The following is a 288,358-nucleotide window of genomic DNA, read 5'->3' as shown; positions in this document are numbered from 1 at the left end:
ACTCAACTGATAAGAACCCTTTAGTGTATTTCCCTAGTTATCTCAAAATGCCAAATTTACTCAAAGGATGTACAGTGTTATACAATTAAAACCATATGTGGAACAAATCAAGAATCCTAAACTTATGTGTTGTATTTGTATAGCGCGAACAGTAACCCGTAAGCATCCCGGCGCTTGTACTCCTACCACAAGGGAACCCCTCCTGGCTTTTCCTTGTGAGGTATCCACTCCTGGGCATCCCATGGTGAAATCAGGCATCCCTTGTGCATCGGGGGCCGTTGTGGAGACTAAGCAAGCTATTGCCCAGAGTTGCAGCGTGGGGCCCATGCTTAGATTCGGCACTGAGGCGAGAATATCCGGTCAGAGGAATTTAAGCCCGATCCCGCTGAGGCAGGAATCGAACCCTGGTCAGCGCTCTGCATCAAGGTCTGCCGCTCTAACCATTGAGCCACACTTCTCCTGTGTGTATGTTATAAAAAAATATACAATTTATTACAAATCAAAATACACTAAAGGGTTCTTATCAGTTGAGTGTCTTGGGACTCCCCCAGTTCTTTACTCCTATGGGTAAGATAGCCTTTCAATAGCGAAAAACGAAATTGGCAGTATTTCACTATCAGGACATGTTACACACACTAGTACATGTCCTACCTTTTATAAACACTGCACCCTGCCCAGGAGGTACCTTGGGCCTACCATAGGGGTGTCCTAGGTGTAAGAAAAGGGAAGGCTAAGGCCTGGCAAGTGGGTACACTGGCCAGGTCGACATGGCAGTTAGCAAACTGCGCACAGGCACTGCGGTGGCAGGACTGAGACATCTCTCTGGGGCAACTCATGTGGGTGGAACAATCAGTGCTGCAGGCCCACTAGTAGCATTTGAATTACCAGATCTGGCACACTCAGTGCACTTTACTAGGGATCGACTACTACTGGTAAAACAAATATACCAATCATGGATAACCAATCACAATAACAATTTACATAGGGAGCATTTGCACTTTGGCACTGTTCAGCAGTGGCAAAGTGCCCAAAGCATCTAGACCTGCAAAAACGAAATCCAGCACAGTGGGGTTCTCAGGGGGGCGCGAATGCCTCAGTAAATAGTTGTAAATGAAAATAACCTGTAAGCACAAATTTGTTGATTTACTGCATTTCCAAGCTGTCTTCATTTACAAACAGCAGCTGAAGTGCAAGGCAGGGTCAAAGACACGATTAAAAAGAACAACATTTCTAACTATTTTGTTCTGATTTTTCACTTGCATGTTACTGCAGATAAAATAACACATCTGAAATGAAAAATAACGAATACTTATGAGACCTCAATTTGTTAATGCAATCATTGCAGAGGTCTGTGTGAGGTGAGAATTGAATCCTGGTGGGCGCAGTGTGTGTTTATATACTATAGTGTTACAGGTCCCCTCCTCTAACATAAAGCACTGTGATTGTGAATATGTAAATCATTATGTTTAAACCGCATACACAGTATAAGATATGATGCTTCAGAATGGTTTAGCCAGAGCCACGGGAATTATGTGACAGGGGAGCACCAAATTATGCAGCAGTTTTCAATAAACTATGTAAGAAGAAAATGCACATAATGTGGCATATTTTCTGACACTATTACTTCATTATTTTGTACTTTTTATACATAATACTATTTGGGCAAATATTTTACCTCATTAGTACCAGTTTAACAAATACAGAAATAAGCAGGTGAAAGGCGGCCAGTTAACCTTTGGGAAGGGCCTTCCACTGCCTGGGAACATGGCGCCATATTTTAGTAACTTTTGATCCTTTTGAGCTAGAAATATTTTTCTTTTCTAAAATCTGCAGCTTCTACACCAGGTGATGATTTATGTGGCAAATGTGGAAAATCTATAATTATGTGAAAACTGCCACAGAATCGTACAATTCCAGTGGCTCTGCGTTTGGTGTTTATGATAAAACAAGGGCTTTCAAAGCATATCTTTAGTAATAGGTAATCAGACTGTACCTAGTGCAAGCATTTCTATAAGTATCCATTAAAATTAAACTTTCCCGTGCACGGGGTTAGGGAGGGACACCGGGGGGGGGAGTGGGGGGGTTGGGTAGTTGGGGTTGGGAGGGATAGGGGCGGGTGTAGAAGTTTCCTTTCATTTGTACTTTCTCTCGTTTTTTGATTGGACTCTGGTCCTGTGCTGTAACTGTACCAAGATGCTTGGTGGTGTTTTCCTGACTGTGGGGAGCCACACTTATCACTTTGCCCAATCCTATCAATAAAACTTGTTGTGGAAAAAAAACTACTTTCCAGAATCCAACATCCTTATGTCACTTGTCATTAGGACATTTCCAGTGAATCCATCAACTAAGGCTTACACTGGGTCCCAAGCAGGTCTTACATTTGGTGATTAATCAATTGCACCCAATTACATTTCTTTCAGGTAATAGGCACCTCGGTCGCTGTCACACCCTCAGCTTCACAACACATGAGATTCCCACAATCAGCTTTGCTCAGCTTTACCACTTCCATTCGCCCAAGGGGGGCCTGACTTCAAAACATTTTCCTTAGGGGGGCTCAGAGCAAAAAAGTTTTAAGACCTCTGATTTAGATGCAAAAAGTCAGGTGTAACTATGCCAAGGATGCCAGGTCTAATAGCCCCACACCCCCCACCAACTCTGCAGGGTCCTTGGACACTCTCCCATGCTGTTTTCTCTGCAGTTAAGCTGCTTGCTGCTGGATTTCTTCACCCTAGGCTTCAGAGATTTAAAATCTGATGCTAATAGTTTTCTTGTAAACCAGAGCTACGTCAAGGGATCAGTTCTATAACAAAAAAAGATTTGTATGTTTCTTTATCCTTGTTGTGATACAAACTCATCAGAAATGAGCTGTGATGGACAGATTTTTTTAGTGGTGTATACTTCTGATTGGACTGTTCTTCTAGGTTTACCACGGTTTACAGCTGAGAGGTAATGTTTTTCTCTGCTTTCTCTACAACAGTGAAGATTTAAACCTAAATAAAAGGCTTTTATTTCAATTAAGTTGTTATAATCGATCTGTTCGTTTTTACATTGGAAGTGTCGGGTATTAGAGGTCCTAGGGATAGTCTATTTTTAAGTGTTTACAAAGTTAAGCAGCAGAGTTATAGGCTGGAGTCTGGTCTGCAGAAGGGACTGAAGAGTTCACTGTGCTGTGTGGATCTGCCAGCATCTGATCAAAGGCATCCTGATTCAGAGTTTAAGACTGAGCAATTCTAGAGTTTAAAAACAAGTCTATATATTTAAAAGCGTTTTCAAACAAGCTATTTTGTGCTGCAATTATAGGTCTCCCCGGAGGCCTCGCTAAATATTTATGAACCTTTGGTATCATGTAAAATGTGGGTATAGTTGGAAAATCCTGTTTTAAAAACATATTCACTGAAAAAAACAAAGATTACAGGGTCGTTATAGTTAGGTTCAGATTTAATCCGTACAAAACCAGTGAAATTTAGCAGTTAAGTTCCCTGGGCTAACCATAACTTACGCTCCGCAATGCACTGCTGATGACCTCACATATTACATCACTCATGACATGGTCAGTGACATCACTAATGGCATCTCTAATGACATCACTGGTGGTCCCCAGAGCTGAACATCTGATTGGCTGTGATAGGTCGTTAAAGCTTAGCTCATGCCCTCCATCATATATGTATTTCCTTTACTGGACCAAGTTATGATGGGTTGTGGGCCCACCAAATCGGGCACTGTGCACTTAGCGCTCCGCGCCTTAATTATACTTTACACACTTTTTCAAGTTAGTTACTTGTTTTATTCTTATTTTACTTTTTGGTTTTTTCCAGTAGCTCATGTATTATTACCATTTTTCATAATACAATTATATAATACAATTCATCAATTTTGCAAACATTAACTCATAGAAACATATTCAATACTTTGGCTTCAGTTATATTTCCACAATGAATCATATACAAAAATTTAACTCGTGAGCCCAATGCATTTCGGCGCCGTGATGGTGCCTTCATCAGGGGCGTGTCTGAAAATCAAACATATGAAATAGTATGAGAATCTTAATACCATGTGATTCATGGGGGGTATGTGTAGCTAAACTCTATAGACGTGTCATACCTGATGTGTAAAATAATTATTTTACGTCTCACTCGCTGGGTTGAGTGTCCAATCCCTGTAAATAATGGTGAATAATCAACGTTGATTATGAAATAATAACTACATGGGGGTTTAGAAGACTATATCTCGGAAGAACCAATGAGAACATACCTGTGTAAAAATGTTTTGTACTCGCTGAAAAGAGAAAATAATATTTATCAGGATGAAATTCCGCCCTATTTTACAAATAGATTGCTGAAGCAGCGTAGGTCATAGGACCCTTACCTTGTCTTCACCAAGATTATGATTCAATCTGGTGAGAGAAAGCTCAATTATTCAACTGTATGCGAGCGATATAGCGGAATTGTCAGTATACATAATATCAACACGTAGAGGCATACCTGATACGCCAAAGATTTTCACCGTGTAGGGGGTTCCGTTTCTCGATCGTTGTAGTCCGCGGTGTGTCGGTAAGATGCCAAATGTAACTTCACGGACTCCGCCAGGACGCGGAGTTTGTAAACATTAAAGAAGGACTAAATCCCAAGTCCGTGATCGTCCCGAGAACGACTATAGGCGCCATATTAGAAAGTGTAAACAACCAGCTGAACTTGCTGGGTTCTTTGCTTAATACCTTGTCAATCGTTGTCGTACGCGGTGTGTCAGTAAAATGCCACATGTAACTTCACGGTCTCCGCCAGGAAGCGGAGTTTGTAAACATCAAGGGGAGGACTAAATCACAAGTCCGTGATCGTCCCGATAATGACTTTGGGCGCCATACTAGAAAGAGTAAACAACCAGCTGAACTTGCTGGGTTCTTTGCTTAATACCTTGTAATGAAGGGGATGTTTATATACTATCATTCTGGGTTCACAATAAAATGTTACCTATGATGATTCAGAACATCGTGGATCCCGTGGCTCAAATGTCATGGACAGTCTGCTGAACATTCAAAATTAAAAGAAATCCCTACGACTGCTAGTAACCAACGTTCTCTTCAGTTGAAAACGCTGTAGATATCTTTGAAGTATTATTGGTGAACAATTAACAAGTCTTTGGAATCAATCGCTTGGGTCGTGACAGGTGTTCTGAAATCTTATAAAAATCCTGACTATGTGGTGCTTGTTGTTGACATTGCATAACCTTATTTGATAGCCCATTGATATTTTAAGGTCGTGTGCATTGCAAGTCTCTAGACCCTTGACTCATGTGAAATTGTTTTAAGTTAATAAAGACATCTGATGGTCATGTACATTCCAAATCTGTTGGACCATTAGTCATATTCCCACATGTTAGGTTTGCTTACATTCATATTAACGTTTAGCAGTCATATACATTGCTAGTTTATAAAACCTTACAACTTGTAGACATATATACGGTTAGTATGAACATTTAGAAGTTGTCTGCTTTACAGTTATGTCGAACCCTAATTCATGTTAACACTTGTGAAATCCACATGGGTTTATAGGTCAATCTCCTTTTGTACAACTGTCTGCTTGATCAGTTCCTATCAGTATAATTGAATGTTAATTGTGTTTTTGTTAATTGCTGCTAGGAGTGTTAGTCTTGGAGATTTTACCATAACACAGTGATATGTGGCGTTATTTGACCCATTTTTCTGAAAAAGTTCTTACAGATAACACGAAAGGTCATATTTGTCATTCAGCCCTGTGGGGGTTAGTGTTTTTAAGTATTTTATCCAGAATAGTTCGCGTTGCAACAATCTCTGGTGGTTGTCAATCCCTTCTTTTATCTGTACTTTCTCTATAACGAAAAATCTTAACTGAGATATGGTATGTTTTTCATCTCTCCAATGAAGTACTAAAGGTGATGTTAAGTTCTGATTACGGATTCTGCTCTTGTGCTCCGTGATGCGCACTTTCACTTTGCGTTCCGTTTTCCCGACATACATTTTGCCGCAAGGGCACTTAATTGCATATACCACGTTGTTGGAATTGCAATCACTGTTGTGTTTGAGCTGTATCACTTTTCCTGTGGTTGGATGGGTGCACACATTTCCTATGATCACGTTATTACAGTTGGTGCAATTAGTGCATCTTGTTGTTCCCTTATATGGTACCGAACTTGTGATGGTCTGTTTGTGTTTTAACTTTGTTCTTAAGTTTGGTCCTCTGGTATGTGCATGTACTGGTAAATCTCTGAAGATCCCATGGAAATCTGGTTCTACTGATAACAGCTCCCATCTTTTGTTGATTATTGCTCTGATTTTTGGAGATAGTGTTGTGTATTTGGTTACAAATACCATCCTGTTTTGTGTTCGTCTCTCTCGTGTTTTTAGGAGTTCGTCTCTATTCATTGTGTGTACTTTGTTCAGGTGTTGTTCCAGGATTTCTGGAGGATATCCTCTGTCTATGTACCTCTGGGTTTGTTTTTCCAAGTTAGTTTGACACACATGTGGTTCTGAGCATATTCGTTTGATTCTGATAAACTGGGATACCGGTAAGTTGCTGATAAGGCTCTTGGGGTGAAAGCTTTTGTAGTGGAGCGCACTGTTGCGATCCGTCGGTTTCGTATACAGTGCTGTTTCGAAACCTTGTTGCGTTTTTGTAATCCTGACATCAAGGTAGTCAATGACGCAATCACTGATCTTATGAGTGAATTGAATCCTATTATCCACTGAGTTCAAAGCAATGATCAGCTCCTCAAGTTTTTCTCGTGTGTCATCCCAAATCAAAAATACGTCGTCTATGAACCGACTGTACATTTTTACATGAGACCATTCCCTTAGTGACATTAAATTGATCGCTTCATATTGGGCCATGAAAATGTTAGCATATGCAGGGGCCCCTGCAAAACCCATAGAAGTTCCGTGCAATTGGGCAAAATACTCATCCTTCCAGGTGAAATAACTGTTATTCAGACAAAATTTTAACAACTGAATCAAGAAGATTTTTTGGTTATTAGGTAAGTTCTCCATTTTGAGCAGTGCCCATTCAATGGATTCCAGTCCTGCGTGGTGTGGTATAGAAGTGTAAAGTGCCACCACGTCAATGGTGCACATAATCCAATGACCTTGGAATCCTTCTTCCGTCCATTTTAATTTGTTGATAAAATCTGTCGTGTCCCGTATGTAGGATCCCCATTGTTGGACAAACTGTTGCAAATAATGATCGATATATTTGCCTAACGGGTCAAAAATTGATCCACATCCTGACACTATTGGTCTGAAGGGAGGATTGGTCGGGTGTTTGTGGATCTTTGGAATCATGTAAAGGCTGGGACGTCTTGGATTCCTCTGGATCAGATATGCTGAAGTTTGCTCATCTATCCATTCGTTATCCAACGCTGATTTCAGAATATCACTCAGCATCTGTTGTAGAGAACCTGTTGGATCCATTGGTAGTTTCAGGTATGTATCGACGTCTGCCACATGTTCCTTAACTTTTCGATCATAGAACTCCGTGTCCATTAGTACCAGTGCTCCCCCCTTGTCTGCTGGTTGTATTGTCAATGTTGGGTTACTTGCCAAATTATTGATTGTATTTTGCTCTTGCTTGGTTAGATTGTTGTGTCTTTTTCTTTTATAATCCAGTCCCTGTAGGTCTTTCCTCACCATGATTTCAAAAGTATCAAGCATCTTATGTGATACCGGTGCTTGAAACACACTCTTGGGTTTAAATTTCCTGGTGGTATCTTCGCCTGGACTTTCTATTGGTTCAATAACATTCTCAAAATAATGTCTCAATTTCAATGTCCTCATGAATCTAAAGAATGCCCCCTCTGTTTCCAATTCATTTGTAGTTACAGTTGGAACAAATGTTAAACCTTTGTTTAAGGTTAGTGTTTGTTGTTGGGTTAGTGTGACGGAAGATATGTTAATGATTAGATCACTGTTCGTCCGCTCCTCAGTGCTTTTCCTGCCACTTCCTCGCCTTGTTTTCCGCTTGATATTAATGAATCGGGTACTGTCGTTGGCGGTTGTCCTGGGTCTTGTTCCTGTGACAAAAAAGACGATACTGCACTGCTGGTTGTTGCTTGATCAGTGCTTTCACTAGTTATTATGATACCATCCTGTGTTGCTTTTACGGGTCCTCTACGTATAGATGTTTCTTTGTCAGTTACAAGGCTTTCTTCTGATGATCGTGCTGATGTGGGTGTTTTCTTCGGTATGTATTGGCGTCGTGCGTATATGTCTGCCCAAGTATAAACCTCGTTGAGCTTATAATCGATGGTATCGCGCTTGTATTTTCTGAGTTTTCCTTCCTGTAATTCTTTTTCGTATTTGTCTAGTTTAATATTGATGCCTTCCAAGCTCATTTTCCAAGTATCTGTCTCCATTCTGGCTTCTAGTTCTGTTTTTAAGACGTAAATTTCATCCTCCAGTTCCCTTATTGTTTTAGCGAGTTCTTCAATTATTAAGAGTATTAGATCCAAAGAGCATTTGTTAAGTATGCTAAACCATTTCTCCATGAATTTGGAATTGAGGTTGAACCGGAATAACATGGGTTTAATTGATAGACGTAGGCCTCTTGGGATGCGTTTAGCTCGATGATATTGAATAAGCGTAGAAGCGTGCATCCGTTGATTTAATTGACGGCGTGTCAGGTACTCCAGTTGTTTAAGTTGTTGGGTTATTGATCCCCCATGAACATCCATACTTTTGACTTCCTTGATTAAAGAGTAAATTTTGTCCACTTGTTCTGATGTATAAGCCAATGTGTTAGCTCGGTTATCGGTCATTCCTGTATTCGTTTCAAACTGCATGTTGAGATGATGGGTGCTTCCTTACTAGTTGACTGGGTTAAGAATCAGGATAAATTGAGGGCGTAAGGAGCACTCCCTTTTGTTCAAGATATTTAGTTGCTTGGTTAGATACACTAAATATCTTGAACAAAAGGGAGTGCTCCTTACGCCCTCAATTTATCCTGTTTCCTTTACTGGAGGCAGTGCCCTTGGCATCAAATTGTTTTCAGTTTTTCTTGCCCTGGGTTAGCTTTCTCTTTGGGACTTTAGGTGCAAGTGTGAGGATTAGGAATCACATGCCTCAGTGATATTAACTTCGGATATGTCTATTATCACTACGGATTTCTGGATATCCCTTCTCAGTAACACCTACTTTTTTAAATTTTTTTACTTTTTTAACTTTTTTTAAAATTTATTTGTGGATTTATTAAGCACAACGTATCATCCCCGGGGGGATCTCTCGGCGCTATACAAAGAGAAAGATAGTGAGGATGCATATATAAAAGAGCCATGTCTTCAACAGTCTCTTAAAGTTGGTTAGTTCCCCACAGGACCAGAGATTTTGTGGGAGTATGTTCCAATGGCTGGCTGCCAAATAGGAGAAAGCTCTACCGCCATTACGCGCCCTCTGTATTTTCTGGGTGCACAGAAGGTTGGTAATTGCTGGATCTCAGTTGTCGGGCTGGCTGATACCACCTGAGTTTATTCCTAAGGTAGGCCGAACCCCTTCCCTGTAGTGATCTGAAAACAACACAGAGCATCTTAAAGATAGCTCTTCTCCTCACCGGGAGCCAGTGTAGCTGATGCAGCAGTGGGGCCGACGGTGTCCTTGCCAGTTTGTTAAGGGCAAGGTGGGCCGCCATATTCTGCACTACCTGGAGTCGAGATAAGAGATCTTCCCTTGCTCCCACCAGCATCGAGTTTCCATAGTCCAGCCGACTCACCAGGAGTGGCTGGATAAGAGTCTTCCTTGCTGACAAAGGGATCCACGGAAAGACCTTCCTAAGTATCCTCATGGTGCCAAAACAGGTACCTGAGACTGTCTTGACCTGCTCCTCCATGGATAGCTTATTGTCTATCTTGATGCCCAGGTTCTTCGCACAGCTTTTAGGTGCAGAGGCATCGCCCAACTCGGTGGGCCACCACTCCGGGGACCAGATGGCCTCCGCCTTCCCAAACAGCAAGATTTCAGTTTTTGAGGAGTTGAGCTGTAAAAAGTTCCTCCTCATCCACGTAGCAATGCTGGACATGCAGCTTATGAACCTCAGTTGGGTGGATATGATATCCTCCCCAATGGGGACGATTAGCTGCGTGTCGTCCGAATATGAAATGGTCTGAAAGCCATAGCCCCTGATGATATCGGCCAATGGGGTTACGTACACATTGAACAGGGTCGGACTAAGCACAGATCCCTGTGGTACGCCCTTATCTACCTTAACAGTTTGTGATACGAACGTATCTATCTGGATACTCTGGGTGCGACAGGAAAGAAAGCTTTGAATCCACTCAAGGGCCCTACCCTGCACCCCAATCGCCCTCAGTTTGCCTAGCAGCATCTTATGTGAGATGATATCAAACGCTGCTGACAAGTCGAGGAGGACTAGGATTACTGGAGTCCCACTATCCAAAGTCATCCTTATGGTATCCGTCACCTCCAACAGTACAGCCTCCGTGCTAAGTGAGGCACGAAATCCAGACTGAGAGGGGTCCGAAAGGTTGTACTGTTCCAAGTAATTAGATAGCTGTCGGTTCACCAGAGTTTCCAAGACCTTCGAGCAGCAGGGAAGAAGAGAGATTGGTCTATAGTTTTGTAAGGCATTAGGGTGTGCTGCCACCTTCTTTAGAAGTGGCTTTACCCGTGCACTCTTCCAGTCATTTGGGAAAATAGCTTTCTCCAGTGAGATGTTATATATCTTGACAAGAGCATCTGACAAGACCGTACTGAGAGTTGCCATAACAGCTGGGAGCGCTGGGTCTAGTTGCGAGCCAGATTTTACGCGGCTTAATAGGGACTCTACTTGCTCTCTCGTTACATTAGTAAAGGTGTCCAACCCACAAGACAAAACCACTTCATGCTGTCGGTTTCCAGGTAGATGTTCCTCACCCTGATCCTGTGACGTCGCCTCAAAGGACTGATAGATCAGATCGATTTTGCTGGTAAAATACCTAGCTAGATCTTCACATAGATCCTGAGTGGGGGGGGTAGCTTCCTTGCCGGCCTTGGTGTTTGTGAATTCCTTCAGGATCCTATAAAGTTCCCTAGAGGAATTGTTTGCCTCCACTATACGTTCACCCAGATATGTCATTCTTGCTGTATGACAGCTGTTAAGGTAGACTCTATGTGATGTCTGGTATGCTGATTTATCTGATACCTCCTTAGTTTTTCTCCATCTCCTCTCTAGGGCCCTACACCGTGACTTTTCCTTTCTAAGGGTATCTGAGTACCAGGGGGCAGGGCTGCCCTCTCCTGCATAGTGGCCCTTTTCAGAGGGGCTATGGTGTCTAAGGTTCCATGAATTGCTCTCACCAACCCCTCCCATACCCCTCCCATCCAGATTTTGGATCTACGTCCACATCGAGCAGGGGGCAGTAAAAGCCTGATTGAAGGCTAGGGGGGTTATTCTTGCCCATGGTCTTTGCAAGTTCTTCTGGCCGTGTGTCCGCACTACTGGACGCAAGGATGGTAGTGAAAAGCTTAAGGCCATGTGATCGGTCCAGTCCAATGATTGGGGAGGCTCCACAGCCAGATTTCCTACATTGGAGAAAATGGCGTCCAGCATGTGACCTGCCCTATGGGTAGGGCTGGTGACTCTTAGCGATAGTTCTAAGGACTCCATTGATGTAATAAGATTGGCCGCGTCTGAGTTGGAGGTCAGCTCTAGATGGTGATTCAGGTCACCTATCAGTAGGAATTTAGTAGCCTTCAGAACATGCGGCGCCAATCTATCCAATAGTACCGTAAGGAATTCCTTATTGCTAACCCCCGGAGGGTGATATACCAACGCCCCTGTTCATTCTATGACCTGGGACTGCTCTACTCTAAATATTAAAGGCTCCATATTAACAGAGAACACCCTATCTAACGTCCTAATGTAACAAGGATGCTGTGTGGCAATGGCCAGTGTTATAGTGTTGACGGTCCAGTAGTCGGGGTGGGAGGAGTTAGGTGGGCTGAGGGGAAGAGGTGGGGTCAGGAACAGGAAAGGGCAGTTAGAGTAGGGACGGGGACCGAGTAAGAGGTGTTAATAAAGAGCTCGTAATTAGAAGTCTGTGTCCACGTGTATGTGTGGGTTGGGACACGACAGCTGGCGACGAGGGTGGGATGAAACTGTGACCCCCACCCAGAACGAGCCCCGTCCCGCAGCGTTGAGCGCCCAGAGCTCCGCTGTGACCGTGGTCCCGAGGCGCCACAGAAAAGCCCCCACGTGGAAGGGAAATCCGAGCGCGGCCAGGCGGCCCCCCCCAGAGTGTGGGCAGGAGAACAGACGGCGCGCCGATCGAGGGCGCCAGAACAGAGGACTGCTCGCGCTGGACGCGCGAAGCCCGCCCGGATTAGAAGCAGGGCGCCAGGAGACAAGTGCCGGTCGCGCTGGAAGCGCGAGACCCGCCTGCCGACACAGCGAACCGTGAGTGAAAGTCGGGAGCCCACCCCGACATTGCCCCCAACTCACCGCCTGATGCTGCGCAGGAAGCCGATGCGCGAAGCAGAGCGCCAGGTTGGCGCGCAGGCAGCCAGGAAGCAGCGCTGAGGGATCCAGCAGCCGAGCGTTCCCCACAGCGTGAGCTCATCTCGAGCGGCGAACAAAAGACGCCTGCAGGCGCGAGCTCAGCGATGCAGCGAAGCGTGCCTGCCCTGAGAGAGTGAAAGGGAACCACGTGTCGTGCCAAAGGGGGCGGCCATTGCAAGGTCAGGCAGCCTTGAGGACAAGCCCTATCAGAATTGAGGGCGGCCATCTTTGAGTCAGGCAGACTCTTCAAATAAGCCCTGGCAGCCTCAAAAGGATACAGCCAAGAGCCACCAGTCAGTGAACAGTGCTCGTGGGGCGCAGCAGCAAGCAGCAACAAACAAGCATTGGCAGGCACAACAGTAAGCAGCAACAAACAAGCATTGGCATCTACAAAGTCTACAGAAAACGCCAGAAGTAAAGGGAGCGGACGCCAGCACCTGCAACCAGAGTCAAACATCAGGATCGAAACCTCCTCCTCAGGATGTCCAACAATCGCGCGCCAGGCGCACAGGATGCTCCCGCCGAAAAGGAAATCAAGGGCACGCATCTGCGAGCGCCAGAACCCTTAACAGTCACGACAGGGAGCAGCATGGGCCTCAAGTGGCAGGAGTGGCTGGAGGATTTTGAGGACTATGTCAAGGGTTCCAGAATCGAGACAGACGAAGACAAAATAATAACCCTTCGCAATCTAGGAGGGCGCGAGATCAGCAAGATAGTGCGAGAGATCCCAACCACCGACGGCGACACATATGTCAAGGTAAAGGACATATTGAACAACCGGTTCCTGCACAAACGAAATGTTGATTATGAGAGACACAAGTTTCACCAACAGCACCAGGACAAGGATGAGCCGCTAACGTCCTTCATACACCGACTAAGACGTCAGTCCCAGTACTGCGACTTCACAAACTTCTCTCCAGATGCGGCCATCAAGTCTCAAATTATCTCGGGATGTCATTCAGAGTCACTGAGACGAAGACTACTAAGGAAGCCACAAGAGTTGGCGGAAATCGAGGAGAACTCACGAATATATGACCAAGCCGAAGAGAATGCAGCGGAGATCGAAGTTAAACCCAGCACTAGCCGAGAACATGCCAACCGCGTCTCCGACCGACGACATGGCCGACAGGCCTACCGAGGCAACCCACGTGACAGATCACGCCGATCCAGATTCTCACCCAGACGCCGAACAGATTACAGGCCAAGAGACTCAGAGAGGAGAGACCGACGACCAGAACGCACAAGACGGTGCTACAGGTGCGGGTATGATTACCCCCACATTGACTCGTGCCCTGCCATGGGCCAACGCTGCCGGAAATGCGGACGTTCTAATCATTTTGAGGTCATGTGCAGCGAGTATCACCGAGAACAACGTAGCGGTGCTGACCAACGCACCAGCCAGCCAAGGTCTTCAAGGACAGAAACCAAGCGGCACCACGCCAGAGCCGTTCAGGATGAACCTGCTCACTCCCCAGCGTCGTCTCACTCCAGTCGTGAGTCCAGACGGTCCAGATGGGATCGCCGATCCCCCTCAAGAGAGTCCAGGTCCTCCTCCTCCAGGCGATCGTTCTACACCACCGAGTATGTCAACATCGCTGACAACGATCAGCTCAAACGTTACCCCCGGCTCGATATCATGGTGGGCAACCATGCAGCGAAATTCGTCATGGACAGCGGTGCCTCCCTCAATTACATCTCTGTTGCTGAGCACGAGCGCATGGTTCCCAAGCCTCACCTGCGCTTTGCACCCGTTCGAGTATACACATGGATGGCGAGAAAACCACTCCCATGCCTGGGGAAGTTTGACACCACCCTCACATATGGCGATATCACCATTCCCGCCGTCATTCACGTCATCAAGGGACCTGATGCCGACTGCCTGCTAAGCCTTCCAACTGCGGAGCGCTTACGCCTCGTTCACATTCTTTTCAACATAAATGACAGCTCCAACTACGCTGTGAAATACCCAGCTCTATTCAAGGGCCTAGGCAAACTAAAGGGCCGGCAAGTACACCTGCACATCAACGAGCGAATCAAGCCCATTGCTCAACACCCACGGCGAGTGCCGTTCCACCTGCAATCTGCGGTGGCTCAAGAGCTGCAAGACCTTCTGGATGCCGACATCATCGAACGCACCGAAGGACCCACTCCCTGGGTGTCCCCGGTAGTCGTTGTGCCAAAAAAAGGGACTCCCGACAGGGTCCGTCTCTGTGTAGACATGCGCCTGCCGAACACGGCAATCGAAAGGGAGAGGCACCCCGGCCCACACCTGAGCGATATGATTACAGCCCTCAATGGAGCCACGGTCTTTTCCAAGCTAGACCTCAACAAGGGCTATCACCAGCTCGAGCTAGATGACAGCTCTCGCTCCATCACCACGTTCGCCACGCACCTCGGCCTCTTCCGGTACAAGCGCCTCAGTTTTGGTGTGTCTTCTGCAGCTGAAATTTTCCAAGAGACAATTCGACTAATCATCCACCACATTCCAAATTCTCTCAACTACAGCGATGACATTCTGGTATATGGCGCAAACCTCCGAGAACACGACATCGCCCTTGACCGCGTCTGCCGGGCTCTGTTAGACGCAAACCTGACTCTTAATAAGGACAAGTGCGAGTTTCATCAATCAACACTGAAATTCTTTGGACACATTTTCTCATCCAGCGGCATGAAACCAGATCCCGACAAGGTGGCTGTGCTAAACAATACCAAAAGCCCGGAGGACGTGAACGATCTACGCTCCTTCCTTGGGATGGCGAGCTACTGTGCTCGCTACATCCGCGACTACGCCACGATAAGTCATCCTCTGAGGCTCCTCACGAAATCCAACCAGCCCTTTGAGTGGACCTCAGACTGCGAGCGTGCCTTCAGAGACATCAAACGGGCGGTTGAGTCGTCTGACTGTTTGTCCTACTTCAACCCCAAACGGAAAACAGAGATCACTGTAGACGCCAGTCCCGTAGGTCTAGGCGCGATCCTGGCCCAATATGACGACGACTCGGACCAACGGAGGATCATCGCCTACGCCAGCCGCAGCCTCACTGACCCGGAAAGGAAATACTCTCAGCCTGAGAAGGAGAGCCTGGCGGTCGTATGGGCGTGTGAGCACTTCCACATCTTCATCTATGGGAAGCACTTCACGCTCATTACTGACCATCAGGCACTCGTGACGATATACGGAAACCCGAAGAGCAAGATGCCTCCCAGGATTGAGCGATGGGGCCTCCGGCTTCAGGAGTACACCTTTACAATCATTCACAAACCGGGGAAGGGTGACAACCCTGCGGACTACATGTCTCGCCACCCCCGAGACTCTCCAGTACCAACTTCATCCATAGCAGAGGAATACATCCACTTCGTGTCAAACCACGCTCACCCTCCAGCCATACCAATGGACACCATCCGCGAAGCAACCAACAAAGACGCCGTTCTGCAGATCGTGATGAAGCGAATACTGTCCAACAGGTGGAGGCATCATCCGAAAGATGACGAGGAAAACCCCGATGTCAGAAGTGAACTCCAAGCGTTCCGACATGTCGCTGACGAACTTTCAATCACCGAAGATGGCCTTCTTCTAAGAGACCACCGGATAGTCATCCCGGCCACCCTCTGCAAGGTGTAGTTGATCTAGCTCATGAAGGTCATCGTGGGGTCGTCTCCACCAAGAGGGCGCTCCGAGAGCGTGTCTGGTTCCCTGCTCTAGACCAAATAGTTGAAGCCACTCTGAAGGACTGTCATCCTTGTCAGCTAACTGGCCCCAGCACGCCGCCGGCACCGCTCCAAATGACCCCGCTACCTGACGGCGTTTGGCAAGAAGTTGCAATGGATTTCTACGGGCCCCTGCAGTCAGGGAAGTATGTAATCGCCATTGTAGATGAATATTCCCGGTTCCCAGTGGCTCAATTCATCCCGTCCACCAATGCCACCTGTACTCTCAAAGTACTTGAGGAGGTCTTTGCAATCTGGGGTGTTCCCAGAATCATCAAAACGGACAATGGGCCCCCATTCAACGGACACGAATTCAGTGACTTTGCGAAACAGATGGACTTCCAACACCGCAAGCTCACTCCGCTCTGGCCACAAGCCAATGGAACTGTTGAACGTTTCATGTCCACCATCAAGAAAACCTTCCAACAGGCCACTGCCGAGAAAAAGGACCTGCAAGCAGCACTGAATGAAGTCCTTTGTGCATACCGGACCACTCCTCACTCCACGACGGGTGTCTGCCCTGCCACTCTCATGCTTGGGAGGACACCAAGAACTCGGATCCCAACCTGGGAAGGCGCACTGAGGAAGCCCCTCTCCGACCATCAGATCAAAGACATGGCTGCGACAGATCGATATCACAAGGAGAAAATGAAGGAACATGCTGATCTCAAACGGAGAGCCCGATCCCCTTCCCTCAAGGAGGGCGACAGAGTCCTTGTTAAACAAGAACAGCGCCAGAAAACTGACTGTCGCTTCAAAGATGAACCTCTTACAGTTGTGCAGCAGAAAGGCACAATGGTGACCGCGGAGTCAGAGAACAGGCGGGTCACCCGGAACGCATCCCACTTCAAGAAGTGCCCTCCTGAAAGGCGTGACTGCACGCCCGCTGCCTCCGTCCCGGAGAACCCTAACCACCCAGAAACAGGCACACCTGACTCTGCACCCTGCGTGGAACCAGAACCTGTGATCGAGAACACTGTGTCCACCCCGGTTCGCCCACGACGCCAGGTACAGCCTCCAAAGAGACTGATTGTTGAAATGGACTAATTTCACTTTGCTGTTTTGTTAAGAAAGGGGGAGATGTTATAGTGTTGACGGTCCAGTAGTCGGGGTGGGAGGAGTTAGGTGGGCTGAGGGGAAGAGGTGGGGTCAGGAACAGGAAAGGGCAGTTAGAGTAGGGACGGGGACCGAGTAAGAGGTGTTAATAAAGAGCTCGTAATTAGAAGTCTGTGTCCACGTGTATGTGTGGGTTGGGACACGACAGCCAGTCCCCCACCTCGTTTACGGGGCATGTCCAGCCTAGTGACCACATATTCATCAGGGAATGTTATTGCTAATGTAGGCGTAGCCTCTTGATTAAGCCACGTTTCCGTGAAGAGGCATATGTCAGGCTTTCGATCCTCAAGTAGGTCCCATGTCTCTGTTGCATCTTTAGGGATGGATCTGGCGTTCAGGTACAATCCTTGCATGTCAGGTATATGTCTGACCTGCCCTGTCCCCTTAGTCTCCCCACAACTATCACTGTACCCCCATTTTCGTGGTTGTTTTGACTGTATACAGGGGCGAAGATAGGGACAAGAGGGGAGGTGTTTAGTCCCAGCCCACCTACAGTTAAAACAACCTAATGAGCCTTTTTGCCCTCTTCTTGTTGTTTTTACCTGGCTCTATCTCTCCCATACAAGAAGGTATATGCCTACAAGCCAGGAGTACCTCTCGAGTGTAGCAGATTCAGCTCCCTGGGGGTCGTTGCAATAAAATTGGCAGCATTCCCGGGCGTCTGGCGGCGTGCTGGCGCGGACGGGCTTTCCTTTGGCGCACCAGCGGCACGCCGGCTGGGCGCGTCTGATGCGCGGCGCCTGATTCTTGTCTTCTCCTGTCAGATACCTTCTGACAGTGGTGAGTTTTTGGATACCGAGGCAATAGCCTCATTACTCCATATTCGTTTGGAATTTTGTAGTCGCTGTTTAGGTTGTCTTATTGGTGTGTGACGCTTTGTCACAGTTGAGGTTGCATCACATGGTCAGCTCAGTGATGGGCCGCGGGTAGCGGTCAGTAGTGTTTGCAGAATTGTCAGCATGTTTCCTTCGAGAGTCTCGTCTTTGTCCGTGTAGATCCTTCTGTTAGTGTTGAGGTTTGGGTGCCTGCCGCGGCTATGATGCCAGCCGGCAGTGCTTAGGAGTTGGAATTTATGGCTGCGGCGAGTTGGAGACTAGACCGCTAATCGCCAGACTAATGGACAGTGAAAAAAGACTTGCTGAGCTCTCTCCACTCAATCAATCGCATAATGCGATTGCGGTGGACCGGAGAGTGTAGTAAATGTCCCCGCAGAATTTAAACCCCAACAGTCTGATGGTGAATGCCCCCTTTGCAGCGAAAATCCCCAGCAATAAAGAACGATTTTTAAAAACACAATCAACTTTTAAAACGTACCCTCAATACCTCGCTTGTTTTATATTAGCAACGTTCATTGCATCATATCACAACTTAGACATTTATCATATATATTTTACATGAAAACCCTTCATACTTTTGTGATCGTAGTTCCTGTGCTAACCCACTGTCAGCTCCACACACCTGGTGTTAATGTTAACAGCACTAGTCAATTACAACATCTGTAGGGCCGCTGCTATTACGTCCCCTGTGACGTCAGAGAAACGTAATTCATCTCTTTTGACAGGTTTTGTGTAACACTGAGCACACCTCTGCAGTCCAGATTCGGGCCGCACTCTGGAACATGGGAGGAGATGGGTCATTAATTTAGGATGTGGTGACGTAGGCAGGGGCAGTGGGGGGTACCATCGATGAAAGAAATGCCACTTTTTCACAGTGTACTTTTTACTGAAAACATTCGAATAGATGGTGTTTGTTTTTTAATTTTAACTTGTATAGCACTCGTTGTTACTGCCCGGGTTGTTCTTTTCTCTTTACACAAAGTCCTGGCTTTGGTCATTCCTTTATGCTGGCGCCATTATCATTGGCTGTCCAAGTCAGGTGGCTACGAGCCCAGGGGTCGCTCCTAACAGCACAGACCACCCTTCTCACCTGGGCTGAGATTACAAACTCTTCTAAGCAGAGGCAGCTTCAGCTTCTTTCTCACTTTAGAATTAAGCAACAGATTCCCTTCACCACACGTTTCTGAATATATTTCTATTACACTAACTTTAATGTCCCTGGGGCCGATTCACAGAACTAATCTGAGACAAAATCCTAAACTTACTACTTCTGGTAGTCACAGAAGGCAGTTAGTAGTCTTAAATTAGGATTTTGTCTTTAGATAGGATTAAGACAAATTTACGTTTAACTTAAATTTAATTTAAAACAAAATCCTAATTTAAGACAAAATCCTAATTTAAGACAAAATCCTAATTTAAGACTACTAAATGCCTTCTGTGAATACCAAAAGTCGCAAGTTTAGGATTTTGTCTCAGATTAGTTCTGTGATTGGGCCCCCCACTCTTTATAGAGTAGAGTTACTGTGAGTAGCAGAGGCTTGGAGTAGTCAACAGCCCCTGGAAAGAGACACAGACAGCTCTCTTTTTAGAAAAGGAGGAAATTGGGGGTGGGGGGGGGCGTACAGTGAAAAGGAGACAAAAGAACAACGAGGCACCAATCAGCTAATATATTTTTGTCGTCAACATTTTCATAAAGCTTAAGTGTTTGCTTGTTTTAAAGAATTACAACAAACATCCAGATTTGTGGGTGGTCCCGGTCTGGCAGAGAAGGGAACTGAGGCAAAGGAAGGTAAAGTTATATGCATAAGATCACACAAGTTCAACAAGAGGTAATGCTGAGATTTGAACCTAGCTACCCTGGGTGTACAAATGTGTGCTTAGCTGGTCACGAATTATCAGTGATTTAAATTTGCAATCAACTATAGAGAAAGTATTGGAGGTCAGAAATGGTTCCTACTGCAGATGAGTGGTTTCAAAAAATTAAAAGAGTCAGGAAAAGTGAATATGTATCTGCACAAAAAATCGGGGGGTTGAGAAATTTTTCAAAAATATGGGAATCATATTTTGATTAGTGGATACGTTTGTCGGTAGATAAAGAAAAGTACAAGTACGTTTTTTTATGCCTGTATTAATATTAGTTTCATTATATGGGTTATGTTAAAGTGTCAAAGCCTTATTATCCATTGTGTATCTTTTTTTACTGTAAAATGTCAAGTACTTCAATAAAAAAAAATATTTTTTTAAACTATAGAGAAAGTGTCAACTGACTGGGCTCACAGATTGTGGGAGACCACCTCTACCACCCACAAGTCCATATCATTATGTTATGTTATGTTATGGGTGTCTTTTATAGCGCTCGGCTACTCCGAAGAGTGTCCCGGCGCTTTCTAACCCACAACAGACTGCAGAGGGCAAGCGCAAAGGAGAGAGAAAGCAAGCAAATTACTGACCAAAGAGCCACGTCTTCAGACCCTTTCTGAAGGCCAGCAGATTAGATGTACTGCGGTGCGGCAAAGGAAGGGCATTCCAAAGCTGGGGCGCCAAGCGTTTAAAGGAACGCCCCCCCACCCTTTGCTTTCCTGACAGCAGGGACAACGGCAAGAAAGAGAGATTCCGATCTTAAGGCTCTAGCCGGTTTATAGAAGGCCAGCCGTTTCTGGATATATTCAGCTCCCACGGCATGGAGTGCCTTATGCGCCAGCATAAGTGCTTTAAAATCAATCCGCTTCCGTATAGGCAGCCAATGTAAAGAATGTAAAAGGTCCGAAGCTCTCGCTCGGCGATGTAGGCCAAAAATGGCACGTGCCGCTGAGTTCTGGACCACCTGTAGTCTTTGAAGAAGGTATTCAGTCAAACCCAAATATAAGACGTTCAAATAGTCCAGCCTGGAACCAATAAGGGCCTGGACCGTGATCTTCCTATGCGCCAGCGGGAGCACGGGAAGGAACTTGCGGAGCATCTTAAGGAGGCCAAAACAGACGCCGGCCAGTCCAAGGATTCGGGACTTTAGCGTCAAGCCATTGTCAATCTTGACCCCTAAGTTCTTGGCAATCAAAGAAGATGACGCGGGAGGGAACATATTCACCGGCCACCACTCCTGCCAGCTCGGGTCAGACTGACACCCGAAGAAGAGCACCTCAGATTTATCTGGGTTACACTTGAGCCTGTTTCGCTGAAACCATTCGAAAACAGCCCCAAGACACCCTCGGATGCTCTCTCCGTCAAACTCAGCCCCCTTCCAACAAGTGAAAAGGAGCTGGGTGTCATCGGCGTATGACACGATCTGAGCCCCAAAAGACTCCGCCAGCACCGCCAAAGGGGTCATAAAGATATTAAAGAGAGTCTGGCTCAACACCGAGCCCTGCAGTACTCCGACCTCCAAAGGCTGTACTTCGGCCGAGTACGGAGGGGCCCAGACCACCTGGCGGCGACCAGCCAAATAAGATCGAAACCAGCTCAACACCGTCCCTCTCAGACCGATCTCATGGAGCCTGCTGAACAGACCCTCATGAGGGACGGTGTCGAAGGCCGCCGACAGGTCGAGCATTACCAACATGGCTCTTCCTCCTGCATCCAGCACTTCCTTGATAGCCTCATTGACTTCCAATAGCGCCATTTCGGTGCTTAAGTTGGTCCGGAAGCCAGACTGGGTGGGGTGCAGCAAACTGTGGGTTTCAAGGAAAGTAGAGAGCACAATGTGCACATGCTTCTCTACTATCTTTGCGAAAGCAGGCGGGAGGGAAATCGGCCTATAATTGGCATGTAGCTCGGGGTCCAGACCCGACTTTTTAAGTAGTTGGACAACCATCGCCTGCTTCCAAGCAGCGGGAACCACACCACTGGTCAGCGACAGATTGAGCAGGGGATTAACCAGCGGATTCATAACCTCCGCCATCCTGGCCAAATATTTAGCAGGACAAGGGTCTAAAGGTGACCCCGACTTAAGCTTAATCAGGAAATCCTGAGAAGCGGAATCTGAGAGAGATGGAAACTCTGAGAGAATGGGTCCAGAGCCAGCTATCAGATTCAGCTGGTTCCCCGAGCTGATGACAACACTCGTGCCCAAAGAAGAAAATGAGTCCTGAATCCGCTTGATCTTGGTGGTAAAAAAGCTGGCTAGCGAGATCACCCACAACTCAGAAAACTCATGATGCAACGCATTTGCCTTGGGGGTCATAACCTCCTTCACAATAGTGACAATTTCCCTGCAGGAATTCGAAGCTGTCTCATTTCTCGCAGAGAAATAATTCTTTTTTTCGAACAGAATGTTCGCATGATAGGCCTTGATAGCCGCCCTATACGCTGCCTTGGCCCCAGTATCATACTGCTGGCACCAAAGCCTCTCTGCTACCTTACAATTGCGCCGTGAAAGAGCCAAAGCCTCCGTGTACCAAGGAGCAGATGCCCGTCTAGATGTTTTCCGGGGAACAATCTCAGGGGCTAATTCATCCAACCGCTCCACTAGCCACACTTGCAACAGGTCGAGATCCCTCTCTAGGTTTCCCGACAAAGGACAGGGATGGTCCAAACAAGCCTGGGCCAATCTTTCCGGGGTCACGCGATGATATGCCCGGCGGATCTGCCTAGGATGACTCGGCGCTACACATGATGATTTACGGACACCCAGAATCTGAAATTTAATCAGAAAATGGTGCGACCAAAGGACAGGGACAGGACTAGCCATGTCGAGTGAAATGGTGGAAAACACCTGATCAAGGGTGTGGCCCTTATTATGGGTCGGCACTGCAAGGTAGTGGGTAAGGCCCAGGGGGGAGGTGACATCATTGATTTTAATCGTGTCACCATCCGTCCCCACGTCCATATGAATGTTAAAATCCCCAAGCACAATACAATGTTCTGCCTTCAAGCATAGCGCCGATGCCAACACCTGCAACTCCTCGTGGAAGGAACCCAGTTGTCCGGGTGGTCTGTAAACCAGGAGCCCAGTAAATGATTGATGGGGAGATAAGGCTATAGAAAACGCCAGGGATTCGCAACGTGAGATGGCCTCCATTGGGACAACCACACAGGAAACAGATCTCCTGACCATAATCGCCACCCCTCCACCCCTTCCCTTCACTCTGTCATGCCTAAAAATCACATAATCTGGTGGAATAGCTGTAACAATATCCGGATTGGAGGCCTCCCCCAGCCAAGTTTCAGTAAGCATCAAACATAAAGGCCTTTCTGCAACTAGAAGCTCATAGATGTCAAGAGCATGCCTGCTTAAAGATCGAGTATTAAGTAACAGGCACAGATGTTTAACAGTGGCCTCAGGGCTGGCAGCCCCCCTCACCGGGGCATTGCCTGGTAACCAACCGCATCCCTGACACCGCCTTTTACCTCTGTTTCGCCCAGGAAAAACCACACAACACGCGCCCTTACCTTCCCTAAAAGAGAATAGCTCCAACGCTGAATACCTAATCCTTGAGCCAGCCCCTCCCGTCGCCCCATCCGCCTCCGGGGCGCTGACGGGCGCAGACGGGCTGAACTCAAGCGTAACTCGGGCGGTATTCCGGCGACCTCGCTGCGCATCAGCATGACCGTCTTAAATGCAGGTCAAGCGTCCTTCTGACGACTAGCCCGACAACAAAAATGGCGCCGCCAGGCGTCCTACTATCCCCCCAAGATGTCCGCCAAAGTGGAGGCGATGGAACAGGGCCTGCCGAAGAAGCGGTGGATAAACAGTATTATAGTGCAAGTAAGAGGGCTTTTAAAAGCAGGGGAAACAGCAAACACAAATTAAATTAAATGAGACAAAACGGGAATTATTATATCAATATATAAATACATGTTCATTGGCAAAACGTTTTATAAACTCGAGGCAGAATCAAAGCGCCTCCAAGGCAAGAAAACACCTACATCATACCAAAAAATACACTAACGGTGCAAAAGATGAATCGACTCCATCGCTAAAGATGAGCAAGTAAAGAGAGCAGACATAAAGAGTCTCTGTACAAGCTGATGATAGAATCAGACAAGATTAGTCTGTTTACACAACCTTAATGAGCATGGGACAGTCGGACAGATGTACATGAACAGGGACCCATTAGCAGACAGGGACTACTCCGGGAACCAGTTAGGTGACTAGACTCAGAGAACAAAAGGCTGTGTGCCTTCTTGAATTTTTCTGGGGTCCCTTTGTGTTTGAAGTTCAGATTTTGCTCTGAAGCCGCCTAGTTCAGTTCTTCAGCTCAAGTGAACGCGGCCAAAGCCCACCAGGCAGCTCAGCTCTCTGCTTTGCTAACAACATCCTGGGGAAATTCGGAAAGCTTCCCTGGGAATTCATTCCGCCTGTTGCTTACCATTGGCTTTGTGGTTTGTGACTCACATTTTCTGGCTTTCTATTTACTGGCTTTATTTGTTTTAGGCTGTCCAGTTTCAGTTCGTCTCTTCCGTGGCCCATACATTATTTACTGTATCCTTCCACCAGTCTCAATTTCTATAAACAGGCCTTTCAATCTTCTTGTTATCTTGTCACATTTGCTGTGTATTCAAAGACAAGAGTTTAAATGTCAGACTGTCTTTTAAGGAGCTTTGTGTTTACTTATATTTCTCTTACTCCAAAATGAGGGGATTTAAGTGACAATCGTGCTGGCTACTGTGGATGTGCTCGAGGAAGGCTAGCACACTACAAAAGGTAAATGTCTGTAAATGAACTGTGCAGATGTTTCAGAATATATCAGAAGTAGAAAAGCACAATTGAAGCACATTTTTTGGCCATTCTGAAGTGTGGTGTACACCAATATTTTTGAACGACCAAAGCAACTCACTAGGTGATGCCATGTCCACACATTATCAATTGTGCGCTGTATACTTTTATCAGTAAAACTGTATTTAAGACAAAACTGTATGTCTGTGCAATTGTAATGGTCAATTCAACGGAAGATGTGTCTGTGTCTGTAATGGCAATATGCAACCATGCCATGCATACTTCACTTTACCCCACTCCAATCCACTCTGCTCTGTACCACTCCAACCACTCTACTCTGTACCACTCCACACCACTGCAGTCCACTCCACTCTACTCTGCACCACTCACACACCACTGCAGTCCACTCCACTCTACTCTGCACCACTCGCACACTGCGCCACCTCATTCTACGCCTCTCTACTGTACACCACTCTACAGTATGCCAATGTACTCTACCCCACCCTTCTCTACTATGCACTACTGCACTCTTCGCCACTGCACTTTACACCACTCCACAACACTGCACTCTATGCCACTGCACTCTCTTCTGTACCACTCCATTCTATGCCAGTGCACTCTATGCCAGTCCACTGTAATTTACTTTGCACTCTACACTACTCTATTATATGCTACTGTACTCTACCATGAACCACTCCACTCTACTCTACGCTGTCCCACTGCACTCTACGCCAATGCACACTGCACCACTTTACTCAAAACGAATGCACTACACCACTGCACTCTATGCTGCACCACCGTAGTCTACATCACTGCACTCATTCCACTCTATTCTACTCTGCACCACTAATCTCTACATCACTCTACTCTGCATCACTCTATGCCACTGCACTCCACGTCAATGCACTCTACTGTACACACTTCTCCACGCCAATGCACGCTACCCGTACCACTCCATTCTATGCAAGTACACTCTACGCCACTCTACTCTGTAACAAAGCTTTGTCTGCGACTGAACTGCACACAACTCTTCTTTGCACCACTGCACTTTATGCCATTGTACTCTACTCTACACCACTCTACGGCGCTCTACACCAATGCACTGTATACCACACTACTCTGCTACTCTTCACTCTACTTGGCTTCAGTCTATGCCAATCCACTTTAAGCCACTGCACTCTACTCTGAAACAATCTACGATATGCCACTGAACTTTACTCCACACTGCACCATTCCACTCTATGCCAATCCACACCACTGCACACTACTCTGCACTACTTCACTCTATTCTACGCCACTGCACTCCATGCCAGTGCACTCTACACCACTGTACTAAAAAACAATTCACTCTATTCCTCTGCACGCTACCCCAATCTTCTCTGCAGCGTACACCACTTTACTCAACACCATTGTACTCCACGCCACCTTACTCTGCTCTGCTTTACACCAATGCATTTTACACTACTCTACACCACTCTAAATCACTGCACTCTACAACACTCTATTCTGCAACACTGCACTCTCTACCACTGAACTTTGTGCCACTCTACCATGCACGACTACACCAATGCACTCTATGCCACTCAAATCTACTATGCACAACTGCACTCTGACACTGCTTTCTTCACCACTTCACTCTACTCTGCACCACTCTACCCCACTCTACTTTGCACCACTGCACTATACACCACTCCGGTCAAGGGCACTCCACTCTACTCTACGCCACTCCACTCTATGCCACTCTATTCTGAAAAACTCCACTCTATGCCACTGCACTCTACACCAATGCACTAAACGCCACTACTCTATGCCACAGCACTCTACCCTGCACCACTCCATCTTACGCCACTTCACTCAACTCTGAAGCAATCTCTTCTACACCAGCACCCTTGTAATGTAATGTAATGTAATGGGCATTTATAGAGCGCTGCTGCCACTCCAAGGAGTATCTTGGTGCGTACACAACCCAGATGGAAGGGTTGGATAGGGAAAGAAGTCCAGTTTCTTAAACACAGCCACTACACTAGGGTTCTACACATTGAGTCAGGCATGGAGAAAATCCAGGTTTTCAGTGCCTTCCTGAAAGGGGCCTCTTGGGAGAAAGAACGCAAGGGAAGGGGAAGTTTATTCCAGGCCTTGGTTCCCAGTACAAAGATGGATTTGCCACCCTTTGTAGCCAGTTTAAAACGGGGAATAGTAAGTAAATTCTGACTGGCAGATCTTAGGCAGCGTGCTGGGTAGTATCTTTTGAACCCCCTTCGTAGATAGGTCGGGCCACGTTGATGGAAGGCTCTAAAAGTAATCAGGAGAAGTTTAAACAAAATTCTCTTTCCTATTGGCAACCAGTGTAAGGTATTTAGAGCTGCAGAGGCAGATGATCTGCGGGGCAGACGCAGTACGAGGCGGGCAGCCGCGTTTTGGATCATCTGCAATTTGTGGAGCACGATTTTATTTGCTCCAGCATAGAGTCCATTGCAGTAATCTAGCCTAGAATTTATTAAGGCCACTGCAACTGTTTTCCTCGCCGAAAGGGGAAGGAGGTCAAAATATTTCCTAAGTGCTTTGATAATTTGAAAGCACATACCTGCCACTGCTACAGCCTGAGGTTTGAAGGATAGGCAGTTGTCAAACTTTATGCCTAGGTTACGGGCGGATGCAATTGTGTTAGGTGGAGCTTCTGCATCCGATGGCCAGCATGCTGAAGGGGAAAAAAGATTATTGATCCCTATGGGTAAAATTTCCGTTTTTCCGGCGTTGCACTTTACATGGTTGTTATTCATCCACTTGAATGTCGCTGCAAGACAGTTCCTAAGGTCTTCCTCGGCACCTGGTTGTTCCTTATCCAGCACCAGAATCAGTTGGGTGTCGTCAGCGTATGAGATGGAACTGATCTTGAATGACTCGATCAAGTTCATCAGGGGTGTCATATATAGATTGAAAAGGACAGGGCTCAAGCTAGAGCCCTGTGGCACCCCTGAGCTGACGTTTTTAGCCTCAGACTGATATGGGCCAAGCACTGTTATTTGGCGTCTGTTTGTGAGGAAGTTCCTACACCAGGTCAGCACCTGTCCTCCCACCCCTGCGGCAGCCAACCGGTCCAGTAAGATGTTGTGGGACACGGTATTGAAGGCTGCCGACAGGTCAAGAAGGATAAGGACAGCCTGTTTTCCCCGATCCATTGCTGCTCTTAAAGTTTCAGCAGAATATAATAAAGCTGATTCGGTAGAGTGTTCTGACCGAAAGCCAGACTGATTTGAATGGAGAACGTTATTCTTCTCCAAAAAGTTTGTCAGTTGACTATTTACAAACTTTTCAGTCAGCTTAGATAAGATGGGTAGCAAAGAGATCGGGCGCAGGTTGGACAGGGTAGTAGGATCGGCCAGGGCCTTTTTTTGGAGTGGCTTTACAGCTGCAAGTTTCCAGTCCTCTGGGATACTTGCTGTTGCTAGAGAAGAATTGATGATACTGTTAATCATAGGATTAACTATCTCTATTAGGTGGTGCAACACCGGAGGAGGACAGGGGTCAAAAGGGGAACCTGATTTGCTGGCTAAAATAGCTTTGGCAGTTTCCTCCAGGGGGACTGGGCAAAACTCGTCAAAGCGGAGGGGGGAAGTCATCTTCGCTATCTGTTCACCATCCGTTGTGATGGTAATATCTGAAGGGAAGGTATTAGTGATAGTTAGGATTTTATTATCGAAATAATCCGATATCGTGTTACAGAGATCTTGTGATGGAGGGATCTCTTGCGATAGAGCTGAGGGCTGGATAAAATCCTTAACGATCCTAAAGATAGCTTTTTGTTCTTGGCCTGCAGAAGAAATGGCCTGTAGGTAATGGGCTTTTTTTGCTAATTTTAATCCTACATGATACTTTCGTCTAGCTGCTATATAGGTGTTACGTGCAGCTGTGTCGTAATTACGACGCCACCTCCGTTCTAGAGTTTTCACTTCGCCTAGCTCGGCCTTAAGGGCTGATGAAAACCACGGGGCATTTTTTTTCTTATTCCTAGGTTTCATGTTCTCACTATTAGCTGGTATGAGCAGCTTGCCCGCTCCAGCAATCCAGTCACAAAAGCTTTGATAGTCTGGACAGGTACAATCGGCGAAAAGTGGTAAATCATTTTTAAGATTTTCAACAATATCGGCTCTTCTGGCTAGTGCCTTCCAATTCGGAGTGGGTTTTATATAGGGGTTATCTGTACCTTTTAAGGAGTTAGAAAAGGATTTCCGGGTTTCAGCTATCAGGAAAGGAATTAAAAAATGATCAGTCCATACCTGAGGGCTTGGAGGTTTAACTATCAGGCTGGAAAAATTGGAGCAGATACCATCTAATAGATGTCCTGCTTGATGTGTTGGTTCGCGATTCAACAAAGTAAGTCCCAACACTTCAATTGTGTCTAGGAAGCAACTGACTCCAGGATCAGTTGGGGCCTCGAGATGTAGGTTGAGGTCCCCCAACACCGTGAAATTAGAGAACCTGAGAGTTAGGTCACTCAACACGTCGCCAACAGAGTCTAGAAATGTGGAGGGTGGGCCTGGAGGGCGATATATAAGGACTCCGGAAAATACAAGAGAATCATGAAGTGCTAAAGAGAAAGCTAATGCTTCTGACTCTTTTAGCTCCGTCAGTGCTTCAATAGTGCATTTGAAATTATTCCGATAGATAATTGCAAGACCCCCTCCTCGTTGTTCCTGCCTATCTAACCGTAGGATATGATAATCATGTGGTAGGGCTATGGCAAGGGCAGGATTAGACCATGGCTTCAGCCATGTTTCCGTGATAAAAAGACAATCCAGATGGGATTCGGTGATAAGATCAAAGATGTTCTGAGCGTTTTTTACTAAGGAGCGGGCGTTAATTAGCCCACCTCGAAGCAGAATAGAATCGCCGTATGTCTCTGACGGCAAGTCAGAATTTAAAGTTACTCGACAGTGAGCACAACAAGCCGGGCCATACCAGGTGTGGGGAACTAAAGAGCAATGACAGGGAGCATGAGGACCCCGAAGTGATAGTAAATAATCCCGTGACATACTTGAGTCAGGGGGCATCCTGGGGCGATAGGAAAGACGATCAGAGTCTCCCGCCTCTCGCGCCTCCTTAGCGCTGACGGGCGCAGACGGGCAGACTCTGGCTCGACTCAGGCGAGAGACAGGCGCTTCCGCTGCGCGTCACCGCTGCGCGGGAGAATGCGAGCTTTAAATACAGGCTCACCTGTTGTCCACGCAGAGCACTAGAGCGCTCTGACCAGTGGCACACTATCCACAGCAGTCCCAAGATGGCGGCCGGGCGCCTCGAGCTACACTAACAAGGCACAGTGGGGACACAATTTAGGTGCAGGTATGTGGGCGAACTAGTGGCAGTTAAAATACAAATAGTACAATTATTTTTAGAGGCTTTGTGCAAAACGAAAAATTCTTTTAAAAAATTACAGCGCTGCGCGCCTAAATACACGCTAGCACCCGTGCGTGTTTAAAATCAGTACAGCTTTCTCTAAGGTCGAGCCACACTAGGTGCTCGCCTTAAATACAGGCTCACCTGTTGTCCACACAGAGCACTAGAGCGCTCTGACCAGTGGCACACTATCCACAGCAGTCCCAAGATGTCACGCTACTCTGCACCACTCTACCCCAAGCCACTCTACTCTAAACCACTGCACACTACGCCAAAGCAGTCAACATCACTTTACTTGAAACTAATGCATTCTATGACACTGTACTCTACACCAACTCCCCTGCACAACTGTACTCTGCACCACTGCACACTACGCCACTCTACACTCCACTCTACTCTGCACCACTGTACTCTAGGCCACTGCTCTCTGTACCGCTCTACGCCACTGTACTGTACTCTGCAAGACAGCACTATCCGCCACTGTACTCAATGCCACTCTTCTCTGCACTAATGCACTCTATTCCACTCTACACCACTGTGCTCTATGCCACTCTATTCTACTGTGCACCACTCTACTGAACCCTATGCCACTATACTCTACGCCACTCAAATCTATCCTGCACCACTGCACTCCACACCACTCTAAGCGACTGCACTCTACTCTAAACCTCTGCACTCTACCGTGCACCACTCCACTCTACGCCACTTCACTCTACTCTCAAACAATCTACTCTAATGTTACTACAAACTACTCTGCACCACTCTACTGCACGCCATTGCACTTTATGACACTCTACGTCACTGCATGCTATGCCACTCTACTTTAAGTCACTACACTCAAGACAATGCACTTTACACCACTTTACTCAAAACCAATGCACTCTACGCCGCTGCCTTCTATACCAGACTTCTCAGCACCACTGTACTTTACACCACTTCACTCTAGGTCACTCTGTGACACTCCACTCTGATACGCTACTCTATGATGCTTTACTCAATTAAACTCTACTCCAAGCTATGTCACTCAACTCTACAACACTCTACTCTACAACACTACTCCACTCTATGACGCTCTACGTAACTCCCTCTATGCACTACATGACATTTAACTCCACTCTATTCTACGACACTCTACTCCAAGCTACCCCACTGTGTCAATCTTTATGCCACTCCACTCTAATCCACACAATTCTACAACACTCTACTCCATTCTATACCACTGCACAACACTCTACTCCACTCTACTCCACTCTACAATACTCTACTCCACTTTAAACAAAACAACCTCTATGCCACCCCATGACACTTTATGCCATTCCACTATACAGCACTCTACTCCATTATATGGCACTTAAATCTACTCCACTCTATGCCCTTCCACTCTATAACACTCTACGTCCTCGATGACACTCTACACCACCCCATGACAGTCCACTCCATAAGACTCCATCTCTCTCTCCTTTACACCACTAACTTGTAGCCATGCTGAAAAGCACCCACGCTGGTGTAAAATATTTCTAAAACATATTAGCTGAGACAAAATCTCTTACATAGGCGAGATAGGTTGGCTGTGCCAATGCTTGTTTTATTTTGCTGTGAACTTGCAGAGGGCCCCCCTTCCTCCCCCACCAGATGGGCCACGGCTCCAGGTCGTTGTAGTGTTTCTCTGTGGGGCAGGGGGCTCATGGGCCCACCAAGCCTCCAAGAGGCCCTGGAGACCACATGCCATAGTGAATTACAGTGGTTTTGTAGTGTCACCAATTGTGACCTAACTATTGATTTTTTTCTAAACCACAATGAGGGATGCCCATTGGGTGGAACCCTAGATCTGTGCAATGTTGTCTCCCTCCACTAGTTCCCATAAACTGTCTTCAGGTTGAAGCAAATCCGGAAGAGTTATCTATAACGTATCGTTTGCTACCTCTTGTATTTTGTTTGCTCTTGATACATGCACAATTGTCACTATTGCATACATGCCAACATTTCAGAAGAGCAAAGAGGGAGATTTAAAAAAGAAAAATCAGGAGAATGGGGCTTTGAATAGGGTTACTAGCATGTATGGGCTTTGGAAGTGTGCCGCTGCAGGATTTGACATTTGAAACACAAATGCACGTTTTTTTCATACCTTTCAGAAGCATTGAGCATAATGGCAGGCAGAGAGGGTGACGCAAGTGTTGGGCACTGGCCTGGCAGGTTGCTGGCAGTGCATGCTCCCCCCCCGCCCCACCCCCTTGAGTGACAGCCCGGGCAAAACAGCTTCCTGTGCACACACACAACCCACGCCCCACCCCCACCCAATCTTCACAGGTCTTTAAAATACAATTCCCTTGTTAATGACACTTTGTTGGTTTTTCACCCCTTCTAGAGCCCCTGCATGGCCACTCTGACTATTGCTGGAAGAATTGGCACTTCACACAATACCAAGCCCTGTCAGCTGAATCGGGTTTTTGCTTGCAGGAATCGCGAGGCGGGAGACTAGCCTTGAAATCGGCAGTCTCACGCCTGAATCGGGAGGATTGGCATGTCTGCTATTGCCTCATGTAACGTAACTTTTGCTTTTGTAACATGCCCACTTGTAATGTTCTCCTCATGTAACGCTACTGTTCCTATTGTGAAGCGCTCTGACACCTTCGGGTAAAGTCTGCGCTATATAAAAACGCATAAAATAAAAATAAATAAAAAATAAGATATTGTCCTAGGTCACTGGTTCCATAAATACAAGGATTGGCATTTGAACAGAGGGGACAGTGATGTACCACCCTGTGCCAGAAGGGGGGTTCGGGGGACGCACAGGGATCTCATAGAGGCAGGTCTGACATAGCACACGAAGCACTTCCTGTTCGAAGCGCAAGATTCCTCGCCTGGGGTCAGAGGTCAGCTGAAGAAGCCCCTTAAGAAAGCAGACACTGCTCTCTCGGAGGAGTTCCGGGGTCACGGTGTAACTTCCAGGCGCGTGTATGCTGCTGCTGGTTCTCAGAGAGCCATTTTCCCAGTCCAAGGCACGGCATATCTTTAAATTCACAGTAACCTGTGACTGCCAGAGATGCCAGCTTTGAAGCTAGAGGTCAGAGACAGGTCACGTCATCTGTGACCTTCCTGTGACATCCCACAGAGTTTCCCTATGGAGTTCATTAAAACAAATTCCATGCATCTCCCAAAATAAGTACAAATAATGCCTAAATATAATAAACATTACACGAGCGGGAGAGTTCCGTTTTGGTTCTTCTATAAATAGGTTTTCTTTAAAAAAAAAAATAATAATAAATGGCCCTGAACAACTTCAAGATTGTTTCGAAGTCTATTTTGAGATCCATTTAAAAATGGCACATCTTCAGATTTTCTATATCATATATGCATAGTGCAGGTGTTTTGTTTATTCTCCGCCCCGTGCAACCGAAGAACAACCACCGGTGGGAGATCCTTCTTCCACCTCGCCGCCAAGACATGGAACACCCTCCCACTGAGCCTACGACAGACCCAAGACCTGCTGACCTTCAGGAGGATACTCAAAACCTGGCTGTTCGATCAGTAGCGGACCCCACCTCCCCTCCCAGTGCCTTGAGACCCTCGCGGGTATGTAGTGCGCTTTACAAATGATTGATTGATTCTGGTATGTGTTGGATATTGTTTCATGAAGAGTGTTGTGCTGTTGTCAGCTTGGTAATGGTACCTCGGAGCTGGCTGGGTGTATGTGCACGGCTCTCTCCGACGTGTTCTACTTGAGAGTTGGATTGTGGTTTATTAGGGCTAGTACTGTTGCCATGGAACCCCTCAATATTCGCCTCAAAGCACAATGGGGGATCCCGTTGGGTGGGACAATCCATGCAATCTCAGTGTATTGTGATGATGTCCTGTTATACCTCCGACACATTCATGAAGGCATCGCAAGGATGCAACACTAATTCAGTTTGAAGAGGCAGCGGTCCTACAAGTCAACTGAACAAAAGCCTATGTCTTCCTCCTCCGTCAAGATGAGCCAGCACAAGAAATACAGTTAGGCAGCACCACACTGAACTGGGGTAACAAGCTGATATCTAGGAATCCAGCTCTACCACTCACAGACTGACCTTTTCGAGGGGAACCTAAAACAGGCATTCACGCCCCTCAAATCCCAGACCCAGTTATTGAGGAGACTCCCCTAGCCATCAAAGGTAAAGTCACGGCCCAACTTCAGTGGGTGTCAACTGGTTGGCTGGAGGCAATTTATATGAAACAAGTGCTAAGTGCACTACGACTAAGTGCCTTTGCTGACAAGAGTCCTTCGCCAGCTACTGCTGCCATCCCTCAAGTTACAGCTGCTGGGGCCACAGGCTCCAACACCCACACTTTCTGTCCTGGCTGCTAAAGAGTTGGTACAGCCTTTTGGTCATGCCAAGCTTTCTGAAGCTCCTTGCTGCCCTCAAGGTTTTTGCTGGCCTTCTTCATGTACTCAACCATACAGACATCCTTAAGAAATCCAATTCTGGAAAAGATTCCCAGGAGGGTCCTAGCCACCACAGGAGCTGTAGTGGTCCTAAGTGGAACAGCTTCTGGATACCTAGTGGCCTGGTCCACCACCACTAGTATGTAACTATGTCCAGATATGTAAATTGTAAATTGATACTTGTATAGCGCACTACTCACCCGTAAGGGTCTCAAGGCGCTTGTGCGAATACCGCTGTGGAACCCATCCTGGCTTTCCCTGTGAGGCGTCCACTCCTGGGCACCCCCAAGATGGAGGCCAGGCATCCTTAGCGTTGTGGGGGCCGTTGTGGAGATTAAGCAAGCTATTGCCCAGAGTTGCAGAGTGGGACTCCATGATTGAATAGGCACAGAGGCGAGAATTATTAGGTCTGTGGAATTTTTTAGCCCAAGACCCACCGAGGTGGGGAATTGAACCCTGGTCCCGGGCTAGACCTCTGCATCAGGGTCTGCCGCTCTAATCATTGAGCCACACTTCTCCACAGATGCTGTTGGATGGTTTAAGGGTCTATCCCTACCCTCTCAAATGGAACCCCAATCACTGGGAGTAGAATTAAAGAGGCCTTTGTAGTGCCACCTGACTTACCACTGGCTTGGCAAGTGACATAGGAGCGACAAAACTCTTTGGTATCTTCAGACATGTGGGGCCAGTGAAAGTGATGGACAAACCTGTCCTAAGTCTTGCCTTGCTCAAGATGTTCTGCAAGGAGAATGTCATGAGCCAGAGACAATAGGAATCCCCTGAATTTCTGAGGTATGACCAACCTCCTGGGGGCACCAGGCTTGGGGTCTTTACACTCAGAAAACGTGAGCTCATCTCCCCCAATAGATCTTATGGGACCCACTCACATTCCTTGCCTCCTCAGCAGCAGCTTGCTGTCTGAGCTGTTGAAGAGAGAGGGGGTTTCTGATCCAGGCTCGAGTCTGCCCTGGAAGGGCCTCCTGCCCAAACAAACGCTGCCATGTTAGGCCCAAGTTCCTCTGGAACAGTTCCTTCACAGAGGCTGAGGCCATCTGCGTCGGAAGCCTGATCATCACTGGGAGTCTGGGAGGAGGATAACGCCTTACCCATCCTGCTCAATCTCTTGGGAGATGCCTGGTCCATTTTTCAGGATCCAGGGCTCCCTCTGTGCCAAGTCTCCTGGCCTGAGCCCTAGGGACTGTAAAGGCACTGGCAGAATTATCTATCATCTCTGCATGTGCGGTGAACTCCACTTCAGACCAGGCTGAAGTTTCTAAATTATTGCCCAACAGACAGTCTACAGGTAGGTATAGGGAAACCACAACTCTTTTAGGGCCAGTTACACCTCAACAGTTGAGATTCACAACTGCCAAGGAATTATTTGTTCTGACATTGCTAGAATTGGTCAATTGGTACAGTTGTCCAAGTATGATCTGGTCAGGAGACGCACGTTTCTTTGTTACCATGGTGACACTGGCCCCTGTGTCCCTGTATGCCCCCGTTTCTTAACCATTAATGAGTGGCTGTTGTCTGTACTTACCAAGGTTAGTGGGACTTACAATTAAAGTGGCAAGTTCCATGCCACTGTCACAGACAAGAACAGCCAGAGTGGGTGTTCTGACTAGGCCAGAAACCACTTCAGGGCATGAGGTTAACCCTACCAATCCATTGGAGGCGTTAGTATGACTTGTACTGGTGCTAGGGGTGATAGTTGCTTTAGTAGTAGTAGTCTTATTGGTGCCGGATTTGGAGCAATTGGCATCTTTTGCTCTATGGCCTTTTTCCTCACACAGGTATCACCAAGGTTTCTTGTTGGAGGAGGAAGAGGTTTGGGACCCACCCCCACAGGGAGATTTTAGGGGACCTTGTGAAGACTTTTTCTTGTTTTTACCTTTCTCCCCACCCTTCTCTTGGGCCTTAGAAGAATCTTGCTTCTTCTGCTCACCACTACCATGAGATTTCTACTTGACCATGATGCCGACCCATTTGTCTGCCTTCTTTTGCAATTCTTGGGAAGAGGTCAGGTCAGAGTCCACCAGGTACTGATGCAGCTGCTGATCTTGACAGTTATTAAGGATGTGCTCCCTCATCAATAAATGGTACAGTCCCTCATAGTAATGCACATTACTTCCATGAAGTCAGCCTTCCAAAGCATTAATAGCACTGTTTACAACAACTACCCAGTCTTGGGTGTGTGCCTTCTGTGTGCCCCTAAACTTAACCCTATACTGTTCAGTGATTAAACCTAACCCATCTATGAGGCAACTCTTCAAGACTGAGTAATTATCTGCATCTTCCTCCCTAACAGAAAGAAGTTTATCCCTACCGTTGTTAGCAAAGGAGAGCCGCAGGATTACTGCCCACTACATTTGAGGGACCTTCTGAACTTTACAGGCCCTCTCCAAAGCAGTAATCCATTTACAAAGAACAATCCTGCTCAGGTTCCTGATATCAAAGGAGTGTTCCCTGGTCCTAGGTTCACTAGTGTTGCCACCTAGGGACCCTAGTCCCAAATTCTTCCTAGCCCTCAGAACTCCCAGGGTTTCCTTATCAAGGGCCAAATGCTCCTTCTTCATTCTGAGCTTGGCTCTCTCAAGCTTGAGCAGATGATACTCCCTTTCTAAGGAGTCCTCCCTCTGGCTAGAGATGGATGTCCCTATAGAGTGGTTAGAGAGGGTTGAATTGACAGAGGAGGGCCTAGACCTCCCCAGGAGGAATAAAGGGGAACCTACCTCTAGGGACTCCCTCTATACCCTCTGTACTATTCGCGGTTAGAGTTCGCCAGTGAGGGATCTTCAGACTCCTCCTGGACAGAGGCGTTTGTAAGGCATGGGCAAAGTGAGCTCTGGCCCAGGGCCCCAGCCCTTCAGGGGGCCCCTGAAAGAGCCATCTCTATTTTGCAGAGTCTTGCCCTGATGACCTTGACTAATTATTAAACATATTGTTTTAAATACAGTTCTCCTTTATTTTAGTGTAGGTGATGTGTAAGAGTTTATTACAGACATTTTGCAGAAAAATGTTATGTCTATGTTTCATGCAACAGCCATAAAAAAGTTATTTTAAATCAATACAGGACCTCACATATGAGAAATGGGGAGGTCACAGAGATGATTTGCTCTGATGTGTGTTGCATGTGTTTACGTGAAACTCTGTCCAGCATGCTTTGATGTGTGTTGCATGTGTTTATGTGAAACCTTGCCCAGTATGCTCTGATGTGTGTTGCGCGTGTTTACGTGTAACCCTGTCCAGCATGCTCTGAACTGTGTTGCGTGTATTTACATGAAACCCTGTCCAGCATGCTACAATGTGCGGTGTGCATGTTTACGTGAACCCCTGTCCTGCATTCTCAGTGTTGCGCACATTTACGTGAAACCCTGTCCAGCATGCTGTGATGTGTGTTGCGCGTGTTTACATGAAACCCTGTCCAGCATGCTCTGATGTCTGTTGCACGTGTTTACGTGAAACTCTGTCCACCATGCTTTGATGTGTGTTGCATGTGTTTACATGAAACCTTGCCCAGCATGCTCTGATGTCTGTTGCACGTGTTTACGTGAAACTCTGTCCAGCATGCTTTGATGTGTGTTGCATGTGTTTACATGAAACCCTGTCCAGCATGCTCTGATGTCTGTTGCACGTGTTTACGTGTAACCCTGTCCAGCATGCTCTGATGTCTGTTGCACGTGTTTACGTGTAACCCTGTCCAGCATGCTCTGAAGTGTGTTGCGCGTGTTTACATGAAACCCTGTCCAGCAGGCTCTGATGTGTGTTGCGCGTGTTTACATGTAACCCTGTCCAGCATGCTCTGATGTCTATTGCACGTGTTTACGTGTAACCCTGTCCAGCATGCTCTGAAGTGTGTTGCGCGTGTTTACATGAAACCCTGTCCAGCAGGCTCTGATGTGTGTTGCGCGTGTTTACATGTAACCCTGTCCAGCATGCTCTGATGTCTGTTGCACGTGTTTACGTGTAACCCTGTCCAGCATGCTCTGAAGTGTGTTGCGCGTGTTTACATGAAACCCTGTCCAGCAGGCTCTGGTGTGTGTTGCGCGTGTTTACATGTAACCCTGTCCAGCATGCTCTGATGTCTATTGCACGTGTTTACGTGTAACCCTGTCCAGCATGCTCTGAAGTGTGTTGCGCGTGTTTACATGAAACCCTGTCCAGCAGGCTCTGATGTGTGTTGCGCGTGTTTACATGTAACCCTGTCCAGCATGCTCTGATGTCTGTTGCACGTGTTTACGTGTAACCCTGTCCAGCATGCTCTGAAGTGTGTTGCGCGTGTTTACATGAAACCCTGTCCAGCAGGCTCTGATGTCTGTTGCACGTGTTTACGTGTAACCCTGTCCAGCATGCTCTGATGTCTGTTGCACGTGTTTACGTGAAACTCTGTCCAGCATGCTTTGATGTGTGTTGCACGTGTTTACGTGTAACCCTGTCCAGCATGCTCTGATGTCTGTTGCACGTGTTTACGTGAAACTCTGTCCAGCATGCTTTGATGTGTGTTGCATGTGTTTACATGAAACCCTGCCCAGCATGCTCTGATGTCTGTTGCACGTGTTTACGTGAAACTCTGTCCAGCATGCTTTGATGTGTGTTGCATGTGTTTACATGAAACCTTGCCCAGCATGCTCTGATGTCTGTTGCACGTGTTTACGTGAAACTCTGTCCAGCATGCTTTGATGTGTGTTGCATGTGTTTACATGAAACCCTGTCCAGCATGCTGTGATGTGTGTTGCCCGCGTTTACGTGAAACTATGTCCAGCTTGCTCTGATGTGTGTTGCGCGTGTTTACGTGTAACCCTGTCCAGCATGCTCTGAATTGTGTTGCATGTGTTTACATGAAACCCTGCCCAGCATGCTCCGATGTGCAGTGTGCATGTTTACGTGAACACCTGTCCTGCATTCTCAGTGTTGCGGACTTTTACGTGAAACCCTGTCCAGCATGATGTCTTACCTCCGGCTAATGGTGCCGCTGACATGCACCAAACAGGAAAACCAAGTAGAGCCCACTAAGCATGTCCAGCTGGACCAAAGTCCTTATGGAGCCAGCTCAGCAGGGCTGATGTTCCTACTGCCAAGAAGAGAGGGGAGAAGCTGCACATACCTGTACCCAGCTTTACTGGAGTGTCTTCATTTATTTCCAAAGAGAACAATTTCACTATGGTAAGCAGCACACCCCAGGTCATCAAGATAATCAGACATATCAGCAAACTAGCCCAACGCCACAGGCCACCCTTTTCATGTCACAAATATTGGGGTGCGGAGCCCTTCGTGGTACAGCTCCCATCTAGGTTTCTCATCTTTTTATAGTTAAACATCTACTTTTCAAGTAATATGTATTCCTTCTCTGGCCCTCTGCGGGGAGGGACGTCTGGAGCAAGTTGTGTCCTTTGTTTTACCGTCTGTAGGGATTCACTCAACTCGCGTGGGCGTGAGTCAGGAGGGTAGAACAGCTCTTGAACATACACGCTCAACACAGGCGATCCATACTTTTTTTATTTTTTATTTTTTTGGTAACACAACAAACACAGGAGCTTTAGCCTACATCCACAGAGTGGGCGGCTGCCGACTAAAGAAGCTAATCATATGAAGCAAGAAAATCAGGCATCGTGGCACACAGCAAGTCCCCTACAACCACTACGAGCCGGCCGCGTCAAGCAATCATTAAAATATCACTGCAATGTAACATGTAATATTTGAACATGAGCTAATGATAAGCCTACATTTACACTCCTTGGATAAAGGCCAAAGGGAAAGAAGAAAGAAATGAAAATAAGAAGAGAACAAGCACTGGCGTTGCCAATAGGTCTCGCAGTAGGAAAGTTGGAGCTATTGGTTTTGTAAATGACAAAGCCCTTTATGTATTTAAAATGATAACCAAAGTGAAAGGCATTGTTATTTGCAATTGTAATGGCTCCAACTGTCGTACTGCGAGACCTATTGGCAACGTGAGTGGTTTTTCGTGTGTGAGTGGCGTTGTGTGTGTGATTGGCGTTGTGTGTGTGAGTGGCGTTGCCTGTGTGAGTGGCGTTGCCTGTGTGAGTGGCGTTGCCTGTGTGAGTGGCGTTGCCTGTGTGAGAGGCGTTGCCTGTGTGAGTGCCGTTGCGTAGTTGATTGGCGTTGCGTAGTTGAGTGGCGTTGCGTAGTTGAGTGGCGTTGCATAGTTGAGTGGCGTTGCATAGTTGAGTGGCGTTGCGTAGTTGAGTGGCGTTGCGTAGTTGAGTGGCGTTGCGTAGTTGAGTGGCGTTGCGTAGTTGCGTGGCGTTGCGTAGTTGAGTGGCGTTGCGTAGGTGAGTGGCGTTGCATGTGTGAGTGGCGTTGCATGTGTGAGTGGCGTTGCATGTGTGAGTGGCGTTGCATGTGTGAGTGGCGTTGCGTAGTTGAGTGGCGTTGCGTAGTTGAGTGGCGTTGCATAGTTGAGTGGTGTTGCGTAGTTGAGTGGCGTTGCGTAGTTGAGTGGCGTTGCGTAGTTGAGTGGCGTTGCGTAGTTTATGGCGTTGCGTAGTTGAGTGGAGTTGCGTGGTTGAGTGGCGTTGCGTAGTTGCGTGGCGTTGCGTAGTTGAGTGGCGTTGCGTAGTTGAGTGGCGTTGCGTAGTTGAGTGGCGTTGCGTAGTTGAGTGGCGTTGCGTAGTTTATGGCGTTGCGTAGTTGAGTGGCGTTGCGTAGTTGAGTGGCGTTGCGTAGTTGCGTGGCGTTGCGTAGTTGAGTGGCATTGCGTAGTTGAGTGGCGTTGCATGTGTGAGTGGCGTTGCATGTGTGAGTGGCGTTGCATGTGTGAGTGGCGTTGCATGTGTGAGTGGCGTTGCGTAGAGTGGCGTTGCATGTGTGAGTGGCGTTGCGTAGAGTGGCGTTGCGTAGAGTGGCGTTGCGTAGAGTGGCGTTGCGTAGAGTGGCGTTGCGTAGTTGAGTGGCGTTGCGTAGATGAGTGGCGTTGCGTAGTTGAGTGGCGTTGCGTAGGTGAGTGGCGTTGCGTAGTTGAGTGGCGTTGCGTAGTTGAGTGGCGTTGCGTAGTTGAGTGGCGTTGCGTAGTTGAGTGGCATTGCGTAGATGAGTGGCGTTGCGTAGATGAGTGGCGTTGCGTAGGTGAGTGGCGTTGCGTAGGTGAGTGGCGTTGCGTAGTTGAGTGGCGTTGCGTAGTTGCGTGGCGTTGCGTAGTTGAGTGGCGTTGCGTAGTTAAGTGGCGTTGCGTAGTTGAGTGGCGTTGCGTAGTTGAGTGGCGTTGCGTAGTTGCGTGGCGTTGCATAGTTGCGTGGCGTTGCGTGGTTGAGTGGCGTTGCATGTGTGAGTGGCGTTGCATGTGTGAGTGGCGTTGCATGTGTGGGCGTTGCGTAGTTGAGTGGCGTTGCGTAGTTGAGTGGCATTGCGTAGTTGAGTGGCGTTGCGTAGTTGAGTGGGGTTGCGTAGATGAGTGGCGTTGCGTAGGTGAGTGGCGTTGCATAGGTGAGTGGCGTTGCGTAGGTGAGTGGCGTTGCGTAGTTGCGTTGCGTAGTTGCGTGGCGTTGCGTAGTTGCGTGGCGTTGCGTAGTTGCGTGGCGTTGCGTAGTTGCGTGGCGTTGCGTAGTTGCGTGGCGTTGCGTGGTTGAGTGGCGTTGCATGTGTGAGTGGCGTTGCATGTGTGAGTGGCGTTGCATGTGTGAGTGGCGTTGCATGTGTGAGTGGCGTTGCATGTGTGTGTGAGTGGCGTTGCATGTGTGTGTGAGTGGCGTTGCATGTGTGTGTGAGTGGCGTTGCATGTGTGAGTGGCGTTGCATCCGTGGCGTTGCGTAGTTGCGTGGCGTTGCGTAGTTGCGTGGCGTTGCGTAGTTGCGTGGCGTAGTTGAGTGGCGTTGCGTGGTTGAGTGGCGTTTCGTGGTTGAGTGGCGTTGCATGTTGAGTGGCGTTGCATGTGTGTGTGAGTGGCGTTGCGTGGTTGCGTGGCGTTGCATGTGTCAGAGGCTAAATGTAGCACAGGGAGACCTCCAGCGGTGAGACAATCAAAAACAACTTAGAAAACATTTCACAGTATGAAGAGATCAAACTCATGAACGAGCGTGATACACCTCAGCTAAAAATCATGATAAATAACAACACACATTAGAAGTGAAACTGCAAGTACAGAAGGACCAGCTTTGCTTGTTTAAAACTCCCACTTCAGGCAGATGAGTGTAATGTGTAAAGCGTCTTGTGCACATGAGCAGATCGGGAGTCTGGAAGCAAATACAAACAAGAGGAATGACTGAGGCGCATTGGTGTGAAGCACATCAAAGGGCTTCTCCTCCCCTAATTAGGTGAGGAGAAGCCGTTCCTGGAAACTGAAAGTACGGCCAGCCTGCAGCCGGCCATGAATAATTAGGGGAGGAGAAGCCCTTTGATGTGCTGGGCTGGCTGGCCCTGAATGCGCGTGCATGTTATCACGTGGTTCACGTGAACAGCATGAAAACCGCGGGGCTGAAAGCCCTTTGGTTTGAAGAGAAAATAGCCGACTTGAATTCTCCCCATTTCCCATTCCTGCGGAATGGTAAAGGCGAGACCTAAAAAGAAAGGAACACAGGTGTTCAGTGTCCACTGCACTCTCAGACGGAACAATGCTAGCAAGCATATAACTGGGGTCTTCCAAGGAGAAACACACGGGGGGGAGGGGGACATCCGCCGGGTACTAGGACAGGAGGGCACTCATTCGTCACAGAGGGTCAGTAACCACCACCAATAAGAGCATCACATGCGATTGGGTGCACTGAGACATATCTAGGAATGTGGAGCAAAGTTATAGCCCCGTTGAGCCGTGTTTTGAAGGATTTGGCCATTACAAGGGATGATCCGCCAAGCCTGTAGTATCAGTGTCTGCTGCTCTGGCTGAGAGATAGGATGTCAGCGGTGACCAAATGCCGCAAGGTCTAGAGGAGGTAGACAGCAATTCAGCATAATTAAAGAGCTGCTCCTGACAAAAGGTCATGTCGTCCAGCCATTCCTTAAACTTGGGCGCCCTCCCTCTGCCCCAGCGGCATGCCACCCGTCTCTTAGCCATCAATAACGCTAACGCTATGTATTTACGTGACGGTGGTGGAACGGGTAGGACATAGCCGGGTAGGACATAGCCAAGTAGTGCCATCAGCGGAGTAGTGTCCAACTGTATCTCAGTCATCTGATGTAGAGCCTCAAAGACTTGCTCCCAGAAGGCTCGGACTACTGGACAGCCCCAAGCTAAATGTAACATATCTGCGTTGGTCGTATGACACCTATCACAGGCGTACGATTCTCGTAGCCGAAACCGGTGCATTTTGGCTGGTGTGTAGAACAACCTGTGGAGGTATTTGTAGTCTATAATGCGCAATCTGCTACTAGCCGATACGCGCGCAGTCTGGAGGCAACAAAACTCCCATTGGTCATCAGTGAGTTCAACCCCTAATTCCTCACTCCATCGCGTTCAGGCCTGCGGAGTTGATACCACCTGCTGCTCTTGAATAGTACGGTACAACAAGACCAGTTTAGTAGGATTTTCGCGTTGCAGAAGTAAGTGGAGGGATGCAAGTGTGGGGGGCTCTGCTGGGAAAGTAACATGCTAGGCTCGGATCCCCTGTCAAAGTCGCAGTTATAGGAAGCTGTATAGAGGCGTGCAGGTCAGATTGCAAAAGAGGCTGTCCGACGCGCGGAGATGGCCATCTTCGTACAAGTCACCCCAAGTGACAAGAGCAGCTCTCTCCTTAAGCTTATGAAAAATTGTCTCCTGCAGTAATGGCATAGCAGGATGATAGGTCAATGGTAAAAGTGGGGAATATAAAGAGTCCGCTCCCAACAGATTCTCAATGCGGCGCCACGCCGTGATCGTGGCATGAACAGTGTTCCGAGTAAGTTCGCGAGCCTGTATCTCAGCAAATAGTACCCCTTCTATTGGGATCGGGTGCGCGAGCCAATGTTCGGCTGCTAGATGCGTCATGAATCGGGGTTGTCGTATCCAATAGTATAGATAGTGAGCCTGCTCACTTATATAGTACAATTCTAGGTCCAGGATGGCAAAACCACCCGCGGCATAAGGCCTGGTGAGAATCGACCACTGTAGGCGAGCTTGCTTCCCCCCCACACCAATCTAATCAATTCGGTTTGCAGGCGATCCATACTTGCCTGATCATCTCTATGGATCGGTTTTATATGGCTCTCCTCTACCAATGACCATTCCTCCATAGTTTTGATTGTTTCTCTCACTTAGGTGGTTCTGCACACATCATAAGTACTACTATTTTACATCTAGCTATTAGCATTGTGAATTGTGCAGCTCTCTTTGTCATTTGTGGTTAGTCTTCAATGTTGATGTACATAATACTCACGTACTCAGGGGCATCACCGTTCGCTATCCTGGGGCTCTTGTGTGTACCGCTGTATACCTCCTGGATCATGCGGAATGTTCAAGGCATGTGTAAGACTGCTTCGCCTTCTGATTTGTATTTAGGACATATGTTTGATTGGCATGTATCTGATTTATGGAAAACAATCAGGGTCAGAGACATGAAATGCATGATGTTAAGTTGTATAAATCTAAATCTAGCATTGCTGAAGGTTTTTACTAAGTTGTGTCAGGACCATGTCTGACCATAACATCTCTGAGGAGAGGCCCTCTGACTCTTGGGCCTCTGATCTTGCTAGTTTTTTTACCAGCAAGATCCAACTTATACAGGATTCTTTTTCATCGGCTGCTCCCGCGGAGCTGAGTAATTCTGAGGTCAACCGATCGCCCCCGGCTTCGCCAGGCTTGACGCTGGGCGTGTTTCCACCTATATCTGCGCCCGCCTCTTTAGCACTTATGGGCAACTTGAAATCGGGCTCGCCCTTGGACCCGTGCCCTGCTAAAATTCTGGCGAAATTGGCCGAGGTGATCAACCCTTTGGCTAACCCGCTATTGAATCTCTCGCTGAGCCAGGGAGTGGTTCCGCAGGCTTGGAAGCAGGCAATGGTCATCCCGCTGCTCAAGAAGCCATGTCTGGATCCAAAGGCCCCAGTCAACTATCGGCCTATCTCTCTGCTGCCAGCTCTCACGAAAATTGTAGAAAAGCACGTGCAGACGGTGCTGTCCAATTTTCTAGAGACAAATGAGATTCTGCATGCCACCCAGTCGGGCTTTCGCCCTAATCTCAGCACGGAGACTGCGCTCCTCGAGGTCTCAGAAACCATTAAAGGGGTTCTGGATACTGGGGGCAAAGCCATGCTGGTGATGCTGGATTTGTCGGCGGCTTTCGACACCGTCCCCCATGATGGCCTTCTCACAAGACTTAGTGAGATTGGACTACGGGGGACGGTGCTCAACTGGTTTTCGTCCTTTCTAGCCGGCCGCCGGCAAACGGTCTGGGTCCCGCCAGATTCCGCCGTGATGCCGCCTCTGGGTGTCGGGGTCCCTCAGGGCTCCATTTTGAGCCCGACCCTCTTTAATATCTTCATGACCCCTCTGGCGGCGTTGGTGGAGTCGTTTGGGGCCCGGATCGTATCCTATGCAGACGACACCCAGCTCCTCTTCTCGTGTAAGAGAGGAGGAGACTTTGATGGGGAGAGTATCCAGGATTGCCTTGGGGCTGTGTTCCAATGGTTCCATCTGAACAGCCTCAAGTGCAATTCCGATAAGTCCGAGGTACTCTTCTTTGGGTGTGACACGGAGCCAGACTGGCAGGCCTGGTGGCCTACTAACATGTTCCCTCCCACTTGTTCATCCCAAATGGCGAAGAACTTGGGGGTCAAGATGGACAAGGGGTTGACTATGAAGTCCCAGATCCTGGGGGTGTCGGGCACCTGCTTCGGCCTCCTTAGGATGCTGCGGAGGTTTCTTCCCCTCTTATCGGAGGAGCACAGGAAGCTGACTGTGCAGGCCCTGATAGGCTCTAGGTTAGATTATTCTAACGTTCTGTACCTGGGCCTGCCAGAGTATCTGCTACAGCGGCTCCAAGTGGTGCAGAATGCTGCGGCGAGAGCGATTTTTGGCTTGAATAGACGCGCTAGTGCAGCAGGCCTGCTGCAGACCCTGCATTGGCTCCCAATCCGCAAACGGATTGCCTTTAAGGCCCTGACCCTGACATACAAGGCCCTCCATGCGACGGGAGCAAAGTACCTCCAAAAGAGACTTGCCTTCTACCGTCCGGCTCGTTCTCTGAGGTCAGAATCCCTGTTCTTGGCGACTGTCCCACGAGTTAAGAGAGCGCGCCTGGGAGGTCGCTCCTTTGGACTTCTGGCGCCACAGCTGTGGAACTCTCTGCCTCTTATACTTCGGGGAGCCACCAGCTTACTTGCTTTTAGGAATGGCCTCAAAACCTGGTTGTTTACCCAGTAGGCCTTTTTTGCTTGTTGTGTTCTTTTTTGTCTGAGATATCCTCTCTTTTAATGTGTTATGTTAGTATACTGCAGCCCTCCTTTCCCTAAAGCGCCGGGACACTCTTTTTGAGTAGCCGCGCGCTCTACAAAAACCATTTTAACATAACATGTAGCTATACCACGCTGGGACAACGTGTCAGAGATCAAATGGATCGACGCGCTCAACACATCCAACCCAGATGCTGCCACAAACCTGTACCAGGGCATCAAAAACCTCAACACTTGGATCACCAACTGGGCCGACAGCATCGCCCCCATCAAGACCAGCAGACACAGGAGATCCACCAAACAGGCTAGATGGTAGACCAAAGAACTGAGAACAGCAAAACGTGACTGCAAATGACTGGAAAGAAGGCACACAAGCAAGAATACCTCTGACAAGACAACCTTTCAGACCTCCCACAACCTCTACCACCAGCTGCTGAGGGGACAAGAGGCTCTACCAGCTCGATTGAATCCAGCCCCAAACACAGACAAGAACTCTTCAAAATTGTCAGGGAGTTCTCCAACCTTGCAGCTACAAGTAACAGCATCACCCCCTCACAAGAACTCTACAACAACTTTGCCAACTTCTTCCCCGACAAGATCACCAACATCTGCAGAAACTTTGAGCCCCAGCCCAAGCTGACAGACTTCCTCAACCTACATTCCCTACCACAACCAACACTGACCACTGGTTGACATCATGGAACCAGCTCACATCCAGGACACCAACACCTTCATGAACTCCGTTCACTCAGGAGCTCCCACAGACCCTTGACCACACCACGTCTTCAACCTCTGAAGTCACAGGATCAGCCACAAACTCACCACCCTGTTTAACACCTCAATTACTATGGCCACTTTCCCAGAAGACTGGAAGCACATCGAGGTCAAACTGCTACTCAAGAAGCCATCAGCGGGCACCAGCAAACTCAAAAACGATTGCCTCCATATCCCTGCTCCCCTACCCAGCCATGGTCCTGGAGAAGGCCATCAGCAGGCAACTCACCAAATATCTATAGCAGAACAACGTTCTAGACACCTCTCAGTCTGGATTCCGCAACACCGAGACTGCCCTAATTGCTGCCACCGATAACATTTAAGCTCTCCTCGATTGGGGAGAGATGGTGGCATTAATCTTTCTGAACCTCTCGGCAGAATTCAACACCGTATCCCACAACACACTGATCGCAAGGCTGCACCACATTGGAATCCAAGGCGACGCACTCAGATGGATCATCTCCTTCCTCACTGGAAGAACACAGAAGGTCCACCTACCACTGTTCACCTCCGAACCCAAGGACATTATCTACCCCAGCTCCTAAGGCTCATCCTTCAGCTTCAACTTCTTCAACACTTACATGACCACTTGGCCAACATTGTCAGATCCCATGGACTACACGTATCCTATGCAGACAACGCCCAACTCGTCCTCTACCTCCCCAAACACCCTGCCACCACCAGAACCAACTTCCACAGCTGTCGCCAGTTGGATGAAGGATAACTGCTTGCCACTCAACACGCACAAAATGGAAGTACTGATCTTCTGCAACAACACCACTCCCTGAAACGACTCCTGGTGGCTCTTGGAGCTAGAACCATCACCCACACTGACCGCCATGCCAGTAACCTCAGCATCATCCTAGACAGCAAGCTGACCATGAAGTCCCAAATCAACACAGTCTCCTCCACTTGCTTCCTCACACTGTGCATGCTATGAAAAATCTTCCAATGTCTCCCCCAGGACACATGATGTACTGTGACACAGGCCCAAATCACCAGCCAACTGGACTATGGCATCACTCTCCACGCAGGGATCACCAAACACCTCCCACAGAGACTTCAGACCATACAGAATGCCGCAGCCAGAATTATGCACGACCTCCCCCGATAAACCCACGTCACCCTCTACCTCAGAAAATTCCCCCGCTCCCCATACAGAAGAGATGCCAATTCAATTGGATGATCCACTTGCACAAGGCACTACACAACTAGGGACCCACCTACATCAACCAGACATGCTGTTTGACTGAGGCCCTCGGGACCGCAAGCCCCTGGATACCAACCCGGGTGATTATTTGCGCTATAAACAATCGACTGATTGATTGATTGATGGAGATGTCCCAGTAAGTAAGCAACTTGTCTACTCTTTAATGCGTACAGCTGCACGCCCTAAAGAAGCCTCAAGGAGCTAACGTTTCTGTCCAAAACGGATTTGTAGATCTCCATCAGGCACTGACTAGTCAGTTAGACTGTTTTGCAAGAACTAATTAATGGCAATGCTACATGAGGGAGAGGAAGTGTCTCACCATCCAAAGGTAGAAACTGTGATACAAAATAGCTTATGAACCAGGAGCAAAGCAAGGTTAGAAAGTGCAAATTAACAGCTATTTTGCACAGACTTGCAAAATTGCCGCAAATTTTGACAAAGCATAACAATTATAAGTCTTGAGTGCAAGTTAAAAGAGATGACGGGAAATGCCATGATGGTTCATGAAAGGAACATCAGAGACCTCAATATGTAAGAAGCTCCAAACTAGAAACATACCAAGATTTAAAGCACCAAGAGGCAGGAAAGCCTTGTGTAGTTACAGGACCGAAAAGACTGCCTAGTTGTCTGGTTGGGCCCAAAACAAATAGGACTACATGAATTGGGGGACGTGTTAGACAGTGGATCTGTGAAAGGTGCAACCTAGCAACGCAAGATGGCTGCCTGCTGGGGAAGCTCCACTAGGCCAGCTGCACCTGAGGTCTGTTTCAGGTCATTGCGCCATCTGTAGGCCCTGAAAGAGACTGACCGGAAAGAGGAATCAGGGGTACATCAGGTAGCGAAGAACACATTAGTACGGACTGTAACCAAACGCTTGGCCTCTGGAAACCATTCTCCCAACTAGCGGAGGGGATGATGTCACTGCCTGCACTGTTCTGTGCCTTCGCTATGCCAAACTGTGATGGTGCGACTCTTTTTAAAGGGAGAGTGTTCTAGAGCCACTATAATATAGTTTGCTGCCCCCACAGCAGTAGTCCCAACCCCCCCACCCCTGGCTACACTCACTACCACCTACCAAGGGGCGCAGTTGGAAAAGGAATAGAAATCAAACCAACATTGCAGGTGTCTGGCCCAGATGTTGCATCAATCTTCTCAACCAGTGGAACCTAGCGTCCTCGAGATTTCCACAGTCCGTATTCACTCTGGCTACGAGACGCGGCACCATCCAGACTTCTCCACTTATGCTGAGATTCCTTTTCCCTTTGAGACTCCAGACGGCGTACATTGTAGTCCTCTTGAGGATGCACCTAAAAGCCTTCAATGCCAGTGGCACGGGACGAGGCCACCTTTCGCTGCAAGAGGCCCTGCAAATGATGCATCACTAGATGGCCCGTTAAGGTTTTAAGATCGATAACAAAAGAATGGAGTTGCTATGGGAACCTCACCTGACTTTACTTCCTATACCTACCATCCTACCTACCCCCCCAGCCCCCCCCAGCCCCCCCCTCACACCCTAAAAACATTCATCGTCGCTCAGGGGGGGGGGGGGGTCTTGTCCTATATCCTCCCTCCAGCTCGACCAATTCAGTTATTTTTTTACCCTAACATGCCCCATGACACTCCAAGATCAGTTCAGACACTCATTTGACGGGATGGAGGTTGGGGAGGGGTTACAAGGAAACATGTATCTGCTCCTTGTTAGAGGACAGTCTAATGGTTGAGGCTTGAAAAATGGGAAATTCGTTTGTATGCGGACAATAGAATGGGCTTTTGTAACCCCTTGTGGTTTCCAAGTTTAAGTCCTGGAAGAGGTTATTGTGTTTTCTATGTAAAAGGTAACATTTACTAAAGAATAATTTTTCAAAACATAGGGGATCTAAAGAAATATTTTGCAAATCCTTTTTGCCATAAAAAGGTGTTATTTAATTCAAGAATCTTTGAATTTCCACGTAGCTGGAGGCGGTAAGCAGCAGGACATTATATCGAATTGACTATTTTGCTGTCCTGGAGTGCTACAGGGACTCTCTTTGTACCACTACTTATGGAAGACAGGCAAAGAAATTGATTGACCCCTATCCTCTACAAGGCAACCTATGCATCCTCCTTGGCAACATATAAACATAATCTGGCTACCAGAGCTATCCTAGAAGATCATACAGGGGGGTGAAATACTTTAGAAAGTTTTACAAAACCAGCAAAACACAACATGGTGGTGCAAGCAAAAGTTGGATTACTGAAGCAAATAATCCAGCCATCTTGTCATGAAAGAAATAAAAAGAGGCTCATTTCTGGGAATGCCCCAAAATTAGCTTATATTGGGAGGCGGTCATCAACATAATGTCACAAGTCACAGGGTGGAGGTCCTGCCGGAACCGAAAAGATGTCTAGTTAATATATGGGAACCAACAGACCTTAATCACACAGACCAGGCCTGGGTGACACTGGGTATGGCACTGGCAAAGCGAAAGATAGCCCGTAACTGGAGATCACGGCTGACTCCAAACCAGGGAAATTAATGTCATGACATGGACAAAGCCATGGTAACAGAAAAAGCAGTATATGTGCATAGAGGATGCCCCAAGAAATGAGCCCAGATATGGGGAAAATGGAATACCTTCCGTGGCAATGTATGCGAACCCCCTCAAGAGGACACACTATCTGATGTTAGTGATTAATGGAGATCAAAATGAAAAGGATGTATTTCGCGAGACAAACCCGCTTACCTGTACACCTTGTATATAAACTAGCAAACAGCATAAAAATGTATAAGAGGAAATGAAATGGTATACCTTTGTGGAACTACTGCCAGTTGCTATGCAAACATGTACCGATTGTAATTTGTTGTAAAATGAAAAAAAGAGGCTCATTACTATCAATCAATCAATCAAATTCTCATAAAGCGCGACTACTCACAAGTAAGAGTCTCAAGGCGCTGACTAGGCATTACTAGGTCCTAGATAGAAATACCACTGAATACCTTGGCTGGTGGAACTAAGGCTGCTCTGCATACAGAGGGAAGTTCCAAAGTTTGGGGATCAGAACCTTAACTTTGGAGACTTACTTGTTTAAGTGAGAGAAGGAAATACTGAGGGAGTAACTTGCACAGAGAGTAGATGTTTTCGAAACCTGCAAGAGGAATGTTTGACAGACTCATGGTGTTAAATACCCAATGGGTTTTGGATCTCACTCAGTTTCATGAGGTCACGGTGGCTCACGCCTACAAATTTGGAAGGTGTCCCCAAGCATTTGGAAGAGTTGTCTGGGGGAACTGTAAAACTGTGCCTCATCTTTACACTACACGCAGAGTTAATGATGTCTTCGATTGTTTAACTGGAAGTCAACTGTTGTGGTATGATGAGTCCCATAAATAGTATGTTTACCTGTTATTTCTTGCAATGTTATGGGACCAGAAGTAATTGCCTTCCTATCAGTTGCTCGAACAAGCTCCAGAGTGTCTTTCTTCGTATGTGGTGTAGCTAGAGAATGAGCATACGCAATATCCACAAAACTGCCTATTTCTCCTAAAACAATAGTTATATAAATTTTCCTTTGTCCACATTCCAACTGGAATAACTAAATGTGTTGTCCCAACTTGATTACTTTGCACCAGAGGATGTGAGACTTATTTTCTGATAGCAGCATTAATTTGACAGTGTTTCTTTGGTTGTGTGAGGCATTCTTTGACAAAGTGCCCCCCCTTTCCACAACAGAAGCATCGATTCTGTTGTTTGCGCTACTCTTACTCTTCCTGGGATCGATGTGTGGATTTTCGCAGTCGCACTGGTTCTACATCTTCGTAAGTTTCCCGGGTGTAACATTCATGTTCATCCCATGCTTCCATTTCCCAGTCTTACTTTCCGTAATTTGACTGGCCTGGCTTGAGTCATTTCCATGAACTTTATGTATATTTCTGGAGAATCCACTACTTGGTTGCTAAGCCTTTAAATTTACCTTTCAACCCACAAAAAAAGAAGTGAGTTCGTTCATCTTAAGGCCATCCAAATGAAGCTACCGAGCTGGTTAAATGAGGTCAGATATGTAACTTATTTTAAGTTCAATATTTCATTATTCACAGATTGGAAGAAAGTGTATTTCGAAAACATGGTTTCCTTTCTTTTTTTAAAGCTTAGTAATCTTAGATTGTTCATCTGGAAAACATGCAGGGGGACATACAATTATGTAATTGGTACTGATTTATATGGCAAATTTGTTTGAGACCCCAAAAAGCCTCTGCGGGCGCCATGTGATGTGCTACTACATCTGGAAATAAAACATTGATTGCAGAAGGTGTTACATTTTGAGATATATATGTAGCTACGGGGGGTCGTCTTAATAATGGGTTGAAACATTGCGGACCAAAGTATTATTTGAGGTGTAGGCTCAACAAGCAGAGGTGATGACCAAGCAGCCTGAGGGACAGGAATAAACTGTTAATGTACCTGATTTAGTCATTATGTAAAAGTCTGAGTGCCATGTTTTAAGGTTGTTATCACCCTAACCAAGTCAGTCAAGGGCAGTTCTTGGGCATTCGTGATGCCAAGGCAGACACAATATGCTGGCATGTCATTTCAGTCACAACTTGTACAAAAACTGAACTGAAAAACAAAATATTTAGTCAGTAGCCTTTTTTGCCTTGAATCACTGAAAGTGTCATAAAAAACACCATGTGACTGCATACCTCATAATATCCAATACTATGGTAAGCTAAGCAGAAAAGATTTAGGAAGTGGGGCTGTGGGGAAAATGAAGATTGGATAAGAGAAATAAAGAGAAGTCTCTGGTGCATCACAAGGTCTTCATTACCCAAGTCTTTGGGTTCAGTAGGAATTTATTGTCTAAAATAATCCCCAGTGTATCTTACTACTGTTGCTGAATGTTAAGCACTTCCTTGAGCATCTTAGGATACCAAAACTACAAAAGAATCATCACAGTCTAAATTCTGAAGAAGTAAAGAAGAATGTATAAGTATACTAGAGTTTGATACTAACACTGTAGCTAACCTTCTGAAACACAAGTATATATAGTTATATACAGTGGATAAATAAGGTAGTGGTCAGTCTACCTTCAAGTACCAATAGGGTCTCTTTAGGGCTGTTTTGAGACCAGTTAGGGGCTTATTTGCATGGTTGAATGAAGCGAGTTCCAGTAGAAGGGTCCTAGAAGGACATGAAACTGGATAACTCACAGGGCATTACGGCTGACACCAGGAGATCCTAGCTGGCTGACCTGAGGGAATAAGTGGGATTATAATGGGTCAAGGTCCTGTTTCCCCATTTTTGGCAGACTGCAACTATTTTGATGCCAATATGATGAGCAGGGGGCTGTTTATAGGTCATTTGATGACAAAGCTTAAAACCTTGTTCAGGCTGGGGCCCAGAATGTTAACCCCTTCGATGCTCATGACGAGCTCAGATCGTCATGAGGCACGGTTGAGCTGTGCTGATGACGAGCTGAGCTCGTCATGAACAATGGGATTTATCAATCAATCAGCACAGGAGGGGAAAACCATTAGCAGCGATGGTGTTAAGAATAGGAGATGAAACAAACAAAAAAGCGATGAGAGAAATGCTTGAAATATTCTTCGCTCGAGGAAGCATTTCAATTGGGTTTTTTGCACTCTGTGCAACTGTAGACAAAGACCACACATATGCAAATCAGTCTGGGTCCTTCTCCAATAGGAATAGTCCAGTGCCTACAGCCAGGCCCCACCCAGACAGGAGCACAAGCAACACCAGAACTGCATCAGTCTGCTTAGGAGCTATCGTTTGAATTCTGAGCCGCAGCGAGTCTGGGACCCCCATCTAGGCATATCTGTCATACTAAGGGCGCCTACTGCAACATAAAACAAAGTGATGGAAGCAATGCTTGACTTAACCTCAGCCACTTTCGATCACTCCGAGCCACATTCCAGTACAGTTTTTCTCGACCACTGTGCCACTCTAGACAGAGCCCACCCATATGCAAATCAGTCCAATCTAAACTGACAGGAACAGCCAATCTAAACTGACAGGTTGGGGACACCTCCACGCGGGGACACAGGCAACCCTAGTCTAGCTTTTACCCATTGGGCCTCGTTAGTAAGGAGTAGATCGAGTCCAATGGCACAGTCCGCACAGGAACCACTCTTGACAAGGACATGAGATTAGTACCTCTTTTAGTGCGCCTCCTGTGATAACCCGCCTTTATGATAAAGTTGCAACATTGTGATCCAGTTTTTAATAAACTCTTTAAAAGGTCTTCAAAATAGTTTCACACATTTTCCCAGAATGCTATGCTTTTTGTTGCATACAAATTCCATAATGTAATGTGTTTGGACTAACATGTTTATTGGACAGGGCTCTATATTTGCCTTTACTCCCCCAAAAATTCCCTATATCAAAGGGTTCTCCTGGAAAGGGTGCTATAAAACTGTTAAATAAAACACCCTGCCGAATTTCATCATGCTTTGCCCAGTGATACCCCATTAATGAATTTGTCAAACACTGGATGCTATTTCACATGTGTTAATTCCACATGCCACACCTCATGTAAAGGCTTTTCAAGCCACACCTGCTTTAGGGTCGGTTATCTTTTTCATCCCACTTAATGCGCTGCCAATGCCTATTCCTATGTCACTTCCTAGCTAGAGTTCGGTTTTATGCAGTCTGTTTCAATACTACACAATGGAATCAATGCGTCTGCTGTTGCTTTTTAAACCATAACTCCTGCAGCTTATAAAAATAAATAAAATAAAAGTGTTTTAAAAAAAACTTGTGCAGCTTGTTCTACACATATTTGGGAATTCAATTTCTATACCCTGTGTTCTGTACACTTTCAACCATGCAGTTTTTTTCTGCAACCAGTTTTGTGTACCGTCATGGAGTCTGCTTCAATAAAGTCTGCTTGGCTACACTACACTGGAGTCAGCTGGCTTGCATTTTGAGCTGCATGTAACCTTTACAGCCTCAATGGGGTTAACTTCGATAAAGTGTGATTTGTTTTGCATATAAACATGCAGCAATATTGCATGCAGTTCATTTTCACTCACTGCATTGAATCACATTGTCTGCAGCTTGTTACACACTGCAGTGGAGTCGGCTACTGGAGCATGTTTTATACACAGTAGCGTATGATGTTCTGAAAACCTCTATGGCAGCAGCATCATCTATCTGGAATATGGATAAACTTACCTTTATGGTTCCCATATTACACCCAATCCTTAGGCTTTTGTCCTTTATCAACCTTTATGGTGATAAAACCTCCTAACTATCTTCAACCTGACTCAATTCTGTGACAGTCCAATGCACAACTTATGCTCGACCGTCGATCTAATTATCTCCAACCCGAACTCCATTCAGCTTTAATCTATTGTCCCTTGCGACTGGTTGGATCATCACTAGATCACCTTCCGTATCCCAGAAAGATGGAACTCCAAAAGTTGACAGCCATTAAAACAAAAACATTGGAAAAGAACGCTCCAAAACACAAAGGTAAATTAGTTCATTTCTCGTTGCAATCTGTCCCTCCCGCCGCCTGCTTGCATGTCTGACGTTCACACACTCACTGAACATTACAACAACTTCATGTTGACAGCCCTAAATGCAATGGCCCCCCTACAACTAAAAAGAAGGTCCACCAAAGACTCAAAACCATGGTTCAATGACAGCTTAAATGCAGACAGACGCAACCTGAGACTAGCAGACCGCTGACTAATTGTCAGTGAAATTGCGCTCTACCATTGAGTGAGGCCCTCCCTGAGCCCCTCCACTCTTGAGGGTTGCTGGTGTTCGAGGCCCTCCTCCACCCGCGCCTCATCCCTGGTGGTCCAGTGGACCTATGTCTCCTTGTCTCACTCCGGTCTCCTCCCCGTTTTCACTCATTTTTCTTTCTCCCTCTGTTTTTTTCACTTCTGCACTTTTTCTACCTTTTCTCCTTATTCCACTTATTTCCTTAGCCTCCCTGGTGGTCCAGTGGACCTCTGTTCTCCTTTGTCTCGCTCCGCTCTCCTCTCCGTTTTTCACAAAATTTTCTTTCTCCCTCTGTCTTTCTCTGTTCTTCATCTTTTGTCCCTTTGCTACCTTCTTGCCTTATTCCACCTATTTCATTAGCCTCCTTCTTTCTTCCTTTCCTGCCTGTTTCCTTGCCCTGAAGCTGCTTCCCCCGCAGCCCCTCCTCCCAGCACGACCAGCGCAACCAATCCAGCTCCCCTCCCCACTCCCGTCGCCCAGCTGTCCAGCCCTCCCCGACCCCTACTTAACTCCTTAGCAGCGTCGAACGTTCAGCGCCCAGTGCTGAACGTTCGAATAACGGGTGCTGACCCGTCGGCCAACGGTCGTGCGCAGCACTGGCAAGGTAGTGCTCGCGACGACCGTTGGCCGACGGCAGCACTTAAAGGGTTAAAGGTGCATGCCGCTCGCGCGCCAAAGGCGCACCGAAGGCAAGCCCGTCTGTGCCCATCCGGGACCAAAGCCAGGAACCCTAGACCTCCGCACCACCAACACTACAGCCCAGCAGCACTCCACAAATGCAACCCAGGCCGCAACAACAACTGCAAGCTAGCTTTGCTGGCCGACACCCCCGGGCCCTTCAGCTGTCACAGCAGCCGACAAACCTGCAGTACCGACAGGAACACGGACCCAGCACAACCCAACTGCAAGAACACACCCAAACCGAACACCGTGCAATGCATCCTCCTCAATGTCCGATCCCTCCACAAACACGCCACCGAAATCTGGGACCTCTTCAACAGCACCACCCCAGACGTCGCGCTCTTCACCGAAACCTGGACGAACACCACCTCGGGACCGGACATCGCCATCGCCATTCCCGAAGGATACAAGATCACCAGAATGGACCCCCACACCCACCCTGGAGGAGGAACCGCCATCGTCCACAAATCCACACTCCGCCTGAGCACAATCCCTGACGAGCCCACAGACATGATGGAACATCTCCACTTCAAGATACAGACCAACTCTACTACCACCCTCCGAGGAACCCTCATCTACCAACCCCCTGGACCCGTGGACCATTCACCAACTCCATCACGGACATCATCTCCCCGCATGCCATCGCATCCACCAACTACACCCTGCTGGGAGACCTCAACTTCCACATAGACAACCAACTGAACCCCAACTCCACATCCCTCCTGGACAACTTCCACAAATCGTGACCAAACCCACGCACCCAGCAGGACACACCCTCGACCCCCTCTTCACAACAGGAAACTCCATCACCTTCAGCCACACCAACGAACTCCCATGGACTGACCACCGATGCGTCCATTTCACCTTCAGAACACCCACCATCCACAGCCACCAGCACCTGCTTCCACGAAGAAACTGGACCAGAATCACCGACGACCAGCTCACCTCCTCACTCAGCAACTACACCCCAACCATCGCGAAAAACGATGACCCCAACACAGCAGCCCGAACAATGCACAGATGGATCTCCGACAGCGCCAACACCATTGCCCTCATCAAGAAAAATGTAAAAATGTAAAATGTAAAATGTATTGGCATTTATATAGCGCACTACTTACCCGTAGGGTCCCAAGGCGCTTCGACCGCTGCGAAACCCTTCCTGGCTTCCCTGAGAGATGGTCCCTTAATGGGTATCTCCAGGGTGAGACCAGGCATCCCCGGCGGTCTGGTGGGGCCGTTAGTGAAGATGAGGCAAGCTAATGCCCAGAGTTGCCGAGTGTGATCGCTGATCAGAGTGGGCACCGAGGCGAGAGAATTATCGAGTCCGCTGACCCTGGTCCAGAAACCTGCCGCGCCGGGAATCGAACCCTGGTCCCGGGCCGTCCTCTGCTCTCGGGTCTGCCGCCTCTAACCAGTGAGCCACACTACTTCACAACAACAACACCCATGCCAAGAAAGCCAGATGGTTCATCAGCCAACTTCGAGAGTCCAGACGCACCTGCTGCCGCCCCAAAAAGGCCTGGAGGAACACCAAATCCACAGAATCTCACAACAACTTCAGAGCCACTATCAACGCCCACCACCAACCCATCAAAAAAACGAGGAAAAAAGCAATTGAAGACAGAATCTCTACCCACCCACACAACAGCAAAGAACTCTTCAACATCATCAAGGAGTTCACCCAACCCACCAGCGAGTCGACTGACATCCCTTCCTGACAGGACCTCTGCGACAAACTCAGCACCTTCTTTCACCACAAAATCAAGAGCATCTACGACAACTTCAATGAAGACAGTCTACACACACAGAACCCCCACTAACCATCCCCGACACCCTGAAGCCAACAATTGACAGCTGCACAGCCCTCACCACTGACGACACATCTTCAACAGAGACACCAAGCAAAACAGCTGAGCTAAAAGGACCCAGTAGACAGAGGCTATGTCCCAGTAGGAATATGCTGACCATAAGAGAAGCAGGTTCCGAACCCCAGCATTGGTCGGGGAAAAGGCGAGGAAGGTGGTTTGGTGCATACAAAGTATGCATGCATACTTATTACCCGTGCACAAAGCTTTGGATGCAAGAGCACTTTTGGAGGTTCATTTGGTAATTAGACTAATAAATAATAAACTAATGGCAAGAAAGAGTAAGACATTTGTAAAAATCCAGCAGTCCAGGAGGTGGGATGTTGGAAAGTAAAGTGTCATGGTCCAGGGGGAGCCTTTTTTATAAAATGTATAGAGCAAAATTCAAGGACATTTCACTGGTATGAGAAACATGACAAACATCTTCTTGTTAAAGATGAACTGTTAGGGGGCGTGGCCAAGCAACATGGCCGACAGGACGTGAGCTCTCTAGGCTGCGGGCTTGGCTGCCAAACAATCCTGCAAATATCCTGTCCTGAGGTGCCCTTGGGTGCCATTCGCCTCTCTCCCATGCTCCCCCTCACCTAGGGCCCGCTGAGGAGTTTCAGCGAAAAAAAGGGAGCCTGGTGACGCCGGTCGAACAAGACACAGTCGGGGCGAGGCCTGCTCGACTCGCATGGTGCCTGCTCACTACTAACGGCGGCCGGGGGGCCCGGATCTTGTGGTGCTCCCATCAGCCCTGCTGGTGCTGTCCTGAGCTGCCTGGCGCGCCAAGATAACCGGAGCCCTTGAATAGCTACCGAATGGCAGCTGCCGCGTGAGTGGTCCGGGGTGGAGAAACCGGGGGACCACCGTGTCCCCTCTGCCTGGTTAGAGGCCCGGATGCCGGAGGAGGTGCCGGGATGCCGATCGGCGGAGCAGGCTCCGAGTGCTCCAGAGCGGCCCCGGAGCCAGAGTGAGACTGGTGGCTATTACCGGTCCTGAGGAGGCCAAACGACATCCGGTTGACGAGCAGCGGCAGCGGTACGACCTGATCGGACAGAGGAGGCCTGACGGGGCCGGAGGTCCTCAGCTCGTAGCTGCTGGTGGCTGGCGAGCTGCGCGTTGGCAATCTCTGGCTGAACTGTTGTCCAAGTCCTCGATTGAGAGAGGCTGCCGGGGAGCGGAGTGACGGGACCGGCGGCAAGGACTGCTGCGTGCTCACATACTCAGAGCGAGGCATATCCCGCGCAGTGGGGCCGATCCCAGCCTGACCGAGAGCGGCTGCCGACACGGAAGTAGGCTGGCTAGCGACCTAGTGCCCTACTGTGGGCCAGGAGGCGGGAACTTCTAGATGGCGGGAGCCTGTTCCTTGACCTTTGGTGCCGGGGGCCTTAGCAGCCTGAGAGAGGAGGATCCACGCTGGTGCTGCGGAACCCCTGGGGCATTTAGAGGTGAGCTGGATTGAGGATTGATTGGGGGATCCCCGAAGAAGCGCTTGGTGCGGGTGTGCAGAGGACCACTGGGTGCCCACCTGGGAGAACATTGCTAGAGGCCTCCCTACTACTACATGCCCCATGTAGTGACACTGCTCATGGGGACTCTCTGTGGCGGTGTGGAGGCGCAGTGTGGTCGCTGAGAGGGCCAGAGTAACCCGGGGGCTGCAGGAAGGGGGGCGGGGGAATGCTAAAAACATTTGCCTGCTGAGTCGGGAGGTGAGGTTCTGGACTCTTGGTGAGGGCCCTGACTCTGGGGAGACAGGACACTGATGAAATCAGCACAGAGGTGAGAGCGATGGGTGCCTGGGGTAATGAAAGAAGTGACGGGCCCATAGCGAACTGCGGGGGGCTTCTTCCTATTCACACCCCCGGACTACAGAGACAGCCATGACTGCTGGGAGCGATTGAGGGCCTTCCAGGCTTTTCAGCCTAGGTTGCTTCTTCGCTTGTGCTCCACATTGCTGGACCTTCCTCTCTGGCCCTACCGCTGGACGGTGGGCCCCTTGGGGAAGGACTGAGAGAACAGTGAGCAGGGCTGAGCACTCCCGAGAGGGACACTAGCAGAACTTCCAGGACACTGGGATGATCCCTCTGCTTTTCTTTGTGACGGAATACGGAGGGAACCCGGTTGTTGGAGGGCCTGCTGCGCGCTTGCGTGACTTGCAATCACTTTCCTGATTTTAACCTTTTTAAAAATACATTTGCACTTGATTTATTCGCGCTGCGCGATTCCAGGACGCAGGCGCCCTTGACCGTGTGGATATACTTGGGGACATTAGTGAGATCTTACCTGCACTATAATTGTTTGGCACATGCATTTTGCGGGACTGAGGGATATTTAGGGCTTGCTGAGACCGCATCGCGCCGTTTTGGCCACCATATTGGGTGTGGGCATCCAGGAGGCGACAATTCATAGGCGCCATCTTGGGTGAGGGGCCAGCGGCTTGCCCTCACAGGACTCCCGCGTTCTACGGTACTTAAGATGGACACCCCTCAGGCGCGCAGCATATGCGTGCAGCTGGCGCGACGAAGGCGCGCTGGAAGTGCGCCAGAGGTAAGCCCGTTTGCGCCCGTTCGCGCTACGGATGCGCTTAGCGCTAGTCGTGCTGCCTCTTCTGCTAGCCCCCGTAAGGTATATTCTAGGGCAGAGCTTATGCAGCTTGGCCAGGATTTACCTATTTGTAACCAGCAGGATACTACTACTCGCACTGCGGAGGTGCTTCTTTGTGGCCTGCTCAACGTCCGGTCTCTTTGTAAGCATCATGTTGAGATTACATTTCTTATCGAGTCCCAAGGGCTGGATGTACTCTTTCTTACAGAGACATGGACGCGGGCGGATAGCGATGTTGAACTTGGACTGGCCTGTCCGCCGGGCTACAAAATTAGGCATACTTCCCGCCTGAAGAATAGAGGTGGAGGAATAGGATTAATTTTTAGAGACACTTTGGACCTTACTCAATTGGAGATTAAGGAGGTGTAAGGCTTCGAACTTATGGGGTTCTCCTTTAAAGGTCAAAAAGGAGTATTGCACTCTGGCGTGCTTTGTTACAGGCCACCGGGTAATGCATTATCATGTTTGCCTGAGTTGATTGATCTTATCTATGATCTCTCTAACTCTCACGCCAGGCTAATAATTTTGGGAGATTTCAATCTGTGGTCGAATGGGCCTTTAGATACAGCCTATAGTGATCTGTGCCAGGCTTGCAGCAATATTCAGCTGCAACAGTTGGTACTCTCTACGACCCATTTGAAGGGCCATATCCTGGACCTAGTCTTCGCGGATGCCACTGTTGAATGACATAATTCCTCAGTGTTGGATGGACCATGCACTCGTTCTTTTCTCTCTTTATCTTCCGGCGGAATCTTTGAGAGATGCTGGGTCTGGATCTGCCAAGTTTTGTAGGCCGTGGCAAACCCCTGTTTTACCAACTCTACTTCCTGGTGGTTTTGTTTTGGGGAGAAACGTAGAAGAGAGCTACTCTAGTCTGTGCCAGCAAATTTCCAACTCCTTGGATAGGGTGGTTCCCTTACGTAGATCAAGGGTCAGACAGAAACGTGCCATGCCTTGGTACTCCAAAGATCTTCTTCAGTTAATGCTGCGTTGCAAACAGGCAGAAAGAGCTTGGAGGAAGCAATACTCAGATCCGGCAAGAGCTCTTTTCAAGCAGACGTTGCAGGAATACAAAGCACAGATTAAGTGTGCAAAAGCCATGTACCTTGAGAACACGTTGAAACTGGCGACGAATAAGTCGCAGACCTTGTTAAAAATTGTCACCGATCTCTCTCGACCGGCATGTGCTATGAACAACATTCCTGCTTCTCAGGCCTTATGTAACTCCTTGGCAGCCGCATTCGAAGATAAGATCCCACTATCTTGAGCGGACTCTCTAGTTCAGGCTCTTCCTATCCCCAGCCTTTGGCGCCTCCCGCACCTTTATCTATTCCGGGTGACCGGGTAGGATTGATTGGCCAGCCACAGCGGAACTGCTTCTTTCGCCCTCCGTTTGATGACTATTGTAAATTAGCGGAGGCTGTGCCTTCGGGCTCTCCAATGGATCCACTGCCTCATAAATTCTGGAAACTTTTTCAGGAGGAACTCTTCCGTCCATTGTACTCCATTTGTCAACAGTCTTTTAATACCGCTAAGGTCCCAGAGTGCAGGAAATTGTCTGTGGTCTCCCCTCTCTTGAAGAAGCCCACACTTGATCCCATTTGTCCGGCGAACTATAGGCCTATCTCATTGCTTCCTTTTCTGGTTAAGATCATGGAGAAGCTTGTGACCCAGTCCATGTCCAGATTTCTTGAAGCTAACATCTGTCCGGACGTGGCCCAGTTCGGCTTCCGGCCAGCTCACGGCACGGAATCCGCGCTGATGGTCGTGTTGGACAATCTACGTTCGCGGGTCGACACTGGTCGGGCAGCCTTTTTAGTGCTGCTCGACATGTCGGCCGTGTTCGACACGGTCAGCCACGCCCCTCTTATCAGCAGACTGGAGGAGGTTGGGGTAACAGAACTGGCATGGGATTGCCTAGTCTCGTATTTACACAATAGGTATCAAGTGGTGGCGCTGCCGCCTTTTAGATCAGGCGTCCGAAGAGTGGGGCAGGGTGTGCCTCAGGGGTCGGCCATCAGCCCAATCTTGTTTAATTTGTATCTCCGCCCTCTGATCCATTTGATTAAATCCTTCGGTATCTCGGTAATTAATTATGCCAATGATACTCAGCTTATTTTCTCTTTGGAAGGCAAATATGCGGTATCCTTAGAGAACTTTCATCGCTGTATGACAGCAACTGCAGACTGGTTGCGTCACAACTCGCTCCAGTTCAACAGGTGTAAGACGGAGGTGTTGTCTTAGGCGGGTTTGGTTTGGTGCCTTAGGGCTCTTTGTAGCTGGCCGGAGGATGGTACACTATTCGTCACTGGAACTTCGTTCCTTGCAAAAGGTTTCCTGTGCCTGTCGTACAGTCTTTCCCGGCCGCTGTAGAGGTAAGAGGCTATGCCCGGGATGTGGTTGGACACCCGGCTATGCTCCGGTTGCGTCACTACAGAGGGAAGAGGTTAGAGCTAAACATCTCTGCCTACTTCTTAATACCAGATCTGTGTGCAGACACGCCTTGGAGATCTTTGACCTCCTTGTTACGGAACAACCATTATGTTTGAAGTTAACAGAAACGTGGTTGGGTGAATCATCCAATCCGGATATCTTGACAGCCATTCCACCAGAGTATAATATCTTCCGCCAAGATAGATTGAAGGGGAGGGGAGGGGGGTGGCTCTTGTCGTGAATAAGCGGGCTGTCTGTTCTATCATCCCGACGGAAACTATCACTGGTTCTGAGTCTCTGGCATTCTCCATCACTCTGGCTTCCCATCAAGCTCTCACAGGGTTGCTGGTCTATAGACCCCCTGGTCCGACGGGATCTTTTTTCGATGATCTTCAGGCAGCGGTGGCAGGGCTAGCTTTGAGGGCGGAGCACTGTGTGTTGGCGGGAGATTTTAACTTCCATATGGATGAGGGCAAGGATCCAGATGTGAATAAGCTATTTGATATCACGGCCCCCCTTGGTCTGGTGCCTTTTCTTTCTGGCCCCACACATGACAAGGGTCACACTCTGGATCAGGTCTTCTCCACAGCCCCACTAGAGGACATAGAGCTGGTCCCGGTGCTTTGGTCCGACCACAAGCTGGCTAGGTTCTGTATACGGGGCAGGGAGAAATTGTCTAGCACTGAGCCCAGATCACAGGGATCGGTTTCCAGAGCACTCCATTGTGTGACTCCTGAGATGCTAGCTCAGGCTTTTCTGGACCATCCGTGTCCCCTCTCAGGTGACTTTGAGCAGGATGTGGACTCCTTGCAGCTGTGGCTGACTGATAGGCTGAACGGCTTAGCCCGAGACGCCGACACAGGGGCTATTTCTAAGCGGGTTTCTGCTCCGTGGTTCACGGAAGCACTGCTCGCCTCCCGCCGCCAGTGTAAGGTGGCGGAGAGGGCCTGGGGATTCCCAGTACGACCCGATGACCAGACTTGCTTATAGGACTGCAATTAAACTTATCACTGTGATATCCTTCGCGAGAAAAAGGACTATCTATCGAGGAGGATTGAGGCAGCCTCCAATTCTTGCAAGGAGATCTTTACTGTTGTGAGGGAGTTTATAACTCCTAGATCTAACCTTTCTCAAACCGCTCCCTCTGAGTCATGGGCCTGTGACCTTGCAAAGTTCTTTACAGACAAGATCAAACTGATCCAGGACTCCTTCCCTGGGAGGTCAGTTGAAGTTCAGCCCAGCAGCGGGGTTGGGTTAGTTCCATTGCCCACCCCGGATTCTGCTGTGTGTGTCTTTCCACCTATCTCTCCTGCCACATCTTTGGCACTTTTGGCAAATCTTAAATCAGGGTCGCCGTTAGACCCCTGCCCGGCCAAATTTTTGGCGAGGATGGCGGAGGTGGTAAACCCACTGGTTAATCCATTTTTGAACCGGTCTTTGTGGGAGGGGATGGTCCCGCAGGCTTGGAAGCGGGCTATGGTGATCCCCCTCCTCAAAACGCTGGAGCTTAGACCCAGAGATGTTGACCAATTACAGGCCTATCTCGCTCCTTCCAGCGTTGGCAAAAATTACGGAAAAGCACGTACACAGCGTGCTATCTGTCTTTCTGGAGACGAACAATCTGCTGCACCCCTCTCAATCTGGCTTCCGGCCCAATTTGAGTACCGAGACGGCGCTTTTAGAAGTGTCTGAGGCCATTAAGGAGGTTCTGGACTCTGGAGATAAAGCCATGCTTGTCATGCTTGATCTGTCGGCGGCTTTTGACACCGTCCCCCATGAGGGGCTCCTCGCCAGACTCTACAACATCGGTCTGAGAGGGACGGTGTTCAGCTGGTTTACATCTTTCTTAGCTGGCCGTCGACAAACGGTCTGGGTCCCCCAAGCTCCGCTGAGATGCCGCCACTGGGAGTCGGAGTTCCGCAGGGTTCTGTGTTGAGCCCGACTCTTTTTAACATCTTTATGACCCCTTTGGCGGCACTGGCGGAGTCTTTTGGGGCCCAGATCGTTTCCTACGCCGATGACACCCAGCTTCTCTTCACGTGTAGGAAAGGGGAGGACTTCGATGGAGAGAGCATCCGGGATTGTCTCGGGGCGGTCTTTAACTGGTTTCAGCTAAACAGCCTTAAATGTAACTCTGACAAGTCGGAGGTGCTGTTCTTTGGCTGTACCTCAGACCCGGATTGGCAGGCATGGTGGCCGAATGATATGTTTCCTCGAGCTCAGGCATCCCAGGTGGCAAAAAACCTGGGAGTTAAGATCGACAACAGTCTGACGATGAGATCTCAGATCCTCTGCCTCATGGGCATATGTTTTGGCATTCTAAGGATGCTACGGAAGTTCCTCCCTCTGCTCACTGAAGAGCATAGGAAGATTACGGTGCAAGCTCTGATTGGCTCCAGATTGGATCATGCCAATGTTCTTTAATTGGGTCTCCCAGATTATCTTGTGCAGCGACTTCAGGTCCTGCAGAATTCTGCGGCGCGTGCCATTTTTGGCCTCCGTAGGCGAGCCAGAGTGTCCGGCCTTTTACAGTCACTCCATTGGCTGCCTATCCGGCAGCGGATAGTTTTTAAGGCGCTGACCCTGGCTCATAAGGCGCTCTTCGGCTCGGGAGCAAAATACCTCCAACGCAGGCTTGTTTTCTATCGCCCTACCAGAGCTCTGCGTTCTGATTCTCTGTCTCTTGCGGTGGTCCCCCGAGTTAGGAAGGCCCGTATTGGGGGGCGCTCCTTTAGTGTGAGGGCGCCCCAGCTTTGGAACACTCTGCCACTGGCCCTACGCAGTACCTCTAATCTGCTGTCTTTTAGGAAAGGCTTAAAAACTTGGCTTTTTACCCTTTAGTTAGGTTATCTTGCTCTTCTGAATGTTTTTTATCTGCTATGTTTTCTTTTTATGAGCTGCCAATACAAAGCGCCGGGACACTCCGTTGGAGTAGCCGTGCGCTATAGAAATAAAATATAACATAACATAACATAACATTGTATTGCTCAAATGATCGGATTCCGCATCCCCTGCCAGATGATTTCTGGCCAACATCTTCTCTGGGAGCGGTAGCGGCTGCAGAGTCTGCTCGTAACTTGGGGGTCATGTTTGGCCCTAATCTACAATTGGATGCTTTTGCCAATAAAACAGTGGCCACATGTATGATGCTACTCCGTATACTATGCAAAATTCTTCCTATGCTTCCGGCATAGGCCTGACCTGAGGTAGTGCGTGGGATCATTCTTAGCAGGTTAGACTAATGCAACGCACTGCTTCTAGGAGCGCCTAAAACTCTGATCGGTAAGCTGCAGCGCGTACAAAATATGGCAGCAAAGCTCGCCCTCTCTCGACCACGCTTTGCTTCCTCTTCTTCAGCGCTGTTAGATCTCCATTGGCTGCCTGTTCAGCAGCGCATCTATTTCAAAGCATCTTGTCTGGTTTTTAAAGCCTTGCATGGACAGGGACCTGTCCTGCTGCAAAACCTTTTTTCTTGGTACTCTCGAACTTTACGTTCCTCTTTTGCATGTTTGGTAGTTGTTCCCAGGATCCAGAGGCTAAGGATGGGAGTCGCTCCTTTGGATTTACAGCTGCCAAGCTTTGGAATTCTCTCCCTCTGTCTTTGAGGAGTCAGGGGGAATTTCTACCTTTTAAAAAAGGTTTGAAAACGAATTTTTTTCCGAGAGTAATGTAACTCTGTGAGTGCACATCAGCCATGAGTCAAAGCGCCAGGATACCCTCTGGGTGACAGTTTTTTGCGCTATAGAAGTATGCAATACATACATACAGTGACCTGCTTTCCCTCACGGGTAGCCAGAAGGTTAGCGCTGGTGACCCTGCCTTTGAGAGGAAGCACTGGAGGGGGCTGATTGATAGGGTATCTCGACTGACCGGCCATTGTGCTGTGAGGGGTGTCATGTTATTGACACAAGGATGGGCAAGGATAAGCCGGTTCGCTCCTCCACTCCTAACACGATAACCCAGTACACTACCCAGTCCCTTCTCACTCAGTGCATCACCAGACAGACGGGTCCTGATGGTGATAGTGACATCGCTGGCGAGCCCTCTCAGTCAGAGATTTTGGCGGCCGTCCAGGGGTCCCGAACCGCTCTGGAGAAGCAAACTGAAAACGGTCTTGATCGAAGTTAACCTGCCGAGAGCAGATCTACGCAAAGTTGCAGATAAAGTGTCAACAGCTGAGGGGGACATTGTGCAGCTAAAAGGAGAGGTGGCATCGCTAAAGCTGCAGGTGACACAGTTAACCAACGCTATAGGAGCGTTAGAGCGCAGCGCTGAGGGGGCGGAGGGCCGCGCGCACCGTAGTAACATCAGAGACCTTGGAATAGCAGAAAGGGCAGAGGAGGGTAAGACAGAAACTTTTCTGGAACGTTGGATACGTACTAAGCTCTGTCCCAGGGGCCTCTCGAACATGTTAGGGGTAGAGAGGGTGCACCGGGCCTTGGTTCCCCCTCCACCCCCAGGAGCTCCCCCAGGGCAATATTTGCAAAAATCCTGAACTATCAAGACAGAGACTGCATCCTGCGGGCAGCGAGAGAGGCCCAAGACCTAAGCTACGAAAACAGCATCGATTTATCCCGATTACACTAGACCGGTTCAGGAGCAACAAAAAACATTCCTGGGAGTGAAGCAGAAGTACAGGGAACTGCACTTACAGTACATGCTACTCTACCCTGCCAAACTGAATGTGATGACGTAGGGGAAGGTCCATTTCTTTGAAACCCCGACGAGGTCTGGGAGTGGTTGGAGATCCGGGGGGATGCTCCTCCCCCCACACCCTGGGAGCGGAAGGGAAGTCGGAGGGGGTGGGGAACTCTGACATCCCGGGGGACGCGAGGCATAAGCTGCAGGAACCGTTCTGCAGACAGCGACCCGCCGAGTCAGCAGATAATCACCATGGCTGAGGATGGAACCATGCAGTTAGAGACCCAGGAGCTGCGTATCTCTTTGTCACAGTCTCAGTGGCGCTTAACCTCTCAGAAGTGATTCCTGAAACAATTCTGGACACAGCCCTGTCTCTGCATGACTCTGGTTGAAAATATGGACTCAACCATAGCATGTTCTTAGTCTGGGATGCTATTTAGGACGAACACACCAAGGTTTTCTTAACTGCTCATGTGCTGTATGACCAGTGAGTCCAATATTGGTCGGGCAGGGGAGTTTCTCTGGGGTGGGAGGTAGCTTTTGTTGACCCACACCTGAGTAAGGAATATCCGAAAAATACATATACACTAAGGGGCTAGAGCCCTGAGGGAAATAGACTACATTCAGCGAGGCGCCTCTGAGATTGGATAGCTTGGTCTACTGGTCGGGCTTGGCTGGGAGGCCATAATCTTTGGGGTCGTTTTCATGGCCCCATTTAGGCTTAAGGGGAGGCTGTGCACGTCCTGGCACAAGCACGTGGAGGGCTTAGGCAAATGACTGCAACAGTGCATATGGCTATGGGAGGGGGACATTGGGATTTGTTTACGTTGGATGTTTTCACTTGTGTTATACAGCATGGAATGGCTAGGATAACTCTGCATGACACGGGGCCACAGGACACAAGGGCAGACTACTACCATGACAATGGGGACTAAGTTCATAAGCTGGAATGTAAGGGGGTTGGGCACTTGCACCAAGCACTATACAGTTCTCTCATTCCTCCCGAGGCACCACGTATTTGTGGCATGTCTACAGGAAACTCACCTGGATGACGCAAGAGCCAGGGGCTGCCGAGAAAGTGGAGGGTATGGATTTTTCACTCATCTTACTATACCTATGGCAGGGGCGCGCTCGTATGGGTGGCCCCAGGGACACCGTTTTCATGGAAGCTGACATTAATGGTAGATATTTACTGCTGACGGCTAAGATAGATGGCAGAGACATAGTCATATTAAACATATACACCTGGAATGTAGATGACCCTGAATTCCACCCCTTCCTCCAGGAGGTGTTGGTGTCAGCTCTGGGCGCTCCGATCCTTTGGGTGGGAAACTTTAACTGTGTTTTGGACCCTGAGTTGGATAGGCACCCTCCCCGCCGAGGTATGAAGCCCTGAATGATAGAGAGACTCCGGGAGGTAATGGGGAACTTGGGAGCTCAGGATATCTGGAGGATTAGATACCCCACTCAGAAGATATACACTTGCTACTCCCCCACCCACAACACACATAGTAGGCTCGACAAAGTCTTGGTTGTGACTCCAGATGCTGACTTAGATGGTGAGGTGACTCATCAGGCTCGATTCCTCTCCGACCACTCTCTGGTTGCTTTTACATTCCATTGGGGGTCTCCAGAGTACCTCCCAAGAGTTTGGCAGATGCAGTTGGACATACTGGAAGAGGCTGTTGGCAGGAAGCATATAGCGTGGGCACTGGCGAATTACATGACAATTAACTGGGAAGGGACGTATATTACCAGGGCTACAAAATAGGAGGCTCTGAAAGCAGTGTTAAGAGGGCCCTGCCTGAGTCTAACTTGTGGTGTTGGTAGGCAACTGCAGCGTGAATTGGGGGCAGAGGAGGCAGCGTTGACTGAGGTACAAACCCAGGACCGGGCTGATCCTACGGATGCAGCCAGAGAATGGGAAATTCGGTCACGCATTAGCGATATCCGGGACAGGCTCGATAAGTACACACTCAGTCAACACTGACAATGTTTACACAGGGAGGAGACAAGTCGGGCGATTACTGGCTTGGATCCTCCGTAAGGAACAAACCCCGGACCCAATAGTGGCGCTGCGTGTCCCTACGGGTACAATGGTACACACCAGGGCTAAAATCCTGCAAGAGCTGCAGTGCCATCTTCAGACCGTTCATACGGCAGACACGACGATACGGGCAGTCTCTTATGTTCTATATTTGCAATTCATGTGCCTGACGAAACTCTCCACACAAGCCAGGGAGGAACTCGAGGCCCGCTTACCACTAAGGAAATACAGGCTGTGCTACTAACGCTCCCAGGGTCTAAGTCTCCGGGGGGTGATGGATTCCCGCCTGAGTTCTACCGGGCATACACTGACCCGGGCACTCTTACAGGTATATCAGGAGGCTTTTGACAAAGGAATCCTCCCTCCTACCATGAGGCAGGGTTAAAAATGTATGATCCTGAAGCCGGGTGGGGACAGCTGTGAACCTTCCTCCTACCACCCCCATATTACCATGATCAATGCAGACATGAAAATACTACGCAAGCTCCTTGCTTCTCGCTTGGGTCCCCAGATGCCGCACCTCGTGTACGAGGATCAATGCGGCTTCATCTGGGGCTGCAATACTACTATGAACTTGCGCCGCATAACACATGTCATGCAGGAAGTGAAACATCGGGAAAAGATGGCACTCATGTCGATAGACCTAGCAAAGGCGTTCAACACGGTCGACTGGGGTTATCTCCTACAGGTCCTCAGAGCCATGGGGTTTAGACCCCATTTCTGCCTTTGTGTCAAAATATTGTACACAGAGCTTCGTGCTTGGGTGAGACTGGGAGGGGTTTGGTCTGAAGAATGGGTTCTAGGGCGAGGCAGACAGTGCTGCACGATTCGCCCCTCCTTTTCACCCTGGCCATTGAGTCTTTGGCAGGGTGGATTAGAGCCGAAATGGAACAGTGGGGCATCCGCATAGCAGACAAGACCCATATTGTTTCCCTATACGCGGACCCATATTGTTTCCCTATACGCGGATTACGTTCTCTTCTACCTAGCATTTTCCCGAGTGGCCGTACCCAGACTCCTCCTGCACCTTGAACGCTTCAGGAAGACCTCTGATGTGCAACTCAATCGAGATAAATCGCTGATATTTCCTCTGGCGGGCATGGTTGCTAGCCCTTTGAAGGGCCTTCTAGACCTGGAACTTAGATGGGAACGAGCTCACTTCCGGTACCTTGGGGTCCAGATTGCACTAGACAACACCCAGTTAATAACCCTAAACCTGGATTTAGCTCTGTGACTTTTTGGAATTCTTTACCGCTGTCCCTGCTGTGTAGGCTCGTAGTGTCCAAAATGGTGATGCTCCCCAGGTTCCTAAATGAACTCCAGAACTGACTCTGCCCGGTTCTGGCACAAATCTTCAAGCAGTTGAATACGATTCTTATTTAATTACTGTGGGCTGGGCGGCGTAGCAGAGTAGCTCTCAATACATTGATACGCAGACACGAAGACAGAGGGCTAGAGGCCCCAAGCTTTGATTTATACTACTTTGCTGCCCAGATCCAACACAAGTCCCGCTGGTTGGAGGAAGGGGATAACTGAGAAAAGCAGATTTAGCTGGCTGAGTAGACCCAGAAGCATTCCCAAAAGCGCTGATGAGGGAGAGAGGGGGTAGAGGAGGACTTGCCATACCGAGTGCACCAAACCGCTAGTGTATGGCAGCAGTATGTAGAAAAGGTGCTGCAACATGCGCCATTCCATAGAGAGCTCCCCATTTGGATATTGGCCCCATTAGAGACATGAATGCTCACATGCCCTTTCAATGTTACAGGACTAAATTTCAATGAGTGAAAAGAATCCCAATCTACAATACATTATTTAACATATTACTTCGGGCCTATACTCAATTGGCCCATGGTACCCAATACAATTAATCAATTGAAATGCAACAACCATGAACAATATTATCGATTTATTTTATCACAATGAGCGCAAGATTATTTGCCATTCTGCATTGTTATACAATCTTATTAGGAAAAGAAGGGAATGTGTGAGGAGGTTGCTCCAAAAGGAACGTGCACAAAGAGGAAGTGCTCTGGTGTGAGGAAGTAAGTAGAATTCCGACAAAGTAATCCAAAGAATATTCACAATAATTCCTGCATCAGACTGATCAAAATCGCAGTCTTCTTCACCTGGCCACATTCTATAGTATGAATTCAATGTGTTTATTATTGATTATAGAGTACACAATGTCAATCTTGTGCTCCACGTTTGTAATCCAAGATTTATGGTCCAGGTGAAAGCAAGGTGGGCGTCGACGTTTCGACCTGTCTAGTGGGCTCAAGGGGAGTTTCGGGACTCGGCCTGCGGGTCTTCCTCAGGACATGGGGGGGCAACCTGAGTGGCTGTTCGAGCAGTAGCAGCACCCCCCCCCCCCCCCCCCCCCCAGCGCCTTGAGACCCTACGGGTAGGTAGCGCGCTTTACAAGTGTCACTGATTGATTGATTGATTGTGTGGTTACACAGTTACACACCCGCTTCTCCTAATTGAGTATAGGCCCGAAGTAATATGTTAAATAATGTATTGTAGACTGTGATTCTTTTCACTCATTGAAATGTAGTCCTGGACCATTGTTTTTCATATCATATATAAGCCAGGTCCATGACCATTGGATCACCCCATTTTTTTTATAACGCCCACACGTCCTTTCAAGCTTGGAGGGAGGGCGGATGTGAGGTCCTCGCGGCTCTCTATTCAAGTGAGACGTTCATAACGTATGAACTAGCCTGTGAAAGCTTTGCGCTTGGGCAGGGTCACTACTTACAGTACAGGGGGATCCAAGAGGTAGCAAAAAGTTACCTGGCCTCAATACCCAGACACCCCACAGCTGACAAGCGCTCTGGACCGGCTCCTTACATGCAGTTCGGTGTGCAGAACGATATCGCTCCTGTACAAAGCCATGAGGCGGGACTAGTCTGCCCAGCCCACACCATCAAGGGCAGCATGGGAGAGGGACCTAAACAAGCAAATAGAGGACAGGACTTGGACGGCCATATGCGAGCTTACACATACAGTCTCCTGCAATGTCTGGTTTAAATTGATCCACATAACTTCCTACACTGCATCTCACGCCGGCGAAACTACGGCGTATTTCACAAAACAACGATGGTAGGTGCCCCAGTAGTGGCACAGAGGAAGCAGACTTTCTGCACCTGGTGTGAGCATGCCCTGAGCACCGGCAGTTCTGGACACAAGTGGTAGAAAAGTGCGAACAAGCACAGGTCTCCCCATACGAGAAGAACCAATCAATGTCCGCTTGCCCATGTATGCAAGCCCAAGAAACGGAAAATAGCATGGCAACTGCTGCAGCTCATGGTGGTCCTGGACAGACATGGAATAGCTGCAAATTGGATGGGGCAGAGAAGCCCAGTCATGTCAACATGGATGTGGGATGTCAGGGTGTGGGCCCTAGCAGAAGAACTACACATGAAATTAAATTGCAAGTATGATAAACTACAGCCAGATATCACAGAGTGGCGAGAGCTGTGTAATTTGGCTCTCAACTCAAGGGTGGCAGAGAGCGAGCAGAGTGACACTGCTTGCAGTGGGAGTGGATCAGATGCAGTTGAAAACCAGGGAGGGGAGGACTCAATGGCGGAAGTGGAATGAATGCCTCCCCATTGCGATGAGTGAACCACGATGACGTCTATAATGTATCCCTCATTGTCAAGTAGATTACTGCTTTAATTTAGGATGATGGCCTTGGCATTCTAGGTGGTTGTGCAAAAGATACCTACGATCTATTGTATGCTGAAATGCTGGTTGTTTAAACAATTAAAAACGAAAAATAAAGTTTTTTTAAAAAAAAGATGAACTGTTAAACAAATAAGTTAATAATAAGGAAGACAATAGCAAGACACCTGAGAAGTCAAACAACGATCGCCAACACCTCAGGTAGCCTGCCCTTCCTCAAGGCAGCCACTGCACATCTGGAAGCCAAAAGATAATTCACATTTTAACCACACTGCATCTAATAAGGAACAAATCCAAACGTTGAAAATGACATTTTATTGTTGAGATCACACACTTTATATGCAAGCTTGAAATGCACACAATAAAACATTAATCCACTGGTGAGGTCGAAAATAAGGCCACGTATATGTAAAAAGGAAACGGAGTTGCAATACACCAGAACTGAGTCATATGTACCAGACGCAGGATGCGAAACACAAAGAAGGGAAAAATAAAATGTTGTCTCCAAAAAGTAGGTCACCGATGTCTTTAAAGCGGAGATCTCTGGGAGCGGCGCCCTAAGCACATCGAATGCCCTCGAGAGCCCAGACACTGCAGGTGCTAGCAAAGGACACGTTGAGTGCCCACGCAGTCATAAAGGGGCAAATGCTGAACAGGCAATCCATGATGGGAAAGAAGACACAGCTGCAGATATTGGGCTATATGTGGCGGTTGTATGATGTTATAATGCAATCTTTTAGATCACCGTACATCACACTGCATCTTTTACAACGCAAGCCGTTACCACGACTTGTGCTTGAGGGTGCTGGACTTAGGAATAGTGAGCTTTACTATTCCAACTCCAGCCTACGTACAATAGGGAAGGTGTTGGAATAGTAAATCTACTACTCCTTAGTCTACAGCGCCCTCCAGCGCAAGTCGTGGTAACGACTTGCGTTGTAAAAGACGCATGGTAATGGCAACGCAGTGTTTTGACCGCGTTGTTATGGGTGTTCCCCATATGTGGCCTAAGTGCTCTTACTCCTCATGCAGTCTGTGTCTTAACCTCCTGCAAAAGCGTATTAGAGTACTGCCCGCGAACTGTATGGATTATTGCTGTAGACTCCATGTTATCGATCTGTGATTCCGAGTGCTAGCACGACACTTCCGTCCACTGCACAGCATGGCGCTGTAAGAGATGGGAGCTTTAAGGCTGCGCTTTCTCGTCACACTTCTACCCTGCAAACAGAAACTCATGACCACACTGATAGGACCTCAGGATCCAAGCCATGTTTAGCTGCTTCTGTTCCCAAACACATGGACAGAGAATGGTCAAGGTGCCTTTCACAAGCTCTTAGCGCCCAGTATCAGACCTCAGGGACCACAAAAGTTCACCCTGAAGCTGCTTTGAATCATAAGAGTGGCAGCGCTTTTCAAGATTCAGTAGAAAAAAACCAGAGGGCCCGATTTAGATCTTGTCGGACGGGCTACTCAGTCACACCGGTGACGGATATCCCATAAGCCGAAATATAAATCCCAATGGGGTTTATATTTCGTCGCAGGGATATCCGCCGCTGTTTTGACGCAGTAACCGGTCCGCCCAGACATAAATCAGGCCCAGAGCCTTTGATACCGAACAGCATAGAAAAAGCACAGGTGTTTCTTTAAATTTTCACTCATGCCAACTATTTAAAAAAACATACACGACTCAGTCCAGGAATTACTGTAATCTGGATTACTACGATCAGCTTTTTTCATGCCAGCAAACTTAGTGGATATACAAAAAGACATCCTGCCTCCCTCTCCATACATTGGGCAGGCTAACATGGCCGATTTCTAAGGTAATACCATGTAGCATTTCTGGATTTCCCACCAAGGTGAGCTCTAATAATGCATCACTTTAATGGCCATGTGAGGCAGTTCCTACTGGGGCTTTTCTCAAAAATATCATAAGGGTCCCCTTAGACACCAACTGCACAAGAAATGAAGACTAACTTCTGAACAAAGAAGGAAGTGACCCGGAATGTACAACTGAATTTCAAGAGACGAATCGTCCACTGCAGAGCCCAACGTAGGGTAAAGTCGGGTTTCAGCCCGTGCGCATTAGATTGCCGTTTCTCTTTGTACTGCCTTATGTTCTTGGTCACAGCCCAAAGAGCATCTGACAATCTGCTGGACCAGAAGAAATACATTAGTTGCTTGCAGTAAACCGACTTATTAAGTGTATTGAGACAGCCTGGGGTTCTTTGGAGTATAAACCGAGGCACTGTCAAGCAGTACTAGGGCGCTGAGATCCCAAGGGTGGGACTGGGTGAGAATCCACTATCTGTGAGGAATGTGAGTGACAGATGGACACAGCTGAAAGCTTGATAGACCTCAAGACATCTGGAATTCTTTAGCTTCTTCCCAGCAGCGATGACACCCCTGGCATGGAAGACCGAATATCTGAAGTAATTAAGTCTTCTACTGTCGAGGGGAACCTGGCAATAGTGTATGGCCTGAGGACCATCTGCTGGTCCAAATACCTGGTCCCACTTACCTATGCTCAACTTCTTCTAAATACTCCCAGAATGTGCCTTTGAAAAGTTAAAAGACAATTTTTAATGGCGAAGCGTGCAACCGGCAAAGGGTGTTTCTAACCGAAGCAGCAGACACAGGTCTAGTAAAGGTCAGTATCAAAGAAGTGCCTCTCCCAATGCCTTCATCCAATGTGCCGGTAGGATCAGCCAGTCTGCGGCTGGAAAAGATATCTTGCGGTCATCACAGGCAGTGGTACCCAATCTTGAGCTCCCAGAGTAATGGAGAAGAAGGTCAAGCAGGAGGTACAGCAACAAGGAAGAGGGGCCCGGGACACACAAGAGGAGGAAAGATGGGCATTCTCAAGGCATCCCTTATTTAACTGATAAGGTATACGGTCTGGCCAAATTACGATGTGCGGACATGTTCTCAAAAATAGGGAATCGCATCACACCAGATGCAACAGTCATTCAGATGTGGGGAAACGTAGCCAAGATACCATGACACACAATCTTCACAGTTTGATTATGGACACCAAGCTAGGTTCTCCCACCTCACCTTGCTTTCCCTCTGGCCTGGAAGACTGCACACTTCCCCTGCACCCACAAACCGTCACAGAGAGTGGCAAGTATTTCATATTGATGTATGCAGTACTCTCATGACTATAAGTTTGTTACCTGCATTTCATGTTCCATAGGTGGAGAAGGACATGGAATCGGGCACCCGTTCTAGAACCAGGACAATCAGCATGTATAATGCTTTAGTGGGAACCGAGCGGACAAAGTATATTACCAAACAGTGTATCAGGCTACGTCATCTTCAATACAGCATGTTCGAGGTTTCTCGTTATAGACATTATTGTACACCTAAATATTCTAAAAGTTGAAAGCAGGAAACACTGCACAACCAATGTTCCCCTTCTCACACTTTACAACAGTCAAAATCTGCCAGATTAAAAATATGCAACATGACAGCCCTACATTTTCACTAGGATCAATGCCATATGATGCAATGTTGACAAGTACACTTTTCACCTAGCCCTAAAATATTTTAAATAATATTAAATAGAAGCAAGATTTTCACCCACTGAAAAATAAAAACACAATAAATACATCCCCCATCAACACCAAGGCCACAGGTACAATGATTTTAAAATGAAGTCAGAAATTGGAAGATACACAATTATCACGACAGGACAGAGAAGAAGCCCACGCCCAAGTCCTCTGGAGTCTCCAAGATCCAAGACTTGAAAGTGAAGATGATCCAGCCTCAGGGAGATGGCTGTGATCTTTGCATAATTTATATAAAAATAGACTATGTAACCCCTCCATCTTCAGCCCTCCAACCAGTTAGAGGGATGCTACTCGAACTGTCCGTGCTACTGCTAGATCCTTCGGCCTCGCAGTCGTCATGAGCTGTCTTTTGGATGCACGGATAAGGAAACTTAAAATGCACTGCAGTGACACTCAAGAAGCCCCAAGGTGACATATTTCTTTAGTGCAACTCCTTTTTGCTGTCCCATTCTTTGCAATAAGCCAAAAAGACTGGCTTCCATATATCCATTATCTGGAAATCTACAGCCTGCACTTTCTTTATGGTCGTAGTAAAAAACGTTGATACAGGGCTTCTCGATGGGCGTCACCCAGGAGGCAGCCAGGAGACACCCCGTAGACCGGCTTGATCAGAAGCGCTTGTCCTCCAGAGGGCAGCCAACCATCAGTTCTTTGTTTCCAAAGTCCCACCAGGCCGTCATGTGGAACGCCATGTTGGAGAGGACCACAAGGTATTCGAGGAAGGCAAACAATGTGTAAACTAGAAACAAAGAAGAAAAAAAAAAAAGGAGATAAGGTGCGCTGCTTCTACAAACCACAACCTAGGTGAACAACACATTTTAATTCACAGTGTAAGATGGATGCCTCACATGCACAGAGTGACTTCTGTGCCACTGGATTCAAACTAGCCTGGCTTACTACTCCGATTGACAGGTTAGAATCAGCTCAGCCAGGACTTCAATGGTGCACTCTCACAAGACTACACCCCCACAATCACACTGTGCTGCTCTGGAGCTGAACAGGGCTGTTAATGAGCTGCATCAGTTTTGTGGGTACTCTACAACTTAACCCCTTCCATGCTGGGCCGTTTCCGCCACTGTGCGGTAAACAAAAGAACAGGGCGGGGCCGTGACGAACCCCAGCCGTCATCAGCACACGAGCGCCGCAGAGCGTGACGGCTGGGGTTCGTCACCAGCATGGAAGGGGCTACTAGCGGGACCAAAACTGTTTCTACAATAATTAATTTATGTCATACATGTACACCCTCCATTCCTGTGCATATGTGTACCTTCGCCGATTCCTATTTAATGAAAGCAGACACTAGTGCATTTTTGGCAAATGAATGAGGGAGTCGGATAGCGGGTGTTGATGACGGAAAAGAGCCTACAAAATAAGCATAATACGGTCACCATAAATATAACTTTATCCTACCCTTACATTCTCTTTCCCATTCTCATCTTATTCGGTAAAGTCACGCCATCTGAGAGAACAAAGTTGGGAGGAGAAGGCTGCATCTGTCATTTTAATGCCTAGACAAACAAGATATTTTCTTGGCCAAAGTTAACGTGGTTCTAGGAGTAAGCTTTGCAAGTGTAGTATCGGCAGAATGTGTGTGGGGAAGTCCATGTAGCCAGATGGTATAAATATTGTGATGGTACATGCGTGGAAAATGCCACCATGGGCGACTTCGCTTTTGTGGAGTGTTCCCAGATATGAGGACGAGGCTGGGTTATAAAGTTACATAAAGTTGGTTAAGAGAACACAGGTAGAAAGCACACCAGATAGCGAGGACCAGAAACCTGGTACATTTTTTAAACCAAGAAAAAGTATTCCATAAAAGAAACAGAAGATTGCAAAGGGCAAGTGACAAACAGTTTATTAATCAGTCTGACCAGGACAAAGTTAAAGTCCCAACAGACTGCGGTGTGCCTCACCAGAAGGAACAGAGGCATCAAGCTTGTTAGTCAAGTCAAGTCAAGTCAAACAATTTATATAGCGCACTACATACCCAGAGGGTTTCAAGGCGCTTAGAAAGGGGAGGAGGATTACTTGTCAAATATCCACGTTTTAAGTTGCTTTCTGAATGCTAGGTGGTTCTGGGTAAGGCGAAGGTAAGCGGGGAGTGAGTTCCATGTTTTAGAAGCTAGGTATGAGAAGGATCTGCCTCCCATGGTGGTCTTGTTGATGCGAGGTACAGTGGCGAGGGCTTGGCTGGAAGAACGTAGTTGGCGGGAGGGGGTGTAGAAGGACAGTCGTGAGTTGAGGCATTCATTCTGGTCCGATGTCGTAGAGTGATTTGTGTGCGTGGGTTAGCAGTCGGAAAGTGATCCTCTTATTGACTGGCAGCCAGTGGAGGTCTTTAAGGTGACCAGAGATGTGTTCACTGCGTGGGATGTCTAATATGATCCTGGCTGAGGCGTTTTGTATTCGTTGGAGTTTTTTCTGGAGTTTAGCGGTAGTGCCTGCGTAGAGGGTGTTTCCGTAGTCCAGTCGGCTTGTGACCAGAGCATGAGTGACTGTTTTCCTTGTTTCGGTGGGGATCCAGCGAAATGTTTTTCTGAGCATGCGAAGAATGTTGAAGCAGGAAGAGGATACGGCGCTGACTTGTCTGTTCATTGAGAGTGAAGAATCCAGGATGACGCCTAGGTTCCGTGCGTGGTCTGTCGGGATGGGTGCTTTTCCGAGGGCTTCCGGCCACCAGGAGTCGTCCCATGCAGAGGGGGATGTACCTAAGATGAGGACTTCAGTTTTGTCTGAGTTCAGTTTCAGACGGCTTTGTTTCATCCATTCGGCAACTTCTTTCATTCCTTCGTGTAGGTTAGTTTTGGCGGTGTTGGGGTCATTGGTGAGAGAAAGGATTAGTTGAGTGTCATCCGCGTAAGAGATGATGTTGAGGTTGTGTTGGCGGGCGATGGCCGCGAGGGGGCTCATGTATACGTTGAAGAGGGTGGGGCTGAGTGAGGATCCTTGTGGTACGCCACAGATGACTTCAGTGGCCTCGGACTTGAATGGTGGGAGGCGGACTCTCTGGGTTCTTCCGGTGAGGAACGAGGTGATCCATTCAAGTGCTTTTCCTTGGATTCCGATGTTATTGAGGCGTTGTAAAAGGGTGCTGTGGCAGACTGTGTCGAATGCTGCAGAGAGGTCGAGGAGGATGAGGGCGACTGTGTCTCCATTGTCCAGTAGAGTTTGAATGTCGTCTGTTGCTGCGATGAGGGCGGTCTCAGTGCTGTGTTTTGCTCGGAAGCCAGATTGTGAGGAGTCGAGGGATTTGTTGGCTTCGAGGAAGGCGGCGAGCTGGTTGTTGACAGCTTTTTCGATGACTTTGGCCGGGAATGGAAGGAGCGAGATGGGGCGGTAATTTTTGAGTTCGGTGGGGTCCGCTGTGGGTTTTTTCAGAAGGGCGGTGAGTTCAGCGTGTTTCCAGTCTTCCGGGAAGGTGGCGGAGTTGAAGGAGCAGTTGATGACGTCTCGGAGGTGCGGTGCTATGACGGAGTCTGCTTTGTTGAAGATGTGGTGGGGGCATGGGTCTGTGGGGGATCCTGAGTGGATGGAGTTCATCAGGCGGATGGTGTCCTCAGTGGAGATTGGGTTCCAGTCGTTGAGGGTGTTCAAGGGGGGAGAGTGTTCAGCAGATGGTAGGGTGGGTTGGTTTCCGGGTTGGTTGTCGAAGCTGTTGTGGATGTCTGCAATCTTGTTGTGGAAGAATGAGGCTAGGGAGTCGCAGAGGGCTTGAGAGGGGGTGATGTCGTTGGAGTTGGCCGAGGGATTGGAAAATTCCTTGACGATGTTGAAAAGTTCCTTGCTGTTGTGGGCGTTGTTGTCAAGTCGATCCTTGAATGCTGTTTTCTTGGCCTTTCGGATTAGTTGGTGGTGAGTGCGGGTGGCGTTTTTGAAGGCGTCCCTGGTGCTGGTGTTTGGGTCTTTTTTCCAGGCCTTTTCAAGGGAGCGGCAGAGTTTCTTGGACTTCTTAAGATCATCGTTGAACCATGAGGCCTTTTTGCTGCCAGGTTTGCTTTGGCGTTTTTTCAGTGGTGCCAAGGTGTCGGCGGTGTTGGATAACCATAGGGTGAGGTTGGCGGCGGCTTTGTTTGCGTTAGAAGAGTGGGCTGGGGTGTTTAGAAGGAGCGATGCGGAGATCTGGTCCGTGGTGATTTTGTTCCAGTTTCTTTGCAGAGTTGGTTGGAGGTGGTTGGTGGGTTTTGGTTTGTTGTAGGTGAAGTGAACGCAGCTGTGGTCAGTCCAGAGGAGATCCGTAGTGTGGCTGAAGGAGACATGATTGCTGGAGGTGAAGATGGGGTCGAGTGTGTGACCTGCGATGTGGGTGGGGGAAGTGACTAGTTGTTTAAGTCTGAGGTTGGCGAGGTTGTCTAAGAGGGTGGCGGTGTTGCGGTCGTTGATCTTTTCAAGGTGAAAGTTGAGGTCTCCCAGAAGGATGTAGTCTTTGGAGGGGAGCGCGTGTGGGGTGATGAAGTCCGTGATGTCTTCACTGAATTTTGCGCGGGGTCCTGGTGGTCTGTAGAGGAGGGTGCCTCTGAGTGTGGTCTTGGGGGCGATGTGGATCTGGAAGTGAAGGTGTTCGGAGTTAGCGAGGTTGGCGTCAGAGCTGGTTGAGATGCGGATTGATTTCTTATGGACGATAGCGATTCCTCCTCCTGTGTGGTCGGTGCGGTCCTTGCGTGTGATCTTATAGTCTTCAGGGATGGCAATGGTGATGTCTGGGGCGGAGGAAGCGTTCATCCAAGTTTCTGTAAGGAAGGCGACGTCTGGGGAGATGGTGTCTAGTAGATTCCATAGGTCTATGGCGTGCCTGTGGACCGATCGAGTGTTGAGAAGGATGCACTGTAGGTGGTTGGGGTCGGGAATCTGTGTTGTGGTCGTAGCGGAGATGTTGTCGGTGCCGATGAATTTGCAGGAGTAGCAAGAGAAAGGTCCATGGGTGTGTCCAGGGGCGGCTTGGACGCAGTTGGGGGCGCGACCGGGGTTAAGGGCTAGGAGGGTGGCGGCATCGTAGGTAATGCGGGGGGGCTGGGAGGGACGGGGGCCAGGGGGTATGGCGCTGGGCGCGGTCCAGGCGCGGACGGGCGTAGACGGGCTTACCTTTGGCGCACCTTCGGCGCGAATTGGGCGCGAACGCTGCGCGTAAACGCTGCACGCGGGAACAGCTGTCATATAAGGAGGGTGGGGGGGAGGGGCGAGGGCGTCTCAGCTGGGAGGCGGGTCGGGCACACGAGGAGGACAACAAACAAACAAGATGGAGGCGGGGGGAGGAGCAGATCGGAGCGCTATTGGCAAACGCGCAGACAATGTTAATAAACAGCCAAATTGAATATCTAGAGCGCTAATTAGGCAAAGCGCTAGACAAGGCACACAGCAGGCGAAAACAATTGCAAGTATTAAAGAGATCCTTCAGCAGAGCAGCGCTACGATACCAGGTTGCAGCCAGGGGTACAGGGAGCGACCACTCTATCCGTGAGGAGGAGCGAGTCACAGCGTTTACAGCAGAGCAGCGCTGTATTAAGTTAGTGGGAGGGCGTCTCAGCTGGGAGGCGGGTCGGGCACACGAGGAGGACAACAAACAAACAAGATGGAGGCGGGGGGAGGAGCAGATCGGAGCGCTATTGGCAAACGCGCAGACAATGTTAATAAACAGCCAAATTGAATATCTAGAGCGCTAATTAGGCAAAGCGCTAGACAAGGCACACAGCAGGCGAAAACAATTGCAAGTATTAAAGAGATCCTTCAGCAGAGCAGCGCTACGATACCAGGTTGCAGCCAGGGGTACAGGGAGCGACCACTCTATCCGTGAGGAGGAGCGAGTCACAGCGTCTACAGCAGAGCAGCGCTGTATTAAGTTAGTGGGAGGGCGTCTCAGCTGGGAGGCGGGTCGGGCACACGAGGAGGACAACAAACAAACAAGATGACTTTCCACGGCCTCATTGCCCATGAAGGAGGACCATAGATCTGTTCTCGTAGGCCTTGCTGGCCACAAGAGGGGGAGGAGGGTTATTCACCTATAACGCCCAACATAATGCAAAGAGGACATAACAGTGTTACTGGGTTAATGTGAAGACAAATGTTATTCATTAATACACAGTGGCATAACCTTAGAAAATCCTCCACCAGAGCTCAGCAGAGGGGCACATGGATACGGCCATCATACTGCAGAAGAGCCTAGGCGTGTAAATGTCAGCTGCTCAGGAACCATGCAGTATTGAATGATTGGTATTTGCATCACTCTTTCTCTTCCTCCCACCATCAACAGGGGAAATCTTATGTTGGAAGGGCAACTAAGTCCTTCTGAAGTGGATGAAGCATGTCTGAGAATCAGTTTTGGCTAGACAAACAATAGCAGCTAGTATGACCAAACCTCCAGGAATTCCCCAATTTTATGAAGGATACTCCGGATCAGAGGAGTGGGAGAAAGGAAACAGAAGAACACCAATGTCGGGTCCAACATGCAGCCTTTTTTTTTTTAGCAATATGGGGTTGTGCCTGCCCACTCACCAGGTAAACTGATCACATTTGCTGTTCAGGTCAGTGGCAATGGTCTCTATGGATGGCCAACCACAGGCCTCCAAGTTTGGCCTGAGAACTTCCTGGAAAATGTGTCACATTGGCGGGGAGTGGAGATGGTTTCTCAGCCGGTCCATTCTGGTGCTGTTCCTCCATGCAATGTGGTAGATCAGATCATGCTGTGCTTAGCGGTTTGTTCGTTTCCACAGAAATAAAGACTTTGGATACTCCCTTGATTCCCCATGTATACCAGGGTAGTGGTATCTTCACCAGCAGAAGAAAGGATTCTAATCCACTGGCAACACATTATGGGATTGGACGGATCTGATATGTTCCACAATGCACCGATTCCGAGTTTCCTGTAAAGAGCCCCTTTCATACTCTGATGAGTTGGAGGTGAGAGTGAGCTGAGAACTGGGCAGCAGTGGGAGAATTTCAGCAGTGGATGCCCATCATCATAAGGTTGGGTCCATGGATAGAAAGACAGAGATGGGCTTAAACTGGTCATCTCGCAACTGGTCCAAGTGTTCTGCCAGATGGTATTGAGAGGACACACGTAGAGACTGATACAGTCTACCACGCCTATGATAGACACTGTATGCGTTTAGGCGCTGAAGCCTCTGGAACCACCAAGCAAAAACGGACTCACTGTTCTAGAATTGGTCCACAGTCTGGCGAATAACTTAATATCGCTACAGAAGGAAGGGCCTTTGCCACACTGAATTCCAGGATTGCCACGATTAACTGGATCTTCTTGGAGAGCAACAAGAAAGGTTTGGCGTAGTTTACTGAGAGGTAAAGGTAGCATAGGGTCAAACTCTGCTGCTTTACATAATGCTCCATGGACGAGACGATCATCTAAGAAGGGATCAGATGGGATATTTGATTGAAGCAGAAAAGCAACCTTTGGGTACAAGATATAAGGGAAGACAATGCACTGAGTTTAACTGGCAGTGTCCTCTACTGTTAGATTCACATTGTAAAACACAGAAGCAGGAATAAAATGTCCTGAAGCTCCAAACACACCAACCCTTGTTTAGGACAGCTGTGAAGTCCTCAGTCAATGTCTACATTTTGAACGTCTTCATGTACAGCAACTTACGTAGATCGTAGAGGTAAAAAAATAAGCAGAAGTCTTTACCAAGTAGCAGGAGTGACATCCCTGCCCCTTTCTGGGTTCTTTGGTTTGCAAAATCAGGACGCTCATGAAATCCTGCAGAAGGTCTTGTGATGTAGACTGGAAAAGGGTTGGTCTGGACGGCGCTGCTGTGAGAGTAGCATAGTACTGTTGATCGCCACCTATGAAAGGACACTAGAATTGATGGCTATTTGCGTCCAGTGATAGTAGTGGAAGGAAGCCTTCCTCCCACTGGGAAAGAGTAGACCTATGAGAATGTGTCACACACGGACAGCAGCTGTACCCCAGGAAAGTTATTGGGCCTTGAGACACTAGAAGGACTGAGTTGTCTGAGAAGTACTGCTTAGATGGCACTAAGCTCCACTGAGTGACAGAAAACATTCTTCTCATCAAATGCGCAGTTTATGACTTTTTCTTGCGCCTCTGGTCTAAAGTCTAAAGATTTAATTCATGACTGCAGGTACATGAACTCACTAGAGTTCATGCTCCTGGGGTCCAAGACATCAGCAGTTTTTGTTCCTCCTGGCTTTAATCCATGAGCAAAGTGTTGAACTTGTCCCACTGCCTGTGACCGACTAGTACTCCACTTATATAGTGGAGTGTAAGGCGAAACTGGTGCACAGACAAAATATCGACTCCAAAATATCGAATGGACAAAATATCGAGTTAAAAATATCGACAATAATAAAATATCGATAACAAAAATATCGTTGGTCAAAATATTGAATAAAATAATGATAAAAAAATATCGAGTACAAAAATATCGACTCAAAAAAATTGACAAGAGAAAATATCGATAAATTGTCAAAGTAAAAAATATAGATAATATGTAGAAAAAAGGTTAAAAAAAAAAAATATTAATAGCAATATATATTGTAGTTAATGTTTAGGAGCGGGATGTTGGGTTAATAGGGGATAAGGGTGGGGAGTAATTTAATAATAATTAATATATGTTTGTAAATATTTTTAATTAATAATTAATTGGTAATTAATTAATATTAATTAGTTAATTAATTAATATAATTTTGTATATATTTTTAATTAGTAATTAATTGGTAATTAAATAATATTAATTAGTTAATTACATTAATTAGAGTAATTTATTTATATATAATTTTTAGTTATTGTTAATTAATGAATTGGGAAAAAATAATATTAAATATTAAATTAATTACAGCTAATGTGCTAATATATTTACTTTGTTGTTATTGTTAATTAATAATTAATTGGTAATTAAATAATATTAATTAATTTTGGGTAAAGGAGTATTTTTAGGGTTCAGGGTCAGTTTTGGGTTTTTGGGTAAAGGGGTATTTTTAGGGTTCAGGGTCAGTTTTGGTTTTTTGGGTAAAGGGGTATTTTTAGGGTTCAGGGTCAGTTTTCAGGTAAAGGGGTATTTTTAGGGTTCAGGGTCAGTTTTCAGTTTTTGGGTATAGGGGTATTTTTAGGGTTCAGGGTCAGTTTTCAGTTTTTGGGTAAAGGGGTATTTTTAGGGTTCAGGGTCAGTTTTCAGTTTTTGGGTAAAGGGGTATTTTTAGGGTTCAGGGTCAGTTTTCAGTTCTTGGGTAAAGGGGTATTTTTAGGGTTCAGGGTCAGTTTTGGGTTTTTGGGTAAAGGGGTATTTTTAGGGTTCAGGGTCAGTTTTCAGTTCTTGGGTAAAGGGGTATTTTTTGGGTTCAGGGTCAGTTTTCCCTACTGTTGCACCCACTGGAGTTGGAATAGTAATTTTAACCCCTACGCTATCCAATGCTTTCCCTACGCTTGCACTCTTTGGAGTGGGAATAGTATTTTTTACACTTCTGGTATCGTACGGTAATATAATAGTATCTTATTTAATTATAGTATGTTACTATATATATATGTTTTAAGAAATAAGATTTAAAAAAATTATTTTTATTATTTTCATTTATTATTTAATTATTATAAGTTAATTTAAGTATTTTTAGGTATATTTTAGTAATTAACTTTGAATATTAATTTAATTTAACACTGTTTTTAATAAAGTCGATATTTTTTACAACTATATTATTGTAAACGATATTTTGTACTTGATATTTTTGTACTTACCTGTTTGTAGATACAAACTCGATATTTTGACTGTCGATATTTTGTCCACAATATTTTTGCAAGTCGATATTTTGTCCCTCGATATTATTTCAGTGATCCGCAGAAACTTATGACCTATACATTTTCTTACATTATCTCAAGATACGTGGCATCCTCATCAATTTAGGAGGACCTTGCCCTCTAGAGAGGAGGCCTTCGTCAGAATAGACTGAGTACTGAGATTACCGTAGACAAAGAATGGACAGCCTTTGGGTGCCCGGTACTTGTTATTTAAAGCCTGAGATTGCTGGCTTTCAGAAGGTCTCCTGATTCTGTTAGAGGATCTGGAACTTGATAGCCAGAGAAGGCGTTGGAGGATCTCTTGCTGCCACCACAAAGAGGATATCCTCATTCTCCAGCAAAAGTGCCAAAGGAATGAGCTTTCAAAACCCTGGTGATGGCTGAGCCTGATTGCGTGCAGGTCTTCGTGGTTTTATGCCAAGGATTTACTGGAGTATTATCTACCTCTAAAGTTCAAATGCAGTGGCTGGTGAAAGATCTGGCATAGGCAGCTGATTAGGGACTGGCACTGCAGGTTGAGAGGGGCCTGAGGCTGGCCTCAAAGCCTTCAGCTTTGCATGTAGGAAGGACTCTGACTCTATACTGTCTTCAGTCATCAGATCAAAGTCTGAACTTGAATCAGAGTTGATCTAAGGAGAGTTTGGCAACTCCTGGTCTGATGGATCACTCAAGTCTGACCTGCCTGCGGTGGAGTCTACTTTCTCCCGAGGGAGTGGGCAACCAACGAATAACCCAAACAAGATTAGGTCTTGAGGATATGGAGCTACTATATCGGGAAAGAGTCCTCAGATCACGGTAATGTTACAGACACAAAGGGGCCAACTTCTGCTACCCCGGGAGCTTTATCGTATGGTAGGTGTATGTGTCAAAGTTTTATGTGCGTTTCCACCTACACTGTTATGGTGGCCTCATAACAAAGCTGCTTTCTGTGGTGAGGAGTCTTTAAAGGCCAGCTCACTGAATCTGCTTCTTTTGCGTATCTTAAGGTTTTGAGGGGAAAGACGATTCACATAAACAAGGTTGAAGGCAGACCTTTTGTACTTGCGGTGAGATGCTCTGCTCTCTGAATGGGTGGTGCCCTCCACTTCAACTAGTCTTATGCAAACAAATGATGGACGAAATGCTGAATAAATCAAACATTCACCCCCAGTCAAGAGATCTGGGTTAAATCCATTGTTCTTTTGCTCACCATGCCACCCCAGTTTAGACCCAGCCATATGCAAATCAGTCATGACCCTGGTCCTCCCTGGATCAGAAACAAGCATCTAGGGACCTGTTTCTGGATATTACCCTTCATCAGCCAGGCTAGCTTGAATCCAGTGGCACAGTGAGCAAGGGACCCACGTCTGGGCATTTCCATCCCACTTACGGTGGAAAGTGCTACGCAAACAAATGATGGACGGAATGCTGAATAAATCATACATTCACCCCAGTCAAGAGATCGGGGTTAAATCTATCGTTCTTTTGCTCACCATGCCACCCAAGTGTAGACCCAGCCATATGCAAATCAGTCTTGACCCTGTGCCTAATGGGAACAGTCCAAACCGCACTGCCAAGCCAGGTCCTCCCTGGACCAGAAACAAGCATCCTGTTGACCGGTTTCATGGTGAGCAAAAAAACGATGGATTTAGGCCCAGATCTCTGTACTGGGGTGAATGTATGACATTGTTCTGCATTCTGTCCATCAACTGTTGTTTTCGCATTTGTCATCCCGAGTGGGATGGGTATGCCCGGATGTGGGACCCGTGCTCTCCATGCCACTGGAATCAAGCCATCCTGGCTGAAGAGGGGTGAAACGCCAAAACCAGTCCTAGGATGCTTGTTTCCAGTCCAGAGAGGACCTGGCTTGGCAGTTCGGGCGGACTGTTCCCATTGGGCGCTAGGCCCAGACAAAGAATGGAGGCCCTGATTACTATAGTGGGCTATCGGACCACTGCCCTCAATCACAGAGGTCAGGGGACCGCCAGTCAAACAGGCAGCGTTCCAACTGCCCAATTACGATTGGACCGCTGTGCTGGCAGTCAGAAAGTGTACTTTAACTAGGCCACAGCACATGCCACAGTGTTAAAGAGCTGCAGCACAAGCCGCAGTGTTAAAGTACACTTTCTGCACATCCATGCACCCAGTGTCAGGCACCATATAGTGCTTGGCACATGGTGCATAGATGTGTGTGGGGGCACTACATGTGCCCCCAGGGCCACTTTGTAGTGGCCCACGGGGGCCCTGCATGGGGGCCCCAGAGACAGTTTCAGAAAGCCTTTTCATGACGGGTCGAATAGTCATGAAAAGGTTGTCGGAAAGGGACATCAAATCAGACAATGTATTCCTAAACAAGTTCTTAGCTCAAGTCCTTGTTCTCTAGGCTGGGCTATGGTACTTACTTCTCACTGGCCTACTAAACGTCCATCTCGCACCCCACAGCGGAGTATTACATGTGGCAGCTTGCAAGACATTTTACTACATCACCTGTGTACCATGATACTCCCTGCAACACCTACATCGCTTACCATAAAAACTAGAGTTTAGTTTAAGACAGGTTGCATCACCTACAAACCACTGAAAGTCTACCATTATTTAGTTAGCCAAAAAATAGAAATATCTGGGGCCAATGGAACTTGTACAGAGCAGAGTCTCCTCTCCGAGACACACCAGTATTAAAGAAAAAAGCAGTCTACGAAACCATAATTTTCAGTTAGATCGACAAGAATCTGGAGTTACCGTCTGCCAGCTCTAAAAACCACTTCCTTTATGATAACATTCACAAAGGATCTGAAACCCTTCCTGTTAGAAAGGCATTCTGATTGTGGTCAAGATTCAGCTGTAGTCTTCAAATCTCTGCTCTTCAGTTTCCTCACACCTCTGCATAGGACCCTGTGTATTTGTGGTCCATTATGCTTTCTCTCACCTATCACCCACTGATGTCTTAGCTGATGAGACATTAACTCAAAATGTTATATAGTGCCCTATGATAAAAATGCACTGTTTCGTTTTTCTTGATTTTAAAATCCAGTCTATTTGCACTGCTTTAATGTGAACTGATTAGTGCTTCTGTTTTATTTTTGTTGCATGGTTTGGTTCAAGTGTCTGATATATATTACTGACTGTGTTCATTCGTTTTCTTCCTTTAGTAAGTAACACAGACAACATAGTACATTAAACCATACAAATAAAATTCCCTGAGTTTTGGAGCAGAGGTATATTTCATGTGAGGCAAACGCTTCCTGGTGAGGTCTGCAGTCACATGCTCAGTGTTCTACTGCATTCCTTGTGTAGTTGAATACGAAAGAGACGGTATGGGGAGAGCCACACTCCCGGAATTACTTACATATTTGGGCAATTGATGACTGTGTCAAAGATATGGATTAATTCCGGGAAGTAGTGGAGAAGTTACTAAGGCCCCTTGTAATCGAGACATGGAAAAACAACCTTGGTAGGGCTTCATATTGACACAGTGAAGCAAACGTTAAGGCTGACACCTATTGAGGTACCAGACATCAGATCAACTGCAACATGTGTCCTAGTCACAAAGAGACCTTAAACCAGGCTACGGTCCCTTTGGAGCAAATTTGAACTTTGTCAGCAATGTAATGCCACTCGAAGGCCTTTTTCAGGGTATCTCAGTAGACATCGTACTGGGCGGCCATCTTTCCTTGCTAACAAGCACTGTGTATTACTGTTGTACTGATCCTGGGTGGCCAAAACAATGCTTCAAACATGGTGGCCATCTTGGAACAGTAAAACAAATATGATATACCATGGACAATACCATTCCAAGATGACCATCCAGTTTGGAAACAGTGCAGCACAGGATATCGCACACTACAGATGAAATGAGCATGAAGTATGCAGCCCTGTCTAACTGTCTGGGAGCTGCAGGGTGCTCTTGATAAAACAAGCATTTACAATGCAATGGTTTTGCCTTTGTTAAAGTTAGAGCTATTGGCATTGCTCTTGACATTATTTTTATTTATGTTTTTTTAACATAAATAAATGGCATTGTCATTTACAATGCCACTAGCTTTATCTCTCGCAAATGACACACACAAACACACACAGAGCCCCCCCACACACACACCCACACAGAGCCCCCCACACACACAGCCACACAGAGCCCCCCCACACACACAGCCACACAGAGCCCCCCCACACACACAGCCACACAGAGCCCCCCCACACACAGCCACACAAAGCCCCCCACACACACAGCCACACAAAGCCCCCCACACACACAGCCACACAGAGCCCTCCACACACACAGCCACACAGAGCCCTCCACAGACACCCACACAGCACAAGCAGGCAACAGGGGCACACGGAGGCACAAGCAGGCAACAGAGGCACACGGAGGCACAAGCAGGCAACAGGAGCACACGGAAGCACAAGCAGGCAACAGGGGCACACGGAGGCACAAGCAGGCAACAGGGGCACGAAAACTGAGGCACAAGCAGGCGACTGGGGCACGAAAACTGAGGCACAAGCAGGCGACAGGGGCACGAAAACTGAGGCACAAGCAGGCGACAGGGGCACGAAAACTGAGGTACAAGCAGGCAACAGGGGCACGAAAACGGAGGCACAAGCAGGCAACAGGGGCACACGGAGGCACAAGCAGGCAACAGGGGCACACAGAGGCACAAGCAGGCAACAGGGGCACACAGAGGCACAAGCAGGCAACAGGGGCACACGGAGGCACAAGCAGGCAACAGGGTCACGAAAACAAGCACAAGCAGGCAAAAGGGTCACAAGCAGGAATAGTGCGGCTGGTGCAGTGGTACCAGGCCGAAAGGTGAGAGGGGCTGTCTGCACCCCAGTTTGGACAGTTTCCACTACCTAACAGGGATTGGTGGGAGGGGGGGCGTACTTCTTGCTTGCTTTAGGGCTGTTATTTCGGGGACGCAGTGCACGCTCTTGCCTGCTGCCTGCTGCCACCAGGACACGACAATAGGCAGGGAGAGGACAGGCTGGGAGAGGGCAGGGAGGGGACAGGCTGGGAGAGGGCAGGTTGGGAGAGGGCAGGCTGGAAGTGGACAAGCTGGGAGAGGACAGGCTGGAAAAGGGCAGGGAGGGGACAGGCTGGGAAAGGGCAGGGAGGGGACAGGCTGGGAGTGGGCAGGCCGCGAGAGGACAGGATGCGAGAGGACAGGCTGCGAGAGGACAGGCTGCGAGAGGACAGGCTGCGAGAGGACAGGCTGCGAGAGGACAGGCTGCGAGAGGACAGGCTGCGAGAGGGCAGGCTGCGAGAGGGCAGGCTGCGAGAGGGCAGGCTGCGAGAGGGCAGGCTGCGAGAGGACAGGCTGCGAGAGGACAGGTGGCGAGAGGACAGGCTGCGAGAGGACAGGCTGCGAGAGGACAGGCTGCGAGAGGACAGGCTGCGAGAGGACAGGCTGCGAGAGGGCAGGCTGGGAGAAGGGAGGCTGGGAGTGGGCAGGCTGCGAGAGGACAGGCTGCGAGAAGACATGATCTTCCTGCCGCTCTCCGTCTGGAACCCTGTCTCCAGAAGTTTCGGAAATCTTTAAAGACATTCCTTTTCCCACGAGGAGTAAGAGTCCGTTGTCTGAGGATCTTGGAAGCTAGCGGTGTGTATCAGCGCTGGGACGCTCTTGGGCAGCCATGCGCTTAAGAAATCTAATTTCATTTATTTCATTTCATTTCAGAGGACAGGCTGCGAGAGGACAGGCTGCGAGAGGGCAGGCTGCGAGAGGGCAGGCTGCGAGAGGGCAGGCTGCGAGAGGGCAGGCTGGGAGAGGGCAGGCTGGGAGAGGGCAGGCTGGGAGAGGACAGGCTGCGAGAGGACAGGCTGCGAGAGGACAGGCTGCGAGAGGACAGGCTGCGAGAGGACAGGCTGCGAGAGGACAGGCTGCGAGAGGACAGGCTGCGAGAGGACAGGCTGCGAGAGGACAGGCTGCGAGAGGACAGGCTGCGAGTGGGCAGGCTGCGAGAGGGCAGGCTGCGAGAGGGCAGGCTGCGAGAGGGCAGGCTGCGAGAGGGCAGGCTGCGAGAGGGCAGGCTGCGAGAGGGCAGGCTGCGAGAGGGCAGGCTGGGAGTGGGCAGGCTGGGAGTGGGCAGGCTGGGAGTGGGCAGGCTGCGAGAGGGCAGGCTGCGAGAGGGCAGGCTGCGAGAGGGCAGGCTGGGAGAGGGCAGGCTGGGAGAGGGCAGGCTGGGAGACGGCAGGCTGGGAGACGGCAGGCTGGGTGACGGCAGGCTGGGAGAGGACAGGCTGGGAAGCAGAGAGGGTCTTACCTGAGAAGTCTGCCAGCGCGGAGCTCTCCGGGGCACAGAGCAGCAGCAGGGCCCAGCAGAGCAGGGCGGGGGGCGGCAGGGGCTCGCAGAGGTGTCTCCTGGGGCAGCCGCCCAGGTCCACCATGGTGCGGCTCCGAGCCCCAAGCTCACATGGTGCCAGCGCTGCCCGCTTGGAAGGATTAGAAGGGAAGGGGTCATAACGGATAAACCTATTTCTGAAGTACGGATGTGTTTGACTATAATGCTAATGTTTTCAGGGGAGTGAGTGCCTTCTTGTTTTAGCTGTGATGCTTACAATACCAGCACCGTACGCAGACACAAGTGAGTGCACATTTAGCAGGCAAATACGGGAGCGTCGTTCATTTTTCACAGTGCACACAGATGAACATGGATAAACAGATCCAAATGAACTGAAAGCAAACAGACCTAAATGTCAAAAAAGGCGGCAAAAACATAAGCGCTATTTACAAATCACAAGCGAGTCCTGGCGCCTGAACCCCTTAATTCGACATTGACTTACTGTGTTAAAAAAATAACTTTTTAAAAGATTTGTGATACTAAAGGGGATTCCAGTTGAGCCATTAAAGGGGAATCTAGAAGGTTGGTTCCGCCGCCGAAAAGAAGTGAATTAACTCCATCGGCTTCTGAAACAGTCGGAAGGAATTTCTAAAGACTAAAACCAGCTCGTGCCAAGGACACAAACACGCGAAAGTGGTCTGTAGAATTCGTTTCTAAAAGGCGCGGAGGGGCCTCTCTGTAGGTCACCGATGAGTAAAGACAAGGGTTTTAAACTGAATCTACTGCTGCAGTCAGTCCCTAAAGTGTGGGTGTAAAGGGCTCCCACCTGCCAGCGCCCCAAAGGTTGAACTCGGAGATCTGAATGACTTCAAGCCGATGAATAGCGCATCAGTGCCTCGTCAAGGCCCTTAAGCGCTATATGAATACATTTACAATCACACACCACATAAAGGGCCAGCGTGCAGGCGCGACGAAGCTGCAGGAGCGGTGGGAACCTTAGCTCCTGTGGAAGAAGGGACGAGGCTTCATGGCACATTGGGATCAAATGAAATGCTGGCCAGGTGTACCCTGTGGGGTCAGCCCAAAGCAGGGAGAGGTCTTTTAGCCCACAAAGTGGTGGGCAGGCGCCCGAACAGACGAGTCACGCTGGGACCTCGCTGAACAGTGATCAAACCCCCAGTTTTCCTTGAGATTTGAAGGCGGCCACATAAACCTGGCAGTCAGAGAGGGGGTACAGCCCATTGACAGAAAACACGAGGCAGACAGAGGGCAGAAGGACACAAAAACGAGAGGGAAGAAGGACACACAAGCTACGGCAGGAGGGGGGCAGGCACAAAGGGAATACGGACAACGGGAGGGGTCGGGAGGAAACACAAACTACGGTCACAGATGCCAGCCAGTTACCCCTACATTGGGTCACGGGTCGAAATGCAGCCTCAGCCCCACCCCTGCCCCTTCTGTTAGACAGCAGGGACTGTTTATCACACCAAAGCCCCCTCATGCTCTCACGGACGGCTTCACATGGCCTCTGCGAGCGATGGGCCAATCCCAGCGCGGCCCTGAGGCGAGCCCCCTCCCCCCCCGATGACGTCAGAGCTCCTTGACCAATCGGAGCGCGGCTCCCTCGTGCCAGCAGCCTATCAGAGCACTGCTCCTGCGTGCCACCCACCAATCAGCTAACTGCCCCTTCGGTTTGGTCTCCGTGGCTCTGGAGATGCGGGCGGCGATTTCTAGGGCAGTCTCAGGCCCCGGGCCACGGCGGTGGAACACAGCAGGGTTACCTCACGGCAGGGGCGCTCACAGCCAGGAGTTTTTAGGCCACAAAAGCGGGGGCTAAGGAGAACGATCTTGGCAACTCCTAAGCACTCACCTGGACTTCTTCCGGGTGCCGTCAATGCCGGCCCAGATTCGGGGGCGTTCCCGAGAACAGGCTTTCGGCTGACGTAGCCAAAAGCCAAAATTCTCGGGAACGCCCCCGAATCTGGTCTGGGATTGAAGGACAGAGCCGTCTTCCAATGGCTAGCCTCCATTTATGGAGCTAGCCAATGAAAGACGGGGGCGGAATCCCAGCCCCCATACTATACTCATTAGCTTTTCCTAGCACATGCGTACTTCGTACGCATTGGCTAGGCAAAACCTAAAAAAGAAGGGAAGAAATGAAAATTGGGGCCTATAAATGGAAAACATGTAATAAGTAAAGGACATGCCACCTGACAAGACACTGAAGCGCAATCATTTTCAGGCAGCTGTGCACATGTGATCAAACAAATTGCCATTACTCATATGGCAATAGAGCAAATGGCTGAACGAGTGGCTGAGATAAATTCAGGAATTCTATCCATCACTTTCTTGTGTCCTTTACTGTGACGCCCCAAGTGGGACGGGTATGAGCAGATGTGGGTCCCGTGCTAACTGTGACAGTGGAACCAAGCTACATCTGACTGGAGCGGCCCAAATAGGCTAACTCTCGCCTTGGATTGAATTTGGTCTGGTTCAGAGAGGACCTGGGCTGCCAGTTCAGGTTGGACTGTCCCTTTTGAAGCCAGACCAAGGGATGTATGTTCGTTACAACGCATACTTTTACAACGCATACCTTTACAACACATTTTTTACACCGCAACATCCATTACAACGCATTCCATTACAACGCATGCCATTACAACAAATTCTTTGAAACTACCTTTACAACGCATTCCACTACAACGCATACTACATTTACAACGCATACCATTACAACGCATACCATTACATTGCATGTATGGTAAGTGTTGGATAGTGTAGGGGTAAAAATTACTATTCTAACTCCAGGGGGTGCAACAGTAGGGTAAGTATTGGATAGTGTAGGGGTAAAAATTACTATTCTAACTCCAGGGGGTGCAACAGTAGGGTAAGTATTGGATAGTGTAGGGGTAAAAATTACTATTCTAACTCCAGGGGGTGCAACACTAGGGTACTTTTTGGATAGTGTAAGGGTACTATGCGTTGTGATGGTATGCGTTGTAATGGTATGCGTTGTAATGACTGCGTTGTAATGACATGCGTTGTAGTGGTATGCGTTGTAGTGACATGCGTTGTAATGGTTGCGTTGTAATGGCATGCTTTGTAAGGAATATGCTACTTACCAGTATGCATCTGTTCTTGGCATAGAGGGCTGCAGAGTGGTACATTATGAATAGATCGCCATCTGGTGTTGGGCTCGGATGATTGCACTTTGTTTTTCTCGTGGAGAGTCTTTTGTATCCTGGTGACTCCTCCTTTGGTTGGTAGTGCGCATGGGCATCGGCTCCATCCTTAGATTGTTTTGCCATAGTAGGGTTAGATGGAGTAGTGTAGTAGAATACAGATAAGAATGCCCATGTAAGTGTATCTAAATAAGATAATGTTGGAACAGACACAGGGTTCCGGGGAGGCTGGGAGGGCATGTACCACTCTGCAGCCCTCTATGCCAAGAACAGATGCATACTGGTAAGTAGCATATTCCGTTCGAGGCATATGGGCTGCAGATGGTACATTATGAATAGACTATACAGCAGTTCTCTCCCTAGCGGTGGTCTCCCGTGTCTGTTGCAACTGTCTGAAATAAAGTTTTTAATACTGCTTGTCCCACTCTAGCTTGTTGTGTTGTGTGCACATCTACACAACAGTGTTTTGTGAAGGTGTGCGGTGTAACCCAGGTAGCTGCTTTGCATATGTCATCTAGTGGAATGTTTCCCAAAAATGCCATAGATGCTCCTAGTTTACGTGTAGCGTGAGCTCTAGGAGGAACAGTTAATGTTCTCTTTGCTTTTAAGTAGCATATTTGAATGCATTTTACAATCCATCTGGCAATGCCCGCTTTAGAGATGGGATTGCCCTTGTGTGTTGGAGAAAACGCTACAAATAGCTGTTTTGTCTTTCTGAAAGTCTGTGTTCTTTCCATATAGTACAATATGGCCCTTCTAACATCTAATGTATGTAGGGCTCTTTCTGCTACTGTTTGTGGTTTTGGAAAGAAAACTGGTAATTCCACTGACTGATTGATGTGGAATGCTGAAATTACCTTTGGTAAGAATTTTGGGTTTGTTCTAAGAACCACCTTATTTTGGTGTAACTGCATAAATGGTTCTTGAATTGTAAAAGCCTGCAGCTCACTTACTCTTCTAAGTGACGTGATAGCTATGAGGAAGGCCACCTTCCATGTGAGGAATTGTATTTCACACCTATGCATAGGTTCAAAGGGTGGCCCCATTAGTCTGGTAAGTACTATGTTGAGATTCCAGACTGGGGAAGGTGGTCTTCTTGGTGGAATGACTCTTTTGAGTCCTTCCATGAAAGCCTTAATTGCTGGTACTTTAAACAGGGAAAGATGTTGCCTGTTTTGTAGGTACGCCGCTATAGCTGTGAGATGAACTCTTATAGAGGTATATGCTAAGTTACATTGCTGCAAGTGTAGTAAATAGCAAATGATTTGTTTAGTGGATGCGTCCAGAGGGTTGATGTGTTTACTGTTACAGTGTATAGCAAACCTTTTCCATTTTGCTGCATAGCATGCTCTGGTGGTAGGACGTCTTGCTTGTTTAATGATTTCCATACATTCTGGTGGTAAATCTAAATATCCAAACTCTATGACCTCAGGAGCCAGATCGCTAGGTTCAGTTGTTTGGGATCTGGGTGCATTATTTCTCCATGGTTCTGTGTAAGATGCATGGGTAATAATCTTAGCTTTTGATGTGGTACTTGTGAGAGTTGTAGCAGTGTGGTGAACCACGGCTGCCTTGCCCACGTGGGTGCCACTAGTATCATTGTCATTGAGTGTTGCTGCAGCTTCCGAACCAGTAACGGAATTAGTGGTAGAGGAGGGAACGCGTAAGCAAATTTGTTGGACCAATTTATCCATAGTGCATTGCCCTGGGACCGTTGGTGTGGGTACCTGGATGCGAAGTTTTTGCATTTTGCGTTCTGATGATTGGCAAACAGATCTATCTCTGGTTGCCCCCATTTTTGGAAGAATGGCTGCAGTATTTGGTCGTGCAGCTCCCATTCGTGTACTTGTTCTGACTGTCTGCTTAGGATGTCTGCTATCTGATTTTGAACTCCTGGTAGGTGTTCTGCTAACAGATAGATCTTTTGAGGAATGGCCCATCTCCAAATGTCCTGTGCTAGTTTGGATAGTTGGAGAGAGTGTGTCCCCCCCTGTTTTTGAATATAATACATTGCAGTCATGTTGTCTGTTCTGATCAGAACTGCCTTGGCTGTTATTTGCATTTGGAAAGCTTTCAGTGCTAGAAACACTGCTAATAGTTCTAGGTAGTTGATGTGCAGTTTCTTTTGCTGCACACTCCACTTCCCCTGCACTGTGTATTTGTCCATATGCGCTCCCCATCCTGAGAGCGATGCGTCCGCTGTTATAATCACTTGTGGAATTGGCTCAAGGAACGACCGTCCCTTGGAAATGTTTTCTGTGTTCCACCACTTCAGAGAGCGATACGTCCGGTCGTTTACCAGCACCAGATCTGTAATCTGACCTTGACCCTGATTCCACTGTGTCGCTAGACACTCCTGTAGTGGACGCATTTGTAGTCTGGCATGTGGTATTAGCAGTATGCAGGAGGACATCATGCCTAATAGTTGCATAAACACTCGTGCTGGTAGTGAGTGTTGTGGTTGAAATTTTTGTATTAACCCGACCATTGTTTGTATCCTGATTGGGTTGGGGTATGCTATTGCCTTTTTTGTGTCTATTGTAGCCCCCAGGTATTGCTGAATCTGGTTTGGTTGCAGGTGTGATTTTTTGTAGTTCACCGTGAACCCTAGGTGGTGCAGCAATTGAATTGTCTTCTGTGTGTTGTGAAGACATTCTTCTTTTGACTTGGCCTTTATTAGCCAATCGTCCAGGTATGGGAAGACATGTATTTGTTGTCTTCTTAGGTGTGCTGCTACCACAGCTAGGCATTTTGTGAAAACTCTTGGTGCTGTTGTGACACCGAACGGAAGGACTTTGAACTGATAGTGTTGTCCTTCTAATACAAATCTTAGGTATTTTCTGTGGGCTTTGTGAATTGGGATATGAAAGTAAGCGTCTTTTAGATCCAGTGTAGAAAGAAAGTCCCCTTTCTTCAGTAAAGGGAGTACTTGTTGGAGCGTGACCATGTGGAAATGCTCCGAATTTATGTAAGCATTGAGAGGTCTGAGGTCTAATATTGGTCTTAGGGACCCGTCCTTTTTGGGGATCAGGAAGTATAGAGAGTATACCCCTGTTCCTTGTTGATCTTTTGGGACCTTCTCTATTGCATGCTTTTGTAGAAGTGCTAGTACTTCTTCTCTTAACAATGTCAGATGATCTTGACTCATTGGACGCTGTTTGGGGGGGGATGTTTGGTGGGGTAGCTGTGAGTTCCAGGCAATAACCATGTTGGATAATTTGTCTCACCCACTTGTCTGATGTGATGTTCTCCCAGACAGGTAGGAACTGTGATAGACGTCCCCCGACTGGTGTTATGTGGTCTGGGGGGAGTTCTATGAAGTCACTGTTTTGGTGTTGAGGCGTTGCGGTTGTTATTATTTCCGCGGCCTCGACCCTTGTTGTTGTTACCTCTGGGTGATGTTGGTGTGAAAGAGGTGGATTGCTGATTTGTTCCTGTATTCTTTGAGCCCCCTCTATAGGTGGATCTACGAAAGGAACCTCTTTGTGTTGGCTGTTGCAATGCTCCCATTGACTTAGCCGTTTCTGTATCTTTTTTCATTTTTTCTAAGGTCTCATCTGTGCTTGAACCAAACAGTGTCTTTTGATCAAATGGTTTGTTTAGTAGGGCCGTTTGTACTTCCTGTTTGAATCCTGAGATTCTAAGCCATGCATGTCTCCTTAACATGACACTGGTGTTGATAGATCTTGCTGCAGTGTCTGCTGCGTCTAGGGCGCACTTAATGGAAGTATTAGTTATTATTTTACCTTCCTGTATTAACTGATCTGCCTTTTTCTGATGTTCTTTGGGGAGATGTGTGATGAGTTTTTCTAATTCATCATAATGTGCCCTGTCATAACGTGCGAGTAGTGCCTGTGTATTGGCTATACACCAGCTATTTGTCGCCTGTGATGCTACTCTTTTGCCTGATGCATCTATTAATTTTGACTCTAAATCAGGTGGAGGAGCCTCTCCTGTAGATAATGAGTTTGCTCTTTTACGAGCGTTTGAGACCACCAGCGAGTCTAGAGGTACATGTCCTTTAATAAATATTGGGTCCTTTGGAGCCGCCTTATATTTTTTATCAATTCTTGGGTTTAACACCCTAGTCCTCACTGGGTCTTTGAATATTTCTTCTGTGTGACCTAGAAGACCCTTCAACATAGGAAGAGTACCTGATGTTCTCTGTGCATTAGGTAGAGTCTCTAACAGAAAATCCTCTATTTGAGGTTCTGTATGTATATCTACTTTATGATATTTTGCTGCCCTATTAATGAGCTGCACAAACCCTGTGTTATCATCAGGAGGTGAAGGCTTTGAGGGATATAACTCGGGGTCGTTGTCCTCATCTGACCCCACGTCATAATTTTCCCATGGGTCATCCTCATCTGGGATGGTTTCGTCATCCCCTTGAGGTTCTCCCTCCCCTATATCACTGTCTACATCAGACTGAGGTGTAGCTGGTCTTGGTGTGGAAGGTGTAGGAATATTTGGCCTATTGTGAGGAATAGGAGAAGAGGGTGTGACTTTAGGTCGAGGAGAAGCAGGAGGAGTTATATTTGTCCCCATTGTCCTCTTTTTTGAATGAAGAGATTTATCTTCTGTCTGTTCATTCTTTCTCTTCTTCGTGACTACTTTGCCAGTTTGCGGATCGATAAACAAGATCTTTTGTTTGGGATCTGTCTGTTGCTCCTGAATCGGTACCGAAGGTCCTGGTTCCGAAAGGTGCTTATGTTTTCGATCGTCAGTGTTTGGTGTTTTCGGCACCGAATGTCTACTCGATTCCGACTTCCTGGGTATCGAGTGGATCTTGGACGACGAATCATATTTATGTTTCGACATGGAATGTTTCGATACCGAGCTTTCCCTTGTATGTAGCCTCGGTGCCGAAGTCGATGTCGCCCTTTTCTCGGATCCGACATGGTGGGAGTCCGAGTGTTTTGGTTTCAGTTTCGGTTTCGTTGCCGGGCCCGAGGGCGGGGCGTCGGAAACTTTTTTCTGCGGTTTGACCGGGCCCGAAGGCGGGGTCGTTACCGCACGGGGTCGGTTTTTCGGTAAGGGGACGTCGTCACTCACGGTTTGTTGCTCGATGAGTTCTTCAACCTACGACTGGTCCCCTTCCGACCCCGACTGATCATCTTCTTCCTCGATTTGCTCGTCTCCGAACAGCTCCGGGATCGCCTCCGACTGCATTCTGGAAACCTTGTGTCTTCGAGCTCGACGATTTCTGATCGTTAGCTTGGAGGAGAATGCTGCGCAGGCTTCGCAGTCCCTGGATTCGTGTTCAGGCGATAGACAGAGGTTGCACACCTCGTGTAGGTCCTTGTGTGGGAACTTAGCACCACACGTTGGACATTTTTTGAATGGAGTCCTTTCCATGGACTCCGGGCTTGACTGCGTCGAGAAGGGCCTCCTGTTCGTCGACGTAGATCCAAGTTCTTTCTCTTTGATTTTGAATTTGCAACGCGTCGGAATGGAAAAGAGACGCGTTCGATAACAATACCGTCGAATTGGAAAGGGAATACGCGCCGATAAATCACTTTTCTCTGAAGTTGATCTGGAGCGTCTCGATCCTCATCCGAACCCGATGGCGGAAAAAAACAATCTAAGGATGGAGCCGATGCCCATGCGCACTACCAACCAAAGGAGGAGTCACCAGGATACAAAAGACTCTCCACGAGAAAAACAAAGTGCAATCATCCGAGCCCAACACCAGATGGCGATCTATTCATAATGTACCATCTGCAGCCCATATGCCTCGAACTGGATGTTGCGTTGTAAAAGTTTTGTTATAAATGTAGTGCGTTGTAAGTGTTGTTTCACCAGACCAAGGCTGAGTTCCCTATTGTAGGGACTAATCTAAGGTGGCACGAGGAGCAAAAAACACAGGAGTTACAATGTGGCCTAGAGTAATTACTAGTGGCTGAGATTAACCCAAGTATTCTATCACTTTTTTGTATTCTTCGATGCATAATACTGTTATGGGGAGAAGTACAATGTGAATGCATACCTGCTAACCTACAAAATAACTTCACTGTGCGAGGAGGGAGCGGGGTCTGGTACCAATAGCTATCTATGAGACAATCCGAATCCCAACCCCCTCTAAAAAAAATGTTTACAACCCAAAAAAACATGATCATTGACCCAGTCACCAATGTCCTGGGATGTTTTCACACCTTTTAATGGACATCGGTTGCTTACAGCCTCTAAAAACGGTCTGGAAATCCATAGTTTACAATGTTTTTCAGCTCGTCTTCTCTGCCACCGTGTGATTTCGGGTCCTCACCAGGTGACCGTGTGGCGGGAGCCGAAATCGTGACACACAGTGGCACCACATGAGTTGGGAGGTATGTAAATGACTCTCGAACAGATATAAGCGGGCTGACCCAATAACCTTCTACGTATGAATATGTATATGTGTAGATTTCTTTTCTTACAAGGGGGTGGCCGATAGCTATGCCTGCAGGCCTTCCAAATGAAATCCATCAAGGATTATCACAGTGCGAATACTGTACCTCCAGGGTTTGTCAAAGGAAGGACCCAACAGCAAAATCCTTGCTTTCTACAGCAATCCGTGAGATTCCATCAAACAATGCACCGTTTAGAAGGCGTGAACACAGCGTAATTTCGAAGCACCCTTAAAAGCCTATTGGCTTTAACAAGTGCTTTTCACAATAAATAGTTGATGCCTACTGTTTTTATTGTTACTTCTCATAACCAACAGATCAGGCCGACAGTCTAGAGCAATGACTTGTCACCTTAACCAAGTAATTCCAACAATGTCGAGCCCTAGTTTGTCCACAAAGCAGAAAGTGCAACACAGGCACTCTTTAAGTGGAAGCACACTGATTCTGCCAAATCAAAGTCTGTACTTCAAGTTATAAATACGTGGACTCTTTTTCTGTTGATCACAAACTCCGCGAAATCTGCCTTGTCATGGGAGACATAAAATGGAGAAATAAGCAATAATCTATCCACCCGTCAAGGGCTGTCTCAGCACGCCTTTGAGTCACACTCTGCTCCTGTGATATTTATAGCCTGGTGACGAAGATAACACCGTGCTAATAGTAATGCAAAAACAGAATTTATCATTAATTCCCTGATAGGAATCAAAATGGCTGCCAGCAGGAGCTTCCACGTCATCGGGTTGCATCATTATTGATTAGTTGGGGGAATGTTACTATTTTCAGCTCCATATCAGAGAGGCGGAGACCTGGGTCGTGGCAGGTCACTGGACCCAGCCACAAAGCTCCGCCTCCAAGCACATTCCACATAACAATGGCGAAGCGCGCATTCACTGGAATTGCGCTTACCGCATATCTGGTTTCAAATCATTTCTTTTCAACCAAAAACCACATCAGTAGCAGCGATGGCGTGAAACTCAGTATAAAGAACACATCAGCCTAGAGGGGGACATTGGTGAACTCACCTTTCCTGGTTCTCATAGCAGTACAGTGCTGTTGGGTGTGTAATGGCTGCCATGGGTGGTTGGCATTGGATGCAAAAATGAACTTTGGAATCTTGATGTGCTTTAAACACAACACATTCGAACACCTGTGTGCTTTGCTCTTGTGTGAAAAGTGATTGGACACCTGGACTCAGGACAAAGGAGCGCAGTAATCACCTTAAGGCGGTAACGCTTCCTTATACCGGTTAACTTTGCCATTCTCACACGATATTTACCTCAGATAAAGGTGCCATAAATCAGGATTTGGCTCTGTGTTTTCTAAGGGCATGTTACGCAATATTCAATTTTTCCAACACATGTAACTCATTGCAAAAGGTAAGTGGTGTTCTAACTACATTTCAAACTGGATCTTTCCAACAAATTGCCACCAAGCTAAATATTATACTCCAGACAGCATATATGGGCTCCTGGTGTGCATGCACGTGGCAGCCTTTTTTGTTGGCCGGCTGATCAACAGCATAGCACCTAGCCAATGACCCAGTGTCTACTGCCCGGGCACCATCACAGCCATTTCCAGCTGGTCGAACATGGAAAGGGCAGTGGGAGATAGGGTTCCAAGTGCACTGTACCATTTTTAGGCACATGGGAAACACCTTTTAGATAAAAGGGATAGGCAACCGCTGATTAAAAAGGAGGCCTTTAATGGTTTACTGAAGGCAAATGGACTACAGACGGAAAATAAATCAATCTTGTAAGGTATTTAAATTTAGGCCAAAGGCAACAAATGGTCCTGGGCCCTTCACATACATCCGTAAAAAAAATATTGTCCAGAAATTTACATTTTTAATTTGTGTTTTTATATCATTAGAGAAGTCATTCAGCTTGGGTAGAACCAAAGTTGGTATTAGGGCACTGTATAAAAATGGCACTGACAAAGCCAATAGGTACAGTCTTTTGACCTATTGGCTTTGCTAATACTGTGCAGCACCAGTAAAAATAAAGGGCTTTTTGCTGATGCTGTGCAGTGTCGTCAAAAAAGAAGAAAAAAAAAAGACAAAAAAGAAAAGGCGCAATAGCATGGTCCATGCTGGTGGCTGCTAAATTCTGTAGGCATGCTCATGAGTGATGAAACAATTTGTCTCTTAATTGCCGATCCATGATGGCAGATGCCACTTGGATTGGTATATATAACAAGCATTTGCAATGCAATAGGTCTCGCATTTACGCGAGTTTGAGCTATTGACATTGCAAATAACAATTCCTTTTATTTTTAAAATATAAATAAATGGCATTGTCATTTACAATGCCAATAGCTTAAACTCGCATACATGCGAGACCTGTTGCATTGCAAATGCCTGTTGATCTTGTGAGCTTGTCTACATCCTTTGCTTAATTTGGAGTAATGGATGCAGGTTTGGGCCTGCAGGCCTTTTTTGTGGGCCGGGATTTATGTTTAATCTGCAAACTTTCACCCCAAAACAGAGCGAGAAAGGAAGCAGGCGGGGAGAGAAAAACTGTGAAAATGGAAAAAACTGGTGTAAAAGAAAGAACAAGAGTGAAACAAAGGTGCCTGGATTGCTGGTGGTGGATGAGGCATTACAAAGACTCAGTATTCAACAACCTCACTGTTTGGCAGTGACACCGGCGGGCAGCTATTCTTCCACAAATTCTGCACTGTTTAGATCAAAAAGAAGTATATCCTGGTAGCTTCTTGCATACACTTGACATCCATGTGCCCTGCTCCCTTTGTATTGTCAATTAAAATGTGGTATGGTGCGGGTAATTCGGAAGTGCAATAGATTTGACTTGGGTGACTCCTAGTGGTGGAAGTCTAACTAAAAGAATGACTGCTTTATGAAAAGCACAAAGAAACGAAAAAATCACCCACATTGTTAACCTGTTCCCCTTCGTTGGCAAGAGACAGTTAAAACGCTTCATAGCCAGTTATCACGTGTCATAGTTCCCCAAAGTGTCTTATCAGGGATGACAACTTTTAATTGAAGTACAGCACTTCTGCGGACTATGGAAACTTGAGAGGAGAGTGGGCAAGGAGAAAGAGAAAGGCAGTTGGAGAATCTGAGGAGAGCCCTGAAGTGGTGCGTGCGTGCACACGCACAGACTTCACTTTTCAAGCACTGCACTCGTGCTTGTGGCGCGTCGCTGCTCGCTCCCGCAAGGTGGATGCCGCTACAAGCACGAGTGCAGTGCTTGAAAAGTGAAGACCGATGGCTAAAGGCCCTCCTAAGCAGCGCATGCGTGCTGCGTAGGCAAGACCTAAAAATTACATGTTGCTTGTATGAAAGCGCTCTTTAGAACGTGGAGCTGCCCAGCAGAAAACAGTGGCTGCTGGTTCAATCAACAAATTAAAATATTTTATGTATTTTATGTAAACGATGGCGAGAGATGAAGGGGCAACAGGGATTGGGAAATAAATTTAAAAAGCAGGTAGGGAAAAACAGAGCGTGTGGAGGGTTAGTCAAGAACAGTAGAGGGAAAGATTGGTTTGAGTTCTAGTCTGGACAGCCAAGAAGTTAAATTGTTTATTGCAGTTTCGGTGAATGAATGGTTTAATGCATCGTAGGTTTTGAATCTCAGTCTTTGAAGATATCGAGAACTCGTCGTTCACCACAAATGGCAAATAGGTTGGGTGCATGCAGTGCTTTATTTACCTGGATAGTTTTACTGCTCGGCAGTCAATTCCACTGAAACTCGATGGTCTCATTTCAGTCTGAAGTGCCCACTAACCAACACAACTAAACCCTGGGCATAATCATAACACAACCTAGCAAAGCCCTCAAGGAAATAGAGCATGCTGTGAGCATCTGGAATAAACTATCTTTTCACCCCAAGAATAAGTGTTCCTCCCCAAAGCAAATAGACATTCAAACAGCATGTGATGTTTTGGTGCCACAAATACAACCCCTCTGTGACTGCTGAGCTGACAACATACGCATGCACATTCCCTATACAGTTCTAGAATACAAAAGTTCTTAACTTCTTGGAAGCTTTTAATAAAGTACAGCTCTTACCTAAGTGGATGAGCTTATTCATGTGCAAGTTACATTAGTACCAACTTATCACTACCAAAGGAGGACAACAGAGCCACCTCAGCTCAGAGTTAGATGAAATTACCTCCAGGTTCGCAGTACATGTTGTGGCGAAAGTACACCAGGATGGAGATGCTGAAAGTCACTATGTTAAAGATGAAGAGACGCTTCTTCCAGCTGTAAGAGGTCCTCTCCTAAAATCAAAAACACAGAAGAGTCAGCCATGGGGAAGGGAAGAGAAGCCTGGGAGTCTGGTGCACCAACACTGAATCACAGCTTTACTTACAGACAGATGCCTACCACCAAGCACAGCCGCTACCACTGCTTAGAATCAGTCTTCTCGTACACACTTACAGTCCTACCTTACGAAATTAGGACCAGGGAGCCATCACTTTGCAGTATTGGCACAAAAAGTATGGAATGGTCCACCACTGAGCCGTGAGACGGTGGACTAAGAGATGTTTAAAAGTGGATTCTCTTCCAGTTTGTTTGTGGACCGATAACCTTCAATTAAGTCCAAGTTGGATAACAGCCTTACATAAACATCAGACACAAGGGACGAGTGAGAAACCTAGACGAAGGAGTAGTGAGGAAACAGTGCAAGATCATTGGAAGAACGTCAGGCATGAGGGCAGGAGAAAAGTGTTGAAGATGGGTTGGTTAGGAGAACAGCAGTCGCAATTCCCAAAGCACCTGAAAAACACCTGCCGAAAAAACTGAAACATACTGATGCAGGGATACTCCTGCATGTGGAGTAGATTTCGAACAGACATCTGCAAAGAATCCCAGGAGTATGCTAGGAAACCTACAACTGTCAAGCATTCCCAGGTACACCAATGCTCAAAATATTAACATTCTGAATTCCCACAAGGTTCATGTACATCAGGATTAGTAACTACCACCCACCCTATAGAGATCCACCTTCCTCGTAATGTTCATAACACCCCTAGCCTGCCTTAGAAACACAGTTGCTCGTAGAGCAAATTTTACAAGTCGCGATGTGGCTGATCATCCACTCCTGAAGGTGTCCCACTGAGAAAATCCATCCTAAACCTTGGACTGTGAGAACTCTGCCTTACTGGCTGATTTCTGCATTCGAGAGTACATCGAAGGGAGGGCGAATGCAACCAATAAGCACTTGTAGATCAAGCTGTGGAATTTACGTTCAGTTTTTGCACACTAAAGTAGCACCAGGGTGCAAACAAAGGTCTAGGAACTGGGCTCAGAGCAATTAGACTTTTAGCCTTTGAAGAAGAACTAGAAGAGAAAATGATGAGAAAAGATTGAAAAACATCACCCATGGAGCACAACCGAGAGTACGAAGTAGAGACGAGTTCTTGTGTAGTACTAAAGTGGCAGGAATCAGCAAATGAAAGAATGGAAGCTGGAAATTGAGATTTACTACACAAAAGAAGGAGGGAACTATAAATATGTAATAGCCTACTACATGAATGAGGAGATTTTGTGGCGCATTTGTAAGCCTGGAAAAAGCGTCCTTCGTGAGATCAGATATAAAACCAGGGCATCCAATGCCTTGTAGAGTAATCAGTGGCAGAACCGGAAGTCTGAATGATACCAGAAAAAATATCTAGAAAACTAAGGAAATTAATCTTTGTGATATTAGAATACCCAAAAAGTATAAAAACTGCCAGTTTTATATATTATATATATATATATATATATATATATATATATTCACTGAAAAAACCATAGGTTTCACACCAGTTATAGTTAGCTGGAAATTTTACTGACATAAAACCATTGAAATTCCCACGTTATAGTTAGTTGGACTCACTATAACTTGCGCGCCTGCAATGCACTGCTGATGACGTCACATATTACATCACTCATGACATGGTCAGTGACATCACTCATGACATCACTGATGGCACCATCCAGTGAATGTGTGTCTTTCTGAAAAATAAATATGTTTTATATATGTATATGTAAAGGTCGATGGAAGAATAAATGTTTTAATAAGTGTATAAATGGATGCTTTTTAAAAAAAAAATGGATTGGTTAACTGGCTTATTAAGTGTATCTTAGTGAATACATATATTAGCGAGTATTGTTTAAATATTTAAATGTTTGTATCAGTGTTTCACTTTGTGTATAAGTGGCTGCATGGGTTGGTGAGTAGTTACATGTGTGTGTATATGGGTTATTAGATTTTTTTTTAGTATCAGTATGAGTGTCTGTATGGTTTGGTGGGGGTATTACTTGGCACATAGATGCATCAATGACCGACTCACTGTTTGTATGTGTTTTGAAGACAGCATATGTGCAGGACTGTATGGGTGGATGAGTGTGTATATGTGTGTGTGTTAGCGAGTGAATGACTGTCTCACTAGTGTATTTATCAGTAACAACATATGTTTTAATCTAGTATATGTGAGTATTGATGTATATAAGTGAGTATATGTGAGAGTGAGAGATTGTAAGAGTTCCTGTTTAAATAAGTATGTGTTTCTATAAGTGATTGTTTATGAGAGTAAGTATGTGTAAGTTTCCTTAGAAGTAAGGTGGTAGTGTGTGTATAGTTGTATATGCAAATAAATGTATGTTCAATAGTTTATTTGCATGTGTGAATATGTGTGTGAGTAACTTTTGGATGACTGTCGGTGTGTAACAGGATGTATAGGTGTATCACTACATATGATGAATGAGCATATGTATGAGTGACTATATAGAACTGTTGGTAAATAAGTGGATGTGTATATAGATGGTGGAATTACTGAATTGGTTGTTGTAACTGGTATGGGTATCTCCATTTTTTTGAAAATCTTAATTTCTATTTTTGAATATGTGTTTCAAGGGTTACATTACACTGAAAGGAGGTCTGTCACAAGGATGGAGTCATCAGTGATGTCATGAGTGATGTCACTGACCATGTCATGAGTGATGTAATATGTGACGTCATCAGCAGTGCATTGCAGGCGCGCAAGTTATAGTGAGTCCAACTAACTATAACGTGGGAATTTCAATGGTTTTATGTCAGTAAAATTTCCAGCTAACTATAACCGTATGAAACCTATGGTTTTTTCAGTGAATTTCATAGGTTTCTTAAATGCTAATTCCTAACTATATATAGGCCCTCAAACCTATGTTTTTTTCAGTGAATTTCAAAGGTTTTTTAATAGCAAATGTCTATAGCTATGAAATTTAATATTTTTTATAATTAATCCTTTATTGTATATTTATGTAATACTATTTTTTTTATGTATATTGTTGATGTTTTGTTTTTTTTTTGCCCTGGAGCGCTCCCGGTGCGCGTACCGGTGAGGGCACCGGAAAGCGCAGTCTTCCGGCGCGCCCCGGTGCGCGTACCGGTGAGCGTCACGTTTGCGCTATTTCCGCAAACGAAAACATCAACGTGACATATCGCGTTGCCACGTCCGCGTGATACGCACGGCGTAAGCGCACCTGGAAGCACTCGAGCACATACGATCGCGCTACGTAAGCGGCCCGGGGGGCGCCCCGGGGCGCGTAGCGTAAGCGCGTCGGGTCTTGTGACCTGAAAATAACACTTTTCATTGGTTCAAGACAGTTTTGGTTTCCAAATGATGAAAGCCCGGGTCATGTGACCTGAAAATAACACTTTTCGTTGGTTCAGGACAGTTTTGTTTTCCAAATAATGAAAGCCCCCACCTTTTTTCCTCATTCTCACTTAGTACTTTGAGTGAGGAGGACCTGTTTGCAGACCTATTTGTACCTATTTGTACTGAGAAATGGCTACAGTAGCAGCAGCAGCAGGAGCATCTCAGCCACCACCACCACCACCACAAGGACCACCACAACACCACAGTAGTGGAGATGAAGAAGAGGAGGAGGAGGAGGAGGAGAGGCGCTACCTGCCAGAAGATACTACCCCCTACAAGCCAAAGGAGCACATTGGGAGTTTTTTTTAAATCCCTATAGGCCTCAAGAAAGTTAATGCGCCAAAGGTTACTTGTATGATCTGTGGCACTGCACTTTCCAGGGGGAACCCTACCAAAAAATATTCTTTTGGCAACAACACCATGATTCGCCACATGCAACGCCGGCACCCTAACAACTATAGTGCGGCAGAGAACTGACAAGAAACCCTCCCCATTCTTCTCCCAGCACCTCCCAAAGTACCCAACCCACTCCATCGGGACCAGAGACAAGGGAGATGGTCCCAAACATCCCAACCCAGTTTGGAAATTTCAAAATAGTTTGCATATTTTGTGGGCGTACAATTTGCTATGGTGAGCAAAGTGTTAAACTCCTCAACCGTGCTGGTGACAACCACAAGTGCCCAAAGAAACCTTAATTTTTTCCTGATTTTTTTGCTCCAGTTGAGCCGTTTACAATTCCCTGTTTTTTGTTTGTCCTCATAAAATGTCCCAAAAAAATATAAAATTGTTAACAAAATGTTCCAAAAAACAATAAAAAAATATAAACCAACAAAAAGAATAAAAAAAACAGTTCTTTTTAGAACTACCTCCAATTTATAAAAAAATGCTACATTTTTTAAAAAATCTGTCATTCTTTTTTCCCCATGGTACGCTCCCCGGTTCGCTCCCCGGTGCGCATACCGGGCGCTCCCCCGCGCAAATCGGGAAAAAAAAAATATTTTTTTTGCACCGCGGGGCCCTTTTATGTTCCCCACATCAAACCTAGGGGTTCAGGGGGGGGTCTACCCTGCCCCCTTTTGGTCATTTCCCCCTTTGTTTTTGCCACCTCTTGTGACTCGATCCTACCGAGACACAAGATGGCGGCCGCTCCGGACGTTTGGAATGTTGACAGACACCCGAGAGCCAATCAGCTTTCCGTTCGCTTACTCGCGTAGCGCGCTGGAGCGCGTACCGGGGCGCGCTTATAGATATATATATATTTTTTTGAACCTAAATTACTCAAAATCCACTGGAGCACATATCTTGAGACATAGCAAAGGCACATCGGGCTACCAGTCCCTACAATTTTGCCAAGTTTGGTGGAAAACCATTCAGCCGTTCGGGCTAAAAGTGAGTCCAACCGCCATATGGAAATTAACATGGGGAAAATACTTTTTGGGACCCCCCTTTTATCTCGGCCCCCGCTTGACGAATCCCCAAACTTTCAGGGAAGGAGCGAGGCAAATTTCAGGAAATTCAGGCAAATTGCTCAACCGGCGCCAAGTTATTCCCAATAGAATGTTGCGGATTCCCTATGGAAAACAATCCTAACTATAACTACCTACTGGCGACGGCCAGTAGGATATATATATATATATATATATACCTAATGGCGGTCGCCAGTAGGTATATATAGTTGGGACCTAGTTACCATAGGAAATTCCGAACATTCTATTGGGAATAACTTTGGCGCCGATTGAGGGATCTGCCTGTAAAAATGAAAGTTTTGGGGGGATTCGTCAAGCGGGGACCGAGAAAAAAGGGGGTCCCAAAACGTGTTTTCCCCATGTTAATTTCCATAAGGACATTCTGACAAGGCTACAGCTCGAATGGCTGAACGGAATTACACCAGATTTGGCAAAATGGTAGGGACTGGTATGCAGCAGTGCCTTTTGTATGTTTGGTGTAAATCCCTCCAGTAGTTTTTAAAAAAATTTAATGTGAAATGTAGCCCAATGCAATTTTCCATAGGACCTTTAGACACGGCAACAGCCCGAACGGCTGAATGGAATTACACCAAACTTGGCAAAATGGTAGGGACTGGTGTGCAGTAGTGCCTTTTGTATATTTGGTGAAAATCGCTCCAGTAGTTGTTGAGAAAATTGAAGTTTCCCAAATTATATATCTATAGGGGGGACACCGTGAGTGCAAGTAAGCTTACCGTACTCTGCACCTTCCAGAGTATGAGCTGCATGCTGATTGGCTGCCACTGTCTGTCAACACTCCAAAACAGAAATTGTTGGCAGCCATCTTGTGCCTCGGTAGACTGAGGCACAGGACAGCAGAAAAACAAATGTGTAGAACTCAAAGAGGGGGCAGGGTAGAAGCCCCCTGACCCCCTAGGCCTGCTCAGGGGTTCCCACAAGGTACTCTGTACGGTGCCCGTACCCCCGCTATTTTCCGAATTAAAAAAAAAAATAATTGGGCCTGGGGGGGCCTTGTGGGACCCCCTGAGCAGGCCTAGGGGGTCAGGGTGCTTCTACCCTGCCCCCTTTGCGTGTTGTGCACCTTTGTTTCACTGCTTTCTTGTGCCTTGGTTCTACCGAGGCACAAGATAGCTGCCAACACTTCCTGGTTTGGAGTGTTGACAGACAGTGGCAGCCAATCAGCATGCCTTTCACAGGAAATCAGCATGCTCACTGGCTGTCAACACTTCTAACCAGGAAGTGTTGGCATTCATCTTGTCCTAGGTAGACCGAGACACAAAAGAAGCAGAAAAACAAAAGTGTAGAATGCAAAAAGGGGGCAGGGTAGAAACACCCTGACCCCCTAGGGCTGCTCAGGTGGTCCCACAAGGATATTTACATATTTAAACGTTATCCGCTAATAGAATTAGCATTTAAAAAACCTTGCAAATTCACTGAAAAAACCATAGGTTTCAGGCCTTATATAGTTAGGAATTAGCATATAAAAAACCTTTGAAATTCACTGAAAAAAACATAGGTTTCAGGCCTTATAGGGTTAGGAATTAGCATTTAAAAAACCATTGAAATTGCTCCTATATAGTTAGTTGTACTAACTACATTTCGCGCACCCGCAATCCACTGCTGATGATGTCACATATTACATCATTCATGACATGGTCAGTGACATCACTGATGACATAATTCATGTGATAATATGATGCACCTCCTTACACTCTAATATAACCTTTGATACACCCAGTGTTAAATCCAGACTACCATTCTTGAAACCATTGACACATCAATACCAGTTACTACATACGCACTCACTGATTGCTAGGTTTACACACACATCCACTTATTCACCCATAGAATCACTCATACATACAGTCACTCATCAATACAACACTAACATATGCACTCATACCCCTATAGAGACACTCACACACTGCCACTCATCCATGGAGTTACTCACACACCTAGTCAGTCATGCAAAGAATCAATCACACTTCCATTTCCTCAACTATACAGTCATACACACAACACCTTACTTATTCAAACATATACTAACACATACTTACTCTCTTATACAATCACTGATACAAGTGCACAATAATCCATACAGCCACTCACACAATCACTGGCTCTCATGTATAGTTATTTATATATGCCAACTCTCACATGCAATGTGTTTTACATATATACTTACTTGGACATGTAGCACTGAGATATCCATTCACTCACCAACACACACATGCACACAGTCAACCGCCAATACACCTGTTTCCACATGCACTCTTGAACCAATACACCTAGTGAATCAGCTGCTCACACATCTATGCACAGAATCACACACCTCCCAGCCACCCACACACACACTCAGTCTCCCATACAAATACTTGGGCAACCAATCAATAACCCATATAGCCACTCATATAGCTACTGATCAACACATGCAGCAGCTTACACAACAACAGACATACTGATGCACACATTCAGAGAGTTTAGTCACTAACCCATGCATTCAGTAAGACAAAATTAATCACTCACTCATACAGTCACTCACGCACCTACTAAATCCTTCATCCAGACACTTATACATCCACTCATTCTTCAATATGTAAAACATATTTAAACTTTACAGAAACATAGTCACTCGATGATGTAATCAGTGATGTCATCAGTGATGTCATTTGAGATGTCATCAGTGATGTCATCAGTGATGTCATCAGTGATGTCACTGACCATGTCATGAATGATGTAATATGTGACATCATCAGCAGTGGATTGCGGGTGTGCGAAATATAGTTAGTACAACTACCTATATAGGAGAAATTTAAATAGTTTTTTAAATGCTAATTCCTAACTATACAAGGCCTGAAACCTATGTTTTTTTCAGTGAATATATATATATATATATATATATATATATATAAATATCCCACAAAAGATGCCTCTGCAATGAGGGCGCCACTCCGCACTTGATGGATTTACAAATCCCTTTATTAGAAAAGCAGCTACACCACGTAGTTTTATTTGCCAAGAGAGTCCCAACGCGTTTCGAAGTATCCAACTTCTTTGTCAAGGGGCAGGCAACAGCAGGCGGAAAGAGCTACTCACACGTCATTTCCCCAAATGTACGTATGCACTCTCCAGTGAGGCATACTGGTCAATGTAGTTTCACTTGTTTCCCACATTTGGGTCCGTTTTCGTGCTGTGCTTATTTGTGTTTCCTGCTTTTATCTCTTAATTTTCAGCCCTCCAGTGGGCCCCCAGCCTCGGTGTACTGCTCATAATTCACAATCTCGTGCGCTGTTTGACAGCCGAAGGGTCCCGGCTGTCCAGACCCACTTCCAGTTATTCGGGCGGTGCATCCTCGGCGGCTGAGACCTGCCGCCTGTAAAATCCCACAAAAGATGCCTCTGCAATGAGGACGCCACTCCGCACTTGATGGATTTACAAATCCCTTTATTAGAAAAGCAGCTACACCAGGTAGGTTTATTTGCCAAGGGAGTCCCAACGCGTTTCGAAGTATCCAACTTCTTTGTCAAGGGGCAGGCAACAGCAGGCGGAAAGAGCTACTCACACGTCATTTCCCCAAATTTACGTATGCACTCTCCAGTGAGGCATACTGGTCAATGTAGTTTCACTTGTTTCCCACATTTGGGTCCGTTTTCGTGCTGTGCTTATTTGTGTTTCCTGCTTTTATCTCTTAATTTTCAGCCCTCCAGTGGGCCCCCAGCCTCGGTATACTGCTCATAATTCACAATCTCGTGCGCTGTTTGACAGCCGAAGGGTCCCGGCTGTCCAGACCCACTTCCAGTTATTCGGGCGGTGCATCCTCGGCGGCTGAGACCTGCCGCCTGTAAAATCCCACAAAAGATGCCTCTGCAATGAGGACGCCACTCCGCACTTGATGGATTTACAAATCCCTTTATTAGAAAAGCAGCTACACCAGGTAGGTTTATTTGCCAAGGGAGTCCCAACGCGTTTCGAAGTATCCAACTTCTTTGTCAAGGGGCAGGCAACAGCAGGCGGAAAGAGCTACTCACACGTCATCTCCCCAAATTTACGTATGCACTCTCCAGTGAGGCATACTGGTCAATGTAGTTTCACTTGTTTCCCACATTTGGGTCCGTTTTCGTGCTGTGCTTATTTGTGTTTCCTGCTTTTATCTCTTAATTTTCAGCCCTCCAGTGGGCCCCCAGCCTCGGTATACTGCTCATAATTCACAATCTCGTGCGCTGTTTGACAGCCGAAGGGTCCCGGCTGTCCAGACCCACTTCCAGTTATTCGGGCGGTGCATCCTCGGCGGCTGCTTTTCTAATAAAGGGATTTGTAAATCCATCAAGTGCGGAGTGGCGTCCTCATTGCAGAGGCATCTTTTGTGGGATTTTACAGGCGGCAGGTCTCAGCCGCCGAGGATGCACCGCCCGAATAACTGGGATGATATTCCACCTGTTCGTTCCCGCAATATTCAAAGGAGCCGGCGAAGCAACAAACGCATTATCATGTGTGAAGATGGGTCACTGTACCACAATCTGACTGTTGTGTCCATTCCTCATTGCGGGACTTGGTGCACTGTGCTCGAGGTCTCGTGGTTGGGATTACAGCGACATTGATCATCGGAGGAACTTTCCCAGTCTGCTTTCTACATCTATGAGTCCCAGCCAATGAGAACACTCGGTGTATTTAAACAGCAGCCCTGCGAAATGACTCACCTAGACAGATTCAGCATTTACTTGGCACTGATGAGGCACACGCCGAAACGCGTCTGCCAGACGCTGTAACTGTGAACATCGCGATGCTTGGTAAAAAAAGAGCACCGGTGGCATTAAAATTCATTTTTGCAACCCGAGCATGTGTCAGACCGGTTTTTACTGGAAGCAGAGTTGGAGGTGTATATATATTATATATTATATATTATATATATATATATATATATATATATATATATTCAATGAAAAAACCATTGGTTTTAGGCCATATATAGTTAGGGATTTGCATTTACAAAACCTTATTTTACTCGCATAAAACCATTGAAATTCCATATATAGTTAGATGCGCTAACTATATATCGCGCACCCGCAATCCACTGCTGATGATGTCACATATTACATCATTCATGACATGGTCAGTGACATCACTGATGACATCACTGATCACAACATCCAGTGACTGTATGTTTCTGTAAAGTTAAAATATGTCTTACATATTGAAGAATGAGTGGATGTATAAATGTCTGGATGAAGGATTTAGTAGGTGCATGACTGATTGTATGAGGGAGTGATTAAATGTGTCTCACTGAGTGCATGGGTTAGTGATTAAACTGTATTAATTTGTGCATCATTATATCTGTTGTTCTGTAAACTGCTGCATGTGTTGATCAGTAGCTATATGAATAACTATATGGGTTATTGATTGGTTGCTCAAGTATTTGTATGGGAGACCGAGTATGTGTGTGTGTGGCTGGGAGGTGTGTGACTCTGTGCATAGATGTGTGAGCAGTTGATTCACTAGATGTATGGTTTCAAAAGTGCATGTGGAAACAGCTGTATGGGCGGTTGACTGTGTGCATGAGTGTATTGGTGAGTGAATGGATATCTCAGTGCTACATGTCAAAGTAAGTACATATGTAAAACACAGTACATGTGAGAGTTGACATATATAAATAACTGTGCATTAGAGCCAGTGAATGTGTGAGTGGCTGTATGGATCATTGTGAACTTTTATTAGGGATTATATAAGAGAGTAAATATGTGTTAGAATATGTTTCAATAAGTAAGGTGTGTATAACTGTATAGTTGAGGAATTGGAGGTGTGTTTGATTCTTTGCATGACTGTCTAGGTGTATGAGTAACTCCATGGATGAGTGACAATCTGTGAGTGTCTGTTTTCACTGAGTGTATCTAAGGATATATCAGAGTCTGTAGAGGTTCATCGTATTAACACATGAATGATGTCATCTGTGATGTTGTCAGTGATGTCATTTGAGTTGTCATCAGTGATGTCATTTGAGATGTCATCAGTGATGTCATTTGAGTTGTCATCAGTGATGTCATCAGTGATGTCACTGACCATGTCATGAATGATGTAATATGTGACATCATCAGCAGTGGATTGCGGGTGCGCGATATATAGTTAGCGCATCTAACTATATATGGAATTTCAATGGTTTTATGCGAGTAAAATAAGGTTTTGTAAATGCAAATCCCTAACTATATATGGCCTAAAACCAATGGTTTTTTCATTGAATTTTCAAGGTTTTGTAAATGCAAATTCCTAACTATATATCGACTATAACCTATGGTTTTTTCAGTGAATTTCAATGGTTTTTTAATAGCAAATATGAAAAGCTTTAAAATGTCAAGTACGTGATAGATAAAAACATTTTCGTATTTATGCACGCTGATGTGCTTTGAACGCTGCACCCCCCTTCCCCTCTCTTTTCTCTTAGGAGTACTCTCTCTTTGCAGATAGTGAAGGGTAGTTAACGCAGGCCTTTGCCCCGTTGTAATCCGTCGTGCCTGCTTCTCTCTCCATTTGATTGATTGTTATCCAAGCATTTACTGTTTTAGAATTGGTTCTCTTTGGTTCATTCTCTATTTACAAACAAGCACAGAGTCGCAATACTCTGTTTAGTCTTTGCAGATAGTGAAAAATCGTTTAAAAAAACAAATGGAATCGAGCAAAATCAGTAGGCCACTAATGGGATCTCTTTTTGACCTCGCTAAAATAGAAACATTAACCACAACCCCTCATGAGAAATACGAAACTAGTGAGATGAACTGAGCTCCACACCATGAGGGCTGCAAGACAGCTCGGCTCCGTCACCCATCCCGCCCAAAATAACGACAAACCCTATGCAAATATTAAAAATATAGACAACACACCAGCAAAGAAACAGGGTAAAACATTTTATTAAATAACTATTTACATAACGTTGGTATATAAGATGATGTCAGTAGTGGACCGATGTGTGAATAGGTCGGAAGCAGCACAAGGCGCCAAGATCCGGATGGCAAGCCCTGGATGTTGGGTGCCATAGTTCAGAGTTCTGAGTTTGAGCCTTTTTCAATGCCGGTGCTTTGTTGTTTCCCCTCCATCAAAAACAAAAAAAATATATAAAACTGTGCAAAAATACAAAAAAATCAAAAAATGTTTACAAAAGCAGTGCTTGTAAGACTGTCTGAAGCTTATTTCCACCTACTGCAGCTTCACTATTCTCAAAGTAAGTGAGGGTCGTTTGTGGACCTGACTGCATTTGAAAACAATGTTATATGGTACCTCCCTAAACCGCGTGACGGAGGCCCCCGAGGGGCGGTGTGATGGCACGGACTCGGAGAAGACGCTTGGCTCCGACCCCCTCCCCAAGTCTTATAGCACTGGTGTAGCCTGAGATCGCCCCCGACATAGGCCGCCGGCTCCCGGGGTCCGGCGGAACTTTTTGCCTTTTGATGACTCTTCTATTCTGGACTTTGTCCCACAATCCGTTTGACCTGAAGACACGCTGTAGTGGGGCGCCCCTTTACCGTTTTAGTTGCCATTCCGCCCGCTTTTGCTACACTGTGCCTCTTCCGCCATTCAGCTGTTTACCGCCCGCTCTTGCGACTACAGCGTCTCGCTCACCATGTTGTTGAGTTGCTCCCACTCTTGCAGTGCAGCGATAGGCGGCTGCCACAGGACTCTCAAAATGGCGGCCGGCTCTTCGGTTTTGGGCCTGGTCCACTAAAATGGCCCTGGGACACCTTGGAACTCGGACGCTTCCCTGATAGGGCTTGGGTCCCATTCTCGAAAGCGTCCCCTCAGCTGTGAAGATTCTACAAAAGTCTTGGGGGCCCCCGACTCCCGCAGGCTTCTGGTGGGGAGCGGCTGCCATGTCTGCTCGTGGAATGGCCACGACGGAGCTACGAGATGGTAGTGCTCTCATGCTGACGCCAGCTTTAGTCTGAAACATCCAGAAACACTGTAGACTGCCAATTCGATCAGTTCCGGTAGCGCCCCAACATGACCCGGAAGAGAAGAACTTGCCCTCCCCTCTTTGGCTGATGGTTCTTGTTGCCTGTCCCCTCTGTTGTCATTTAACAGAACTTTTTGGACTGCTGAAAGGGGTTGTGTTCCGAACGCTGGTTGGTGGAGACATTTTGACTATATTCTTGACCTACGTTGTCGCGTAATGCGTTATATGACACGCCGCGTTAGCGCACCCGGAAGTGATCCGGGGCGCGGCGCGCAGCGCGTAACGTAAGCATAACAGGTCATGTGACTTGTTAATAAAACTTTTCATTGGTTCATTTTACTTTTGTTATTTTAATGATGAAAAGCTTGGTCATATGACCTAAAAATTACGCTTTTTATTGTTTTCGAACATTATTTTTTTTTAAACATATATGTTATAATATTCCCGGCTAATGTACTTTCCCGGAAAATTTACAACTGTCCTGCAAGTAAAATATATTCCTTTTTCGAGAAAAAGGGCGTTTCTTCATTCCATGACGGAGCCGTTGCGTAAAAGAGACTCGGCCTGCTGTCTTAGTCGCCGATACGCCTGATTATCAGATTCTTATCGATCACTTTATGTTGCAGGAGTGGAAAACACAACTGCCCTTGACCATTTATCTTTACTGCGTTCCTACATATTATACCTTTTATCCGTCATGTAATTGGGCTGCTTTATTTCACTTGCCTTTTACTGATTCGAAAACAGTGACTAAAAGTAAAAACTTTACCAATGTAAATACTACTACCGTGTTTTGTTTTAAAAACCTTTATTGTGAAAATGTCAGTATACAAATACGGGCCTATAACCACGTGGGCCGGCCACGGAGCAAACTGAAATCGTATATGATGAGGAGACATTTACACTGTAGAGGAACGTAACGAGCGGGCCATTAGGTTGGAAGAACTAAGGTGTCTAACAGTTGCGGAATCGGTGGACGTACATTTTGTAATTAAAATAAGACAGGGCCACTTACAATAAAATTTTCTAGATATACATTTGCGGGCAAGGAGTTACGAGTCCCATTTATACCGGCGCCATTTTGGGCGAGGCCGGGCAGGTCCAAGATATAGACAAAATGTCTCCACCAACCATCGGCCAGACCAGAACCCCTTTCGGCCCTGTATGCTACAAGATGGTGTCTTCCATTCAGAAAATATTGTTGGCAGCATTTTGAAAGGAAACATAAACAGCCGTTCTCCTAGTGAGTCTCACATTGTTACATATATGAAGAATGTTGAAGAGTAGTATGTGGAAAATCTGAAGCCATTTTTCTACAAACTCTCAATCAGCCTTGGATGGAAAAAAAAATCCTGAAGAATGTACAAACTGAAAACCAATTTTTGTCTGTATAGCATCAACAGCAACGCTTGAGTCAGCTTTGTGTCAAGCCGCCATTTTCATTCAATCAATAGCGTCCCCCTGCACACATTCAGGGACCTGGTCGTGTCTTCAGATGAAACGGATTGTAGGACAAGAAGCAGAAAGGAAAAGGAAAAAAGTTCCGCCGGACCTCGGGAGCCGGCCGCCTATGTCATGTGCGACCTTTGGCCACACCAGGGCAATAGTGAAGCTGCAGCAGGTGCAAAAGAGCTTCAGACAGTCTTACAAGCACTGCTCAGAACTCTCAACTATGGCACTCAACATCCAGGACTTGCCATTCGGATCTTGGCGCCTTGTGCTGGTTCCGACCTATTCACACATCGGTCCACTACTGACATCACCTCATAAGCCAACGGGGCACCCCACGCCGACTTTCGGAGCAGCATTGTAGGATGGCCACACCAGTGCGGCAATTTGCTGGACACCACCTCGGTGCCATCCGGATCTCGGCGCGTTGTGCTGCCTTCGGCCTACTGTAGCCGCAAGTGCGGACGCAACTCAGTTGGACGGCGAGTGAAACGCTAAGGGGCGCCGCACTGCAGCCGAGGAGCCTCCATCTTGGGGGAGACGCACAGCCCCCACTGACTGACGCGACCTCACAGGCCAACGGGGCGCCCCACGCCGACTTTCGGCGCAGCATTGTAGGATAGCCACACCAGTGCAGCAACTTGCTGGACACTAACTCGGTGCCATCCGGATCTCGGCCCGTTGTGCTGCCTTCGGCCTATTCGCACATCGGTCCGCTACTGACGCTGCCTCACGTGCCAACGGATTTTCTACGCTTTTTGTAGCCCTATGCCGCATAACAGGTCATGTGACTTGTTTATAAAACTTTTCATTGGTTCATTTTACTTTTGGTTTCCTAATGATGGAAGGCTTGGTCATGTGACCTAAAAATAACACTTTTCATTGGTTTAGAACATTTTTTTTTTCCCAAACGATGAAAGCCCCACCTTGTTTCTGGATGATTCAGACTGAAGCTGGCGTCAGCATGAGAGCACCACCATCTCGTGGCTCCGTCGTGGTCATTCCGCGAGCAATCATGGCAGCCGCTCCCCACCGGAAGCCTGCAGGAGTCGAGGGCCCCCAAGACTTTTGTAGAATCTTCACGGCTGAGGGGACGCTTTTCGAGAATGGAGCCCAAGCCCTAGCAGGCAAGCGTCCGAGTTCCAAGGTGTCCCAGGGCCATTTTAGTGGACCAGGCCCAAAACCGAAGAGCCGTCCGCCATTTTAAGAGTCATGTGGCAGCCGCCTATCGCTGCACTGCAAGAGTGGGAGCAACTCAACAACATGGTGAGCGAGACGCTGTAGCCGCAAGAGCGGGCGCAACTCAGCTGGATGGCCGCCACCTGGGGAGGCCCGTTCACGCCGCCTCCCCCACGCCCCCCCCCCCGGGCCGCCCCACGCCAATTTTCGGAGCAGCATTGTAGGATACCAAAACCAGTGCAGCAGTTTACTGGACATCACCTGGGTGCCATCAACATCTCAGCGCGTTCTGCTGCCTTGGAACTATTCGCACAACAGACCGCTACTGACGAGGCCTCCCTCCGCAACACCCTGGACTCCCAACGCTGTTTTTCTTTGCTGCATTGTAGGATCCCAAAAACCAGTGCGGCACCCAGATGACATCACCTGGGTGCCGTCCAGAACTCAGCACGTTGTGCTGCCTTGGGACTATTCGCACAAAAGACAGCTTCTGACCATTGTTGCTTTTTTTTGTGAAAAATGTTTAAATGTTTTTACAGTTTTTGTTCCGTTCGTTATATTTAAAAGTTAATAAAGTTTTATAATCCCACTTTGTTTGAGTGCTATATATTTTTAAAAAATCGGGTGAATGGGGCCTTGAATCGGGTTATTGTCATGTGTGGGCTTTGCAAGTGTACTGCTACAGGATCGGACATTTCAAACTCAAATGCACGTTCTTTTTCTTACCTTTCCGAAGCATGGAGCGCAATAGCAGGCAGAGAAAGGGTGATGCAAGTGTTGAACACTGCCTGGCCTGGCAAGTTGCTGGCAGTGCCCCCCCATCCCCCGCCCGCCCACTCCTGAAAGAGGACACACCGCCGCCCCGAGTACTTCACAGATCTTTAAAAGACCATGCGCTTGTTCATGAGGCTTAAATGGTTTATCACCCCTTCTAGAACCCCTGCATCGACCCTCTGACGTTTCCTGGAACAATTACCACGTAACACAATACCAAGCCTTTTCAGCTGAAACCCCCGAGGAATCGTGGGGCATATTATCAAGGGGGTTTATCTCCGCTTTTTTGGCTTTTAAAGCCAAGAAAGCGGAGATAAAATTATCTCCCTATTACCAAGCTGTCGCTAACACCAGTTAGTGACAGCTAAAAGGAGATAGCGACCATCTTGGGCCCCGCTTTGCATGTCAGTGATATTTATCACTAATGACATGCAAAGTGGGCGTGCCAAGATGTGAGCGACTGGAAACAGTCCCTAACATCGCTATCTCCTATTACCAACTTTTGGAGATATTCGCGCTAAGCACGAATATCTCAAAAAGCTAACACCTGCCCTGAGCAGTTCTTAGCCATGTTATCCAATGGGAGGTGGATAACATGGCTAAGAGCATTTGCTCGATAATGCATGAATATCGCTGACTTTTCAGCGATATTCATGCATTGCGGCCGTTTTTTATCGCATTTGCGATAAACCTTGCTAATAGCAAGGTTTATCTGCGATAAAAATCGCCGATGTGCGGCGATAATTTTTGTCTCTAAACAAGTTAGAGACAAAAATTATCGCTAGTTGTTGGTAATATGCCCCCGGGTTTTTGCTTGCAGAAATCGGGAGGCGGGAGACTAGCACTGAAATCAGTAGTCTCACGCCTGAATCGGGAGGGTTGGCATGTCTCGATTCTCTACAGCTGGGGCCATAAACTACATCCGCAGGGCTAGGTGATAGCCTGGGACCGGCCTGGCATCTAAAATGGCTGCCGTGCACGACAAAATTGTGGCATTGGAAAAAAGGCAAGATGGCGCAGACAAGGTTTATCAATAAGGATTCATTTATAACAAAATATTTTATCGCACTGACAAATTGGCGGTCAACACTTCCTGATTTCCATCGAATCGAACGTTAACAGACGTCACGCAGCAAAAAAAAAAAAAAGCTCACGCACAGCCGCTGGAAGAGATGTATCAACATATATGAGCCTCCTCAGCCACCCTCAGGAAACATAGGGGATTAGGATACGTCTCCCGCACCCCCTTATACCTAGTAATTTAATTAAAACGAAGCACAAAATTGCGAATTCCCGTTTCGCTACCAGTTTGCGGCCCAGTTCGCGGCCCGTGAAGCGCTTCTACCGTGAAAAATCATTTTTTTTTATTTTCCCCACGGGACCCTTTAATAACCCCAACAACATTCCTAGGGGGTCAAGAGGGGTATACCTTGCCCCCTTTCATTAAATTCCCCCTTCGTTTTTCACCTCTTCTTCTCTCTCGATCCTACCGAGAGATAAGATGGCGGCCGCTCCGGACTGTTTAGAATGTTGACAGACACCGGAGAGCCAATCAGCTTTCTGCGCGCAAAGTTCCGTTTCGCGAAAAATAAGCGAACCGGAGCGCAGCCCGGAGCGCTGTTACAGATATATATCTTGTTTTGAACGTTAATTTCTCAAAAACTACTGGAGCACATATATTGAGACCTAGCAAAGGCACATCGGGCTAACAGTCCCTACAATTTTGCCAAGTTTCGTGCAAATCCATTCAGCCGTTCGAGCTAAAAGTGAGTCCAACCGCCCTATGGAAATTAACATGGGAAAAACGCGTTTTGGGACCCCCCTTTTTTCTCGGCCCCCCCTCGACAAAACCCCCCCATATTTTCAAGGGCTGCTCAGAAACAAAATGTGCCATTTTCCTGAAAATTTCAGCCGATTCCGTCCACAAACGCCAAAGTTATTAGACATAGAATTTTCAAAAATCCCATAGGGAATAAATCCTAACTATATATACCTACTGGCGATAGCCAGTAGGTTATATGGTTATATATATATATATGTATAAGCAAATGTCCCAATAGTGAGAGGAGCTCTGTAGCTGGTGCCGGCGGCGAGGTTCAGGACGCCCTCGCAGGATACCTCTCAGCAAAATTGTTTCAATAAAGGAAGAAACACGCCGCACACTACTCCATAGGTTAGATTCTTTGGTTTATTTTCTGTAGGATCCCCACCTACGCGTTTCGGACAACAATCTGTCCCTGGTCACGGTACAAACATTAGTCCATCATTGCTTTCCACATTTTATACCTGAGTCACCACTTAGCATTTAAGGTGCATTGTGGGCACAGTAGTTTTTATGGATTAATTTACTTCCATGTCTTGCAAAGTAAAAACCGGATCCCAGCACTCTCACGACACAAATCATGCTCACTTCGTTATTAAATGATGCATTGCCATGACGCAATTTGGGGTCCTAGGACTGTTATGATGTGGCATAATTGCTCACATCTGAAAAGCGCCAATTCCATATGCATTTCAGAATTAGATAGTGGACTGAGTGTCCTTTTTTTTTTAATAGTGACAAAAAGGACACTCAGTCCACTATCTAATATCTATATATATATATATATATAGGATTTCGTCATCATATAAAAAAGCATAAACACACTGCCAAAAAGTGTTGCATACAAGACAAATCACATATTCTGTACAGTGCCAGTATCACAAGCTCAAACATTTTAATTCCAGAGGTGCTTGACATACAATGCCTGGTGAACCCGGCCCACTAGGACACAACTGGGACAGTCAGTAGGTAGGCTGTAAGTGAGCCCTAAATATTCTTTGGCCGTGAGGGCAGCGGCAGTTCCTCAGCAAACAGTTGCAGATGTCTCTGCAGTACGCCATATCATTAAGTCATTGTTTCATGGTTAGCCCAGTGTATGGCCACTCTCCATTATGCCAATAGTAACACCACAGCCACCAGCACACAATGGGCCGGCTGTACATTTTTTACTAGTCTAAGCAAGCACATCTGGGGGCTGCACTCCATCAGTTTCATCACCGTGTCGGGGAGGACCTTCACAACCTGTGTCCAGAATGGGACGCACAAACATGCTAGGTGCATGAAGGCTGCCTCCGCGCACCACATCGCAAACAGGTCGCATTTCCCCTCCGACCATATTTAAACAGTTGACAGGTGTATATTTCTTTTGTTGTAAATACTTGAAGTGAATAATGCGTAAATTACAATTGGGTGCGAGCAAGCCTGTTAGCGTACAACAGAAGCTCCAGTCCGCCAGGTCCAGTGGTGTCAAGTATTTCATTGCACTTTTCAAATGCCGGGGTATGGGTTGTCGGCCTGTTCCACTGGGCCGCAATGTACAATTTAGTAATAAGGCTCCTGCGGTAGTGCCAGTGAGTAAAGTTTGGAGCGCCCTAAGGGCAGGGGGGTCTGCAGGGAATTGGGGATACAGCTCCCTCATGGCAGCCCAAAGGCGGTAGTATGTGACGGTCAATAGTGGGGTCTGATCATCATGTGTGTGAGGTCAGCCAGGGTGATGAAATTCCCTCTACAATAAGCGTTCCCCATAGTCCTCAGCACTGCATGGTCAAGTATGGCTAGCGATCCAGTCTTGTGTGTGACCTATATGGCCGGGTGAAACAGCAGGGGGAAGTGCGAGAGCACACAAAGGGTCCTTTTTCACTTGTGACCCAAGCGCCCTCCAGGCCCCTGTGGTGCAATGAATGGTATTAATCTCCATTCAAGAGACATCTGCACGTCTATGTGCCAAAATGGCTTTGAGTGGAATTGAATGTGTGCCAGCATGTTTTGGTGTGTAGGCGCGAGGATGATACCAATAGTGCACAAACTGTGCCTGGGCACACAAATAATACATGTGTAAGTCTTGTGCACCAAAGCTGCCCTGTGCATCCTGGAGTGTAAGCGTGTCCCAGCTAACCCTAGGCTGCTTCCCCCCAGGCCAATTGTATCATATGGGACCTAAGTATTTTTTAAAAGTGTCGCGGCAGAACGATAGGTATATTGATAAAAAGAGGTAAAGAAATGTGGGTATCAGTACGATTTTCATGACAGCCACTCTTCCCGCCAGCAGCGGGGGCAGTCTGGACAACCTGTTCCTCCAATTTTGAAACGACCGTACCATAGAGGCATCGAACCACCAGTACCGGATCTCTGTGAATCCAGATCCCCAAATATTTAACAGGGTCCGTGCTCCACTCTAGGGGGAAGTCCAGTAGACGTGACCTTGTACGCTGAGTCAGCTGGACCAGTGAATGCTTAGGCCTCAGTGTTGTTCAAACCAAATGTACTCGCGGATTACTGGTGCCAGATGTGGGGTAGGGTTAAGGACATATAACACCATGTCATCCCCATATAGGGAAATACTTAGAGGCCAGACTTGGAATCACAATGTGGAAGCTGCATGCCGCTGACGAATTACGCACGTTGGGGTTTCCAGAGTGAGCGTAAATAATATCGGCGATAGAGAGCACCCCGTCGCGTTCCCCCGTGTATGTGCAGCCCCTCAGACCTGATCCCGTCAGAATATTTTTGAGGAACATGTTTTGCTTCTAATTTTCATAAAATGTTTTGGATGAAGGCCCAACACCCTGCCCATACCGACTTGACGCAGGCACAATTTTTGTTTTTAGCAAAAACTAAAAATCTGCTTAAGTTGTTGCTGAACCAAGAAATCCAAACCACTGCAATGTCATGAAATTACACAATAATGGATTTTGCCCAATGAATCGGGCAACATTACAGTGCCATACATCCAGGTTTTTCTGGGAGCGGGGACAGAGGATAGTAGTAAGCCCTTGTTAGAGAGAATGAATCAACAGCTACAATAACATTTCCACACCAGGAGGAGGAATCACACAGAACAAAACACTTGAAACAAACATCCAGCTTAGTCCGAATAGAATATGTTTGACTAAAAAATTAGGCAAGCACTGGCAATGGCAATCGCCTCTTGTTTTGTATACTGGAAAGGTTGCGTAACGTACAAAAGCAACATAGGCATAAATTAGGTCCCCACACGAAAGGCACCTTTTCTGTTGGTGCACATGTACTGTGCGTGCTTGTCTGTGAGTAAACATACACTGGTTCTACCTGTCCTGCCTAATTACAAAACAATTGGCACTACCATGCCAGGGCAAGGAGCTAGAAATAACAGTTGACGGGGTGCAGAGGGGAATGGTGCCAAGGTTAAGGCTATGGTGCAGGCTTCACTGAACATAGAACTGCACACACAAAACATTTAAGGGGATTCAATGCTAACATGAACTGAATAATAAAGGGAAAGCGCTGAAAGGTGACAAGCACAAAACAGAGCAATGAGCACCATCTTAGACAGAACCCACACGAGAAATACAGGATATCTTTGGAGTCTTGATGATAGCAACGAGTCAACACAAAGAATAAGTTTGCGCAAGAGCCTACAGAACTAGACCCTGTGACTCCTCCCATTGTCTTTTTACTAGGGATGGGCAGAATTCGCGGAGTCCGATTCAGAGGAATCACATGTAATTGCACTACAATTCCACCAGATTCCGAGGAATTCCTCAACGGGCGGAGTGGGCCTGTTGGAGCTATTCACAAAGTGCAAAATGCACTCTTGCGTCCAAAAATAGAAGCAAGGACGCATTTTGCCGAAGAAAATAACGCAGACAAATACCACTCAGCACCCCTACATACTCTGCAGGGATTAGAAGTTGTAATCACTACAGTGTATGCAAGGGCGTCAAGTGCTATGTAGTGGTTTGTAAACTTTAGAAATCCCTGCATAATTTTTAATTCCACCAGTGGATCGGCAGGAATTTGAATTGATCAGTAATTCTACGATACAAGAGTAACGCGGAATTACCAAAATTCCTCTGATTCAGTCAGTGGAATTGAAAATTCCACACAGGTCTACTTTTTATCCTGGGAGTAGGCAGTCAACCACTCTCTCCGACTCCTAATTTGGGGATTGCATACATGTTTGCCTAGTTTGTCACCCCATCTATTCCCACTTAAACTGCACTAACATCTTTGGCTCCATGGCACTGCCTGTATCTCAGTTTCCTCTCTTGGAAGCCCTTCTTGGACCCAAGATTATCTCCTTAACTCCAGCTCCTCCTCGGTGGGCAGAGGAGTCATCTTATTGTCAACGTCATTTGCCACTTAGGCTCAAACTCACCATATACCCCTCTTCATGAGCTGCAAGAGCGCGATCTGTTAAGACTCAACATAATCCAACCCCGAATCCTTTTTCAGGGCATGAGTTCAACCCTTCCCCATAAGCTGCAGTTATTACCTCACCTTCTTGGGAGTATGATTTTAAGCTCTGGCAGCCACATGGTCTCAATTGTGCCCTCAGGGCAGCTGAGGGTTTTGTGGACGCAGAGAAGGCAAATTTACTATTCTAACGGTGGTGTTAAAATATTTTAGCAAATGGAAACTTTCCCCAAATCAGTCAAGGAGGCTTATTTACTATTCTAGTCTCAATCCTGAAATAGTTTGGTGACAGTAAATAATTCTGAAAATACTTTTTTTAAAGTTATAGAAAATTGAAAGTTTGCAGCACTGGAAAGATGATCAAGACAATAAACTTGGAATACCATGTCTTGACCTCTGTGTACATCCGCTGACATCTATACACCCCAAAAAGCTAGCATGCGGACTTCTCGGTTGCAGGATATCGGTTCTCAGGCCAGCGGTCTCTAAGCAGCCTGTCAACACATAAACATTCTGAATCCTACCTCGTCTTAGTTCTTTCTTCAATCAGGAGGTCACACTTCCCTCAGACACCATGTGACTAAGCTTTAAAATCTCAGACCCACAAAACACCTGCCAAACCTTTCTCCTTTTACATCCAGGCTTCACTTTCTCACCTGGGGTTAAACGAGAAGAGAGACCACCATTTCCTTCGTCTGCTTCCCATCAGACCATGGGCCTGGCTAAGCCAGGTTCTTTTCTTTCTTCAAATTGTAGTTGAGGAGCCCCGTAGAAAAACTTCTGAGGCACTAGCCACATCTAAGGTAGTGCATCTTTCGAAAACGTAAGTTCTTTGTGCCATAGTAGATAATCGGTTTGCCTTGCATTGTAGTGGGGTTCGCCGCAAATTCTTTTCCAGTTTCAGAGAACAGTGCTCTCTCTATGTGCTTGCCTCTAGGTAAAAATTACGGAAGTAGGGCTGCCTGATTTTTGCTCTGGGCTAGAGCTGCATTATAGAGAAGGAGTTAGCCCTTCCTCGTTGGCCCTCAGTGATCTGGGCAGGAGCGAAACGCCTGTAGGCCAGGAGTAGAAGAGCGGAGTTTGTTCATAAAGAAACATTCCTATGTTCCCCAGGGTCTGCCAAAAAGCATATTGAGAGAAGGGCCCGATCCCGAGCGGGACAGACAACCTCCAAATGCGTGTCATCACACAGCAATTAACTCAAATTATCAGCAATTACCAAGGTTTTGTGTTCACGATTTTCAATGCGGTCTTGCCTTTTGGATTAACTTCAGCCCAAGGATATTCACGAAGAGGCTAGCTTCCCTCGTAGCGCTCATCTGACAATTCTGTAACCATGTCACATCCTTATCTGGATGTACTCCATTGTCCATCTGTAGCAGGGGAGTCCCGACATGATCAGGGTTTTCAGCTCCTGGTATGTCACAGGATTCTAATCCTATCAAGAAACCCTGTGTCCATCCACCACACAATTATAAATTTGTTGTGGCCAGCTTCCAGACATCAAAAGGATTTGTCTATCTACCTGAAAATAGATCTTTAAAGTTCAGGCAGAGGAAATCTGAAGTTCAAGTCATTCGAAGTCTTCCAACCAGGCATTATCTTTGAGTGCAAGGAGACATGCTACGTTCTACAATTGATCAGTTCTAATGTTATAGATGTATCTTTTAGTTGGGGACTGGCCTTTAATGTTGATTTCCCTCTTTCTGTAGGCACCCTGTGTATTCATGCTTCTGTTGTCTCGCCTACATCTAGGCCCACTGGTCAAACATCTGCTCAAGTTTGGGCCAATTTCAGTATCTCCTCCAATCAAAGACATCCTTCATTGGTATCTGGGCCCTGCAAATCTCAAGAGTTCCTCTATCCCGTCTTCTGCCTAGGACTATCGCTACAGATGCGAGCAAGATAGGACGGGTGCAACCCAGGGATTCTTCAGCACTAGGGTCGTAGCTTCAATATGGCCTTGGCCACTGCTGGGCAGCAGTTCTATAAGTTCTCCTCTAGTTTTCACACTTATTTCGGGTCAATCATTTCTATTTTGAACACACAATACAATAGTCAAGACCTACATAAACAACAGTCAAGAACTGGCTCAGCTTCTCTAGATCTCTTAGCTGTCAACATCGGCTCCTGGGGAGAAGAACATATGTTAACCCAGTCTGTCTTTCTTATTCATTAAATACTAAATGTGATATCAAACCATTTAAGAAGAATATTACTTTCTTCAAACACTTTCAACTAATACTTTCGAATTTTCCTAAAGATTTACAAACCATTCAGTACTCAAATGGTGGATGTCTTTACAAGTCACACAATGCTCTCCTGCCACAGAGTGTCTCCCGGTCTCCAAAGATCAGGGCCTGGGGAGTGGATGCCTGAACCACTCCTCAGCAGCATCTTCTTATGTATGCCTTCCCATCAATCCATCTGATTCCCAAGTAATTAGTTAGTCTCTAGAAAGATAGGGTACATGTAATACTTGTTGCCCCGTTCTGGCCCCAGAAACGTTGGACCTCTTGAGTGCAAGAACGGCTTAACCCCTTTGGCGCTGCACACATTTTCGCCCTGTGCGGGCAACTTAAATAGTGGGCGGGAAGCCCCCGGCCGTCCTCCGCACACGCCCACCGTGACGCATGACGGCCGGGGGCCAACATGCGCACCGAAGGGTTAAGCCAAAGAATGGATTCTTCCTCTAGACCCATGCCCACCCCAAAGTCCTCTTCTGTCACACATCTACTGTTGGCATCTCTATCAACCTGTCTGGAAGCTTAAAGGAGAGGTCTTGAACCTCATTGTTATTCTACCCGACAATCATATGTCCACAAATGGAAATGTTCATCTCCTCGTGTTCTAGCAAATATCTGGGTCCTTGTACATGTGAAACTAAGTAGGATCTTCAATTTCCTTAAGATAAGTTTCAATTTGGTTTATCAGTTTCCATCCTCTGAGTTCAATGGGGGATGCAGCTAGATTCCCTTGGGCAGAGGTGGGGGGTGGGAGGTGAGGAGGGGGTCTTTCTAATAAGGAGCAGTTGGGAAAGCTGTTAGTAAAATGTTTCTGCCTTCAGTGTTCTCTTCTTAAACCAACAATACCTTTTTGGGATTTATCCTTGATTCTGTAAGAACCAGTTTCTTCCTTCTGAACCACAAGAGGTTGTTTCTTTAAATATTTTGACATTTAAGCTTTTCTTTCTTGTGCCCATTACTACAAAACCAACAAAAGGGATGGAGTTACCCCTTTTACCGGAAAGTTTTGAAGTTGTGATCTTGTCTAGAAGACCTCCCTATCTGTGGTTTTTCCAGACAGTTGGGTTCTTCGTTTGGGTACAGCTTTTGGTTCCAAAAAGGTTTCCCTTTTCCATACAGACCAGGAGATTGTTCTTTCAGTTTTTTTCTCTTTTCCTTCCTTGGCTATTGAGGAGAAGTGGAATCTTCTGAATGTCACCAAGGCAGTGAAGGTTTATTTATCTTGTTAAGCTGAACTATGGGTGTGTCACAGTGTTTTTTGTTGTCCTTTTAAACCCGATTGTAAAGCATTTACTTTTTCACTCTGGCTCATTTATCTGAAGGAGCATCTTTATCACAAACTACTCAAGAGCGGTCCACTCATGCCCGGCTCTCATAATGAAGCAATAGGTGCCTCAATTCAGGACAATTTTCATGCAGCGAACTGGGCAATCCCTTGTAGATTTGTAAAGCAGTACTGGTTGGATTGAATGAATCACAGATCTTCTAAATTTGGGATTAAAGTTCTGAACGCTTCTATGTAAAACTGTAAAATACTTTTTTCTCCTGTAATACTAGGATTCATTAGTTAAACACAGTTGTGTTCGCGTTACTTTTGTGCTGGACTTTTATTTCAGATTGTGATACTGGAGAGCTTGGCATTTCCTAATTAAAGTAAGGACGAGGTAGGATTGAGGAGGTACTTATTGGTAATCTTCATTATTCCAGTTATACTTCCACAAATCAGAATTTACAATTCCCACTGTCCATCTAGTTCTTGCAAAATCTGTTTCTTCGCTTTAGGGTGACCGTATTCTTCGCTTTCGGATGACAGGACGTGTTGGGTTCCCTGTCCCCTTTTAACCCCAGATAAGAAGGTGGACTCTGGGAGTATACAGGGAAGCTTTTCGGATGGGTTGTGTTGATGTAAGATTTTAAGCTGGTATCACATAGTGCCGGGGCGGGGAGGTGTGACTACCTCATTTAAATGAGCACTGGGACAATGAATGATAATCTGCGAAAAGAAGATTACCTACAAGTAACCAGGCCATCCCCAACCTCTTGAGGTTTTGCTGCAGCACCATCAACATCTCAGGAGTGGCCACTGAGCTGCTGGCTACTGCCAAGGCTTCAGTTCTTTTAGCCCTCCCTTATTCTAGGCACCCGAATGCCATTTTACACAATTCCACCCTTAGCGGATGAAGTGAATGTCTCTTACGCACCACTGAATACATCGTAAATTGGCAATGCAAAGGCTTATGCAGCTGTGTCTTCAGCAGTGTACAAGGCGGTACAAAGGACGTCCCGTTTGGCTGGTACAGCACACACACACAAGTATCCAAGAACAAGACAAAGCACTAAATGGGAACAACCAGCATCTGTTTGGGGAACAGGCTGTGTTCTCTCTGCGGCCAGGAGTTTGCACCATCTCTAAGGTAAAAGCCTAGCACATGTCATTCCAGAAGCTGTGCAACCCAGGACATGAAGCATACTGTTTGTAATTCGACTATTTTTCTCAGATGACAGAAGTTGTTTGTACACTGCACAACAGCGTTCCAGATGTTTTCACATTAAGTTCTTGGGTGCAGGGGATGATGCTAAAAGCTAATTGGACAGAAGCGGAGTAAAAATGTGTTAATCCCATGATGAAATTCAAATTACAAGTCTAACAGGCCCCTGTTTAGTTTAAAAAATCAAAGGCCTGCATGATGTAAGTTTTTTTCATTGAAGTGATTATAATTCAATTAATAAACCGAGGCCACGCATGCTCTTATGTTTTAGGAAAGATTGGCTACAGAACATTCAAGTTTCTTCAAAACAAGATCCTGGCCCTTTAAACGAGGCTTTGTAGCGAGCAGCATTCACTGAATGTTGGTGGATGGCATCATGAACAACCCTTGTGGGCAGGCTGGCACAATGAGTTAAGATTAACCCTTCCACGCCTGCTGCCTTTGGGGGGTATCTTGGGAAGTCACTGTATGCTATGCACCATTATTGGTACCCGATGGTGAAGGGGTATTTTTGGAGGGAAGGGGGTGCGGGTAGTTAGTAGCCTGCTGTAGGAGGATAACCCTGCCCTGGGTATACGCAAGGCAGTAGCGTGCTGTGGTGCTAGCCGAGGTGTGCTGCTTGAATGTGTTATCTTGTGCAAGGGTTACTGGTTTCTGTGAGATGGGTCATCTGTGGTCTGGAAACCCTGTCCTCTGATGACAGCTGCCCTAACAGGCATAGGCTATTCCTGTATATCAGAGTTCATGTGATCCCTCTGGTGATGTCACTGGTGTGGGCATATGTCACTTCCTGAAATGCCATCGGTTCAAAGGTCAAGCAATGGAACTTTCTGTGATTTTGCCAAATATGCCACCCAAGAATGCATCTGAATTGGCAATGCTACCTCATTTTTCCTAGGACCATGTCAGGGCACAAGTGTACGTAATGGGGAGGGGGCTGTCCCTCTACTGCTGAGCTGTCCTGTGCCTGTACTCGCAGACAAAAAGAGTCCCAAAAACTACGTATCCCATTAAATACAAAAACAAGGTCACGTTTTTTTACTGTCACATTTACAAATAACTTTATAAAGTACACAGAGGATTTTCAGCACTCCAGACGAAATACAATGTTGCCAGCTGCAGCTTCCCCGTTCAATTAAACCCAGTGTCAGCCTCTATTATCGTGATGGCGCCATCCGTGGGTGGTACTGCTGCTTTACCAAAGCCTATGGAAGCGCTTCACCTTTGGAATCGTTGGTTACAACAGTTTTTTAATGCTAACTTTTGATTTACTTATAACACTTTGAAGTCGTCTTAGACAACTGGGGCTCTAGGGGAGCCTGACGTCACACAATGCTGAGCTTTCGATCAAAGATAAGAGGAAGGACAAGCATATCTCATGGACCGGATCCCCAGGTTAGAGGGAAAAGTTTAACAGGGGAAAACTTTCTTTAACAAATTCCTATAAACAACGACCCTAAGTCCTAGAAAAACCCTCAACGAAGATAAGTGATGATGGAATGCCAGCAACCCCTGCCTCAGGATCTCAGACACCTGCAGCCCAGCACCAGCACCAGCACCAGCACGGCCCCAGCTTTATTATTACCAGGGCTCACTAGTTTATGACATTTATTTTTTAACATTTTCGTCTGTATTCCTCCATAAATATTTTTCTCAATTTGTTGTACTTATCCAGGTTTATGGTTTGCTGTTTTTAACAAGAAGACGTCAGTAATCGACTGAAACGTGTGTTTAATTTGCAAATGAACATCACAAAATAAATGCAGACTGGGTAACAGGCTGTTTGGTTTCGGTCTGCTTTAGCAGGTACAAACAAGTAAAAACAAAACCGCGACTCTTAGTTACCAGGAGTTAATCCTAAACTCGACAGGTAGTATTCTAGAAACACGTGGCGCGAGGGGGACCACAGAGCAAGCAGGGCCCTTCCCACCCCGGGGAGCGGGGGGTTAACTCACGCCGCGCGCATCGAAGCCCCGTCACGTGCGCTGCTCACTCCAGCTTGGAACGGAGAGTGGTTGGCGCCAAGGGGCAGAGCTGGGCTTTCCCCACGAGTCACGAACAAGGAAGTGCGCTGCGTTTTTCACCACAGACCTTGCACTATTTTTCCCGGACAGCGGCGCAGACAACATTTGCTTAAAGGACAAAACCACAATTCTTGCAATTTACAAATCCATTTAAATGAATCTGACCTTGTGTAAGGTAACTGGCGCTCGTGTAAAGCGCGGCAATGCCCTAGGGCCGAGTTCGCGCCATATAAAACTGCAACAACAAAAAAAATTGAAAGAAAGTCATCCTACCCGAGTGGCACAGCGTTCTAAACGCACAGCACAACTTCCTGCTCAGGGTGTTGCAGCCCCGCATTGGCCAATACTAGCTGAAACGTTTTAGGCCGATACGAGAAAAGTGAGGAAAAATGGATTGAATAAAGTTAGACTAATAACAGACAGGATTAGGTTAACAGATAGTTAGGGGTTGGACACAGAAACTGCATTAGGTATAAGTTAGTTAGTAAAATACTGCTAGGGTTTGCCTCCTGGGAGGATAGCTGCTGAGAGGGCCTGCACTGTGGGACACAGAGCCAGAATTTGCAGTTGAGTTACTTTTGGCAAGACCTTCTCAAGGACCTTCAGGACTCCATTTTTAGGTCGAGACTGGCGTAGGCTGCGCTTGCGCAGTCTCGCCAGCGAGACTTTATGTCTCGGAGTAGCGAGGGTAAACGGCGGCCAGCCATTGGAGAAGAGGTCTCTGTGACATTCTCTTTTCGCTGTAAGCCCCGTCCTTTTCGGATTGAGGGGCGTTGATTTTCGTTTCTTTCTACATCTTCAAACATGCCCCCAAATCTGAAAAGGACGGGGCTTACAGACAAAAGGCATGGAGTGTCTTGCTCACGCTGTCTGCTCTGATTGGTTAGCAACTACTAAATAAGCTTTCTGATTGGTGGACCTCTCAACCTATCAGAGAGCCTACTGGCGCGTGGGGCTGTGTGAGCAAGACATGCTGTAGACTGGCTGTCCCAATGGCAGCAACTGCGCCTATTCCTTCCATCCGGACACAAAGGTACAGGGCTGAAGCAAATACTTCTAAAGAGGACCCCATGGAGGCCAGCGGAACTGGAAGAGGCTGTAAACAGTTGCTAAAGTTTCAGTGCGATGACTGTGAAAGCAGGGGATTTCTGTCTTTAATAGTTTTTGAGCGTCTTACTCATGAGAGAGTTGCCCGACATGTTCCACGCTCCTTAAGTTTTCCCCTACGTTAATAATAACATCCAGGCCTTGGGGCCTCAATTGCATGAAATCACGGCTGCCTTTTTGGATTCTGGTCTCTCTCTTTAACGAGGTCCTGGAAGGACACGGGCGGACTGGGCAGTCTTCATCTCGGGATCCCACGTGTGAGGTGCCACCCCCCTCACTGGAGCCGGCTCTGCCCCCGAGCCCGCCTGCCCTGGAGCCATTTCACGCAGGAGCTCCGGCTGCAGGCTGCCCCCGGATCCTCCCCGTCCCCTTCATTGTACCCAGAGAATGCTTCTTCTGCCCCCTTCCGCCTCCCCCACCCCCGGGGCTGGCATGCAGACCCCCGGGGCTGGTATGCAGTGATGGCAGCAGTGTTGGCCCTTTTGTTCAGGATTTGACATGCTGGCCGGAGACGGAGTATAAAAACAGGTTTTCTTTTGTTCCAGGATACAGATACTGTTCAATAGCTGTAGGTGCAGATTTTGGGGGAGGGGACAGAAATACCTCAGGGGTTTTGTTTCACTGCCAGGGACTTTTGAGGAGGTTTGAGGTAGGGTGTGGCGGTGACACTGCAGCATGTCTTGTGTTTGAGTCGGGGGGCTCTGTCTGAACTCCGGTTTCCTTCATGCTGGCTCACTTTCTGTGGGCGGAGGGGGCTAAGGAGAGAACATATGTGGCAAGTGCGGTGTCCACCTGCAAGGACATACGAAACCCCCAGTTTTTGACTGGGGTCGTTTCATTTATACTGCGCAGTTGGTGTCGTTACTTTTGGAATAATCGCGGCACCCGCAATTTGCTTTTAATCATAGCACAACCCCTTACCAAAGCTCTTAAAAGGCAGAGGAAGGAACCACTGTGCGCGTGCGTGTGAGGAAAGCGAGAAATAACAGCAAAACAAATTATATTTATTTTAGAGGTTTTGATATAGAGCTGCTAGACCTTGAAGAGTGAAAACAGCGCTTTACACCAAAGAGTTCATAAAGAGGAGAAAAACGTGTACTTCGAGCAACAACAATAGTAATATGAAAGCAAATGCCCCGCTCTGTCCGCACCAACGTGGCTTTGACAAAGCCGTTAATAAGTTAAATATTTTAACGTCTCTTTCCGTCATGGTATTTTAGCGATACAAAAGCGTGAATAAAATCTTTGACGGTCTTTTTACTGCCTGATTATTAGATCCGTAAACATAAAAAACGTTCTTGGTTTAAAATAAACAACAGCGTTGTGGTAACAGAAAATGTAGCTAGTATATATGAGCCTGGGAAATTGGGAAAAACGTGACTCCATTGCCTCTCTGTGGATGCACAGCATTTGGCTCGCTGGACAGTCGCTTCCTGCTCAATCGAGAGCCGCCATTTGAACACCTGGTAAAGTGTGCAGAAGCGGCGGCGACTCCTTCCTGGGTTCATAAATGTAAATAGCTTACTGCAGGGTGTGCTGTAATATAAAAGAATGCATTACACCTAGTTTCCTCTTCTCTGACTTCAGAGGACTAGCACAGTCCCACACTTGTAACGCTAACATGTCCTTTTAGGCGTTTAGCTGCTGCACGCGGATGACTACCACAGCCAGCACAATAGAAGAGCAAGTCTTATTGAGTGCCTGTAATTGGACTGCTAATTTCAAACTTTTTACCCTCCTTTTTACCCAGGCCTTTCTTAATGTAAATTGATCTTTTACCCTCTATCAGTCCGGGGTTTTTTACTGCTAATTGAGCCTCCAAAGCGCCAAGAAACCGCATGGTGTACGTTGCGCTATATAAATATTTTAAATTCAAATTCAAATTCAAATGTCAAGAGATCTTGCAATCTCCTAGTTCCGGTGAATGCATACCGCAGGGATTTTACTTTTCAGATTTGTAAAAGCACTTACTTTGTACTTCATGAGAAATATTTACGGTATCTAAGAGCCCTTAAACCTAATCCCGGTGAGCTCCTTGGCTCGCTTCCCACATCAAACAAAAGAAAAGCCCTTACAAACGTTTTGCAGATCAGCAGGCCTTGGAAGTGCACAGGTGCTAATCTGGGCACACCTGCAGATATGTTATTCAGCCCTGACAAAGCAACAGGGGGGAGGGATGGAAAGTGGGGGAAAATACACTTTTGTTGTCACCCTTGGCGTGAGAAGAGTGTCTCTAAATTCTGGCTACTGCCAGTGAATCATCAGTTGCTTCCAACATAACCAACAAGTTAGACAGAGAAAGGAACCACTGTGTGCGCGCGCGAGAGGCGTTGCATTGTAAATGCTTGTTTTTTTGATCATCGGAAGTTCTCAGGAAAAGAAATCTGTGTAATTTGTAGCGGGCGAGTGTCTCTGCACGGAGGAGTTTCACTTTCAACTCTCCTGGTGTGTGGCACGTGCACGCATGAGACCTGCTGTAGCTTGTGGCTACAGGATTGGTTGTCTGGCAAACATATGCTATTCTGGCCACAAATCTCTCTACTGTATCAGTGCTTCAGTAAAAGGATTGTTCTGGTTATTGTGACTATTTAAAGCAACACAATGGAAGGTTTATCAGTTCCTGATGAATTTTTATATGCACCCGGTGAACCAGTAATACCGTGGGAACCCTGGAGAGAAGGATCTGAAGCATATGTTCAGGCAATTGTGCTGTAAGGGTACCCTTCCAATTCAAGACCTATCCTTGACATCACGCACACACTTTGTATTAAGCTGCAACAGTGTGTGCATGAACACAAGGCAGTCTTAGGTACACCAGCACTAGAGGAGAGGGCAACAGGACTATATCTCAGTCGACAAGGTGCTGTTGTACTATCTCCTTTTCACGCAGGGCAGTGCAGCAAGTTTGGTTACTACACTGCCTGAAAACTTGGTAAACCTCCCGTTTGTTTTTTCCAATGCAGGCACCCTTGACATCAGGGCCGGACTGAGAACCCATGCAGCCCTGGCAATTTTGTCAGACCAGCCCTCCTGGGTGGAGTGGAGGGGTGGGGTGCACAAGTGTACACTGCTGCTTTTGTTACTGGGGCCGATATTGCAGCATCACTGCAAAACCGGTCCCCAGTAACAAAACCGGCCCCCAGTCATGCAAAACCAGCCCGCACCCTTCCAGCCTCCCAGGGAAACGCCTGATGCCAGCTACGGTCAGTCCGGCCCTGCTTAACATATAATGCCCACCAAGGGGATGGCGCATGCCTACTGCACCTTCTAGCACTCATTCTTTCAAGTTACATTTCCTATGCAGCGATTTACAAACTTGTATGATTCACTGTCTCTGTATCATATGTTTTCATGTAAAGCGCTCCGACACTCTACATTGGTATGAGTAGCGCTATAAAATAAATACATGCGAGAGAAGGGCTAAGGAGAGATGAGGGGCACCTTTGGAGGGTGGAAGTGAGGGAATTCATAAAGGAGGTGGTCATTGCGGGGCCTTGGGAGGTTCGCCCACCAAGACTGTCGCATCGACACTACAGCCAACCCTGGAAAGACCTGAGAGAAGGCAGGAGTATCTCTAAGCAGCGAGTTCAACAGCTCGCTGACTCGGCAGTACTCAATGAAGTCAAGACTCTGACATTTAACACATTAAACTAGGTTTTCAATGGGCACATGCTCTGTTAGATGTACACTGGTACAAAGAGGAGTCCTGGGGAAAGGTGTGCGTGAGGATGCACACACCCTGGCACCAGGAAACACAAGGCAGCCAATGTCGCGGAGAATGCGACTTTCATCACAGGTGTGTGAGGGAGACCCTACATATTTATTTATTTTGAAAGTTTTATATAGCGCAAACAAGATCTTTGCAGATATCAGAGCGCTTTACAAAGCCGGGAATACCAACAAGAGAGTGAATTTAAACATAATAAGTGGGAAGGGTAGGTACGTGAGGGAGCAAACATTTATCTTCTTTACAACTTTCAGTAATGTTAAAAATAGATAAGGCGAATCGCAGCCTAAAGCACCTTTCTGATTATTTTTAGCCCAGGTCCAAGACGAATGAATATGACATTTCTCAGTCTTTTCTGCAGACCATGTACCTCTTTGCAATGGCGAAATTTCAAAACAAGTCTACAGATTTCCATATATTTTACTTTTTAAATGTGGAGTGCCTCTAGTTAGGCGTGATTTGTCCCTAAAGGCTAAAAATGAACATTTGTATTTTAGCCCAAAAAAACCCACAGAAAATATGAATGTCGAAATTGCAAAAACCGGTGTTTTCGACATGGGGTTTTTCAATTTTGATGCAAATTATTGGAAACGATGACACAGTACCAGATAACTGAAGGCATACAAAGTGATGGGGTTTCCCACACCAGCCCTAGCCTGGGTTGAAGTAAGGATCTAGCAGCCACAGCTTCGCCCACAGCTGAACCTACACGAGTAGGAAGCCGTGAGCTTGACTCACCAGTGTTTTTTTACTTGTTACTGAACCTGGGCTCGCCACCAGCCTCCACCATCGTGTGATCTCCTGCCCTTCACTCACAGGCTTTTCAGCGCTAGGTGCCTATTTTATTTACCAAGAATGCACCTGACGCCTACAATGGATGCACTGGTGCCTCAGAAGCAGCAGAGAGGAGGACAGGACAGACAGCTCAGTACAGAAAGGACTTCTGCAATATATTCATATGAGTTTCCGTCAGCAGCAATGGGGAAGGAAGTGGAGACCCATAGCGGAGCTAGAACACAGCACTTGCAAACCACCGCTTCCAAGAATGTCACCACCAAGTGTGGGCTCCTGAAATAGCATCCAACATCTGAGATAGTAATGCAAGCCTCTGCCCTCGCTTAGAATTAAAACATCAAGGCTCCAAACTCGAAAACATGACAACTGGGAAGCATGGATCGTCTATCCACTCTCCAAGACTATGGCCAATATCTCGTCCCGATCGAGCTGGTTTCGCCTGGGCTCACTGCACCCGAATCCAGCCCGAGGGGGCGAATATGTCCACATCATCCCCAATCGCTTACTCCACGTCTTGGGATCACTGCCCTTCATGACTCCCAGTGGTGACACTATTGGCAGTGGCGCTGAAGTCTATGGAACTGCAAGGGAAGTTGTGCTGCTGCTTCTTTGACTTCCGTGCGGCATTTGACCTGGTGGACAGGAGTTGCCTCTGGGCCACCTTAAGGGTATACGATATCCCGGATGGGCTCCTGGCAGTTATCCAGGAGTTACATAGCCAAAACTGGGCACAAGTTATTAAGGATACGGCTGGGGCCTTGACACCGAAAATAATGATCAAGAATGGTCTAAGGCAGGGCTGTGTATTAGCCCCCCTACTCTTTGCTATATACCTGGCCGATCTGCTTGGAAGGACGGGGGAGGGGGTAGTAGGGTGCCATCTAATGTTCCTAGGCATAAAGTCACTATCTACCTCCAGGCGCCTTAGTCGACCAGCAAGATTCAGCAATAGTCCAGGACAATCGAGGGAGATTCCCTAACGTTTACAATGATCTGTCAGGAAAAGGGTGGAGCTGGGAGAGGAGAAACGCATATAGTAAGAATCCAGAGGACAGAAAATCTTGCACAAAATTACAAATATTCTTGGCAGGCACAGTCATATCACAGATAATCACCATCTTGACCATACCAACGAAAATCATGGTCTACAAGTCCTAGAAAAAGCCACAAAGTTAACTTTTTATAAGTTCTCATTCATCCAGTGATGTATTAAGTCTTATCAGCTACAAGCCATCGAAAAAAATGAATGTGTCATCTATCAGAGAGGTTCCATATCCAAGGTGGTCACTGCACCAGCCATAGCTCTAACCTCACAAGCTCTACCCTCACAGCCATTTCTCTACCCTTACAAGCAGAGGAATAAACATGGAAACAGGCCATCTCCACCTGTTGCCAACACCTTTAGAGCGAGATACCCATTACAGATTACATCAATTGTTGCAATGATGGAGAAAAGAATAGACCACCCTTTCCCCCCATATTCCTCACACCCAAGGAAGGACTCTGTACCACCATCGTTACACCCACTCCAATCCACAGAAACTCCTTCACCCCACGCCAGCCAAATATAATGCATTCATATTTCCCTTGAGCTATGTAATCACCGTTGCATGCACTGTGTAACCAAGCTTGCAAGATTTGCATTCCAGCCACTGGGTCAAGCACCGCACTGTCTCCCATGACCAGTGCCATACTAGACAAACTACCCCCATAAAATACATAAGGGGAGCAATTAATCCTGCAAGAAGAGAAACGCTTTCAGTCAGGTAAGCAACAGTTACAAGCCTAACAGCCACTGCATTTGAATGCTGGATGATTAAGTCATCCGAATTTATGTCTTAAAATATAAAATACACCGCTCTTCAGTGAGAAGCTTGTATTATAGAACGCCGTTACTTAAGCATCCAGCTTTGCACCCATTATTCGAGTTGGTTCATTGCGATAAATATCCTTCCGGATGTTATTTCACCCACTAGAATTTCAATTTCTATATGACTGCGCAATCTTCTGCCACAATTTTTGGTGCTGCCTGTATATTATGTCCCGGTGAGGACCCTGCTTTAAATTATGCCCAAGGGTCGAAACGTCGATGAATCAACATTTGTGGACTGTGATTTTAAGAATTTGATGGTGGATATTAATACTTGCATGAGGAGTATTGACTTCAAACACTCTATTATCCCCATCAGCCACATCTGTATACTTTCGTACATAGCACGTATGCACTTTTTTCACTATTGATCACTCTCACTGCGCCGTCACATTATAGGAGCACCTTATCTTTTGTATAATATAAGTAATGTATAATAAACGCTAAAAATGGATCTATATATATATTATTAACTGAGAACATACATAAAATTAATGCCCTAAACGCATTACTGAAAACAACTCTTGCAAGGGGTTTACGCTATTTCTGTTTTGATACTATTGCCGTGTCCAGGTCTACACTTCCCCCGTGGGTACCACCTTTTGCCTATTGCATATTGACTCTCAGATAGTATACTTGCAATCTTAAAATTCTCTGGGAGGGAGAGCCAAAGAGCCAAGCCTCAGACATACATGGATCCCCTCTGATCACTTATTTATGGTCTTGCAGTTAGAGAGAAGACGAAGGAGGGCAGATTCTCAGTAGGTATCAGAGATAAGAACGTATAACATTCACATGGGCCTAATGTAGACCTGTGGGCTGCCCCCTCTCCCCCACCAAACCCACAACATCCTTTGATTTTTATTGACTCTGTTGTAATATCTAGCAGGTCAATTTTCTTAGTGTATTTGTTGATTAAGTTTGTTGGGATCTAAGGAAAATAACTTTGCCAACATGTGTTTTATGACTTCTGTTGCTTTATCAAGATGTAAAGTGTTGTAAGGAAAAAAAGGCTCCATAAAGATTGGCTACTTATAATACACTCTTGTTAAATTGTTGTTCCTATACTCTAGGTTCAGCATGGAAATCTCTACGCAACCTGTAAAGCATCTCTTTATTGAACTGCGGACCCCGACTTTTCCATGATGACGAATATGGTGGAAGTACTGTGCAGCCTGCACCACAACGGTGGATGTACATCCAGAGGTGTATCACTACTACCTGCATACTGATACTAGACCTTACTCAACCCACTTTCTCGGCGTAGACTCGATTGCTTAAATGTAAACCGTAGGTATGATATAGATGCCAAACCAATGACAATAATTAAAGAAAAGTAAAGTATGACGGAAAGGATTGGTACACTGCAGAGACTTAAACCGCCCTGCTCCTTTTTGAAAAATTCTACAAATGGTTTAACATAACGTCTTCCAAGAGATAACGCCAGGGAGGCAGGGGCATTTATTGCATGTTACAAATCTACGACGTTGGAGGAGCCGTCAACAGAGCAAAGCAGAGCAAGTCAATAACATGACATAGAATACATGGACTCCGGAGAGCCCAGGGTGACACAAGGACCGACTACGACAAAGGGCATCGACACAGAAGTGAGGGAGCCCATGATGCATAATACAGGGACTTTGGAGCGGCACCCAGAGTGCCACAGGAGCTTCGGCCCCTTGGACAGGTGACCCCACAAAGGGCATTCACAGAGAAGCACAGCAGCCAACAATGCATGACACATGGACTCTAGAGAGGTGCCTAACGTGTCTGAGCGCCCCTGTGCCTTAGACAGGGGACCCCCACAAAGGACATTCACACCAAAGCAAAGGAACACATGATATGTGAAACAGGAACTCTGGAGAAGAGCCCAAGGTGGGACAGGTGCCCTTTGTAGGAATTCCGTTAGACAGGGAACACCACTAAGGGCTTGCGTCCCAAAGCGGGGTAGCCAATGATACTAAATACAGGGACTCCGGAGAAGAGACCAGAGCGCCACAGGGACCTCTATGCCTTAGATACAGGTCCCCACAACAGTGCCAAACTCCTGTAAAAGAGGAAGACACTAGCTTGACTGTTGGAGAAGCTTTTAAAATCACTTGAGTTGGCTTTTTTTAATCCAGCAGAAGCTGGGCTGGGGTGAAGAGCTGCTACTTCCTCATGAGCAAGACAGAACCTCTCAGGCTTTCCGGCGACAACGGTCTCCGCAAAGTGTTGCAAGCTTGCAAGTGTTTCAGGAGATGTTCCCGCCAATGAGCGGCTGACGCATGGTATTGGGGACAGATATTATGACAATGAGAGCTGGGGCAGGTGGGACCGAGAAGTAAGGCTTGGGAAACTTCTCTTTGTAAAGCAAATAAGCTTAGGGTGGCCAACCGTCCGTAAATTTCGCAGACCGTCTGTCATTTCATTGCCAAGTCCGTTGTCCGTCATAATTCTATTCACACACGCCTTTTGTTTGTAATTCTGGGTTTTCCAGGAATCTGGGATGCCCCTGTGAGAAGCCTACCTGTTGGGGGCGAGCTCACATTTCTATGAAGTGAAGAGGCTTCAACAGCCCCTCCCAGCCCTCACAGTCTGTCAATTAGCCTCATTGTCATTCTGCCTCTGGCTGATTCTCTCAGACAGAATGGCAATGGGCCATGCTGCAGTTACAGCATGTGGTGTATCATGCCTGTATCGTGCCTGCATCGTTTTTTAAAACAACACCTTGCAACTATGGTGGCACCCACCCGCATATCAGAAGTGTTCTTGCTAACATACTTGACCGTAAAATTGTAAAATTCTGTCCAGTGTTCAGAAGGATGACTAAAGAACAAACTAAGTTAAACTTAAGTGCAGCTGAAACACGAACCATGCTATGGGGTTCCCGGTGCACTGCATTTTGAAATAGACAGCCAGGCTAATGGCAAATACTTCTCTGTTCTTTGCCAGCCTGCAATTATTATGCCACTATAAACATGTCAGTTTAGCTCTGTGGTCTATTTACTTACTTATATACTATTGCGCGACCTCCTCTGATGTTTCTGTAAAACTACCTTTGTCCTGAATTTTGACCTTCCGTCGTGAATTTTAGTCCTGATTTTTGACACTTTGTCCAAAATGTTTACACTCACCGTCCTGAATTTGCACCCATGCCAGTTGGTCACCCTAAGTAAGCTTCTTGCAACATTCTGCTTTCACGTGCCAGTCCCAGCAGCCATGGGATCCCACGTGCTAGGAGTAAACAGCGATGATGCACAACCATAGATCTGCTGTCTGAGGTTTCTCAGTGCATAGGCACAGCCCGTGATCAAGGCCCTTGCTGGCCACACAGGATATTTCAGCGTCTGCTTCATGAAACAAAAAAAAAGACTAGGAAACCTATCAAACAAGTGGGAAGGCTTGATTCTGTGGACAATCTCGAAAATGGCTTATTTCTTAACCCACCATCCCAGAGGTATGGAAAACTAGATTGCCACACTAGGAAAAACGTAGACACCGGTGTGCAAATTGTGAATAAAAAAAACATCCTGATGCTGTGAGCCATAGTTTTAGGTGCCAGATTAAACAGGAATTTTGTGAATCTTTTCTGAATCAGTTAGAAATCTGGACTTCTGTGCAGTGGAAATAAAATGCACAGGAAAGGAGAGACACTACAACGAGTGCCTGGCCCCAGGGCACAGGTAGTAGGGATCTAGAGGGGTGCCTTTAGCAGCCCTATGCCAAACCTTGGCTGCGCACAGCGGACGTTCACGTGTGTGGGGGGTGGTGGCGGGTTGTGTGCAGACCCAGGCTATGCACAGCTGAAGGCCGTGTGCAGCGGGTTTGAGAGCGAGGCCGGCCTGGCTGCAGACCAGGTCCGTGAATCCACTAACCACTGCGTATGGTCAAAAGCTGTGCGAAAGAAGGTTGGGAAATTAATCTATTATAAAAAAGATCATAGATATTGACTGAAAAAAACGTAGTTGTGGTTCTGTTTCAAACGCACAAAACCACTGAAATTCAGCAGTTCTGGTAATCGACGCACACAACTCAAAACGCCCGTCATGCACCAAGTACTAATTTGAAAATGGAACTTGAAAACATGGAAATCAGGCAAGAGAAAAACATAGCAGGCCCTGTAAGTTACGGTGAATGTTGCATACTACGATTGGTGAATTTCAGTGGTTTTACAGGTCTGAGCCAGAACCATAACTCAGTTATTAACTGGTTTTGATGGTGAAAAAAAGACACACATATGCATGCCTACACGTGTGTGCTTGTAAAGTAAACTAAATTAATAAGACAAGAAAAAAAGTGAAAGATTTTGAAATATTTTGTTAAAGTAAAACAGGAAAAAGGTTTAGAAATAAGTTAATTAAAAAATCTCATTTTAATTAACAATTAAAACATATATAGTCTTAAATAGACTGTGAGAAGTTGGCCTGATATGTAGTGATCACTATTCTAGTGTTCACTGTGTATCATTCCAAACGACCCTTATTGATGATTGGTTGTAAGTCAACCTTTAGACCAGCTATCCCAGTAGCATGGACAAGAGAAGTCTTTAGGCTAAACTCTAGAGGGCGTGTTAAGCCAGCTGTTATACCATCACATATATCCCTTGAACACCAAGTGAAAGGACACCACACAAGTTGAAAATAAAAGTATATTTATTTAGAACACAACAGCCCTGGACTCTTTATGAGGACAGGGCGCTAAGCACAATACAAAGCTCTTAAAGAATTTCTGAAAGTCGCACAATTTACACAGATGCCCGAGGGGCACGGAAAACCATATACTACAAAAGTGGAATGCGAAATACTAGCAGGTAAGTAACTAATCTCAAAGGCTTTAGGATCGCTAGGACTGGACTACTGAACCTTCAGATTACGAGCAGGAGGCCTAGGGAGATCGGGTGCAGAGTGTGCACTCTCACGCGGTATGCGGGACAAAGTCTATGGATGCTAGATTTCGTAAAGTTAGTGTTATCGGACGAATCCGACTAGGTAGAGCTAAAACGAAAAAGGATCTGGACACTTAGATAGTTAAGCTATGCTGGAGCACCGAAATGCTCAGGTTACCTAGCCCAGGGGCTGCGGCTGCATAGGTCTGAAAAGACGTCGGGAATCCTCGTTGCAGTCTATGGAGCCTGAAAGAAGAAGTTGCTGGCAGGCGACCAGTGATGAAGTTCGATGTGATCCAAGCCTGGATTGGTGAAGATGGATACCTGTAAGCAGAGGGGACCAAGTTCTGAATCACTAGCCAGTGCTTAGATGGGCACCAGGATGGCACCGGACGAAGTCACCTCGACCAGGTGAGTGGGCGACGCTGGGCTCTGCAGTCTCTCGGACCAGGACGCGTTGTCGGCGACCAGGATGGAGGTGCGAGCTATCCCACGAAGGTATCTGCTGTCGACGTCGCTGGACCCAGGATTGGGGCAACAAGTCTTGGCAAATGCAAGCCCACGCGGTGGACTCAAAATGGCGTCTGGAGTGGACCAGGAGGGTCCGGGGTGCTCCTCTGTTGGAGGGGAGCAAGGGCCAGTCTGGAGCAACCAGACCAGCGATGGAAGTGTCGTCGTTCGTCATCGAGAGGGCTACAAGCCAGCAGGCAAGTAGCCGGACAACACGGTGAGCAGCAAAGAGCAGAAGGGCCCCACGCAGATCTCGTGGATGCTGGGGGGCTGAGCTTCGGTGCTGGAGCTGCTCAGGGTTAGAGCTTCTCAAACCCCAAAGCACTCACTCGAGGATCCCTCGGCGGTCGTGCTGGATAAGCGTTGTGCAGTTCTGAAGATGGCCGGTCCCTCGAGGTCTCGTCACACCCACGGATCTCAGCTGGGCTGATGATGTAGGTAGAGGTCAGAGGTGCCAGGGAAGCCGGGTCTCGTCGTGCTGGTCGGTCGGATTCCTGAGGAAGGACGTACAGCAAACCGCACTGTTCTTAGTTGGTGCCCACAGATGCAGGGTGACTACTCCTTAGTCACAAGGGAGAAATCTTGAGAAGAAGTCTTGAGTTCCTTTCGTAGAAAGTAGTTTCAGGATTCAAAGATGATCTAATTTGGAAGGGTCCCCGCTCCCACCTTTATACTAAAGAAAGGGGCTGGTACGGGACTAGGTCCTGCCCATGGGTGGGATCAGGAAGGGGGGTGGTTACACCCCTCTCCCATGCCGAACTTTCCCCAGCTCAGGGGCTGGTGTGCCCCTGGAACTGGTTCAAACTGGCAGATGCACAGTGAGCACCGGGGTGCCACTTGCAGTCACCTTCCTATTCAGCCCTGCCTACCTAGGATACACAAAACCCTGTCTGGGTCGGTGCTAGCACCGCCCCCGAAACCCTTTGTCCAAGCTCTCCTCGCTGGAAGGACTCCCAGCAGCAGGAGGTCAGACTTGTGTCTGTGGTGGCAGCATCCATTTTGTGATGCTGAGGCTCGAGTTAACTTTAACCGGGGTTCACAGTTACATACATGTCGTGTCCCTCTAGAAGGGTGGAATGCTAACCCCGTCGCCAGAATTGGCGAGGGGTTAGTATTCCAATTCGTATGACACCTTACTCAACATGTTTTGATAAAGCGATACCAAAGATAGTAAATAACCGTGAGGATTATAATGCACTTAAGAGTATATGGTACGCGTTATCATAGAACAGCTATTAGGACTTGGTTCCGCAAGCTGCAGACGGGCTCAGCTCATGCCAGAGCACCATCTCACATAATTCCAAGCACTCTGCTTTCAGGATTGTTAAGGCCTGCCATAGGAGTGACTGATAGGAATACATGTGTCCATTTTAGGGTTAGATACAGGTATACTATATCTACAGCAAAGGGTGATTACACCACTTTGCCCTAGCTGTCGTGCAGCCAGTTGTGCCAGATTTAGCAGAATACATGCTGCAGCCCCTGGTAGACCCTGGGTACACCTATGCCCTGAGTTACAGGGTCTGATAAGGTGGCCCAGTACCAATTGGATATGTACCTAAGGTACATGGAATCCATTTTAGAGAGAGAGCAGTAGGCCTGGGGCCCTGAATAGCAGGGTCCCAGGTCAACTAAGTCGAAAAACCAGCAAAACACCAGGCAAAAAGTTGGGGGTAACCATAGTCAGGTATCCACCCTCCTACATAGACAACAGGAAAGAAATATTTAGAAAATACTATATATACAAATTTTATATATATGTATATATAGTCTATATTAAGGACTGAAGCAAATCTAGAAAAAGGGGGGGGGGGGGTTACTTCACATAAAAAGAGTTTGGAGTGTACACCGCCAAAACAAGAAACCTAATATATATATGACCAAGGCCGCTGGGACGGCCGAAACGCGTCATGACACACTACCTAATGGCTGAATAAAGAATGCTGAAAGAAAGCTGGTCCTTGCCTCGAGTCTCTTTGTAAGGAGCGCTGCTGCGAGGTATTTGCAGATATATATATATATATATATACACACACATACATATACATATACATATACACCATTATCCTGTTCTCAGCCGACAAAGCCGCTGTATGCCCAATCTCGGTGCTGTAATGAAGTACTTTATTCTCGAAATATACACATATATATCATAAATATATATATTCCAAAGAAAGCCGTAAATTTGCCTCCAGGCACCTGATCAGAGATGATGCACTTCTCCCCTGAGGATCACCACCCTCAGTGTATTAAACAAAAACAGTCCTCTCCGTCAAATTAAAGAAAGGCACTGGCATCCATACGCATACATAAGCATAGGAGTAAATGACGCTATACTGTTCACAATCTTTGATTCTTGTATATAATTATGCATTGTTAACACTATACTTGGCAACAAACAAATACTTGCGAATACGACTGCCATATATCAGTATTTTTTCTATGTTTTGGGGATCACGTGGTGTGTTTAAAAGAGGGACTTAAAACAGCACTTGCTACGTGAACAAGGTAGCAGAAACACGTTGAGTCTATTGCACAGCATTTTAATAAGTATTGCATTCCAGTGCAGGCGCCTTGCTTTAATTTCATGGAAAGGAGATATATACACACACATTTTTTTGAAAGTACTGTTGGAAAAACACTTTCTTACTAACCTCATCCTTAAAATTCATGTAAATATCAAATATTTGAAATTGATCTCATCATTATTAGTTATTACTAGAAAAAGCTTAGGTGGTAAAGTGCAAAAACAGTGCTTACTATGTGTGTCTAAAAATCTACAATACAATTTTATCTATTTACAACTGGTTTCTGTAAGCAGTGAAGCGGTTGTTTGGATATTTTCTTCTTTCTTATGAGTTCATCATATGTGGACATATAGTTCGTCAGAATTCAGGCCATTCGAAATTTTTTATTTAAAATAATGTTTTACTTTGATTCTAACTTCCTTAACTGTAATTCCCTATTACCTCCTCTTTTGTTTTTGGGGACTGAATCGATAACAAAGTAAACCAATTAGACTGCTTTACCATTGTGGGATTCATGCAAGTGACTGGCAACTGGATACTTCTTATCGTCATTATTTACTGCTCTGAAATGTTGCAGAATCCTTACATGTACCATATGGATTGTATTCCCTACATACATCCGGGGGCACAGAACGTGAAATATATAAACCACAAAAATCACTCCAATAATTATACAGGTTAAGATTTCAGGAAGGCAGATGTAACTTCTTTTACATTGAGGCCATGTTCATATGCCTTACATCTATGGCACTTTTGGAAACTTGCGTTACCTCTCAGCCAGGTGTCCGCTTGTTGTATTTCCGGACAATTGACCACCAATTTCTGGTGCATTGATTGGTGCAACTAAACGTAAGAAGTGGTTTCTTGGGGACGAGGTGACCCATCACCCGATCACTCTTAATGACTTTGTAATGTTTTGTTAGTATACCTTGCATTCTCTGACTGTATATGTGATAACCTGTGATCATCCTAAGTTCTCTGTCTTCATCTCTTTTTGAGAGAATATTAAAGCATCCCGGTTTTTCATGTTTGCTTTGATTTTGGCTTGATCTAATATCTCATGGCTGTATCCTCTTGCTGAAAATCTATTTTGAAATTCTGATTGAGCCCCCTTCAATGTGATATCATCACTACAATTTGTCCTTCTATGGAGATTTTCAGCATAAGGAATGCTATATTTCAATTTGTTGGGAAGAAAACTGTCCACATGCATTTTCAGCTGTAGGCTTTCTGAAGTATTGGTATGAATTGTATTGCTTTTCACAAAGATGGCCAGATCTAAGAAATGTACTTCTGTGGTACTAATATGAGATGTAAAATTGAGGTTTAAACAATTATTGTTGAGTTTTTCTGCATATGCCAAAGCAGATTCTGGAGTGCCATTCCACAAAATGAAAAGATGATCAATAAAACGTGTCAAAAGGACCACATTTTCAGCCCATTCTGTGGCATAATCAGCCTTGAGAACCTGCTCCTCCCACCAGCCCACATGTAAATTGGCATAACTAGGTGCGAAGCAGGTGCCCGTTGATGTACCTCTGATTTGATTGTAAGTGTCTTTTCCAAAAATTAAGAAATTGTTTTGTAGGCACCACTCTGTCATCTCTAAGAGCATAGCAGTATGCTGATGTACATGGATGGATTTGGTATCTAAAAAGTGTTTCATTGCATTGATATAAATACACATTTGTAAAATAGTAATATCTAACTATTTAAATATATAAATACACAAAGTTACCTTATCTGAAAAGTTGTGTTGTAATGACATTTCTGATGTGGTGACTTCTGATGCAGTTTAATGCGATGTAGTGGCATACATCAGTACTGTGTTTTCTGATCTTTATGCAGGATCTTTCACAGCTTAATTTTCGCCACATTTGTGTGGACGGGATTATAAAGGGCATGTTTGATCTATGGCATCTTTATTTACCCCTGGGCCAGTCTATTTCCTGTACCAGAGTTTGTATACAAACAAAACTGAAGAGTAATCCTACAGTGATAGGCAGGACCTTTGCTTTTTCCTGTCCCTGATCAATATACTATGCTGCAACACTCACGGCTAGAGCAGTTGGAGGATAGAGAGCTCTGGCTAGTAAGGGACCACGGACATCAAGGTCCACAGATAAGACCTCCTCAGGCCTTAATGAACTGACCCTGGCACATTACCCAGATGGCATTGCCTAGACTGCCAGGTCTGACCTTACACCGTGGCTGCACAAGTCAGGTCCCAGTGTCTATGCTGAGTGACGTCCAGTGGCGCATGAAGAGCATGTGAAAAGGCGCAGAACGTGGTCTCTTTCATTCCACAATTTCTAGAACAGAAGCCAGTAGTAGCAGTAAACTGCCAACCCAGTGGGCTAGAAAGATTCAACCATACTACTCCACCACCTCTTGCATCACAGCCACTCCTCAGTGGCCAAGAATTCCCAAGAATGGAGACCCATTTCCTGATTCCTGATTCACCTTGAGAGAGAAGGTCGGACAGTCCATGGCAGAGGTGAACCCGCCCATTATTGGTTGCAGGCCATCAAGCAGCAGATCCATCTTTTTCCACAAAAACAAACCAAGCAAAAGCAAAAAAAAAAATCATCTTGCCCCTCAAGGTCTGTCAGTTCCCCTACCTGTCACTTTATTTTATCTACAAATTTTACCCTGCAGCCACTCCCAACTATAGTAAAACTTTGACACTCATTTTAATTTAAAGGCTCTTATGCACTATGGAAACTCATTCTAACTATACAAGATGTAATTTCCTATTTGGCATCTCCATTTTGTCTTCTCCTCCTTGTCAAGACCACAAGTCCAACTTGGAACGACAGGAGTATACCCCAGAGACAATTTCACACATCCTGTAGGTTCTCAAACATGGATTTGGTCTTCTCTAAACAATCCCTCACTAGGTTTCAGGCCCCACCCCGACTGAGGATGGAATCTGCAGAAGTGAGCATGATGTTATACATGGTCCCAGATCAATCCCTGTTCTCTAGGCTGAGGCTTTCCACCGGACTACACCACAACCCAAGCAGACTTGCACATCGCAGCACTCCTACACAGTTCTTGAAGAGACAAACGTGGCAGCACTAGTAGTTAATTTGTTGCAATGCCTTTTAAATCAATAACAATGTCTTTGGCAAAAAGTGTAATATTCACCACTTTGTCCTCTACAAGGCATGGAAGACAAGGTATGGGAAAATTCCCAAACCACTCTTGAGGAAGGCAGACTTGCTCAGTGCAATTGAGCTTTGGGCATTATGCATGCAGGGAGCAGGCAGAGCCAGTGGTGAAGTAGGCAGTGGAGTCCAGAGAAAACATAGGGTGGTCTTTTTAAAGATTTAAGCACTGGGCAGTACAGACACCCAGAATTCTTGTCTGTCGTGACTCACGAGGTTCAGCAGCACATGCACTTGAGGTGTGTGTGAGAAAGTACCTTTCTCTTCCACGCTCCTGAGAAAGCACTTTTAAAGGCTGGGGAGACAGAGGTAGCATAGAAAACTGTTTAATCTCACAGAAGCATTGGTATTTCATTCAATAAAAAACTATTCAAAGTAGGACCTTCCCAAAAAAAAGACGTTCCTAAAGGAGAAACATTCCGACTCCACACCGCAGTGGGAGTCACAGTACCCATAAAACAAAGAGCTCTGTCGTGTTAGAAGCACATTTGCAGGTAATCAGGAGTCAAATTTCATTCTAGCCAACTGGTCTTTATAGTTTAAAAGAGCTGCAATTGCTAGATATAGCTTGTCAATGGAATTGAATTGCTACGGACCACTGTCAACCTGCGCAGTGGTCGCGCAGTTAAGAACCCCTGCACCAGAGAAAATAATCTTGCCTCCCTTCAAGTTAGAGCTCTTGTTGAGTGAGCTCACATCTTTCAATGTAGAACCAGAAGCAATTAACACATCAGGCACAATATGCAATCAGAGAACGGTTGAAACAAACTTTCACATGACAACTAATCTCCCTTGCCAAAAAAAAAATGACTTCCTGTGCTCTGTGGCCAGTATCTGCTGGTACGAACTTCTAGATTGTATGCTTGCGGAGTGTGTAGGATGTGACAGGGGTCACAGCGGCTAATGAGACTCCAAGCTTCAGTTTTATAGGGATTTACTTTAAGGCTGCCAAATAGTTTTAATTTTAAAATCAGTTTCATGGCATTGCTCAGGTGCATGCAGTGGTCTTTAAGCAAAGTAGTTTAACAATGTACTCAACAGAGTCACATAAAGCAGGACAGGTAAAGATTTAGTGGTCACACATATAGTCCTGCTAAATTACTAAAGGGTGGCAGAGCACTGTTGAAAGGAGGTAGGTTTGGCAGAGAATTTTTTTCATAGAAATATTACATGCAGGGTTTGAACACATTATGCTGAGAAGGCAAATACAAGTAATTACATACAGAAAGACGCAAAGTGAACGAGGGAGATTTTATGCTATGTTGTATGCAGATTTGTAAAGCGTACTATCACCCGCAAGGGTATCCTGATGTTAGCAGGTATGAGTTTAGGCACACCTAGGATCTACTGGGATTACTCAAAAAGCCAGGTCTTCAGCTACATGCAGAATTCAAGAAGTGAGGAGGAGGCTCTTGTGTAGCGGCAGGTCATTCCGTCCTTTAGAAGCTATGTAGGAGAAGGCACGACCGATGAATCGGGTCTTCCATAAGCATGGGATTTGTGCAAGTTGGAGCCCAGGCAAGCGGAGGTGTATGAAAGGGTTGTGGAAGCAGATGCGATTGCTGGGATATGCAGGGCCATTGTAAAGTAGTGCCTTGAAAGTGTGGGTGAGGAGTATGAATTGTGCTCGTTTGGGAATGGTGAGCCAGTGGAACTCCTGCAGGTGTGGTGTGATGGGAGCGTGGCGTGGGAGGTTGAGAGTGATTCAAGCTGCTGAGTTCTGCAGCCTTCTGGTGATTTTTTTTGGTTGATACCGGATAAAGTAGTTTTTCCATAGGGCAGCTTGCTTGTGACCAGAGTATACATGACGGTTTTCCACATGACGATTGGGAGCTATTTATAAACCTTCCTCAGCATCTTCAGGGCATGGAAGCATTGACTTAGGAGTTCATGTTGAGTTTGCAGTCGATGATGATCCAGAGTTCCTTAGCACGGGTGGTGATGGTTGATGTCAGTCCTAGCCCTGTTGGCGGCGAGGTGGAGTCCCACAGTGATGTGCTCTAACCGAAGATCAAGATTTCGGACTTGCTTGTGTTCAGCTTTAGACAGTTTGTCTTCATCCAGTGGGCAATCTCAGTCATACTGACGTTGAACTTGATCCGGGTGCTGGTCATCTTGTTTGTGAGGGAGAGAATGATTTGCATGTCATCGAAGTAGGAAAGGAAGTTGATATCATGAGAGCAGATAATGCTGGCTAGAGGGAGCATGTATGTGTTGAAGTGGGTTGGATACGGGAAGGATCCTTGTGGAACTCGACAGATGGGTTTGTGGGTTTCCGAGGTGTATGGTGCCAGGGTGATAGATGGATCTGCTCCTTCCTGAAAGAAAGCACCCAGTCTAAGTGAGGGTCCTTCTATTCAGGGACATCTTAAGGAATTTGGGGGCCCTGGGCTGAATGTATATTGGGGGCCCCTGTTCAGAACAGCTTTGAAATTATGATGCAATTTCAGCTCATTCATGCCCTCTTTGGCCAGGTCACCGACAGTGCACACGCACACTCATCCAAATTCTAAATGTGTTTACATCTGATATTCAGAAGTAGTGACCTGTGTTTTCAACAATGTGACACAGCAGCATATCACTAATATTACTGAAAATAGCCTCTCGTTTCTCATATGCCAGGTCCTGTTTTGATCTGAAAGAAACTTTTTTTATGCATGCTTTGTGAAACATTAATACAACATTTCTCTGAAAAGTGTCCATAATAGACTCTCACACATCATCTACATTAAAAATAAATTAAAAGAAAATGGTATTTGAAAAAATCTGTTTAAGAATTATTCAAGGTCATCAGGACAAGACTCTCTGCAGAACAGAGCTGACTCTATCAAGGGGTCCCTGAAAAGCTGGGGCCCTGGGCCAGAGCCCACTTTCCCATGCCTTAAAACGTCTCTGCTTCTATTCCAATGTTGTGTAGGCACTGAATAAGGATGAAGTGGGAGACTGGGTCAAATGCTGTGGGAGAAGATCAGGAGGTTGAGGGCTGCTGTGTCTCCTGTCCAGAGTGATGCGGATGTCATCCATGGCAGCAATGAGGGCACTTATCATACTGTGGTTGGGTCTGAAACCAGACTAAGTGGTGTCGAGGAGTTGGTAGAGTTATTCGGTGAGGTGTCTATTGAGGATTTTCTCTAAGACCTTGGCCGGGAATGGTACCAGGGAGATCGGTCATTAGTTGGCAGGCGTTAGGCCCGCAGAGTTCCTTCAGAAATGGGAGGACAGCTGAACAATAGGAAAAGACTTGCTGCATACAATAGATCTGTGTTGGACAGTGATGAGTTAGGAAGGAGGCAGAAGGAGGTACTGGTGGGTTCTTAAGAATATGTTTAGGTTTCAATAAACTGATGCTGTTTGAGTTCAGAGATTAGGATTTCAAGTGACGGAACAAGCCCTATATCAATGAAAAAGGCCTTCCAGATTTGTGGGGCATTTACTGCAGGGAGGGCCTCAGGGTAGATGCCTTTTTGAAACGTGGAGTTTTTTTAATTAGTTTTCGTTTGCTTCTTAAGATTCTGTTCGCCCATCAACTCCAGTTTTTGTAAGAGGGAGCAATGAGCTGGCGTGAACGGCCTTCTATGTAAGATTAGGTTCAAGAGAAAGTCATTTTAGACGCCTTGACGCCCATTGGGCTAAGTTTGCGCACGACAAGATTCCTTTATTATTATTATTATTATTATTAGAGATTTTAGGGCAGGTGTGACTTTCAGATATTCTCGTCTCAGTGATCACTCGGTTTGCAGACTGGAGGGTGGCTCAATGAGGATGGCTCTGAAGTGGGATCTAGGTAGCCCCTTTGGAAGGGTGTTGCCATATTCAATTTGGGATATCACCAGTGCTGGCTCTTATGAGTTTTTTTTGGGTAGCGTAGTAGCTTCAGTTGTAACGTGGCTGTGCTAGTAATTTCCCTGATGCAAGTGCAAGCATGGTGACTGCCCATAGGGTAATACAAAGATGATGCTGCTGGAAGAGCAGCACAGTGCTGTATCATCACCGGTTCAAGACCCCTGGATAGGCATTGTTATCACTGTTGATATCAGGGGTTACTGTTAAGCGATGCACGGCGCGGTTGTGGGTCCACCAACACAATGTGCTGCAACTGGCTTCAACCCACAGGATGCACTTGTGTTTTTGAAAGACACCCCATAACCGTTGTGCATATTCACAAATGGGGAAACAATATGTAGGCTTGTTCAGGGAGAAGCCTCAGTGCTTACGTCACCATCACGTGAACATGGCATCAACACGCCACACTCCCTCCACACAACAGTATCCTGCCCCATACATAAGGAACAGAAGAGCCCAGTTCTCCATCACCCCATAAACTCAAAACGGGCAGCCTAGCCACCACCAAGCCCTCTGAAACCCACAACACACGACTTGGGGCGCATCATTACCAAACAGTGTCCCTCAAACTTGCACAGCCGCATAACCCAACAACCACATCGAAAACAACCATTCTACCACTTTTACAGGCATGTGACCTCAGTTCCCACAGCATCGTCAATGCATGATGCAGTGCATTAAAAGCGAGTTTATGCAATCTAGATTTAGGTTAAGCCCAGTAAAGGTGTATACTACAGGCACATATAGGCCACAGTGCATCAGAGGGACAGACAGACTAGGGGCATCTCACAAGGCTGCAGCCTATAGGCCCATACAGGCCACAGCGGGACAGACAGACTAGGGTCCTCTCACAAGCCTATGCACATACAGGCCACAGAGGGACAGACAGACTAGGAGCGTCTCACAAGGCTGCAGCCTAGGCACATACAGGCCACAGAGGGACAGACAGACTAGGGTCCTCTCACAAGCCTATGCACATACAGGCCACAGAGGGACAGACAGACTAGGAGCGTCTCACAAGCCTGCAGCCTAGGCACATACAGGCCACAGAGGGACAGACCGACTAGGGTCCTCTCACAAGCCTATGCACATACAGGCCACAGAGGGACAGACAGACTAGGGTCCTCTCACAAGCCTAGGCACATACAGGCCACAGAGGGACAGACAGACTAGGGTCCTCTCACAAGCCTGCAGCCTAGGCACATACAGGCCACAGAGGGACAGACAGACTCTGGGCCTCTCACAAGCCTAGGCACATACAGGCCACAGAGGGACAGACAGGCGAGGGGCCTCTCACAAGCCTGCAGCCTAGGCACATACAGGCCACAGAGGGACAGACAGACTCTGGGCCTCTCACAAGCCTAGGCACATACAGGCCACAGAGGGACAGACAGGCGAGGGGCCTCTCACAAGCCTGCAGCCTATGGCACATACAGGCCACAGAGGGACAGACAGGCGAGGGGCCTCTCACAAGCCTGCAGCCTATGGCACATATAGGCCACCGAGGGACAGACAGAATAGGGTCCTCTCACAAGCCTAGGCACTTACAGGCCACAGAGGGACAGACAGGCGAGGGGCCCCTTACAAGCCTGCAGCCTAGGCACATACAGGCCACAGAGGGACAGACAGGCGAGGGGCCTCTCACAAGCCTTCAGCCTATGGCACATACAGGCCACAGAGGGACAGACCGGCGAGGGGCCTCTCACAAGCCTGCAGCCTATGGCACATACAGGCCACAGAGGGACAGACAGGCGAGGGGCCTCTCACAAGCCTAGGCACATACAGGCCACAAAGGGACAGACAGGCGAGGGGCCTCTCACAAGCCTGCAGCCTAGGCACATACAGGCCACAGAGGGACAGACAGACTCTGGGCCTCTCACAAGCCTAGGCACATACAGGCCACAGAGGGACAGACAGACGAGGGGCCTCTCACAAGCCTAGGCACATACAGTCGACAGACAGACTAGGGTCCTCTCACAAGCCTGCAGCCTATGGCACATATAGGCCACAGAGGGACAGGCAGGCGAGGGGGCTCTCACAAGCCTAGGCAAATACAAGCCACAGAGGGACAGACAGACGAGGGGCCTCTCACAAGCCTGCAGCCTATGGCACATATAGGCCGCAGAGGGACAGACAGACGAGGGGCCTCTCACAAGCCTAGGCACATACAGTAGACAGACAGACTAGGGTCCTCTCACAAGCCTGCAGCCTAGGCACATACAGGCCACAGAGGGACAGACAGGCGAGGGGCCTCTCACAAGCCTGCAGCCTATGGCACATATAGGCCACAGAGGGACAGACAGGCGAGGGGCCCCTTACAAGCCTGCAGCCTAGGCACATACAGGCCACAGAGGGACAGACAGGCGAGGGGCCTCTCACAAGCCTAGGCACATACAGGCCACAGAGGGACAGACAGGCGAGGGGCCTCCAAGCCTGCAGCCTAGGCACATACAGGCCACAGAGGGACAGACAGGCGAGGGGCCTCCAAGCCTGCAGCCTAGGCACATACAGGCCACAGAGGGACAGACAGGCGAGGGGCCTCCAAGCCTGCAGCCTATGGCACATACAGGCCACAGAGGGACAGACAGGCGAGGGGCCTCAAAGCCTGCAGCCTATGGCACATACAGGCCACAGAGGAACAGAGAGGCGAGGGGCCTCTCACAAGCCTGCAGCCTATGGCACATACAGGCCACAGAGGGACAGACAGGCGAGGGGCCTCCAAGCCTGCAGCCTAGGCACATACAGGCCACAGAGGGACAGACAGGCGAGGGGCCTCCAAGCCTGCAGCCTATGGCACATACAGGCCACAGAGGGACAGACAGGCGAGGGGCCTCAAAGCCTGCAGCCTATGGCACATACAGGCCACAGAGGAACAGAGAGGCGAGGGGCCTCTCACAAGCCTGCAGCCTATGGCAGATACAGGCCACAGAGGGACAGACAGACGAGGGGCCTCTCACAAGCCTAGGCACATACAGTCGACAGACAGACTAGGGTCCTCTCACAAGCCTGCAGCCTATGGCACATATAGGCCACAGAGGGACAGACAGGCGAGGGGCACCTTACAAGCCTGCAGCCTAGGCACATACAGGCCACAGAGGGACAGACGGGCGAGGGGCCTCCAAGCCTGCAGCCTAGGCACATACAGGCCACAGAGGGACAGACAGGCGAGGGGCCTCCAAGCCTGCAGCCTAGGCACATACAGGCCACAGAGGGACAGACAGGCGAGGGGCCTCTCACAAGCCTGCAGCCTAGGCACATACAGGCCACAGAGGGACAGACAGACTCTGGGCCTCTCACAAGCCTAGGCACATACAGTCGACAGACAGACTAGGGTCCTCTCACAAGCCTGCAGCCTATGGCACATATAGGCCACAGAGGGACAGACAGGCAAGGGGCCTCTCACAAGCCTAGGCACATACAAGCCACTGAGGGACAGACAGGCGAGGGGCCTCTCACAAGCCTGCAGCCTAGGCACATACCGGCCACAGAGGGACAGACAGACTCTGGGCCTCTCACAAGCCTAGGCACATACAGGCCACAGAGGGACAGACAGACAAGGGGCCTCTCACAAGCCTGCAGCCTATGGCACATACAGGCCACAGAGGGACAGACAGGCGAGGGGCCTCCAAGCCTGCAGCCTAGGCACATACAGGCCACAGAGGGACAGACAGGCGGAGGGCCTCTCACAAGCCTGCAGCCTAGGCACATACAGGCCACAGAGGGACAGACAGGCGAGGGGCCTCTCACAAGCCTGCAGCCTATGGCACATATAGGCCACAGAGGGACAGACAGGCGAGGGGCCCCTTACAAGCCTGCAGCCTAGGCACATACAGGCCACAGAGGGACAGACAGGCGAGGGGCCTCCAAGCCTGCAGCCAATGGCACATACAGGCCACAGAGGGACAGACAGGCGAGGGGCCTCCAAGCCTGCAGCCTAGGCACATATAGGCCACAGAGGGACAGACAGGCGAGGGGCCTCTCACAAGCCTGCAGCCTATGGCACATATAGGCCACAGAGGGACAGACAGGCGAGGGGCCCCTTACAAGCCTGCAGCCTAGGCACATACAGGCCACAAAGGGACAGGCAGGCGAGGGGCCTCCAAGCCTGCAGCCTAGGCACATAAAGGCCACAGAGGGACAGACAGGCGAGGGGCCTCTCACAAGCCTTCAGCCTATGGCACATACAGGCCACAGAGGGACAGACCGGCGAGGGGCCTCTCACAAGCCTGCAGCCTATGGCACATACAGGCCACAGAGGGACAGACAGGCGAGGGGCCTCTCACAAGCCTGCAGCATATGGCACATACAGGCCACAGAGGGACAGACAGGCGAGGGGCCTCTCACAAGCCTGCAGCCTATGGCACATACAGGCCACAGAGGGACAGACAGGCGAGGTGCCTCTCACAAGCCTGCAGCCTATGGCACATACAGGCCACAGAGGGACAGACAGGCGAGGGGCCTCTCACAAGCCTGCGCCAGACAGGCGAGGGGCCTCTCACAAGCCTGCAGCCTATGGCACATACAGGCCACAGAGGGACAGACAGGCAAGGGGCCTCTCACAAGCCTGCAGCCTATGGCACATACAGGCCACAGAGGGACAGACAGGCGAGGGGCCTCTCACAAGCCTGCAGCCTATGGCACATACAGGCCACAGAGGGACAGACAGGCGAGGGGCCTCTCACAAGCCTAGGCACATACAGGCCACAGAGGGACAGACAGACGAGGGGCCTCTCACAAGCCTGCAGCCTAGGCACATACAGGCCACAGAGGGACAGACAGAATAGGGTCCTCTCACAAGCCTAGGCACTTACAGGCCACAGAGGGACAGACAGGCGAGGGGCCCCTTACAAGCCTGCAGCCTAGGCACATACAGGCCACAGAGGGACAGACAGGCGAGGGGCCTCTCACAAGCCTTCAGCCTATGGCACATACAGGCCACAGAGGGACAGACCGGCGAGGGGCCTCTCACAAGCCTGCAGCCTATGGCACATACAGGCCACAGAGGGACAGACAGGCGAGGGGCCTCTCACAAGCCTGCAGCATATGGCACATACAGGCCACAGAGGGACAGACAGGCGAGGGGCCTCTCACAAGCCTGCAGCCTATGGCACATACAGGCCACAGAGGGACAGACAGGCGAGGGGCCTCTCACAAGCCTGCAGCCTATGGCACATACAGGCCACAGAGGGACAGACAGGCGAGGGGCCTCTCACAAGCCTGCGCCAGACAGGCGAGGGGCCTCTCACAAGCCTGCAGCCTATGGCACATACAGGCCACAGAGGGACAGACAGGCGAGGGGCCTCTCACAAGCCTGCAGCCTATGGCACATACAGGCCACAGAGGGACCGACAGGCGAGGGGCCTCTCACAAGCCTGCAGCCTATGGCACATACAGGCCACAGAGGGACAGACAGGCGAGGGGCCTCTCACAAGCCTAGGCACTTACAGGCAACAGAGGGACAGACAGGCGAGGGGCCTCTCACAAGCCTATGCACATACAGGCCACAGAGGGACAGACAGAATAGGGTCCTCTCACAAGCCTGCAGCCTTGGCCCATAGGCTGGTGAGGCTTTGGAAAGCTGTGCCTTGAAGGGCAGGGAGGGCTACCACGAGTCAGTCGCTCGGCCATATTTGCTTACAGACAAGTCTGCTTCGGGTAGGGCTACATAATGTGGGCTAATCGTCTACCTTTGCTGAGAGACGGCACATATCGGGTAAAGTGAGCACACCACACAGGGGTGACGTAAGCAGCAAACCTTCCTCAGACCCAGAGGTGGAGAGCCTGACGCTGACAGAGAGGGCAGCCATGTGTACGTCCCCTGCGAGCGGAAACACGCACGGTTCGTGGCCCAGCGAGGAAGCCACATTGAAATTCAGAGGAGGCGGTCTCCAGCCAATCACAGCGCCTCGAAGCCTCCTTCCGCTCTGGGGTGCCTTGAGGCCGGCGAACACAAAGCTTCCGGTTTTCAGTTCAGTTAAGGTTGTGAAAGGATGCACAGGAGATGACTGGTGTTAAATGCCTTTGACTCTGTTGTTCTAGCCTCCACTACAGACCTGCATGCCCGTGCTGGGGAGCAGCCGTTCCCTGTTCTCGTGGAGCCATCATCTGGCCGGCTGAGGAACAACAACCAGGAGCACATTAAAAACCTCCAGACTAGCATTTGCAATGCAACAGGTCTCGCATTAGGGAGAGTTAGAGCTATTGGCGTTGTAAATGATAATGGCTTTAACCTGTGTTTTGGTTTGGAGTGTAGTTGATGCATGAGGTGTGAAATTAAGTGGGTTGCATTAGAATTGTTAGCTGTGGAATTGTGAGGGGTGGAAGTATGTAGTGTGGAGTGTATTTGTGTGGCATGGTGAATAGATAGGTGTGAGAGCTGCACAGAATAGATAGAAAGGAAGATAGAGAGGGATAGGCAGTCTGTGCAGGAAGCGGTGAATGAACTTGAGACAGAGGAGCAGAAAGTGTGTGAGAAAAAAGGAGAGGGAACAAGCGACAGATGCATAAAGAGGGCGTGCCTGTCTTTGCAGAGGACACCTTAAGGAGGAAAGTGCGGGATTGAGGGACGGAAAATGTGAAAGGGCATGGGAAAGAAACTGTGCTTAGTATGTGTGAGCAGGTAGTATAGAGAGGAGATAGAGGGATGAGAGGCGGCAGTGGGATTGCGAGATGAGCGGGTGAGGCAGTCGACACATTTGTTTTACGTGCTGGTGGTGGCCAAGGTTCTTCTCAGAAGCATGCACCACAGAATGTCACGGCTGCATTGGCTTAATTCCACCTCATGTCTCTTTTTCCCACCACAATACACTTTCTGCCCCTTTATTTCAGTCCTACTTAGCTTTTCGACCATTAACAGTCCCTTCCGCTGGTATTTTTTCTCTGGTTTATTTAGTGCAGTTTTATATAGCTTGAGCTTCACACACTGGAATTAGTAGGCTTAACATGAGCACCACATTACATTATTTTGTAAGCATATGGCTATTAAGCGATTTGCCCCAAATCAAAGGAGGTTGGGCGAGGCCGGTTCCTCAGATTCCTCAGTTCCGGAATCAGCAGCTGTGGCCTTTATGCGCCATCTCTTTCCTCACTACTCTTGCTCTGGGTCAACCCCGATGGGTAAAAATACATGCTGTTCCCAAAAAACGAATGTCAGTGGGCTACACCTGTAACCAGCACCTCAAATGAAGCACTGCACATAGTGCCTCTTTCAAATCAGAAATGATGCAGCACAGAGGCAGTATTGCAGTCAAAGGTGCTACCACTTGCAGGTATGCTAGGCTCCTTTACTGCAATTACTGCGTTCCTAGTCACATTAAGACAATTATGCGTTAGTCGTGGTAATGCCAGCTGGTCACTGCTGTCTGGGAATCATCCTTAGATGAGGTGAGTGGTGACAAATAGCTTCCCGCACTCGAGACCCTCGCCCCCACACCGCATGCCGCAGCACCACAGAGAGGCCAGCTCTGAAGACCAGGCCCCTAAAGCGTTTAAGTGCTACTCAGACCTAGATATGCATGTGCACTGCATGAGCCTTATCACTGATCGGATTGTCAGACACATACGGCTGTGCCTAGTGCGTAGTGTACTATGCACACTCCGGTATTTTGCTTTGTACAGATGTGCCATATCAAACCACAAACATGAGTTGAGCAGCCTACAGGTGTGAAAGAAATATTACCCTTATCAATATAACCAATAATATAAGAAAGGCAACACCTTTAAGCTCTGTTTTTCCATATTTATGAGGAGCGGGTGCCCCAAATCTTCTGCAAAATATATGAAAATGTACAGAAATGTTTTTTAATTTTTTATGGAAAAGAAAGCTAAAGTCTGCAATGAATATATATTTGAAATCTGTGGAAATTACAGTCACAATGGATAGGAATTAATTTTGGCAAAATAATGATTAAAATAAAATAGAACAAACTAGTAGTTACATTTAATTTGATTATTCATGAATGTTTTGGGAGCAAGCGGATTAACAAGCACTAAGCAATTGGATGGAATAGAGCGCATCACTATTATGACAAAGCCGGGATTCTGTATCGCAGAAGGAACAGCATCTTTCTGGATCCAGAAGCGTGAAGTAGGAGTATCACTACTGAAGCATCTACAAGTACAGTCCCAGAAGGTGCTAAATAACACTGTTTGAAAATATGTGTAATCAGGATTCTGCCAAATGTAGGGGGATGTCCCCCAATTTGTCCATTCCCTTCTGTCCTTTTTCAGTCTTTCACACCAGAAGTCAGCGGAGCCCAAGAAGCTAAATCATTTCAGAAGCAATCACTAGTTGTAATTGTTAGTTTTGAAGTGAACAGAACAGGATTTCCACTCAACCTTCGAATGGCGAATGAATGTATGAATAAACTATGTTTAAATATACAAAAACACACCTGGGGGAAACACAAAACAATTCCAGCTATAAGCATGCCATAATAGAAGACGTTTAAAATATGAAACATTTTGTGTGAACCTTATGACAGATTAGAGAAAATCACTACCGGCTGGGGTGGTGAGTGACTGTTGCCCTCAGGGATCGCCACAGGGAGATTAAGTATCTCTGCAGGCACAGCGGGGAAGGAGGGCACAGCAAACACAGCAAACACACCAAGAATCAGCCCAGACCAGTGCAGCTCTGATTTAAAGGTGCAGGCAAACACGAGCGCTAATTAAGGCAAGTTTGGAACAACTACAGCATTGCTGCAGGGTGGGACTACAGGGAGCATCACACAGGACTTCAACGCCAAGCAAGCCATTCGTATCTATGACACAGAATGCATCATCATACACTAAGTGCATAGCCAATAAGAGATGGCAATGGGAACTAAACTAACAGAATGTCCGTCACAGGAAAAAATAAAAGAATACCGCCAGACTGGCTGCAGCGCTAAAAGGAACAACAGTTTGTTGGGACTGGAAAGACATGAAACAGGGCGGGAGAGAGGCAAGGGAGAGGGTGGAACAAACTGAGCAGGAGGTGTACGGGCGCAGACAGTGAAACACGAGCAGAGTGCATGTGCAATATAAAAATAAAAAAAGAGTGTGCAAAACATAAAGGGAAAAGCACTACAGACAAAGGATACCTGTATAAGTGGAGGGGAGGAGCAAGACACGAGAAGGTAGGATATATAACTCTAAGAAACCATACAGAAACAAGCTTTTCAGAACGACAAAACCTTTAACAAATTGGCAGCGAGGGGTGGAATGAACACCCAGCATATCTCAAAGAGACAGCGCATGTGCTGCCTAGGCGAGACCTAAAAACACGGACCAGCGCAAATGTTTGAGAGAAAGCAGATAGAGAATCCGATCTGCCTCGATTTCCAGAAATCAGTCATCAGTAAAGAGAGGATTTAACACAAAGCCCTGTATGGGAGGCTGATCGGGGTCAGAGGCGCGGGGAGCACTATTTTGTTGAGGATTGATGCAACAATGGTGCATTTGAGGCTTGCGTGCTTCAATGTGTTTGTTTTTAAATTTTCTCCATTATATCGCAGGGCTCTGCTAAGCGGTCAGTCTCTCAGTGCACTGCTGGAAGGGAGTTACTGTCTGACCGGACATGGAACTTATCACCTACAGTTTTCACACAGATCTCAGTAGTAGGTATATTAACTCATTGGTCTAGGTCGCAGGAATTGGAACTGGTGACCTGCAAGCGATCCACAGACCTCTGCAAAATGACCATTAACCCACAAAGATTCGTCACGGAATCCAGAAACTGACCTGCAAAAGACACAAATCTCTGAAGTAGGTGTTTTGACCCACTGACCAATCTCACTAAAAAAGAACTTGTGACCAGGAGGCAACCGATCTCTGCAGTCGGTATTTTAACACACTGAGGCACCTGTTAACAAGACTGAAAACAGTGGCCTGAAGATTGCACATCAATCTTTAAGAGTTTAACCTATGACCTAGAGATTACATATACACTCCCTGTGCTAAGCAAAATGTGGTTCATCACTCATATGTACATGTGTTGTGCACAGCCTTTCACCTTCATTCCCAAAACATGAAAACGGGTTGGCCCCACCCTCCCACTTTCTGCCTGTAAGAAATGACCCAGAGTCTCATATTCAGGATGTGACATCCAATTGTGCCACAGAGACTCATGTACCCCTTTTTCATTAATGCCTGGAACGCCGTGGCTTAGAGAGACTTGGCGAGTCAGACAAGCAACAACATGGGACACTCTGGCACAGCTTGGCCATCCCTCCAAGGCCCAGCTTAGTCCTTTGATGCCCTGGTACTGCCTTGTGTGGCCTACAGTGTTCAACCAGTGAAAACAATCATACATGGGAATAAACCTCAGGTGCCATAAGATTACCCGGACTAGGAGCTGCCTTCAACATTACGGAAACAGATCCGTTACCGCCTCACAGGCTTTCGTCTCCAACGCTTACCTTCAATGCGATGCACCATTAACTCAGAGAAAAAAATGATGCTTTTGATCTTCATGGAAAATGAGAGCTTGAATAAGTATTTGGGAAATAAATTAGAAAATAACATTCCAAGCTGGGACAACTATTTTATTCACTTTCATAGAAGGCACTTCACTATTATGACCTTTCAATGCCTAGCAACAATTTAATGATATCAGTAAAAACAACTATGAAACCAAACCGGTTACCAATGGCTCTGGAGTTGCTTGGCCAGTAGGAAGCTCAGGATTTACCAAGGTAGGTCTAAAAGGAGTTTACAGCCTCATCGGCATCCATAAGCAGTAAACTAAGGACAGGTCCTTCTGCCAAGACATTAGAAGCAACTATGTTCAAAGACATTATAAACTTTTCGACTGTGATCTGGTTGGACAACTACTTGATGTAATCCAACATCTGACAAAGAAACTACCCTGCTTAAGATTAAGTATCTTGTCCAAACTGAACTTCTTTGTGAACATACAACTAGTTCTTGAAGACGTCCAAAGGAGGAATGAAGCAATAACATGATAACCAGTACAATCGACATTTCTCCAATAACTCCAAAGGCGTTTTTTGAGAGTTGCTATTATTTATATTTGTTAACACGTCTCTGCTGTGTTCTGCTTGCCACAGACAGGGGAGCCCTTCACTAGAAAAGGTACAGACTAGAGCAGTGAGATATAATATCGACACAGTAGATAGCAGACCTGTGGGATTAAGTGAATGAACTTGAAAGAAAGGAGCAAGGTACAGAAATCGAGACAGCTGCGAAGCGGCGCAGTAACCACGGAAACCAGAGAATCAACTTAATGAATTTTTAAAGATTTGCAAAAAAGGAGCACTTTTAAGGTTTGTTATATTGTTCAAAATTCTGGAGGTGATGAAGATGGAAGTTTGTTTCCAGGAGTACGTTTTCTTGACAGGAGTGGTATCCATGTGTGAGGCGATACTTTCTTCATAAAGATCAATAGCCATCGGTGCTGAGACATTTGTCTTTTTAAGTAAGGCGGTGAACAAGACAACATGCTTGGACTTTAAAGTGATGTAAGCCCACGAGGAAGCCTGTGATGGTTCATCACAAGGGGGCTTAGACGGTCAGATTTCTAAGCTCTTGTTAGAGGAAGAAAGCTGAAAGCCTAACAGCTTTCACAGATGTTAAAGTGGAATGCACAAGTGACAGAAGTTAAGAATGACTGCTGTCTTGTAGAAGGAGCTTTACTCTTCAAAGAGGGAACTTATCAAGGGCAGGGTTCATGATTCTGTCCATGTGAGGGAGATGAGGGAGCAGCATCCAGCATGAAGCCTCCCGCCTGCTTGAGGAGCTAGAGGAAACAGTTTATGAAGAAGACGAAAACTGTACTGCTGTAAGAAGGAGTTGGTAAGCATGGTTTGGGTCAAGTTATGTACGAAAGACGCTAGCCTTAAGCACCACCAAGAGAGATGTAAGGGACAAGATGATACCAGGGAGCTCAGCTTCACGTACAGCGAAGCATTAAGGGCAAAGTGATGGATACAGATTTGGTCACCAGTCTTTCGCAGTAGACGCGGACCAAAAAGAACAATTGAATAGAACCAAGAGAAACCCCACCATGAGAGAAGGGAACTGACACTCGGATGCTTCCATTTCAACAAAACAGAACCTCATTGAAAGGAATTAAGATAACCAACTTAAACCCACCCTTTGAAAGTCACCCAAGAAGATAAGACCTTTACGAGCATCTCAAATGTAAAAGAGAGCGGCAGTAGAACCGGTGCAAAGCATCATCGCTGCCAAAGACTCTAGAAAGAGAGGAAGGACATCCTCAGTAGAGCAGTAGTCTGAATCCAGACTGGAAAGGATTAACAAGACTGGTCCTGGTACCAGTGGAAGCTAGCTGGGCAGGGGCATTTTTTCCAAAATACTATTCTAGGAATGAACGAAGATTTGGACACAGGTCTCATGCTGGATGGGTCAGAGACTGTAGGAAAATCCCTCGGATCAAGAAGCATTGGCTCACTTCGTATTTTAGAAGGGCCGGAGATGCAGGTTTTCTTTTCTTTTTACAGAGATGTTGGGGTGATTCAGTCTCCAGCCAAAGAAAGACGGATGGCTGAAATAAATGTGGCTAACATGAATTATTTCACTATATATGGTATAGCTCATACACAATCACATACAGAATCCAAATCCAGGCAATCAGACAAATTCTGATCAAGCCTGGAAAACAAGTAAGGAGACAGCAATATGTTCGGACTGGTAGAGGCGCATTATTTTCGGATCCGCTGCATCGCCATCAGGATATAAACGTGCTCAGTGATATCAGATGTAATAATCAAGACCGACTGTGTGACCAGGTAGTGTTACTGATCACACAGATATCCGGGTAAAGTAATCGTACCAATATGAAACTTTTATTACAAATTAGTAACCGTGATCTACTAATAATAATAATCAAAGTAGAATAAATGACTGGTACACCATGGCTCCGTCGTGGACTCGTGCGTGTCTAGCAATCATTAGACCAAAACATCAACCATCAAGGCCCGGTTTCACAAAAGCGTTTAAATAAAATTTGTTGACCATTATTGGAGTGAATAGGACTTCAGGTTGGAAATATCACTATCTTACAAAGACAGGTAGTTTTTCATTTTGTCATACAGGTGAACTTAATGTTCTGTGGTGTTTTTAGGGTCCCAGGAACGTTGTAATAAGGGGCTTCTTTTTGATACAATCTAAAACACCTGTTTAAAATAATTACACTTTCTGTTGCACTTATCCAAGTTGAGGGTTGTCTAAAAATGATGGGAAATCACAGTTAATTAAACCTGAAGACACACTGAGCAGTCTCAAAAGTAAATACAAGGATACTCGAATTATCTCTCGATTAATATTTGTGCTTCTTGAGCAACGCCAGAGCTACCCAACACTTTCTGGCCTGGTTCATCAAAACAGACAGTGTTGCTAGCCAAGGCTCCATCTGTAAGCGGTAACACAATCTTTAAAAGGGAACAAACCTTAGCAAACAGCTTGGTAATCTGTGCTAACAAAATGCCAGATGAAATGGGACCAATGTAGGCTCAACAGTACATGGTGAATGAACAAAATTATATTGCAACAAATGGGGAAAAAAAGAAAAAGGGAAGCACTAAATCACCACAGCCCTTCCACCACCACCCGCGTACACCACGTCCAACTGGAACCCGAAAAGGAAATAGAAAAAGGAAGACTACTGTACCTCAGAACTTACTGTGTTTTTCCCAGTCATTTTCCAAAGAAGAAGGGTCAGAATCATGTGGCTGAGGGAGAAGATCATGAACCCAATGAAGGCCAACTCGTGGACCGCTGCAGGGAGAAAACAACAAACCTGTCTTAGTCGGGGAGGAAGGCAAACAAACGGTACAAGATCACTGGTGAGAGAGGGGGCAGACACAACCAGCACAAAGCTGAGATAACAATATAAGCCCACCACTTATTTTATTTGTTCATGCGGGTTCATATAGCGCAAACCAGACATCTTAGGACAAGAGACGGCTTGACATAGGCATTGCAAGGACAATATCAACAACGCAGACAACGAAGGAGTATGCCGAATATATTTCATCATGACATCATTCGTTGCCAGACGGAGGCGCAGTTGAACACAAGACCATGGCAGCAGTGGGGTCAAGATGAGGACCCAGTCACTTACAGTAAGATGGCCAACAATGATAAGAAAAGTGATCAGTTTCCAGGTACTGGTTAAAATGCACCGTTTAAAGTCAAGTGAATACTAGTGGGAAGTCACCCCTTAAAAAGGGAAATATTGCAAAAAGAGAAGGATCTTGAGGTCTCTTTTGTAGCACTCTTGTAAGGGATTCATCCTGATGGCAGGCCAAATGACATTCCATGTTTTGTGAGCAATGCCGGAGAAGCAATGCTTCAGGGTTATGGTTTTTCTGAAAGCTGGAGTTGAGTCATTAAAGTCTGTTCTTCGAAGGGAACTGCCCCTTGAGTTGGTTAGTTGGGTTAGCTTAAACATGCTCCTGAGAAGCCGGATAAGAGTGGACAAGATAGCAGTAATGCGATCCAATGTTCTAGCGTGGTTGCTAGGCAAGTTGCAGATTTGAGGACTGCCTTCAAAGGGACTAGGAGTATTCTGGGAATGAGAGTAAGGGACGAGTTGCAAAAGTCAAGGACAAAATATTTAACTACAGTCTATGAGGAATGGGAAGGTTGTGAAAAAAGACATCTAATGATTTTGTGTTCTCTACAATGTGTGGCTCTGGCTTGCAGTCAAGGATAGAAATGTCTAACCAGGCATGTACCGGCATGGTGGAGGGCAGCAGACAGAGAAGGAGTTCCATATTTTGAGGGTTCAGATTGAAGTGATGGATTGACATCAAGGAATGAAGATCTCTGAAAGTCCATACCAGATTTTCTCTGCCTCTGGTGAGGCTACATCTGTGTGTCATCCACGTACAGATGAAAAGCGATGTTAGATGTATTCAGGTGGGAAGAGAGGAGTTAAAGTGAAGAGTGTTGTGGTGCTTTGGGGTACCCACAACATAGAAGAGCAGGGCTGGTGAGAGAGTGAGAGAGTAGGAAGCAGTTACATAAGACGTGAACCAGCTCAGAACCGTGCCAGTAATTCACAATAGCAAGAGAGAGGGACAATGGAAGCTACAGCAGATCATAACAACACTGCAAGCATGTCACTAGTGGGTGAGGAAGACAATGCAAATGAAAGGAGGCTTTGATAATACAACGAGGGGTCCATTAGCTGGAAAGGAAGAAAACACAAATTCAGCAGACACTTCGTTAGCAGCAAAGGACGGTAACACAAACTGAAGGCCACAATACCACACCAGGTACATAAAGCTTTAGCCGATGAAGACGACAACGCAAGCTAGATGATGCAATTAGCACACCACCCGTAGGAGAGGAAGGCAACACAAACTGAAGTAGGCCACGATAACATGGCAGGTATTCCGTTAACAGCAGTGAAGGCAAAACAAACCAAAAAAGGCCATAGTAAGGCGGCAGGCACTCAGTTAGCAGAAGAATAATCAAGCTACATAAGATCAACAGAACACAAACATGCCATCACCGCCAGGGAAAGGAAACCAAACTATAGCAGGCTACGATATTACAGCAATAGCTCTGTTAGCAGTAGAGGAAAGCAAAACAAACTGAACAAGCACTGGCAAAGCCAACAGGTCTCGCCTGTGTGAGCTATTGCCTTAGTTACTGTGTGCAGCATTTCTAAAAGAGGCATCTTGGACAGAGGAAGGGCGTACAGCACAGAGCCTGTAGTGTCTTCCAGCCCATCCCTCCCACCAGCAATAAAAAAAAAGCACATGATGGACCAGCACTAGCTGCATCACAGTGCTTTTGGTCTTCCAAACTTTCAGCTATTTTGCACACCTGTGCAGGTGTGCAAAATATTACATTACATTACATTTTGCGAGTCGCAAAATGTAAGGGTCGTACATCTGGCCCTGGATGTATGGGAACTGAAAGAGGCAGAGATTATGGTGGGGATAGAGGTGGACTCTATCCTATATTTTGAGGAGAACATGGGCTCAGCAGATTCACCAATAGTGCTCTCGGAACCCTATAGAACTAGCCTTAGAGATGGGGCACATAACATAATAGCGCAAAAGAAGAAGAGGGGGTCGAAGCAGGCTGTGGTTCTGGAGCAAGAGATCCTGAAACTTGAAAGACAATTTGCAAATGCTGGGTTGCACAAACACCTTGCAGGACAAGCAGCCCTAAGGGTAGAATGCCACACAATGCGTCAGGCGACACCATCTATCCACGTAGAGAAAGTTATGCAAGATGGGGGATCCATTGGGTCACCTCCTCGCTTGGCTGGGGTGGAGAGTCCAGATGGGTGGGAGAAATGCTACACGAACATGGGAATAAAGCCACGACAGATCTGAAGATGGCGCATATATTTACATAATACTATCAGAAATGACTCGAGGCCGGACGAGCAAGCAGTGACGACATTATTTAGGGCATTCCTGGGTGCACTGCACACCCCGACCCAAGGTGAGGAGGATAGCGGGTCACTGAGAGGATATCTCTCACTTGAGATACTGGAAGCCCTGAACCAAATGCAGAGTGGAATGAGACCAGAGCAGAACAGATTCACAGTGTAACTATACCAGAGATGGTCATCCCTGATAGAACCACACCTTTGAATATGGCCAATGAAGTCGGAGAGAAAGGGAAACTGCCACCGGATTGAAGACATGCGGTCATCTCAGTAATGCTTTAAAAAGGGCAACCCCACTAGTGTCTGACTCAAACGGGCCCCTTTCACTCTCATGAACTAAAAATAAAAATGTAACAATGACACGTGCATTGATGCGGCGAATTTATTTCTTAAAAGTGTCCACCATTGCACTGTTATCACCTGAATCCATAGCTGTGCACGGCTTTGAGCAGAACAGAAAATAATACATCGATCGATTCACTGAATAAAAGGATGCAATCACCGTTCCTCGTTCAAATGGATTTTCTCCAATAACAGGGAACCGGGAGCTGGCAGACACGCTGTATTAACACTAGCTCTCTTAGTAGACAACACGTTCCAACAGCGCCATCTTGAGGACAGCACTGGGCCCTGTGACAGGGCTGCTCTTGGTGAGGCCAGATGCGTACGTGCCGTTGTCACAAGCGCTTTCTCCCGCTTCCTCCGAGTACCGCGTGACACGCGTCTCGCGGGCGGAGGGGCAGGGGGGTTCAAGGCTGCTTACAACCTTCAGGGGAAGTGGGAACTGAGCCACAAGGGCGCCAGAGCGCGTTACAATAGAGCAAAGCACGTTACATGAGAAATTCAGTGTAACAGGGCAGTAGTTGGCGATACGTACAGCTGCTACGGTTACTCATGATGAGAGTTACGTATTTACAAATCACATGTGGATTACAGATTGCATACTTAGACAACGTAAAGTGATGAAGGTTACACACATACATATGAATAGTTACAGAGTTAAAGCGGACAGGTCATTATAACTCGAGTGTCGTGCAATAGTCAGGGTCACGGCATTAAATGTGGGGACACGTGCATGGCGGGGAGCATGGCGAGGAGGGATTACTGAGAAGAAGGTCTTTGGAATCGAAGAGTTTTAAGGTCTGTTTTGAAGTTTCCGAAAGTGGTGGTGGTGCGAAGGTTTGGAGATAGTGAGTTCCAAACTCTAGTCGCATTACCTGAGAAAGATTGTGCCAGAAGCCTTTCCCTTTTGAAGGTTGGAGGTTCGAGCAGTAGATTTTCTGCATTTCGTGAAGGCCTAGAGCGATCTGCTAACTTGAGTTTGCTCGCTAGGGAGCGAGGGGTGGAAGTGTGAATGGCTTTATGGGTGATACTAGCAGCCCTAGCCTCAATAGGACGCCAGCGAAGAGTTATCGGCATAGATCTGATATGGTTATTGCTTTTGGACCCGTAGACAAAATGCACAGCCAAGTGGAGGATGGATTTTAAGAGAGATAGAGGGTCTAGCGGCGGCTCGGAAACTGCAGTAGTTCAGACCGGAGAATACCAAAGATTGGACAAGAGTTTCCAGGTCTTGCTCAGGAATGTAACGTCGGATCCCCCAGAGAAGCGCGCATTCTTGGCATGGTGTGGATTTGTTATTGGAGGTTACATTTTTTTGTCCAGGATGGCACCTAGGCATTTGGCACGGTCAACGATGGTAGGTTCACTGTCAAGAATGTTCAGATTATCCATTCATGAATGAACAGGAGGTGGAGAGTTTGAGGTATTTGGTTTTAGAGGGATTTAGTTAGGAGGTGAAACGTCATCCATTCTTGAATGGAGTTGAGGGTGTTGGCGAGAAGGGAGATGTCGTGTGTGGAGGACACCTTGAGGTACAGTTGGGCGTCATCAGCACAGAGGAGATAAAGGCTCTTTTACAAGGGCTCCTAATGGTTCAATGTAAAGATTAAATAGAGTTGGAGCCTTCAGGGACCACTTGATACAGAGCCTTAGGAGTTGACAGTTTTCAATTTTAATCATCCGAGATCCCTTTGTGAGGTTAGATTCAAAACACTTAAGTACTACCTTCTTTGTTTTAGCGTGTTAAGAAGTGCGTGAGGCTTACAGTATCAAAGGCTGGAGAAAGGTCAAGAAGGATCAGGAGGCAGGAGCTGCCAGAGTCTACAACACAAAGACCATCGTCGGTAACCTGTACCAATGCTGTTTTGGTGCTACACCCTTGACTGAAGCTGGATTGAAATACATCTAGAAGATTGTTGTCCTTGATGTGTTGGGTGATTTGTTCGGCTGCACATCGCTCAGTGATTTTGGCGAGGAAAGGGAGGTTGGAGATAGGGCGGGAGTTCTTAAGGTCATTCGCATCAGCAGAGGGTTTCTTTAGTCGTAGGGTCACCGGACCAGTTTTGAGGGCATCAGAGAAAGGTACTTGGCTGAGAGAGAAGTTGACAAGAATTGCCCAGTAGAGGAGCATGTGGGTGTACAGGTCCACTGCAATGTCACTTGGGACAGGGTCTAGAGAATGGTTTGTAGGTTTGGTTCTCAAGAAGTTCTTGAGAAAAGTATCCTCAGTGATGAAGTAAAAACTGTGCCAGGAGCCTTTGGATTAGCATACCTCATGTGGAGTTGGATGTGTATCCTGATCGAGGAGCGATTTAACTTTTGCATTGAAGAATAGTCCAAATTCATCTGCTTTCTTGGATGGGTCATCAAATTTGGTGGTTGAAGATGAGAGGGGATTGCTTGTGGTTTTGATTAGGTCAAAGAGTTTTGCTGATCTGTTCTTGGCAGAACTGAGGAGGGTTCTAAAGTGATTTGATGTTTTGCTAATAAGTTTGTGATAGCGCAATCTTGTGTATCAGAGGTATGAGAGATTATTGACAGAGAGTGAGTGTCTCCATTTCTTCTCCAGGATTCTTAGATCATTCCTTTCATCATAGAGTAATTATTTACTAATGGGTCAGAGGGTATGGTCCTTTTCTTCTTGCTTTTTAGTGGAGCTACATTATCTTTCAAGACAGTCTGGTGAATCAGTGAGAACAGTGAGTCGCCATGTCATTGACGTCAGAGTTGGGGTTGATGATGGCTAGTACCTTCCTAGCAGTGTTGCTGAGTGCGAGTTGCTGAGATTGCGAAAGCAGGTAGTTGCTCTTTCTGGTTGCCCCAGGTTTGCTACATGTGAGAGCTGAAGTGAGAAAGGGAAGAGGAAGTAGTCGGACCAGTCTACAAGTATATGATCATCTACTGTGAGTAGGTTATCTTGGGAAATAATAAGGTCCTGTGTGGAGGCCCTGGAGTGTGTTGATTAAGAGTGGTGTAAAAAAATAATGTTTGGAGAGAAATGTGGCAAGCTGGTTGGCAACCGAGTCCTCTGAGATGCCCTAGTGAATAAAGATCAGTTTATCACTTTGTGAAGCTTGGTCATTTACAAAGTCAATTAATTCCTCAGTGAAAGCAGAGTTTTAATAGTGGTAAATAGCGTGTGACGGGGCGGCTGGTCGGCAGGGTGTGAGTACTGAGGACTCTGTTGTACATGACTGGTGGTCAGCTGTACCTCTCTCACCTTTTTCCCTCCAGCAGCAGGAACCGTTACTTGGGGAGGATTGGAGCCGCCATGACTCTGTGAATCCCTGGGACTGCGGGCCGGACATTGGACAACGTTTCTTTCAGTCCGATTGCTTGGATGACGAGACTCCGCCCACTTCGAACGTAGCCACGTTAAAAGAAGGCGGATCCCGGAAGACGCCGGAATACTTTCCCCCGGAGGACGAGACTGGCGTGGAGTGGAGACCGAGTACGGAGGAGAACGCAAGTGGAAGACAACAAGCCAGGAGGCCAACGTTCCTGCGAAGCGCCCCGCCACGTTCCCGCGGGAGGAGCGTGGCTTTCCAAGGTACGGGGCAAAGTTGCGGGGTGGGCGGGTTGGAGTGGTTAGACCACTGTGTATACCGCCTAGTCGTTTCCCTGCACCCTTCCCTCACGTACACTTCGACCACTCGTTTGTTAATAACTTGCACCTGGTTTCCCTCACTCCCGGTCCCTGTGTGGAGCGTTTTTGAGCGTCTCCCTAATATCGTCTCTCTGTTTCCTTCCTTTTGGGTGGCACTCTCCCGGACTTCGCCTGGAGACCGAAACTGACGTTTCCACTCTGGCTGCAACACCACCCGGACAACGCCGGAACACCCTGGAACTGCCTGCTTTTCCTCGAGGCGTCAGAACGGAGCCCGACGAGTTTGCCCGAATAAGACTAACTACTCGTAGAAAGAAAGCTTACTTAAAAATAAAGCCCTCTCTAAAAGCACTATTCAAGCCTTCTGATTCCGTTACTGACCCAGCAAACCCCACCCCAGTACATAGCGTTAGTCGTGATAGGGGAGTTGTGCTGCATATGAAGTTCTAGAGTAAGGCATTCAAGTGCAGAGAAATAGCTACTGGGTAGTTCCCTGCATTGCAGGGAGTTTCTGAAGATGGCAAAAATGCCTCCCGACCCTACCTAGCCTGTCATTCTTGATAATAGAATAGTTGGGGGAGCGGTAGAAGATCCAGAATGATGTGAGAAGTGTCATTGAACGAGGTCTCTGTGTGGATTAGTAGGCCAAGGTTGTAGTGAGTGTTGGTATCTGAGATTTCCAGCTTCTGTTTTGTTGCAGATGTGCAGTTGAGAAGCATACAACACAGCTCTGAGGGGACTGTTTTGGTGTAGTGGGTGTCAGGGCTCCTAGCGATGATGGGAATGATGTTCCTATAGGTCGGTGCCAGGGTTGTAAGTGGCTGCAGTTTAGATCTAACAAGAGAGATTTTATTTATGAAGCTTGTAGAGCACACGGCTACCCCCGACGGGGGTGTCCCGGCGCTAAGACTGTAAGCAGGAAAAGGAGATCTACCTATGCAGATGAGAATAGCCATGTCTTAAGACGGCTACGAAAGAGTGCTTCAGAGGGAGCAAATCTGAGGTCTAAAGGTAAGCTGTTCCAAAGTTTGGCAGCGAGGACTGCAAAGGCTCTGCCGCCCATTCTGGAGCGGCGGAACCGCGGGACAATAATGAGGCGTAGGTTATTGGATCGTAAGGATCTGACTGAGTGAGATAGTACTAGTCTCTTTCTTAAGTATTCCAGTCCTGTTCCGTTCAGAGCCCGAAAAGCAAGAGTTAGCTGAAAGCTGAAACCGTATGCCGGAAGGGGATGTTGCCAATCAGCCTCGCCGCCGCATTCTGAACTATTTGTAGGCGTTCAATTTGGTACAGGGGGGCCCCTGCGTAGAGGCTGTTGGCATAATCCAAATGGGAGGTAATTAAGGCTTGTGTGACCGTTCTGCGAGCATCCACAGGCAGAAATGGAAAGATCTTTCTCATCATCCGTAGTTTTCCAAAACAGGCTGCAGTAACCTTGTTGATCTGAGGGCCGCAGGAAAGAGCGTCGTCAAACTGGAACCCCAGGTTGCGAGCAGTGTGAACCGGGATGGGGGGGGGGATTGAGTACCGTCGGCCACCACAAGGTGGAGGGTATAGTCATTTTTTGATTAAAAAACAAGACCTCCGTCTTGTCGGTGTTGAGGCGGAGATGGTTAGAAGCCATCCAAGAGCAGATTTCGCCCAGACAGTGACGAAAGCTGGCGAGGCTGGAGTCAGAGTGATCTCTAAAGGAAAACATCAGCTGTGTGTCATCAGCATAAGAGATCACTCTGACCCCACATGATTCAACTACCTTGGCCAAAGGGGCCAGATAAACATTAAAAAATAATGGACTCAAAGCCGAGCCCTGCGGGACTCCACAGACAAGTGGTTTGCACTCAGATTTGAACTGTCCAAGGAGGACCCTCTGCGTTCGTCCTTGGAGAAAGGAGCTAATCCACGACAGGGCGGAGCCACCCAGTCCAATCTGTTCCAATCGATCTAAAAGTCTCTTGTGGGACACCGTATCGAAAGCGGCGGACAGGTCGAGGAGGACCAACATGGCCTCCTCTCCCCTATCCACACATTCTCGAATGGTCTCCGATACTTTCAGCAGCGCAGTTTCCGTACTGAAACCAGTGCGGAAACCTGATTGGGAGTCATGGAGTAAGGAATTGGTCTCCAAATATTCCGCGAGTTGTAGTTGAACGGCCTTTTCCAAGACCTTCGCTGGTTTCGGAAGGAGGGAAATGGGGCGGTAATTGCAGAATTGCATGGGGTCCGCATCAGTTTTCTTCAAGATAGGTACTAACATGGCTTCTTTCCAAGCAACAGGAAATTGGCCTAGATGTAGTGAGGCATTCCATATAGAGGTGAGTGGCTCTATCAAGAGAGTCGCAAGATCACTCATAACCTTAGGGGGGGCCGGATCTAGCGGGGAACCTGATTTGCACTGTATAAGTAGTTTAAGTGCAAGGTCTGGGGTGAGGTCCTTGAACGCTACTAGGGAAGGTACAATGTCATTGCTGTTTGAGACGGGGGAAAGGGATTGTTCAGGTGCAGAGACTGAAGGAAAGGAAGATGAAATTTTCTCGATTTTTTCCTGAAAGAAATCTGATAGCCCATTACAAAGAGACTGGCTGGAGAGATTATTAGGTGTCATGGCGGGAGGTTTGACAAAGTCTTTAACAATATTAAACAAAGTTTTAGCCAAATTGTCTGCGTTTTTGATTTGGGAGGCAAAAAATTCTCTCATTGCAGACTTTTTTAGTTTAATAAATTTCTTTAAGGCCGTTCTATAAATGCTTTTTGCCTCTGGATCATAGGCTAGTCTCCAGCTGCGTTCTAATTTTTTACAGCGGCTTTTTTCTTCACGCAGGGCTGCGGAGAACCAAGGAGCTGAGGGACGGGATCTCGCAGACGAGACTGGTAGGGATGGGGCAATGCCATCGATAGCAGACAGTAAGGTCGCGTTGAACTTAGTAACGCAGATATCAATGTCCTCTATGTGAGGCTCCAGGGAGCACCGGAAGACAGGCTCTAGGGCAGTGCAAGTAACTTTATGCCATTTTCTCCTATGGTCCGTTCCTAGTTCCACCGGGGTTGGTGCTGGAGGCAACAGGATGTCGACCGCGAGAAGATAATGGTCGGACCAAGTAAGGGGAAGGGGAGGGTGGGTTATAGTACCCGGGAGATTGGAGAAAATTAGGTCCAATGTATGGCCCGCAACATACGTCGGGCCTTGGATTAATTGCGTCAGGCTCAAGCTCTGTAGAGAATCTAAAAATCGGGTGGCCTGGGGGCAGGTAGGATCATCGGCATGCAGGTTGAAATCGCCTAGTACTATAAAGTGCGGGTGCTTGAGAGACAGATCAGTTATAAGATGGACCAGCTGCGTTAAAGAAGAGGGTGACGCTTTTGGTGGGTTATAGACTAGAATGCCGGTTAAGTAGGCCGCCGCGGAATCAGCAATCGAAAAATACATGGCTTCAATCAGCCCAATATTTGTAAGTTTTTTTAATGGTGATTTTGAGGTGAGTTTTAAAAATAATGGCGAGTCCACCCCCCGTTTTGCCTTCTCGGTTGATGCCCATGAAGCTATAGTCCGGGGGGTGGCTAAATAGATATCTGGGTTTGAAGTATCCTTTATCCAGGACTCCGTGAGGAATAATATGTCCCAGTCGTATGTGGTCAGTGTAGACCAGATTTCATCCGCATGGCGGGGGAGAGATCTGCAATTAACCAGACCTGCCTTTAATATTCGTGAAGTGCTCGAGGAGGTAGTGAGTGGTGGGATGCGTTCACTCCAGGGAGGGAGAGTCAGGTTGCAATGTATACAATGGAAGGAGTGGCCGTCTAGGTTACTAGGGGGGCAGCGAACAGATGCTGCACAGGAGCCAGATCCTAATTATATAAGCTGTTCTCTGGTCAAGCTTACACGGTCCTTATTAGTCAACTGGGCAGGGGGGCTGGCCCTAGGCCCGTGCCAGGCGCGGACGGGCGCAGACGGGCTTGCCTTAGGCGCGCCCGCTGCGCCCGCCCGCTGCGCGGACGTGTAGACAGTTTGTTTTCATACATGACAGGAGGGTGGGAATCGTCCAGAAGCTGGACCGCTACCCTGCCTTCCCCAATATGGCGGCGGTTATTCCGCGACTACCGGCGTCAGCACCTCAATTCGGCTGCGCCGGTAAGCTCAAGCAATGGCTAAGACCCTGGAGGTGAAGTAGCTCTCACCTTCTGGGTCGCGTTACCAGGAAGTATAAAATAGCGGTCAGTAAAATATATACAATTTTTAAAAAGAGAAGTCCTGTAACAGTATTGCACACTAAGTAATTATTTCTACAAAGTGAGGTAAAGAGAGAGCGCCCCCGGCTTCCGCCTCAGGGGAAAGATGCTTTTAGTCTGCAGGCAAGGCGTAAATCAACCCTTAAGTAAGGCGGGAGGGCGGGAATCGTCCAGAAGCTGGACCGCTACCCTGCCTTCCCCAATATGGCGGCGGTTATTCCGCGACTACCGGCGTCAGCACCTCAATTCGGCTGGGTATAGTGCATTGTTTTGTGTTTGGGTTTGGAGAGGAGATGGGGAGGGGGGGAGGAGGTAAAGGTATTATAGCTAACAAGTAAATTAGAAATTTGAGTTTAGGAGAGATTATGCACAGCTCTTTTTAGGGGCACGAGAGAGAGAGAGTTCCAGTAGTGTTTGAGTGTTTGGGGTATTGTGTTCTCGCTAGGGGGAGTAAAGAGTCAAATACAGTGGACAATTTAGCGCTTAAGTGGGAGTTTTTGGGGTTGAGGCTGGTGTCTTTCTGCACATCACCTACCAAGACAGAGGCAAAGATGGGATCAGGTGACGAGAAAAAGAAGCTTCTGTAAACAAAGATTCCAATTTCAGGAGCTGTTCAGGAAGATGATCAAATTCTTCCTCCCTAACCGGCTGATGTATGTTCAGTCAGGATGTTGTAGTTCTGAGCCCTTATTGTATTTTGTTGTGTCTAGTCTCAATTATTCTTTTGCTACTGGCTCAGTACCCTGTTCAAATTGCCTAATCTGGACCCCTCAGTCGAGTTTAATTATAAATTAATATCCGTTCCCTGGCTGTTGCAAATATCCCTGAGGTTTTGGTTGGCCAAGACACTTGGAAGACCACTGTTTGCAAGACCTACATCAGTTGGGTTTTAGACGTGGCCTAGGAGCACAGAGGGACTTACTGGCGGTGTTGAATGACCCAAAACTGGATCCACATACTGGCTATGGTTATGCTCTGCCTGTCTGCTGCATTTCATTTAGTAGATCATAATGTCTTGATCAAACATGAAGGGGGGAGGTGAGCACGTGGGGAACCTCTGGGAAATTGAACGTCTTTTTAAACAAAATATAACCCAATACCTGGCGCATCCTATTTTCCGATCTGAACCTTTCCCAATTGATCGTAGTGTTCTTCAAGATTCACCGTTCTCCTTTCTTATTGAGCATATACTTGCATCACCTTCCTAACATCACCAGGGCATTTGGCCTCACAGTAACGTTCTCTGCCGGTGAATCTCCTCTTATTTTAGGACTGTCTACGTTTATCTAAAAAAAACAATATATAACCAAAGGGAATATCTCAGCAGCTCTGCAGTGGACGGACAGTATCTTCCGAAGACTCAGTGCTGCTAAAATGGGAGTACTCCTATAGAGCAGTAATTCTCCTTGGTCCTCTACTCTCTGGCCAACTTTTAAAGCTGCTATCCCTCGCGAGTGGAGAAACCGAAAACTTTGGGCTTCTGAACTGATAAGAATCTTAGCCAGTCCTCCCAGATTAAAGCGTGATCTGTTCCAGAACTGTGAAAATAGGGGAACAGAAGGTCCTCCCCTCTACTCCTCAACATCTTAAGAGTGTCAGTGGTTGATGTCATGTTATCTCCAGGCTAGACTACACTAACACTTGTTATCTTGGCCTTCAGTTGACTTCTATTGAAGAGCTGCAACACATGCAAAATAGCCATGTAGTTGGTGCATAATTTCAGAAAGTTAGAGATATATCAGAGGCCTTTCGGAAGCGGTCTTGCCTTCCATTTTCCAAACAGATTTGGTTTAAGGCGCTTTGTTTCAGTCACAATGTTTTCCATGCGGTGACCACCTTGTATCGTAGTCACTGCACCATCCCTATGGAATGTGCTTCCCTTTACATTCACAAAAATGCAAGACTGTCTGTTCTAGGAAGGCACTCAAAGCCCATTTATTTTGTTGATTTGTCTACCTTGACTGAGAGTATCCCTATCTAGCGGCAAGATGCCCCTGGGTGATAGTTTGTACTTTACAAGTTCATTCATTCTTATATTTATTCATACAGTACAAATCTAAACAGGAATGATATTTAGGGGGACTTTCTATAATGCCTGAGAAGAGCATAAAGGAATCCTTGGAAGAGGAGTAGCACTCTCCAGTTCCGCTCTCTTTTTGCAAACCCTACTGGGTTAATCCTACATGATTAAGGGGGTTCCTCCAGAACAGGGGTCTCCAACACTTTCTGTAGCGAGAGCTACTTTTGATCAGTGAAAATTGTTGTGAGCTACTGAACGCCAAGTAACTTGCACATTGTTACCAGACACCACCTCACCCAGCTTCATAGACTTTAAACCTAATGTCCTTGGACAAAGAACTGGGGCTAGGGGTGCTATGACAGGGCTGCCATGAGCGTTGGTGAGTGCATGGTCTGTGGGGATGTAGAACGCGTGTGTGAATGAATGGGATGTATGTATATGGGTGACTGAGAGCTTGTGTCGTATGTACCTGTGGCACAGGACATACCTTTCGTCATATGTGGCAGCGTTACAAGTACAACACAAATATACAACCATTACTATTTTTTAACTGGGAGAAATTTAAAGTGCAGAAAAATGTTCTGCAAAAATGAACATTTTTCTGCACTTTAATATCTCCCATTAAAAAAATTGCTGTATTTTTCAGTTATAAGTATGGCAGCGTGTCTACCAGCCACTTTGAGAGAGATCCCTGCTGTGTGTAAATGCAACACTTTGAAGTGGGAGAACATTTAACTGAAGAGTTAACGTTATGTTTATATGCATTACATAAAACTCATCATTTTTATGTTGTACCCTGTCAAAGTGTCTTTACAAACAGTAGACATTTAAGTCCCAGTGGCCTGTAGACATGGTGCCATATTTATAACAGGAAAATACAGTCATTTGTTTAAATGTGAGGAATTTAAAGTGAAAAAGACGCTTCATAAAACATTAGGACTTAATTAGATAATTTAAAGTATAGAAAAACATTACGACAATGTTTCATAGAAATTCTATATCTTCAGACACCAAAGAAATTCAACACCAATTTATAAAAGTAGACTATATGTCTGAAAATACATAGACACCACAATGAAAAAGATCCACTGGAGGGTTCTGGAGATATAGAATTTACAAGGTATAGTAAATCAGGTTATTTCACTTAACTGTAAACAAGCATTGGCAAATTTAAAAGAAATTGACACCTAGAAACGTTTTCACAAAAAAGTTTGGGCTATTTGGAATGCTGTCACTTAGAGTCACTTTAGGCAACCAACTCCGTCAAGAAACCAGACACGGAGACCAGCAAGGTCCTCAGAAACAGTTACCTCAACAGGTGAAGCAGTCCTCAGTCAGCTCCAGGTACTTTTATCTTTTGCAGGACTTTCCTATGGAAGTGGTCCTGATGCAAGGGATGCTGAAGATACTCCAAGGATGCTGTGGATGCGATGTGGATGACAGGGGTCTTGTTGAGACTACTCCTTTGTCCATAAAGGGGGTGAGGCGGCCCTGGTCACAGGGTTCACGTCCCTTAAAGTCTTCTCGGTTTTGGCAAAATTGAAGTCGCCACTGGACTACCAGTCGCCCAGCTTCACAGTGACAGACCAATGGTTCATGGGTTGTATAACTAATCCTCTGGGGGTCCCAGTTGCACTCCAACAACACTCCCAGTCTCATCGAACTTGGGTGCAACCTTGTTCGTAAGGTCCTGGTGCTGCAAGGTGCAGGTTGGCGGCGGGTTGAAGACTTTGGTCTACCAACTTGCCTCAGAAGCCTTCTCAGATGTTGTGTCTCTGTGCTGTGGACAGGAGGTCAGCTCACTGACTCTTGTAGTCTCTTGGCTTTGGCTGGGGCCTGGGCTCTGGAGAGGACTTCTCCTCGAGCAGGACACAGCAGCCACAGTCTCTCTCCTTTGCTAGCCACCATGATCAGAAGGCGCAATCCACACCAGTACAGCCTCTCTTTGCTGGTTCAACAGTGCAGCAGGGCAGTCCTTCTTCCTGTCCGGTCGAGATCTGAGCTCTGGGTGCCATGGGTGCCTTCCTTAAGCTCAGAATATGCCATCAGGGTAGGATACGGTTGGTGGCCAATGAGCTACCAGGTTCCCTCCTTCCGGATGACCACTTCCTACCTTGGAGGTGTGACATGTGGCTATCCCAGGATGCCCAGATTTGTCCACTCCCCAAGATGGCAGAACCTCTCTCCCGGTGTCCAGAGCTCTCTAGCCTAACATTTGAAGCTCACCTTTTGGGCTAACACCCCTGTGGCTTCCGGCCTGGGAGGTAACACCTCCTCCAGTAGCAGGCCTCTATTGTTATCTTTCCTGGGAGTAGTTAGCACGTCTCCCCAAAAAGGCAGAAAGCGGTCTGCTGGACAGACCGAGAGTACAAAAGCAAACGTGCACTGGAAACCTTGGGGTACTACAGTGACACCTTCTAAAGTTGCACTTTGCTCAACAGTGACGTTAAAGTCAATGTAACTATTGAATCAAATTTAATTCAATTAACTGATTCTGTTGATACCTTACAGTACCATCTTTAGTAGTCCCATGCAGAAGTTAGCAGGGAAAATGTGTCGATATCTAACTCTGTATTTGCCAAATGGGCTCAAGCCTTTCCACAGTAACACAACAACTTCGTGTTTTTTAATGTAGGAACATGTAAAAGTACATGTTCCGGTTTGTAACATACATCACCCTGCCTTAGGGCTCATTAGGCCTACCATAGGGGTGACTAACATGCATTAGAAAGAGAGGTTTGGGCTTTGCTATTAATTAAAATGGCAAAGTTGAGTTAGCAGTTTAAAACTGCCCTTCGTTGCAGACTTGCAACCATGGTTTACCTTGTCCCATTCGGGGTGACACAGTAAGTGCCACAATTCCTGGGTGGGTGGAGAGCACTAGAGTCTACAGGTCCTCAGTACATTTGGTTCTATACTAGGGACTTACCGGTAACTTTGTTTATGCCAATTGGGGACAAGCCAATTAAACATGCACCATTTTTAGGATCAGATCACATGCACGGAGTCCTGTTTAGCAGGGCTCAGGGATTTGGGAGCCATTACACCAAGTCACCATGAGGGGAAAAGTGTGTGTGTGGAGGGGAGTAAACCTGCAAAAAGCCTATTTCCTTGTCAGTCAGTCATAAGCTTTTATTCGATATGCAAGATATCTTGTAAGCACATTTAGAATACAAACATTACAGTTTCCAAAAAAGAAAAACATTACTACAAGAAGCCAGTAAAAAACTCATTAAGAAAGATAAAAGGACATGAAGTGCCCGTTAATAAATTAGCTAAAAAATGAATTAAACAGCTACTGACAATCTCTTACAACGAATAACGAATTTCCTTGTAGGATACGTGAGAAAGCTGGAGCTCCATGTAGAACCAGAGGGAAGCAGACAGACCTCCACCACAGCGAAAGGCAGGGGGCTCAGTTCTGCTAAAGGAAAACCACAGGTTTGATACCACTTTGGAAAGACTCCTTTTTAGCTTTACATTTTGTTCCAGGTGTTACATCAGCAGATATCAGGACATGGGCTGGCTTTACCATATGGAGTGCTGTAGCAGTGCCAATCTGCAAGAGTCAAACATCTGGTGTAAGCGATTGGCAGCGGAGATAGTGTAGAAAAATCACCACAGAACTCCTCTGAGTCTGCTTAAACTGCGAGCCTTCTACATAATCCGGTCCCCATCCCAGAAATGTTAAGCTGTCTGGGCTGCAGCATAATTGCACTTTTCGGTATTTTTCTGTTGTTTTATTCCCTCTGCATGCTTTCCTGGCCTTCCTGTAAGGACTGAACTTCCGCTACTCATCATTAATGCGAGGGACCGGATGCATCCGGGGGCGGACAGCGCTCCAAGGCTGCCTCCAAGCACTCAGGCATAGTTTTAATAGTCAGGGCAACAGGAGGCGGAACAATTTTGGCACATTAGGCTCACAGTGGATCTCCATGGATCTGAGGGGCTTTGATGAGAGTATGAAGTATTGCACACATGGAGTGTGTGGGAGGGGGGGGAAGAGGGGTTGCAGCAAGCTATGGAAGAGGGAGGACTGCAATTTGCTACATTTTTTAATTAGGTATGTATTATGCAGAGGATAATGATCATCGGCAAGTATTTATGCGTCTCTTTGCACCAGCTCTACTGGGCTTTCCAAGGTACACAATTCCAATGGTTAAGCAGCAAAATGATTATCAAGGGATCCTTGGCTGGACGGTGCCTACATGGGAAGAGAGATGAACAAGGGAGCACGACTGCTGGCTGATACTCAGAAATAGTCGTAGGCGAACAAAGCAAACACAAGGAGATGATGGGTGGAGCGCTGAAACTTCACTCCCTCCCAGTCACAAATCTGGGTTGAGCCCATCATCGTTATTTAGCTCACTTCGCCACCCCAATTCAGACACAGCTATATGCAAATCAGTCTTGACTCTGTGCCTCATGGGAACAGCCCAGCCCGAACTGCCAAGCCATGTCTTCCCTGGACCGGAAACAAGAATCCTGGGACCAGTTTCGGGGTAACAGCCCTCATCAGCCAGGCTAGCTTGAATCCAGTGGCAAAGTGAGCAAGTAGTCGTAGGCGCCAGTGGGCGAGGAGGGAGTTCCACATTTACAAGGTAACTTTCTAGGAGTGCTTCCAGCAGGATGTTAGGTTGAACATCTAAGTCTGAGGCATCCATGTTCTTTTCTTCTTTTGTACTGATTGGCAAGAAGTGTGTGGATCTGGTGGGAGGTGGTGGGGGGGGGGGCGTATGAAGGTGTTTGGGGCGCGGCTACCTATTTCCCTTTACATTTCTTGGCAGGGTAGGCCTTTATTTTTTGTCTGACCCAAACGGCCGGAAGATGCTTTGGGCTGCAAAAGACCTTTCCTTTGTTATCCTAGATGGCTTTACAATGGCAGCTCCATCGGGCTATGTGTGTTATTCTGCAGGTTCACCTCTTCCTGGTGTAGTTATGTTATTGTATCAACTTATGGGTGACACAAGGTTAAATACGTTGCTTGATACGCTCATGAAACAACTTCTTTATTATTTCAGCACTCTTTTATGCATAGTCATAAATAAAGAATTCAAAAGATAGAGAAAAAGAGAAGTGTATGTGGGCAGAGAGGACGGTATGAGCAGGGATAATGGAGAGCAGTATACTTTCAACTGTTTTCCCAGCATCAATTTTTCCCCACTGAGGCCATGCGCACAGGTTGATACTGTCATCTGCACACTGTTCTTGCTCTGATTTTGGGTTTACTCATTTGAGGTGCAAGGGTGATGACTGAGGCAGGTCTTTAAAATGCACCATTTAACCAACTTTTCACAAAATTGTTTTCTAAGAACATCCAATCCTTGTTCCTTGAAGAGGACTTCCATCAAAAAATGACTTCACAAGCTGTGCTCATTCTGAAAGATTCTTGTGTCAGAAATGTCTTGTTTACTATTTTGTTTACCCCTGCTGAGAAATGGACCAGGAACAACTATGAGAAAATATATGAATGAACCCGAACCTCTCCAAAAGCCCATAAAATAGGAGAAATAATTTGGGGGAAAGCACTTGGTGAATAGCTGGACGAGCACTCTAGCCAAGTTTGAGTTAAACATTTAATTTTGGACTCCAATGTAAGACCAATAGAGCACTTTACAAAAAACACTTATCATAGCAAGAGCTTCTAAAAAACTGGGGAAATATGGGAAAGATTTTGTGAAAGCAGAACTTTTCTTAAACCCTAGTTTTACATTAAAGTTAAGTTGAAATTGTCGCCGTTGTTGTGCCATTTATTGTTAATTGTGACAATTTAAAAAAATGTCAAACTTTAATCTAACTGTACCCTTATAGCTTCTTATAACTCCTTATGTCCCATCCCTCAACCCTAACACCACAAACTATCCCTTAGGGCTTTCGTCCCTTGAACCAAAATATAAAATATTACTATCCCTCACCGCTAGCAATCATTGTACCCTACTAGCCCCTTACAACCCCTTAACGCTTACCTTCCTGAATTCTAAAACCCCTTACTACCCCTTTACACACATTTTCTTAAACCCTAAAAACCCTTTACTACCCAACCCTTAATGGTACATTTCCCTGAACACTTAGGGCCCCATAGGATGGCAGGCGGACTTTGTCCGCCTGCCTTACCGATGTAAAACGGGACTGCCCGCCATAAGGGCTTGGGTCCCGTGGGGGCAATTAAAATGCACCCGCCACAGTGGCGGGCGCATCCCGCATTTTTAACATTGCGGCGGGCGTTGCTGAAAGCTCCGCCCGCCGCAATGCTAAAAATGCACATTGCGCACTTCAATGCACAACGTGACATGCACCGTGCGGTGCCTGTCACATTGTGTATTGAAGTGCAGGGGGGTACCTATGGTACCCCCCGTGTGCACCCCCTACCCTCCGGAGTCCCTGGGGGCCCGCAACGGACCCCACAAGACATTCCCGCATGCCTTTCCATGGCGGCAACGCTGCCATGGAAAAGCATGTTCCCGCCCACACCCTAATATGGATGGCGGTGTCTAACAGACACCGCCACCATATGAAACCCTTTTCCGCCCGGTCAACTCGTTGACCGGGCGGAAAAGCGGCGGTCGGTCTTTCCGTCCACCGCGGTCCCCCCGCCATAGTAATATGGCGGGGGAAATGGGTGGCGGGCGGGAAAGGATGTCGGATGGATCGCCACCGCCCGTATGGCGGTGGCGATCCGCCCGACATCCTAATGGGGCCCTAAATCATTTACTATACCTTATTGCTACCATAAACTGAACTCTACACTACCTTCTCTGAACCTAAAGGCCCCTTATTGTTACCCTAACCTGAACACTAAAAACCCTTACTACCTCTTAACGCTTTGGCTTCTGTGAACCCTTACTACTCTTCTACACTAAACTACCCTTCCCTGAACTCTAAAAAAACATTCTACACTTAAAACACACAATTCCTGAACCCTAACAATCCCTTAGTAGGACGTAACGCTACCGTTCAGTGAATCCTAAAACCTCTTACTAGCCCCAGGCCCCTTTCCCACCCTACAGTAAATGTGCATCTCTACTTCAGCAGGATACCCTTGCCCCTACTCCGAGGACACCTACCTTTGCCTTATAAGAAGTGACATTTTCAATTTTTTTGAAGCCCCAAGGTTTGTATTATTTCAGAAAACAAATTTTTTACAACTTTTTCAGACTACTTTAGCCCCCCCCCCCCCCAATATATTTATTGCAAACTGTGTAGGGGAAGCTCTGAACGAACAAGGTCGGGGTTGACGCTAAGTTGATAAAGATGGGGAACGCGGTGCATGGAATCTATATTAGAAAGGTAGGATAACCGAAGCGAAGGATAGCGCTTTAGCTCTCCATCACATATGCTCCCAACCCCCCCCCCCCCCCGCCACCACCACCCTCCCCCCAGAGTCAGTGGTAACAAACTGTGTGATTACAATGTAAAATTTCATTCATCGTCTCTACTAGAATAATCAACAAAAAAGCACCGACACAACCCTCAGAACACATGGTCTTGAGATCCTTGAAGGAAACATCAGTCGAGCCAGGATCTCATGCCCTTTGATGGTTCTGTTAATGCAGGGATACAAGTGCCTTGTATGCCCATTTAGAAAAGGATAACCCAATGTGTGCACCAACGCCTACATCTCTATGCAGTATACAGCCAACATCATCAACTAAAACTCACCCTATTGAAGGCCTTCTACAGTCTTTAACCTGCTGAAGGCAGAGCATGCAATGAAACGTCATCTGCCCTCGCCTTGCACCGGATGAGCTATTTAATCAGCTTTATCTAAATAGCGTGGAACTCAGAATTAAAAACATCAAAGCATCTCCTAATCTGTGCACTTGTTGTAGACAGGTAAGCTCACATATGCTCAACATGATGACCAGAAACATGATGACCAAAGGCTAGCATGAGAGGCAAGACAGGACTGGGGCAGAAAGCAGGCCCGGGAACCAAATTAAACAAGCATTGAAAATGCAATAGGTCTCGCATTTCATTAAGTTAAAGCTATTTGCTTCGTTAATGGTATTGTATAGCAAAGGAAATGGCTTTAACTTAATGAAAGGCGATACCTATTGCATTTTTAATGCTTGTTTTGTGGACTGCAGTGACAGCAAGCACATCAATGTGCATGTGGTATTTCGCAACTGTTTACCAAGCCTGTTTTCCTGTGTGTGAGAGCCCGGGTGCTCTCACGTGTCTGTCAGCCTTGTGTGTATCTGTTAAATGACCACGCCTGATTGCGCAATGCTGTGTGTGTGTGTGTGTCAGCATGCCCAGACCACACCCTCGCTGTCTGCAGGCCTGCCTCTTGTGTACTCACGTGTGTCAGCCTGTGCTGGGTGTCTTTCAGTCTGCACTCACTCCTCGGAGGCAGTCTCCTTTGTGTGAGCATCACGTGTCAGCATGTGCAGGGTGTCTGGGTGCAACCCCTCTGTGCGGCGGTCTGCTGTATCCACGTTTGCTTTGTGTCTGTTTTCATTGCCTGTGAGTCAGTATCTTGTTTATCCGTGTGTGTCAGCGTGTGCTGGAGGCTGCCTGTGCCGTGTGTGTCAGCATGTGCTGGAGGCTGTCTGGGTCCACTCTGTCTTGTCTGGGCTCTGCTGTAGTTATGTCTGATGTCTTGCTTCTCATGTACCCCTGTGCCTGTCAGTGTGTTCTTTAGGTCTGTCGCTGCCTGTCTGGGTGAGTCTGTCCCTTGAGTATCGGTTAGTTTGTCAGCCGTTGCTGGGTGTGTGTTTTTTGCCTGTACTTTGTGAACCTGTCTGTTTCGCACCCGTGTGTGCTCGCTGGTGGTCTGCTTGCTCCTGTGTCTCTTATGCACCTGCATGTCTTTGTTTATTCTGGCTGTGCTGTTGTGTGCGGCTACCTTGTAGTGCTCGTATTGTGTATTGTCTGAGTTCAAGCGTGTGCAGCTTCTTTGTTTCTCTGTGTGCTCTTGCCCTCTCTGAGTGCCTCGGTCTTTTATGTGTCCCCCTGTGTGCCCGCTGTCTCCCTGTCCCCACGTTGAGTCAGCCTCCTTAATGCCATTGTGTGCTGCAGGCCCGAAGCCTTCTCTCTGTGTGTGTACCGTCACAGACTGGCCTGTGTGCAGGTGAAATTTGGGTTACTTCTGGCGTAATTTCGTGTTACTCGTTTTATATACAATTCCAGAAATTACTCTACTGTGCCACATCGCATATTAAGCAGCTTTGGTAAACAAGCACGGTACCGCAAAGGCAGCCGCGTGTTTATTTTCGCATCGCACTTTCACTTTAAGAGAAAGCGCAATGCGAAAATAAACATGCGGCTGACGTTGCCAAAGCCGAATGTGAAGAAAAAAAAGTGCATACCAACTAATGAAGGAGTGTGTGTACTGCCGCCGGAAAAAGATCCAATCCCGGTGGGCGGGGCCAAAAGGAGACAGGCGGCAACAAGGAGGGACTAATAAGGCTCCTTTACAATCAGAAGCCAGCGTTTTGCATGGGAGATGACGCTACCCAATTAAAAAGATGGGCGGGGCTTCAACTCCGCCTCAGAGCTTCCGAATCCGTATTGATTCCAAGAAGCTCTCGTACGACGAGAACAGCGCATGACCGCTGCTTTCGCCAGCTGAAACCCAAATAGGTGTCCACCATTAATGAATCTGATAGTCTAAATAGTGGCCCACATTAGCAAATGTTTTGAATTTTTTTTCTTGTAAAGTCACCCTGTCAGGCTTAATTTGTGACAGTGCTTTCTGGTGCTCAGCACCGGCACTTAATTGGTTTCCGGTGCTCGGCACCATCACCTAATTGTCAACACCATACTTAAAACAGTCTACCACATGGTGGCACTGCTCATCTAATTTATAGGGTACTAGAACAGTTGTTTACGAATACAATATACATTAAAATAGTGCTAATAACTGCCTCCCCAATCATTCCTTTAGCTTTGGGGACCTGGAATAATCTGAACTGTTGCATTTACATGCAAGAGAGATGGTCAGTAGTTGGTTTGGCAGCGATGACAAGGGTGACGTGTGGTGCAAGCTGCAGTGGCCTCCTGGTCAGAGCCCTGGCAATTAATATTTTACAAATTAAACACCCTGTATAGGTGTTTTGCAAGGTATAGGAGACTGTATGCATTTCTGCTTGCAACAGGTAATACCTTGATCTGTCAGACCAGCCTTTCAGCCACTGCCAGATAGCCCTGTAGGGCAGTCGAGGGTACCTTAGGCATTTACCATGCTCATCAGTGGACCAATTTGAAATAGGTTTTTGAGTGGTCCCCGCCTTCTACAAAACAGAGGAGCCAAATCAGACTGGTGGTCCGTGGACCGCCAAACCTGGGGCGACGTCGTATTCGGACTTTGGTGGTCGGACCGCCATGGGACTGTAGGACCCGCCAGGGATCAGTGCTCCCTCGATGGTGGTGTGGCGTCTGAGGCTCGCAACATGCTAGTTATTGAGGAGAGGAGATGCCTAACGGGAATCTGGAGAACTGGGTTTGAGTCTTGCAAGGGCGCTGAACATCCTGGGATTCTGGGCAAATCACCTAACCTCCCCATGCCTACTAAAAATAAATGTGTCCTCATGTAATGCAACTGGTGCTCGTGTAAAGCGCTCTGATACCCGATTCAGGTCAAGTTCGTGCTATATAAAAACTCTACAAAATAAAACAAGCATTTGCAATGCAATAGGTCTCGCATTAGGAAAGTTTGAGCTATTGGAATTGTAAATGACAATTTTTTTTAGTTAGGTGTTGTTTTTGAAAATAGCGAAATTAATAGCTTTGTCATTTACAATGCCAATAGTTATAATTTTTGCAAATGTGACACATATTGCACTTGTAATGCAATATGTGTTGTATTTACGTGACTTACATGTATTGATATTACAAATAACAATGGCTTTTCATTTTTTTTTTACATAATTAATACTTAAATAAAAGGTATTATAATTTATAATGGCAATAGCTTAAAGTTTTGTAAATAACTTGTGAAGATTATGTTCTGTGTCTTTTATTGTTACAAAACTCCTAGAACAGAAGTGAAATATTAACATGTTTTTGTTACATTTGTAATAAAGCTTGAAACATTGAGAGAACATATTTGAAGTAGTTGTTGAATGGTTGCACAGATTGATGTTGTGGTGGCGAATGAGTGATGCGGGGTGAGGATGTGAGAGGGTGTTTGAGGGTGAGAGGGGGTGTGAGGGTGAGAGTGAGGGTGAGTGAGGGTGAGTGAGGGTGGGTGAGGGTGGGTGAGGGTGGGTGAGGGTGAGGGTGGGTGAGGGTGAGAGGGGGTGAGGGTGTGTGTGTGTGTGAGGGTGAGTGTGAGGGTGAAGGGGTGTGTGTGGGGGTGAAGGGGTGTGTGAGGGTGAGGGGGGGTGTGAGGGTGAGGGGGGTGTGAGGGTGAGGGGGGTGTGAGGGTGAGGGGGTGTGTGAGGGGGTGTGTGAGGGTGAGTGAGGGAGGGTGAAGGGGGGTGAGTGAGGGTGTGTGGCCGAGGAGGTGTGAGGGTGTGTGAGGATGAGTGAGGCTTTGATTGTGTGAGGGTGAGTGTGTGATGGTGTGAGGGTGAGTGAGGGTTTGATGGTGTGTGGGTGAGGGTGCGAGGATGTGAGAGGGTGGGGTGATGTGAGGGTTGTGAGGGTGAGGGGGGTGTGAGGGTGAGTGAGGGTGACTAGGAGAAGCTGGCAGTGTAGTTCTCCGGTTCCACACCTAGTGTCACAACAGAGATCTTGATGTTACTGCAAAAGCCTATTGCCTCCAACACAACACAGCTGAGTGTTTCAGATTTAAAAACAGACAGGGATGGGCATGTAGTGCAGGTAGTGGGCACCAGTACTTATTTTTAAGGTCCAAGAATTATTTTTCGTCATCTGACTTTGGTGTAGAGCACAACAGAGAAAGGCTAAAAAGGAAGAAAGGATAAGAAAACTGGCACTAAAGCAGCAGGGGTAAGAAAAAGAAACTGGAAAGTGAGGTATAAGAGAGGAAGAGTAAAGTGGTGTAAGAAAAGTTGATGAGGTGGAATCAAAACAAGGCAGCCTCAGTATTCAACAATCCCAGCATTCAGTAGAATCTGTGGTTAACTCCCGAGAAAACTGAGCTCCGGCACTTTTATGCATATATTATTTTACAAATTAAGCGCCGGAATAAAGGTTTAGCTAGACTCTTTTCATTGTGTAAGTGTTACATCATCCTCCGGCTCAACAGCCACATCTCTACCGGTGAAGAAAAGAGAGCAAAAGAGCTTCCAACCACACACACACACAGAAGGTGCTGACTGGTTGTGCAAGTCTGCTTGTACATAGCTGTGCTCAGTCACTGAGTTCAAATACACTCCCTTGAATAGAACCAGACAGCAGGGAATCTGAAGAACCAGGGATGGATCTATGTGCGCCCACCTTGTTTCTGGCAGCAGCAGGGTAAAAGGATGCCTGTTGCACCTGGAGTGGAAAGGAAGCATGTAAGAGCGGCCTGGGGTCAAATGTCATGAACTGCAAACCGGAACAGTTAACAAGACTCAGAGGGACGCTAGTGTCCCACACCAACGCAGGAATTCCAGACACATGAAGCCACAAAACAAACAAGAATGTTTCAGCCAATAAATTACGCAAATTCTCCATGACTTGAAACGTGAGAATACCCAGCTGTGAGACTGCATGAATATCAACGCCAGCAGAAACTGGTCTGAGGCGGGGACAGAGATAATGAATGACACGCGAAGCGCCATGACATTCCCCATTCAAAATGCAAGTCACCCGGACGAGGGGCTCCCCCGGGTCTCTGCAGCGCAGGGAAACAAGGAAGTGTCAGCACAGAAAAGCGGGCGAATAAAATAAAACACAACTTTTACACATATCGAAGTCCTATGTGCTGACGCGGTGCCCAGGGTGACGTGTCTACAGACAGGAAAGGATTAAACAGCAAACTCACCGCAGCAGCCCGGCGTCAACAGGAAGCCAGGCAACCTTTGTTGGGACGGGGGCGGGGCCGGACACGCGACCGGAGCTTCCCAAGAGGCAGGCTGCAGTGGCTGGCGCATGGCTCCGGTGCAGAGAGGAGAGCCCTGCGTGCAGCCGGCGTCCGCCCGGGAAGCCAAGGAGCGGAGTGCCGGTGTCCCTGTGCCCGTTGACGTCGGAAGAGTCCTGCGGAGTAGAAGTCCCGGTGAGTGGAGCTGCAGCGTGTGTATGTGTGTGTGTGCGCGCGCGCGCCTGTGTGCGTGCGTGCATGCAGAGGAGTGGGGGCTGGATGTGTCCGGTGAGTGGGGCTCCGTGCTTGCGTGTCTGTGTGTATGCAGGGGGTTGGGTGGGGGGCGGCAGCGTGTGTGTGTGTGTGTGTGTGTGCGCGCGCGCCTGTGTGTATGCGTGCATGCAGAGGGGTGGGGGCTGGCTGTGTGTGAGCAGGGGCTGTGAGTTACTAGTTACTCTGCGCAAGCGCGGCTCAGACACGCGCTCCCGCGGTCAAATCCGAGACTGCAAAAGCGCGCGTCTGAGTCGTGTCCAGTCTCCTGAATACGGGCGACATTAGGTCTGTAGCAGACACTCTCAATGCTCACGCATTGAGCGTACGTCTGCTCGACCTAAAAATATTATACGTTTCCTCACTGCCACTTTTTATGGCGGTGAGCCCGCAATGAAAAGTGTGGTGGTGAGGAAACTAAGGGGGCCCCTCACGGCCCCCTGATGCCTCAGGGTGTGGGTATACATGCAAGGGGCATATGGTGTGCCTCCCTGTGTGCATACACCCCTTGTTTCTGCACGGCCTAGAGTGCACAGTCCAGGCTGGGCAGGAACGGACTTTGGCAGTCCCTCGGCGCTGCCTTTTTACGGGTCACTGATGAGTCTGCGAACGGCAACGCCAAGGGATTGCCGAAGCACTGCCTGCCAAACCAGGAGAACACTCCTAATCTAGTGGGTGGTCGAGTTTGACGGTGTGGGAGCGGGGCACTGGCGTGGCAGCCCGCCCCCACACCACCAAACTCGTAATCAGCCCCAGAATAATCAACACTATTCTAGACCAACTGACACGTTTTAGTTCAGTCTCGCAAAGACAAGGATGTAACCATTGTGGGACATGGTGTAATCTCAGTGTACCAAGTGCCTTCCCACACAACCCTCCCCCCCCCCCCAATATTAGGCACTTAAGACACGCTAGCTCTGCTTCCATCAAAAACACCAATTTATACAAGAGCAGAACCTCCTAAAGGGGAGAGTGTGGGGTTGAGTTAAACTCCACTACTCAAGGTGCCCACCTGGAGCCTGGAACAACAGCATCCATCCTCCCTTCAGTGCGCAACTGCTCTGAATTCCCCGTGACTCTTTCTGCCAGGAGTCAGACTCAGAGGACTTCACATGTATGAGACTGAAGGCACCTCCTGCGGCCAGGTACAGAGTATCACTAGACCACCAGTGGTGGTGGAGCTGTGCAGTCTCAGCCAGTGAGAAAGAAGAAAGAAGCCTCTGTAATCTGCACCCCCTTGCTCACTTCTTCCAGGTACAGGGGGTATTTGCAGAGCTTTGTGGAAAGGCTCTCCAGGCGACATGTATGTGCTCTACAAAGCACCCTTGTTAACTCTGCTATCAGCGTCTCATGCCCAAGGTTTGCCATTAACTTGCCATCTGGTGGCAGCATCTGTGTACCTCTCACTAGCATCGAAAGAAGTGACATGATCTATCTGATCTCCACCCTCCAGGTTCTGCACCGCAGTCACATCTTAACTATAGCAATTATAGCCCCAGAGACAAAGATTGTATTAGGGGCATCTTTGTGTCGTTCCCTCTAACACTCAATTGAACTTCATCAAACTATGGTGCATGGGGTAGAACCAGCCCTGTTGGAGACGCGCAGCAGCAACCCTCACAAGCAGGACTGGTGTGTTCATAAGGATGTGGTAAGGCAACCAGCTTATGGTGCCAATAGTACACGGAAAAGAGCACTTTACTGCAGCTTTATCCACAAGCCCACTTGCTAGGATACACACACCCTTTTTTGCATTTTGCACCCTTAATCCTTGGAATATTCCTGTCCATCTGATAGCTTTCACACTGTGACAGCATTTGATCCATAAGGCACCACACTAGCATCTGCTCAGTCAAGGCAGCTGATAAAGCTTCCCTAACATAAGGCCTCTGAGACCTACTCCCCTGTCCTGAAGTTAGAAAAAAAAATAATATAAAGGGGCAGGTTAAGGATACCCTGCTCCTTTGGCCACATGGGTGGGACCCAGAGGGACCCCATTGGGCCAAGAAGGGGAAAAAAGCGGCAAAAAAGTGCACTGATCCCGCAGGACTCTCGTGGGATTGTAAAAAAAAGAAAAATGATGGCCAGGCTGCATTTATTACATTTATGCCCCGAGGAGCCCATCCCTGTAAAAAAAAAAAAAGAAATCTAAATAAATCAAGGAACCACTGGCTGAAAGTGTACTTAGTCATGTCTCCCTCCTCGGACCACACACCCTTTTTGAAACCCCTCGCAGTCTGCTGTGCGCTTTGGACATTGCAACAGAGTAGTTAGTAGCATTAGACAAGAAAGCTCAATTATTCATATTCCTTAATCAGATGGCCACTACTATACATAGTGTCACCTGGCAGGAACTCCAAGACTGCAGTAATAGAAGGTATATTGTGTGCTGAAACCGGTCACCTACCAGCGTTCTCTATAGAGGACACGTATGTCAGCAGGAGCAGGCATAGGTTCTCCAGGACGTTCAGGATGACATTAATGTGGCACAAGAGGTGGTAAGTGCGGATGGAACATGACGTGGCAAGATAATGATTCCAGTAGGCCACAGCCACCAGGAAGCGGGGTGCAGAGTGGAGGCCAATGCAGAAGCGCCAGACATACCTCTGTGGGGTTTCTCCCCCAATCGAAGCACTAATGGAGGGGAGATAATTCGGAACCTAAAAAACAAAAAGGATAGATAGGTTACTAGAGGCCCGATGGGCTACTAGCCATCTACCAAGAATGCTTGTTTTTATGGACTGTCAACATTCCATACCAAACAGTATTACTCCAATTGAAATAACTACATTATGTCAAAACAAATTCCTACTCTTGACAATTCCAAAAGTGCCTAAATTCTGTAAAAATGAAACATTTCTTTTAATGTTTTTTTTTTAATAGAAATGTGAAGCCCGTGAGGCCCAGAATCTTCTGTTTCATGGTTCAAAATGTAAATTCATACCATCACTTCTGAGTTTAAAAGACACTCTTTTTTTATCACGAGTGTAGTAAACTCATTCAAAACATCCTCTTACCCTTGACAATGACCCCTCCTCCAGGCTACAGTCAATTACCTGACAGAAAATTGCAATTGTATTTGTTTTGCGCTTACTACCCCTGACGAGGCGTTAAAGCATTTTTTCGGCGAGTAGCACGCTACTAAGGAACCCAAAGTGGATTAGTGGTGGATTAGTGCAGGGAACTCAAAATTGTTCATTTGAGTTGTGGACATGTGAGGCGGTTAGTTGGATTGAATAGAATAAGAGAGGGGTAGCAGAAGGAAGAGTCTAAAAGGTGTTATTTTGGTAATCAAAGTACTAAAATTAGTTTAGAAATGAGTCAAAGGAGGGATAAGGGGGGGAAAGAGTCTAGAACCAGAAACCACATGCACGCTACCGCGCCCCACTGCCCTACCATGACACTCTGGTTATGAGAAGCCAATGAGCAGACTGAGTCTCAGAGACACCAGAAGTCCTGTGTCAATGCTGTGAGCCCAACTACACATGTAGGACTACACAGATACAGCGGCAGAATACTCTGAACTTATTGCATAGGCTGGCACCAAGGCAGCGCTTTGAAGATTTTTTGCCATTGGACAGTCGCAGACAGACGCTAAGTGTTAAAGTTTGTCCCGCCGTGAAAGGCCTAATGGGGGATTTTAATGTCTGGGCGGAACACCCGGTGCCCTAGCCCCTACATCCCTTTTGTTGGTTTCGAAGAACTCCTCTTCACGTGACGGATCAGAGTGGCACAGGATCATGAGATGGTTGAAAGGACAGCATGCTCTTGGTTTTTAAATTTTTTCTTTTTGGGTGGGCCTCCGACCGTACTCCTCCTTTTCATCGGTTTCCAGTAGGGGTTGGCACTCCGAGTTCTCCTGCTTCCCCCCACTTTATTGCCCAATCTATACCTCCTGCTGTGTCTAATCCCAGAGTGCACTCCGGGTGGGAAAGTGTCTTTCGGGGAGTAATATTTGGCATAAAGTCTGCATATCCTAAGCCGCATCGGCAGGTCTTCCGAGTGCTCATCTATGTGAACACTGAATGCAACAATAAAGAGGTGTCAGAGTGTCCCCCCATTTCTAGGAACTTTATTATACATCAAGCTGCCACACTTTACTGAACTACGAACCTTTAGTGAATAAAGTGCTATAAAGACAGGTCACGGACTGGACACTACATTTTATGGTCTTCATTATTTGTGAACGCTATCCCAGTTTCTGAGCCTACATCACCCTTCTAGTGTAACCTTTGACTGCTCGACCTCGCTACCCCCACCCCCAAAAGTGCTTTGCGTCTTAGTGTGCTTGCAGTAGTGCCCTGCCCAAGCCTTCAAGTCCCAGGGATAAAGTCAATATTTTATAGGATTGCTTAGTTGTCATTTAGCCCTCTGGGCTTCAGAAAATGTAGCTGACATAGTGGCACGTAGTCCATGCGGTTCCAGAGACAAAGAACAATACTACAAGGATTCTTCCATTTCTCTAACCACCCTTACATCCCCATCACCCTCCCCACTCCAGCACCCCCCTCCCAAGAGCTGTGGGTCCTGAAGATATGGCTGGTAACTTACTTCAAAGATTAACATCGTGGCAGGCTTCTAGTCTTCTAGTAACAGAATAAATACTAGATTAAAAGCGATTTCAAGTTGTTCATTATACCCGGAAGACAATGGGACCAGGACAGCAATGGGAGTATTGGAAACACTGAACATGTATGAAGGTTACTACAATGTTTAGGTGAGTGTGAAACAGATGGGTCTTATGCACAGCCTTTCTTAATATGTCAGTGGTAGAGGCATCAGAGGCTAGCCATTACCACCTTATTCTGCATGATTAATACCAGTGTTGTACAGTCCAGCGGCCAAATCAGAGACCCACTGACGATTCCAAGTAACATCCCAGGCACTTACCCCACAGTGCGTTGCCGTGGTCTCCTCAAAGTGGAAAATGAGAGAGCAGAATACGCAGAAGAGGAACCCAAACAGGGGTAAGCAGACGGTCGTCACGGCTAACGTGGTGAAGCGGACCTGAATCAGGGTCCCCTCGCGCTCCAGTGGTAGTGGCATCTGCACCATCTTGCACCTGCGGGCAACCAGAAGGCATTAGCACAGGAAAAGACTTCTGGGCAAGCCACATAGGAAGCCACATTGAGAAAACATCCCCCTGCTGCCAGAAGACGCGAGGAAATTCACTACATTTATTGTTTTTAAAGTAAATGGCTTTGCAAACGTCTGCACAAGGACACTGAATTCATAATGCAATTGATCACAAGGATTTTACAGGACCATGCTCGCCACATTTTGAAAACTAAAACGGAATCATTAAAAATATATTTTTATCAACCACTCACTATCAAATCATTTTATTGCTAGACTTGGGGCAACTGCTGGTTCATACTTCCATCTCCTAGTCAATGGGATTCCCTTACTCTGACAATCAGGATGGCCTCCCCTCCTTCATGGAATCTCCAAGAAGATCCTAATTTGATACTTTCTTACTCGACTCTGCAGGCAGAGATTGCCTCCACCTGTTCTCTTGGGGTCTTACCTACCAAAGAGATGCTTCAATCTCACTGTGCCCCTTATATGCTACATACCATCAGCTTAGGGTGACCAGACTCTGAAAACTAAAAACCAGGACATGCCACAAACAAAGTGGGACTATATATTAGCAGTGACAGGGAGACATAAAAGGCCTTAACCAACACTCACCAACATAAAATCCACAGACAAAGATGTGCTAATGGTGAATTAAATGTGACTTTTGCACACAGTATCATCTGGGTTAACTAAATTGCTGTCTGCTGAGGGCTGCTGAGGAGTTTTGTTCCGCAGTACAAGAAAAGTTGCCTCCCTCTGTGCTCAGTAGATCCTCTCTAACAAGCATTTGCAGTGCAATAGGTCTCGCATTTGCGAGAGTGTAAGCTAATGGCCTTCTAAATGACAATGCCTTTTATTTATCTGTTTTGCTAATTAACACATAAATAAAAGGCATGGTCATTTACAATTTCAATGGCTCAAACTCTGCAAAGAAGTGGCCGCCATTGTCCCGGGCTGCTCGGAAAGTGAAAGCACGCAAGCGCAATGAATGTTATAGGAAAGCATGTTGTGCCTGCAGTAGGAGAAACTCATTAAAGATAATAGTGTTTAAAGACTAAAAAAGACGTACAGTGTAACCACCAAAGAAAAAGGGCCAGTCCTCATGGGAGGTTACAAATGAAGACAACGAGGTACTAACAAGCATGAAGCCTATTAACGAATCAGAAGCCAGCATTTACGAAGGGCAAAGATACAAGTCAATGACAAATGTGGGCGGAGAGTGGGTGGGACTACTATTCCATACACCAATACAGCATGCTGCAAAGCAGCGCATGCGCTGCCCAGGGTCGACCTAAAAACTTGGACATGAGCTAAATTTACTCAAATGCACCTGGACAGACGGTGAAATAACCAGGGCTGTCGAACAAACAGAGGATGCCTGGTCACCCTACTTTAAGTGCTAATGGAGCTATTATCAAGAGGTGAATCTAGCTGATCTTAGCCCGTATATTCATAAGACAACTATAGAAAACGCCTTCCACATGAAGTCACTGATCAATTATGCAGAAACCAGACGGACCTGATTTTCGACCAGAAAGGTAACTCAACAGGAGCAAGACTGGAATCTGAATCATGCGGTAGACGTTCACAAACAGCCAGAGGACAAAACCTGAAGGAGGTTCCGCAGTAGCACCAGCTTCCACACTACAATTTCACAATTTGCCTGCAGAGAACAGAACTTTAGAGCTGACAAGCATCAATGGAAGTGAAGAGAATGCTGCCACTGTCTCCTGAAGAGCCAGGCTAGCTTAGCAGTAGACACAGATTAAAACAGAAAGTGAGGACAGATGCAAACTGCCTCATACCAGAGCAAAGGATTTCCACTGGTTTGTCGGAAACCTCAAACATATCGACGGATGGTCTTAAACTGAACTAGTGAGTGGCCCTGTATGTTAATTGTGCAGAGCTCGGTGAGGAATGCTCGCACTATGGGCGCTTCTACGAAATCACTGTTGTGGTTTAAAAAGATCACACACGTCACAAAACTGAAAGGAAGCCCACTATGTAACCTACAATCAGAGAAATGTCCTCAGGTCTCAGCTTTTCTCCATTGGTTAGGTGTTGTACAAAGTGCTTGGGTAACCACTGCTAGACGTCTCTGCAGAGATCGAGATGAGCGTTAACTGCATATTTTGGATATAGCGCTGTGAAGACCTTGCCTCTTGATATAGGATAGAGGCTCACAAAATCCATCAATTTCATCCTCGATGATCTGATAGAAGAGAACTTCAAGGCAACTATCACCAGTTCTATTAAGGCCATGATGTGGTTCTCGATGGTAGCTGCTCCTTTAGAAAATTTTACCCTGACATCCGCAAGGTGAATCAGTAAAACCAGGCGGACCCTCTGCACTACACTGACTTGGGGACCGGAGTGGCTAAAGAGTTCTACATGCACAACCTGGACACACCTGTACATATCATCAGAAAAAAACTGATAGTTAAAAAATATATATATTTTAGGCTTTATCGAATACATAAGGGCGACACACAGATCAATCGTAGTTCTTGCATAGGCCTGCCGTTTATTATCAGCAGAACAACGGTAGTCCATGCAGATGCCTGTCTGATTCACCTGCAATACAATGGTAATCCATGCAGACGTCTGCCTCTTACCAGCAAAACAAAGGTAGTTCTTATACATGCCTACCTCTATCATGACCAGAATGGTAGGCCAAGCTCAGTATACATTTAGAATGGACAATACATTCATGTATTTTTAGGATTTACTACATGTTCATATATTTACTGAAAGAAGAAGATGCCCAACCACATTTTACACCCACGGGCTGGCACAACGTGGTTTAAATTACAATGGAGAAAAAATGCCGCACTCCCAGGAGTTCAAATTCTTTATTTGCCACATCAACTTCATTAAAGCTTTCTATTGGAGCCCCGTTATGCATTTCGACTTCCGTCTTCCTCAGATGGTAATTACTCACAGCTGTTTGCCATGTAGTGCTTTTTGTCTTGGACAGAGCATTGTGGGATTTGTAATTCTTGTCATGGTATTTTGATGTTTATATTATTTGTGCTGGGTGCTCTTTTTCAAATCAAATTTCTTTTCGTTTATTCTTATTGATTACCATGAATGCTTTCCCTAAATCGACATTAAATATGTTTTCTACAAAGTGCTGACTCCTAGGCCCTTTCTCCTCTTTCAATCGCGGGCCGCATCGGGGCTTTGAAACCTAAGGTCATAGGTTTACGATGAGGCTGTCCTTTTAAAACAAAGTCCTGCCGAGCGGAATTTGAAGTATTAGACACTCCGGTCTTCGCGTCGTCAAGTGCATAGTGTACTCCGCAGGAGATTAATATCTCCTCATCATGCAGTTTTAGAATTAACTATGTGTTCATATATTCACTTAAAGAAGATATCCAACCACATTTTACACCCACGGGTTGACACAAAGTGGTTGTGATAGAGCAGAACCCACTGAAAAATGACAGCATCTGTGCTGTAAAGTTTATAGACTATTAACATTTTTATATATATATATATATATATATATATATATATATATATATATATATATATATATATATATATACACACACACATATACATATATACACACACAAACTGGAAAAAAACAAATGTTACAGGGGCGTTATAGATTTTACTCCTACAATTCAACAGTTATAGTTAGCTGAGCTAACTAAAACTTGCGCCCCCCCCCCCCCATGCACTGCTTATGACCTCGCATATTACATCACTCATGACAGTCAGCAACATCACTGATTTCATCCACAGAATCTCTGAAGCACCCACTCCCACCTCATTATAACATTTCATACACTGATGAGGGGTGTTACCCCAAAAACGGTCCCAGGATGCTTGTTTCCGGTCCAGGGAAGACATGGCTTGGGAGTTTGGGCTGGATTGTTCCCATGAGGCATAGGGTTAGACTGATTTGAATATAGCTGTGTCTGAACTGGGAAGGTGGAGTGAGCTAAAGAATGATGATGGATTCAACTCAGATCTGTGACTGCGGGTGAGTGTCTGAAAAGTTCAGGGCGCTCCATACATCATCTCCTTGTGTTGGCTTTGTTCGCCCTACGTTGGCAGGGTATGCCCAGACGTGGGTCCCTTGCTCACTTTGCCAATGGATTCAAGATAGCCTGGCTGATGAGGGGTGTTACCCCGACCGGTCCCAGGATGCATGTTTCTGGTCCAGGGAAGACATGGCTTGGCAGTTTGGGCTGGACTGTTCCCATGAGGCACAGAGTCAAGACTGATTTGAATATAGCTGTGTCTGAACTGGGGTGGTGAAGGGAGCTAAAGAATGAGGATGGATTCAACCCAGATCTGGGACTGCGGGTGAGTGTCTGAAAAGTTCAGGGCGCTCCATACATAATCTCCTTGTGTTGGCTTTGTTCGCCCTAAGTTGGCAGGGTATGCCCAGACGTGGGTCCCTTGCTCACTTTGCCAATGGATTCAAGATAGCCTGGCTGATGAGGGGTGTTACCCCGACCGGTCCCAGGATGCATGTTTCTGGTCCAGGGAAGACATGGCTTGGCAGTTTGGGCTGGACTGTTCCCATGAGGCACAGAGTCAAGACTGATTTGAATATAGCGGTGTTTGAACTGGGGTGGTGAAGGGAGCTAAAGAATGATGATGGATTCAACCCAGATCTGTGACTGGGGGGAAGTCTGAAAAGTTTCAGGGCTCCGACCATCATCTCCTTGAGTTTGTATTGTATACAAATCGTATACAAGTTTGTATTGTATACCACTAATTGTTTGATTTGGTATGTGTTTTTCAGAAAGTACATTAATAACTTTTTATTTTTAAGAATTTTTTTGAGACGCACAACATAGTCAAATTTTCTGTGGAAAATCTGTAATCAGCAAATGTATTTCACATACTGAAAAATATACTTAAAGGCCCTATTTAAATCAGAGCCACCCAAGAGGCCAACATTTTGTTCATTTTCTTGTCATATAATTTTTGGGGGGAATTTTTATACTCTGACACCGTTGCGCTGATCGCAGACACGTCGAGAAATCGCAAAAAGAAAAGCAGACATTCAACGACCACCACCACATTAAAACATTTTAACTTAAAAAAATTCATTCTAACTATCACAATACAAACATTACTAATCACATTGCTACTTTAAAACATATATTTGTAGTAACTTTTTAAAAAACTGTGTTTGAAGCCTACTGGCCATTTTCGCCATTACATAGCGTGTCGCGATGACTCATGTAACTGCAACAATCGCGCCTTTTTTAGGCGGTGCAAAACACATATATGCACACATTTTACAGTATTTTGGGCACAAGGGGTTTATTATGACACTGTTTAAAGTCAAATTTTTGTAGGGAGTTTGCATAAAAACAATCATTTAAACCAATTTTCCATTTTCACTGTGATGCCGGGCGTTGCGATGACATAAGTAGCCGCGGAAACGGCCAATACCTCGTGAAATGACAAAACAAAAGCACGCATTTAATAGCCAACACCAAATTCAAAACTTATAACTGCAAAATGATTTATAACGAAGGCTCCTAGTTTTCCATTTTTTACTGATTTTTACAGATAAATTCAGACAGAAAACAATTTATTTTCTTGTCTGTATTCATTTTTAAATGCAGTTAAAAACGGAAATTGGGTGCTTTGAGTGATTCTAAATACACTTTGCCATGAATGCCAGGCTAATAACTTTGTGGGTTAATAGTAAAGGGGGTTAAAAAGAAGGGAATTTTAGTAAAACAGCAGAAGATATGAACAAGGCTGATACTGAAATATTCATATTTTCATATAAGTGCATTGACTTATCTTCTGCTGGTGTTTATTTCACTGAAACCTGACAGGCATTCAAACATGACTGCATATTTATTGGTTAAATAAATGTGGAAATATACCAGTTTCAGCTTCATTCTTTTTTTAAAAACCCATAATAAATATAGATCAATACAGATAAAGTTGCCAAAAAATAAATATGGATCAATACAGATGGAAATGTTAAAAAAAAATGTATAGGGGCGTGGCCAAGATGGCGGCAGAGTAGGACGTGTTACGAGTCCCCTCCGGCCCCAGGCCCTACGAAGCATTGTATAGCACGGCCCCAGGAGCTCTTTTTTGGGCAATTGGCCGATCCGGCGACCCTGTGGAGCGGTAGCCAGCAGTGGAGTGCGCCCCGGAGACGCAGGAGCCCGCCTTCGCGGCACCCGTATCAGAGGAGGTGCCAAAGCCCGGAGGCAGCCCAGGAACTCCTGGTGTGGAGAGCGAAGGCCGGCGAGCTCACCCGGGCACTGTGGGGAGGTGCCGTGGGGGCCGATCAGCGACGAGGGGGAGCCGGACAGGCGCGGTGTTCCCGGATCTCCCGGCATCCGCGAGCGCCCGGAGCCGCGGCGCGGCTCGCTTCCTACCTGAGGCCGTGGTCTGAGGCCTGGCTGGGGGAGCGCCCGGCGCTGCTCCCCGGACTCAAGCATTGGAGAGGAGCCCTGGATTGCGCATTACAACTGAAGCGGAGCTGGAAGGAAGCGGCCTGACCCCCATTGGACTGAGTGCGCCTGGATTGCGGCGGTGAGCGCGGAGGCTGTCGGCTAGGACCCGAACACGTGGCTGGCTGGGAGATTAGCTGGGGCCGGCAGCTGGGGCTTGAGACGGCATGAGGATCTAGACCCTCAGAGGAGTGCAATGCTGCGGGGGAGTGTCTGAGCGGGCAGCGTGTGAGCGCGACCACGGCCACGACTGATTAGGGGGCCGGAGGGTACTGCTGAGGAAGAATTGCTGCGAAGGCGCTGTACCGGCAGCACTCAGGAGGCCTTCATTCTGGCTAGGTTCCCCTCCCCCACCTTCTCTTGGCGCGGGAATTGAGGCGCTGGTACGCCGAGGGAGCAAGCAAGGTCGGACTGCAATCTGGAACCTCGTGGTCCCCCGAGATATGTGACCTGGCACGCCGGTGCACTTACCAGCATAGTTGGACGAGCTCCTAGCCTCCTGTTTTCCTGGCTGCACGGTGACTGAGCTGTTGCCACCCCTGGCTGTTGGTGTTGGGCCGGAGCAACGGAGGCCGCCTCGACTGGACTTGGCTACCTCCACCAGTGTGACGAACGGACGCTGTAGTTGGTGACCTGGGCCAAGTGTGAGGGTGCTTGGCTGGGTCCTTGTGAGGATTCTTTCTGGTGGTAGAGGAACGCCGTTCGTGGTGCCTTCCAAGAAGTCGCAAGGGGCCACAATGTCTACCGTTTTGCGCAAGGGGAAGAACGGGAAGGATGGCCAATCAAAGAACACCCAGCAGCCAGCGTCCCCTGGCCCAAGCTCTTCTCCTAAGCGCTCTGATGACGAAGTTCCGGTCACCAAAGCTTTCATGACTGACCTTTTCAAGTCTATCAAAGAAGACATCTCGGACCTCCGAGCGCAACTGACGTCTGATCTTCGGGAGGTACGAAGGGACGTGGACGCTGTGGGAGAGAGAGTAGCCACGTTAGAGGACCACGATCTCAGCATGGCGAGCGACGTCCACCAGCTGCAACAGGACGTGCTGAGGCTCACTGAACAGAACTTGGACTTGCAATCCCATGCGGAAGACTTAGAGAACCGCTCTCGGAGGAATAACATTCGCATACGAGCAGTGCCGTGGGATGGCGAAGCGGGTGATCTACGTGGCTACGTGCAGGACCTCTTCCTTCAGATTCTGGGCGACGAAGATGTGCGTGAAATTCGGATGAACCGGGTCCACCGAGTATGTCTGCCGAGGAGGGGAGGAGGACTGCCCCCGGACATCCTAGTGTGTGTCCACGATTTTCAACTCAAGGAGAAGATCCTTCCGAAGGCACGAGACACTCCCAATTTGCAGTTTCGGGAACACCGTCCGCAGCTCTATCAGGACCTGGCAGCACTGACTCTTCAGAAGCAGCGGGAGTTCAGGCCAGTGACGGCGTTTCTGCGAAACCATAACATCCCTTACTCATGGGGTCATCCCTTCCGCATAGTTTTCCGCTGGCAGAATAAACTGGCGCAGATACGTTTGCTGCAGGTGGCAAAGGAACTACTGGGCATCGAGGATGAATCTCCAACCTCAAGGGTAGGCAGCCCATCACCAAGACGGCGACATCGATCCTCCTCTTGGCACTGAGTGGGGTCAGCAACGGGTCGTGGGCGGCCCGATCGAGCAACCAGCTTACAGGAAAGGGGAGATGCGGTTGACTCCGTTGTTTCGGCGACGTTACTGTCTTCACAGCAGAGCTCTGGGGCGGCCTAATTGGTAGGCTGCGGGCCTGAGGGTTTCGGAGGGGCCCGCGTTCTCTGGTTCCGTGGGTATGCAGGTACTTTGTGAGAAGACACCCCGGACCAAGGCCCTGGGAGACCCACCTGAGGTCTTCCACCCCCCTCCCAGTGACTTCACGGTGCGTTGCACTGTTCTGGGACTCTTCGCTGAGACTGTTAAGTATCTCTGTTTGTTTTTGCACTGGGGTTTGGCTTGGGGGGTGGGTTGCAGGGGCTGTTGGGGGGGCCTTGTTGGGAGGAGGTCGGGTGGAGCGGGGGGTGGTGGCGCTGGTCTGAATGTATGATGTGCCTTTACCTCTCAGTGACTAGATTCTTGAAGGGTGGGCTTGTCCGGGAGAGGGCAGAATGGGTGGATGTTGTTTTTGCTCCTGAGATGTTGGCCTCTGACAGGATTACGGGATTCTGTGGGGACACGGTGGTGGGGGAACTGACGGACCATGCAATAGTGTTTCTTGAGGGGTGCTGGGGCAGGGAGGTATTAGCAATGTTTAGCCGGGGGTGGGTGTTGGAATCCCCTTATGCCGCTTAGTATTGGGACGTGGAATGTCAAGGGCCTTAACTCCCCCCAGAAGCGCCAAAAGATTTGGAAGTATCTCATTGATCATCACCTGGATATTGTGGGGCTCCAGGAGACCCACCTAGCGGGCAAGGATGAGCTTAGGCTGCGCCATAGGCAATTCCCACTGATTTATAGGGCTTCTGCCTCCACCAAACATAGAGGGGTAGCGCTTCTCTTCCGAGCATCTCTGCACTTTCAGCCTTTGGGGATTAGCTGTGACAAGGAAGGGAGGTGGCTTATGGTCAAGGGGGTGCTTGGCGGAGTGTCATGTATATTTGTGGTGGTGTATGTTCCCAACTCGGGACAGAATGCCTTTCTCCGGGACCGGTTGGACAAGGCAGGGGACTTTGCTGAGTGCCTTGTGGTGCTGATGGGTGATTTTAATATGGTTTGGGATGGTGACATAGACAGCTCGAGGGCGCAGAGGGCGGGAGCTGGAGTATTTTCCACGGAGACTCAGGGACTGATTGGTGACCTTGGTTTGGTTGATTGCTGGAGATTCCTGCATCCCCATTCACGCGACTACACGTTCTTCTCCCATGTTCATCACTCCTACTCTAGGCTTGACCATATCTTTGCAAGCCAGGCACTTCGAGGGGATATCCGAACTTCTAGTGTTTTTCCCCTGTCTGTCTCGGATCACAGCTTACTGATACTGGGGTTGCATTGGCCGTCCGGGGGGGGATGGCGTGAAGACTTGGTATTTTCCGCCGGCGCTTGTCAGGGATGACACTTCCTGTAAGGAATTACGCAAGGCCATTGGGGAGTTTCGGACTCACAATCCGGCCTCGAGCTTTTGGTGCCCCTCTTTAACGAAATGGACCTTTATGTTTCGCACCTTGGAGGCCTTTGGTTTCTCGCACCAATTCATTACCATGATCCGCGAGAACTATAGCAATCCTTGCTCCAGAGTGATGGTAAATGGGCATTGCTCCGCTAGTTTCGCTCACACCAGAGGTACGAGACAGGGCTGCCCTCTCTCGCCGCTGCTCTTTGCCTTAAGCATTGAGCCTCTAGCCATCGCATTGCGAGACCAGGAGCAGATAAAGGGACTCCCCTTTTCGGGGGAACAACATAAGATCTCCCTTTTTGCGGACGATGTGCTCCTCTCAGTTGGGGACCCGGCGCACTCACTGCCGCACATACAATCTTTGTTGTCTGAATATGAAAGCGTGGCCGGCTTCAAGGTCAATTTTGATAAATCTTATATCCTGAACTTGACGCTCCCGCCGACCGAGGCCGAGCGCCTGCGGTCGCTTACGCCGTTGGCATGGGCGACGACCTCTCTGCTCTATCTAGGGGTTCGCCTGACACCTTCTATAGGCTCCCTATTTGCAGCGAACTTTCCGCCTATGTTACAGGCTGCACGAGGGGAGCTGGACAAGTGGAAGCCGAAATACATTACTTGGCTGGGCCGGATCCATGCCATCAAGATGGTCCTCCTTCCGAAATTTCTGTACCTTTTCCAAGCCCTCCCCATACCAATTGAGGTGGATTTCTTCCGACGACTGAAGACCCTTCTCCTGAAATTCATCTGGCAGGGTGGGCGGGCACGCCTCTCCTTTGCGACTCTGAGGCGCCCCAGGGAGGAGGGAGGAGTGGGCCTCCCGGACCTACACCTGTACTATAAGGCCGCGCAACTGAGGGTCTTGGTGGAGTGGTCGCAGCAAGAGTCTGAAAAACACTGGCTGCACATGGACAGGAGTGTGGCTGGGCGGTCGATTTGGGATCTGGCATGGAAACCCAAGCCCGATAGACCTAAAAATGCGTACAACAGCACCCCCACAAGCACGGTCCTTAAAGTTTGGGACACTGTGACAGGGGACGAACGCTGGACGTCGTTCCCCTTCACTCCTTTGCATTTTAATCCTGCTTTCCCACCGGCCCAGCAGGATGGACCTTTTAGGCCTTGGAGAGAGGGCGGCTGTAGGGCCCTTACGCATCTCTTTCATGGCACGGAGCCCCTCACCTTCGCTAACTGCATGCGGGATTACGGCCTGCCACCCACGGAGGTATGCCCAGCTGATCCACTGGGTAACCTCGCCCGGGCTAAGAGAAGCTGCTACGAGACCACCCTCGCGGTTCGAAGCCTTTTTTACTGCGGACTGCCACAATGAAGGGAACAATCTCCTTTTTATATAAACTTCTGCTTGACACTGATCTCTCCTCGTCCCCGCTATATGGACCATTGGGAAAGTCAGCTGGGTAGGGACATAGCGGAGACTGAATGGAAGGGTCTCTGGCGAGACATTAAGATCCACAACCACTCGGCGGACTTGAGGGACGCCCATTTCAAAACCATGTTTGATTGGTACCTCTACCCCTCGAAACTCCATCGCATATTTCCGGCAACTTTGGATCGTTGCTGGAGGGACTGTGGCCTATTGGGTGACTTTCGCCACATCTGGTGGGACTGTCCGATCATTAGACCCTTTTGGACCGCAATTCTGTCTCACATCAAAGACATGTTGGGGTATCCAATTCCTGATTCACTGCCCTTTGTGGTCCTGGGTCTCCGAGACCCACTACTGGAACACCAGACAAAAGCAGATAAACAAATTATGTGGCTGTGCTTAGGGGCAGCTAAATTAACGCTAGCTGCAGCTTGGAAGAAACCAACGGCCCCGGCAATATCATTATGGCACGCAAAGTTATGGAGACTGATGAGCATGGAGAGAATGGCGGACATCTTCCTGGGCAACTTTAAGAACTTCATGTTCCGCTGGGGACCCTTAGTTAGATTTTTGTTGAAAGGTCTGCCATCTGCTGTCTGTCCATCGGCACTGAGAGCACTTCACCTTTTCCAAGTCTAATTGTATGAATGCTGAGTGTGTAGTGAGGATTATGACTGTGTGTTGGCGCCACCACCTGGGTGGGGGAGGGGGGGGACCTGGGGAAGGGAGGGGGGGGGCAAAGTTGGGGGGCTTCTGTTTTCTTTGTTGCGGCACTGCAGCACTGAGGAAGGACTTTACCCGCTTGGGTATCTCCTGTGACATTTCATTTGCTAGCTTTATCCCTCCTCAGGATACTTTCAGCAGAGCCATTGAGTGGCGCCTACTGAGTGGAGCTCTCCCAGCCCCGTCATCACGGACTCTGCTTCATATGACTCGCTGATGCATGAGGCTTCTAAAGGTTATTCTTGTTGCTCCTGCGGGGCTCATGTTTGTACGGCTGTATGATGCTGCCGGTTTTCTTTCTGTCTGTCTTACTTTTGTTCCTTTTTGCAAATATAATAAAACCTACTTTTACACAAAAAAAAGTATATATATATATATATATATATATATATATTCAGCTCGTGGAGACCAAAAGGTCAACAAGTGTGATTAAACTTTTGGTGTGAGCACTGCAACCTTTTGGTCTCCACGAGTGCGGTTCTTTGGATATCATATTTCCGAGGCTGAGCTGAATACTATTGCGGGTACCCATTACCGCATACTGCACCCGCTCGCGAGTGCCCTGACTCTTCAGTGGGACAGGGAGCACCATATATATATATATATATATATATATATATATATATATATATATATATATATATATCAGCACCCTCATGTTCAGGCTGGGTCGCACCCTCACAGAGGACTGCCAGAGGGGCTGTAAACAGAACAGTACCTTCTTCCATACATAGTGGGACTGTCCGATTATACAACAATTCTGGAGGAGGGTGACGCTAGTAATGTCAGACGTCCTATGGCATACATACATAGGTATTGTATGGAGGCACGGTGGCATGCTCTATGTGTTTCTGGGGAACAAACATGGCCTAAGTATAAAAAAAAATCTGGTTACTAGTGGCTGCAATGGTGGCCAAGAGAAATATTGCGGGCCTGGGATGCCAGCCAACCACTGAGAGTGGCACGTTGGAAAACGGACATGAACTGTTACTGTGCAACAGAGAAAACAATCTATGAGAGTTGAGGCTGTTCGAAGAAATGGGAAAAGGTATGGAACCAGTGGGTGCTGTATAGGGGTATGTAAGGGAAGTCAGGATATATCAAGGGGATGAGGTGGGAGAGTACAATAGCTCCAGGGACAGTTCTCCTGGATCCCAGTCCAGTCGGAAAAGACAATATTTTTCAAGAATGTACAATATGCTGCTCTAAATGTACTGTTAAAAATGTAATGTGGTAATGTTGCTACCTAACACTGCTGATGTTTTAATAAAAAGTAGTTAAAAAAATACCATAAAACCGGGAGCCCTAATTATAACCAACACATTATTTAAACAACTGTATAACAGCATGTACAGCTCCCTTCATCTCTCTAAAACAGTGCATACCTTTTTCAGTGTAATCTAGGACTGCATGCATTACTGTATCACTAAGACTCTCATTCACTGTATAAGTATTTGAGGGGATCTGTGAGACAATACATCAGTCTATCAATACTTCAGTAACAAAATGCGTGAGTGCCTTTGTACATCTATGAATGGGTGCATCAGAGTCACAATGGGTACATGCGAGTCTAAGTGAGTGTCTTAATGGGTGAGTGAGTGCATGAGTCTCTCAGTGGGTCTCTGACTGGCTGCATGAGTGTCTGAGTGCTTCTGTAAGTGGGTGAATGGGTCTGTGAGTTCGACTGTGATTGGGTACATGAGTCTCTGAGTGTGAGTGACTGTATGGGTGTGTGAGTGTATGGGTGTGTGAGTGTGTGCGTGTCTGAGTGGGTCCGTGAGTGGATGCATGAGTGGATATGGGAGTGGGTAAATGAGTGTCTCAAAGGGTCAGTCGGTAAGAGCATAAGTCTCTAACTAGGTGAGTGAATGGGTGCATGCAGCAGTGGCTCTGTGACTGTGGGTCTGTGACTGTGGGTAGAGTGTCTGGGTGGGTCTGTGTCAGGATTCATGAAACTTGACTGGGTGAGTGAGTGGGTGGGTGGGTGCATGTATATCTGAGTAAGTCTGTGAGTGAGTGTGTGAGACTCTGAGTGGATGACTGTGTTCATAAGTCTCAGAGAGGGGCTGTGACTGAGTGTCGGAGTCAGTGTATGAGTTGGTGTATGACGGTCTCAGCGGATCTGTAAGTGGGCGTATGACTGTCTCAGTGGGTCTGTGAGTACATACGAGAGTGTAAGTGGGTCTGTAAGTGAGTGGGCAAGTCTCTGAATGGGTCTGTACATGGATGCGTGACTCTCCGAGTGAGTCTGTAAGTGGGTGCATGAGTATCTGAGTGGGCCTGTAAGTGTGAACATGACTGCTCAGGTGGGTCTGTGAGAGGGTGTAACAGTCTCTAAGTATGTATGGGACTGTACGCATAAGTCTATGAGGGAGTCTTTAAGTAGGTGCATGAGTGTGTGTGCGTCTGTACATGGGTGCATCACTCTCCAAGTTAGTCTGTAAGTGGGTGCATGAGTACCTAAATGCATATGTGAGTGGGTGCATGCGTATTTGAGGGGGTATGTGACTGAATGTATAAGTGTTTGAGTATGTGAATGGCAGTATAAGTGCCCGAGTGAGTTTGTGAGTGCATACATGAGTGTGTGACAGTGATCGGCGAGTGTGTACAAATATATATCTTTTTTTCCACAGATCGTATGCTTCAAGAATGGCGTAGGTACACATTAGGGGTGGGGGCTCTGAGTAATGTGCCAGGGGGTGTGATGAGAGGGGATCATTCTTTCATTTCCTATGGGCCTGCCCAGGATTTAGAAGTACTGGAAAGGCATTACCCATGTGATTGAGGACATAGTGGGAGCACAGGTTCCCCTAGATTCCCGATGGCACATCCTTGGCGTTACTGGCGAGCTCACATGGCCAAAGTGGTCCAAATCATGGCTGGCATTGGCAAGGGGGGGTAGCCAAGAGGAATATTGTACACTCATGGGGAGTGGTGGAGCCTCCGACAGTAGCTGCATGGCTACGCGACATAGACTGGTGCTGGGGTGCAGAACGGGTGGTGTATCAAAGCAGGGGATGCCCTCGCAAGTGAGAGAAAATATGGGGATCGTGGACATTATATAGGGGTATGTGAGGGATTTTATGTGACACCTTTTCAGGTTTTCTGGGAGAACTTTGGGATGTACATTATTTGGGGGTGGAGGGGACTGCGCCTATTACTCCAAGATATTAATGCGACATATTGCTTAACCATTGTCAATTTGAGGTTTTCTCTACAAATGTATGATCGCTTGCATCTGAAGCTTGTTTTTTGTGTTAATAAAAAGAAATGAATATATATATATATATTTTTTTTTTTATTTTTTTTTTTTATTTTTAACCCCTAATATATTTTCACCAATATTTGTGATGTCGTCGTGGTAGTCATGATGTCACCGCAATGGTACACAGGGGGCCATGCTGGCGATCGTAGCATTGTCACGATTATCACACGCTCCAAAAAAAAAATCACGTTTTGACACATAACTCGCCCATTTCTCAAACATGGGGTCAGAGTATCTCCACCCTGACGCCTTATGTGGGCTTTCACACAAATTTTCAGCCCTGGGAACCGTTCCCAGACGATTAAATGGCAGCTGCAACTTTCTGTTCAGGTTGCGTCCAGCCAATCAGAGCCTTCCCGTTGACGTGTCCATACAAATATCCACAGCCAGAGATATAGCTTAAATTGTTGGCTTCAATTTCTCAAAAACAAGTGGACAGACTTGCACCAAATACCAAAAAGCACAATCTGCGTAACAACATCTACCTTTCTGCAAAATTTGTCTAATTCCGTCCTGCGGTTTGGGCTGTAGGTTCGACAACGTGTTCCTATGGGAATTAACATTACAAACGCACCCTTTTTTCTGACCCTTATTTCTCGGTCCCCGCTGCACGGATCACCCCCATACTTTCCATGACAACCAGAACCTACTTTGACACTTTCTTTGGAAAGATTGGTCAAACAACGCCAAAGTTGTAGCCAAGTTAAAAAATGTTATTATATGACATTTTTGAATGGTGCCTCAAGCAGAAATACCTTCTGTCATTCAACATCAACTTATTTTGCATCAAAAACATAACCCTGATTTGTTCATCCCGAGCACTAAATTCAGCCGATGTCAAGCAGAACTCCAAAATGATCAGTAAAATAAACCTTATGAAACATCTCTCTATTTTTAGGTCTTACAGAGGAAAAAGGTTCACCCCCTACTGAACGTATGCAAGAAAGATCCCAGAAAGAATAGGTCTTCCAGAACCAAAAACAAAGGTGTGTTTATCCGGGTTAGGGCACTCCTTTAGGGCCACCGAGACTGAAGTTCAATAAGGTCCTAAAAGGAAGGCAGGATGCCCCACAGAAGGACCAGATGAATGAGTACATCATTGGCATTCATACTCACTGAGAATACAAGACTGGCCTGGTCAGGGAGGTGCCCATGACTGGTATTATATTAGAACATTCATGGAAAGACATTTGAGCTCCTTCATCTTCCTAATATTTCTCAGTTTAGATCCAGTATAAAGCCAGTGGGAGAAGATCAAAGAAACTGTGACTTTAACCGGCCAGGAGGTACTGGATCCCAAGAAACAACAGCATAAAGAATGAATCTCCACCGAAATTCTCTGCAAAATGCAAGCGAGGAAGGCAAAAGAAAGCTGCAGTCAACACCAGCCAATCAACAGAAAAAGCAAAAGTGCGAGGCAAATCCAGCAAAAACAAGGAAGCAAAGAGAAGTTTAAAAGCATACAAGCAAAGATTCATCAAGGGTCTTCCCTCAGAAGGCCAGGAAGCAGCAAGCAATGGAAACTTAAAAGTACTCTACGACATAACAAGGAAATTCCTGGCAGATACAGCAAATACAGTAAACTAGAAATACCTGTTAAAAACCAAGCTGGGAACTCGCACCACAACATCAGCCGCGTTTATAACGCCCTGGCCATGACGGACTGATTGGGGAGGGCAGCCGCAGTGCCTTTAGCAGACATTGATAAAGCCTTTGATTCAGTCTGTAGGGAGTACCTCTTAACTCTTCTTCAGATCATTATTGTAGGGCCAAGGTTCCTTTCTTAAAACTACCTATTATTCACCGATCTAACTGCCACAGTCTGGGTGGATGGTGCAGCCTGATTCCTTGCAGAACCGCCAGGGGGTACAAGACAGGGTGCCCATTGTCCCCCTTGCTGTTTGCCCTGGCCATATAGCCCTTAGCCGCATGGGTGAGGATTGACGCTCAGGTGCAGGGCTTTGAATGGCCTAAAGGCCTATCAGATAAGATACCACTGTACGCTGATAAGGTCTTATTCTTCTTTAAAGATCTGGCAACCTTCGAACTTCTCATCTTAGGGATTATGCAGGTTTTTGTTGAGACCTCCGGCCTATACACGAACGTTGGGAAATCAGTGGTATTTCCTGTGTGTAGGGATGCTGGAGACATGGAGTGGGAGTCAAAAAATTAACACAAGCTGTTAATGGGTTAAAGTATTAGGGGTGCTTGTTTCTCCAGACCCAACCATTTCGTGGACCCATAATACAGCCCCACTTCTACTGCGAGTTAAAGCAGAAGTGAATGATTGATCCCAGTTACCATTGTCCCCGTTAGGCAGACCGGTCATTTTTAAAATGGTTTCCCTACCTCGTATGGTATAGCAACTCCAGAATTACCCCAACGTTATTCCTCCATCATGGTTCCAACAGGTTAGTACAGTTCTGATGCAAATTTTTGGGGGGTGAAGTATCACACATTGCTCTTCGGACATGTTTTTAATTCGCATACTGTGGGGGCATTGCTGCAGCTGATGTGCTGTCCTTCTATGCTGCCTCCCATATACTAATTATTAATGACTGGTGATATAACGCTGAAGAGGATCGAGCATACGCCACAGAGAGATGAGCGATGGGCGACACCTCCTTGCAGGACTGTCTCTATAGTGGGGGAAGGATGGGTTCTCTTTCTTCAGCAACTCGGGTAGAAATACACATATGGAAATGGTCCCGCTGAAAGCTGGGGTGGTAGGGAAAACTGATGCAAGGGACACCACTGTGGGAGGACATTTTTCTTCAACGGGTGGCACTATTCAGAGGGTTCCAAAAGTAGGATGCCATAGGAATTTCTACACAAGGGGATGTTCTGCGCGGCATGAAAATGAAAATCATTTCAGGAGATACAAAGTGATTACCAACTGCACCGTAGCCAGTTCTACAAATACTTACAGTTTCTTCATGCCATATCCCCTTACCTGCAAGGCCTTCAAGAACTGCCAGAATGTAGCCCTCTGGAGGGAAAATTGTTAATGGGGGAACTTGATACCCCGGTTACGAACAGCTCCACTACGCTGCCAGCCTTTAAGGCGACCTAAAGGGGGACATTAGAAACATAGATGAGGATGACTAGACGGAAGCCCTAGAAGTCACCGTGGGGTAGCAATATTTTATCGGCTCCATCTGATTCAATTAAAATATTTACAGAGGGCCTATTATACTAGGAGCTGCCTACAGCGCATGGGATTGACTGGATCCCCCATATGTGTTCGTTGTGAGGCGGAGGAGGGCACCTTCCTTCATACGATGTGGAGCTGTGTAAAATGAACGTGCTTCTGGTGGGGGTGACGTCCTGTCTTGGGGAGATTCTTGCCTGGGACATTTCACTGGACCCAAAATTGATACTTCTTTATAGCACGGAATAAATAGGAGGGAACTGCTATAAACGGCACCTGTTATTTTTGGGGCTTACACTGGTGAAAATAAACACAGCTAGACTGTGGAAAGCAAACACACCACCATAGGTGGTGGAATGGAAGAGAGGGATAGACCACTGTATATTGCTGAAGGTGGTGGTGTTCCAGGCTAGGGATGCCCACAAAAACCCCAGACGATATGACAGCGATGGGCACATTACAGGGGTATAGTATTAGCCCCAGTTCATACTCTGGACTCTCAACTGGATGCTGAAATACAACACTATGGACTCATAGCACAATGGAATGAGATGGGGTCTTATGCTGTATTTGAATAAGGACATTACTGGTGGAATATAGTGGTTTAAGGTGGAAGCCGGGGGTTGACTGTGAAAGTTATTGTATTACAGTTGTTGATGGGATTTTACATTACAGTCTCCTATGTATATATGTGGGACGGTTAGGCCCCGATATAGTGTTAAAACCTGATAAAATGTGTTCAGAAAAAAAACCAAGCTGGTAAGACCATGGATAACAAAGGCCAACAACGAAGATGGGTGGAGCACTTTGAAGAACTGCTGAACCAGCCCATGCCACAGTCTCCATCAGACATACAGTCTGCTGACAAGGACTTGCCAATCAACCGCAGCAGAACAACCAAGGAAGAAAAATGGCAAGCCATCAAACATCTGAGAAATGGGAAGGCAGCAGGACCGGACAACATTCCTGCAGAGGCACTGAGGGCAGACATTGAAACATCAGTAGACAAGATCTGGGAAGACAAAAAGGTGCTATCAGACTGAAAGGAGGGATATCTAATCAAGATCCCTAAAAAAGGTCACCTGAGCAACTGTGCAAACTACAGAGCGATAACTCTTCTATCAACCTCAGGCAAAGTGTTCAACAGAGTCATCCTGAACAGAATGAAGAAGCAAGGCAACGCTCAGTTACAAGACCAGCAAGCTGGCTTCTGCAAAGATAGATACTACACAGACCAGATTGCAATACTGTGCATCTTCATTGAGCAGTCGATGGAATGGGACTCCCCCTCTATGTCAACTTCATCAACTATGAGAAGGCATTCATCAGTGTGGATAAAGAGACTTTTTGGAAATTCCTCCATAATACAGTGTGCGAGATAAACTTGTAAGAATCACCAGGCACTCTTAGGAGGGATGACCTGCAAGATAGTCCATGGAGGACAACTCAGGGAAGCCTTCCAAGTGAGGACCAGTGTCTGCCAGGAGTTTTTGCTTAGGAGAAGGAATGGGATCCAGTAGACGCCTTGGATCCAGCTTGAAGATCTGGACTTTGCAGACGACGTGGCCCTACCTTCCCATACCTATCGGCTGATTCAAGAGAAGACAGACAAAGTTGCAGCCACATCAGCACAACTTGGACTCAACATCCACAGGGGAAACACCAAGATCCTGAAGGTGAACACGGCCAGCCCTACTACAGTCACTCTTGCAGGTGATGCACTGGAAGAGGTTGAAGCCTTCATCTACCTGGGCAGTCTCATAGACAAGCAGGGTCAAAGCAAAAGTCGTCAAAGCAAGGCCTGCCCTCATTCATTTAAAGATAAGGAGCTCAAAGGGATCTAACTCTGCCAACTTAGATCAGGCTTTTTAACACCAACGTTAAATTGGTCCTTCTGTATGGAGTAACTTGGAGGACAACAGTGACCATCACCACCTAAGTCCAGACCTTCAGCAACACCTGTCTGAGGAAAATCCTCAAAGTTTGCTGGCCAAAAACAATCAGCAACAACAACCTATGACAGTAGACTTTACAACTCCCTGCTCATGAAGAAATCAAGAAAATAAGCTGGGGCTGGCTAGGTCACACTCTACACAAGCCTGCATCCAAGACCACCAGGCAAGCCCTCACCTGGCTCGAACCCTCAAGGTAAAAGGACAGGGAAGGCCAAAAAACACCTGGTGTTGAGGCCTCGAGGCTGACTGCAAGGAGATGGATTACACCTGGAGTCCGATTTAAAGAAAAGCCCTGGACAGAGATGGCTGGAGAGTCCTGGTTGATGGCATATATGCCAGGAGTGGTAGCAGGCATAAGTAAGTCATTAAGTTTGGTAAGTTGTGTGCATCACTCACCGAAAACTGATACAAAAGATGCTGACTTACACCAAAATATCGTTCTAGCCCAGCCCCAGATTCAAGCACCTTTTAAAAATCCTGTAGAGGGCAACCAGTGTATCCACCATATCCAGAAAATCGCTCTAAAAGACACATTTTGAGAGAGAGGCCTCCAGGAGGGTGAGGATGACCCAGATTAAAAAAAAAAATCATGGTGGGCCTCTTTTAAGTATGATGACCACCTGAGGCTTTGCCTGGATCAGATTAAGAAGGTAAGTCTAGAGATTATCCTTGCTTGACAGCAATCAAGAGAAATGTTGACCAAATTCCATGACTTCTGTGAGAAAGGGGAGATCCCTGCTGTATCCAGAAGCTTTCAGGGTGTTCATTCCCAGGTCACTTTAACACGTTTCCAAGATATCTCCTCTTGGTCCCTTTGGATTTCAAACCCAGGCCGAACACATGGCAGAGAAGGACATCACATAAAAGAATTACATCATATTTGAGAAGGACAACATGGCATGCCATTAAGCCTTGCATAGGGAGGCCGCAGAGACTTTGTGTGTCTATACACAGACAAATTGTTTAGAAAGAGATGTCTTTGGGGTCTGGTCCCCATCATAAAACTCTGTGGGGAGCTAGGGAGGGGTGGTGGAACATCTTGGAAGAAGCTTCACTCTCAATCAAGGCATGAATCTCTTTCATGTGGAAGGGCAGTGGCCTTCTGCCCAACTGCCCTCCGGACTAAAACAGGCCACACATGGACAATAGATGCACTTGGCATGTCTGGTCTAAAGGTGCCCAAATTGTGCAGTTATTCCTTCTCAGGTATAGTTGTGAATGGCTACCACACTTTAGGCCAGCCATTCAAGTTCAGAGGGGTTTGTTGATTGGGATATTTAATCTATTGAAGGGAGGTTGTATGTGGAGGTCCAGAGGCTCTTTTGGTACTAGGATTACACCCACTGTGGGATGCTTTGATTAGGCTCTCCCACAGTAGTATTTACATCTTTTCTTCATATTGGTGGTGTATTCTCAATGTTGTGGGCTCTTTTCTGCTTTTTCTTATTTTTATGTTTGTGTGCAGCTTTTGTCTCTGTTGTGATGGGCGAGTGTTATTCACTGTGGTTTTATTACCATAGTTAAGTTGTTGCTAGGTTTCTGTAGGTTGTTTAGTTGAATACCAAAATATATAACCTACTAGGCTGCAGCCAGTAAAATGAATGCCAAACCCTCACTCCCTTAGAGCGGTATTCTTTATCACAGGGTCTGCTCCGTACCATAATCGGATTCAAGCATCTATAGTGGTCTTCTAGGGAGTTCTTAGATGGTAGCGTGGTATGAGGCAGGTGTTGAATGTTTAAGTGGGGTGTTGCTACTCTTCTGTTTGCGTGCCTCAGTGACTGTCCACATTTACTTGTTTGAATTTTGTTGTGAAGATTTACACCTCAGACTGCTGTGGTTAAGATTGTTACGTCAAAAATAAAAAGGCTTAACTCCCCGAGCAAAAGGATGAAAAGTTTGAAACATCTCATTGACCTAATACGATATCCTTGTCACTAGCACAACAGCATCACATCACATCACATCACAGGGAATTTCGCCAATCATACTGCTCTTACCCTAGATTAAGCACAATAGGCTGGCCGCCTTCCTTCACAAAAATGACCAATTCACTTTGTCAGGGACCAAAAAGATCAAAGAGCTTAGCTGTGTCATGGCTAGAAGATAGTTAAAGTGTAGGAGAGTCGGTAGAGCTACTGCTTATGCGTCCATCTAGGGTCGGGAAGGGTGCATGGTTCCATTCTTACAGACATAGTCCACATCTGCTCGTGGATGGCTTTAGTCTGGGCTGTACGCGTCTTTATGTGAGACTGTTCTAAGGCGAGCCCAGCTTTGGTGCTCCACTTGATTAGCACCAACACCCTAGCAATCCAAGTTTACTTGTATCATTCAGAAATGCCGTTTAGAGGCACCTTATAAACTTGATGAATCTTCAGGTCTATTTTCTATTACAAATGACATTTTGTCACAAGCAATTAAAACAAGGATGTATCTTGTCATTGTAAAAAGAAAATGCAATTGAACTTTCATTTTGAGACGGCATGACCATCCTCAATCAATGCCAACTCTCTACTAAAGATGACATCTAGTCACAAACAACTGAGTTACTGACGCTGTAGTCGGATACTGGTCTCTTCTTGAACTCATACAAATAGAAGCTTCAAAACAGAAGGTCTTTAAAGTATGCTGTGGCAATAACAACACAGCCAGAAGACAAGATCACTATATAATTTATGGGCTAATAGCCAACTGTCACATATAAATGACAAAACGTTACATTTAACCTAGTCAGCCTTTCTTTACAAATGGTTTTTTAATGACATTTTTTTTTTTATATGATCACTCCTCCCTTCCAAGCTAGGTGGTCAAACCGATACGGAAAACATGGCAGCTTAGGACCTTGCCACTGAGGTCAAAATGCGTGCACAAACAGCCAGCTGCATGCTGCCACCCCAGAAGTCCCTATTAGCCATACTAGTCGATGACAGTCTGAAAACTAGGTATCAACAGGACATTTAAACTATTAGTGGCCGATGCAGGCTCCAACATGAAAGGTTTTCATTTAAATATATGTGCACTTCTTCTTCTGCAAACTGCATAACAAAATTGCTTGATTTTTCATAATAAGCCTTTAAGAGCAAATACAAATTAACCTATATATATTAACTGGAAGAAAGAACAAGTTACTTACCTTCGGTAACGCTTTTTCTGGTAGATACTATATCTGCCTGTGGATTCCTCACCTTGTGAATATCCCCCTTGCGCCAGCAACATTCGGAAATTCTTTTTCGTAGCCTCGCGCCGACGTGGATAGGACGTCACAGAGACACGGCTCCGCTCGCGACTCCGCTGACGTCACCGACGCCTACAATAGGCCCACGCCGGCTTGATGACATCAGTTCCGCCTTTTTTCCGTGCCATCGAGGCACACGGACGGACCAATGACAGTAGATATATACATAGTATACACAATACACAATAGCCAAGGAGAAACACACATAGTGTGAAACAAGTGCAAGAAAGCAAATGAAACAACTCCTTAACATAATAAAATATAAACAATATAATACAGTAAGTCTGGTATAGAAGAGTGGACAACGGGGAGGCGGGTGGGTCAGTGAGGAATCCACAGGCAGATATAGTATCTAACAGAAAAAGCGTTACCGAAGGTAAGTAACTTGTTCTTCTGATAGATACATCTGCCGTGTGGATTCCTCACCTTGTGAATAGAGTCCCACAGCAGTCCCCACTCCCGGAGGAGGGTGTCCACTCTTCTAAACCAGGAAATCCTGAAGGACAGAGCGCGCAAAGTGGCCGTCCCTCCTGACTTCGGTATCCAAGCAGTAATGCTTCGCGAAAGTGTGGAGGGAAGACCAGGTTGCCGCCCTACAAATGTCCTCCACAGGAACACCTCTAGCCAAAGCAGAGGTAGTTTACTTAGCTCTAGTGGAATGAGCCCTAATACCCTCTGGAGGTTCCTTACCGGCCAAAGAGTAGCAGATCTTTATACACAGAACGATCCATCTTGATAAAGTTCTTTTATGGACCGCTCTTCCCTTCTTGCAGCCAGCAAAGCCAATGAAGAGTTGATCGTCCAAGCGACAGTCTTTAGTTCTGTCCAAATAAAAAGACACCGCCCTCTTAGGGTCCAGACGGTTCAAGTCCCACTGAGGTACAATAAAAAGGGTAGGAGAAAACTTGTTTACAAGACCTTTCAAAAACCTCAAGACTACAGGTGACTTAAAAAGAGAGGGCTGATCAGGCAAACAAATAAAAGCCGGCAGCGCCGAAAGATAGCCCTTAACTGTGGCAACTGCCAGCCCCTGTTGCGCCAAAGAAAGAGCAAACCGGAGCACATCTGATAAATGGGCTCTCAACGGATCAATTTCATTCTCACCACACCAAATAACAAACCTAGACCATCTATAAGAATAGACAGTCTTAGTGGAGTCACGTCTGGCAGACAAAATGACATCCACCACATCAGGTGTGAGAGAATAGGAAATCAGGTTGCCCCGTTCAATCTCCAGGCATGAAGGTGCAATGTCTGGAGGTGGGGGTGTAGAACCTGCCCCTCCATCTGAGAGAGGAGGTCTGCCCTGAGAGGGAGACGGAGCGGCGGGTGAGAGGAGAGGTGGAGTAGATCTGTATACCACACCCTTCTTGGCCAATCCGGGGCGACCAATATAACTTGGGCCCGGTCTTGGCGAATTTTCCTCAGAACCCGAGGAATCAAGGGTATGGGAGGAAACGCGTAAAGGAGTTGATTTCCCCAACTCAACTGAAACGCGTCCCCCAAGGCTCCTTGCATCGGATACTGGAGACTGCAGAATGACGGGCAGTGAGCAGTCTCGCGAGTGGCAAACAGGTCCACCCGAGGAGTCCCCCACGTCCGAAAGACGTGACGAACCACCTCCGGATGAAGCCTCCACTCGTGGTCGGCAGAGAACTGCCGACTGAGACTGTCTGCACGCACGTTGAGAACCCCGGCCAGATGATTTGCCATCAGACAAATCTGATGGTCCTGAACCCAGGACCAGAGACGCAGAGCCTCTCTGCAGAGACACTGCGACCCCACTCCTCCCTGCTTGTTGTTGTACCACATCGCGGTCGTGTTGTCCGTCAGGACTTGGATCGACTGACCGCGAAGGGAAGGGAGGAAGGCCTTGAGTGCCAAACGTATCGCCCGCAACTCTAGAAGGTTGATGTGAAGCAACCTTTCCTCTGGAGACCAAAGACCCTTGACCTCCAGATCCCCCAGATGAGCACCCCACCCTGGAGTGGATGCATCCGTTATCACCATGGCCACCAATGGAGGTAGATGGAAAGGCTTCCCTTGCGACAGGTTGCCTTCCACGCTCCACCAAGACAGATCCGCTGCAGTTTCTCTGGAGATCTTCACCGACTCCCTGAGATCTCCGTTGTGCTGATACCACTGCCTGCGGAGACACCACTGGAGTGCCCTCATGTGCCAGCGTGCATGGTTGACCAGGAGAATGCAAGAAGCCATCAGACCGAGCAGGCGAAGGACCTTCAGGACTGGAACGACCGCTCCAGGGTAAAACAAAGGAATCATTTCCTGTATGTCGCGAATCCTTTGAGGTGGAGGGAATGCCCGACAAACAGTAGTGTCCAGTACGGCACCTATGAACAGGTTGCGCTGGGAGGGCACCAGGTGAGACTTGGGTACATTTATCGAAAAACCCAACCTGAACAACAACTGAGTTGTCTCTTGCAGATGATGGAGCACCTTCTCTGACGACTCCGCTTTGATCAGCCAGTCGTCCAAATACGGGAACACAGGTATCCCCGATCTCCTGAGATGAGCTGCCACCACCGCCATCACCTTGGTGAAGACTCGAGGCGCAGTAGTAAGACTAAACGGAAGGACCGCAAACTGGTAGTGCTGCGACCCAACCGTGAAACGGAGATACTTCCTGTGCGACTTCAGGATGTGTATATGGAAATACGCGTCCTGCAAGTCGAGCGACACCATCCAGTCTCCTTCCATCAACGCTTGAAGAACCTGAACAAGGGTGAGCAGCTTGAATTTCTCCTGCTTCAGATAGAGATTCAAGATCCTGAGATCCAGGGTTGGACGAAGCCTGCCATCCTTTTTAGGGATCAGGAAATACCGGGAGTAGCATCCCTGACCCCTTTCCTGCTCTGGGACCACCTCTATCGCACCCTTTCGTAACAGAGTTAGAACCTCCTCCTGCAGAAGAGACAGATGTTCCTGGGTGCAAAAACCTTGACAAGGAGGGTAAACAGGGGGGGAATTCCCGAAAGGGAAGGGCATACCCATTTTCTACAAGATTGAGAACCCAAAGATCTGTCGTAACCGATTCCCAATCCTGTAGAAAATGGGTAAGCCGACCCCCAACCGGACCCACATGATCCTGAATAGCGGATCTAGGGCTGCTTTTCTGCGGCAGGGGGGGTTGGAAGAGGTGGAGGAAGAGGAGGGCTGACGTCCACGAGGACGCGCTCTTTGCTTTCCCCTGTACGATCTGTACACTGAATTTTGCTGCTGCTGCTGTTGCTGCTGCTGCTGTTGGCCTTGCCGGAAATTCCGAAAGGAGCGACCAAAGCCCCTGAACCTTCTGCTGGAAGAAGTGCCCCTGATCTGGAGGCCCAAAGACTTCGCTGTTGCTCTGCAATCCTTGAATCGCTCAAGAGCCGCATCCGCCTTCTTCCCAAAGAGACCTGAGCCATCAAAAGGAAGATCAAGCAGAGTCGCCTGAACATCAGCCGAAAAGTCCGATGACTTCAACCAGGCTGACCTTCTAGTGGCAACAGCGGTGCCCATAATACGAGCCACAGAGTCAGCAGTGTCCAGACCACTTTGAATTACCTGGCGGGCTGCCGCCTGAATGTCAGAAATCACCTCCTCAAAATCCTTTCGGTTTGCGTCAGAAATTTTTGGAGCCAGGATACGCAAGGAGTCCATCAGGGCATGCACATACCTCCCCATTAGGCATGTGGCATTAGTTGACTTCAAGGCCATACTAGCCGATGAAAAGGTCTTTTTTGCCACCTGGTCCTGTTTCTTTGCTTCCTTCTCACAAGGAACCTGAGGAAAGGCACTAAGACTCTTCTTTGAACAGGCAGCCTGAATGACCAGGCTCTCCGGCGAAGGATGTGAAGACAGAAAAGCCGGGTCCTCAGGAGCGGCCCTGTACCTCCTTGCAACACTCTTTGATACCGCAGGAGCCGACAAAGGTTTCTTCCACACTTCCATAATAGGATCAGTCAAGGCATCATTGAATGGAAGTAAAGGCTCAACCACAGAATTCGGTGAATGCAAGACTTCTGTGAGGATATTAGACTTGAACTCCACTGTAGGCAGAGTCAATTGAAGAAGCTCAGCAGCCTTCCTCATAAACAGATGGTAAGGCTGGATATCCTTAGAGGGAGCACCTGAGCCTGAGGGCAACTCCCACTCTGGAGAGAAATCAAGGGTCCCTGAATCCGCCAATTCCTCAAAACAGCTCTCCTCTAGTTCACCTTCTTCAACATCAGACTGCGAGTCCATGTATCTCTGCTCCTCCAAAAGGCGTTGTGCTTCCCTTCTTGACCTCTCCTTTACACGCCTCGCAGCCGGATCCACCAGCGGCTTCGACGGATTCGGGGCCGGCGCCGGTATCGAATCCGACGGCACAGAAGAATGCCCTCGAGGATGATCAAGAGCAGGCGACGCCGGAATCGGCGTCGACGACTTCGGCGGAGCTGGGAATTGCCAATGCGGCGTCGGAGCCGGCATGTAAGGCATAAACGGAGCCGGAGGATAGGAGTGAGGAACTCCCAGGCTGAATGCCAAAGGACCCATGGGACCCGAAGGTGCACCAGAGGGGTACCACGCCCTTGAGAAGACACCATACATTGCGTTAAGAAACGCTGAAGGGTCCTGGCCTGGAGCAGGAAAGGGCGGCTGAAAACCATCAGGCCGGTCCTGAGGAGGGATCGAATTCGGCTCATCGACAGGCGCAGAATCCACATCCTCCCGGGCCTCTTCCTCTTCTCGGGCCGGGGACGGCGCCGGAGACGGATTCCGAACCGGTGAAGCATTCGGAGCCGGAGATGGAGACCGCCCACGCGACTCAGATGGCGAGGCCTCACCTTCATGCTCAGAGACTTCGAGGGTTACCACCTTCGAACGTACCTTCTTCGGTGACCTCGACCTCGAGCCCGACTCCTTACTAGACCCACGTCGGGACTCATGTCTCCTCTTCTTGTGCTTCTTCTTCGACTTCGAAACATGATCCGACGCCGACTTCGAAGATGACCTCTCTCGAGAAGCAGATCTCGACCTCGCCCTGGACTTCGACCTCGCCCCTCGAGAACGAGTCCTCGACGACTTCTCCTTTCCAGCTTTCACCTTAGCAACCAGAATTTTGGCTTCTCTCTCCCTCAGGGCCTTCGGATTCATCTTCCGACACGAAGAACAATCCTCCACATCATGGTCGGAACTTAAACACCAGATGCAGTCTTCATGGGGGTCGGTAATGGACATCATTTTACCGCACTCCCTGCAGGGCTTGAAGCCAGTCTTCTTGGATGACATCTTCGAAGAGACAGGATACAGAGAAGCAGAATTAAGTAACAAAACGGCAACAATGTACCAGTAGGCTACAGAGATTCCCGATAACCGTTAGCATCGACGACGCGGAAAAAAGGGAACTGATGTCATCACGCCGGCGTGGGCCTATTGTAGGCGTCGGTGACGTCAGCGGAGTCGCGAGCGGAGCCGTGACTCTGTGACGTCCTATCCACGTCGGCGCGAGGCTACGAAAAAGAATTTCCGAATGTTGCTGGCGCAAGGGGGATATTCACAAGGTGAGGAATCCACACGGCAGATGTATCTATCAGAACTAAGATTACAAGGACAAAATAGTTAGACTCAGATTTCACTTGTACAAAACCACTGAAATTCAGCAGAGCTAACTAGCAGTCATGCCCCTGCACTCCACAATGCACGGCTTACGGCCTCACGTATTAGATCACTCATACCATGATCAGTGACATCACTGATGACATCCCAAATGACATCACTGATGACATAATGCCATGAGTGTGGTTGTTTTCTAAAACTTTGTGAGTGTTACATATATACTCAGGTATCACAAAAGTCAAGTTTGAGTACTACTAATGAGTGACTATTTTAAAACATAGACATTGTGAGTGTCTGTGTACCTGTGTGTGAGTGGGCGTGGGTATGGGTATGGCTGTATGGATGAACAGGGGTGTGTGAGTCCCTGGCGTCCGAATGCCAAGATGCCAATGACCCTGTAGCCAGTGGTGGTGAAGATGGAGCTGCACCCCGGAGCTTGATTGCCCACCAGAAGCGACCCTACACGGCGACTGGATATTTTTCACAACCTATGACCCAGCATCTGAGGACCCACCCGGTGGAGGACTTTTCTGCTGAATCACCGTAACACAGTGGGCCGCCCTGCGGGAAGGTAGGATCACGTGCTGGACCAGCGGCCTCCCCCTCGCTGCTAGCGCATCGGGAGCTGGAACAGCTTTGAGGGAACCGCGGAGCACTAACGTGTGACATTGCCAGCGGCTGGTTGCTGAATCTACCTGTGACACTGACTCCCCATCTGCCTGAGGCATCGAGAAGCGTCGGCGGAGTCTCTATAAATAAAGAGAACTTCTTAGTGCGTGCTCGAAGACCAGGCTCCCTTGAATAGCCTCCTAACGGAGCGGCAAGCGAATGTGTTAATGTGCATGGCAGAGAAACGAACTCGGCGCATGTTGTACTAACTCACAGGTATGACGAATGGGGAGAGATCTCAGATGTGAAAACGGCTCGCCCATAAGGAAATTACCATACAGGAGGCACCAGCCGCAATCATGTTGTGCACAACCAGCTATCGTCTCACTGAAACCAGCACTGGCAGAGTTAATGGTCGCTTCCACAGCGAAGTAAATTGCATATCTGGGAGTCCCCCTTAACGACTAGCTACCACATTTAAATAGCGAGGAGAGAAGCACTTACAACCGGAAAGCCGCGTGGAAGCCCTGAATATCATTGCCTCGCCGTGTTGAGGACCGGGGCCCCTTGGGAATGTTGCGCAAACAACTCCGACAGAAACACTTGCAATTAGAAGTACTTAAGAAGCAAGACAACCGCAACAAACCCTCCTCCGTCTCTCCTGACCTTATCTCCCTCCTCCTCCTACCCCCTAACCCCCTCCGCTCTACTCTTCTCCACTTTCATGCTACTGACCTTTGCCCTCACCTGTCCTGGCCCTTAGTCCTCACCCTGTTTATCTGTGAATTTTTCCACGTCAATTGAGATCTAGCTATTTTGTCTGATGCCCGATGGGAGCTACCAGGTTTAGAAGAAGTGTGGCTCAATGGTTAGAGCAGGCAGACCTTGATGCAGAGCTCTGGCCAGGGACCAGGGTTTGATTCCTGCCCGGCGGGTCTCGGGCTCATTAATTCCCCTGACCGGATATTCTCGCCTCAGTGCCTATTCTGATCATGGGTCCCACGCTGCAACTCTGGTCAATAGCTTGCTTAGTCTCCACAACGGCCCCCACAACGCGAGGGATGCCTGGGCTGCACCATGGGGGTGCCCAGGAGTGGACACTTCACAGGAAAATCCAGGAAGGGTTCCCTTGCGGTATTCGTACAAGCGCAGGGAAACCCACTGCGGGTAGCTGTGCGCTATACAAGTACAAAAACATTTACATTTAGCTATAGGGGAGACAGGCTGGGGATTCCCTCCTTAGACGTCACCTACCCGGTCGGTCTTTAGACAAACTTCCTTTTGTCTCTCCTGTCGCCTCTTCCCGCATCCTCCCTCTATTTATGTCTCTCCTTCTCTTCTCTCTCAATGTACTGAGACTGAACTATTTTGTCTGATGCCCGACGGAGCTACCTCGTTTAGCTATAGGGGAGATGGGCTGTGGATTCCCTCCTTGGTTGTCACCTACCCAGTCGGTCTTTAGTCAGACTTCCTTTCGGCTCTCCTTGTTGTCTCCTCCCTTTTCCTCCCTTTCTCAGCTCCCCTGTCCCCTCCACTACCTTTCTCTTCTCTCCCAATGTATTGCCTATTTTTTTATGCATTGTGTAATTGTTGATCTTTTTCTGTTATATTGTTGATTCTCATGTAAAGCGTTCTGATACCTTCGGGTCTAGCCAGCGCTATATAAAACTCTTTGAATAAAATAAAAAAATAAAGCCTGTATGGGTAAGTGGCTGTGTAAATGTATTTATGGGTGAGTGATGAGTGATTGGATATGTGAGAGACAGTATAGATGTTAGTGGGTGTGTGAGTTTTTGTATGGGTGAGTGAAAGGGTATGTCAGTGCCTGTATGAGTGAGTGGCTGTATGGGTGAGCAAGTGGGTGTGTCTGTATGAGCGAGTGGCTGTACTGGTGGTGAGCCAGTGGGTGTGAGAGTTTTTGTATGGGTGAGAAAGCAGCTGTGTCAATGTTTGTATGAGTGAGTGGCTGTGTGAGTGCCTGTATGAATGTGTGAACATGTGTGTGAGTTGCTGTAAATGGCAAATGAGAGTGGAAGCCATTCAGGATGATTGGAGGTGGAAGTAGGGGCTGTTCGTTACTCTTTTGCCGTTCAACAGCAGAGGTACATCTTTTTTGATCTGGGGTTGTGTTAGAAATGGGATCCCTGGCTGGCCAGGGCTTGTGCCAAAGTCAGTCAGAGACCACCACTCCTAAGTCAGGGCAAGGGAGTTACACGCCAAGATAACCCCTGCTCACCCTCTAGGTAATGTGGAGTGAGCAGCAAGGCTAAACTTGGAGGCTATGTGAGTTAAGTATTTGTGCACGCACCCCAGCAACAACACCCAAGGCCCACCACAAAGGAAACTCCACACAAGGTTATATATAAAAATAGCCTTTGTATTATACCAAAACACATTAGATAAAACACACACTTTACAATGTACCAACAGGCACGGGCAGAATTTACAGCGGATATGTACAAGACAGGGCCACATGGACCACTGTCAGGAATAGGCACTTTTAGAACTTAGCACTAGGTAGAATTAGCACTTAGAACATAGAAAATAAATCACTGTAGCACAAAATAGAACATGAAGCACACAACCAGTAACTACTGGTATGGTTAAGTACCACCTACGCAACCCTAACCACCTTAGGAACAGGTTACGCAGGGAACCAGGACCTCACTAGCAACACCTGTACTAGGAGAAAACAACCACCCAAGTATCACAATACCTGTAGGGGTATAAGCCTGGGAACAACACACATGATGCATAAACATACATTCAGCGGTGTAAGGAAGGAAAACACATGATGCATCAACAACACATTCAGAGGTGTAACAAAAGAACAATTGCGCAAAACTCACATGAGTCACCACCTGTGACTGTCCCTGGGCCAACTGGCCTCTCTAGGGCTAGGCCGCCCTGTGTCCCAAAGTCCGGGGCCTAAACGTGGCAGCTACCTACGAAGGGCTGGGCAGCTGTGGAACTACAGGCAGGACAATGCTGGGGCCAACGTTTGAGCCTCACAGGCTCTGCCCAACCAACTGCCCCCTTGGAGTCTCGCTGGGCTGTTCAACAACTGTGGGGCCCTGGAGCCTCTCTCAGGGCTCTAGACAAATAGGGCCGGTCGTTGGAGTCCCGCTTCTCTGTGGACTCGGAAAGATAATGGCAGCAAGAACCTTCTAGGCTAACACAACACCTGAAACAACGGTGCCCCCGGGGAGCCTTCGCGGCTCGAAAACAATAAGTGCCCCCAGTAAATACCTGCTGGACAACGTGGGAGCGGCCCGCTGCCAAGTGGGGCCTCTCTGGGGGGCAATTGCACTGGTGTCTTGCTCAGGCACAACTCTTCACGTCGCGGCGCCCCCTCCTTACCGGGATGCTCTCCGGCGGGTTTCTGTGGCCTCACAGGGCTCTCTCACCCTTCCGAGAGCCCCGCTTCTCCTCGGGTAATGCCACACGCAGGGCTCACACAGGAGCCCTGCAACCTCACTCCTGGATGCAGGGCTTCGGGCAGCTTCTCCTCGGCCGGGGCTTCCGGGTGATCGCTTGGGGAAGCGCTCCGGGGAGAGCCAATCACGGAGCCCCTGCCCAATTACGCGAGGGAGTCTCTGCCGGCTGGGCCAATCCCAGCACGGCCTTTTCGTGACGTCGGCGGCTGCTTCCTCTCGGCCCGGTGCTGCGGCGGTGATCTCGGGGCCAAGACGAGGGGTGGGCTCCCTCGTTCAATTTCAATATAAAGCAAGGTGGGGGCCACAAATAAATAGCGGCACAGTCCCTGGCAGGGTGGGCACCTGCTAGGGGACTTTAAAATCGGCAATAAGCGGCAAATAAGCGGGGTGAGCTCCCGCGCCGCAAATGGGCACAAGGGGGATCCCCATGCCGGGGAATCCCTCGAGGGCGGCAATTAAGCGGCCAAATGCCGGGTGGGCACCAGCAGAGAAGATACAGCGCTCCCAAGCGCTATAATAGCAAATAAAGCGCTTCCAGCGCTTGAGGGGAACAAACAGTCCAGCAAAGTTCTTCAGGTGGGCAGGGGGGCAAGGCTGGGCCCATAGCCAGCTCGCTGGGTCTCCAGGCAGGGAGACAATCCAAGTGGCGGTCCTCCTGCCCAGCAACAGCAGCAGGCCCCTCAGGATCCTGGAAGAGAACATTTTGTTAGGGGACACAGCCCCTTCTTATACTGTAAATTCCTTTGTCTGTGGGTGCAGGGTGGTGGAGAAACCAGTCGCAGCTGGTTTTGGAGCACCCTTGATGTGCTCAACCACCCTTTTTATTCACTGGCAGGGCTAGGGTCATTAGACGCACCATAGGGGGCGGAGCCAGCATTGTGTGGGGAAAGCCCAGCCCCATTCAGGAACCAGGCGCAGCCCTCCCTCACATCACTCATGCTGATCTCTCCACTCACTCCTGGGCAGACCAATCCAGACTTACTGCCAGCCAGTTCCAGCCAATCACATGCCAGGCATATTTTACACTAATATGCCAACTCCTAGAAGTGGCACTTCTGCACGAGACACAATCAGGCCACATACATCATTGCGAAGCATTCAATCACACGAGTTCGCACATACCAAACTCGAGCATGCACACCTCACGCATCAGGAACTACCAGGGACACAGACATTCCCCATGCATTCCTATGGGAGGGCAGGCCAACCTTACTCCACGCACTCAGAGTGCGCACCCACTTTCCACTGGGACACAGTGAAAGTGCGCAGAACCCAAAAAATCACCATCACCATGTCACCATTAAAAGCAAAAAGTTCAGGGGTGAACCTGCCAGAAGGGCCAAGTCCAACAGGTTACATGGCATGCTACACTCCAATTAACAGGGTGGCAGAGGCCTAAAAAGAGTGAAATAATTCTTAGGGTTCAGGGGTGTTGTATTCCACAGGTTACAAACATAACAGTAGGATCAGGGGAAAGGTTGAGTACGTATTTTTAGGGGAAAATGTAGCCCTGCTCAAGTTAGACCCTACAGACATCAACAGAAATGTTGGTTCACTGGTAAGTAGGTTGATTTAGAGAGTAAATTTTGACTGCAAGTTACACATGCAATGAGAGTAGAGGGTTTACCACGGAGTTTGGTTTTACATCCAGCGACAGACATGCAAATGGACTGACTTAGCAGCATTGGGTGAGTAAGGGGTTATAAGACGGATGGCTGGCACTGTACCAATTTCCTGAAGACAACACGTACTGGGAAGAACAACACTAAATCATCCAAAAAACAAGAGGACATGGAAATGTCCACTGGTTACATTATGGGAACTGAATGGAGCATTTGGAGATCAGTGACCTAGTTGAATGCCAATGGATTACATAATTCCTTCAGTGAATTTGGATGCCTTTCTGCAAGAGACCCACTTGCTGAAAGAACATTATTAAAGGATGCATTTAAAGCTGGGTGATGAAATATCCCACCGCTTTACATCGAGTGCTAGTGAGTTCCAGTTATTGATTAGTACCATACCTTTTACAAAGTGAAGGAATAAAAGCATGCTATGCAAGTCTAGTTACAGCTGGGAGAATCTATCTATTAGACGCGAGTAACCCCCACTCCAGCTGAGACCAGCGGAAACTGCTGAGAGGGCCTAGCATGCATTATGTTTGAATTTGATGGTCAGATGAGTGAAGGGGAGTGCCAGATATCTACCTGAAGACAGAGTGTAACAGAATTTGTTGGTCAGTTGTAAGATAGTGTCTTTTAATAGTAGAGCTACCTATGCCAGTTGCTGCAACACACCCCGGGGTGTTCCGTTTGAGAGTGGCATCACACATGTCTAGTACAGGTTGTAGGAATTGGAGTTCAGGAATTGGGCAAGCAGATAGCAGGTCCTCTTGGGCTACTGGTACATAGTGTACAGGGGAATATTAACGGACTCAAGTATTATGGAAAAACTCAAATAAAGGAGATCTGGTGAAGTAAATAAGGAAAGAGGACCAATAAGTCATCAATATGACCAATTGAAACGCTTCGCACCGCCGTATTTTGGCCGCCATATTGGGTTGGGCATCGAGGGGGTGAGCATTCTTAGGCGCCATCTTAGGTGAGGGGCCAGCGGCTTGCCCTCACAGGACTCTCGCGATCTACGGTACTTAAGATGGACGCCGCCCAAGCGCGCAGCGTTGGCGCGCAGCGGGCGCGTCGTAGGCAAGCCCGTTTGCGCCCGTTCGTGCACAGGTCGCGCCGGGCACGCTGCCTCTCCTACCTCCCATCGATCTGTCTATTCTAGTTTAGAACTTAAGCAGCTCAGGCCGGTCCAGCAGGACATGGTTGTCCGCAGGCCGGAGGTGCTTGCCTGCGGCCTACTTAATGTGAGGTCCCTTTGTAAACACCATACTGAGATAGTCTTTCTTATCGAGTCTCTTGGGCTGGACGTGCTCTTTCTCACGGAGACTTGGACACAGGCAGATAGTAAGGTCGAATTGGGATTAGCATGTCCTCCGGGCTACAAAATTAGGCACACTCCTCGTCTGAAGAACAGAGGTGGAGGAATAGGTTTTATTTTTAGAGAGACCTTAGCCCTCACCCAGTTGGAGATTAAGGAGGTGCAGGGTTTTGAATTGATGGGCTTCTCCTTTAAAGGACAGAAAGGAATACTACAGTCTGGGGTGCTTTGTTACAGACCTCCATGTAACACAGGATTTACTCTACCTGAACTGATTGATCTTATCTATGATCTCTCTAACTCTCACACTAGGTTATTAATCTTGGGAGATTTTAACCTGTGGCCAAATGGTCCTCTACAAACTGCCTATAATGACCTTTGCCAGGCCTGCAGCAATATTCAGCTGCAACAGCTGGTACTCTCTACAACTCATCTGAGGGGCCATATTCTGGACTTAGTCTTTGCAGATACCATACAGGTGTCGGTGAAGGACATAATCCCCCAGTGTTGGACGGACCATGCACTGGTCTCTTTCTCTCTCTACCTTTCGACGGACTTCTCAAATGTTGCAGGGCCAAAGCCTTCCAAAGTGGGCAGACCATGGTCTAAACTTCTAAAAAAACCCGTCTTTGCCTACTCTACTTTCTGGCGAGTACGTGCTGGGGGCTAAAGCGTAAGAAAGCTATGCCAGTCTGCGTCACCAAATCTAGAACTCTTTGGACAAGGTGGCTCCATTCCGTAGGTCAAGGGACAGACAGAGACAAGCCAAGCCTTGGTATTCCAGTGATCTCCGGCAGTTGAAGCAGCGATGCAAGCGGGCTGAAAGGGCCTGGAGGAAGCATTATTTAGACCCGGAAAAAACCATCTTCAAGGTCGCCTTAATGGAATACAAAGCGCAGATTAAGTGCGCGAAGGCTATCTATATTGAGGAAACACTGAATCAAGCGACTAACAAGTCACAGACTTTGTTCAGGATTGTTAGTGACCTCTCCCGGCCTGCATGCGCCACAAATAACATTCTGGCCTCTCAGGCTCTATGCGACTCTTTGGCAGTCGCTTTTGAAGACAAGATAACTACCATCCTGAGCGGTCTTACCATGTCTGACTCTCAGCCTTTGGTGCCCCTGGTTTCTCCATCTATTCAGGGCGACCCGGAAGATCTATCGGATTGACCTCGGCTGAGCTGCTTCTCTGTCCCGAATTTCGACGATTTTTGTAGACTGGCACAGACTGTGTCCTTGGGCTCCCCTATGGACCCCCTCCCTCATAAGTTCTGGAAACTTTTCCATAGGGAACTCTTTCGCCCACTGTATTCCATCTGTCTCCAGTTCTTCGAAACCGCTATGGTTCCCGATTGCTGGAAGCTAGCAGTGGTCCCCCTTTTGAAGAAGCCTACACTAGACCCCACCTGCCGGCGAACTACAGGCCTATTTCATTGCTCCCTTTTCCGGTTAAAATCATGGAGAAGTTGGTTACCCAGTCTCTGTCCAGATACCTGGAAGATAACATCTGTCTGGACGTGGCCCAGTTCGGTTTCCGGCCAGCGCATGGCACGGAGTCGGCACTGGTGGTCGTGTTGGACAAACTTCGTTCGCGAGTCGAAACTGGTCGAGCAGCCTTTATTGTGCTGCTCGACATGTCGGCCGCGTTCGACACGGTCAGCCACTCGACCCTCATCAGGAGACTGGAGGAGGCTGGGGTAACGGGGCTGGCACGGGACTGGCTAGTCTCGTACCTTCACAATAGGCAGCAGGTGGTGGCTTTGCCGCCTTTAAGATCAGGTGTGCGGAAGGTGGGGCAGGGGGTGCACCAGGGCTCAGCCATCAGCCCAATTCTATTCAACCTGTATCTCCGCCCCTTAATTCAACTGATAAGCTCTTTTGGTATCTCAGTATTTAATTATGCCGACGATACTCAATTAATCTTTTCTCTGGAAGGTAAAGACGCCGTCTCCTTAGAGACCTTCCATCGCTGTATAACAGCTACAGCTGACTGGTTGTGTTCCAACTCACTCCAGTTTAATAGGTCTAAAACGGAGGTGCTGTACTGTTCCAACGATCGTGTTCCACGTTCCCTGCCAGAGGATTTCTGGCCCTCTTCCTTCTCAGGAGCAGTGACGGCAGCAGAATCTGTTAACAATTTGGGGGTTATGTTTGGCCCAAATTTACAACTGGACGCCTTCACCAATAAGACCATTGCCACTTGTATGTTGTTGCTTCGTATGCTACGCAAAGTCCTTCCTATGCTCCCAGCACAGGCCAGACCTGAAGTTGTGCGGGGGATTATTTTAAAGCAGGTTGGACTATTGCAATGCACTGCTTCTGGGTGCACCTAAAACCTTAATTGGTAAGCTCCAACGGATACAAAACATGGCAGCCAAGTTGGCTCTCTCTCGTCCACGCACTGCCTCCTCCACTTCAGCGCTGCTTGATCTCCATTGGCTACCTGTCCAGCAACGGATTCTTTTTAAAGGCATAGTGTTTGGTTTTTAAAGCTTTGCATGGACAGGGAACTGTTCTGCTGCAGAATCTGTTTTCCTGGTATTCTGCTCCTCGAACCTTGCGCTCTTCTTCTGCATGCCTGGTAACGGTTCCCAGGTTTCAGAGGTCAAGAATGGGAGGTCGCTCTTTCAGCTTTTCAGCTGCTAGTCTCTGGAACTCTCTTCCGCTTCCATTGAGGAGCCAAAGCAAACTTCCATCCTTTAAGAGAAATCTGAAAATGTGCTTATTCCCAAGAGTAGTGTGATCGCTGTGAGTGTGTGCTAGTTATGTACTGTCAAGCGCCAGGATACCCTTTGGGTGACAGTGTCGCGCTAAATAAAACTGCTATAAATACATACATACAAATATGTTAGGTCCACAATCTAGAGATTACAACTCTCTGGGTTGAGTGGTACAATGTCCAGGGTGTGTGGTGGCACCAGAGGGAGCGACACAAGATTAGTTTTACATCCTGGAGTCCACTGGACAGGCATCCTGAATACCAGATACAGTTGTACAGGGATTACACACTATGTGCTAATGGGAGTTAGGCTATATGTTAACGTAGCAGGCCCACTAAAAACAGTGGTCTTCAGAGGAAGAACCCCTACAACAATTGTCTTGGTATCCTTATGTGCTACCATTAGGGATCGGCTGGGGAGATACTATGAATGATTTTCTGTTTTAACAGTTATGTATAATGATTTAGGATTTAGGCTTGCCCACAGAGTCTGAAATAGACTAATGCCCCACAAAAAGGACCCAAAATTGGCAGATAATGGATACTGCCCCTGTCCACCCACTGAGGGTAATCGGTGATCACATAATAAAATGTCACAGCCCTTAAAGAACGGATTCTGTCTGTCATTTTGATTGGAGGTTAAATGTGGGGTACCCAGTATGTTCTCTGCCACATTCAGATATAGGAAGACCACCGCACACTGCATACCATGCACAATAATAATCACCAGATCTCAGCCACTGGGAAACCACTTGGGTTTACATGTGTGGGCTGCTCTATCCCTGCTTCTTCGTAGTTAGATAGTGAGCAATGTGATATGCTTAGGTTGGCATTCCAATTGAAGAAGGGAGGTGGGACTAAGTTCTCCAAAGGTATCATTCAAAATAACATGCCTTTTAACATGCAATAACAGCAGCTTTCTTGTAGAACATGGGATGAAAGAAGGAAGCTAAGTTTTTAAACTAAACATACAGAACCTTTTCACAGACATGCACCAGAATATATGCAGTGTGTGTTTATATGGGACAGAGACCCAAATAGTATTTTCGATACTGAAAACGGGCAGGCACTCTACAATAGGCCTTTCAATGTCAATAGAAAGCAAGATGTTACCCAATATAATGAGTTAATATGACTTAACTTACAGGACATCCATATCAAAGTTAGTATTCCTTATTTATGGATGTTAAAAGCAACTTAAACAAGCATTTGCAATGCAATAGGTCTCGCCTTAGGAAAGTTGGAGCTATTGGTATGGTAAATGACAAATTTTTTATTTATGTGGTTTTTTTTTAAATAACATAATTAATAGCTTTGTCATTTACAATGCCAATAGTTATAACTTTCACAAATGTGACACTTATAGCATTGGTAATGCAACATGTTTTGTATTTACGTGACTTACATGTGTTGATATTACAAATAAAAATGGCTTTTATTTCTTTTGAATAATTAATACTTAAAAGTGATTCTAATTTATAATGGCAATAGCTTAAACTTTTGTAAATAACTTTTGTGAACATTATGTTTAGTGTATTTTATTGTGACGAAAATCCAAGAACAGAAGTGAAATATTAACATCTTTTTGTGACATTTGTAATAAAGCTTGAAACATTGAATTTTGCGATAGGAAAATAGCACTTAATGTAACAGTACACTAATATAAGCAGCAAGTAACAGCTGCTGCTCGCAATGTTTTTTGGTGGGATTTTTAATCAGAATTACGCAAGCAGGCGTAATCGCACAATTTTCAGTAATTTCACGTCAAAAGAGTAACAAGAAATTACCAGAATTACTCCGATAATTCCGGAGTAATGAAACTTTCACTCGTGACAAATTGATGAGGCTTCTTCAAGTGCCCTCTGTATAAAGGAGTAGCACGTATTCTGCCACATATACACCGCATCTTTTTTTGCGCTGTGCCTGCCACATATGAAAGAGTTCCTCTTCCTGTCTACCGCATCCCTGAGTCTTTTCTATCCTGCCACAGATCAATTCTTGTGTCATGTCCACACCTGGATTGTTCCCTCTAATTGTACCACGTCACAGTTTCACCACGTGCCACATATTACTGAATTTCGGCTCTTGTTAGTGCGCTATGTTTGTTTTGTTGTTCCCCGTATAAATAAAGTCCATACATTCGGCCAAATGCCAGTGAGTTACCCTACTGTGCCGCGCATCATTTGTTGCACAATGACGCAGAACTTAGTAATGCACTATACATTACCGAAAACCTCTCGTCTCATACTTTTTGCTTTCTGTTACTGTTGAACAATACGATTGAGTTTCTTTTTAATTAAGCGCGCCTCGAATCATTACGTTTCTATTCTTCCGCTGTACGTTGCGTAGCCCTCTCGGCTTCACAATGAGTTTGCTGGGGTTCGACATGTCTATGAGATGCAAGGTCCGTATGTCAATAATTAACTTACGGCTCCACGTGCCAATGATTTTCTTTCATTCTGCTTCGAAGTTTTCCACTGATTGAGCATATGCACGCAGCTGAATTTCTATTCACCACCGCAGCCCAGGGAGTTTCTTCAAGTTCCCGCCGGGCCGCCGCGCAGCCTGCGGCGACCCGGAAGCGGTTGGGCAGCCGGCCAATCGCAGCGCGGCCCCCATCGCGGCGCGAGAGAGAAGCCACTGTCCGAGGAGCCCCGAGGGCTCCTGATCGAGTCCCGGTCCGCCAGAACAGGTGAGTGTGTTGCGGAGGAGGAGGGGTGAGTGGGGGTGGGGTGTGCGCGTGTGTCTGTTGTAGTGTGTCTGTGCGTGCGTCTGTCTGCGCGTGTGTCTGTTAAAGGGGGGTGCGTGTGTGTGTATGCAGTGTGTGTATGTGCGCATGCGTGCGGGAGCCTTTGTGTGAATGCGAATATCAGGCAGGGCGACGCGACGTGCGCGCTCACGAGCTGCAATCTCCAGGAGGACAAGCTCGTCACAGTCTGCAGTCCACATTCCCCGGAAAGCGGCGACATTAGTTGTCTCCCTAGACAGCAAAGCTTCGCTTTGCTTACGTCTAGGCGAGACCTAAAAAGGTGTGATTTTCTAATGTCAAATGATTTGGCGAGGGATTTGAAAAAAACTATAGGCAACTGGGATAGGGTACCTGCAGAAGTTTTAGAATTAAATTTTGAAATAATGACAAAAAATGTTTTAAATTTAAGACAAAGTTGGACAATGAACATTGGTTCTCTATGACACTTAATCAATGAAAACCTGAGTGACTCAACAGAAAATATTTAACTGAACCCAGTGGCGGCTCTTAGGCGAAGGAGAACAGTTGAACAGTCCAAAAGTCAAATAAAATGATAAAATGTTATTATCATTTTATTTTTCTACGCGGCACTCTGACCCCAGCCAGGTCGGGCAGGGCGGGGATGGGGTCCCACGCATCAGAGCAAGCAGGAGTGGTTTATAACCCCCCCTAAGAGCGCATGATGGCTTGGTCGGCCCCCTGGGACTGTCCAAACAGTCATGTGGACTTGGCACGTTCTCCACTGGGCTGCGTTGCACAGACCAGTGGAGAACATGCCCAGCCTCCCAGTTACTGCCTGAGCGGCCGTTTTGACCGCTCAGACCAATCACGAAGCCGCTCCTGCAGCATCGTGATTAGATGATAGAGCCTGACACACTGGATGCTTCCAGTGCTCAACGAGGACTACATAAGAAACGTGCAGCGGCAGCGTAGAAGTTAAGGTCGTTTTTTAGATCATGCCTCCCACCTTCCACCCCCCCATCCCAATACAGAGGCAGCCGCCACTGACTGAACCGTATAGATGGTTTGTTTCACACACCACTTGATGAACAGAATCTGGGATGGTCTTCCAACTAACCGAGATGCCACTTTGTTCCCTTGCAGCCAGGTCCGAGTTTCATAAATGCAACACATTCACCCATACATGGCACCAACTACTAGTATCAGGAATGCATTATGAACCAAAATGGATAAGTCTAAAAAGGCAATATCCCATCTACTTTAATGAATGGGTCAGCGTTGGAAGAACTAGGGCGATGCAGAAGAGAATACACAAAGGTAGCAAAGGAACTCGAAAAGTCTAAATATAATGCAAATGTGAAAAGCCTAAATGGGTCAAAAGTGGGCACGAGGTGCAAAGCCACCTCTGATACTTTACAAAAATACACTGGTCACCTTTCAGCTTCTGACTGCTGTATTTGAATATTTCAATACTTAAAATATCCCATTTCTTTTCAATTCTTTTTTAAACAAGTTTTATTGATTTTAAAGGAACAATTGTTAAAAGCTATGAGGCTGACACATTACATCTTCGACATAAGCGATCGCAGCTGCAATGGAGGTTGCTTGGTTGTCACATACATTCTCTTCTCCTTGCATCAAGAGATCATTTGTATCAGAATAGTCCGTGGAATTCAAGGCATCTCCTCAAGATCTAGGTAAGTTTCTGCAGACAACCCCTACTTCGGCCGATTTCCTCTCCGCTGCCATACACTATTCCACGTTTCAGCACCATTCTCTGAAACTGGAAGTCTGTGATTTTCCACAACAGAAAAATAATGACGGGTCTGGTAACAACTAGTCCTGTGTTGCAGAGCGTCTTCCGAAATGTGGGCAGAGAATGCCCCCCCACCCCCCAATGCACCTAGTAAGACTGTTTTGGCCTCAACACCAATCTGCATCAATCACCCTCGACGACAGTTCCTCACTCTCTCCAGAACACCTAATCCCTGGGTATTCCCATATATATGCATGAAGGTATCCTGTCCTTGTAGCCTCTGAGACACAAATCTGAGCTAAAGAGGTCATAGGACTTCAGCTGAGCACGATTGTGGAGCACCTGGAGTCAATGAGCTGAGCTTACGAAGAACAGGCCTCCCTGTCATTTTTTGTAATAATTTCATTCTGTGTAAGAAAAACATTAAATACATTCCTAAAATGAAATACTCTTCACAACAAACAACTTCATCCGATTCACAGACGATAAAATAAAATCCATCGCACACATAGCCCAGTGTTCTGAATACAGACATATTATTGAATTGACCCATAACCTGCGTCCCTGTGCTTCGGATAGGCATCTAAAAATGTATTTTCTTCCTTTTTTGGCAGATATAAAATGACAATTGTTTTAATGAACTTAGGTGATCTGTTACACTAACGTGGCAATTGAAAGATTCCAGGTTTCTTATGCAACTTTTCCAGATACCACATAGCTTGGGACAGCCAAAGAGCACTAGTCTCTGTGTCCTCACTACAAGACCTACATAAACATTCAGCACTGGGCATGCTCAGTCGGAGAACGGTCAAAAATAGGAAAGGAACATTTCATAATCCTGATAACAGGTATTTTCTATGTTCCTCTGGAGCTAAAGACAGATAAGGAAACTGAGGAAGCTTCCCATACTCCACAATTTCAGGGTAGACTATGTACTTTTTTCGCCACAACAGCTTTATCTTCTGATAGCGAGGCCTTTCTTACTGCTACGCGGACAGCTTTCTTAAAGCCTAGTTTTGGAATACCAAGATAGTGGAAAGACTTCTCCAATTACACCCATCTATAGAAAATTCTATTGCCCTCTGTGGTGTTTGTCAGGGCTTCAGGCTCAAGTTTCTGTGTGTCAATCTCTGACATAATTCAAGCTAAATTGATACACGCATCCAATATGACTTGCTCAAACTTCAGAGCAGTTACCAACGCCACATCTTACAAAAATGTAATATTAATTTCAAACCATATCCCATCTACAAGGACAGACTGTCCAAGTCCTAGAGCATTCCTCCACAAACCCTTGAGAAAGAACTCTAAATTATATAATAGGATTAGATTTTACATCATGACATTCAATATGCTCACAATACACCATCAGCAGCAATAAAGATCTTTCCAACCGCAGCTAGAGAGTGCACTGTACTTGTGCCGGAAACACCACCATTGTTGATATTCCTAGCACCAGTGCTCTTTGTTTTGAACAGCACCCACCAAGATAACCTGCCTCAAACTGCAGAATGGTACAACCTACATCTTTCCCAAGATATTTAAGAAATCGCTTTGAGAAAAGACGTACCATGTACCTAAAGGGCTCTGAAGTCCCTTTTTTGCTTGTGGTCACAGTCACCGTTTAGTTATAGCGAATGTACACGAATGAGATCGCATATGCCACATCATTTTTCTTTCAATTGCCCAACATGCCGCACAATTTGCCTTTCTTACATGTGTTATTTAACCAATACGGACTGTTAATTGGATCCCGTATTACAGTCAAATTTCAGTTACCATGCTAAAAAGTCACTTGTTTATAAAGCTGCAGAAACAAATTAGAGAGCAGGTATTTTAAACTTTGTAGTCTACTGGAGGAGGTCTCATTTTATGCAGATAACTTGTTTTATAAGCAACACGAGTGACTCTGTCCGCAGCACATTTACGGTGATCCTAAACTATCGGATTAAACTTTCACAGCAAATAAATTGGGATAATGGCTATATTATCTTGCTGTGATCACAGAAGATCAATTTAATGCCTGACATTGACTCCCGGTAAAATATAAATTTCTAGATATGTAAAGATGACCTAAGGAAACTAAACTATTGGACATACAGGAGGTGATTAGACATAGACAGTCTGTAGACTTCTGGGCTATGTTTCTACTCTTAATTATGGACAGAAGTGCTAAAGTGAATATTTTACCTTGACTCTTGCCCAAAATCCTAACCTCCAACAACATTTACACAGTCGCATAAACAAACCATTATAGCTTTAGAAATGCGGCTATAACCATATGAACCAGAAGGGCTGGGGTTCTGGACTGAAAATGCTTCTGAGTGTGGTGCTGTGACAACACTTGGACGAGCGCCAGGACATAAAAGCAAATAAAGTTACATAGGCAATAAATGGCTGAGTCATTGCAGATACCCAGATGGAGTCTGGTTTACTTGTGGTAAGTAGTAATCTTCCCCTGTTTGTAACAATCTTCCATCCAGAGTAAAATAAAGGGTTAGCAGTGGTTAAAATGGTTGAAGTCCTTGTTGTGTTCTTTTGCTTGAATACTGTGGAATCCTCCTAATGAACTGTACACTGACTCCCAATAGAGATTGACATTGCAGCAGAGGCTCTGCTGCAATGTTCTGACACAGGTTACAGCTACTGATATACATGCTAGGCTGTGAACTGAATACTATTTTAAACTAATTGTTTAACATTGTTGCCCACATCGGACGTACAGACCTGTCTGAAGCCAATGTTAAGGGTATATGCCATGTAATGTCATTCTTGTATGCTACAATGGCACTGTGAATGTTGTTACAGTTACAAACAAAGAAGAAGACAAAATGATAATAAACAGATTTTTAAAAAAATCCCCCCCAAATAAATCAAGGGTTTGCGGTGGGCTTTGGTTTGCACAGGAAAACAAACTATTTATGATTCAGAGAGTAAGACTGAATATATCTCACGAGGAGTGTGAAAATGAGATTAAGAGGGAGTACAACTCTGGGTGATCGTTTTGAGAATTAAACTTTTGAGAATCTTGATAAACTGAAAGATCAATTGAGGCCTATATTTAGGCCTGTTCATGATTTCTGTTAAGGTAAGAGCCGTCCTCCATAAAAAGACCTTGGAATAACAGGGAACGAAGAGTCAGAGATACTGTAGATACTAACAGAACAGAAAGGGTTGTGAAAGAGAATAACAGCTGCGTATCATGATGTGGGTTTCTGTAATTCTATGGTACTCTGTACTCAGAGGTACACTGGAAGTGAATTTAGGAAAAACACTGACAGGCCAGGAATGGGGTGCAGTTTTCAACCGTACATAAGAGCATTCATGGGTCTTTGGAATTGCTGACCAATTTCAGAAGGCTGCACGCAGCCAAACAATGGTCAGTAGGAAGCACAAATTCTAATGCAGAAAGCGGGTAACTATATCAGATTTAACCAGAACAGTGCACATTTTTCATATATTATGGACATGTCCAAGCACACAGAGTTCACAGACTGAAATCACACAATGTGGCAATTCTTGGAGAATGGAATAATATGGATCTACGCTTACCATATATTTCTCGAATATCACACCCCTAAAGATATTTAACAAGGCTTCAAGTAACTTTATTTCACTGAATCTTATTTTAACGTAAGAGGCAAAAAGATAGACTCTAGATTTAAAAGAAGACCTCGCCTTACAAAGGATGTGTATTGGAATATCCCTTTAAAGCTATGGTACTGGAACAGACTGGGGTAGGCCAGTATACTGGTTTGACTGGAGTTCTACATCGGTGAAGGGAATAAGGACAATGAAGATAAAGAAAAGAATGTAAATGGGAGAGGGGGCAAGCTTTTGTGCCCGGTGATGTCATGTCAGGAGCCTGATCCTCATTTTACGATCAAGGAATACACGTAAGCAAATTAAGGATTTTCACTTGAACTGGTGCTGTACTTCACGAGTCAAGTTTAAGGCAAGTTATGCGTTTTGTATATGGCAACGTTTGGCCATTCCTTGGCCTCTTAATGCTTCAGGTACTCGGCTCATTGGCAGACTAGTGTATGTAAGTGAGCGTTTAACTGGTAGACAGCCTCCACGGGTTATGATGCATGTTGGTGGCCACTGTGGCAGACACAGCCTTCCCCTGGCCTTAGTAGCTATGGGTCATGTGGTTCAAACAGAGATGGTGTTTCATAGAGAAAAGGGGATTGTTCTTGGAACCCTTCACACTAGCCATAATATTTCAACTTCAACCTAACACATGTCCGCTTTATCACTGAAGTTATCTTGGTGCGATAGATATGGGGCCCAAACTGACAATACAAGAGGCTGTGAGTCAGGGTCTTAATATTTCCACGTTTGTGACTCTTCTGTTTCTTGTCTCATGTTTATTGTTCCTGATGCAAGTTCTAACGGACACATGTCACTATGGGTTCTTACATCACTATCTTTTGTTTTCAAGCCCATTCCCCTTAATCTTTCAGTCTGGTACTTCCCTTTCAATAAAGATGAACAAGTCATCAAAGAAGCTATGCCCTTCCGTAGTACCCACTAACTTTTCTAAAGCAAATACCATCAAACTGGGTCTGCGCACTCTCTTTCCACTCATTACCCAGTAGCTCAGTCTGCCTATGGTCTGTAGAAAGAAATGGCTCTTGGGAGATGAAGAAGGGTGTAGATGTCAAAAGTTAGGTCTTTATCAATAGGTTAGAAAGGGCTAGGCATAAAAGAAATTATTGCAATAATACACCTTACTAAGGTCATGCACTGATCATGATAGCGAGGAAGATGACTGGAGGGGCTAATTTTAAGCATTTTCAACAGATGATAACGAGTAGAGTTACCACACAGGTGGAGAGATTAATTATGCTGTCCAAGTAAATACAAAAGTTGCTGGTAGAAGGAAAAATAAAATTACAAAAAGGGGAGAAGATTCGTGTAGTAATGCTTTAGATGTGGCAGTGTACAAAGGGATAAAAGAACAAGAAGTCAGGTGTAGGATTAACCATTATTTAACCATTAAGTATAATAAGGCAGAGAGGCTGTATGTCACACAAGCTTAGACTAAGTTGGAGGGGGGGAGAGCTAAGTAAGAGAAAGAGGGGTGAGCAAGAGAGACAGAGAAGGGGAAGGGGAGAGACAGAGAGAGAAAGAAAAAACTGAAAAAGACATGACCAAAAGGTGAAGGAAGCTATGTTCAAGAGAGGTTTATAAATGTAAATAATGAGGAAGCGTAGCATAGAGTCTTGAGGGACATTTACTAATAGCTTGGTGAACAGGCACATAGTGGATCTAAAAAGTAGGGTACAAAAAATGCCTGCCAGGAAAATGTAGCCCCATATATCCCCAGATTTAACACAATTCTCACAGGAATGTTGTGGTACAGTATCACAACCAAGTTCAGTGACACAGTTATATGGTTCCAGCTAAGAGAGAGATAAAAAGCAACTTCCACAGTTGTAGGTACCTATGAATGGATTAAAAAAGGAAATAATGCACACTACATAGAGAACTACTGTCAACTCATCTGACATGCACGTACACCAGTGGAACCACTGAAAATGGTTAAGGTGTCTGTGCCGCTTCTACGAAAGAAGAGGTCCTTACCACAATTACGATCACAGTATAATATCCCGGAGTCTGAAAGGCTGCGTTACCTCCAAGTGAGGCATTGGCTACTGCATCCAATTAATAGACCGGCGGTCAGTCGGCACCTAACCAGATACGAGAAGTGGGTAATTACTAAAACCTCAGACGGACGCTCAGTTTCTGAACTCTATGCCCTGCTGGGCCAGCCAACTTCTCTACACCCCACAACCAGCCAAGGGAGGTGAGCTATAGAACTAGGAAAAGAACTGTCTGTGAAAGATTGGGGAGAAATCTACTACAGAGGTAGGCAGATGGCACAAAACACAACCAGCATAGAAGCAGCCACTAAGATTGCAACCTATTGGTATTTGACACCAGTACGCCTCAAAGGAAATCCGGAACGCAGCCCCGGCTGCTGGCGTGGATGTGGATCCTTAGGTACGCTGCCTATGGGAATGCCCACATATAACAACTTATTGGGCCAAGAGCTTAGATGAAGTCGATACACAGATACACTGCTTCCCGGTGTATGCAGTCCTAGGCTTACAACGTGCAAGGGGGAAACAGACGCATACCGCAATTTCAGCAAGGCGCAGCTCCCATTCTGCAGGCTTGTTAGTTATAATTGGACACAGACCTCTAGGGACTGTCGCCAGCTGAAAGACTGAGTGGGGGCACTTACGCTCTAGGACTCTACACTCTAAGGTCAAAGTAGAGCACGTTTGCGCGATCTTGCTTGTAAGACAATATCACTTGCATTAAAAATGGTGTTAAATGTACTATAAATAAATGTCAATAAAAATGTTTTCAAAAGAAGAAAAAATGCAGTGCTAGGCTTGCCCAAACCCTTAACATATCCACTTAAATCACAAAAGGGGAAACAGATAGGACTAGCATTAGGGGCTGTACTACAAAACATCCTCGCCCACTGAAGGGGCTGCAAATACCCCCACACATGTTGGCTGGCTCCACCAACTCTGGCCTATACTAGGGACGGAAAGTATGTCCACCACATTCACGATTACTAAGTCTAATTTTTATGAAATCTGGAAACCATTCCTTGCCATTTTGTCCATCGAACTCAGGGAACTTATCTGCCCCAAGTACCTACTTATTCTTCGTCTGAGTCGGAGTAGGCTCTCCTATATATAGCACATAATCAGATTAGCGTCATCTCACCACGGTTGACATACAAGAAGCTTATACAGAGTACTAGGGGAGGGAGGGTTGAGACGGCGGAAGTGAGAGGGGTTTGTTTTTGAGTTAATGTTAGTGTTATTTTTGTTCCATTTTCCTTCTTATTTCTCTTGAAAACACACACGTCTGAGCAGGAAAAAGGATCTACGGCAGAGACTAAGAAATAACTTGCATACAAATGTATTTCCATTCTGTGCACGTGTGAATAAATAAATTGATTTAAACCATAAAGTGAAGAGTTACCTGCCTCACTACTTTAAATAAAGGAGTTCAAAAGTGTTAGATTTGAAGATGCACTCCTCTTACCACAGAATCAGAAAGGCAAACAGGGAGAGGCAAAATTCATAAACAAATCAGGGATACAACATATAAGAACATTTTCCGCAGAGAGCCCATGGTAACGAAGAAAATGTTGGTCCTGTTTAATCCAACAAGGAAAATGTGGGTAAATGTATCGAGCTGGGTGTGTTTGCCAACATCAGCACAAGGTGCTCTGTTCTTCAGTAAAGGAAACTCCTTGAAACATGGTCCACAGTTTACACAGAAAAGAGAAATGGGCTTCACCTAATCACTGCTTCTGAAATGTGCACTTTGAAGGGAGCACCCAGTTTAATTTCAATGCCTCGATCTCCAAGGATGCCAAACAGAGTGCCCGTAAAAAGGCTAAATTGTATTACAGAAAAACGGACAAGCATTGAAATAACATACATAGCATGCATTCCCTTTTAAGTGGGCAGTCTCAATTTAAAGAAACTGAATTATCCGTTTGCATACTCTCATTTCCTCTATGAAAACAGAATTCTAAATCATGTATTTTGATGTGGAACTGGTGCGTCCTTTATTGTGACCCAAATCGTTCTTCATCTGAACTATATAAAACTGGTAGGCATGGGGAGGGCATGGAGTTCCAGCCAACCCTCTACAACCTAAACTGCATGACAGACAGGCGATAGAGCCACTGACATCGTGCATCCCGTTAACGATGGACAGTGGGTGCATGGTCCTCACTAGGGTGACCAACTGGCATGGGTGCAAATTCAGGACGATAAGTGTAAAATTCAGGACAAAGGGTCAAAATTCAGCACAGCATATTCAAAATTCAGAACAAAACTTCGGGACAAAAGGTACGTTTTACAGACACATCAGAGGAGGTTGCACAATAGTATTTAAGTAAATAAATAGACAACCACTTAAGTACAAGTCACAATAGGTTTATATTAGGTTGAAACAATCGTGCATGTCATGGTTTTTCGGTGGGAGCACAGCTTTGAGCAACTGTGCAGGGCTTTTTGTGGTATTTCTTTTGATAATAATCTATATGATTACTGCACTGGGTTGTTCAGTCTGATATTTTGCTTACAACTCATGGTCCTGAGCAGGCATGTTTGGTGAGAGAAGTGGCCCTAATGATCTGCTCGGATAGACTTTGTTACTAGCATCTCATACTTGAGTGCCATTGTGAGATGTAAAGGGGCACACATAGGTGAACTAAAGGGAGGATTGCTGTGAAGAACCCACTATAGGGAACGCATTATGGGTGTTTCAGCAAGTGGAACTTAAAATATGGAATCTAACTTTGATTATAGGGGCTTTACAGAGAGTTGCACTAGCTGACGGACGTCACAAAGGTGCTTTTCCCTGCAGCTTTCTTACAGAAAGCAAAAGACAAAACAGGGAGGACCTGGCCGGGCAGTTCGGGCTGGACTGTTCCCAATGGGAGCAGGGTCAAGACTGTTTTGCATAAGGCTGGGTCTAAACCGGAAGACGTGGCATGCAAAAAAATGATGGATTTAACCAAGATATGTGACTGGGGTGAACGTTTGATTAATTCAGCATTCTGTCCATTATCGGTTATTTTTGCTTTCTTAAAGAAGGCACTGTCGATGGACTATTACATTGTAGCAATAGGCAAGGCGCCAAAAATAAACAAACACAATATACATCTCAAGCACAGCTCAGGGCACTATGAGGCTCTCCCTAAAACCTTACACCTAAAACAAAACATGCAGACATTTACAATTACTAGTGTAACATTCAAGTAGCAGTTGGGTGTCACTCACAATGTCATATGGATGATGTATAGATCCCACACATCAAATACAGAATAGTCACCCATAGGCAAGGAAGTAGCCAGAAAAGTAAAATACCTCCCACTTTGAACTAGAGCTCTTATCGCACCAAGAAAGCAAAGTCAGTCATCACATCTTTCCCCAGAAGAGCTCTCTTGTCCAAGGATCTAGCCATTCATCCTTCCATCAAACCCCTGATATCCACCATTTCACATTTACATTCTGTCATCTGTTAATTCTTTCGTCCATCATTTAGTCTTTAATCATTTATTCAGTCCTTCCATCTGTGTGGCCATCCATATCCAAACCTATTCAACCATTTGCAAACCTATTCATCATCTATCCTTCCATCCATCATTTTACTCATCCATCCATCATCCATCCACCCTTTCACCCAATCTATCCTTCCACTCATCGATCTATCCAACTATTTACCCTTTCACCCATCCAGCCATCCTTTCACTTACTCATACATCCACCCACCCAGTCACTCATCTGTCCACCCATTCATCCTTTCACGCATCCATCCATCCTTTCTTCCAGCTCTCCACCCTTCCTTTTACTCATTTATGCATTCTTTCACTCATCCATCTTTACATTCTTCTTTTCACTCATCCATTCATTCATCCATTCTGCCAATCATCCATCCATACTTGCACTCATCCACTCATCCATCCTCCCTTTCTCTATCCAGTGTCCTTTCACCTAGCCATCCATCCTTTCTTCCACCCTTCAGCCATCCATCTACTCGTCCACTAATGAATCTATCTGTTAGCCCTATCACTCAGCCATTTTTTCACTCATCTATCCATCCTCTCATCCACCCACCCACCCTTTCACTCAGCTATCCATCCTTTTTTCCATCTACCCTACCTTTCACTCACTTGTCCATCCTTACATTCACCCTTTCACTCATCCATCCATTAAGTCACCCCTTTGCCTATCCATCTAGCCTTACAGGAATACATCCATCTATCTACCCTCATCTATTCTTCCACTCACTCATCCATCCTTTCTCTCATTATCTATCCATTCATTCATCCTCTCACTCATCCATTCACCATTTCACAAATCTATCCAGCCATTCACCCATTCCATCACTTACTTACTCACCCATCTTTTCACATTAATCTTGAACTGAGCTTTTGTCTGCAGAGTTGCAGCCAGAAGAGGCCCATCAAGAACACGATGCACAGTACCAGGAAATGAGGTGTTGTTTCCAGGGCCTTAAGTGGGTTGAAAAAAAACTTGGGGGTATCTCCAAAGTGTGTGTCCAATGTCATTAAGGACTGGCTTAAAACAGATAAGCTAGAAATGTGTGCTTAGCATAGTCTGCTGCTCGACTACTATTCGGCTACTTCTGTTATTGCATCCAGATATATGATACATTACACCTACAACAAGCCCGGACTATTGGCTTTGTCAATGGGCGTTAGTTGCATAAAATATAAAAGCAGCAACTATGGCTTCGTAGTATATAATATTGAAAAAGCTTCCGCTCTGAAATGACAAGACTGTGAAAGATTTATAACCTCTTTCGCCGGCTTCATTTCATGAACTGGCACATAGCAGCATGGGCGTTTTTTTTGGACATTTGTTATGTACATTTCTTTCATCTCCACTAAAGGCCCAGCTAATGAGCGAGGCTGGGACAAGGCGTGCACAACTATGAAAACTATGTCAAAGAGTCTCCTCTGCCTAAGCGTCATGAGGATTTGGACTTTGTGTAATTCCAGATTTGTCTTGGTCACATTGAAGGAGAGGCTGGACGGCGCGTATCTGGGAGTATCACCAGACATACTTTTGACTTTTGGGCATTTACGTCTCGCATCAAGATTGGCCCCTGAAGAAGGGACTCATGTCCCAAAATGCATTGGGCATAATGCTTACTATTTGACATGAAGATGCATGGAATGCAACAACGCATATTGTTACAAAGAATGATTGAAAATTCATTTTGTGTCAAAAAGATTCTGTTTTATTTTGAAATGACCACTTCGTGGATGATAATGTTCTATGGAATATTGACTGTTTCAAAAGATAATTGAACCCGAAATATCATTGTCTGTCATTTATTGTATACATGGAGAGATCTTTCACATATAATTTTCATAGTTGTGCACACATTGTGCAAGCCTCACTCAGCTGGGCCCGTAGTGGAGTTAGTTTTTCATGTCAGGCACTGAAGGGCATAGCACAATAAGCTTTACTAGAATTCATTCCAAGCCCAACACTTGTTAAAATAGGAGTGCTCCCCGCACAATTTTCAGTATTCATTTCTTTCATCTGACAGAATGCCCTGCCCTAGACAGAGGATGGTGGAGGCTCACCACATGCTGTAACAGCCCAGGCTGACACGTTCCCATTTTGTATGTGACAATCAACGGCATACAGAATAACAATGGGTGGGGTGGGGCTGATCTTGTGCTCAGAGGATTAGTGCAAGGCGGCACCATCGGGGAGCTGAGGCTTCTCGCAGGGGAACAGTGCTGTTCCCCAATGCCCAAAATCACAGACAAAAGGAGTCCGTAAAAGGGATCGTCATGGACAATAGACATAAGGTCCAAATCACGGAACGTACGTGAAAGTTACGGACGGTTGGTCACCCTAGTCCTCACAAACCTCCAGTCCTTGTCTCTGTACCAGGATCAGGACACCAGCATCACCAAAAGCCACTCTGATGAGTCTGGTCTGTAGAGGTGGCAACGGCTCCACTAGATGTACAACGAACTCACATTCCTACCCAGCATATGCTGCCTGGTGACACTGATCAGAAACTGCAAATGGGCTCCATGTTGTGGTTCTTTAGATAAAAATCACTGTTCTGAGATTGGTAATTTCATGTATGGCATTACAATGATGGTCTAATAAATCCCAGCACAGCTCAGTTTGATAAAAAGCAATAACTGGCTGAAGTGGTCAACGGAAGCATGCAACTTATCGCTTGCAGAAGATGGCATTGAAGACACAGAGGCTCAGGCGGGAAGGAATGAGTGCTGCACATTATGAAATTACTGGTTGGCATACTACCTTCCTACTGCAGCAAATTCCAAAACATCTAGCCCAGTCTTCTCCGGTGTGTAAGTCGTGAGCTACTGACAGCTCTCCACTATCTGCAAAAATATCTCCTTTGTGAAGCCCAGCCTACTAAATTAAATGTTTTTGGTGAGTTGAATTAATATATATTTACGCCAAAACCGAAAAGTGTGTACCAAGATGAAAGTGTGTACAGTTTTAGAACTCCCAGACTGATGGTGATAGAAAAATGGTTGGATTTCCACAATATATTTAAAGCGGACTATTGAGCAATAAATCATGAAGCGATGGGGAGACTTATTACTTTGGTGCCATTGACACTACATCTATGCTATCATGTAGTCATTCTCTTGCATGGGGTGGACACTAAGATAATCTTGTCTGATGTGGTCACTAGTGCCATACTAATAGTTTTAGTAGCTCTGTCGGATTTTCATTAAACATAATTAACTTATGTTGTGTGTGATGACCACCGAGGTGCGGTTATAGTGTTATGGAATGTAGCGCTTAGAAGTGGGACAAAAGAAAAGTGTGAGAGACACACCATTTATGGATTTCCATAAGCAGGTACGTTTGAAGAGCTCTGAGGGTCCATTTATGGTATACATCGAAACACTTCCCACATAAGAGAGAAGTGGAAAAGTGTGGCTCAATGGTTAGAGCGGCAGACCCTGATGCAGAGGTCTAGCCCGGGACCAGGGTTCAATGCCCTGCCTCGGCGGGTCTTGGGCTCAAAATTCCACGGACTTGATAATTCTCGCCTCGTGCCTATTCCAATCATGGAGTCCCACTCTGCAACTCTGGGCAATAGCTTGCTTAATCTCCACAACGGCCCCCACAACGCTAAGGATGCCTGGCCTCCGCCTTGGGGGTGCCCAGGAGTGGACGCCTCACAGGGAAAGCCAGGATGGGTTCCACAGTGGTATTCGTACAAGCGCCTTGAGACCCTTGCGGGTGAGTAGTGCGCTATACAAGTATCAATTTACATTTAATAGGACCAAAACAAAAGCAACACACTTCTAACCACGCACCTTACAGAACATACATATAGCATGCTACCCATGTAGGCAGGCGCTTCAGTGCCGTACATAGCGGTAGTAAGCGCTAAATAAATGTTTCAATACAATACAGAAAAGGTTAGAGACACCAGATCCAGCCAATGCCCAACTGCTCTTATTTTTGAGGCCATAAAGTGATGCAGGGCTTTCAGAGGGCCGGGTCTCAGAGGTGCTGAGCACCAGCAGTTTTTTACCCCCTTCGACGTAGGGCTAATTCCCCCGTGGTGCGGGGGGGAGGTGGGCCGCGCACGACACCGCGGTGCTGATGACGAGCTCAGGCTCGTCATGCAGCACGGTGCTCGTGTGCTGGTGACGAGCCTGGGCTCGTCATGAGCCCGCCCGCGCAATGGAACGCTCAGCACAGCGGGGGAATTATCCCCGCGTATGAGCGTTCCACGGCTCATGACGAGCCCAGGCTCGTCACCAGCACACGAGCACCGTGCTGCATGACGAGCCTGGGCTCGTCATCAGCGCAGAAGGGGTTAACCCCTTCGAGGCTGATGACGAGCTGGGCTCGTCATGGTGTAGCCTCCTCAAACACTGATGACGAGCCCAGCTCGTCATGAACAATGGGTTTTTTAAAAAGTCAGCATTCCAGAAGAATCAGAGCAGCGCGCATGTGGTTAAAGGGTTCCTCAAAACGGGTCTCTATCGGGCTCTGTTTTGTGCCCTGGCCCGGACGGTCTGTTTTTTCCAGACTGCAGTGACAGCAGGCACATCGATGTGTCCCACTAGTGGAGAAGTTACGACATGACATCATGCCAGGTGAGTGTTGTAGGGGAAGGAAAATCCTTTAAGGAGAGTAATTTTCTCTCTGGATTTCCCTTCACTTACTGAAACTCAGGAGCAGCAACATTGTCGTGGTGTCATCAGGGCTTTAAGTGTAAGCTTTTTCAATATTATATACAAGCCATAGTTGCTGCTTATTTATCTATGCAACGAACAGCCATTGACAAATCCAATAGTCCTGACTTGTTGTAGGTGTGATGTTACTTGTTGTATCACATATCTAGATGCAAAGACAGAAACAGCAAAATACAAGTCGGGAGGCACACTATGCTAAGCACAGATTTTTAGTTTAGGTATTTTAAGCCACGCCCCTAATTACATTGGCAACGCCCCTTTGAGAGACCCCCCACAGTTTTTACATCCCACTTAAAGCCCTGGAGTGACACAACTTTTCAGATACATGCCTCAAATGGTTCCCTCAAGTGGAGTGCAGAGTGATAATTTACTTCCTCCTCATCCTATCTCCACCTACCTGGCTAGTCGCCCAGTGTGTCCAGAAGGTCTACAGGTGAGTGAAATCACTTCACGCTCCAAGCAGCCCAGGTGAATTCACAGGTGTCAGCTGATCGCCCTCCAAGCATTCCTGCAACATGCTCCCAAGCAAGCTGGGTTAATATCCATTGACTTCAGTGACTCCGCCCTCCACGACTTCCGTGGTGCGGGGAGTGGCCCAGGTGGGAGGGCTTCCTCCCGGGAGTGGCAGTGAGCGGCACACCCTGGCCGCCCACGCCCCCGCCGAGGCAGCACTCTGTGTCCACCCACAGTCCCCACTCCCAGCCGCCTCCCTGGCGCAGGGCGTTCAAACCTGAAGCGCTGTGTGCCGAGCCGTCTTGGGCGCACAGCGGCGGGTGGGAGACCAGGGCGGCCATCTTAGGCTGAGGCTTGTGAATACAAGGACATGCTGGTCAAATCGTTGAAGACCTAGTAACGTTATAAGGGCAGCTGCTGCCCAGCAATTCAAAGGTCAACTTTATTAAAGAAACTCACAGAGCTTCATAGAAGGGGCTACAAAATATAGTTGCATGTCTCACTGCTGTGAACTAATTTTATATTTGTAGCTATTAAATGTTTGCGAAATATTTATGATTGTACTTTTGATTTGAATAGTTTTTTTTAAATGAGTTACCTTTATTTACTGGGACAACGTACGAGAAAACTCTCCACTTGAAGATGGCCGCCTTTAGCACACGCTCGCAGATAAGAGTAGTTAACGCCTTCCTCCTCCTATTGCACCGCCCATCCAATTGACAGCTGCCTTGTTTCCGGGGCACCAGGGTCTTCGCTTGCGGCTTCTTCCTGCCAGGATGCCCCTGCTTGAGAGCTTAACTTATGAATGGAAGCGTTAACTCTGTGTGAAAAACAGAAGCATTCATTTTGTATTATAAAAAGGTCATGCGTTTTCGTAATCGTTACACGACTGAACCTTTTTCAAGTTTTAAAATTTGGATTATATTCATATAGATAAATGTCTTTTTCCTAACATTGCATTGTACGTTTTGTTACGCTAATAAATAGTCAATAACAATCTATTCTCTTACCTTTTTTCCAGCTTTACCGTACGGCTTTTGGTAAGGGACAGCTGATTTTGTAATCTGGTAAAGAAATTACCATTTCAAGTAGGCTTTTCAATTCGCACCATTGAAAAGGTTGTGTACAGTCCCGTTGGACTCGTTCTAGCGTTTTCCCCTAGGGCTGTCTGGCTGTCACGCTCGCCCCACACCCATCCAGCACAGGCTTCACGAGTGACATGGCTTCTGCCAATAAAAGGGGCCTGGGCGGCAGTGTTGCCAGATTGGGCTGTTTACCGCACAAATGGGCGACATTTTTCCCATTTGTGGGGGAAAAAACAACTTAGGGCGTCAATCATTCATAGCTCAAACGCGCTACTTGTGACGGCCCTGCTTCTTGTTACTGGCCCGCCTACAGAGAGAATGAACTGACGAGGAGCAGGCCTGTCATCTTTTTAAAATAAAATAAAAATAATTCGATTTGCCGCTTGATGCGGGCGTGCAGCGAATTGTGAGTGCTGTGGAGCTGAGAGGAGGAGTCGGGGGCAGCCAGGACTGGTTGGTGGCCGATCGTGCAGCTTGCTTCTGTTGCTGTTGTGGTGGGTCTTTAGGTGCAAGGGTATTACCATAGGATTAATTTAGTGGTCAAAATGTCCACTTTTCCTGCTCTGCCGCTGTCAGCTGCCCCCTCTCTTTCCGTCTCTCTCTCTCGCTGAAACTATGCTTCAATAAATGTCTCTCACCATCTGTTTCTTCTACTTTACTTCATTCGTTCCCTTGTGAAATGGATGCAAAAAAGAAAGAAACACTTTAGTTGGAAGTGTTTCTGACATTTTTCTCTTCCAAAGTGCAGCCTCGGGACGGAGAGAAAAAACGGTTCAAAATACGAAAAGTAAATAACTAAAGCATTACAGAGCATTCACAAAGTGGCCAGATTGGTTTTATTAACACCCAAACACAGTAGTTCCACTTTACAGTGTTTGCCAGCGAAGCAATACTTTTGTTTTTTTCTGTTTCTTAGAACAGCATTGTGTTGTAGTCTTCCTTTTACCTGCTGCACTCTCCTTACAGTAGTTCTCTGCCTACCTGCTCAGCTTGTGATGAGGTCATGTAGAATGTTGGAGTGTGTTTGTATGAGTGGAGTGTCAGTTGATCTGGATGGCTGAGCAGCCTGGAGGCTGCTCCTGGTGGGGCATTAATTGGAACTGAACATCTTCCTGTAACTAAGAATAAATATACTTGTGTACCTACAAGACCCTGACTGCGCATCTTTCATCATTACAATACATTGTTTTCCCCGGGTGGGGAAGTGCACCATTCCTGTAGGTACTGCAATACCTGGTTGATGGGTGGAGTGGAAACCGATTAATGTGATCCTTACCCGCTTTTTTCCTTATTTTAGGTGCATAAAATTCGTTCCACGGCTCTGTGTTCAGGAATGTGGTCTTTTTAAACCATAATGCTCACAGTTCATAAGGATATAAGCGATGGACAGTGATACTGGTTCCTCCCGGGATCTGTAGTGGTGCTTTATGTTTCAGGCAAAAACACTCTTGATTTCTGAATAATGAGTGTAAAAGTGTTAATGTTGTTCTTCTTACATTTCACTTGCTTTACTTAATCTTGCATTCCATATCAGAGTTTGCTTTTTCCTGGAAGTTACTTTTTTTCCAGGCAGCATATTACTTTTGTGCATAATTTGAATTGAGTCACATCCAGGTGTACAATTGGGTTTTAGCAGTGCGAGTGTCGCTCAGTGGGACAGTATGGTATTCATTGGGGGAAAGGATGTGGAACTACTCTTGAGCTGCCGAATTTGGTACTGAAAAACCAGGTTCAGCCTTGATAAACAGTCACCCAGTCCACTCTCCTGAGGGAGCACATTCCCATGGTAGAACTTAGAAGCCCTAGCTAGACCTTAGAAGCCCTAGTGTCTTTGCAGAAGCCCTAGTGTCTTTGCACCTTGAAGGCCTGTCCGCTAAAATCGATATTGAAGTTCACCTCCAGTCTTCTTGCAGGCAGGACTACAAAGCAGCACACCCTAGAGCAACAGTGACTCAGTCACTAAGGTCACAGGACCCTTGAGGTCAGTCCTCACCCATTGATACCTCCATTGGCCTTGTTTCAGCAGGAGTAGTGCAACTCACCAGGGATCGGCAATGCAAGATTTGCACGCACACCAAACTAAAGGGCATATTTATACATAACGCATTTGTTATTTAATGTTTTTGATAAAACCCTGATTGTTTGCTCTCAGTGATTTCAGATTGCTATCGTTTTAGACAATATTAACTTCATGCAAGAAAGGGGATTGACTACATTACCTACAGTCTGTGACCAAAAAAGAGGTGGGTATTTTCAGGTTTAAATATGCTAATTTGCACACTTCTAACATCACAGGAAGTGACATCAACTGGCCTTTAACCTGACCATGAAATCATAGGAAAGACCTTACATCGGAAGTTCCCAACTATGACTCCTTAGGATCCTCAGTGAGTTACTACTGAAAGCCGGGGACCCGCAAGCAATTTGTACTATTTAAATGTCAAACATTAAAACTGTTATTTGTATAAACTACACAAACAAGGACATACCAAACAAATACTCGAATTACTGAAGATGTTATTTAATATTGAAAAACATGCAAAGTGGGGTTTTGAGGGGCTCTCCACCCAAGAAAGAATGATGCATTCTACAACACATTTGTCATCATATATTTAATTGAATTAGCTTTTAAAGCATAGTAAACAATGGCCTTACTGTACACCAGGATACAGCAATCTTTGTTGGGGCTCTTCAATGATTTCCTCACTATCACCCTGCAACAGTGCCTCTCATTTCTCCATAGTCCCTCTGTCACATGTATTTAATTTCTTTTTTAGCACCTGTTATACCGGTGTATGTTGTCGGAGCACTTTACATCGCACACATATAGAGACAATGAATTATACATGTGTAAATCAGTGTATGGAAAATTTGACATAAGGCAAAGGGGACTTCAATATGTAGGATTCACGTCATCCATACTGGTAGGCATTTTTTAAGAGTGCTTTTATTCATAAAGGCTTGGTCTCGAGAAACTCAGGATTCAGAACATACCATAGTGGTTAGCATTGACTTTAATAATAAGAATTTATTTCTACCCAAACAAATCTTTTTAGCAACATCGGGATATTGAAAGACTGGGAAAAACCATAACTTACTAACTTGTACTAAGCAGTTTACATGCAGCTCTTTCATGGCAGTGAATAGTTCACTGTGCTAGATTATGATTGTAACTTATGAACTGCACAGTAACAAAATAATCTCGATGACAAAAGCAGTAACCCTCTATTGTAAAGTCATTCTGTGTGCCCTGTGCACCCCCATTTTTTGCTGCCGGTTCTGGTGGTAACTGATTCTAACCGGCTCTGAACTTTGTCTAACCAGGGCCAGTGTTATCTTAAAAGCACAGTGAAAACACACACGCACAGTCATTAGGTCATACTATGTGTAGGGTACACCTATGATTGGCATAACCTACCCTATAAGTCCCTAGTAGATAATTGGCAGGGATTAACACTACCTTCAAGTCCATATATATAATACGGCATGGGTCAGATTGCCTATGCGAGCAACAGGCATGAGCCGATGGGCCAGTGCTTATGTGACTGCAGGGGCCTGTTTTTTATTGGGAGTTTCTGTCAACTGCCTGCAGTGTGCGAAGTGGCCAGGTGTTGTTGTGGCCTATCACCACGGCCCCCATGGGGCCAGTGCATACCAGAAGTGAAGCTATGTCATTCACCTTTCACTTGCCCCCTCCTCCACTAGGACTTCACATTTAGGCCATATTGGGAGGGAGTGGGGGAATGCACAAAGGCTGAAAGTTCTTGCTGCAAGGCCAGATCAGGTGTTTTGGCCATTTACAACTCAACCTGGCCGATTACAATTTCATTAAATCTTGCCCAGTTTATTTTATGTACTTGTAGCTTGTACTTGCTGGAGAGATCTGTGTTTTGTCTAGTTAGGTTTAACTCATCAATAATTTAGCAAAATGGGTTTATATGCTGGCTGCAAACACAAGGTGTAGCATGCATATAAAAGATTTGTATTTTATGTAGACAGGTCAATGGGTAACTGCTTAGACCTCAGTTTGTTACTTGCAGTTTATAAATTGTAATTACTGCCGTTGGAATTATGCGGTAAAGAGGACCAAATTATGGGACAGTTGACTACTAAGAAAAGACAAATGATGCAACTTTTCCGATGGCATTGTTTTATTATTTTGTCACGTTATAACATTGTCATCCCAGTCTGGGAAAAAGTTTCACCTCATTCGTATCCGTTTAACAATCAAATACAGCAATAACAACTGAAAGATGACCAGTCAACATTTGAAAAGGGCCCTCCAATTCACAGGAACACGTGTCACCAATTTTTTTTTAACTTTTAAACTGACTGAGCTAGAAACTGTTTTTTTTCCCTTAAAATGTGTTTATTATTCAGTAGATGAAGAACTAAGTGGCAAATGTGGCAAATCCATAATTACACAGAAAATGCTATAGCTGCTTAATCACTTAATTCAAGTGCCCCTAGTTATAATCCTTCCACTGAAGCACAATGTGCTATGAAGCAGCGTAGGAAGCTGGCTCTGTATATACTATACCAAAATGATGTATAGTGTGCACAGAGTTCAGTGGATTCCCAACGGCAGGCAGAGGTAAAAGTAGAGAGCACTTTACTCTCTATTTGTGGTAGTGTTGGGGAGCAATAAGGATTTATCAGAGGATAGTGTTAAGCATTTGTTGCACACACTCAGGCAAGAAATGAAGTCACACACTCAAAGAATGAACTCAGATCAACTCGATCAAAAATATAATTTAGTTATTTTATTTCTAGAAACAAGCCAAGCCTGGTGCAGGTATGTGAAATAATACTATGCAAAATCTTATGCAGTGTTTTACAGTTGAATACAGGTTCAAATGCAGTTGGTTGAATTACAGGTAAATCAACAGTTCAAAATTACTTTTTAGTTACTTTACAGATTACTGTGTATGTTACTTTTTAGATTACTTTTCAGATTACTTTTGCTAATCAGTGTGATATGCCTTGATATCTCACTGAGATACCTCCTAGACAAAAGGTAAGTAATTCACTTTTAGTGTATATGTAGTTTTTCAATGTTTCATACAAACCAACTCCACACAGAACAATTTTTAAAAAAAAGCAGTCAATGCAATCCCATGGGAGGAAATTAAGTTAACGGTTTGCAGATAAGTATTTGTTTGTATAAATTGGTATTCTGGGGTTAGAACCAGTGTTCTCTCAAAGTCAAGGATGCACTCTTAGAACACCCTCAGCTGCACTAGGGCGGCTAGTTGCAGAGTGCTTAGGCCCAATGTTATGCAGTAGGGGATAGGGGGCTTCCGTTTGGTGGCTGCTCACAAGTAGGCCACAAGGTTGTGGGAGCAAAGCTCCTAGTGTTAGGCTCAGGACAAAGGGGCATCTGAGTTAGCACCCCTGCAGCGGCAGCTTGGTGCAGGCTGCTGTTTTGGCATCGAGTGTCCTGTTGATATCAAAGGGGATTCTGCAGTTCCAACGAAGACTTCAGGCTTGGTATGATGATATTCTGGAGGTGACCAACGGTTGGAGAGGTAAGTGGGGATGCTGGGACACTGTCAGTTGGGCCACCCAAGGGTGTTGAACATCAGTTGCAGGGGTGTCTTTAGGTGTCGGGTTTTCCTTACCAGCTCCGGTCGCAGTCAGGGGGATCCTCCTGAAAGGGACTGCAGGCTTCGATTGGAAATGTTTGGCAGGTCAGAGATTACCAGATCTCAGGTCCAGATCGCTGGGGAGAACTCCTCGTGGTGTTGGGCCACTCGAACTCAGGCTGTGGGCGACGGGTGCAGAGTGGGGCAGACTCACAGATTTGGCCAGAGTCTGTGAGTGAGCAAATCCAGGGCTCACAATAGACAAAGTCTTGGTTTTGGAAGGTAGGGCAGGTCCTTCTGGTTCTTAAGGCTAGGCTGCTGGCTGCAGGACACACTGGGATTTGCTGGAGCAGGTTTGAGGTGGGGTCAGTCCGGTAAGGCTGGGGCCAAGTCAGTGGGTGGCCTCCTCTTCTTAGTTCAGCATGGCTTCTTCAGTCCTTCCTCTTCTCTTCTGATCGATTTTTGTCTGAGGAGGCAAGGTTCAGGGTTGTCCCTAAGTCCTAGATTAAGGGGCGTTACAAGTAAGTAAAGATTGGGACCAATGGGTCCCTTCCTTGGGGTGGGTACATCCCCTATTATGCCACCCACCAGTGGGAGGGGGGCATATGCCTCTCTGGTTGGCTGGTTCCCCCCATCTGCAAGATGGTGAGGACTGAGAGTTGTGCTTCACCTGATGGGTGGGGTTGGCAAAGGTGGGCACACCTCCCTTCCTCATTTGATTTTCCTGCCGATTCTCCCTCCCAAAGTGGGGGTCAGGACCGGTGGGAGCAGGTTGCTTGGAGCAGCAAAGGGATGGGGTAGCTCACAAAGGCGGCAAGCCTTTGAAGCTTCCTCTTCGTGGACCCTCTCCATCTTGGCTGAGGAGGCTTGGCACCTCGTTCCAGGATGTGCATTGTTTCAGACCCCCGAGAGCAGCAGGCTCTCAACCCAGGGATCCAGAAACATGTCTGGTGGTGGCAGGTGGTGAGCAGCCACTCAGCCAGGACACTAAGTTGGGTCATTTTTAGGGGGCATCTCTAAGATACCCTCTGAGTAAATTTACCTTTAAATCCTACACTGTCATCAGTGTTGGTTTAATGTGCTGAGAAGTTTGATACTAAACCTCCCAGTTTTCAGTAATGCCATTATGGTGCTGTGGAGTTCGTACTGACAACCTCCCAGCACCATATACTCTTAATGGCATTGCTGCACTTACAATTTCTAAGAATTGGTTTAGACAATGTAGGGGTGCAGGGCTCATGCACCTGTACCCTCACCACTGGTATAGTGCACCCAACTAGAGGGGTGGCTGACCTACGTCAGGGCAGTGGGTTGAAGGCCTGGCATGCAGGGATGTGTGCCATGTCGACTCGTCACTTTGTTCTGCACCAAAACACACAGCCTGCCAATCGGGTTTTGTCTTAATGCTGATTAGGGAAAGAACATAGGCCCTGGGAACCTGTTTTGCAGGAACCCAGGGCGCACTCAGTCAAAGTACATCAGCAGTTTGGCAAAAAGTGAGGGCAACCATGCAAAAAGAGGGCACTTTCTTACACAAACCTCCCCAAACAAAAGAAGATGAGACTAACCTTTCCCTAGAGAGTCTTTACTGTATGCTAACTATGTTGTAGCACGCAACTGTTAGACTGTGCATGTCTCATGTTATTTTTCTTTGTATTCCTGCATCCTACAAATGCCGTTCCACGTTCTGCAGGTCTCATTGCTGTTTCAGTCGTTTGTAACGCCATTCAGCAACGGCGCTGCGTACACAGAGGTCGTTGAAGGATGGGCTCGATGTATAAGCTGCATTTCCGACAATTGTCTCAAGCTCAACGGAGGCAAGACGAGGTGCTGGTCGTGGGGGGAGGCCAATCGGCGTGGACGTCGGCATGGTGGCCGCCATGCCTAGGTCCAACACCCATGCCGTGCCAGAAAGCAAAGAACTTGGGCATCTGGTTTGATACTGACCTGACCTTTGGCCCCCAGATCAATCGGGTGGTCGGATCATGCTTCGGGACCCTCAAAAGTCTCAGGAAGGCATTGAAGTTTTTACCTGTGAGAGCCCGTCAAACCCTGGTGCATGAACTAGTCACATCAAAGATGGACTATGGCAATCTTCTCTATTTAGGGACCTTGGAGAAGAATTTGAGTCGCCTACAGGTCTTACAGAATGCCGCTGCCCGACTAGTGCTTAGACTACCCAGAAGAGCCGCATCCTCAGCGGCCCTCCGGTCTTTGCATTGGCTCCCGATCAGAAGCAGGGTAGAATTCAAAGCACTATGCACGTGCCATCGGATCATCAATGGGAGGTCTCCTCTGCCTTTGAAAGGACTGCGGACGTCTTACGAGCCATCCCGCTCCCTGAGATCTTCCGGCTCAGGACTCCTGGCTATCCCCAAGGTGTCTAGAGCACGGATGGGCGGAAGATCCTTTAGGTACCTTGCAGCTTCTAGATGGAACAAACTACCCATGGCATTGCGACTAGAACCATCAGAACTAATCTTTAGAGCCAAGCTTAAAACTGCACTATTCGTACAGTAAGGTATTCCGCTTCTGTAGGTTCCAGTAAGTATCTGCTCCTCAGCGCGGGGACACGCCGCTGTGCGTCACCAAGCGCTTTACAAAACCCCCTAAATAGAAATAAATTTCAATGATTAAAAGATTTCGCTTGAAAACGCACCTGTTTTCCTGGATTTCTTTCTTCCATGCAACACCTTTTTGGCATCGAGATTTGTGAATCAGACCTGTTTTGCCTATTTCTTCAAGCTGAATCAAGCCACCATTGCTGCTGTAGCCCACCTCACTTGACGTTCTGCGGCCGCTTCGTATCCGTGGCCACCTAGCTACCTGTTTAGGCGGAGCATACTGTGCCACTGATTGTCCCTAATCTGCTGACGATTCATCAGGGTTGTTTCTGTACGTAGGCACTTCTTCAACCGCCATTCTCCTTGGAGACCAAACGGAACAGCTGTTCATTCTGTTTGCCTCATTGGTTGACTGCTCCTCATTTTCCCGTCTGTGCACGGAACGGCTTTTCAATCACTTCCGTCTCTGTTGGTGCACAGTGCCGGGGTATTCACGCGCTTGCCACATTTTAAGATCCTTGCCTTGTGGTACATGTGCAGCGAGCTGTAGTTTCTCTCTCCTCACCTACTGAACCTATGGATGCTGCTTTGGGTTAAGTATAACAAATAACTAAACTATGACTGTATAAGCCAGTATTTTGCATCTACTCTTCATTTGTAAGTATTGTCTATCAGTACTTTGACTGCCATAGCCCTTCACACCATATCTGGAGGAAGTAATTCACACCAACAACCTCCTAAATTTCTAGATAGTCCTGGGAATTCTAATCTAGAGTGGAAACATTGGTTCAAAATATTTAAGAACTATTTAGTGGCTATAGACGGTGTAGAGTACAGTCCAACAAGGAAACAAGCAATCTTATATGGTTTTTCTGCACGGAAGGCAAAAGATTTTGACAATCTACCCGTGATCCCTGCTCCCGGGGGAGAAGCTGCTGGTGAAGCCTGGAATGTTTTTGTAGAAGCTTAGAAAATACTTGAATAACTATTTACTACTGAACCCAATGTTGTGTTAGAGCAGTTTATTCCAGGAAACAATCTCCTGAAGAGAGCATTGAACAATATGTAGCCAGCTTGCACATTTTAGCCGGTTTTGAAAATGCTAGTGATCAATACTTAAGGGATCAGGTTGTACTTCGTTGTTATTCAAAGAAAGTACAGGAACATATTTTATGCTGTACTAATCCTACCCTAGAACAAACCGTAAAAATTGTTCAAGGCATTGAACGTTCTGTTTCCTCTGTTGAAGCCTTAACGCAAGCCTTCACTGCATCCACCATGATTAGCAATGCAAACAGTACAGAGGTGAATGCTGTAAAAAATATTAGGAGTAATAAGGTCAACAAAACCAATGCCTGTTACAGGTGCGCCTCTTTTAACCACTTATTCAAGTCGTCCTGCTATGGGGAAGAGGTGCAATAAGTGTAGGAAATTAGGTCATTTCATGAAGGTATGCAGGAGTTCTGCTCTTAATGTGGTTCTAGTGAATTGTGTGCCTGATGTCTGTCAGCAAGTTACTTATGAGAGTGATGGAAGTGTTAACAATATCAAGATTTTAAACTTCGAGACCAAACTTACTGATGCTACCACTGTAGTAATTAAACAGGATGTTGCAAATATTGCTAAGGAAAATGGTCCATGTTGCAAGGTTTCCATTGGTACAGTGTGCTTACAAATCATGGTGGACTCAGGTTCACCTGTAACGATGCTTTCTGAAGACACTTTTAAATTGCTTTGGTGTAATAAGCCACTTGAAACACCTGACATTAAAGCTATAGCTTACGGTCAAGTCTGAGATCCTTACCAAAGGGTATTTTGTGGCTGTTCTAGATTTCTCTGGCAGATCCATTTGCACAAAGATAGCTGTGAATGGATGTGATATCATGGACTGGATAGACCAGGGAAACTTGGCATCGTTCTACGACCAGGTACCACCGTGCCAGTTATGATTGTTGAGAACACTTCTTTAGGAATTGATGACATTCTGCAAAAATATTCTCAGGTGTTTTCTGACAAAATTGGTACAGATATGGATTTCGAATACGAGATTGTATTGAAACCTGGTGCCATTCCTGTCAAACATAAAGTCAGATATGTTTTCTTTCTATCAGGCAAGATCTGAGACTGCACGTAGATCAGTTGTGTGCAGATAAGATTATTGAGCCTGTCAATGCTGCTGAATGGATCAGTGCTGTGGTTATCGCCAAAAAAAGGATGGAAAAATGTGTTTGTGTCCTGACTTACGTGCTCTGAACAAGACTATTTTAATTGATTGCTATCCCCTTCCTAAAATTAATGAGATCATTTCTACCCTGGCTGGGGCTACCATCTTCAGCAATATTGATCTCAGAGCAGCGTATCATCAAGTCAAACTCAACAAAAAGAGTCTCTAGCTCTTTGCACTTTCATCATACCCTTTGGCGCCTTTAAGTATCTACACATGCCAACAATGGTGGCTAGGGGACCTTTTTGTTGCACAATCACGTGTAGTTAATACTATAAAGGAAAGTACTTAGAAACAAAGTTGCCCAGCTCAAGAAATGGTTCGCCACCAGTTAGAATCACAAATAATTCAACATAAATACAAGAACCAGAGAGGCAACTACAACAGCTTATGACATACTAATGGCAACATTGCCAAGCATGAATGGATGAGACGAAAAGACTGTCTTGTTGTATTTGATCCTTTATTTCATAGTCTTTGTAAAATAATGACTACAGCCAATGCGTTTCGCCAGTATCTAGGCGAAACACGTTGGCTGTAGTCATTGTTTTACAAAGACTATGAAATAAAGGATCAAATACAACTAGACAGTCTTTTCGTCTCATCCATTCATGTTTGGCAATGTTGCCATTAGTACGTCATAAGCTGTTGTAGTTGCCTCTCTGATTCTTGTATTTATGTATGCTCATGCCGTTTGGTCTTGCATCAGCGGCAAGCGTATTTCAAAATCTGATGTTTTCCTTGTTCAAGGATGTACAGGCGTTTTTCCTTTCCAAGACAACATCCTCATATTCGCCAAAGATATCCATGAACACAATTACATCTTGAACACTGTGTTGAAAATATTGTCCAACCATGGAATGACGGTGTCAAAGGATAAGTGCAGGTTCCTGACTGACGATGTGGAATATTTAGGTCACCACATACCTGCACAAGGTACTAAGCCTAAAGAGGATCTTGTTAAGGCCTTGAAAGAAGTACCTGCACCTACTAACAAAGATGAGTTAAGGTCCTTTTTAGGGTTGAGCGATTACTATTCTAGATTTGTCAATGGGTATGCCACTCTGATGGAACCACTAAAGAAAATGCTAAGAAAAAAAGAGAGTTTTTCTTGGGGCACTGTGGAACAGAATGTTTTTGAAGAGATAAAACAAATTCTATCCAATGTTCCTGCCCTATAATCTTATGTGAACATACATAAGTGTATCATAACTGTAGACGCAAGTGCTGTAGGTTTTGATGCAGTTTTGTGTCAAAAGGTTGGTTCATCTGAAACCACAGTTGCTTTTGCTTCCAGAGTTTTAACTTCAGCAGAATGAAAGTATAGTACTATTGAGAGAGAAGCTCTCATGTGTGCATGGGCTAATACTAAATTAAAAACCTATCTATGGGGGACTGCTTTCATTCTATGTACAGATTATAAGCCGCTGATGTATTTGCTGGGGGAGAAAGGAACGTCTGGCGCGTCTTCAAGACTAATCAGAATTCTATCTAAGTTACAAGAGTATAACTTTGATGTCATGTACATTCCTGGGGCTACCAATTCCAAGTCTGACTGCCTATCTCGCTTACCTATTCCTTTGGATGAAGCTCATAATGTTGACTTATTCGAGAATGAATGTACTGTTGCAAATGTAGATGTGATGCAGCTGTGTAATGGCACTATTTCCGAAAGAGAGTGGGTTACTACCTGTTGCAATGATACTGTTTTAAGCAAGGTGAGGGAATTTGTTCATCTAGGTTGACCCATGTCAAGAATTTCAAGGGGGACCTGTTTGTATTTTGTCAAGTAGCTGATCACCTTACCGTTGAAAATGACATCCTTATGCGGGGTGACAGAATTGTGGTTCCCAGTCAGCCTCGACCCAAATTTCTTGCATTAAGCCACAAAGGTCATTTGGGGAGCCACTCCTGCCAAAAAGACTTTGAGGTGCTACTTCTGGTGGCCCTACATGGACTCTGGTGTTGACAAGTTTGTAGACAACTGTAAGGAGTGCGTTTTGTCTAACAAGCAATGGAAGTCCCACGATAATGCCTTGGTCACCACACCTTTACCCCAGAGTTCCTGGCACAAACTTGCAATTGACTTGACTGGGCCAGTGGTATCGGCACCTTTTGATAACAAGTACATAATTGTTATAGAGAATTTTTCTAAGTGGATCTACTATGACTTTTTACAAGAGACATCCACACAAGATGTCATCAAGTTTTTGAATAAGATCTTTTCATTGGAAGGGTACCCTGATGAACTTGTTACTGACAATGGTCTTCAATTAATTTCAGATGATATGGAGATCTTCTTAAAGAATAGGGGTATTAAACGCTACAATATTCCCCTCTATTCTCCTCGTTCCAATGGGGCTGTTGAGAGAACAAATAGATTGATTAAGGAGGGTACCCAAACTGCTCTCACTTGCGACAAGGACATTGTAAAATTTCTCTAAGACAAAATTTGGGCGTATCATAATATGCCTTACATTGTCACTATTGTTTCTCCCTTTCAACTGATATGGGGTAGACAAGCTCACACTTGTTTGTGTCCCATGTGGCTTAAAGATAAGGCAGCTAACAGATTGGATGACGTTGTGAATTTCAATGATGTAGAATCTAGAGTTTTATAATCACAAATGAAAACCAACATATTCATGATAAGAAATGGAATGTGTGCACACCACATATTGTGGTTGGGTCATGGGTCATGTTGAGAAATATGAAACTAAGAAGATCAAAAGTGGACTTCAACTTCAATGGCCCTTTCAAAGTCACCAAAGTTGCTTGTTCATCAGTACTTTTGGAAGATGGATGAAGGTGGGCCATAAAGAACCTGGTTCTTTTGAATGATTTCCTAAGTAAGATTGTTAGAAGTAATTTGCAACAACCCCCTAAAAATGCCTTGTTTGTACCTTCCCTGGATGCTTGTGTCAATGATTGGAACGTTGCCCAGTCTTGTATTCACCAACCTCAAGCCCTCATTGCAGGTTATCAACATACTTCTGACCAGGGTGTTCGTCCTCATGTGAATCCAAGAGTCATGATAGATTCTTTTGGAACGCATGATGATTGTATTACTACTAGCAGTGGTAGAATATCCAAAGAATCATTGTATCTACAGGACTTTACCATCTAATATTTTGGGGTTTTTTTGGGAAAGGAGAGATGTGTTGTATGCTAACTATGTTGTAACACGCGACTGTTAGAGCGTGCATGTCTTGTGTTATTTTTCTTTGTATTCCTGCATCTTACAAATGCAGTTCCGTGTTCTACAGGTCTCGTTGGTCATTGGGTTGCCTGGGTACGTTGGGATGCCTGGGGATGCTGGGACACCGTCGATTGAGCCACCCAAGGCCATGGACGTCAGGTGCTGGGGGGTCTTTAGGCGTTGTGATTTCCTTGCCCGCTCCGGTCACGGGATTCTCCAGAAAGGGGCTCCAGTCTTCAAATGTAGATTCAAGGCAGGTCAGAGATCACCAGATCTCAGGTCAGGATCTCCGGGGTGGTCTCCTCTTGGTGTTGGGCCTCTCGAACTTGGGCCCTGGGCGTCGGGTGCATAGTGGTGCAGACTCGTGGATTTGTCCTGAGCCAGAGTCTGTGGGTGAGGAAATCCGGTGCTCAAGGGAGACAAAGTCTTGGTTTTGGAAGGCAGGGCCAGTTCGTCGAGTTCTTGAGGCTTCTGGCTGCAGGACACACCGGGATTTCACCGGAGCAGGTTCGAGGTGGGAAGCTGATGCCCAGTCAGTGGACGTCCTCCTCTTCTTAGTTCAGCACGGCTTCTTCGACCCTTCTTCTTCTCTTCTGCTGGTCTGTTCTGTCTGAGGAGGCAGGGTTCAGGGTTGCCCCTACATACTAGATTTACGGGTGTTACAGGTAAGTGAAGTTTGGGGCCAATATGTCCCTTCCTTGGGTTTGGGTACACCCCCTATTATGCCACCCTCCAGTGGGAGGGGGGCATTTGCCTCTCTCTGGTTGGCTGGGTCTCCCTATCTGCAAGATGTCAGGGAGAGTTGTGCTTCACCTTGCCCCCCCACCGGAGGGGTGGGGTTAGCAAAGGTGGGCACACTTCCCTTCCTCACTTGGTTTTCCGGCTGCTTTTCCCACCGAAAGTGGGGGTAAGAACCGGTGGGAGCCAGTTGCTGGAAGCAGCAAAGGGGACTGGGTAGCTCACAAAGGCAGCAAGCCTTTGAAGCTTCCCCTTCGTGGACCCTGCCCATCCTGGAGGAGGAGGCTTGGCACCTCATCCCAGGATGTGCATTGTTTCAGACCCCCAGGGGTCCAGAAACATGTCTGGTGGTGGCAGCCGGTGGCCAGGACACTAGACTTAGGTCGTTTTCAGGGGGCATCTCTAAGATTCCCTTTGAGTACATTTTTCATTGAATCCCAGACTGGCATCAGTTCATACTAACAACCTCCAAGCACCATATACTCTTAATGGCATTACTGCGCTTATAATGTCTAAGAATTGGTTTAGACACTGTAGGGGTACAGGGCTCATGCACCTGTATACTCACCACTGGTATAGAGCACCCAGCTAGAGGGGTGAATGACCTATGCCAGGGCGGTGGGTTGTAGGCATGGCACACATGTCAACTCTTCACTTTGTTCTGCACCAAAACACACAGCCTTCTATGGCAGTGTGTGTGCGTGTGTGTGTGTGTGTAAAGGTACAGGGCCTCTAAGGGTTGGCTGGGTCCCCCCCATCTGCAAGATGGCGGGGACTGAGAGTTGTGCTTCACCTCCCCACCGACACCTGAGGGGTGGGGTTGGCAAGGGTGGGAACACCTCCCTTCCCACTTGGTTTTCCAACCGATTCTCCCTCCTAATGTGGGGGTCAGAACCGGTGGGAGCCAGTTGATGGAAGCAGCAAAGGGATGGGGTAGCTCACAAAGGCAGCAAGCCTACGAAGCTTCCCCAACGCGGACCCTGCCCACCCTGGCTGAGGAGGCTTGGCACCTCCTCCGAGCATGTGCATTGTTTCAGACCCCCGAGAGCAGCAGGCTCTCGACCCAGGGGTCCAGAAACATGTCTGGTGGTGGCAGGTGGCGAGCAGCGACTCAGCCAGGGCACTAGAGTTAGGTCATTTTTCAGGAGGCATTTCTAAGATGCCCTCTGTGTACATTTTGCATTAAATCCCACACTAGCATCAGTGTGGGTTTAATGCGCTGAGAAATTTGATATCAAACTTCCCAGTTTTCAGTAATCCCATTATGGTGCTGTGGAGTTCGCACTGACAACCTCCCAGCACCATATACTCTTAATGGCATTACTGCACTTACAATGTCTAAGAATTGGTTTAGACACTGTAGGGGTACAGAGCTCATTCACACGTACCCTCACCACTAGTAAAGTGCACCCAGCTAGAGTGGTGGCTGACCTATGCCAGGACAGTGGGTTGAAGGCAAGGCATACGTCGACTCTTCACTTTGTTCTGCACCAAAACATGCAGCCTGCAATGGCAGTGTGTGAGTGTGTGTGTGTAAAGGTACAGGGTCTCTAAGGGTGGCACAATAAGTGCTGCAGCCCATAGAGGCCTTCCCTAGCTACAGTGCCCTTGGTACCTGTGGTACCATTTATAGGGGACTGACATGTGGCCAAAGAGTGCAAATTGGGTTTTGTCTCAATGCAGCTAAGGGAAAGAACATAGGCCCTCGGTACCTGGTTGGCATGAACCCAGGGCACACAAAGTACATCAGCAGTTTGACAAAAAGTGGGGGCAACCATGCCAACAGAGGGCACTTTCTTACAACCAGCATCAAGTAGCTGCATGTAAACTGCAAAGCATAGATTCTTATTTCATTTTTTTAATCAATCTTTCTTTATTTTGATATTGCTAAAAATAGGTTCTTTGAGTAGTAATAAAGTCTCATTAGTGCAGACAACCCCAACCACTGTGTTATGTTTTAATTCTTGTCTGTGTTTCACCCGACCTAGCACTCTTACCATATTATACCAACCAATATGGAAGATATGCTACTTTTACACCTTGTAACCATCATTGGCGGATGTACCATGTTACTCCGCATACTATTACTCCACATACCGTTACAACGCGACTTTTACAACGCATACCATTACAACGCATAGCGCTTTGAGGTGCTGGATAGTGGTAAGTATAATTTACTATTCTAACTCCAGTCCCCGTGGACCCTAGGGAAGGTGTTGGATAGTAAATTATACTTATTCCCTATCCTAGAGCGCCCCCCAGCGCAATGCGTTGTAATGGTATGCGTTGTAAAAGTCGCGTTGTAATGGTAGTGCGGAGTAAAAGATGCGTTGTAACGGGTGTATACCATCATTGGCTTATGTAACATTTGATATGAATTGATTTACACACTTGTATGATTCATTTTCTGTGTACAATTTGTGAGTGTGATGTAAATCACTATGTCACCCTACACTGGGACACATTGCGCTATAATAAAAATCAATTTAGAAAATAAATGATGCATGTCCCTTACATACAGGGGTTGAATCAAGTCAAAAAGCTGCTTTGAAAGTGGAGTGGTGTGATACTTGTTCTGCATTCCTGGGAACAAGCAAAGCGAGTATGCCCAACTTCAAGGAAGGTTCATGGGGTGTCTCCCCCTAAAATAAGTTTATAAAAGGAAGTTAAATAGTGTATTTTAAAGCAGAATTTTAACATAAACTTGCTAACAAACCATTGCTTCTCAAAGTGCACTTGCTAAATACTGAAGTACTTTAAAGGTGTGGCAAGCCAATTAAAATGTTTGACCCCATTTAATTCAAAATGTGCAGCGGGGGCCCCTATATGTTAATAATTACCTCCATGTGTCAGGGCTAGAATTAGTTTGCTACGGATGGGTCCAATATGCCATGGGCACTCTGTTAATGCCAATAATTACATACAATATGCCAGTGACATTGGCTGCATCCATATATATGTGATGGGTGACCCAAAGGTCAACATTATCACTAAAATGTAAAATCTAGAATTTTGTGGTTGCCTGCGTCCTCCAACCCCCAATATGACATGGTTGTCCTGACTAATGTCCAGAATTATCTTGAGTATGGTAGCACCAGCATTTTGCCATAGGTGTCCCATATGCCAAGAATGATCTCCAATATGCCAGTGCCAGCATTTTACCATTGGCATCCCATAGACAACAAACTACCTCTATTGTGCCAACGCCAGCAGTTTGCCCTAGGTGGCTCATCCCATATGCCAAGAATTCCCTCCACTATGCCAGCGCCTGCATTTTGCCATAGGTTTCCCTTGTACCAAGGATTTTGCCCAGTATGTCAGCACTAGCATGTTGATACAGCTGTTCCATATGCCAGGAATTACTGCCTGTGTGCCTGCATTTTACCTATATACATCCTATAGCAAGAATTAACACCATCACTCTTCTTCATTCTCATTCACTCAGCTCACACTCACTTGCACTCACTTTAACTCACTCTCTAATTCTACCTTAGTCTCAATTATTCTCACTCCCTCTGACTCACTCAATCTCACTTAGTTACACCATCACCCACATACACAGCACACATACACCTCACACAGCATTTCACATGGTTTTATTTTACTTACTTACCATTAGCTACCTGACCTGTTGCGCTTCAGATAGTGGTGTTGGATAGACTTTCCGGGCAGGTACACAGCTTCTTCCAGCCTCAAAAACTGAAGCACAAAGTTGGAGTCTGCACTGTGATGCATAGGCTCCAGCTGTCAGTTTCTTGCTTTTTCACCTCGCCTTGTCATAATGCAGGGTGCGGTGAATGACGTTCTTGCCAACCCTACTACCCCGTGATGAGATGGGAGAGGATGAGCTGACAGCATGACTGATGGGTAGCCCTGGGCACGGTAGAGATTACCACAAAAGCGCCCAGGGCTACCTGTACCATTTACACTACAGCACGCCACTAATGGGGAGGTCTTGAGGCTTGGAAGGACCCAGAGATCCAGGCTAGGACTTTGCTAGTCCTGATCAATCTTGCTGATGACCATGTGTCTTTGCCAGCCATGATTTACTGCCTCAGGCCGCAGCAATGGTGGTCATATTTTTTTATACTAGTGAATAATAGGTTATTATTAGTTACTGATATTATAAACAAGCATTGAAAATGCAATAGGTCTCGCCTTTGATTAAGTTAAAGCCATTTGCTTTGCTAATGGTATTATATAGCAAAGCAAATAGCTTTAACTTAATAGAAGGCAAGACCTATTGCATTTTCAATGCTTGTTTTCACATCCAGGGTTCTCCGAGTAGAAGTGGACGGATTTTTCTAAATTTGCACGCACGAAACTGGAGCCCGGTCCAGGGCCCAGACAGCGCCCTTTGCCATTGATTGATAATGCTGGGGGAGTAAGACATAATTTAATAAAGAGCGCTGTATGTCCATCTAAAGTCACAGGAGTGTAGTGCTAGTAACAGGAACTGGTCATCAGAGAGCGTGACTGTCTCTGTTATATTACCTTATAGCATTAGGAGCACATTCTGCTGTTTACGTTTTAAACATACCTAGACAACTGCTACATTTGCACAGATGATTATACTAATGTACATTTACAATGCAGTTTACAACACCAGATATATTCTAATGACAATTTTGAATCGTTTAATTTTTCATTTGGTTCTTTTTATTGCTGTTTTATATAGCACAACATCGACCCGAAGTAAACAGAGTGCTTTGCACGAGCACTAGCTGCATTACAGACGGACACATTCATTTTTTTTCTTTTTTTTGGTAGGCAGTGGGAGATTAAGTGATTTGCCCAGAATCACAGGATTTTTAAGCCTCCCACCAGAATCGAACCTGCTTCCCTAGCTTCTAAGTTATCCGCTCTAGCCGTTAAGCCACACCCTCGGTTGTCCTGCTGAGCACTTCAGATACCAGCATATTAATTACCTTTCCTAGGATGCCAAAGTGGGGCTGATTTAGCTTACTTTTATGCGAAAACTGTTTCCGAGCAACTTGAGGCAGGCAAAAATGCCCAATTTTTGCTGCCGCAAAAAGCACACTATTCACAAACAAGCGACTGGCAGGTTTCTGTGAAAGCAAATCGTTTCTGCAGAGTGGAGGAGAAGCTCCATACCTCAGTGGAACTGACAAATGACCCAGTCATATGCAAAGCCATTGTGGTCAAGGAAAGACAAATCAAAGCAAACAATTTTCTCCTTAATGTACTAACTTCAAATCACAAACAGGAGCACAGCACAATAAACAGTCAGTTTTCAGGGAAAACTGTTAACATTATTCCGATGTAACTGGCTGTAATTATATAAAGGGTTGATAATGGCACGAAAGAGGAGGAGGCAGACACACTTACTAATACAGTTTGTCGGAAAGTATAGAAAAATATATTGTTTAAAACCTGTCACAGGGAAACATGGACAGAAGCAGAAAGTCATACACACTGGGGTATTGAGACATGGCACTGGGACAGGAAGGCACAAACACAGTAACACGGACACTGGGGCAGGGACTGAGCGATGGAGACAATGTGCTTTAATGTGCGGTGCGCGCGCGCAGTAAGGAATGCAGCTTCATACGCAAAGCGGCAGCTTAGTTGCCATGACAATAGAAAGCTTGGCACAAGATGGCGTCAGACTGTCCACTGTCCGTACGTATGCGTGCATGTTGGTAGGTTTGGATGAACGGCGAGAGCAGCCATCTTTGTCCATCCGTACGCGTGCATGTAAATCTTTGGAAGAAAGGCAAAAGGCACTCGCATGGCGAGGCAGCGCATGCGCTGCTATCGCCAGGCGAGACCTAAAAAGGGGGCCGAAACAAGGTTGAGCACTACTGAAAATAACAGGTTTTATTCTATGAAACCTGTATGTAGTGAATAAAGAGGAGCAATTTCAGAGACGCTTTTTCTCAGGTTATTTTCCCAGGGATACTGACCTAACCCTTTTTGCCCCTTGTATCTGTTCTAGATTTCTGATTTATTTTATGATCAGAGCCGAGGACCTCGTTGATTGAGAGCAGGATTCCTGCAATCTTGTTCAAGGCGTTGAGACAGAAATACATGTTCCCTTTTTACAGCTGCAGTGTGTCCAGTCTTCACCAATGCTACTGACCCTTCAAGCTTAAAAATGCTTAATGTACCACAAATGTCTCCACAAATGAGCCTCCTGGTGCTAACCAAGCAATGACTTGTGAAAGGTTGCGCCCCTCAAATGTGGGACAATTTATTGATGCTGCCTGGGCATATTTCTGTTCCCAATCCGACCCTGTCCCGCGCCCTCCCAGTTTAGCCATTTACTAACCCTTCTTCACTTGTCAGCCATGTGTGGTTTGTTTTCAGGTGTCAATTGGCTGCTTCTCAAGTTTGTTTATTCCCTGCACCTTTGATTCATTCACCCAGTCTTGTCATCACTCTCCTCTGTCTCCAGCTTTACCCATCTTCCCTCAAGCAGCCTAGTTCAGATTGAAGTAATGGAAGGAAGAGAATGAGGAGGGAGAGTGAGAGTGAGACATGGAGAAGAGTAGAGGGATACAGAAAGAGAGAATGGAAGGAAGCAAGAAACAAGCATTTACAATGCAATGGTCTCGGCATCATTAAAGGTGGAGCTATTGGCATTGCTCATGACATTTCTTTTTTTTCTTTAAATGATAAATAAATGGCATTGTCATTTACATTGCCAATACACAGCACTCTGCACTCAACAACACACACCACTCTGCACTCAACAGCACACACCACTCTGCACTCAACAGCACACACCACTCTGCACCTGCACTCACTGCTCTGCACACTCACTCTGCACTCACTACTCTGCATTCCGCACTCACTACTCACTACTCACTACTCTACGCACTCACTACTCTACGCACTCACTACTCTATGCACTCACTACTCACACTCTGCACTCACTACTCTGCACTCTCTACTCTGCACTCTCTACTCTGCACTCACTACTCTGCACTCACTACTCTGCACTCACTACTCTGCACTCACTACTCTGCACTCTGCACTCACTACTCTGCACTCACAACTCTGCACTCACTACTCTGCACTCACTACTCTGCACTCTGCACTGGCTACTCTGCACTCACTACTCACTACTCTGCACTCACTACTCTGCACTCACTACTCTGCACTCACTACTCTGCACTCACTACTCTGCACTCACTACTCACTACTCTGCACTCACTACTCACTACTCTGCACTCACTACTCAATACTCTGCACTCACTACTCTGCACTCACTACTCACTACTCTGCACTCACTACTCACCACTCTGCACTCACTACTCACTACTCTGCACTCACTACTCTGCACTCACTACTCTGCACTCACTACTCACTACTCTGCACTCACTACTCACTACTCTGCACTCACTACTCACTACTCTGCACTCACTACTCACTACTCTGCACTCACTACTCTGCACTCACTACTCACTCCTCTGCACTCACTACTCACTACTCTGCACTCACTACTCACTACTCTGCACTCACTACTCACTACTCTGCACTCACTACTCTGCACTCACTACTCACTACTCTGCACTCACTACTCACTACTCACTACTCTGCACTCACTACTCACTACTCACTACTCTGCACTCACTACTCTGCACTCACTACTCTGCAATCACTACTCTGCACTCACTACTCTGCACTCACTACTCTGCACCCACTACTCACTACTCTGCACTCACTACTCTGCACTCACTACTCTGCACTTACTACTCTGCAATCTGCACTCACTACTCTGCACTCACTACTCACTACTCTGCACTCACTACTCACTACTCACTACTCTGCACTCACTACTCACTACTCTGCATTCACTACTCACTACTCTGCACTCACTACTCTGCACTCACTACTCTGCACTCACTACTCTGCACTGCACTCACTACTCACTACTCTGCACTCACTACTCACTACTCTGAACTCACTACTCTGCACTCACTACTCACTACTCTGCACTCACTACTCTGCACTCACTACTCTGCACTCACTACTCTGCACTCTGCACTCACTACTCTGCACTCACTACTCACTACTCACTACTCTGCACTCACTACTCACTACTCTGCACTCACTACTCACTACTCTGCACTCACTACTCTGCACTCACTACTCACTACTCTGCACTCACTACTCACTACTCTGCACTCACTACTCTGCACTCACTACTCACTCCTCTGCACTCACTACTCACTACTCTGCACTCACTACTCTGCACTCACTACTCTGCACTCACTACTCACTACTCTGCACTCACTACTCACTACTCACTACTCACTACTCTGCACTCACTACTCACTACTCTGCACTCACTACTCTGCACTCACTACTCTGCACTCACTACTCTGCACTCACTACTCACTACTCTGCACTCACTACTCTGCACTCACTACTCACTACTCTGCACTCACTACTCTGCACTCACTACTCTGCACTCACTACTCTGCAATCTGCACTCACTACTCTGCACTCACTACTCACTACTCACTACTCACTACTCTGCACTCACTACTCACTACTCTGCACTCACTGCTCACTACTCTGCACTCACTACTCACTACTCTGCACTCACTACTCACTACTCTGCACTCACTACTCTGCACTCACTACTCTGCACTCACTACTCTGCACTCACTACTCACTACTCTGCACTCACTACTCTGCACTCACTACTCTGCACTCACTACTCTGCACTCACTACTCACTACTCTGCACTCACTACTCACTACTCACTACTCTGCACTCACTACTCTGCACTCACTACTCACTACTCTGCACTCACTACTCTGCACTCACTACTCACTACTCTGCACTCACTACTCTGCACTCACTACTCTGCACTCACTACTCACTACTCTGCACTCACTACTCTGCACTCACTACTCACTACTCTGCACTCACTACTCACTACTCTGCACTCACTACTCACTACTCTGCACTCACTACTCTGCACTCACTACTCTGCACTCACTACTCTGCACTCACTACTCACTACTCTGCACTCACTACTCACTACTCTGCACTCACTACTCTGCACTCACTACTCTGCACTCACTACTCTGCACTCACTACTCACTACTCACTACTCTGCACTCACTACTCTGCACTCACTACTCACTACTCACTACTCTGCACTCACTACTCTGCACTCACTACTCACTACTCTGCACTCACTACTCACTACTCTGCACTCACTACTCACTACTCTGCACTCACTACTCTGCACTCACTACTCACTACTCTGCACTCACTACTCACTATTCTGCACTCACTACTCACTACTCTGCACTCACTACTCACTACTCTGCACTCACTACTCACTACTCTGCACTCACTACTCTGCACTCACTACTCTGCACTCACTACTCTGCACTCACTACTCACTACTCTGCACTCACTACTCACTACTCTGCACTCACTACTCTGCACTCACTACTCACTACTCTGCACTCACTACTCACTACTCTGCACTCACTACTCTGCACTCACTACTCACTACTCTGCACTCACTACTCTGCACTCACTACTCACTACTCTGCACTCACTACTCACTACTCTGCACTCACTACTCACTACTCTGCACTCACTACTCTGCACTCACTACTCTGCACTCTGCACTCACTACTCTGCACTCACTACTCACTACTCACTACTCTGCACTCACTACTCACTACTCTGCACTCACTACTCACTACTCTGCACTCACTACTCACTACTCTGCACTCACTACTCACTACTCTGCACTCACTACTCACTACTCTTCACTCACTACTCTGCACTCACTACTCACTACTCTGGACTCACTACTCACTACTCTGCACTCACTACTCACTACTCACTACTCTGCACTCACTACTCACTACTCTGCACTCACTACTCACTACTCTGCACTCACTACTACTCACTACTCTGCACTCACTACTCACTACTCTGCACTCACTACTCACTACTCTGCACTCACTACTCTGCACTCACTACTCACTACTCTGCACTCACTACTCTGCACTCACTACTCACTACTCTGGACTCACTACTCTGGACTCACTACTCACTACTCTGCACTCACTACTCACTACTCTGCACTCACTACTCACTACTCACTACTCTGCACTCACTACTCTGCACTCACTACTCACTACTCTGCACTCACTACTCACTACTCTGCACTCACTACTCACTACTCTGCACTCACTACTCACTACTCTGCACTCACTACTCACTACTCTGCACTCACTACTCACTACTCACTACTCTGCACTCACTACTCTGCACTCACTACTCACTACTCTGCACTCACTACTCACTACTCACTACTCTGCACTCACTACTCACTACTCTGCACTCACTACTCACTACTCTGCACTCACTACTCTGCACTCACTACTCTGCACTCACTACTCACTACTCTGCACTCACTACTCACTACTCACTACTCTGCACTCACTACTCTGCACTCACTACTCTGCACTCACTACTCACACTCTGCACTCACTACTCACACTCACTACTCACACTCTGCACTCACTACTCACACTCTGCACTCACTACTTACTACTCTGCACTCACTACTCACTACTCTGCACTCACTACTCTGCACTCACTACTCACTACTCTGCACTCACTACTCTGCACTCACTACTCACACTCTGCACTCTGAGTGCAGAGTAGTGAGTGCAGAGTGTAGAGTAGTGAGTGCAGAGTGTGAGTAGTGAGTGCAGAGTGTGAGTAGTGAGTGCAGAGTGTGAGTAGTGAGTGCAGAGTAGTGAGTGCACACTCTGCACTCACTACTCACCCTCTGCACTCACTACTCACAACTCTGCACTCACTACTCACAACTCTGCACTCACTACTCACAACTCTGCACTCACTACTCACAACTCTGCACTCACTACTCACTACTCTGCACTCACTACTCTGCACTCACTACTCTGCACTCTGCACTCACTACTCACTCTGCACTCACTACTCACACTCTGCACTCACTACTCACACTCTGCACTCACTACTCGCACTCTGCACTCACTACTCGCACTCTGCACTCACTACTCTGCACTCTGCACTCACTACTCTGCACTCTGCACTCACTACTCTGCACTCTCTACCTGCACTTTGCACTCTGCACTCACTACTCTGCACTCACTACTCTGCACTCACTACTCTGCACTCACTACTCACTACTCTGCACTCACT

The 288,358-nt window shown here is 46.8% G+C and overlaps 1 protein-coding gene across 3 annotated transcripts; it reads right to left on the bottom strand.

Moving 5' to 3' along the window:
• Positions 1-74,906: 74,906 nt before the first annotated feature.
• Positions 74,907-262,046, bottom strand: PGAP2 (post-GPI attachment to proteins 2). Of its 3 annotated transcripts, none has more exons than XM_086933762.1 (6): positions 261,712-262,046; positions 204,254-204,425; positions 201,771-202,023; positions 173,240-173,346; positions 107,896-108,004; positions 74,907-78,918 (listed from the first exon to the last, which is right to left on the bottom strand). In XM_086933762.1, the coding sequence occupies exons 2-6, from the start codon at positions 204,416-204,418 to the stop codon at positions 78,788-78,790; spliced, it is 765 nt and encodes a 254-aa protein (XP_086789888.1). In that variant the 5' UTR covers positions 204,419-204,425; positions 261,712-262,046; the 3' UTR covers positions 74,907-78,787. The 3 variants fall into 3 exon arrangements, with proteins under 3 accessions (XP_086789888.1, XP_086789889.1, XP_086789890.1); XM_086933763.1 differs by lacking the exon at positions 261,712-262,046 and adding an exon at positions 222,358-222,475; XM_086933764.1 differs by having other exon boundaries at positions 77,584-78,918; positions 173,252-173,346; positions 261,712-261,849.
• Between the last annotated feature and the right edge of the window lie 26,312 nt (positions 262,047-288,358).

The sequence above is a fragment of the Lissotriton vulgaris genome, chromosome 8 (genome assembly GCF_964263255.1).
Source record: "Lissotriton vulgaris chromosome 8, aLisVul1.2, whole genome shotgun sequence".
Classification (NCBI taxonomy): domain Eukaryota; kingdom Metazoa; phylum Chordata; class Amphibia; order Caudata; family Salamandridae; genus Lissotriton; species Lissotriton vulgaris.
Note: the sequence above shows the minus strand (reverse complement) of the source record. Positions and strands in the feature narration are given on the sequence as shown.

Bases quoted from the DNA above. Each gene is read 5' to 3' on its own strand.
- PGAP2 (XM_086933762.1), bottom strand. From the start codon at position 204,418: ATGGTGCAGATGCCACTACCACTGGAGCGCGAGGGGACCCTGATTCAG. The intron at 108,005-173,239 runs GTACAGTAGTCT...TTTTGATTTTAG, and splicing joins AAAACACAGTAAGTTCTGAG to GAGAGGACCTCTTACAGCTG. The intron at 78,919-107,895 runs GTAATTTCATCT...CTTTGTTTCTAG, and splicing joins CATGTACTGCGAACCTGGAG to TTTACACATTGTTTGCCTTC.